At 34.2% G+C, this 248,874-nt stretch overlaps 6 protein-coding genes, 1 long non-coding RNA gene and 2 other non-coding genes across 9 annotated transcripts; 1 reads left to right on the plus strand and 8 right to left on the minus strand.

The window, feature by feature from the left end:
• The first annotated feature begins 55,575 nt into the window (after positions 1–55,575).
• Positions 55,576–56,471, plus strand: LOC140043665 (uncharacterized). The gene is made up of 2 exons (XR_011844343.1): positions 55,576–55,926; positions 56,397–56,471. It is a non-coding gene; the product is annotated as an uncharacterized lncRNA (long non-coding RNA).
• A 15,009-nt stretch (positions 56,472–71,480) lies between these two features.
• On the minus strand, positions 71,481–90,340 carry LOC140044086 (DNA oxidative demethylase ALKBH2-like). Its single transcript, XM_072088566.1, has 4 exons — positions 89,926–90,340; positions 89,602–89,798; positions 71,978–72,120; positions 71,481–71,820 (listed from the first exon to the last, which is right to left on the minus strand). Exons 1-4 carry the CDS (start codon positions 90,338–90,340, stop codon positions 71,481–71,483), a joined length of 1,095 nt encoding a protein of 364 aa, XP_071944667.1.
• Trnad-auc (transfer RNA aspartic acid (anticodon AUC)) lies at positions 76,981–77,052 on the minus strand. The gene has a single exon. It is a non-coding gene; the product is annotated as a tRNA-Asp (tRNA).
• Positions 77,345–77,416, minus strand: Trnad-auc (transfer RNA aspartic acid (anticodon AUC)). The gene has a single exon. It is a non-coding gene; the product is annotated as a tRNA-Asp (tRNA).
• LOC140044972 (uncharacterized) lies at positions 82,103–83,574 on the minus strand (the record flags this gene model as incomplete). The annotated part of the gene is made up of 1 exon (XM_072089692.1): positions 82,103–83,574. A coding segment is annotated over one exon (1,047 nt), but the record flags the coding sequence as incomplete, so codon positions are not given.
• On the minus strand, positions 86,770–88,476 carry LOC140044973 (uncharacterized). The gene has a single exon (XM_072089693.1). It carries the CDS (start codon positions 87,757–87,759, stop codon positions 87,025–87,027), a length of 735 nt encoding a protein of 244 aa, XP_071945794.1. The 5' UTR covers positions 87,760–88,476; the 3' UTR covers positions 86,770–87,024.
• A 16,492-nt stretch (positions 90,341–106,832) lies between the features above and the next one.
• On the minus strand, positions 106,833–231,707 carry LOC140044981 (flotillin-2-like). Its single transcript, XM_072089702.1, has 9 exons — positions 231,573–231,707; positions 218,320–218,401; positions 184,884–185,098; positions 155,396–155,628; positions 150,505–150,624; positions 111,999–112,213; positions 111,695–111,878; positions 109,129–109,272; positions 106,833–108,641 (listed from the first exon to the last, which is right to left on the minus strand). The coding sequence occupies exons 1-9, from the start codon at positions 231,619–231,621 to the stop codon at positions 108,612–108,614; spliced, it is 1,272 nt and encodes a 423-aa protein (XP_071945803.1). The 5' UTR covers positions 231,622–231,707; the 3' UTR covers positions 106,833–108,611.
• Positions 231,708–232,633: 926 nt separating this feature from the next.
• On the minus strand, positions 232,634–236,284 carry LOC140044087 (uncharacterized). Its single transcript, XM_072088567.1, has one exon. The coding sequence runs from the start codon at positions 236,282–236,284 to the stop codon at positions 232,634–232,636; it is 3,651 nt and encodes a 1,216-aa protein (XP_071944668.1).
• A 483-nt stretch (positions 236,285–236,767) lies between these two features.
• LOC140044088 (uncharacterized) lies at positions 236,768–240,066 on the minus strand. The gene is made up of 3 exons (XM_072088568.1): positions 239,138–240,066; positions 238,436–239,025; positions 236,768–238,320 (listed from the first exon to the last, which is right to left on the minus strand). Exons 1-3 carry the CDS (start codon positions 240,064–240,066, stop codon positions 236,768–236,770), a joined length of 3,072 nt encoding a protein of 1,023 aa, XP_071944669.1.
• Between the last annotated feature and the right edge of the window lie 8,808 nt (positions 240,067–248,874).

Here is a 248,874-nt window from a genome sequence, read left to right on the forward strand (position 1 = left end):
TATCTCACTTTCAAAAACAATATTTATTTTCAATTAAAAAAAAAAGAAAAAAATATTCGTAGAGGTTCGAACCCACTACTGCGAGAACTCAAACCTGAGCACTACCGGTTACCCCACAAACCAGTAGATGACTGAAGAGCTGATAACAGTCTATTTATATGAAATGAATGATCAATCAATGAAAAATAATGCCATGCAACTTTGTTTCTGATTGAAAAAAATGTCCACTTGTTTAGGCCTGACATTTACAACCCTCAAAATATCTCACTTTCAAAAAAAAATATTTATTTTCAATAAGAAAAAAAAAAGCAATATACCTTGAGGTTGGAACCCGCTACTGAGAGCACTCAAACCTGGGTATTACCCGTTACGCCACAAACCAGTAGATAACTGAAGAGCTAATAATAGTCTATTTATATGAAATTAATGATCAATCAATGAAAAATAATGCCATGCAACTTTGTTTCTGATTTTAAAAAAGGTTCATTTGTTTAGGCCTGACATTTACAACCCTCTAAATATCTCACTTTCAAAAAAAATATTTATTTTCAATTAAAAAAAAAAAGAAAAGAAATATCCCTAGAGGTTCGAACCCACTACTGCGAGCACACAAACTTGAGCATTATCCGTTACGCCACAAACCAGTAGATGACTGAGTAGCTGATAATAGTCTATTTATATGAAATGAATGATCAATCAATGAAAAAAAATGGCATGCAACTTTGTTTCTGATTTTAAAAAATGTCCACTTGTTCAGGCCTGACATTTACAACCCTCAAAATATCTCACTTTTAAAAAACCATATTTATTTTCAATTTAAAAAAAAAAAGAAAAAAAATATCCCTAGAGGTTCGACCCACTACTCAGAGCACTCAAACCTGAGCATTACCCGTTACGCCACAAACCAGTAGATGACTGAAGAGCTCATAATAGTCTTTTTATATGAAATGAATGATCAATCAGTGAAAAATAATGCCATGCAACTTTGTTTCTGATTCTAAAAAAGATCCATTTGTTTAGGCCTGACATTCACAACCCTAAAAAATATCTAATTTTCAAAAAAAATATTTATTTTCAATAAGAAAAAAAAAAGCAATATCCCTAAAGGTTGGAACCCGCTACTTTGAGCACTCAAACTTGGGTATTACCCGTTACGCCACAAACCAGTAGATAACTGAAGAGCTGATAATAGTCTATTTATATGAAATTAATGATCAATCAATGAAAAATAATGCCATGCAACTTTGTTTCTGATTTTAAAAAAGGTTCATTTGTTTAGGCCTGACATTTACAACCCTCAAAATATCTCACTTTCAAAAAAAATATTTATTTTCAATTAAAAAAAAAAGAAAAGAAATATCCTTAGAGGTTTGAACCCACTACTGCGAGCACTCAAACTTGAGCATTACCCGTTACGCCTCAAACCAGTTGATGACTGAGTAGCTGATAATACTCTATTTATATGAAATGAATGATCAATAAATGAAAAATAATGGCATGCAACTTTGTTTCTGAGTGAAAAAAATGTTCACTTGTTTAGGCATGACATTTACAACCCTCAAAATATCTCACTTTCAAAAACAATATTTATTTTAAATAAAAAAAAAATAGAAACAAAATATCCGTAGAGGTTCGAACCCACTAGTGAGAGCACTCAAACTTGAGCATTACCCGTTACGCCACAAACCAGTAGATGACTGAAGAGCTGTTAATAGTCTATTTATATGAAATGAATGATCAATCACAGAAAAATAATGCCATGCAACTTTGTTTCTGATTTTAAAAAAGATCCATTTGGTTAGGCCTGACATTCACAACCCTAAAAAATATCTCATTTTCCCAAAAAATATTTATTTTCAATAACAAAAAAAAAAGCAATATCCCTAGAGGTTGGAACCCGCTACTGAGTGCACTCAAATCTGGGTAATACCCGTTACGCCACAAACCAGTAGATAACTGAAGAGCTAATAATAGTCTATTTATATGAAATTAATGATCAATCAATGAAAAATAATGCCATGCAACTTTGTTTCTGATTTTAAAAAAAGGTTCATTTGTTTAGGCCTGACATTTACAACCCTCAAAATATCTCACTTTCAAAAAAAATATTTATTTTCAATTAAAAAAAAAAAGAAAAGAAATATCCCTAGAGGTTCGAACCCACTACTGCGAGCACACAAACTTGAGCATTATCCGTTACGCCACAAACCAGTAGATGACTGAGTAGCTGATAATAGTCTATTTATATGAAATGAATGATCAATCAATGAAAAAAAATGCCATGCAACTTTGTTTCTGATTTAAAAAAATGTCCACTTGTTCAGGCCTGACATTTACAACCCTCAAAATATCTCACTTTTAAAAAACCATATTTATTTTGAATTTAAAAAAAAAAGAAAAAAAATATCCCTAGAGGTTCGACCCACTACTCAGAGCACTCAAACCTGAGCATTACCCGTTACGCCACAAACCAGTAGATGACTGAAGAGCTCATAATAGTTTATTTATATGAAATGAATGATCAATCAATGAAAAATAATGCCATGCAACTTTGTTTCTGATTCTAAAAAAGATCCATTTGTTTAGGCCTGACATTCACAACCCTAAAAAATATCTCATTTTCAAAAAAAATATTTATTTTCAATAAGAAGAAAAAAAGCAATATCCCTAGAGGTTGGAACCCGCTACTTTGAGCACTCAAACTTGGGTATTACCCGTTACGCCACAAACCAGTAGATAACTGAAGAGCTGATAATAGTCTATTTATATGAAATTAATGATCAATCAATGAAAAATAATGCCATGCAACTTTGTTTCTGATTTTAAAAAAGGTTCATTTGTTTAGGCCTGACATTTACAACCCTCAAAATATCTCACTTTCAAAAAAATTTTTTTTTTTCAATTTAAAAAAAAAGAAAAGAAATATCCCTAGAGGTTCGAACCCACTACTGCGAGCACTCAAACTTGAGCATTACCCGTTACGCCTCAAACCAGTAGATGACTGAGTAGCTGATAATACTCTATTTATATGAAATGAATGATCAATCAATGAAAAATAATGCCATGCAACTTTGTTTTTGATTGAAAAAAATGTTCACTTGTTTAGGCCTGACATTTACAACCCTCAAAATATCTCACTTTCAAAAACAATATTTATTTTCAAATAAAAAAAATATCCTTACAGGTTGGAACCCGCTACTGAGAGAACTCAAACCTGGGTATTACCCGGTACGCCACAAACCAGTAGATAACTGAAGATCTGATAATAGTATATTTATATGAAATTAATGATCAATCAATGAAAAATAATGCCATGCAACTTTGTTTCTGATTTTAAAAAAAGGTTCATTTGTTTAGGCCTGACATTTACAACCCTCAAAATATCTCACTTTCAAAAACAATATTATTTTCAATAAAAAAAAAAAGAAACAAAATATCCGTAGAGGTTCGAAGCCACTAGTGAAAGCACTCAGACTTGAGCATTACCCGTTATGCCACAAACTAGTAGATGACTGAAGAGCTGATAATACTCTATTTTTATGAAATAAATAATAAATCAATGAAAAATAATGCCATGCAACTTTGTTTCTGATTTTTAAAAAAGGTTCATTTGTTTAGGCCTGACATTTACAACCCTCAAAATATCTCATTTTCAAAAAACATATTTATTTTCAATTTAAAAAAAAAGAAAAAAATATTGGTAGAGGTTCGACCCACTACTGCGAGAACTCAAACCTGAGCATTACCCGTTACGCCACAAACTAGTAGATGACTGAAGAGCTGATAATAGTTTATTTATATGAAATGAATGATCAATCAATGAAAAATAATGCCATGCAACTTTGTTTCTGATTCTAAAAAAGATCCATTTGTTTAGGCCTGATATTCACAACCCTAAAAAATATCTCATTTAAAAAAAAAATATTTATTTTCAATAAGAAAAAAAAAGCAATATCTCTAGAGGTTGGAACCCTCTACAGAGAGCACTCAAACCTGGGTATTAGCCGTTACGCCACAAACCAGTAGATAACTGAATAGCTGATAATAGTCTATTTTTATGAAATTAATGATCAATCAATGAAAAATAATGCCATGCAACTTTGTTTCTGATTTTTAAAAAGGTTCACTTGTTTAGGCCTGACATTTACAACCCTCAAAATATCTCACTTTCAAAAACAATATTTAATTTCAATTAAAAAAAAAAAGAAACAAAATATCCGTAGAGGTTCGAACCCACTAGTGAGAGCACTCAAACTTGAGCATTACCCGTTACGCCACAAACCAGTAGATGGCTGAAGAGCTGATAATACTCTATTTATATGAAATCAATAATAAATCAATGAAAAATAATGCCATGCAACTTTGTTTCTGATTTTAAAAAAGGTCCACTTGTTTAGGCCTGATATTTACAACCCTCAAAATATCTCACTTTCAAAAACAATATTATTTTCAATTTTAAAAAAAAAAATCCCTAGAGGTTCGAACCCACTACCGAGAGCCCACAAACCAGTAGATGACTGAGGAGCTGATAATAGTCTATTTATATGAAATGAATGATTAATCAATGAAAAATAATGCCATGCAACTTTGTTTCTGATTTTAAAAAAGGTCCACTTGTTTAGGCCTGACATTTACAACCCTCAAAATATCTCACTTTCAAAAACAATATTTATTTTCAATTAAAAAAAAAAGAAAAAAATATTCGTAGAGGTTCGAACCCACTACTGCGAGAACTCAAACATGAGCACTACCGGTTACCCCACAAACCAGTAGATGACTGAAGAGCTGATAACAGTCTATTTATATGAAATGAATGATCAATCAATGAAAAATAATGCCATGCAACTTTGTTTCTGATTGAAAAAAATGTCCACTTGTTTAGGCCTGACATTTACAACCCTCAAAATATCTCACTTTCAAAAACAATATTTATTTTCAAATAAAAAAAAAATATCCTTACAGATTCGAACCCACTACTGGGAGCACTCAAATCTGAGCATTACCCGTTTTGCCATAAAGTAGTACACGACAGAACAGTTTATAATAGTCTATTTATAAGTGTATTACGTAATTCATCATTACGTCATAAATATCATATTAACCTTTTTAAAACCAAAATGGCCAGTTAGCTCAGACGACTGAGCGTCGTGTTGACAACACGTATGTCGTGGGTTCGATTCCCACGCTGGTCGGTGGAATAGAGTTAAAGGTATGCGAACAACTGTGTTCACAGAATTTACGTCCCCCTTTCCACCACACATCTTGAGAAGGCACTGGCAATGCATCTGGTGATGATGTGGTGGAAACGACCCCAAGGCCATGGCAGGGCCTTAGTGCTGAGGTAGGGAAAGCACATTTTTAAAATTTTTTTTGGGCTTTCGCTACATGTATTTGATCTCGTAAATTGTATGTTTAGCGCCCTCAATTTAATGTATAAAGAAATTAATTTATCTTTGTTACGTGTTTAGAAGAGAATGTATGTCTCTCCGTAGTTTGGTATGCCGTTTGTTATTATGCAAATGAGTTTTTGCAGGTGTAGTGGGAAAGATGGCATTGTTAGTAATTCGCGGTCAACACGCCACACTGTTGAATTTTGATTTTGTTAATCAATGTTGCTACATTGGTAGCGAAATGTCCGATTCATGCAAGATATTGTATTGTAATATGTTATGAATAAACATTTATGGATGGTAGTTGGTGTGTATGGCCGCACCGTCCCAGAATAAACATGTTTTAAACAGATAATTTGTCTCCGATGATTTTTGTATGGGGTTAATGGAGAGTGAAATAGATCAAATATAGAACATTTGCAAAGATCCCGATTTCCAGACTGATTTCGAAACTTAGACTAATTCCACCGCCGGGCTAGGCCTTAGGCATATACGAAGTCGAGTTTTTAAAGTAGAAAACTCTACATAAACTTTTGAATTCGCATCTGGATAGTTGAATTTTGAACAAATATCATAAATATCATAGGTGATTATGTATGGTAATAAGTATAAGTATAAGTGCAATTCTGGGCTCTATTTTCATTATTAGCTCTTCCCCCAAAACATGGTGGGCTAGTAGGCCTACTGGAGACCTAATATTTAATTTCATATTTCAATGAATATGTACACTTTCCGGGGACAAGCTCTATTGTCCTTGATAGTCTTATATATTTTGTTTCATATAATTTCAAATCATGTAAAGTACCATTTTCAGGCTGGAGTCTGTGCAACTCTATTTTTTTATTTTAAACAGTTTGGTATGCCGTCGTGGTTGTTATGCAAATGAGCTTGTGCACGTGTATTATGGGGAAGATAATATGTTAATAATTCGCGGTCAACACGCCACACTGTTAAATTTTGACGCTGTTAATATTTACATTAGAATATTGTTCAAATCATGTAAATAAAACATTTTCCGGGCGGGAACCCAGCAGCTCTCGAAAAGAACTCCAGGTGGAAAAGAACCTCATCCATGAGTACTGAATATGAAGGAGCACATTGGCTTCTTTTGGAGGCTTTATGGCAGTCTTTTTACATGTATTTGATTTCAAAAACAATATTTATTTGCAATTTAAAAAAAAAAGAAAAAAATATTCCTAGAGGTTCGAACCCACTACTGAGAGAACTCAAACCTGAGCATTACCGGTTACGCCACAAACCAGTAGATGAGTGAAGAGCTGATAATAGTCTATTTATATGAAATGAATGATCCATCAATGTAAAATGATGTTGTGCAACTTTGTTTCTGATTTAAAAAAAGGTCCACTTGGTTAGGCTAGACATTTAAAACCATAAAAATATCTCACTTTCAAAAACAATATTTATTTTCAAATAAAAAAAAAAGAAAAAAAAATCCCTAGATGTTCGAACCCACTATTGAAATCACTCAAACCTGAGCATTACCCGTTACGCCGCAAACCAGTATATGACTGAAGAGCTGATAATAGTCTATTTATATGAAATGAATGATCAAAATAATGCCATGCAACTTTGTTTCTGATTTTAAAAAAGGTTCACTTGTTTAGGCCTGACATTCACAACCCTAAAAAATATCTCATTTTCAAAAGAAATATTTATTTTGAATAAGAAAAAAAAGCAATATCCCTAGAGGTTGGAACCCGCTACTGAGAGCACTCAAACCTGGGTATTACCCGTTACGCCACAAACCAGTAGATAACTGAAGAGCTGATAATAGTCTATTTATATGAAATTAATGATCAATCAATGTAAAATAATGCCATGCAACTTTGTTTCTGATTTTAAAAAAGGTCCACTTATTTAGGCCTGACATTTACAACCCTCAAAATATCTCACTTTCAAAAACAATATTTATTTTCAATTAAAAGAAAAAAAGAAAAAAAATATTCGTAGAGGTTTGAACCCACTACTGCTAGAACTCAAACATGAGCACTACCGGTTACGCCACAAACCAGTAGATGACTGAAGAGCTGATAACAGTCTATTTATATGAAATGAATGATCAATCAATGAAAAATAATGCCATGCAACTTTGTTTCTGATTGAAAAAAATGTCCACTTGTTTAGGCCTGACATTTACAACCCTCAAAATATCTCACTTTCAAAAACAATATTTATTTTCAAATAAAAAAAAATATCCTTACAGGTTCGAACCCACTACTGGGAGCACTCAAATCTGAGCATTACCCGTTTTGCCATAAAGTAGTACACGACAGAACAGTTTATAATAGTCTATTTATAAGTGTATTGCGTAATTCATCATTACGTCATAAATATCATATTAACCTTTTTAAAACCAAAATGACCAGTTAGCTCAGACGACTGAGCGTCGTGTTGACAACACGTATGTCATGGGTTCGATTCCCACGCTGGTCGGTGAAATAGAGTTAAAGGTATGCGACCAACTGTGTTTGGGGTTCACAGAATTTACGTCCCCCTTTCCACCACACATCTTGAGAATGCACTAGCAATGCATCTGGTGATGATGTGGTGGAAACGACCCCAAGGCCGTGGCAGGGCCTTAGTGCTGAGGCAGGGAGAGCACATTTTTTAAATTTTTTTTGGCTTTCGCAACATGTATTTGATCTCGTAAATGTTATTTTTAGCGCCCTCAATTTAATGTAAAAAGAAATTAATTTATATTCGTTACGTGTTTAGAAGAGAATGTATGTCTCATCGTAGTTTGGTATGCCGTTTGTTATTATGCAAATGAGTTTTTGCAGGTGTAGTGGGAAAGATGGTATTGTTAGTAATTCGCGGTCAAAACGCCAAACTGTTGAATTTTGATTTTGTTAATCAATGTTGCTACATTGGTAGCGAAATGTCCGATTCATGCAAGATATTGTATTGTAATATGTTATGAATAAACATTTATGGATGGTAGTTGGTGTGTATGGTGTGTATGTCCCAGAATAAATATGTTTTAAACAGATAATTTGTCTCCGATGATTTTTGTATGGGGTTAATGGAGAGTGAAATAGATCAAATATAGAACATTTGAAATACATTAGCACAATATATGTGCATAAATAGCAATATTATAGCATAATTTTTGAATTTTAAAAAGTGGAAATTTTATTCATTTTTCGAGAAAAAAAAAGCAAAATTTCGACCCTTTTATTTTTTGACATAACTAGTTACTCTGGCTGTATAAGATGATGTTAGCACAATATATTTGCATAAATGGCAATATTATAGCATGTGGGAATTTTAGCCATTTTTCGACCCTTTTATTATTTTGACATAACTAGCTGCTATTTCTCTATAAGATGATGTTAACACAATATATTTGGATAAATGCCAATATTATAGCATAATTATTGTATTTTAAAAAGTGGAAATTTTCGCCATTTTTCGAAAAAATTCCTATGGTCCCCAACAGGGAAATTTTCGAAAAATGGCCAAATTTTGATCCTTTTATTTTTTGACATAACTAGTTACTATGGCTCTATAAGATGATGTTAGCACAATATATTTGCATAAATGGCCATATTATAGCATAATTTTTGAATTTTAAACAATGGAAATTTTGACCATTTTTCGAAAAAAAAATCCTATGGTCACCCGCAGGGAAATTTTTCGAAAAATGGCCAAATTTCGAACCTTTTATTTCTTGACATAACTAGTTACTATGGCTCTATAAGATGATGCTAACACAATATATGCGCATAAATGGCAATATTCTAGCCTAATTATAGAATTTTGAAAATTTGGAAATTTTTGCCATTTTCGAAAAAATTCCTATGATCCCCCGCAGGAAAATTTTCGCAAAAATGGCCAAACTTCAAACCTTTTATTAGTCGCGTGGACGCGACTCTACAGTTCACTATGTTGGTCGGTCTGTCGGTCGGTCTGTCTGTCGGTCCGGTATCACTTTGCGTTTTATCGCTTTTCTGTACTTTTTGAACTGTTTTGATGTACAGAAAAGTTTTAAAGTACATTACTTTTTGAAAGTTCATTTATTTCTGAGAGCACGCAACTTATTGTTGTTGGCCTTGTTTTTTGACATAACGAGTTACTATGGCTCTATAAGATGATGTTAACACAATATATGTGCATAAATGGCAATATTATAGTCTAATTATTGAATTTTAAAAGGTGGAAATTTTGGTCGTTTTCGACCCTTTTATATTTTGACATAAGTAGTTGCTGTGGCTCTATAAGATGATGTTAGCACAATATATGTGCATAAATGGCAATACTATAGCATAATTATAGAATTTAAAAAATTGGAAATTTTTGCCATTTTTCGAAAAAAATCGTTAGGTCCCCCGCAGGGAAATTTTCGCAAAAATGGCCAAACTTCAAACCTTTTATTAGTCGTGTGGACGCGACTCTACAGTTCACTATGTCGGTCGGTCTGTCGGTCTGTCTGTCGGTCCGGTATCACTTTGCGTTTTATCGCTTTTCTGTACTTTTTGAACTGTTTTGATGTACAGAAAAGTTTTAAAGTACATTACTTTTTGAAAGTTCATTTATTTCTGAGAGCACGCAACTTATTGTTGTTGGCCTTGTTTTTTGACATAACGAGTTACTATGGCTCTATAAGATGATGTTAACACAATATATGTGCATAAATGGCAATATTATAGTCTAATTATTGAATTTTAAAAGGTGGAAATTTTGGTCGTTTTCGACCCTTTTATATTTTGACATAAGTAGTTGCTGTGGCTCTATAAGATGATGTTAGCACAATATATGTGCATAAATGGCAATACTATAGCCTAATTATAGAATTTAAAAAATTGGAAATTTTTGCCATTTTTCGAAAAAAATCGTTAGGTCCCACGCAGGGAAATTTTCGCAAAAATGACCAAATTTCGATCCTTTTATTTTTGACATAACTCGTTACTATGGCTCTATAAGATGATGTTAACACAATATAATATGTGCATAAATGGCAATATTATAGTCTAATTATTGAATTTTAAAAGGTGGACATTTTGGTCATTTTTCGAAAAAATTCCTATGGTCCCCCGTAGGAAAATTTTCGAAAAATAGCCCAATTTCGACCCTTTTATTTTTTGACATAACTAGTTACTCTGGCTGTATAAGATGTTTTTAGCACAATATATTTGCATAAATGGCAATATTATAGCATAATTTTCGAATTTAAAAAAGTGTAAATTTTCGCCATTTTTCGAAAAAAAAAATCTAATGGTCCCCCGCAGGGAAATTTTTGAAAAATGGCAAAATTTAGACCCTTTTATTTTTTGACATAACTAGTTACTATGGCTCTATAAGATGATGTTAGCACAATATATGTGCATAAATGGCAATATTATAGCATAATTTTTGAAATTTAAAAAGTAAAAATTTTGGCCATTTTTCGAAAAAATTCCTATGGTCCCCCGGAGGCGATTTTTTTTTTCGTACATAAGTTGGGGACCCCGCATGGAACGTCAAAAAATAATAAATAATAATTCATCAGTTAAATGTTCTTGTTCCGTGTGCACCCAAGCGTATAGCAACAAGAAGTGATTACACAAGTGCGGTACGATTCTAGGCCTATCTCCGCTGTGGTTGCGGCGTGCGATTTCATAAAAGAATAACGGCGTTTTGTGTGGATTGTCGAAATAATCAGCCTTTAGTTTATGGTGTTTTTAATATAATTTATTACTAAAGAATTACGTGTTAAAATGATAGTTTCTACATGTATTAGGCCTAATGTTAGTCTCTAAACCCATGTCTATTCTAGAAGTAGCTGACGTGTATGTTAGGTATGACACAGTCCGAGTAATACTAATAAGTCAGCAAAATTAAACAATAAACATTACACAAAAATAAATTTTTTATTCTCGTGGGTCTAATCTTCCCATCTCATGTGTTCATATACGCGCATTTTAAAGTTCCTTTGAGTACATATTGTTTGATAATAAAATAGGAGAATTAAAAAAATTACAGTACACAATTTATACACATTCTTTATTCTTGTGGGTAAAGCTTTTTTTGGGCTATGTCCAATTACTACTGAGTTGAATGTGTCTTGCCTAGCTGTCGATTAGCCTCGACACATTATGCATAGTGCCAGTGGTGTGTGTGAAGAAGAGGGCCCGAAGGCAATCACGTGAATTGACCTATAATCCTAGGCCTACTGTAGAAAGAATCGTATCGCTTGATGTAATCACTTCTTGTTGCTATACGCTTGGGTGCACACGGAAAAACAAATTAACTGATGAATTGTTCATGTTTATTTTGTGACGTTTCATGAGGGGTCCCCAACTTATGTACGAAAAAGAGAGAGAGAGATAGATCAGCGAGAGAGAGATAGATCAGCGAGAGAGAGATAGATCAGCGAGAGAGATATAGATCAGCGAGAGAGATATAGATCAGCGAGAGAGATATAGATCAGCAAGAGAGAGATAGATCAGCGAGAGAGAGATAGATCAGCGAGAGAGAGATAGATCAGCGAGAGAGAGAGATAGATCAGCGAGAGAGAGATAGATCAGCGAGAGAGAGATAGATCAGCGAGAGAGAGATAGATCAGCGAGAGAGAGATATATAGATCAGCAAGAGAGAGATAGATCAGCGAGAGAGAGAGATAGATAGATCAGCGAGAGAGAGATAGATCAGCGAGAGAGAGATAGATCAGCGAGAGAGAGATAGATAGATCAGCGAGAGAGAGATAGATCAGCGAGAGAGAGATAGATAGATCAGCGAGAGAGAGATAGATCAGCGAGAGAGAGAGAGATAGATCAGCGGGGGAGAGATAGATCAGCGAGAGAGAGAGAGATAGATCAGCGAGAGAGAGATAGATCAGCGGGGGAGAGAGATAGATCAGCGAGAGAGAGATAGATCAGCGAGAGAGAGATAGATCAGAGAGAGAGATAGATCAGCGAGAGAGATAGATCAGCGAGAGAGAGAGATAGATCGGCGAGAGAGAGAGATAGATCAGCGAGAGAGAGAGAGAGATCAGCGAGAGAGAGTAATATTGGCATTTATGCAAATATATTATGTTAACATCATCTTATAGAGCCACAGTAACTAGTTATGTAAAAAAATAAAAGGATCAAAATTTGGCCATTTTTCGAAAATTTCCCTGCTGGGGATCATAGGAATTTTTTCGAAAAATTGCCAAAATCTCCACTTTTTAAAATTCTATAATTATCCTATAATATTGGCATTTATGCAAATATATTGTGTTAACATCATCTTATAGAGACATAGCAGCTAGTTATGTCAAAAAAATAAAAGGGTCAAAAAATGGCCAAAACTCCCACTTTTAAAAATTCAATAATTATGCTATAATATTGCCATTTTTACAAATATATTGTGCTAACATCATCTTATAGAGCCATAGTAACTAGTTATGTCAAAAAATAAAAGGGTTAAAATTTGGCCTTTTTTGCGAAAATTTCCGTGGGGAGAGGGAGCGTAGGAATTTTTTCGAAAAATGACTAAAATTTCCACTTTTTAAAATTCAAAAATTATGCTATAATATTGACATTTATGGACATTATATTGTGCTGACATCATCTTATAGAGCCATAGCAACTACTTATGTCAAAATATAAAAGGGTCGAAAATGGCAAAAAATTTCCACTTTTTAAAATTAAATAATTATGCTATAATTTTGCCATTTATGGACATATATTGTGTTAACATAATCTTATAGAGCCATAGTAACTAGTTATGTCAAAAAATAAAAGGGTTGAAATTTGGCCATTTTTGCGAAAATTTTTCCTGCTGGGAACCATAGGAATTTTTTAGAAAAATTGCCAAAATTTCCACTTTTTAAAATTATGCGGTAATATTGCCATTTATGCACATACATACCTTTTTATTTTTGACTATGGCTCTATAAGATGATGTTAACACTGTAGCTATTCTTAGCACTTTGGTGTTTTTATGTTAACAAGTTTTTTCGAAAATCACAAAATGGTCTAAAACGTCTCCAAATGCGATTTGAAGCTATTCTGTACACTTTGATGTTTTGTTTGAAAAATTTTGGTCGAAATGCTCAAAATGGTCTAAAACGTTTTTAAATACGATTAGAAGCTACTCTTAACACTTTTGTGTTTTTGTGTGAAAAGTTTTATCGAAATGCTCAAAACGGTCTTAAACGGTTTCTAATGTGATTTTAAGCACTTTGATGTTTTTGTGTTTCATCGAAATGACCAAAATGGTCCAAAACGTCTCCAAATGCGATTTGAAGCTATTCTTAGCACTTTGATGTTTTTCTGTTAACAAGTTTTTTTCGAAAATCACAACATTGTCTAAAACGTCTCCAAATGCGATTTGAAGTTATACTGTACACTTTGATGTTTTGTGTGAAAAAGTTTTGTCGAAATGCTCAAAATGGTCTTAAACGTTTTCAAATACCATATTAAGCTATTTTGTGCACTTTGATGTTTTTGTGTAACCAAGTTTCATCGAAATGAACAAAATGTTCCAAAACGTCTCCAAATGCGATTTGAAGCTATTCTAAGCACTTTAATATTTTGTGTGAAAAAGTTTTGTCGAAATGCTCAAAATGGTCTTAATCGTTTTTAAATACGATATTAAGCTATTTTGTGTTCTTTGATGTTTTTGTGTGAAAAGTTTTATCGAAATGCTCAAAATGGTCTAAAACGGTTTCTAATGTGATTTTAAGCACTTTGATGTTTTTGTGTAACCAAGTTTCATCGAAATGACCAAAATGGTCCAAAACGTCTCCAAATGCGATTTGGAGCTATACTTACCACTTTGGTGTTTTTGTGTAACCAAGTTTCATCGAAATGCACAAAATGGTCTAAAACGTCTCCAAATGCGATTTGAAGCTATTCTGTACACTTTAATGTTTTGTGTGAAAAAGTGTTGTCGAAATGCTCAAAATGGTCTAAAACGTTTTTAAATACCATATTAAGCTATTTTGTGCATTTTGATGTTTTTTGTGTAAAATTTTATCGAAATGCTCAAAATGGTCTAAAACGGTTTCTATTGTGATTTTAAGCACTTTCATGTTTTTGTGTAACAAAGTTTCATCAAAAATCACAAAATGGTCTAAAACGTCTCCAAATGCGATTGGAAGCTATTCTTAGCACTTTGGTGTTTTTATGTTAACAAGTTTTTTCGAAAATCACAAAATTGTCTAAAACGTCTCCAAATGCGATTTGAAGCTGTTGTGTACACTTTGATGTTTTGTGTGAAAAAGTTTTGTCGAAATGCCCAAAATGGTCTAAAACGTTTTTAAATACGATATTAAGCTTTTTTGTGCACTTTGATGTTTTTGTGTGAACAAGTTTTATCGGAATGCTCAAAATGGTCTAAAACGTCTCCAAATGCGATTTGAAGCTATTTTGTACAATTTGATATTATGTGTGGTAGTAATATCTACAATATGTCATAGGATGGACAACGATGATCACCAAACACGAGTCGAAAACTTGAACTATCAACTAAAATCTTTAGCAACCGAGAATAACTGTGGTCTTTTAGACAACGAAGAGAACTTTGAAATTGATTACCTAAATAGAAGTGAACTACATCTTAGCAAACAAGGGACTACTAGATTACTGAAGAACATTGACAATTCACATGAAATAATCAGACAGAAACCAAACTATAATAAAAATGGACACAACTAAAACAGAAAATACTACAATAAACATCAAACCGAGTATCGAGAATACGGCTGTTCCTATTGTGGCGAAAACAACCACACAACCAAGAACTGCAGACACGGAAATCCAATAAGATGTTTCACCTGCAATGAATGGGGACACAAAGCTCATCACAACATCTGTTATAACACACAGTACTACGAGTACGAGCAACAATATTAGAGGTCCGACCAGGAAGAGAATGCCGAAAATAATTGGTATGGTCAAACTAACGTAGACAAAAAAGTAAATGATAGTGTAATTAATATTAACAACAGATTCAATATCCTTCCTGATGAAAATAATATCACTCTTGATTGTAAAGTAGATATACCAACCAACCACAATATGATTATAGTCAATGAAACTGACACAACTCCGAATGACATCTGTAATAATCTATTAGGATACAAAACTCAAAACATTCAAAAAATAAGGAGAAGTAAGAAAAAATTAGTCAGGTCAAGTCTCTTCGTCTGACTGGAGTCAAACTGAGGGGACTTGCTACTGGTAACCTGTAACCAGTACAACCTGTTCAGGGTCGGGCCGTGGGCGACTAAACCAGCACCCCCACCAGTACCCACTTGGGTGCTGGTGAGGTGGGTGGCTGGACACCCAGGTAGAACTAAAAACAAAATCCATCTTTAAGGGCGCCGGCTCAGGAGAGCCAACGGCGGCCATCCAGCAGATCTGTTACCAAACATCTAGCAGAGGTGGAAGGCAATGGCAAACCACCACCTAATTTCTTTGCCGCGTATACCTGATGATGATGATTTCAACTAATGATAAAAGAGTTATGACACCGGAAAGTGGGACCCCCAGGCCGGAAGCGATTTTTTTTCCGTACGAGAGTTCTTCCATCGGTTCGTTTCGGACTCAATCGACTCTCTTCGGTATTCGGTAAAGTCAGCTCACTGATGCGTGACAACATAACAAACCGCGAGCTAATACTTTCACACAGGCTCTCATAATAGTAAAATGAATCTACACTAATACGAGTTTTGATGACATTAATTAATAAATACTAGGCCTACTTAGTAATTACATTAAGAACCCAATAGCATATTGAAGATATTTAGGTCTACGACCCAATAGTAGGTCGTATCAGATATTATTTTTTGAAGTTGAACCATGTAGGTATAAAATACCTCCATGGTTGAACGACCTTTTGTCACGAACGAGAGGCTCTTTTCTTATCGTTTATGGTATTGTAGCTAGCCCATGGCTAGCCTAGCCAAGCTTGTGTAAGCCTATGCAAGGTATTACTTTGGAATTTAAAATGACTATGTACAGTAGGAATTCCTATGCACAGTGTATGTGTTTTATACCTTTTAAAATAATATTATTAAATTAATATTTATATTGTAAGGTAATGGAAATTTTACGTTAAAGGTGTACGTATTAATTATCCCCAATCTTGAAAAATAAAGATTTCCGACTTTTAATGTAGGCAATTTTGGAGTTTTAATTAAGTTATAGGCCTACAACTAATATTATTGTTTATTATGTGTATATGTAATTTGGAAAATCATAAAAAAAACATGCAAAGTAAAAAACATTCAATTACGGTACTGACACGACTGCAATAGTACAAATACATTTAATAAAACACATTTTCCAGGAAGCTTATAATTATATGTGATACTATCATCTTGTCATGAAGATCGGTTTTCTGTATTCCATATTCTTGATTTTATTTTTTTTATTATGGTTTCTGAAATAAATTTTTTTTTTAAATTGTTCATTTTAATTCGAAGTTTCCACCGGCCAAGATATCAATAATTATTAAATTAACACAATATTAAACGCTTTATTAAGCAAGCATGTGTTTCTATACATTACAACTTACAAGAATACATGTTACTAATACTAGGCCTATAATGTATACAATTTTTCAAATGTTACACTTAAAAACCTGAAGAAAATTGTAATTTTCTTGATAAAAACATCTGTTAGTGTTACTTCTGTACATATAATTTCTAACCTACTACTGTACTTCATTTTATTAAAATAAAAAATAGTACTGTAGATGGAAATGTACTACATTGAATTTGAAGCACACGTACGTAGGGCTAGGCTAGCTAGGCCTTGCTTGTGACGACCAACAAAGTGCTGCTGCTGTATGTGTGTTACTGTTTGTGAATCTGATGGTACATACATTGGTTTGTGGCTGCCTATACAGTATTATATTATTAAAATTCTAGGCCTATTATTATTATTACAATGACGTTCAGTACTACTATTAATATTTATTATTATATTTACAGTGAGTATAGTATTAGCCTCTAGTATGTATAAATCTGTCACTCGTGCAAAAAAGCTGCTCACGTTTTGTCTTGTGGTTGCTGTCACGCATCAGTGAGCATCGGTGGTTACCGAAGAGTCGATTGAGTCCGAAACGAACCGATGGAGGAACTCTCGTACGGAAAAAAAATCGCAGGCCGGAAGGTGTCTCAAGTGCCACTGGGGAAGAGAGGCCAGATGACATCATACCTTGCATCGATGACGCTGCTGCATTAAAGCCAATTGGACATTCAGGAGCTGATAACTCCAAGGGAAATGATAATAGATGTAACCTCTGGAAAACTACCTTGAAAATTGCTACCTGGAACGTCAGGACAATGAACAGTGGGAAATTGGACATTTTGACAAGATAATTGGAGAGACGTGATCTTAGCTTGTGTGGTGTATCAGAGGTGAGATGGACAGGGAAAGGGCACTTTGTAACATCAAGCAAACAAGTTGTTTACTACTCTGGTACTGAGAAAAAAAGAGAACAGGGAGTTGCCTTTGTCGCCTGCCCGGAGGTAGCCAGATTCGTGCTTGGCTATAACCAAGTCAGTTCAAGAATCATCACCATCCGCATTCAAGGAACCCCTATGAATCTCAAAATTATTTAAGCCTATGCACCCACTTCTTCATCCACCGAAGATGAAATTAACACCTTCTATGAGCTACTGCAACAGACAATAGAAAATACCAATAAGAGAGACATCCTGGTAATTATTGGTGACCTTAATGCCAAGGTAGGAGGACAGTGCACCAACAAAAATGTGATGGGCAACTACGGACTAGGAGAGCAAATTGAGAGAGGATAACTGCTGATTGACTTCTGCCAAGAAAATGGACTAATGATCCTTAACACCCTCTTCAAGCAGAACCCAAGGCGGTTGTATACTTGGTTATCACCGGACGGAAGCTATAGGAATCAGATTGACTACATTCTGGTCCAGAAGCAATGGAGATCTAATTTTACTTCTGCCAAAACCTATCCAGGAGCAGACTGCGGATCAGACCACCAGCTTCTCGTCTCTACCATGAAGATGAAATTGAGAAGGATCAAGAAGCCAAGAAAACCAGTGAGATTTGATACCACCAAGTTAGATGATACTTATAGAGTGGAAGTGAAGAACAAATTTCCGAAGTTAATGGAACTTGACCCGGAAGAATCCACCCCAGATGAGCTGTGGCAAGACATCAAGCAGGCAACCTTAGAAACAGCACAGAAAACGATCCCCAAACGCAAGAGCAAAAGAAGACCCTGGCTGACAGAAAAGGTATTTGCCCTGGCTGATCAGAGGAGAGAGGTCAAAGAAAAAGGACTGAAAAGTGCAGAGAGGAGAAGAGAATACCGGGATTTATCAAGAGAAATCCAGAAACAAATCAGAAATGACAAAACAGAGTTCATCAGACAGAGATGTGCCGAGGTGGAGAAGGACAGCGCTACAAGCAACACCAAAGACATGTATAAAAACATCAAGCTACTGACTTCAAAACCTAGCTAGCACCAGGCTCAATGTTCTGAAGGACAAAGATGATAACATCTTGACGGAAGAAGATGAAATCAAAACAAGGTTGAAGGAATACTGTGAACAGTTGTATGCATCCAAAGATGATGATACACAGGAGGAGAGAGAACAGCAAGATTTTGAAAATGACCCAGATATTCTTCTCTGTGAAGTTGATAATGCAATGAAGAAGTTAAGAAATGGTAAAGCACCAGGAGTAGATAACATCCAGGCAGAATTGCTGAATGAAAGTAGAGAGGAAGGTGTTGTTATCATCCATAGATTGTGCAACAAGATCTGGAAAAGTAAAAAATGGCCCGAAGACTGGAAAAAGGCAGTGTTTTTCCCATTACCAAAAAAAGGGGATGTAAGGCAATGTGCTAACAACCGTACCATTTCACTTATCTCTCATGCTAGTAAAGTCCTGCTCCACATTATGGCAGATAGAATCAGGAATAAGTTAGAAAGTGAATTACCACCAGAGCAAGCTGGATTTAGAAGAGGAAGAGGAACGAGAAATCAGATTGGAAACTTGAGGAATTTGATGGAGAATACCATGGAATTTCAGCAGCCACTTTTCTTCTGCTTCATAGATTACACAAAGGCTTTTGACTGTGTTCAACACCAGAAATTGTGGAGAGTAATGCGCAAAAATGGGCTTCTCAACACATCTGATTGTCTTGATAAATTCCTTATATGATGGGCAGGAAGCCACGGTCAGAACAGAGTGTGGAGATAGCGACTGGTTTACGATAGGTCAAGGAGTACGCCAAGGATGTATCCTGTCACCGTATCTCTTAAATGTCTACGCAGAATACATCATGCGGATTGCCATGGATGGATACGAGGGGCAGATATCTATCGGTGACCGGCAATTAAATAATCTGAGATATGCAGATGACACAACCTTACTTGCAAGAACTGCGGCAGAACTCCAAGATCTGATTGAAAGAGTAAAGCAATCCAGTGAGGAATATGGTCTTTACCTCAATGTCAAGAAGACGAAAGTAATGATAAGTGGAAGAAAGAATGAACATCGCATTCAAGCAGATGGAGAGGACATAGAAGTAGTCAACACCTTCAACTTTCTTGGCTCCCTGATTGTTGACACTGGAGGAAGCTCAGAGGAAATAAAACGTCATCTCGCTGTGGCTAGAACATCCACAATAGGTCTTACCAACATTTGGAAGGATAGAGGGATCTCAAGAAACACAAAGATTCATATCATGAATGCATTGGTATTTCCGATTGCCACTTATGGATCTGAGACATGGGCTCTTGGAGCTGCAGATAGAAAGAAGATCAAAGCTTTTGAAATGTGGTGTTGGAGGAGATTGCTGAGGATATCGTGGAAGGAGCATAAGTCAAATGAATTTGTTAACAACCAGATTGGAAGCAGAGTCAACCTATGCCAGAAGGTTGATAAGATCAAACTTCAGTACTTTGGTCACATTGTCAGGAGAGAAGGTGACAACCTGGAAAAGATAATTGCACAAGGTCATGTAGAAGGCAAGCGAAAACGTGGTAGACAGAAGATAAGATGGACTGATGGTATTAGAGAGATCACAGGATTGGATGTGTGCACATCTTCTCGCTATGCTCAGGATAGAGATGGGTGCAATGTCATCATAAGCAGGAGCACAAAGGGTCAGTCATGACTCACAGGACCACGACGACGAAGAAGATATCCAGGGTCAATAAATCAAATTTTAAAATAATATACATTAATATTAGAGGTTATAAAAGTAAAAAATATGAGATAGCTAGGCTTTTGCACACCAATAAGGATATTGAAATATTTGGAATAACAGAAACTTTTTTAAAAGACAATGAAGATATAACAATTTCTAACTTTATTTGGATTGGTAAAAATCGTTTAAATGCATTAAAGAAAAGCCAGGGTGGAATTTGCTTCCTCCTTAAACTATTTTGTACATTTTGATGTTTTGTGTAACCAAGTTTCATCGAAATACACAAAATGGTCTAAAACGTCTCCACATGAGATTTGAAGCTATTTCGTACATTTTGATGTTTTGTGTGAAAAAGTTTTATCGAAATGCTCAAAATGATTTAAGAGCCATTGTCTGTAAAAATCAAAGATTTGGTGGCAGATGTAAAAAAATGGATTTCTCTCAAATGTTTACCATGAATAGACATTTCAATAAAAAATATATCTACAACATTCATTTTAATTTTTAGCCTCCGTTGCCATGACAACGGTCAATTATCCAAATTTTGATGTTTTTGCCATTTTTCACAGATTTTCTATAGTGAAAAAGTACAAACTTGTATACTTATTTTAACCAAAACTACTTACAGTATACAGTTTTTGTTTATAGCAGTTTAAACAACATGTATTGAGTTCCATATAATGTAGAAAAAAAATATTACAAAATGGAGTTTGGTTGATACCATTATTTTAAAAAGGGGTGTTTTTAAAAAATATTTTTTTTATAAAAGTATACCTCATAAACGTACCTATAACTTCCAAAGTAGTGTTTTTAAATCAATGAGATTTTTTAAGTTGATAGTCAATAGGTTTTTCAACAATAATCACGAAAAAAACACTGGGGTAAATTTCGTACATAGGTTTTGTGTTGCCAGGAAAATACAAAAAATACAAACAAAATACAAACAAAATATCAACAAACAAAACACATGAAACACAATTTAAATATGGCTAATCCAATAATAAAATTTATATGTGGCTTGTCATAATTCTACTAGAGTCATACGAATAGTTTAGATAAAATAGGAGAATGTTTTGCCAGGTTTATTTCAATTAATTGCCAGAAAAACAGTATTTTGCATTGAAATATTTAGTTGATGGAAAATAATGTTAAACTTTGAAATAATTGCGTCAATGGATTTTATAAATTTTTAAATCTATTTTGTGTAAAGAGATACAGAAAGACCTCCCAAAAAGTCTGACCTTTTAAATAGGTCATTTGAGGTCAAAAGGGGTCAGAATGCAAAACAGGACAGGTCCCCACATTACTAAAACTATTAATGTTTGATCAAAATTTACAAGATAGTTCATAAAAATTCTCAACAATTTTCATTTTTTACCTATAGTGTTAGCAACCATTTCTATATGTGTAACTAAGGAAAGTAATTTTTTAAAAAAACGTAAAAAATGGCGTTTTTATAAATACAAAGAATTGCTTGCATTTGTAATTTTTCTCAATTTGACTTCTATTGCATTCTATTAATCTTAAAGTGATGACAAACTTGACCCTGTAAATTCATTCATTTTGAGGTCAAATAAGGTCAACATTTTACCATAGTAACTGTTTCTATGCGAAAATATTTAAAAAACAAGGGGTTTTTCATAAATACAACACATTTTTTCTACATAGTTTTACATTTCTACTTTTTGCCAAATTTACTTTAAATACTGAATCCTAATAATCTCAGAAAGAAAGTCTTGACAAATCTGAATAAAGGTAAAAAATTGACCTTTAGTGTTATCTTAAACCTGTTTACGTAACTAAGGATATTTTTTTTTAAATAAAATATGGAGTTTTCATGAAAAAAAAAATTCTTACATATTGAGGTCAAATGACATCAACATTTTACCTATAGTGTATTGTAGCAACTGTTTCTATACGTAACTAAGTACAATATTTCTAATATGGGGTTTCATGACTACAAACAATTGATTACATAGCTTTACTATTTTTTCCCAAATTTACTTATCTACTGAATCCCAGAAAATGTCTGACCTTGTGAAAGGGTCATTTGTTGGGTCAAGTTTTGTCAAAATGTATTATTTATGTTATCTTAGAACCTGTTTCTATGCGTAACTAAGGATAATTGTTTTTTTAAATACAGTTGAGTGGCCACCCTCGGGACCTGGAAAAGTGGCCGCTTACGGGCGATGACCCCTTACGGGAGGTTCTGCCGATAAAGGGCCAAAATCACGTATTATGGCTATATACGATATCCTTAACAAAACGAGCCTCTCCATTTTCCAGCTAATTGTAGGCCTATTATTATTTATAATCAGGTGGTTTAGTATTTTTTAGCATTTTCAGACAAATTTTAAAAGCTTTTATCATATGAACAAGGCCAACAGCCATTAAGTCGCGTGCTACAATGCATAGTGATACCGGGCCGACAGACAGACCGACAGACCGACAGACAGACCGACAGACCGACAGACCGACAGACAGACAGACCGACCGACCGACATAGTGAACTATACTGACCGAAATTACTGAACATGTTTAAAAATGTTGAAATGTTTAAAAACATTTATATTTTTTTAATTTACACGTGCGTAGCCTGTCACTTTTGACGTGCTCGTATAACGTAATTTCGAGTTGAAAAGTAAGTCAAGAAAACTGAAATCGGGCAAAAAGAGTGCGCAATAACATTTAACGCGCAGTGCGCGCAAAAATATGCGCACTCATGGCAATTTTGTAAACGCTTAAAATTGCCTGAAACGTACTCTTATTTCATCGAAAATAAATTTTGAAAATTGTAAGCGCGCGTACGCATGCGTTACATGCGCTACGCACGTAATTGTATTGCCATATGATGATTTATGCCCTGAGATTTATGAGTACCAAATTTTATTTAATTGTGATTCATGGTTGTGAAGATATGATTACAAACGTGATTTCGTTAAATCGTGCGTAGACCGCGTAATTTTTTATTGCGCACCGTGAAAACATAACCACATTGATTCCTGGCCATAAGGAATATACTGTGAAAAATTGACCTAGCTAGATTAAACTGATATCAAGATAAGGTCAGAAAGCGATAAAACGCATAGTGATACCGGACCGACAGACCGACAGACAGACAGACCGACAGACAGACAGACAGATCGACCAACCGACCGACATAGTGAACTATAGAGTCGCTTCCACGCGACTAAAAATGGTCGAAATCTGTGTAGTTTCTCATCTCTTCACAGTAATGTTTTTAAAACCTCTTCAAATAAAGCTAATATATAAAGAAATACAATAAACATGGACCTATAATTCATAGGTTCATGCAATAAGTATCACATTTTTCGATTGGCCGCTTCCTTACAAAAAATCTCATTTTTAGTAAGGTGCTCACAGCTGCTTACGGTAAGCACCAAATGCACTAGTTAGATAGGAAGAACAAACAGGCTTTTCAAAGTGCGTCCGTGGGAGGTAACCGCTTACACAGGAGGTGCCCGCTGTAAATAAAATATGGGGTTTTCATGAATACAAATAATCACAGAAGAAAGTGCTTACGAATATGACCTTGTGAAACTAAACGGTAATTTGAAAATGCAAATAAGGCATGCCTGCTAATAATCTACAAATTTAAATTTGTATACGATAAATATGCAAAATCTAAAGAATATCTCAATTTTAGTTACCATAGTAAATGTTGCTATGCATAACTAAGGGAAATTAAATAATTATCAGATAATTATTAATTAATAATTAATACTGAATCCAACCATCACAGTAAAAAAAATATAGAATTTAAAACCAATATTTAATAATAAAGTGTGATATTTACATGCTGACCTTAAATGAAATGAAATTTCACATCAGGGCTTCAATATTTGTTATGTAGCATTAACATACCTGAGTATATCATTGACTTTTGATTGGTTCTATTTTGGGGAGGGGAAAGTGGTAGATCCAGGACTTTGAAATAGTTAGGGGTTGGAGGCGAGGGTCTAAAAACATAACTTAATGTCCTATCTTTTGCATTGCAATTTTTAACTTGGGGTGGGTGGGGCTTGGAGAAAGGGAGGGGGTGGGATGGAGGAGTTTGAATTCGTCTATTTGTTTGGGGCGATGGTAGCGGCAGTGTGGGTGGTACTTGAATGCATGCATTTGACACTCTATAGTGGATGATCGACCAAAGTGTTACAGTTTCTCTTTTTGTGATTATTGTCGGGGTAGGGTGGGGGGGTGTGGTAATCGAAAGTGGTGGTGGATGGGTATGTGGCATTTGCTTAGGTTAGCAAATAAAAGAAGTAAACAAATGAAAGAGGAGCTTCAAAAAAAGAGAGGAGTAATCTGTTGCAAAGATTAAAATTCACAACGATCTGATAATTTATTCAAATTTCCAGAGGATATAACCTATAAAATGACATTAAAACTTGGAATTACAGAATCTTTAATTAAAAACATTATTTTTTTTTCTCACAACACAACTAGAACTATATAAAACATTGAGAATTTTCCTGACCAATGAGTTTCAAATCAAATAATCAAAGAAAATAAAATGTTTTTACTAATATACCATGTTTTTTTTTATAAAAATGCCTATGTTTCTCGCAACACTGCTTGTAGATTTTTTAATTACCCCAGTATTTTATTTTAGATATCAATTATTAAACATTAGAACTACCTATTTGTAATAAATCAGCTAAAAAAATACACCACTTTGGGCGTTATAGTTAAAAACACCCCTTTTTAAATAAATGGTATCTCCCAAAGTATGAAATAAAAAAAAATAAAAAAATATGAAACAGGTACACAATGCATTGTTATTATGCATAAACTAATTATTTTTTATAATTAAATGAACAAAACAAAAATATCGTTCATCAAAGTAGTACCAATATCCATTTTAAAAAACCTTAAAAAAGGACAAAATTTGTCAAAAACACAAATTTGGCCGTTGCCATGGAAATATACGTGTGAAATAAAAAATACTTCATATATGATTTTTCTCAACACATATATAGCCATGTTCAAAATTTGAAAGAAATCCATTTTTTTGAGTCTGCCACTCTTTTTGATATTTCTTTGATTCTTACAGACAATGAATGGCTCTTAAAACGTTCCCAAATGCGATTTGAAGCTATTTTGTACATTTTGATGTTTTGTGTAACCAAGTTTCATCGAAATACACAAAATGGTCTAAAACGTCTCCAAATGCGATTTCAAGCTATTTTGTACAATTTGATGTTTTGTGTGAAAATGTTTTTTTCGAAATGCTCAAAATGGTCTAAAACGTTTCCAAATACGATATTAAGCTATTTTGTGCACTTTGATGTTTTTGTGTAAAAAGTTTAATCGAAATGCTCAAAATGGTCTAAGACGGTTTAGAATGTGATTTTAAGCTATTTTGTACAATTTGATGTTTTGTGTGAATATATTTTGTCGAAATGCTCAAAATGGTCTAAAAACGTTTCCAAATACGATATTAAGCTATTTGTGCACTTTGATGTATTTGTGTAAAAAGTTTTTTCGAAATGCTCAAAATGGTCTAAAACGGTTTCAAATGTGATTTTAAGCACTTTGATGTTTTTGTGTAACCAAGTTTCATCGAAATGCGCAAAATGGTCTAAAACGTCTCCAAATGAGATTTGAAGCTATTTTGTACATTTTGATGTTTTGTGTGAAAAAGTTTAATCGAAATGCTCAAAATGGTCTAAAACGTCTCCAAATGCGATTTAAAGTTATTTTGTACAATTTATGTTTTGTGTGAAAAAGTGTTGTCGAAATGCTGAAATGGTTTAAAACGTTTCCAAATACGATTTAAGCTATTTTGTGCACTTTGATGTTTTTTTGTGAAAGTTTTATAGAAATGCTCAAAATGGTCTAAAACGGTTTGAAATGTGATTTTAAACACTTTGATGTTTTTTTGTAACAAGTTTCATCGAAATGCACAAAATGGTCTAAAACGTCTCCAAATGCGATTTGAAGTTATTTTGTACAATTTGATATTATGTGTGAAAAAGTTTTGTCGAAATGCTCAAAATGATATAAAACGGTTTCAAATGTGATTTTAAGCACTTTGACGTTTTTGACCATTTTGTGCATTTCGATGAAACTTGGTTACACAAAAACACAAAATGTACAAAATAGCTTCAAATCGAATTTCGAGACGTTTTAGACCATTTTGTGTATTTCGATGAAACTTGGTTACACAAAAACATCAAAGTGCTTAAAATCACACACTTCAAAACGTTTTAGATCATTTTGAGCATTTCGACAAAACTTTTTCACACAAAATATCAAATTGTACAAAATAGCTTCAAATCGCATTTGGAGACTTTTTAAATCATTTTGTGCATTTCGATGAAACTTGGTTACACAAAAACATCAAAGTGTTTAAAATCACATTTGAAACCGTTTTAGATCATTTTGAGCATTTCGACAAAAACTTTTTAACACAAAATATACAATTGTACAACATAGCTTCAAATCGCATTTTTGAGACATTTTAGACCATTTTGAGCATTTCAATAAAACTTTTAACACTAAAACATCACAGTGCACAAAATAGATTAATATCATATTTAGAAACGTTTTAGACCATTTTGAGCATTACGACAAAACTTTTTCACACAAAACATCAAATTGTACAACATAGCTTCAAATCGCATTTGGAGACGTTTTAGACCATTTTGAGCATTTCAATAAAACTTTTAACACTAAAACATCAAAGTGCACAAAATAGATTAATATCGTATTTAGAAACGTTTTAGACCATTTTGAGCATTTCGACAAAACTTTTTTACACAAAATATACAATTGTACAACATAGCTTCAAATCGCATTTTGAGACATTTTAGACCCTTTTGTGATTTTCGAAAAAACTTGTTAACATAAAAACACCAAAGTGCTTAGAATAGCTTAAAATCGCATTTGGAGACGTTTTATACCATTTTGTGATTTTCGAAAAAACTTGTTAACATAAAAACATCAAAGTGCTTAAAATCACATTAGAAACCGTTTTAGACCATTTTGAACATTTCGGTAAAACTTTTCACACAAAAACATCAAAGAGCACAAAATAGCTTAATATCGTATTCAAAAACGTTTTTGACCATTTTGAACATTTCGACAAAAAATGTTCACACAAAACAGCAAAGTACTAAGAATAGCTTCAAATCGCATTTGGAGACATTTTAGACCATTTTGTGATTTTCGAAAAAACTTGTTAACATAAAAACACCAAAGTGCTTAGAATAGCTTCAAATCGCATTTTGAGACATTTTAGACCCTTTTGTGATTTTCGAAAAAACTTGTTAACATAAAAACATCAAAGTGTACAGAATAGCTTAAAAACGCATTTGGGGACGTTTTAGACCATTTTGTGATTTTCGAAAAAACTTGTTACATAAAAACATCAAAGTGTACAGAATAGCTTCAAATCGCATTTGGAGACGTTTTAGAACATTTTCTGATTTTCGAAAAAAACTTGACAACATAAAAACACCAAAGTGCTTAGAATACCTTCAAATCGCATTTGGAGAGGTTTTAGACCATTTTGTGATTTTCGAAAAAACTTGTTAACATAAAAATATCAAAGTGTACAGAATAGCTTCAAATCGCATTTTGAGACGTTTTAGACCATTTTGTGATTTTCGAAAACAAACTTGTGAACATAAAAACACCAAAGTGCTTAGGATAGCTTCAAATCGCATTTGGAGAAGTTTTAGACCATTTTGTGATTTTCGAAAAAAACTTGTTAACATAAAAACACCAAAGTGCTTAGAATAGCTTCAAATCGCATTTTGAGACATTTTAGACCAATTTGTGATTTTCGAAAAAACTTGTTCACATAAAAACACCAAAGTGCTTAGAATAGCTTCAAATCGCATTTGGAGACGTTTTAGACCATTTTGTTGTTTTCGCAAAAAACTTGGTTACACAAAAACATCAAAGTGCTTAAAATCACATTAGAAACCGTTTTAGAACATTTTGAGCATTTCGACAAAAAATTTTCACACAAAACAGCAAAGTGTACAGAAAAATTTCAAATCGTATTTGGAGACGTTTTAGACCTTTTTGTGATTATCGAAAAAACTTGTTAACATAGAAACACCAAAGTGCTAAGAATAGCTTCAAATCGGATTTGGAGACATTTTAGACCATTTTGTGATTTTCGAAAAAAGTTGTTAACATAAAAACACCAAAGTGCTTAGAATAGCTTCAAATCGCATTTGGAGACGTTTTAGACCATTTTGTGATTTTCGAAAAAACTTGTTAACATAAAAACACCAAAGTGCTAAGAATAGCTTCAATTCGCATTTGGAGACGTTTTAGACCATTTTGTGATTTTCGAAAAAACTTGGTTACACAAAAACATCAAAGTGTACATAATAGCTTCAAATCCCATTTAGAGACGTTTTAGACCATTTTCTGATTTTCGAAAAAAACTTGACAACATAAAAACACCAAAGTGCTTAGAATAGCTTCAAATCGCATTTGGAGAGGTTTTAGACCATTTTGTGATTTTCGAAAAAACTTGTTAACATAAAAATATCAAAGTGTACAGAATAGCTTCAAATCGCATTTTAAGACGTTTTAGACCATTTTGTGATTTTCGAAAACAAACTTGTGAACATAAAAACACCAAAGTGCTTAGGATAGCTTCAAATCGCATTTGGAGAAGTTTTAGACCATTTTGTGATTTTCGAAAAAAACTTGTTAACATAAAAACACCAAAGTGCTTAGAATAGCTTCAAATCGCATTTGGAGACATTTTAGACCAATTTGTGATTTTCGAAAAAACTTGTTCACATAAAAACACCAAAGTGCTTAGAATAGCTTCAAATCGCATTTGGAGAAGTTTTAGACCATTTTGTGATTTTCGCAAAAAACTTGGTTACACAAAAACATCAAAGTGCTTAAAATCACATTAGAAACCGTTTTAGAACATTTTGAGCATTTCGACAAAAAATTTTCACACAAAACAGCAAAGTGTACAGAAAAACTTCAAATCGTATTTGGAGACGTTTTAGACCTTTTTGTGATTATCGAAAAAACTTGTTAACATAGAAACACCAAAGTGCTAAGAATAGCTTCAAATCGGATTTGGAGACATTTTAGACCATTTTGTGATTTTCGAAAAAAGTTGTTAACATAAAAACACCAAAGTGCTTATAATAGCTTCAAATCGCATTTGGAGACGTTTTAGACCATTTTGTGATTTTCGAAAAAACTTGTTAACATAAAAACACCAAAGTGCTAAGAATAGCTTCAAATCCCACAAAATAGATTAATATCGTATTTAGAAACGTTTTAGACCATTTTGAGCATTTCGACAAAACTTTTTCACACAAAATATACAATTGTACAACATAGCTTCAAATCAAAAATTTGTTATTTTCGCAAAAAACTTGGTTACACAAAAACATCAAAGTGCTTAAAATCACATTAGAAACCGTTTTAGAACATTTTGAGCATTTCGACAAAAAATTTTCACACAAAACAGCAAAGTGTACAGAAAAACTTCAAATCGTATTTGGAGACGTTTTAGACCTTTTTGTGATTATCGAAAAAACTTGTTAACATAGAAACACCAAAGTGCTAAGAATAGCTTCAAATCGGATTTGGAGACATTTTAGACCATTTTGTGATTTTCGAAAAAAGTTGTTAACATAAAAACACCAAAGTGCTTAGAATAGCTTCAAATCGCATTTGGAGACGTTTTAGACCATTTTGTGATTTTCGAAAAAACTTGTTAACATAAAAACACCAAAGTGCTAAGAATAGCTTCAAATCGCATTTGGAGACGTTTTAGACCATTTTGTGATTTTCGAAAAAAACTTGGTTACACAAAAACCTCAAAGTGTACATAATAGCTTCAAATCGCATTTGGAGACGTTTTAGACCATTTTCTGATTTTCGAAAAAACTTGGTAACATAAAAACACCAAAGTGCTTAGAATAGCTTCAAATCGCATTTGGAGACGTTTTAGACCATTTTCTGATTTTCGAAAAAACTTGTTAACATAAAAACAGCAAAGTGCTTAGAATAGCTTCAAATCGCATTTGAAGACGTTTTAGACCATTTTGTGATTTTCGAAAAATACTTGGTAACATAAAAACACCAAAGTGCTTAGAATAGCTTCAAATCGCATTTGGAGACGTTTTAGACCATTTTCTGATTTTCGAAAAAACTTGTTAACATAAAAACAGCAAAGTGCTTAGAATAGCTTCAAATCGCATTTGAAGACGTTTTAGACCATTTTGTGATTTTCGAAAAAAACTTGGTTACACAAAAACACCAAAGTGCTTAAAATACCTTCAAATCGCATTTGGAGACATTTTAGAACATTTTGTGAATTTCGAAAAAACTTGGTTACACAAAAACACCAAAGTGCTTAAAATAGTGTAATATTGTGTTGTGTTGTTGTACTGACTTTTAATGAAGACTCTTACTCGCTTAACTGTCGTAACACATATTGTTTATTCAGTATAATACTTCAGTACAATATACAACTATAAGTATAGATAAGGAACGGAGGATCAGTGATGCTGTCGGTGAGGTGTGAAGTGTGTTGGTCTGCTTCTGAAGAAGTGTCTGTGAGGTGTGTGCTCCGTGAAGTGGCTGTAAGGTGTGTGCTCCGTGAAGTGGCTGTAAGGTGTGTGCTCCGTGAGGTGGCTGTAAGGTGTGTGCTCCGTGAAGTGGCTGTAAGGTGTGTACTCCGTGAGGTGGCTGTAAGGTGTGTCTGGGCCCTTCTGAAACTTGGGGGTATATTGGCTTTGGTTCATTTGCATATGTCACTACGTCATCTGTGAGGGTAACGATTGGTCCTAAGTTGGTCCAGGGGTGTTTAAGTGGGAATGATTGATCTTATCTTGGGAGGTTACAATGATGAATTGGCCGTGTCGAATCTCTGCTTAAAACTGTCAATATCTAATTGTTTTACGATGGGAACAGTCACAAAGTTATTCTTTAGGGATTCGATTATAAACTAAATGGTCATTAAAACATCTGGACAAACTCTCCTCTGGACTTTCTGGGTCAAGTTTGTGAACTTATTTGAATTCTGATACAAAGTTCAATTTCTTAATTATAAAAGTATATCATTATATTACATCCCTCTGTTTCCCTTTTTTTCTTCTAATCTATTTAAAATATAAAAATGGTTATAATAGTGGCATGCAAAATTCAAAGTTATATAAAAGAAAAAAAACATTATTATACATATAAGCAAAATTGAGTTAGCCAAAACCATTGACACTGAAGTGTAACCTTATCACTTTCACTCTCTCTCTTCTCTTTCTTAAAAAAAATTAAAATAAAAAATGAATTTGGTATAAAGATTTGCGTAAATCAAACATAAATTGGTTAAAAATAAAAATACAAAACTTAAAAATAGTATGTTACATTGAACATACGTCACAAATCGTGCGACAACTCATCGCGTTCTGATGGCCTTCAAACATAAATCATCAAATCAAAACATAAAACTCAAGAAACTGTGGCTGATTAGCCTAAAATCAAAATATCAAACTTAATCACTTAAAACTTTAAAAGAAACAAATGTGTGTGTCCCGTTGACACAAACTTATCCACAATATATCGTTATCATCACAACTTTATTGATTTAAGCATTTATATTTACAGGTAATTACGATTTCAATCGGTCGACAAATTCGACTTTTGTACTCAATGTCAAAAAAATTACAATTAAAAGTACTAAGAAAATCTCCTGTTTTTTGTATACCAATTAATTATTGCTTGAGATTAACGACTCAAAGGTTAAACAAAATATTTGTTACAAAATGATTGTCGTTCTTTTTCAATATCTCAATATATCGATCATTAAAATTCAAAATTAATCTTTATCAAACTCGTTACAAATCAATACTTAAACATAAATTCAATTCTCTTTTAACTGAAATCTCATCATTACTAAAAAAATATCATCAAATAAGTAGACTATGCTATCATTAAATTAGCAAATGTCGTAATTAAAAAAAATTTCTTGCAAAAACAATTAAATCAGTAACTTGTTGCATTATACAAACGTTTTATGAATCGTTTTGGCGATCCACTTATCGGTATCTGTTTATCATTAATGATCTCTTTAATTAATTTATCTGTATCGTTATATCTGTCAATATTCCACCAAAATTTGCGATCATTAGATTCATGTTTTGTTTTATCAGTGTTGCGTTTGACTGAAGTCGGTTTAGAATATGAAACTAAAACTTGGAAATGTCCTGCTTTAAATCTACTTCGGTTTAATGTCATATTTGAATCATTAGGTGCTGTCATAATTAGATTAGTTTGTTCCTTAATTTGTTCTTCTTTCATTTGGAATGGGGCTGCTAATGCCATGTTATTCTCTACACAGTCAATGTAAGGTTGCAAGTTAAGGGGTTCTACTTTAGTTGGATGTGTATAGGATTGCAATTGGACTGGTGTCCTATTATCTTCGTCTACAAATTCAACATTGATTTCGTCATTTACTACATTAATGGTGTTTTGAATTTTCTCGTTAGTATCATCAGTGGGTTCATTCAACAATTGTTTAAATAGATGTGTAAAATGTCTGCGTTCTTTAGGCGTTCTCATAAAACAGGGTTTCAGTCTGTTATAATTGAATACGCGAAGTATTTCTCCTTTAATCTTTGCTAGGATGTAGTGTGTTCTGTCTAGTACTTCATGAATTACTAATGGTCCGACCCATTCTGTGGCGATTTTCTTTGAATTTGCCGTTAGTGATGATGATGTTGGCTTGTATAAATATACGAGTTGTCCTACTGAGTAAATTGGACTTTTTTCTAAGCGTTGGAAAATCTTTTGAGTTTTGGACGTTTTGTTGTGTTCGCTGTAATTGTAGCATTGTCTGTGAAATGTTTTGAAATTTCTTCTTGAGATGTTCAAAGTATTCTTCATAGGAATGAGACAATCCTGAAATAGGGTAAAATGCTAATGAGGTCAAACTTGGAGGTTGGCGGCCAAAAACTAATTCGTACGTGGAGTGGTTTCCTAGATGTGGGATGAAAACGAGTTATAAGCATAACATTTTGTTGATACAAATCTAACCCAATCTGTTCCGAATTGGTTAAGGTTGACCTTTAACAGGTCCGATACGGTGCGGATATGACGTTCAACTTGTAAACTACCGTGATTGTGGACGCTGATGATTTTCCTATCAATATTAAGGGTGTTACATAATAGTGTTAATAATTTTCCTGTAAGAGAGGTTGCTGCATCTGAAATAAGACGAGATGGGGGTCCAAAAATACTGATGACCTTTTGAATTAGTGCTTCGCAAATTGTTTCGGGATTTCAAAGGTACACAAATCAAAAATCTAGTAATTTCATCACATACTACCATAATATGTTTAAAACCTGAAGGTGATGTTGGCATACTCTTAAAATCTAGACTGAGTGTATGAAAGGGACGGTAAGTTGCTGGTACTCGATCGTGTAAAGGACGTAATTTATCGGTTTTGGGACGAAATTGTTGACATCTAAGACACGCTTGGGTATAATTGTTGACTTTCTCGAACATAAGGGGCATGTAAAATAATTTCCTAATAGTAAGGTAAGTACGCATCGTACCTTGGTGGCTATTTAACAAATTGTCGTGATACTGAGAAATAATAGTCTCGGCTAAGTTTTCAGGAACAGCTAATTGCAATACAAATTCTCCACCTTTATCTTGGAAAAATAAACGGAATAGTAAACCGTTCCACAATATGTACTGCTCTGACTTATTCTGAACTGCACGAGCTGCTTTCTTATCAGCTGGAAGGATATCATGAGCTAAATAATCGTAAACTGGCTTAAAAAATGGTGAAGTTTCTTGTTCAACACGTAATTGTTTAACATCTACTGGGAGGTTATAATCTATAATTATCTTTCTTTGAATAACATCCATTAATCTATCTAAGTCTTGTTGTTTTGGGATGTGTGCTGACTTAAATTCAGTTATGTTGGGTACTAGTGGTTTGGGCGATGTATACAATTCAACTGGTACATTTCGATGTGTAGTGTCTTTGCTTTGCTTATTTTTGTCTACTAGTCGTTCCTATGGAGGTTGTCGAATGTTTACATTACGTATTGGGGGTGGCGTTACGATAGGTGGCGTTATGATAGGCGGTGATCGATGTGCGTTTGTTTGTTGTCTCGTGATTATCTGTGGTGTAGCGGTAGGTTGAGGTGTAGGTCACGTGTTTGTTGTCACTGGATTTTGATTAATGACGGGCGTTTGTACTGGTTTGGGTTTATGTAGGTCAGGTATATTTATTCCCATTTTCTTGGCGTATGACCTTGTTACTGGTCTGCTAGTAGATGTGTTTGTAATCGGGTTAAGATATTCGGTCTCTGTAATATGAAATGCAATGGGTACAACTTGATCAATTTCGGAGTCGTCATCACGAGGGGCTCGGGGGAGAAAATCTGCTAAAACTAATTCAGTTCCTTTCTTATAACCAATTTGGAAAATGTATCCGGACAATCGTAATATTAGTTTCTGTAGACGGGGTGTACATGGCTGATCTTTTGAATTCCAAATTTGTACAATTGCTGAGTGGTCTACGAATGCATCAAATTCGCAACCCTTTAGTAAGTGTCGAAATGCTGAAACGTTAATGTAAAGTCCAAATAACTCTAATTCTGTGACGCTATATCGTTGACAGGCTTGTGGTAAGATTTTAGAATAGTAACCTATTATGTGTTCTTTACCGATTACTGTTTGTGTTAAATATGAACCTGTTGCGGTTCTTGAAGTGTCGCTATATAGCGTATATCTACCTTTTTTTCTAGGCATTTGAAGAGTTGGTGGTTTAACCATTAATTGTTTAATTTCTTCAAATGCTTTCTGGTGTTCAGTAGACCAAATAAATTTTCGGTGTTTACTTGCGAGTGTATGTAACGGACGTAAAATTGATTGTATTTGAGGGAAAAAATGGGATACATAATTTACTGCACCAATAAATCGTTTAGTTTCTTTATGGGTTCGTGGGACTGGCAAATTTCGGATAGCTGCACACCTGTCGCCTAATGGTGTGATACATGCGTGTCCTGAAGAATTAATCAGGATGGTGTGTCCCATATATTGCACTTTATTCTTGAATAACTTACATTTCTTTGGACAAATTCTAAAACCATTTAATTGTAGGGCTTGTAAAACGGAAACAAGGTGCTGCTTATGAGCAAATTTTTCTTGGCTAAATAAAATAATATCATCATGATGGGCGATACAGAATTCTCTAGAACTTGGGATTTCATTTAAAATTTCGTCAATCTTTGCTTGGAATATACCTGGCGAAACGTTTAATCCTTGTGCTAATCTCTTATAATAATAATGTTTTCCACCATAATATGAAGCTATACCTGTGTATTGTTGGGCATGTTCGGCAAATGGTACACAGTGGAACGCTGATTTCAAATCAATTACGCTAAGAATCTGTGCATTAGCGTTACCTATTGTTTTCAAAGTTTCGGCTAATAATGGGAACGGGTGATTAATACGTTTTATCCTGGAATTTAGATAGCGAAAGTCTGTGACAACTCTTTTATCTTTTGAATTTTTCTTTGAAACAAGAAGGACAGGGGAAGTATACGATTGGTGTCCTACTGCTAAGATTCCTAGTTTGACTAATTTGTTCAATTCGGCCTCAATAACATGTTTGTCTTTGTCTGTCGTGAAGTATGGTCGAATAAAAAATGGTTCATCGTTAGAGAGGGGTATGTCAGCTTTGAAGTTTGGGCAGCTAGATTGTTCACCATAAAGTGAAAATGCGTTTCTGTTTTGTTGTAATGTTTTATACAAATCTTCTTTTTCTCTATGTGTTAAAACGCTGTCTGTTAAATCAACTTGTTTTCTGATTATTTCCTCCTCGGTTAAAGATAGCAATGGGTCTGTACGTTCTAAATGTGGGTACTTGTTTGCGTTGTCATTGGTCAACTTTATTCTATCAATTTGTAGGTCGTTAGTAACTGTTACAAGGTTGGTTAAATGAAGGCTCGCGATAGGTTGATGTGTATTAAGGGATACGTTTCTGTTTGTGTTGTTAGTGATATCAATGTTGGTTTCTCCTCTATGTAATTTTACTAACATATCTGATGGACAAAGTTTTGAAATATGGGTAGTTGCATGTAGAACAACATCGGAATTGCGTACGAAGGCGGGAACCCTTCCTTTTGATTGATTGATTGATTGATTGATTGATTGATTGATTCTTTTATTTTTCACACAACATTCTTAAAAATATAAATAAAAGATTAAGTACAATAAAGTGTGAAAAACAGGATAACCACAAGCAAGCAAAGCTTTTAATCTGTGGCACCCTAACTTAAAATATAAATTTACAAATATATTACAAAAAAATGTTTTCATGTAGTAAATAAATGAAGGAAAATACAACGTACTATAATATAACATATATATATACATCAGTCTCAGAATATATACGAGAATGTAATTAATTAAGTTAAAGTTAGACATATTTTACAAATGTTGTTTTCGCATAGATATATTGTTTCTTTATAACTATTAATGCATTTATTTAGTAATAGTTTTTTAAATATTGATATATTTTCACTCTCTCTTATATTTCTTATAAGTTGATTCCATAGCTTAGGTCCTCTATATGCTATACTTTGCTGACCCATATTAGTTGATTTTAATTTTATACAATAATTGTCTTTATTTCGAGTGTTATATGTATGATAATTATCAAATAAACTGAATAAAGAATTAAAACATTTTGGAAGTTGTCCTTTTTGGTATTTAAACATAAAATTTAAAACACTGTTTTTATACAAATCAAATATATTAAGTGTGCCCGTTTTCACAAAGAGCTGAGAAGAGGGATGATGAAAGTCTACCTTACAAATGATCCTAAGAGCTTTTTTCTGAAGCAATAGAAGGCGATCCAAATTGTCTTTGTTCCCCGCACCCCATACAATAATACCATATGTCAACACTGGTAATATAAGTTTCTTGTATATGGTAAGTAACACTTCAGTAGATACTAATTTTTTTATATGACACATGGCACCAATTATTGAGGATGCTTTACAAGAAACTGCATTTGTATGGTGTCTAAAGTTCAGTTTCTCATCAATGACGACACCGAGAAATTTAGTATATGGTACTCTATCTATTGAAACTCTATTTATTGAAAGTACAAATTGGGATGTGTCAATGTTGGTATTCTTTCCACTAAATAACATATACGTAGTCTTGGTTGTATTAATAGTTAATCTATTAGTTTTACACCATTTCTCAATTTTATTTAGTTCATTTGTCATTATTGTAAAGGCAGTGACGATATCATTGTGTTGTAAAAACATATTCGTATCATCTGCAAACATTATTAAATCAATGACATTACTTACAGAAAACATGTCATTTATGAAAATCAAAAACAGCAGGGGTCCAAGGATTGACCCTTGTGGAACGCCTTGTTTTATTATTTTGGTTACAGACTGACACTTCCCAATTTGTACGAATTGTTGTCTTTCTCTAAGGTAGCTTCGGTAACAATCAAGAACCACGCCTCTTATTCCATAATGGGGCAATTTTGTGAGCAATAATTCATGATCTATCGAATCGAACGCCTTGGATAAATCCAAAAATACGCCAATCATAAATTGCTTGTTGTCAACGGCTGTTGTTATTTTATCAAGGACTTGTAGGAGGGCGTGGTTAGTTGAATGACCTGCCCTGAATCTATATTGAGATTCATGTAACATATCATATTTACACAAAAAAGCGATTGTTTGGTCATATACGACCCTTTCAAATACCTTAGATATACATGGTAATATCGATATCGGTCTATAATTTTCTATGTTCTCCCTTGCTCCTTTTTTATACACAGGAATTGTTTTAGCAATTTTTAGTTGACAAGGAAATACACCCGATTGAAGGGATACATTGATTATATGAGATAACGGTTTAGCCAGTATATCTGAGTTATTTTTTATATAAATGGTACCAATGTCATCACAACCACTTGACTTATTTACATTTAAGTCATTAATGTATTTAATGATATCGGACTCGGATACAGCTCTAAAAAACATTGAATTCAAAATGTCATGTTGTATTTTATATTCGGTGTTACTATTACGGTTATCATCACCTGTCATTTGGTCACCTATATTTATAAAGTATGTGTTAAACGCATTCGCTATGGATGTTGGGTCATTAAGTTGATGGGAGTTGATTTTCATTTTTTGAGGCATGTCTTGATGTTTCATCCTACCTAATAATGAGTTTATGACACCCCATGTTTTCTTTATATTACTCTTGTGCTTTTCAAATTCATTTTTGTAATAAGTAGTTTTCCTTTCTCTTATTATTGATGTTAACTTATTCTTATATTTCTTATATTTAGATTTATTTATATCTGTTGGTTTCTGTTTATATTTGATGTATAATTTATTTTTGGTACAAAGAGATTTTTGAATTCCATATGTTATCCACGGGGATTTAATTGTATCTACTTTTAACCTAACTCTTTTTAGTGGGAAATGCTTATCTATCATTGTTTTTAAAGAATCTGAGAAACATTTATATGATTCATTCGAATTTTCAATGCTAGTTACATATTGCCAATCATAGCCCTGTAATTCAAGTCTAAATTGCCGTTTTTGTTGATCAGTATAGCTTCTTTTTATTATAAATTTTTCTGATCGTGGTAATGAATAATTTTCTGAATCATCCATGCAGAAAACTGCAAAGTGGTCAGATATGTCGTTAACTAATATCCCTGTGTTAATATTTTGGAATTCCTGATAATTTGTATAAATATTGTCAATTACTGTTGCGGTATCTTTTGTGATTCGGGTGGGTTTATTAACTAGTGGAATGAAAGATTCTGTTAGCATGTTGTCTACGTGAGTTTGAACATTATTGTCACAGTTATATTTTTGTAGATCTAGGTTAAAGTCACCCATAAGGTATGCCTTTTTATTTTCATTGTTTATCATGTGCATTAATTCACTAAGTTGATTATTAAATGTTGGAATATGGGCTTTAGGGGGCCTGTAGATTATTCCACATATAATTGATTTATCATTATTTTTTAATTCAATTATAATGCACTCTCCCTCGTTTATCATAGCAGACAAGTCATTTCTTATTTGATATGATATATTTGAGTGTATGTACAATGCTACACATCCCCCTGTCTGGGTTTCTCTGTTTTTAAAGATAGGTGTATAGTTTGGAAGTGTATATAAACCAAGGTGATGTTTGCTTGAAAGCCAAGTTTCAGTAAGTCCTATTACATTAAATTCAAAATCGAGAGAGGATACATAATTTTTAAATTCTTCAAATTTGTTAACAATACTTCTACAGTTTAATGCAAACATAGAAAAACTATTAGTTGACGTTTGACTGAACGTGGATTTAAATGTATCAATACTAAAGTAATAGTTTTCCTTATAGTTAAATGCGGTTGTATTTTCGTCTTCATAATTAAAATGATCAATATTTAGAATTGAAAACATATAATTTCCTTAATATAAATAAATATCAGTTAATTATAGGGCCTAATGACAAAAGAAATATTTGATAATAAATATAACCTTATTTGCTATATCTGTACATTAGCTCCCCGTCATATTTTTTTTTATTTTACCGTGACCCCTTATTAATGAATGTAGTAATACAAATTTATATACAATTTTATAAACAACCCCAACTTATTATGAATGCACTGTATGCAACAGTTCACAGCAATGTGGGGCTGTGTATAATTAATAACAAGACATGGATAGTATTTTGTCCAAATTACATAAATACCATCTCATGTTAAATAAGTGTGTTGCTTACTAACAGAGTGTGGTCTGGTCACTTTGTAGGTTCACGGTATAGTCTCCCATCTATATATAATGATCCATTTCTAAATACAGGATGTCTTCCTTCATTGTATGCTTTCAACATTATGTCTCGGTACTCACGTTTCTTCTTGGCATCTGATGCTGTAAGGTCCTCCATTGCATAAAAATCTTTATTTTTCAGTGACTTCACCTTCTTAAGAACCTCGTTTCGTTCTGGCCTATAGATAAATTTAGCAATTATTTGCCTAGGTTTTTGGTCTCCTCTGGTCTGTTTACCGGTTCTATGGGCGTTTTCAATGTTACTATCCTTCAGGTGTAGTTTATCGCTTATAAGTGTATTTAGTTTATCTAGTGTATTTTCGTTCTCATCTTCATTTATTCCTCCAAATCGTAAATTAAATCCTCTTGAATATCTTTCCATTCTATGAATATCCACTTCTAGGTTACTAATTTGCTTATTTTTCTCCTTCAGTTCTGTTTCAATGTTGTCAATACGTGTATTTAATCTACTTACACTCGCTTGGGTTTCCGTAGTGGATGTTGTGTAATATTCCAATGACTGGTCCATAATACGTTGTGTTTCTTCCACTTTTGTTATTCTTTCTATTAGTACTTGTTTATTGGATTTGATCGACGATATTCCATCTTCGATTCTTTTATTAATATCAACAAACATCTCTTTTAGATCTTTTCTCAGGGCCTTTATTTCAGAAGATGACGTGTCAGTCCTCAAGTCAGTAGTCGCGGGAACTTTAAGCTGACGTGGCATAGGCGTTGCCTCAGTAGTTTCAGATATTTGTTTAGATTTCGCTCTAGTGGCACTCATTTTTTACAATCGACTTCTTATTTTACTTTTATTTGATTGTAGAAGCTGTTTAAAACTTACGTTCAGTTTATTTCATCCTTTAACTTACTTTTGGGAGTTCGATAAGTTTTAGCTTTTACGGAGCTCAGTAACTGTACGTCTTCATTACATAGCGCCCTCTCTAATGTTTTAATTTAACTGTTTTAGTATCACCGGGTTTAAGAAAAACTCTTGTGGACAGGACGAAAGCTAAAAATCTTTGGTCTAATGCGAAATGTGTTTTCCTTAAAATTTAAAGTACCGTCGAGTTCAGACAATGTTTCGGTTCCAAGTATCAGGTCAATACCTGTCAAATTTTTAACGATTAACGCTGAAATTTTAAATCTGTGTCCTTGGATAAATAATTCGAATTGCACTAAGTGGTTGGAATATAAGAAGTCACCGTTACCTAATCGAAATTTAGTTGTGTTCACTTTAACTGGCTTTAGACGCGATAAATAAAGTGAGGAATTAACATACGATTGTGAGATTATAGTTCTAGTTGAACCACTGTCAAATAAAGTTAAAACATTTCTACCATCTGGTAAATTTCCTTTAACGTAATTTCTGTCGTTAAGTAGCAAATCGATCTTATCTGAATTCCCTAAGTATTTTGCCTTAAAATTGTCGTATTTTGTATGGGGGGCCAGATTGTAGGCGGCATCTAGTCCCTTTTTTAAAAATCCTGCTGGTGGCTAGGGTAGTAATTGTTTGAATGTTGGTATGGGTATGGCGGGGGATAATTTCCGTAAGAACGGTTTTGTTGTCGGCAGTGCCTTGCTATGTGGCCTGGTTTCCCGCAGTAATAACAGGTTGGGGGAGGTTGTCTATATCTTGGGGTCGGTGGGGTCTGGAATCGGGGTTTGTAGGGGCTTGGGCTTCGGTTTCGTCTTGGGATATAATTTCGGGTGGGGGAACGTGAGCGTCGAGTATCATCATTAAGGGATCGTTTTGTTGTGGCTATATCTAACTTAAGAGTATTTATCTCATGTTGGAGCGATTCGAGACTATTATCTGTTTCCTTATTGATGTTGAATGAAACTTCCCGTGTGACATCATCTACGGAAAGGTCAAGGTAATTTTGTGTGCTATTTACGATATTGTCAATAGTGGCATCGATTGGGGTGGACATGGCTACAGCTGCTCTACATTTTGGTGGAAGGGTCGAAATAAATTTATTCTTTATCTGCTGGTCAGCGTATCCAATTCTGTCTGCGGCTTGTTTGATTTTGGTTAAGTGTTTTTCGGCGTTGTCGCCAGTGGTGTAAGTAATTGAATCGTATTCTCTTATGTGCGCATAGATTGATTTGTTTTTACTAAACTTGTTAATGAATTTGGTTTTTAAGGATTCCAGTGAATCGAACTGCTTTCCCTCAATCCAGAGTCTAGCTTGTCCCTGAAGGCTACGTTTGAAAATACTTATTACATTAATTAATTGGGCATTGTTTACAGGGTTTTCTAAAGTGTGGGCCTCAAGGTAGTCGGTAAACGATAAATAGTGTGCACTACATTGGTCGTGATCGGTTATGGAACCGTCATATCTTTTGGGAAGGAAATCGGTTTGTCTTAGGTGGGGCACGGTATGAGGATGGACGGGCTCATTTAAAATTACTTTGTTATCAACAACGTCGACCATACTTTATAATATTAATTATTAATCAAATATCAAAAACAATTTAGTGTATATATATGTAAACTCTCACTTTTCAATCAAGGTTACAAATTAAAAATCAAAATGGTTTTGACTTACCCCAAATGCTTCGGATCCAATTAAAAATGAATTAAAGGAATGCAAAAAGTGTTCAAAAATGTTAAAAGGGCTTGTTACAACCGCTAATGTAGAAAACGCCAGCTAATGTCGAAACAACCGTTAATGTAGAACAATCCACCGCTTATGTAGTAAAACCTCCAGCTTATGTAGAAACACCAACAGCTTATGTAGTAAATAAAAATCAACACCAGCTAATGTAGAAACAGTCAACAGCTTATGTAGTAACGAAAATTGCCTCCCAGCTTATGTAGTTACTATCGCCAGCTAATGTAGAAAATGTTATATATTTTACAAAAATGTCTAATTCATGTGCAAATGCATCGATCTTTACTTAGCTATCAGTCTTTCCACCTCTCGTAAGCAACCAACTTTCTAAAATGACCACACATCGTAATAAGCTACCATCTCTGTTAAGGGACCGCTTCTCATAATCGACCACGTCTCGTAAGGGATCACCTCCTCTCATAAGGGACCGCTTCTCATAATCGACCACCTTTCGTAAGCGACCACACCTCTCGTAAATGACCACCTCTTTTAAGGGACCACGACCTCTTTCTCCCTATTAATCTCCCGTCACAACGACCTCTGGTAAGTGACCACCTCTATTGAACGTCCACCGTTTCTATTAAGGGACCGCTTTTTATAATCGACCACCTCTCGTAATTGATCACCGCCTCTCATAAGGAACCGCTTTTCATAATCGACCACCTCTCGTAAGCGACCACCTCTTTTAACGACCACGCCTCTCGTAAGTGACCACTTCTTTTAAGGGACCACGACCTCTTTATCTCTATTAAATCTTCAATGATGAGAAGCGGTCCCTTAACAGAGACAGTGGTCGTTCAATAGAGGTGGTCACTTTCAAGAGGTCATTGTGATGGGAGATGGTCGATTATGAGAAGCAGTCCCTTAACAGAGATGGTTGCTTACGATGTGTGGTCGTTTTAGAAAGTTGGTTGCTTACGAGAGGTGGAAAGACTGATAGCTAAGTAAAGATCGATGCATTTGCACATGAATGAGACATTTTTGTAAAATATATAACATTTTCTACATTAGCTGGCGATAGTAAGCTGGGAGGCAATTTTCGTTACTACATAAGCTGTTGACTGTTTCTACATTAGCTGGTGTTTATTTTTATTTACTACATAAGCTGTTGGTGTTTCTACATAAGCTGGAGGTTTTACTACATAAGCGGTGGGTTGTTCTACATTAACGGTTGTTTCGACATTAGCTGGCGTTTTCTACATTAACGGTTGTAACAGGGCTCATCAATGTTCAAATTTTCAAACAACGAATTCAAAAAAAATACGAAAGGTGTTCATCAATGATCAAAAAAGGTAAATGTTAAAAAAACGATCGAAAAAAAACGGCGTGAAGTTGAAAGTGTCCAAACGAAACAGTTCTTGTCCGATTGCTTCTGTTTTCCGTTTTGATTCTTCTTGTGTCTTCCTCGATTATCTTCTTTGTCTTCATCCAATGGTTATACGAAAGTAAAAAATTCTGCTTGTCTCGATCCAGTTAAAATACAAATTTGAAAAAAAAAATTCTGCTTGTCTCGATCCGGTTAAATACTTATTTGAAAAAAAAATTCTGCTTCTCTCATTCGAATATAGGCCTAATCTCAGCTTGTCTTTTGTGTAAAAGTAAATTTCTGGTTTTCTCCTTTCAAACAAATATGGTTGTCTTCGTCTTCGTCTTCGTGTCTTGTTGTGTTTATTTCTTGTTTTCTTGTTATTCTGTTTCTCACTCTGTTCCTTATAAAATTTGGGTCTTCCACCATGTAATATTGTGTTGTGTTGTTGTACTGACTTTTAATGAAGACTCTTACTCGCTTAACTGTCGTAACACATATTGTTTATTCAGTATAATACTTCAGTACAATATACAACTATAAGTATAGATAAGGAACGGAGGATCAGTGATGCTGTCGGTGAGGTGTGAAGTGTGTAGGTCTGCTTCTGAAGAAGTGGCTGTGAGGTGTGTGCTCCGTGAAGTGGCTGTAAGGTGTGTGCTCCGTGAAGTGGCTGTAAGGTGTGTGCTCCGTGAGGTGGCTGTAAGGTGTGTGCTCCGTGAAGTGGCTGTAAGGTGTGTACTCCGTGAGGTGGCTGTAAGGTGTGTCTGGGCCCTTCTGAAACTTGGGGGTATATTGGCTTCGGTTCATTTGCATATGTCACTACGTCATCTGTGAGGGTAACGATTGGTCCTAAGTTGGTCCAGGGGTGTTTAAGTGGGAGTGATTGATCTTATCTGGTGAGGTTACAATGATGAATTGGCCCTGTCGAATCTCTGCTTAAAACTGTCAATATCTAATTGTTTTACGATGGGAACAGTCACAAAGTTATTCTTTGGGGATTCGATTATAAACTAAATGGTCATTAAAACATCTGGACAAACTCTCCTCCGGACTTTCTGGGTCAAGTTTGTGAACTTATTTGAATTCTGATACAAAGGTCAATTTCTTAATTATAAAAGTATATCATTATATTACAATAGCTTCAAATCGCATTTGGAGACATTTTAGACCATTTTGTGATTTTCGAAAAAACTTGTTAACATAAAAACACCAAAGTGCTTAGAATAGCTTCAAATCGCATTTGGAGACGTTTTAGACCAATTTGTGATTTTCGAAAAAACTTGTTCACATAAAAACACCAAAGTGCTTAGAATAGCTTCAAATCGCATTTGGAGACGTTTTAGACCATTTTGTGATTTTCGAAAAAACTTGGTTGCACAAAAACAACAAAGTGCTTAAAATCACATTAGAAACCGTTTTAGACCATTTTGAGAATTTCGATAAAACTTTTCACACAAAAACATCAAAGAGCACAAAATAGCTTAATATCGTATTTAAAAACGTTTTTGACCATTTTGAGCATAAAAACACCAAAGTGTACAGAATAGCTTCAAATCGTATTTGGAGACGGTTTAGACCATTTTGTGATTTTCGAAAAAACTTGTTAACATAAAAACATCAAAGTGTACAGAATAGCTTCAAATTGTATTTGTAGACATTTTAGACCATTTTGTGAATTTCGAAAAAACTTGGTTACACAAAAACACCAAAGTGCTTAAAATAGCTTCAAATCGCATTTGGAGATATTTTAGACCATTTTGTGATTTTCGAAAAAACTTATTAACATAAAAACACCAAAGTGCTTAGAATAGCTTCAAATCGCATTTAGAGAGGTTTTAGACCAATTTGTGATTTTCGAAAAAACTTGTTCACATAAAAACACCAAAGTGCTTAGAATAGCTTCAAATCGCATTTTGAGACATTTTAGACCCTTTGGAGATTTTCGAAAAAACTTGGTTACACAAAAACACCAAAGTGCTTAGAATAGCTTCAAATCGCATTTGGAGACGTTTTAGACCATTTTGTGATTTTCGAAAAAACTTTGTGGCACAAAAACATCAAAGTGCTTAAAATCACATTAGAAACCGTTTTAGACCATTTTGAGAATTTCGATAAAACTTTTCACACAAAAACATCAAAGAGCACAAAATAGCTTAATATCGTATTTAAAAACGTTTTTGACCATTTTGAGCATTTCGACAAACATTTTTCACACAAAACAGCAAAGTGTACAGAATAGCTTCAAATCGTATTTGGAGACGTTTTAGACCTTTTTGTGATTTTCGAAAAAACTTGTTAATATAAAAACACCAAAGTGCTAAGAATAGCTTCAAATCGCATTTGGAGACGTTTTAGACCATTTTGTGATTTTCGAAAAAACTTGTTAACATAAAAACACCAAAGTGTACAGAATAGCTTCAAATCGCATTTGGAGACGGTTTAGACCATTTTGTGATTTTCGAAAAAACTTGTTAACATAAAAACATCAAAGTATACAGAATAGCTTCAAATTGCATTTGGAGACATTTTAGACCATTTCGTGAATTTCGAAAAAACTTGGTTACACAAAAACATCAAAGTGCTTAAAATAGCTTCAAATCGCATTTGGAGACATTTTAGACCATTTTGTGATTTTCGAAAAAACTTATTAACATAAAAACACCAAAGTGCTTAGAATAGCTTCAAATCGCATTTGGAGAGGTTTTAGACCAATTTGTGATTTTCGAAAAAACTTGTTAACATAAAAACACCAAAGTGCTTAGAATAGCTTCAAATCGCATTTGGAGACGTTTTAGACCATTTTGTGATTTTCGAAAAAACTTGTTTACACAAAAACATCAAAGTGCTTAAAATCACATTAGAAACCGTTTTAGACCATTTTGAGCATTTCGATAAAACTTTTCACACAAAAACATCAAAGAGCACAAAATAGCTTAATATCGTATTTAAAAACGCTTTTGACCATTTTGAGCATTTCGACAAACATTTTTCACACAAAACAGCAAAGTGTACAGAATAGCTTCAAATCGTATTTGGAGACGTTTTAGACCTTTTTGTGATTTTCGAAAAAACTTGTTAATATAAAAACACCAAAGTGCTAAGAATAGCTTCAAATCGCATTTGGAGACGTTTTAGACCATTTTGTGATTTTTGAAAAAACTTGTTAACATAAAAACACCAAAGTGTACAGAATAGCTTCAAATCGCATTTGGAGACGGTTTAGACCATTTTGTGATTTTCGAAAAAACTTGTTAACATAAAAACATCAAAGTGTACAGAATAGCTTCAAATTGCATTTGGAGACATTTTAGACCATTTTGTGAATTTCGAAAAAACTTGGTTACACAAAAACATCAAAGTGCTTAAAATAGCTTCAAATCGCATTTGGAGACATTTTAGACCATTTTGTGGTTTTCGAAAAAAATTATTAACATAAAAACACCAAAGTGCTTAGAATAGCTTCAAATCGCATTTGGAGAGGTTTTAGACCAATTTGTGATTTTCGAAAAAACTTGTTCACATAAAAACACCAAAGTGCTTAGAATAGCTTCAAATCGCATTTGGAGACGTTTTAGACCATTTTGTGATTTTCGAAAAAACTTGGTTACACAAAAACATCAAAGTGCTTAAAATCACATTAGAAACCGTTTTAGACCATTTTGAGCATTTCGATAAAACTTTTCACACAAAAACATCAAAGAGCACAAAATAGCTTAATATCGTATTTAAAAACGCTTTTGACCATTTTGAGCATTTCAACAAACATTTTTCACACAAAACAGCAAAGTGTACAGAATAGCTTCAAATCGTATTTGGAGACGTTTTAGACCTTTTTGTGATTTTCGAAAAAACTTGTTAATATAAAAACACCAAAGTGCTAAGAATATCTTCAAATCGCATTTGGAGACATTTTAGACCATTTTGTGATTTTTGAAAAAACTTGTTAACATAAAAACATCAAAGTGTACAGAATAACTTCAAATCGCATTTGGAGACATTTTAGACCATTTTGTGATTTTCGAAAAACTTGGTTACACAAAAACATCCAAGTGCTCAAAATCACATAAACCGTTTTAGACCATTTTGAGCATTTCGATAAAACTTTTCACAAAAAAACATCAAAGACCACAAAATAGCTTAATATCGTATTTAAAAACGTTTTTGACCATTTTGAGCATTTCGACAAAAAATTGTCACACAAAACAGCAAAGTGTACAGAATAGCTTCAAACCGCATTTGGAGACGTTTTAGACCTTTTTGTGATTTTCGAAAAAACTTGTTAACATAAAAACACCAAAGTGCTAAGAATAGCTTCAAATCGCATTTGGAGACATTTTAGACCATTTTGTGATTTTCGAAAAAAATTGTTAACATAAAAACACCAAAGTGCTTAGAATAGCTTCAAATCGCATTTTGAGAGGTTTTAGACCATTTTGTGATTTTCGAAAAAACTTGGTTACACAAAAACAGCAAAGTGCTTAAAATACCTTCAAATCGCATTTGGAGACATTTTAGACCATTTTGTGATTTTCGAAAAAACTTGTTAACATAAAAACACCAAAGTGCTTAGAATAGCTTCAAATCGCATTTGGAGACGTTTTAGACCAATTTGTGATTTTCGAAAAAACTTGTTAATATAAAAACACCAAAGTGCTAAGAATATCTTCAAATCGCATTTGGAGACATTTTAGACCATTTTGTGATTTTCGAAAAAACTTGTTAACATAAAAACATCAAAGTGTACAGAATAACTTCAAATCGCATTTGGAGACATTTTAGACCATTTTGTGATTTTCGAAAAACTTGGTTACACAAAAACATCCAAGTGCTCAAAATCACATAAACCGTTTTAGACCATTTTGGGCATTTCGATAAAACTTTTCACACAAAAACATCAAAGACCACAAAATAGCTTAATATCGTATTTAAAAACGTTTTTGACCATTTTGGGAATTTCGACAAAAAATTTTCACACAAAACAGCAAAGTGTACAGAATAGCTTCAAACCGCATTTGGAGACATTTTAGACCATTTTGTGATTTTCGAAAAAACTTGTTAATATAAAAACACCAAAGTGCTAAGAATATCTTCAAATCGCATTTGGAGACATTTTAGACCATTTTGTGATTTTTGAAAAAAACTTGTTAACATAAAAACATCAAAGTGTACAGAATAACTTCAAATCGCATTTGGAGACATTTTAGACCATTTTGTGATTTTCGAAAAACTTGGTTACACAAAAACATCCAAGTGCTCAAAATCACATAAACCGTTTTAGACCATTTTGAGCATTTCGATAAAACTTTTCACAAAAAAACATCAAAGACCACAAAATAGCTTAATATCTTATTTAAAAACGTTTTTGACCATTTTGAGCATTTCGACAAAAAATTGTCACACAAAACAGCAAAGTGTACAGAATAGCTTCAAACCGCATTTGGAGACGTTTTAGACCTTTTTGTGATTTTCAAAAAAACTTGTTAACATAAAAACACCAAAGTGCTAAGAATAGCTTCAAATCGCATTTGGAGACATTTTAGACCATTTTGTGATTTTCGAAAAAAATTGTTAACATAAAAACACCAAAGTGCTTAGAATAGCTTCAAATCGCATTTTGAGAGGTTTTAGACCATTTTGTGATTTTCGAAAAAACTTGGTTACACAAAAACAGCAAAGTGCTTAAAATACCTTCAAATCGCATTTGGAGACATTTTAGACCATTTTGTGATTTTCGAAAAAACTTGTTAACATAAAAACACCAAAGTGCTTAGAATAGCTTCAAATCGCATTTGGAGACGTTTTAGACCAATTTGTGATTTTCGAAAAAACTTGTTAATATAAAAACACCAAAGTGCTAAGAATATCTTCAAATCGCATTTGGAGACATTTTAGACCATTTTGTGATTTTCGAAAAAACTTGTTAACATAAAAACATCAAAGTGTACAGAATAACTTCAAATCGCATTTGGAGACATTTTAGACCATTTTGTGATTTTCGAAAAACTTGGTTACACAAAAACATCCAAGTGCTCAAAATCACATAAACCGTTTTAGACCATTTTGGGCATTTCGATAAAACTTTTCACACAAAAACATCAAAGACCACAAAATAGCTTAATATCGTATTTAAAAACGTTTTTGACCATTTTGAGAATTTCGACAAAAAATTTTCACACAAAACAGCAAAGTGTACAGAATAGCTTCAAACCGCATTTGGAGACATTTTAGACCATTTTGTGATTTTCGAAAAAACTTGTTAATATAAAAACACCAAAGTGCTAAGAATATCTTCAAATCGCATTTGGAGACATTTTAGACCATTTTGTGATTTTTGAAAAAAACTTGTTAACATAAAAACATCAAAGTGTTCAGAATAACTTCAAATCGCATTTGGAGACATTTTAGACCATTTTGTGATTTTCGAAAAACTTGGTTACACAAAAACATCCAAGTGCTCAAAATCACATAAACCGTTTTAGACCATTTTGAGCATTTCGATAAAACTTTTCACAAAAAAACATCAAAGACCACAAAATAGCTTAATATCGTATTTAAAAACGTTTTTGACCATTTTGAGCATTTCGACAAAAAATTGTCACACAAAACAGCAAAGTGTACAGAATAGCTTCAAACCGCATTTGGAGACGTTTTAGACCTTTTTGTGATTTTCAAAAAAACTTGTTAACATAAAAACACCAAAGTGCTAAGAATAGCTTCAAATCGCATTTGGAGACATTTTAGACCATTTTGTGATTTTCGAAAAAAATTGTTAACATAAAAACACCAAAGTGCTTAGAATAGCTTCAAATCGCATTTTGAGAGGTTTTAGACCATTTTGTGATTTTCGAAAAAACTTGGTTACACAAAAACAGCAAAGTGCTTAAAATACCTTCAAATCGCATTTGGAGACATTTTAGACCATTTTGTGATTTTCGAAAAAACTTGTTAACATAAAAACACCAAAGTGCTTAGAATAGCTTCAAATCGCATTTGGAGACGTTTTAGACCAATTTGTGATTTTCGAAAAAACTTGTTAATATAAAAACACCAAAGTGCTAAGAATATCTTCAAATCGCATTTGGAGACATTGTAGACCATTTTGTGATTTTCGAAAAAACTTGTTAACATAAAAACATCAAAGTGTACAGAATAACTTCAAATCGCATTTGGAGACATTTTAGACCATTTTGTGATTTTCGAAAAACTTGGTTACACAAAAACATCCAAGTGCTCAAAATCACATAAACCGTTTTAGACCATTTTGGGCATTTCGATAAAACTTTTCACACAAAAACATCAAAGACCACAAAATAGCTTAATATCGTATTTAAAAACGTTTTTGACCATTTTGGGAATTTCGACAAAAAATTTTCACACAAAACAGCAAAGTGTACAGAATAGCTTCAAACCGCATTTGGAGACATTTTAGACCATTTTGTGATTTTCGAAAAAACTTGTTAATATAAAAACACCAAAGTGCTAAGAATATCTTCAAATCGCATTTGGAGACATTTTAGACCATTTTGTGATTTTTGAAAAAAACTTGTTAACATAAAAACATCAAAGTGTACAGAATAACTTCAAATCGCATTTGGAGACATTTTAGACCATTTTGTGATTTTCGAAAAACTTGGTTACACAAAAACATCCAAGTGCTCAAAATCACATAAACCGTTTTAGACCATTTTGAGCATTTCGATAAAACTTTTCACAAAAAAAACATCAAAGACCACAAAATAGCTTAATATCGTATTTAAAAACGTTTTTGACCATTTTGAGCATTTCGACAAAAAATTGTCACACAAAACAGCAAAGTGTACAGAATAGCTTCAAACCGCATTTGGAGACGTTTTAGACCTTTTTGTGATTTTCAAAAAAACTTGTTAACATAAAAACACCAAAGTGCTAAGAATAGCTTCAAATCGCATTTGGAGACATTTTAGACGATTTTGTGATTTTCGAAAAAAATTGTTAACATAAAAACACCAAAGTGCTTAGAATAGCTTCAAATCGCATTTTGAGAGGTTTTAGACCATTTTGTGATTTTCGAAAAACTTGGTTACACAAAAACAGCAAAGTGCTTAAAATACCTTCAAATCGCATTTGGAGACATTTTAGACCATTTTGTGATTTTCGAAAAAACTTGTTAACATAAAAACACCAAAGTGCTTAGAATAGCTTCAAATCGCATTTGGAGACGTTTTAGACCAATTTGTGATTTTCGAAAAAACTTGTTAATATAAAAACACCAAAGTGCTAAGAATATCTTCAAATCGCATTTGGAGACATTTTAGACCATTTTGTGATTTTCGAAAAAACTTGTTAACATAAAAACATCAAAGTGTACAGAATAACTTCAAATCGCATTTGGAGACATTTTAGACCATTTTGTGATTTTCGAAAAACTTGGTTACACAAAAACATCCAAGTGCTCAAAATCACATAAACCGTTTTAGACCATTTTGGGCATTTCGATAAAACTTTTCACACAAAAACATCAAAGACCACAAAATAGCTTAATATCGTATTTAAAAACGTTTTTGACCATTTTGAGAATTTCGACAAAAAATTTTCACACAAAACAGCAAAGTGTACAGAATAGCTTCAAACCGCATTTGGAGACATTTTAGACCATTTTGTGATTTTCGAAAAAACTTGTTAACATAAAAACACCAAAGTGCTTAGAATAGCTTCAAATCGCATTTGGAGACGTTTTAGACCATTTTGTGATTTTCGAAAAAACTTGTTAACATAAAAACACCAAAGTGTACAGAATAGCTTCAAATCGCATTTGGAGACGTTTTAGACCATTTTGTGATTTTCGAAAAAACTTGTTTACACAAAAACATCAAAGTGCTTAAAATCACATTAGAAACCGTTTTAGACCATTTTGAGCATTTCGATAAAACTTTTCACACAAAAACATCAAAGAGCACAAAATAGCTTAATATCGTATTTAAAAACGCTTTTGACCATTTTGAGCATTTCGACAAACATTTTTCACACAAAACAGCAAAGTGTACAGAATAGCTTCAAATCGTATTTGGAGACGTTTTAGACCTTTTTGTGATTTTCGAAAAAACTTGTTAATATAAAAACACCAAAGTGCTAAGAATATCTTCAAATCGCATTTGGAGACATTTTAGACCATTTTGTGATTTTCGAAAAAACTTGTTATCATAAAAACATCAAAGTGTACAGAATAACTTCAAATCACATTTAGAGACATTTTAGACCATTTTGTGATTTTCGAAAAACTTGGTTACACAAAAACATCCAAGTGCTCAAAATCACATAAACCGTTTTAGACCATTTTGAGCATTTCGATAAAACTTTTCACAAAAAAACATCAAAGACCACAAAATAGCTTAATATCGTATTTAAAAACGTTTTTGACCATTTTGAGCATTTCGACAAAAAATTGTCACACAAAACAGCAAAGGGTACAGAATAGCTTCAAACCGCATTTGGAGACGTTTTAGACCTTTTTGTGATTTTCGAAAAAACTTGTTAACATAAAAACACCAAAGTGCTAAGAAAAGCTTCAAATCGCATTTGGAGACATTTTAGACCATTTTGTGATTTTCGAAAAAACTTGTTAACATAAAAACACCAAAGTGCTTAGAATAGCTTCAAATCGCATTTTGAGAGGTTTTAGACCATTTTGTGATTTTCGAAAAAACTTGGTTACACAAAAACAGCAAAGTGCTTAAAATACCTTCAAATCGCATTTGGAGACATTTTAGACCATTTTGTGATTTTCGAAAAAACTTGTTAACATAAAAACACCAAAGTGCTTAGAATAGCTTCAAATCGCATTTGGAGACGTTTTAGACCAATTTGTGATTTTCGAAAAAACTTGTTAATATAAAAACACCAAAGTGCTAAGAATATCTTTAAATCGCATTTGGAGACATTTTAGACCATTTTGTGATTTTCGAAAAAACTTGTTAACATAAAAACATCAAAGTGTACAGAATAACTTCAAATCGCATTTGGAGACATTTTAGACCATTTTGTGATTTTCGAAAAACTTGGTTACACAAAAACATCCAAGTGCTCAAAATCACATAAACCGTTTTAGACCATTTTGGGCATTTCGATAAAAGTTTTCACACAAAAACATCAAAGACCACAAAATAGCTTAATATCGTATTTAAAAACGTTTTTGACCATTTTGAGAATTTCAACAAAAAATTTTCACACAAAACAGCAAAGTGTACAGAATAGCTTCAAACCGCATTTGGAGACATTTTAGACCATTTTGTGATTTTCGAAAAAACTTGTTAACATAAAAACACCAAAGTGCTTAGAATAGCTTCAAATCGCATTTGGAGACGTTTTAGACCATTTTGTGATTTTCGAAAAAACTTGTTAACATAAAAACACCAAAGTGTACAGAATAGCTTCAAATCGCATCTGGAGACGTTTTAGACCATTTTGTGATTTTCGAAAAAACTTGGTTACACAAAAACATCAAAGTGCTTAAAATCACATTAGAAACCGTTTTAGACCATTTTGAGCATTTCGATAAAACTTTTCACACAAAAACATCAAAGAGCACAAAATTAGCTTAATATCGTATTTAAAAACGCTTTTGACCATTTTGAGCATTTCAACAAACATTTTTCACACAAAACAGCAAAGTGTACAGAATAGCTTCAAATCGTATTTGGAGACGTTTTAGACCTTTTTGTGATTTTCGAAAAAAACTTGTTAATATAAAAACACCAAAGTGCTAAGAATATCTTCAAATCGCATTTGGAGACATTTTAGACCATTTTGTGATTTTTGAAAAAACTTGTTAACATAAAAACATCAAAGTGTACAGAATAACTTCAAATCGCATTTGGAGACATTTTAGACCATTTTGTGATTTTCGAAAAACTTGGTTACACAAAAACATCCAAGTGCTCAAAATCACATAAACCGTTTTAGACCATTTTGAGCATTTCGATAAATCTTTTCACACAAAAACATCAAAGACCACAAAATAGCTTAATATCGTATTTAAAAACGTTTTTGACCATTTTGAGCATTTCGACAAAAAATTGTCACACAAAACAGCAAAGTGTACAGAATAGCTTCAAACCGCATTTGGAGACGTTTTAGACCTTTTTGTGATTTTCGAAAAAACTTGTTAACATAAAAACACCAAAGTGCTAAGAATAGCTTCAAATCGCATTTGGAGACATTTTAGACCATTTTGTGATTTTCGAAAAAACTTGTTAACATAAAAACACCAAAGTGCTCACACTCAATTCACCAGGGACAAAAAGTAGTGAGCCCTCTATCGGCAGCGAATCGTTTTTGCACACGAGACAGCGTTGACAATTACCCGGAAGCAACTTTGTTTTGAAAAGTAAATCTTAGGTTTTTGCAAACTGGCCAATTGGAACTTTTGGTTTTATTTACTAATGAATAATTCATGAAAACCTTTGACAAGGCATCTACGAACCACGTGATATTGTTTTTTAATCGACGAACCCATTATATTTTTATGAAACAAGGGTGAATTACACCGATGTTTTTTAAACAATTTTAGGCTATTCGAATGTTAAAATTTCGTCTAATTTGTTGAGGCTGTAATAAAACAACGCAATTTTTTGAGAAGGTGGGTTTTATAGTTTCTGAATATTTGATTTTTCAATAGTAGTTAATAAAAAAATCTCGTTGGGGTTATTTTTTATTTTTTTTTAATGGCTGCTTAAACATGTGCCCTCTTGGGTATTTCACTATCGAAAATGGAACACATGGTTGTAGCTAAAATCATTTTTTACGCCATAAGATAAAAAATGTGGTTTTGTAAATTAATAAGGGCAACATATAATATATAGGAAAGCTGTTTTAAATCATAAAACTCTACAAAGCCTCTTTGTTTTATTTATAAATCAATATAGTCTAGGCCTAGTAGTACAGTAGGAGAGCCAGGCTTTAGCCTATAATAGTGGGGTAGTGCGTGCATTATTGGCGCGTGTTCATTGTCAGGCGCGCGTTGTTTATAGGCCTAAGAAAATAAGAATAAATATACAAATATAATTAAATAATGATTATTATTAATTGAATGTTGTTGTTTTTTTACAGACCACAGAGGATTGTTCTACATACTTCAATACAAATAGCATTAAATCAACAACAATTTCTTATGAGTCATATTAATTTACTTCTGGCATATAATGTGAAAAAGCACTATTAATACTGTAATTATGGATATCTATAGATGTATTGCCAAAAAGACATTTATTTTGTAAAAACTTTAACTTATCCTAATTTACTTATTTAAAGGTTCAAGTGGCAGTTGGTTGTTGTGCAGTAGTTTAATAAAGTTTAAATGTACATTTCAAATTGGCAAATAAAAAATGGTAATAGGCCTACTACAGTAATAGTAAATCTTTTGAAGATTAGGCTTAGTACAAATGTTAGCTAAGTTGATGTAGAAAACTTGTCTGATTTTTAAGGTGAAATTTGTGATAATATTAAAAGTTAAAATGTTAATTGGTGTGTATTTGTATTTCATTTATTGCTCCATTATTATAATAAAAAGCAGGGAACTGCGAAATTTAATTTTAGCTCCGATAAAAAGTAAACATTTTCAGCATATACTTAAATCAATCATATGTTAGTGACAGGTGACATTAACAGATTTATTATGAGATTACTAGTAAGCCTACTAGTAGATTTAGCTCTATTCATAAAAATATGACATTATATACTGTACATTAATTAATTAGCCTAGGCCTATAACTAATTGACTGATTTTTCAGTATTTTACCAAGTCAGCCGTTCAGGAATGCAGACAGTCCCCACTTCACACTAATCTTCATAATTTTAAGAAAAATGAAAGTTGAGCACTTTATTTTAAAACTTATAAGCCCATATTATAAGATTCTGCATCATCCACCTAACAAGAACTAAAATTGAGAGCACAGTGATGGAGCGCATCTTCCGTCGTTCTCGTCGCCTAAGGAAACGAGTATTCCAGCCCTGCCGCGTCTTCCTAGGCCAACGCGCACCGCACTTTCGCTCAAAATACACTATCTTCAACTCCTTATAGAATTTGTTTGAAAAATAACCCCAAGCTTATATTTGGAAATCTTTGAAAATGCATATAAGACTATATTATAGCGTTTTCAGAATTTCATTTAAAAATTGCAAATTAATGTTAGCTATTTTAACAAATTAGTTAGTTTTCACTTTTTTGTTTTCGCCGTATGACTCGCTTTGTTTACGTTTACACTTGGCTTAGACGTTTATCTTAGAATTCGAATAAATTAATCCATAATCAACTAAAATTGCTATTGTTGTGGTTTTTGTTTAATATAAATGTTCTTTATAAACAGAAATAAATCAAACAACAATATAATTTAATATAAACCCGTTAAAAGGGAAATTTAGACAGCCTATAAAACACGGAAGTCAGAACTCGCGTCGCTCGAAATGCTCGGTAACTTTCTATTTATAGCCAATCGAAAAAGGCTCCGGCTAACTTAAACAATGAAAACAGCTCTCGGAACACTTAATGTCCAATTTTCGCTGTTTGACGTGGATGTGTGCTTAGAATAGCTTCAAATCGCATTTTGAGAGGTTTTAGACCATTTTGTGATTTTCGAAAAAACTTGGTTACACAAAAACAGCAAAGTGCTTAAAATACCTTCAAATCGCATTTGGAGACATTTTAGACCATTTTGTGATTTTCGAAAAAACTTGTTAACATAAAAACACCAAAGTGCTTAGAATAGCTTCAAATCGCATTTGGAGACGTTTTAGACCAATTTGTGATTTTCGAAAAAACTTGTTCACATAAAAACACCAAAGTGCTTAGAATAGCTTCAAATCGCATTTGGAGACGTTTTAGACCATTTTGTTATTTTCGAAAAAACTTGGTTACACAAAAACATCAAAGTGCTTAAAATCACATTAGAAACCATTTTGAGCATTTCGATAAAACTTTTCACACAAAAACATCAAAGTGCACAAAATAGCTTAATATCGTATTTAAAAACGTTTTTGACCATTTTGAGCATTTCGACAAAAAATATTCACACAAAACAGCAAAGTGTACAGAATAACTTCCATTTTGTGATTTTCGAAAAACTTTTTAACATAAAAACATCAAAGTGTACAGAGTAGCTTCAAATCGCATTTGTAGACCTTTATGACCTTTTTGTGATTTACGAAAAAACTTGTTAACATTAAAACACCAAAGTGCTTAGAATAGCTTCAAATCGCATTTTGAGACGTTTTAGACCATTTTCTGATTTTCGAAAAAACTTGTTACATAAAATCATCAAAGTGCTAAGAATAGCTTCAAATCGCATTTGGAGACGTTTTAGAACATTTTGTGATTTTCGAAAAAAAACTTGTTATTACATAAAAACATCAAAGTGTACAGAATAGCTTCAAATCGCATTTGGAGACATTTTAGACCATTTTGTGATTTTCGAAAAAACTTGTTATCATAAAAACATCAAAGTATACAGAATAACTTCAAATCACATTTGGAGACATTTTAGACCATTTGTGATTTTCGAAAAACTTGGTTACAAAAAAACATCCAAGTGCTCAAAATTACATAAACCGTTTTAGACCATTTTGAGCATTTCGATAAAACTTTTCACACAAAAACATCAAAGAGCACAAAATAGCTTAATATCGTATTTAAAAACGTTTTTGACCATTTTGAGCATTTCGACAAACATTTTCCACACAAAACAGCAAAGTGTACAGAATAGCTTCAAATCGTATTTGGAGACGTTTTAGACCTTTTTGTGATTTTCGAAAAAACTTGTTAATATAAAAACACCAAAGTGCTAAGAATAGCTTCAAATCGCATTTGGAGACGTTTTAGACCATTTTGTGATTTTCGAAAAAACTTGTTAACATAAAAACACCAAAGTGTACAGAATAGCTTCAAATCGCATTTGGAGACGGTTTAGACCATTTTGTGATTTTCGAAAAAACTTGTTAACATAAAAACATCAAAGTGTACAGAATAGCTTCAAATTGCATTTGGAGACATTTTAGACCATTTTGTGAATTTCGAAAAAACTTGGTTACACAAAAACATCAAAGTGCTTAAAATAGCTTCAAATCGCATTTGGAGACATTTTAGACCATTTTGTGGTTTTCGAAAAAAATTATTAACATAAAAACACCAAAGTGCTTAGAATAGCTTCAAATCGCATTTGGAGAGGTTTTAGACCAATTTGTGATTTTCGAAAAAACTTGTTCACATAAAAACACCAAAGTGCTTAGAATAGCTTCAAATCGCATTTGGAGACGTTTTAGACCATTTTGTGATTTTCGAAAAAACTTGGTTACACAAAAACATCAAAGTGCTTAAAATCACATTAGAAACCGTTTTAGACCATTTTGAGCATTTCGATAAAACTTTTCACACAAAAACATCAAAGAGCACAAAATAGCTTAATATCGTATTTAAAAACGGTTTTGACCATTTTGAGCATTTCAACAAACATTTTTCACACAAAACAGAAAAGTGTACAGAATAGCTTCAAATCGTATTTGGAGACGTTTTAGACCTTTTTGTGATTTTCGAAAAAACTTGTTAATATAAAAACACCAAAGTGCTAAGAATATCTTCAAATCGCATTTGGAGACATTTTAGACCATTTTGTGATTTTTGAAAAAACTTGTTAACATAAAAACATCAAAGTGTACAGAATAACTTCAAATCGCATTTGGAGACATTTTAGACCATTTTGTGATTTTCGAAAAACTTGGTTACACAAAAACATCCAAGTGCTCAAAATCACATTAACCGTTTTAGACCATTTTGAGCATTTCGATAAAACTTTTCACAAAAAAACATCAAAGACCACAAAATAGCTTAATATCGTATTTAAAAACGTTTTTGACCATTTTGAGCATTTCGACAAACATTTTCCACACAAAACAGCAAAGTGTACAGAATAGCTTCAAATCGTATTTGGAGACGTTTTAGACCTTTTTGTGATTTTCGAAAAAACTTGTTAATATAAAAACACCAAAGTGCTAAGAATAGCTTCAAATCGCATTTGGAGACGTTTTAGACCATTTTGTGATTTTCGAAAAAACTTGTTAACATAAAAACACCAAAGTGTACAGAATAGCTTCAAATCGCATTTGGAGACGGTTTAGACCATTTTGTGATTTTCGAAAAAACTTGTTAACATAAAAACATCAAAGTGTACAGAATAGCTTCAAATTGCATTTGGAGACATTTTAGACCATTTTGTGAATTTCGAAAAAACTTGGTTACACAAAAACATCAAAGTGCTTAAAATCACATTAGAAACCGTTTTAGACGATTTTGAGCATTTCGATAAAACTTTTCACACAAAAACATCAAAGAGCACAAAATAGCTTAATATCGTATTTAAAAACGCTTTTGACCATTTTGAGCATTTCAACAAACATTTTTCACACAAAACAGCAAAGTGTACAGAATAGCTTCAAATCGTATTTGGAGACGTTTTAGACCTTTTTGTGATTTTCGAAAAAACTTGTTAATATAAAAACACCAAAGTGCTAAGAATATCTTCAAATCGCATTTGGAGACATTTTAGACCATTTTGTGATTTTTGAAAAAACTTGTTAACATAAAAACATCAAAGTGTACAGAATAACTTCAAATCGCATTTGGAGACATTTTAGACCATTTTGTGATTTTCGAAAAACTTGGTTACACAAAAACATCCAAGTGCTCAAAATCACATAAACCGTTTTAGACCATTTTGAGCATTTCGATAAAACTTTTCACAAAAAAACATCAAAGACCACAAAATAGCTTAATATCGTATTTAAAAACGTTTTTGACCATTTTGAGCATTTCGACAAAAAATTGTCACACAAAACAGCAAAGTGTACAGAATAGCTTCAAACCGCATTTGGAGACGTTTTAGACCTTTTTGTGATTTTCGAAAAAACTTGTTAACATAAAAACACCAAAGTGCTAAGAATAGCTTCAAATCGCATTTGGAGACATTTTAGACCATTTTGTGATTTTCGAAAAAACTTGTTAACATAAAAACACCAAAGTGCTTAGAATAGCTTCAAATCGCATTTTGAGAGGTTTTAGACCATTTTGTGATTTTCGAAAAAACTTGGTTACACAAAAACAGCAAAGTGCTTAAAATACCTTCAAATCGCATTTGGAGACATTTTAGACGATTTTGTGATTTTCGAAAAAACTTGTTAACATAAAAACACCAAAGTGCTTAGAATAGCTTCAAATCACATTTGGAGACGTTTTAGACCAATTTGTGATTTTCGAAAAAACTTGTTAACATAAAAACACCAAAGTGCTTAGAATAGCTTCAAATCGCATTTGGAGACGTTTTAGACCATTTTGTTATTTTCGAAAAAACTTGGTTACACAAAAACATCAAAGTGCTTAAAATCACATTAGAAACCATTTTGAGCATTTCGATAAAACTTTTCACACAAAAACATCAAAGTGCACAAAATAGCTTAATATCGTATTTAAAAACGTTTTTGACCATTTTGAGCATTTCGACAAAAAATATTCACACAAAACAGCAAAGTGTACAGAATAACTTCCATTTTGTGATTTTCGAAAAACTTTTTAACATAAAAACATCAAAGTGTACAGAGTAGCTTCAAATCGCATTTGTAGACCTTTATGACCTTTTTGTGATTTACGAAAAAACTTGTTAACATTAAAACACCAAAGTGCTTAGAATAGCTTCAAATCGCATTTTGAGACGTTTTAGACCATTTTCTGATTTTCGAAAAAACTTGTTACATAAAATCATCAAAGTGCTAAGAATAGCTTCAAATCGCATTTGGAGACGTTTTAGAACATTTTGTGATTTTCGAAAAAAAACTTGTTATTACATAAAAACATCAAAGTGTACAGAATAGCTTCAAATCGCATTTGGAGACGTTTTAGACCATTTTGTGATTTTCGAAAAAACTTGTTACCATAAAAACAACAAAGTGCTTAGAATAGCTTCAAATCGCATTTGGAGACGTTTTAGACCATTTTGTGATTTTCGAAAAAACTTGTTAACATAAAAACATCAAAGTGCTTAAAATCACATTATAAACCGTTTTAGACCATTTTGAGCATTTCGATAAAACTTTTCACACAAAAACATCAAAGAGCACAAAATAGCTTAATATCGTATTTAAAAACGTTTTTGACCATTTTGAGCATTTCGACAAAAATTTTGCACACAAAACAGCAAAGTGTACAGAATAACTTCAAATCGCATTTGGAGACGTTTTAGACCATTTTGTGATTTTCGAAAAAACTTGTTAACATAAAACACCAAAGTCCTTAGAATAGCTTCAAATCGCATTTGGAGACGTTTTAGACCATTTTGTGATTTTCTAAAAAACTTGTTAACATAAAAACATCAAAGTGCTTAGAATAGCTTCAAATCGCATTTTGAGACATTTTAGACCCTTTTGTGATTTTCGAAAAAACTTGGTAACACAAAAACACCGAAGTGCTTAAAATACATTCAAATCGCATTTGCATACATTTTAGACCATTTTGTGATTTTCGAAAAAACTTGTTAACATAAAAACACCAAAGTGCTTAGAATAGCTTCAAATCGCATTTGGAGACGTTTTAGACCAATTTGTGATTTTCGAAAAAACTTGGTTACACAAAAACATAAAAGTGCTTAAAATCACAACCGTTTTAAACCATTTTGCTCATTTCGATAAAACTTTTCGCACAAAAACAAACATCAAAGAGCACAAAATAGCTTAATATCGTATTTAAAAACGTTTTAGACCATTTTGAGAATTCGACACAAATTTTTCACACAAAACATCAAAGTGTACAGAAAAGCTTCAAATCGCATTTGGAGACGTTTTAGACCATTTTGTGATTTTCGAAAAACTTGTTAACATAAAAACATCAAAGTGTACAGAATAGCTTCAAATCGCATTTGGAGACGTTTTTGACCTTTTTGTGATTTTCGAAAAAACTTGTTAACATTAAAACACCAAAGTGTACAGAAAAGCTTCAAATCGCATTTGGAGACGTTTTAGACCATTTTGTGATTTTCGAAAAAACTTGTTAACATAAAAACACCAAATGCTTAGAATAGCTTCAAATCGCATTTTGAGAGGTTTTAGACCATTTTGTGATTTTCGAAAAAACTTGGTTACACAAAAACACCAAAGTGCTTAAAATACCTTTAAATCGCATTTGGAGACATTTTAGACCATTTTGTGATTTTCGAAAAAACTTGTTCACATAAAAACACCAAAGTGCTTAGAATAGCTTCAAATCGCATTTGGAGACGTTTTAGACCATTTTGTTATTTTCGAAAAAACTTTGCTAACATAAAAACATCAAAGTGCTTAAAATCACATTAGAAACCATTTTGAGCATTTCGATAAAACTGTACACACAAAAACATTAAAGATCACAAAATAGCTTAATATCGTATTTAAAACGTTTTTGACCATTTTGAGCATTTCGACAAAAAATGGTCACACAAAACAGCAAAGTGTACAGAATAACTTCCATTTTGTGATTTTTGAAAAACTTTTTAACATAAAAACATCAAAGTGTACAGAGTAGCTTCAAATCGCATTTGTAGACCTTTTTGACCTTTTTGTGATTTTCGAAAAAACTTGTTAACATTAAAACACCAAAGTGCTTAGAATAGCTTCAAATCGCATTTGGAGACGTTTTAGACCATTTTCTGATTTTCGAAAAAACTTCTTAACATAAAAACACCAAAGTGCTAAGAATAGCTTCAAATCGCTTTTAAAGACGTTTTAGACCATTTTGTGATTTTTGAAAAAACTTTGTTAACATAAAAACACCAAAGTGCTTAAAATAGCTTTAAATCGCTTTTTGAGACATTTTAGATCCTTTTGTGATTTTCGAAAAAACTTGTTAACATAAAAACATCAAAGTGTACAGAATAGCTTCAAATCGCATTTGGAGACGTTTTAGACCATTTTGTGATTTTCGAAAAAACTTGTTAACATAAAAATATCAAATTGTACAGAATAGCTTCAAATCGCATTTGGAGACGTTTTAGACCATTTTCTGATTTTCGAAAAAACTTGTTAACATAAAAACACCAAAGTGCTTAGAATAGCTTCAAATCGCATTTGGAGACGTTTTAAACCATATTGTGATTTTCGAAAAAACTTGGTTACACAAAAACATAAAAGTGCTTAAAATCACATTAGAAACCGTTTTAGACCATTTTGAGAATTTCGATAAAACTTTTCGCACAAAAACAAACATCAAAGAGCACAAAATAGCTTAATATCGTATTTAAAAACGTTTTAGACCATTTTGAGCATTTCGACACAAATTTTTCACACAAAACACCAAAGTGTAAAGAATAGCTTCAAATCGCATTTTGAGACATTTTAGACCCTTTTGTGATTTTCAAAAAAACTTGGTTACACAAAAACACCAAAGTGCTTAAAATAGCTTCAAATCGCATTTGGAGAAGTTTTAAACCATTTTGTGATTTTCGAAAAAACTTGTTAACATAAAAACATCAAAGTGTACAGAATAATTTCAAATCGCATTTGGAGACGTTTTAGACCATTTTGTGATTTTCGAAAAAACTTGTTAACATAAAAACACCAAAGTGCTTAGAATAGCTTCAAATCACATTTTGAGACATTTTAGACCCTTTTGTGATTTTCGAAAAAACTTGTTAAAATAAAAACATCAAAGTGTACAGAATAGCTTCAAATCGCATTTGGAGACATTTTAGACCATTTTGTGATTTTGAAAAAAACTTATTAACATAAAATCACGAAAGAGCTTAGAATAGCTTCAAATCGCATTTTGAGACATTTTAGACCATTTTGTGATTTTCGAAAAAACTTGTTAACATAAAAACACCAAAGTGCTTAGAATAGCTTCAAATCGCATTTTGAGACATTTTAGACCTTTTTGACATTTACGAAAAAACCTGTTAACATAAAAACACCAAAGTGCTAAGAATAGCTTCAAATCGCATTTGGAGACATTTTAGACCATTTTGTGATTTTCAAAAAAACTTGTTAACATAAAAACATCAAAGTGTACAGAATAGCTTCAAATCGCATTTGGAGACGTTTTAGACCCTTTTGTGATTTTCGAAAAAACTTGTTAACATAAAAACATCAAAGTGCTTAGAATAGCTTCAAATCGCATTTGAGACGTTTTAGACCATTCTGTGATTTTCGAAAAAACTTGTTAACATAAAAACATCAAAGTGCTTAAAATCACATTAGAAACCGTTTTAGACCATTTTGAGAATTTCGATAAAACTTTTCACACAAAAACATCAAAGAGCACAAAATAGCTTAATATCGTATTTAAAAACGTTTTTGACCATTTTGAGCATTTCGACAAACAATTTTCACACAAAACAGCAAAGTGCACAGAATAACTTCAAATCGCATTTGGAGACGTTTTAGACCATTTTGTGATTTTCGAAAAAACTTGTTAACATAAAAACACCAAAGTGCTTAGAATAGCTTCAAATCGCATTTTGAGACGTTTTAGACAATGTTGTGATTTTCGAAAAAACTTGTTAACATAAAAACATCAAAGTGCTTAAAATCACATTAGAAACCGTTTTAGACCATTTTGAGCATTTCGATAAAACTTTTCACACAAAAACATCAAAGAGCACAAAATAGCTTAATATCGTATTTAAAAACGTTTTTGACCATTTTGAGCATTTCGACAAAAAAATTTCAAACAAAACAGCAAAGTGCACAGAATAGCTTCAAATCGTATTTGGAGACGTTTTAGACCATTTTGTGATTTTCGAAAAAACTTGTAAACATAAAAACACCAAAGTGATTAGAATAGCTTCAAATCGCATTTGGAGACATTTTAGACTATTTTGTGATTTTCGAAAAAACTTGTTACCATAAAAACACCAAAGTGCTTAGAATAGCTTCAAATCGCATTTATGAGACGTTTTAGACCATTCTGTGATTTTCGAAAAAACTTGTTAACATAAAAACATCAAAGTGCTTAAAATCACATTAGAAACCGTTTTAGACCATTTTGAGCATTTCGATAAAACTTTTCAAACAAAAACATCAAAGAGCACAAAATAGCTTAATATCGTATTTAAAAACGTTTTTGACCATTTTGAGCATTTCGATAAAAAATTTTCACACAAAACAGCAAAGTGCACAGAAAAGCTTCAAATCGCATTTGGAGACGTTTAAGACCATTTTGTGATTTTCGAAAAAACTTGTTAACATAAAAACACCAAAGTGCTTAGAATAGCTTCAAATCGCATTTTGAGACGTTTTAGACAATGTTGTGATTTTCGAAAAAACTTGTTAACATAAAACATCAAAGTGCTTAAAATCACATTAGAAACCGTTTTAGACCATTTTGAGCATTTCGATAAAACTTTTCACACAAAAACATCAAAGAGCACAAAATAGCTTAATATCGTATTTAAAAACGTTTTTGACCATTTTGGGCATTTCGACAAAAAAAATTCAAACAAAACAGCAAAGTGCACAGAATAGCTTCAAATCGTATTTGGAGACGTTTTAGACCATTTTGTGATTTTCGAAAAAACTTGTTAACATAAAAACACCAAAGTGATTAGAATAGCTTCAAATCGCATTTGGAGACATTTTAGACTATTTTGTGATTTTCGAAAAAACTTGTTACCATAAAAACACCAAAGTGCTTAGAATAGCTTCAAATCGCATTTTGAGACGTTTTAGACCATTCTGTGATTTTCGAAAAAACTTGTTAACATAAAAACATCAAAGTGCTTAAAATCACATTAGAAACCGTTTTAGACCATTTTGAGCATTTCGATAAAACTTTTCAAACAAAAACATCAAAGAGCACAAAATAGCTTAATATCGTATTTAAAAACGTTTTTGACCATTTTGAGCATTTCGATAAAAAATTTTCACACAAAACAGCAAAGTGCACAGAAAAGCTTCAAATCGCATTTGGAGACGTTTTAGACCATTTTGTGATTTTCGAAAAAACTTGTTAACATAAAAACACCAAAGTGCTTAGAATAGCTTCAAATCCCATTTTGAGACGTTTTAGACCATTTTGTGCTTTTCGAAAAAACTTGTTAACATAAAAACATCAAAGTGCTTAAAATCACATTAGAAACCGTTTTAGACCATTTTGAGCATTTCGATAAAACTTTTCACACAAAAACATCAAAGAGCACAAAATAGCTTAATATCGTATTTAAAAACGTTTTTGACCATTTTGAGCATTTCGACAAAAAAATTTCACACAAAACAGCAAAGTGTACAGAATAGCTTCAAATCGCATTTGGAGACATCTTAGACCATTTTGTGATTTTCGAAAAAACTTATTAACATAAAAACACCAAAGTGCTTAGAATATCTTCATACCGCATTTGGAGACGTTTTAGAAATTTTTTTTGATTTTCGAAAAAACTTGGTTACACAAAAACATCAAAGTGCTTAAAATCACATTAGAAACCGTTTGAGATCAATTTTGAGCATTTCGATAAAACTTTTCACACAAAAACATCAAAGTGCACAAAATAGCTTAATATCGTATTTGGAGACGTTTTAGACCATTTTGAGCATTTCAATAAAACTTTTCACACTAAAACATCAAAGTGAACAAAATAGATTAATATCGTATTTAGAAACGTTTTATACCATTTTGAGCATTTCGATAAAACTTTTTCACACAAAACATCAAAATGTACAAAATAGCTTCAAATCGCATTTGGAGACGTTTCAGACCATTTTGTGATTTTCGAAAAAAACTTGTTAACATAAAAACACCAAAGTGCTAAGAATAGCTTCAAATCGCATTTGGAGACATTTTAGACCATTTTGTGATTTTCGAAAAAACTTGGTTACACAAAAACATAAAAGTGCTTAAAATCACATTAGAAACCGTTTTAGACCATTTTGAGCATTTCGATAAAACTTTTCGCACAAAAACAAACATCAAAGAGCACAAAATAGCTTAATATCGTATTTAAAAACGTTTTAGACCATTTTGAGCATTTCGACACAAATTTTTCACACAAAACATCAAAGTGTACAGAAAAGCTTCAAATCGCATTTGGAGACGTTTTAGACCATTTTGTGATTTTCGAAAGAACTTGTTAACATAAAAACACCAAAGTGCTAAGAATAGCTTCAAATCGCATTTGGAGACATTTTAGACCATTTTGTGATTTTCGAAAAAAGTTGTTAACATAAAAACACCAAAGTGCTTAGAATAGCTTCAAATCGCATTTGGAGACGTTTTAGACAATTTTGTGATTTTCGAAAAAACTTGTTAACATAAAAACACCAAAGTGCTAAGAATAGCTTCAAGTCGCATTTGGAAACGTTTTAGACCATTTTGTGATTTTCGAAAAAACTTGTTTACATAAAAACACCAAAGTGCTTAGAATAGCTTCAAATCGCATTTAAAGACATTTTAGACCCTTTTGTGATTTTCGAAAAAACTTGTTAACTCAAAAACATCAAAGTGCTAAAAATCACATTTGATACCGTTTTGACCATTTCGAGCATTTCTGTAAAACTTTTTCACACAAAACATCAAATTGTACAAAATAGCTTCAAATCGCATTTAGAGACGTTTTAGACCATTTTGAGCATTTCGATAAAACTTATTCACACAAAACATCAAAATGTACAAAATAGCTTCAAATTGCATTTGCACGTTTTAGACCATTTTGTGTATTTCGATTAAACTTGGTTACAGAAAAACATCAAAGTCCTTAAAATTACATTTGAAACCGTTTTAGATCATTTTGAGCATTTCGATAAAACTTTTCACACAAAAACATCAAAGTGCACAAAATAGCTTAATATCGTATTTGGAGACGTTTTAGACCATTTTGAGCATTTCAATAAAACTTTTCACACTAAAACATCAAAGTGAACAAAATAGATTAATATCGTATTTAGAAACGTTTTATACCATTTTGAGCATTTCGATAAAACTTTTTCACACAAAACATCAAAATGTACAAAATAGCTTCAAATCGCATTTGGAGACGTTTTAAATCATTTTGTGCATTTCGATGAAACTTGGTTACACAAAAACATCAAAGTGCTTAAAATCACACTTCAAACCGTTTTAGACCATTTTAAGCATTTCGATACAACTTTTCACACAAAAACATCAAAGTTCACAAAATAGCTTAGTATCGTATTTGGAAACGTTTTAAACAATTTTCAGCATTTCGACAAAACTTATTCACACAAAACATCAAATTGTACAAAATAGCTTCAAATCGCATTTGGAGACTTTTTAGACCATTTTGAGCATTTCGATGAAACTTGGTTACACAAAAACATCAAAGTACTTAAAATCACACTTCAAACCGTTTTAGACCATTTTGAGCATTTCTATAAAACTTTTCACACAAAAACATCAAAGTGCACAAAATAGCTTAGTATCGTATTTGGAAACGTTTTAAACCATTTTCAGCATTTCGACAAAACTTTTTCACACAAAACATCAAATTGTACAAAATAGCTTCAAATCGAATTTGGAGACGTTTTAGACCATTTTGTGTATTTCGATGAAACTTGGTTACACAAAACATCAAAATGTACAAAATAGCTTCAAATCGCATTTGGAGAAGTTTTAAATCATTTTGTGAATTTTGATGAAACTTGGTTACACAAAAACATCACAGTGCTTAAAATCACACTTCAAACCGTTTTAGACCATTTTGAGTATTTCGTTAAAACTTTTCACACAAAAACATCAAAATCGTATTTGAAAACGTTTTAGATTATTTTGAATATTTCGACAAAACTTTTTCACACAAAACATCAAATTGTGCAACATAGCTTCAAATCGCATATGGAGACGTTTTAGAATGCAGTCATAGACATAGGCCTAATCTCAGAATATTAACTTCAATTTTCCGAACAGTTTGAATTACGAACGGCAAAAGGCCTGTACCTACAATTCAAGAGGGTGTGTGTTTGTAACGTGTAGGCCCTATACTTAAAATACTAAAGTTGATATACCTGCTGGAGGTATTGTTTTCGTACGAAAACGATCGCTATGCTGTTTTAGCTGTTAAGTGTTTGGTTTATATTTGTTTCTTAATGGTAATGCCACGTTACATGTACACATCGACATGTACACTTTTATAAGCATTAGTTTAATGTGTGAACTTTTTTTGTAAATTTATTCTATACACTTTTTGTACAATTATTTCTGTATACTTTTTTTTTTAAATAAAAGCTGTACACCTCGTTTTAAGAATGTCTGTGGCCAATGTACACTGTACACCTTTATAAGAATTAGTTTAATGTGTGAATTTTTTTTGTTGTTAATTTATTCTGTACATTTTTTGTAAAGTTATTTTTGTACACTTTTTTTATCGAAATAAAATCTGTACACCTTTGTTTTCTTAAATTCTAATAATTTGTTAGTGTTATTGTTTAAATAATTTGTGAAACTAATTTGTATTGTTTACCGCATGTTACAATATTGATGATTTCCTACAGGTAATGAACCGTTTTAGTGGTTATACTTGTTAACTTTTTAAGCAACATCACACTCATTTTAACCAGGAGGAGATAAAATGCAAATAAAACGATTTTTAAAAAGTAAACATAAATAAAATTTTTACAAAATATACCAACAACATGGAGGCCTGCAAACTTTACGAGTATAAACAAGTAATAAACTGTACTAGAGAAACACTATATCGACATTAACATACATAATTATAAACAATGAGATGGTGTAAACAGAGAAAAACACAGGTTACTGTATAACAATGTAAGACAAACTTTTTATCCCCATTATTAATTGTTTTCTCGTGCCGCTATGCAGACTTTAAAAAGGGGGGGGGGGGGGGGGTTATCGTACATTGAGTATAAATCCTTTAGAGTAATATTCATGTTTGTTATGAGCTGGTAAGAAAAAAAGTAAAGATATAAAGGATTTGTGTAAAGATATTACACCTAATGAGTTGAATAATGTGATGTAATAAAATGATGAGTGACTAGCAAAATATATATCGGTAGATATTTTACAGTATGATTTGAAACTGCTTTACAATTGGAAACGTTAAACGCGTCTCCTGTGATTTTGTGAAGGAAAAATTTACATTAATATAACTTCGAGACGAAAATGATTTGTTTGGTGTATTTCCTTTTCTTTTGTCTTTGTTTCGTTTATTTATTATTTAACTAGTAGCTCAGATTTGTGATTGGTTGATGTTTTTTGCTGCTATATATATATATCTCTCTAAACGTAAGATTTATTCTTGGTAGCTTGATGGATTGATTTTTAGGCAGTGAATGGTACCAGTACTCATTAGTGGGATAATTCATCATTAATAATGTACCGTGTTTAAGATCAACAGTTACTGGCTTAATTATTCTTTTGGGACTCTTACCTCGCGCATCACCATGTCGAAATCTAAACATACGTGTTTGCCCCAATGATACAGAGGCGATTGGACTAAAGTTATTCATGTCTTTTTCATCATCTTTGTGTTCGCCAATGTAATCACTGCCAGTAGCATATCTATAGAGTAACGACAAAATACAATAGAAAATAAAGTATTTTAACATGAGATTATTATTATTATTATTATCCATTGGGGGAGGGGGGATGTATGTAAGTAAAATAACACTTGCACAATAGAATTAAAACAAACAAAATAATAAACAAGAATATTTACCGATTGACCAAGACAAAATTGAAGTAATGTCCTGTAACCGTTTTTAAAAGATCGCGGAGATCTTTCAGGAATGGTGGCCACGGTAAAGCTGGTACTGTATTGCCTGAATATTTGTAAGTTAAGCCCGAATCGCCAAACGAAACCTGCAGAGGGGAAAACCATACATTACATAGTAATTTAAGAATCTTATTTGGCGAGATGTAAATGAACACGCACAAATAAAATAATTTACAGTAAAAGAGTAAATTACACCTATAGCTACCCAGCGGTAAATAAAGAAAAACAAAGGAAACGATATAGGCCTACAAGTAATTAACAAGTCATTAATACAAAACCACGGATAAAAAAATAATGGAACTAACCTGATCTCATCTCAGTCCCCGTTAACCCCATACAAGAACCAACAAAAACAAACTATCTGTTTGAAAAACATTTATTCTGGGCAGGTGCGGCCACACACCATAACCGTTGCACATAAATAACAAACCAACAAAACTAATTACAATCTTCGTTTCAGATGCCAAGGAAATGTAAGCAAAATTAAAATTGAATAGCCTTGTATCTTTTTACTTTCTATTGAACCTATTTTATAATGTAGGCCTAAATAATAATAATATGCATGAAATTAAATTTAAACATCTTAAGTGCCTTTTGTTAAATCAATTATTACATCAGTGAAGACCTGTTACATGTGAACGCAAATTCACGGCGCCGAAAGAAAACGTATGCTAACAATAACCTAACATCTTTCTAAATCACTCTTAACCTTGGGATAGACGAAAAACAAAGAATAACAAGAAATATTTCTTACAAAAAACGCCGCGTAACTTTTTGACTGGACAGTTGTAAGAACAGTCTTCATTAATCTAATATAATATGTTGGCCAATCAAAACGCAAGTGAACAATTGGGACTTTACTTGTGATTTATGTCATTGGCCTGTCAGCACAGTCGTTTCTTTCTAGAATTAAACGCACACACTTGTATTGGGAATAATGTATGTTTATGTGGTTATTACTATCGCATTTAGGTATCTATATATAAATTTACGTAAGGGCAAAATTCGGTAAATCGTGCCTTACTTTTAGAATTTTTACTCGATGGTATATAAAGTTGGTTCGTACTTTCGGTACTGATTTTAACCACCTGATGTAACCCTGTTTACTAATTAAATTAAGTTAGATAATTAGTTATTGACGATTAAAACGAATTTAGGTTCAACGATTTGCCCCAAATAGGGGTGTTTTCCGATCGTGGTATACACTGTCTAATGGATTTCCATCTTGAAAAATACCCGCCACAAAAATGCGAGGAGGCTTCGCATTTTCCTATCTCCTCCTACGATAATTGTTTTTAATAGCTGAAAACCGGTTGAACAGCTCGAGTACAGTATCATAATGTTGAAGACAGGCCGATTTTCTTTAAAAAATACTATTTTGATAGATTTAATATACGTTTATACAAATGTATTGATTTGCGAAGAATGGAACATTCCAATCTCTGTGTCGTTCCACAAGTTTCTATTCCCTCAGGCGTCGTAAAGGAAAGTACTGTATACTCATAACAGAAATTCGATCCATTTTTTTTTTCAATCTGTGCTGCAGAGGTTGGATATAATTTTGTTTAAACGGATAATGAGCTAGCGTTTTCAGTCGCAGTATATTTATGTACAAATCTTTATTATTGCAGTTAAACCACCCACATCATCACCCTTCCCTCACTGGCATGAGTAGCGTTGTAAAGCCAGTAGAGGATAGGCCTACAGTGCATCACATGCCCTAAACGCAGAACAACTTTGGTGGGTAGGGTAGGAACCAACTTAAGTATGAATTAGCTCTAAGAAACAATTAAAAACCATTAGGCCTACTAATTAAGTTGAGTTAGATAATTTAATATTTATTGAAGATTAAATCGAATTTATGATTTGTCCCGAATAGAGGTGGTTTTCACAAATTGTTATACATTATATAAACATATACACGTCGTAGTGATGTGTCGTTACACGTACTGTACTTTTCAATCGACTATGACGGTGATAGTTTCAAAAAAGTATTACATCGCAATGTTTTACTGTGTTTAGTGGTATATTATTTGTAAAACATGAAAACAATTAATATTTCGTTACTAAATAAATAAAGAATGTTCCTCTTTGCACCATCCTCTTCCCCATCCCTCAACCCTAATGTTACATATAAAACACAAATTAAGTTTGTTTAAATTTGACTTAAACAATTGGTCTCATTTTGTGACAAGTTTCTTTTTCGGAAGTAATTCCTAGGGTGCTAATTTTAGTTGAGTACATAAATCACAGTGTCTATTTTATTCGTTCCTGTAAACGACATGTATTATTGTCCTGCGGTACGTACATTTGAAATCGCCAGTTTTTTAACGCTGACATTATTAGTATTCGAGAACCATCTGTGGGCACGACCTAGATGGTACGCGAGCGAAGCGAGCGTACCATCTAGTTGATAATAATAATAATATGGCTTTTGAATATATAATTACTGTCTGTAGAATAACATTTATACATTTTCGGTTCGCGATGAAAAGTTATATGAATGGATTTGTAATAGGTATTTATAATAATATTATAAATTCTTAATTTTGATAGGCCTACGGATAATTAATAATTTTACTCGCAGTTTTTAAATTTGTAATTGTATATTCTTTATTTTATTTTTTTTATGAATTTATGTGTATATATATATTTTTATTTTAGATGGTTGTGTAATTTTGCTCGTTTTTGATATATATCTTTGTAAATTTGTAATTGTATATTCTTTATTTTTTTTTTTATGCATTTTGTATATATATATATATATATTTTTATATTGGATGTTTGTGTAAATCTTGCTCGTTTTTGATATATTTTTAATGTTTATGTTACTGGACGCAATTCAGTTTTGTACTGCCATGTCTTTGTTTTTAATAAACCAGAATAAATAAATAAATAAATAAATATGGGTTGTATTATTGCTAAGCAATCACCAACAAATCGCGTTAATATAACATTATTTCTCAGGGTTTTTTACACCATTGATCAATACCAAACGCGTATCGGTATTATAGTTTTTAATGAATCATTACATTAATAAAAATACCCAATTAAATCAATCGCGTCAGTCCAATTCCGACTTATGTTTCGATCACATAGTTCTGTGTCTACACTGTCCCAACTAGTTTAACAAAAAAAGTGTGATGTGCCAAAATAATTATGGTAGTGATATGCCCGAATATCGTAGTGATATGACATCGTCATGTCTATATAATATGGGCACATCATATTTAGTTTGATAGTATAGACAGAGCTTAAGGATTGTATTTAAAAAATGTTTTCTTACATTTTGAAAATAAGTATTTATTTGTTTATAAGCCCAATTTTCCAGTCTTAATTTTACATTTTGAAAAAAAAAGTATTTTATTTGTTGATAAGCCCAATTGTGCAGTCTTATTTTACATTTTGAACGAAAGTATTTATTTGTTGATAAGCCCAATTTTGCAGTCTTATTTTACATTTTAAACGAAATTATTTATTTGTTGATAAGCCGAATTTTCCAGTTGAATAACAATGACCCCTTCCAAAGTGCTTATACCATATACATTCTACATGATATTGACCGTGGGTTCTTTACGCCTCTGATGCATTTGTTTTTATTGTACCTTATTATTATTTGTTTAGGCCTAATCACACCCAATTTAATTAAACAGTCAGATTCCGATTTCAATTGAACGAAAGTAGGCCTAGTACTGTATTTATTATTCATTGATAAGCCAAGGGTCCCATGGCGTTAGCCAATATCTTGAGCATTTGACTCATGTGTCAACCTGTAACACAAATCATTCTTCAAAATCTAAAGAAAGAACCTCACACGTCTTTTTTGTGAGTGATACACTATGGATATGCCCACGGAAATAATATGTGGACATTGCAAACAATCATAGGCCTACAGTAACAAACATAACATGGCTAATAAGCATAACATTCAGACTTGTTTGTTTTCTAGTGGATTTTTATTTACTTTAGCATGTAGAATAAAACTAGTAACAGTGGCTATATTAATAATTATACTGATTATCCTTGATGTTATCGCGTCTAATAATAAAATATTTTGTTGTTGATAAGCCCAATTTTTCAGCCTTGATTTTACATTTTGAACGAAAGTATTTATTTGTTGAAAAGCCCAATTTTGCAGTCTTAATAATGACCCTTCCACAGTGCATTTTACATGATATTGACCGAGGGTTTTTACGCCTCTATAGCCACTGATCAATACCATAATTAATGTACTTTTTTAAATGAATATTGAAATGTTTCAACATACCCAATTAAAAAAAACGGTAAGTTTCGAGTTCAATCTTTTGATTAGAGAGGTTGGAGTTTCATTTTGAACGATATTTATTTGATTGATAAGCCAAATTTCTAGTCCTAATGATTTGAGATTCAACGGGTTTTGCTTTCAATTGTATAATAATATAATTATATATGTATATATATATATATATATATATATATATATATATATATATATATATAAAATAACAGCAGAAAACTTGGTTACTTCATTGTTTTAATCACTACAAATTTGTTTCGTACGACCAGCATGTAGCTGGCCGCACTCTTCAGGTGAAATATAAAACATAACATATGTTTTATATTTCACCTGAAGAGTGCGGCCAGCTACATGCTGGTCGTACAAAACAAATTTGTAGTGATTAAAACAATGAAGTAACCAAGTTTTCTGCTGTTATTTTATTTATTATTTTATGCTCTACCTTGGTATTGAGCACTCTATCCAAACGGTCTGAAAATTTCAACCTGAGTATATATATATATATATATATATATATATATATATATATATATATATATATATATATATATATATATATAAACACATTAGGCAATGAACATTAATTCTAAACCGCCCGGTGATATACTGAAATTTAATTAATTAATTTGAAACGATAAAGATGAGGAAATCTGTGAGAATGAGAAAAAGTCGCCCCAACCGAGACTCGAACTCGGACCGCCTGCTTGATATGCAGATGTCCTAACCATTAGACCACTGGGGCTTTCATGGTATTGTTCAAACTCGATTGGATAGCGACTCTTTAACATTCTCGGCGTGGTACGGCGGAACAGCACTAGTCCTCAGTTGTACACACGCGCACCAGAGATCAAATTGATACGCCCTCATCTTTCAGTATTTTTATACACGAGGCGGGATCTCCGAAGAGATACTTTTATATATATAAACACATTAGGCAATGAACATTAATTCTAAACCGCCCGGTGATATACTGAAATTTAATTAATTAATTTGAAACGATAAAGATGAGGAAATCTGTGAGAATGAGAAAAAGTCGCCCCAACCGAGACTCGAACTCGGACCGCCTGCTTGATATGCAGATGTCCTAACCATTAGACCACTGGGGCTTTCATGGTATTGTTCAAACTCGATTGGATAGCGACTCTTTAACATTCTCGGCGTGGTACGGCGGAACAGCACTAGTCTTCAGTTGTACGCACGCGCACCAGAGATCAAATTGATACGCCCTCATCTTTCAGTATTTTTATAAACGAGGCGGGATCTCCGAAGAGATACTTTTATATATATAAACACATTAGGCAATGAACATTAATTCTAAACCGCCCGGTGATATACTGAAATTTAATTAATTAATTTGAAACGATAAAGATGAGGAAATCTGTGAGAATGAGAAAAATTCGCCCAAACCGAGACTCGAACTCGGACCGCCTGCTTGATATGCAGATGTCCTAACCATTAGACCACTGGGGCTTTCATGGTATTGTTCAAACTCGATTGGATAGCGACTCTTTAACATTCTCGGCGTGGTACGGCGGAACAGCACTAGTCCTCAGTTGTACGCACGCGCACCAGAGATCAAATTGATACGCCCTCATCTTTCAGTATTTTTATACACGAGGCGGGATCTCCGAAGAGATACTTTTATATATACAGTATAAACACATTAGGCAATGAACATTAATTCTAAACCGCCCGGTGATATACTGAAATTTAATTAATTAATTTGAAACGATAAAGATGAGGAAATCTGTGAGAATGAGAAAAAGTCGCCCCAACCGAGACTCGAACCCGGACCGCCTGCTTGATATGCAGATGTCCTAACCATTAGACCACTGGGGCTTTCATGGTATTGTTCAAACTCGATTGGATAGCGACTCTTTAACATTCTCGTCGTGGTACGGCGGAACAGCACTAGTCCTCAGTTGTACGCACGCGAACCCGAGATCAAATTGATACGCCCTCATCTTTCAGTATTTTTATACACGAGGCGGGATCTCCGAAGAGATACTTTTATATATACAGTATAAACACATTAGGCAATGAACATTAATTCTAAACCGCCCGGTGATATACTGAAATTTAATTAATTAATTTGAAACGATAAAGATGAGGAAATCTGTGAGAATGAGAAAAAGTCGCCCCATTAAATATAATATTAAGTATAATTATGAATTCACCAACACTTTCAGGCCCAATAACAATCATCCCGGGCCCGAGTTTTTGTAGACCGGACTTCCATGCACAGCCACATGTTAAGGAATATGAATCTCTTTATGATTTTAATATGGTTCGAAATGATATTACACAACAACGATTAGACAGCAACTGTGCAAGAGTCCAACTAATAAAATCGGAATGATCAATTAATTGAACATTTACAGCATAAGGCCCATTACACTAGGACGATAACGATTGACGATAAATAGACAAATGTGCATTTTTAATACATAAACCAAAATAAATATAAACAATTCCTTTGATGAAAATTATATTTTCACACGTCCAATCAAATGACGTCATGATTAGTAAGACCAATAATATCGTGACAATACAGCGATTTTATTGTTTTTATTTATCATGACGTCATTTGATTGGAATTTGAAAAACATTATTTTTATCAAAGACAGCATAAATGATTATCCTATAGGTCTAGAACGAAAACCTTTCTAATTTCTTTTGGTTTATGTAAAGAAAATGCATGCTATATATTTATCGTCCGTCATTATCGTCATAGTGTAATTGGGCCTTTATACCAAAAAAATAAATTGATCACGAAGTTACATGTCATTTTCACCTATCACCAAAAAACTAACCTTTTCAACACTAATTAATTGTTACGAAGCCAATTTATATTATATATTTCATTAAAACTGAACTTTACGGTAAATGAAGAGTAAGTATCAGTTAATATGAATAATATAACTAGTAGGTCTATGAACTTGCGTCCAGACACAGAACTGTGACATTACTATCATAAATGTTGAAACCACTTATAAACCTTTTTTAAAGAAAATATAATTGTGTTAGGAGAAGGCTAATAAACAAATAGATAATGTAAAAATTATTAATGGAGCAGGCGTTCCTAATAATCTGCTGCTGCTACCTAGACTGATTGTTCACCTTCTGACGATAATTGATTGGACCCTCCCACGGCATCTGATAACCAAAAAAAATTTACCAGGACTGTTTCAATGATTTAATATCTGACGGCGTATTATTATAACATTGGCCTAGATTGACAGTCAAAAGAAAGTCATTGTAAATACCTCCCTTTATGTTGACAGAGCCAAAATAAAGTTTTGACCATTATCGAATGATTATTTGACAGTGACTTATTATAATACCGGCCTGGTTGACAGCAAAAACGAAGTTATTATTTATTGAACAAGATTTTACAGATTTCCGTCTACATCTCATGAGCTCCATTTGTTTATTCATTTGAACGTTTTGATTTTGTATCTGTTGACGAGTTAATTCCATTTGTTGTTTCATCATCAACAACATACTTGATTGCATCTCTTCAGCTTTCTTCTTAGCAGCAGCATCACTCTCCATTTTCACTTTTAAAAATTCCATGGTACTACTTGCTCTGCTTTGTTTGGCATTTACCTCTCTGTTAATATATAAAAATAAAAATATATGTCCAAATAATAATATTGTGCAATTCTTTTTCATGTACAATAAACTATGACTGCTCATAATTATTGGTATACTTAGTTTTGGGAAAAAATAGACAACATGATATCATGTACATTATATAGACAGATAGAAATGGTTTTGTCTACGTACTGCTTACCATACATATTGTAGTATGAGATCAAGTTTTAATTACATCATCTCTGTCTACATTTTTGTCTTTGTATTGCTTTACTTTTATTAGTAAAAACATGTCAAAAATGGATTAAATATGTCTTCAAGATCAATTTACCTTGATTTAGTCTGAAATGTCTCTAATGAGCGCTTCCTTAGCTCTTCACCTGCAGCTCGTGCTGCGGCTGCATCACTACTCTCTGATCTTATGTTTAAGGCATCTTTCTCCTGACTTGACTTAGCAAATCTTCTATTGCAGCTTCTGTTTCTGATAATGCTGGTGGAGAGATACCAGACCCTCTTATCTCATTACTCAATTTTGCCTTCAACTTGTCCTTTAATAGATTCCATCTATCCCTTACATTTCTTCCATCTAAGTTAAAGTCGAAAGATGGTGAAAGATTGCCTGCAATGTCTTTCCATACTTTTCCGCGTTGCTGCGTTCTTTCTCTGTACTGGAAAGGATCCAATGTAATCATTTCCTTCACTAACTGGTCATCCTTTTATGGAGACCACTTCTTAGTTGGAGATATTTTTTTTGCTAAAATAGGATAAAAAATGTATGTAATATCAATCAATAACACTACAGAATAAAAGTATTCTGTCATTGATGTTGTTATAGCTAAGTATATTATAGTAGGCTAGGCCTCAAACCAAGTCTAGGGCCTAGGTAAAACCAATGTAGACAGGTCTGGATGAAAAATGACTGGTATGACCTAGCTAGTCTCTAGAGTAGAAGTAGGATGGGTTGCGCCAAAAGCTAACTTTGTGTGTCTTGCTTGGGCCTACTAGCATATAGCTAGTACTGTACTACTACTAGGCATAGGCCTAGTAGAACCTACCTAGGTGGCCTAGCCTACCCTTAGAGGCTAGTCTAATGCTAGCCAGGCTAAACATATATTCAACTTGTATTGCCACAAAAATATATAGGCCTAGGCTAGGCTAGGCCTACCTATATTTTAAAAAAACAATTAGGCCTAGCCTAGCTAGGCCTGGCCTAGTAGGGGCCTAGGCCTACCTACGAGCATGGCATTATGAATAGGAGGTTAAAAAATAGAGGGCCTTCCCAGCCTAGCTAGGCCTCTAGGAGGACCAGGCATAGAATAGGCCGTAGTTTAGTTAGGCCTAGTAGCCTAGGCCTAGATAGTATATAGCTACTAGGCCTAGGTGCGGCCTATTCTTTCTAGGCCTAGGCTAGGCCTAGTAGGCTAGGCCTAGCCTACTTTTAGTTTAGGCAGCAAATGGCACTTTATTTTAAGTGATAATTTTATCTATTATTAAATTAGGTCATAAATCAGAAATCGATGCAAACATTATTTAGGATCCCATTATTTAATTGATGATCATTTTAAATATAAACATAACCAAATATACATACTTTGGGCAGCTAATTGAGAAGTCATTGTTTGTGTTTTTTATTCGTGCACTGTGAACTGCAAAACAGCAATTTTGCAGTTGTCTTCTACCAGACGACAACTGGTGAAATTACTTACGCAGGCGCAGTGTCGCCAGTGGGCGTGGCTATCACTGTCAATCACTCGTTTGTCTGAGCTCCCGTCGTGTTTCGTAAACTCTCTAATACTGTATTATCAGCGAAGGCTTTCATATAGACTCTCTTCTCCCAGACGTGTTTTGGGTCCAGCAGCTACCTATAAATTATAGTCGAGTTTTCCAAATTCACAAACTGTCAGCCTTAGATACTAAAGCTACCGCTATGAAACAGCTTATTAATGAATGTGTCCTTCTGGGACATAGCTGGCTAGAGCCGCGGCGCGAAAAACCCCGGAAATGATTGAATCGGGGAAAAATCTCTGAAAATTCCTATCCGGCCCCGTGGTGGCGACCGAGTGCACAGTACGTTGAATGACATTGAAAAACTCCAAGGTCGAGAGCGACTGGAAATAATACATAACATATTACCATGCGATACCGTGCATGAAACGGGTATTTCGCTACCGTATGATGTGGTATGACAGAAAAATAATACAATACTAGGCAACTTCTAATATAAGAATATTAACAAAAACTTAACAGTGTGACGTGTTGACCGCGAATGACTAAACATACTCCCTTTCCCACTACACCTGCACAAGCCCATTTGCATAACAACACACGGCATACCAAACCGTGTCGTACAACTACGATGAGATATAAATTCTCTTCTAAACACGTAACGAAGAGAATTACTAAATCTCATCTCAGTCCCCGTTAACCCTATACAAGAACCAACAAAAACAAACTATCTGTTTGAAAAACATTTATTCTGGGCAGGTGCGGCTACACACGCCAACTACCATAACCGTTGCGAGCGAAAAAGTTCGGATTATGGGTAAAACTAAAAGAAACTTTATTTTAAACCCAAGGTAGAACACAACAAATACCCAATAAAAATACAAATAGTAGCAATTCAGAGCTTCATAGCTCGTGACACAGATAACCTGTTAGAAAGCGAGTCCTTAACGTACATATCCTTTGAGGTAGACGATTTCCATCCCCCTTGGCGAGTGATGCATCTTTCATTGACGGAACCCGTAGAAGCAGCCTCGGTTGCTCCCCCTGCTCTCAAGCTATGGGTGCCCAAAGCTTTGGGATCGTCCACGTATTGTGATAGACCCGCCAGAATCAAATCCCGAGCGGTCGTATAACATATTGCCTTAGCCGTGGGCTTAAGACCGTGACTTTTTGAACGACGAAAACCGCAAATTAAAGGATGGGATGGTGAAGAAACACCGAGAGCGGCAATATAACGTTCAGCCATGGCGACTGGACATGTGGGCTTGCCTGACCTGGCGATAAAGACCGAATGCCCTTCTCGAAACTGGTCGTTTTTCCTTTTGGCTATGAACACGGCCATGTGATCCTTGAAAATTGATATGTCACGCAAACGTAAATTAATTACCTCATCACATCGTAACATCCCAGAGAATGACACTAAACAAATAAAAAGCAGCCTGAGGTCGATGACTGAAGCGCTTAAACTACCCTTGGCAGCGACCAACGTTGAAAGGACCTCTGAAGATATTGGTGCCTTTAGCGACCTGCGCTTTGCAAGCTTACGGCGACTGCCTTCAATGGCCGACTTCAAGAAATTGCTGTCCGTAGGGGGTGAAATACCGGCCAGGTTATGAGCCCATCGTATGCTGTAAATGGCAGAATTGATTGGCGAAACTGATGACGCAGAAAACTTGAGGTGTTCGATGTATAAGGCCAATTCTGTAGGTTTAACCTGAAATACTTGCAGCTTAAACTGCACCGCAAAGACCTTCCATCGCTTCCAACCTCCGCTGTATTTGCTTGTAGTAGACCCGGCCTTTGAAGCCAACACCGACTCTTTGAGTGAAGAGACCAGACCTGAAAGATACTCATTGTTGCTGATGTTACTATCAGCTTCAAACTCGCTCCAGACCCCACTGCTGAGCACGTCTGAAACGAAAAAGGAAACCAGACAGGTAAATTAGGTCAAAGACACGATGCATGCACACCCTCAACTAGACAAACCAACAAAAAGATTTCCCCCTCTCAAGAGGCTATCAACATACGAAACTATATTGAGCTTTAAATATCTCCAACCTACAACCGGAGGCGTACAACGTCATCAACAGATGACGTCAAGAATGACCAAGCTGCATTAACACTCCGCAGTCAGTTGAGAAGGATCTCTGATAGAGATCGAAACGTTCGAGTAAGTACTCCGTTAACTTGTGCTTTTACAAAAACGAAATTTGTCATCTATACAAAATCGAAGCTAAATGAAATTCTTTCAAGATTTAAGAGAAAAATATGGTCAATAAACCATCAACATCGTACGCAAACAGGAAAATATCGCGAAGAAAATTTCACGGCAGAGAAATCACCGGGTATTCTCCCTTCATTGTAAGCGGTTGGACATTACCCCTCCGAGCCTGAAATTATATCGACCGATTAAATCGTCTAAAGCAGAGGAAATAATAAAACATGCAGAAAGACAGCTTTTACGTGAGAGAATAAGAATCACCACCAACAAAATCACACAGTTAGAAGGCAAAAAGAAAGATTTAAATGAGGAAATCGTATCGCTAATTCCCAACGGAGGGAATACCAATGTATGTAATCACGTAAACAAAGTGTGTGAAGCGGAATTCTTAAAATGCCGATCACGACAACAAAACAAACTGTTGTGGTGGAAAAACAAAGCAGAAAACGCAGCTAGAGATTTACATCAAGAACAGGATTTATCCGGTAAGATCTTAAGAGAAAAATGGGTGGTAAATCTGTCTAGTAAGTTGGTTAGTGAGGACGAAATATCAGCATTACCAAGGGGATTGAACTATGCGGCGAGCCCACGATCCATGCCCATTGACGATCTCATAGTAGCGGCTGAAAAAGCGGCTGATCTCGTCCCCCTGGAAGAACAAGACACCGTTCGCAGTAAAATTGTAGCTATTGTAAAATCTACCACTCTACCACCTTCAAATTTAACCCCCAAAGAACGAAAGGCCATAAACAACTTGAAGAAAGATAAATCTATTCTTATTCTCCCAGCGGATAAAGGTAGATCTACTGTCATCCTAAATACTAATGATTACAAAGATAAAGTGGGAACCATGGTGAGCGACACTAATGTTTACGAACTGCTAAAACGTAATCCAACACAAAACTATAAACGAAAAGTGGTCAACATCATAGGCAGGTTGTTCAAAGAAAAAAAAATCAACTACAGAGAGAAAGAATGGCTGTTTCCCACGGCTGAAATTGTACCTAGGTTGTATTGTCTTCCGAAGATACATAAACCAAATTGGCCATTAAGACCTATAGTAGATAACATCAACACCGTTTTTTACACCGTTGCACAATTCCTCACCAAAATCCTGGGTCCGCTTGTCGGAAACACAGAACATCATGTAACTTACTCAGGAGAGTTGGCGAGTGAACTAAAATAAATAATAGTCAAACCAAGTGAAACATTTGTCTCGTTTGACGTAGTATCTCTGTTTACAAAAACACCAGTAGAAGAGGCCCTCAAAGTTGTCGAAAATCGCCTAACAACAGATCCGACACTTCTGGATAGAACTAAACTACATGTGACAGACATAATGGAGCTCCTCGGTTTAATTGTGAACAAAACCTATTTCTCGTTCAATGGTAACATTTATAGGCAAATACAAGGCATTGCTATGGGAAGCCCAATAAGTCCTATATTGGCGAACTTGTATCTAGAGTGGCTCGAACATCAAGCCATAAACACGGCACCCACTAACATCAAGCCTGTGTATTGGAAACGATACGTTGATGATGTATTAGCTATCATCCCCATAGGTACAGTACATACATTTAACACACATCTTAATAACATCGATATAACTGACAATATCAAGTTCACCACAGAATCGATGACAAACAACACAATACCTTTCCTGGACATGCTCATCACACTCAATGACAATGGAACAGTTACCACCTCAGTCTATCGGAAGCCCACTCACACAGACCAATATTTACATTTCAACTCACATCATCCACTCGAACACAAACTTGGGCTTATAAACACGCTTGTGGACAGAACTGAGAAGGTAGTGGGAGATATGGATTTGAGGAAAGTTGAGATGGATAACATCAAGAAAGCGTTACACAACTGCCAGTATCCAGAGTGGTCCTTCCAGAGATTTATGGAAAACCGAAAAAGAAAAAAGAACAAAGGACACGAACCACAGAAGGAAAAGATCAAGATGCGAGGTAGCATAGGAATCCCCTATGTAAAAGGAATGGCAGAAAGAATACGACGCACTCTCTCCTATCACAATGTCGGAACCTATTTCCTACCCCAAAATAAAATCAAGAATAGCCTCGTCCACCCAAAAGATAAAATCGAGAAGATGGATACATGTGGAGTAATCTACGAAGTCACCTGCCGCAACTGTCCACAAGTTTACATTGGGGAAACAGGGAGGGCATTACAAACACGAATTAATGATCACAAAAAAGTTGTTACAACAAACACGGGGGGAGTAATGACTAGGGCCTCCAGAACATCCACATCTTCGATCATACACAAATCTGCCATTACAGACCATCTTAACCAAAGAGCCTAAACGCAAAGACAGACAGATTAGAGAATCATTACATATAAGGAGAAATAAAGAGAAGACCATAAACCGGGACACTGGAGCCCACGAACTCTCGCATTTGTACAATGATTTGATAGACATATCACCTGGCCGAGCCCCGCACAACCTCCAACCTACAACCGGAGGCGTACAACGTCATCAACAGATGACGTCAAGAATGACCAAGCTGCATTAACACTCCGCAGTCAGTTGAGAAGGATCTCTGATAGAGATCGAAACGTTCGAGTAAGTACTCCGTTAACTTGTGCTTTTACAAAAACGAAATTTGTCATCTATACAAAATCGAAGTTAAATGAAATTCTTTCAAGATTTAAATATCTCATTAATCGGATCGAACCGAAAAGAATCACCCATGAACGGCAATTGCCGTAGCCTAATGACCTCTCGAACACGGTCGTAGCCCTTCGTAAGCTAATGATCATTACTATCTCGTATACACAAAAGCCTTTCGTAGGCTCAACCTTGTCGCTCGTGGACCATACACTGCCGCATATCGTAGGCCAAACACTAGTTACTCGTGAACTATATCTCTCGCCCACAGTTACTCGTGAACTATGTCTCTCATCCACGATGGTATGACTATGCACATGCGCAAACCAAATGCGTTCACCACCGAACACGGGACAAATCAAGTTGTGCCTATAAAACATACAAACATAGTTATAAAATATGTGATTTATGCGTTTCTAAAATCAAATCTCATGGTGAGTAAATTAAAAGGCAACGCATTCTGAAATAATCGTTTCTCTGGTTTGTAGGCGAGGCACTGTCCTCGTCCTGTAATGCACAAATCATTTAATCTAGGCAAAACTGTGTGCTACCAAATATGTCCTTAAGAAACCCAGTGTTGGTGAAAGAGCCGGCCAAAACGGCGCAGACGGCCACTCCGGAACAATCACTGTTCCGTAAGATTTGCATTCCCTCATATGCTGCACTGCTTTTAAGACTATAAAAGCAGACGGAAAAACCCAATTATTTTCGCAAGCCCAGTTTTGTGTCAAACTATCCGCCGCCTCGCAACCGGGATTCCAAAAACGTGAATTAAAACGAGACAACTGTGCGTTATAGTGCGAGGCGAATCTGTCAACTGTGTGCGGACCAAATCGTTTATCTAAATGTGAAAAAACGCTACGATTAAGAGACCAATCATCTGGATCAATGAATCTACTCAACTGATCGGCTCGCGAGTTCAATTCGCGCGGCAGCCATTCTGGCTCGATGTGGATGTTAAGATCCATACCGCAATTGTATAAGTCAATGCTCAAATCATGTAGATTTGCGTTGGTACTACCTACCGATATGATGCGACAAGCGTTTTGGCTATCAGTATACCATTTTAACTTTTTGCCCCGTAATTGTGTTCCTAATGAACGCAGTACGTACAAAAGTGCCCTTAATTCACGGCTGGTTGAACTTTCCTTACTCTCAGAGTCAGACCATAACCCGGCGCACACCGAATCACTCAGTTGTACCGAGAACCCGCCGAATCCTGAATCGCTTGCGTCTGAATAGATTGCTGACGTTGCGCACGCCATGGGCTTGATAGGCTGACCGTTTACCCCCGCCAAATTAGCATGCCAGAATCGCAACTCATTGATGGAACCCACTGAAAGTAAAATTTTACTCGACCATGAAACGCGAGATTCTATTGATCTGTACAAATGTCTAGTGAACAACCGCGATAAGCGACCGATCGCGGTCGATGCGGATATGATTAAACCAGCGACGCGAGCGATATCACGTACAGGAATGTGTTGCGAACTTCTACTTAGGCACTTTCGAATAGCAATCTGCGTCTTTACTAGCTTATTATCGGCTAAACTGCATGGAAATAGTATCTACAAGCATGCCCAACCACACACCCGACTGCCTGGGAATGAAATCACTTTTTGCTACGTTAACTTTAAAACCAGACGACGCCAAATCTTTTTGAACAATGTGACTAGCCGCTTGAGCGGAAATTTTGTCAGCGTGACCCGAAATTCCATCATCAATATACAAAATAGCGCCATGGCCCATTGATCGCCATCTGGTAATCAACGGCGTCAGCATTTTCGTAAAACAATAACTAGCCGTATTTAATCAGAATGGGAGAACGGAACATGTAAAGTAACGAACACGGTTATCGAACTTCCAGCTGAACCCCAAAAACTTCTGATGCGGTTCAAAAATATCGATATGATGATAACCGGACTCTAGGTCAAAAGTGAAAAAATAAAAACCCTTTGAAAACATGTCCGCTAGAGTGACGAGACCCTAGTACTTACATTTCGAAACAAAAGTGTATTGGTTCACATGTCGCAGATCTAAAACTAGTCTTAACTTCTTCCCCTCAGAAACCGTGAGAGGATTGACCACGAAGGGCGGAGAATTGTGTTCTTTAATGCTACCGACACTTAACAACTTTGTAATGGCCTCGACTACAAACTCGGGGTGATTAAAACTAGAACGATTATTTGTCAGAAAAACTGTGGGTGGAAAACGTGTAAATGGAATAACGTAACCCTTATTTAAAATATCAATCACAAACAAAGGTGGATTAAGGTGTTCTAACCAAAAATCTCTACAGCGGCGCAAACGGCCTGTGACTCCGGGAAATTCAGAGTCTAAACTAGTCTCATATTCGTAATTGTTGTCAAAAATATCCTAATTGTCATCAATACTTATCTGCTTAATGCTTGTTTGCTCCTCCTGCTTGCTGCGAACTGCTTGCCCGTTGAGGGCATTGGTATTGGATGTGGTCAACTTGGCCGCATCCCCAGCAAGCCTGGTAGCTGCGGTTAGCACGGGTTGCTGTTGGTGCCTGAAATCCTGGGAGAGCTCCCGTTGAACTTGGTGCGACGGACTGAAAACGAAAATTGCCGCGTCCTCTGCTGCCAATAGAGCGCCTATGTTTGCGCTCCCGCTCTCGCCGTTTAAATTCCGCTTGTCATCGTCGGAATCGCTAGAAAGGTCGTCAGACACGTACGCCTGTATGGTATCCCAACCATGCTTGTCGGCAATTTTGACAATTTTTTGGCGTTTGTCAATAAACCTAATACCTTCGTTGAGCAGCTCCCTCGCCTTTTCAATCTGATCGTTGTCAATGTTAGACACGGCCTCTTCTATCTAGCAATGTCAACGTAACCCTGGTCTCCAACTACGCCCTGTTCTAAATCCATAACGGCACAAAATTAATTAGATAGTGAAAAGGAAAACGCGAACTGGTGTAATGAACTTAACAGTGTGACGTGTTGACCGCGAATGACTAAACATACTCCCTTTCCCACTACACCTGCAAAATTCCATTTGCATAACAACACACGGCATACCAAACCGTGTCGTACAACTACGATGAGATATAAATTCTCTTCTAAACACGTAACGAAGAGAATTACTAATTTTCTAGGAATATCAAACCACTTTCCGTACACTTTCACCTTTGCAAGATCACCGGTAAAATAGTCAAGCTCTTCCTCACATTTTTTAAACAATGTATCGGCTGTTCCTTTATCAAGAAGTTGAAGGTAATCACAATCTAAATTTTCCCCTGTTATCTTTTGCACAGATAACCCATCAGGGGATAGTAATTTTGCTCTGAATTGAATAAACGTTCTCCGTTGTCGTTTTCGTCACCACCACCATCGACGGTAACCGCATTATCATTATCAACCTCTTCAATCATCTTTTGAATTTCACCGTGTTGTTCAATTAACTTTTACCATGTCTCTTTGGAAGGTTTATACCTTTTTTGCCGGGTTTAAACTCGCCTCCTTCTTCGGCCTGGTAACAATGGCGAATACATACAAACTGCTCTTCTTTCCAGCTACTAACTACCACATGTAGTATGTCCGAAAGTGGGATTCTTACTGCCTCCACCAAGTTAATGTCTCTTTGCAAGTCGGCTAGGGCTTGAAGAATTAAATCAATATTGGTAAAAAGTTTTTGCCACAGCAGAACGGGTAAATTAATACCTAGAGGTCCAGATTTGAAGGCACCATTTTCTTCTGTTTGATAAAATTCTCTGAGGCATACATAAACAACTTCACCCCAGCGCTGGGCCACTACATGGCGTTTTTCAGACAGAAAAATCCGATTCGTTGAAGTTATTGTAATCTTTGGTTCACCACCGGTCATTTCGGCATAATCCCTGGCGCTCATTCCTGAGGCAGAGTGAAATGATGTTTTACTTGTTGACGGCTTCGCTGCTTTACTCAAATCGTTCGTGTAATAACAAGTTGATGTTATACGATATTATAATAAAGGGATTAGGCCTCGTTTTAGTTGTTTATGTTATTCTAAGAAAACTGCACATAGGCCTACATACATTATGTTCACTTTAGCACTCTAGTATTTTAAAACATTGATGACTAGCAATTATACACGCCCGGGCGGGTTTCCTATGTAGTTTTAAAACTTCACAGTACATTCCCGATCATTTGATAACTCATTATCCAGATGCCCTAAAATGCACCCACCTCCCCAACACACACCCGCACTCGGGGATTTTTTAACTTATAATGTTAAACTTCCTGGTACAAATTCTATTGCAAACCCCGGCTCTATGACGGTTTTCAAATGCAGTTAAAACATACCCCCAGTTCACATTAATCATGTGGTCATTGATACTAACCCCAGCAGATCACTTAGCCTCCAACCCTTCTAACCTCTGCACACTGTGATTTTTTTAAATATAGTTTAAAACCTTCCAAGTACAATTGTGGTCATACAATCACGAAATATTGTGCTACCTACATTTGAGAAAGTGTGCAATCCATTAAAAAAATTGTGCTCCTCTTTGAGAAATTGTGCAATATGCAAAATTCAGGAAATTGTACTACCTTTTTGAGAAATAATTGTGCTAACCATTCAGGAAATTGTGCTACCTCTTTGAGAAATTGTGCTACCCATTCGGGAAATTGTGCTACCTCTTTGAGAAATTGTACTTAGACCTAATCTATTGATTACAATTCAGGAGTTACAAATTAAGAGTTATCATTTTTGGTATCATTACTTCACACAACTTAGACAAACAAATGTCACATTAATGTGTAATAAAAACTGAACTATGTATTTGAGGAAAACATAAATATATATTTCCTCCATAAATGTGCATACAATTGGGGTATACTCAAGAAAAGGGGTTTATAATTGAGACATAAAGGAACTATTATATAACACATGATTATAAAATACGGTATTTAATTGTTTGCTTATAATTTGAAATAGTATTACTGTACTATTTATTATAGGCCTATATATTTAACATTAGAGGGGTGGCAAATCCATAGAGATCATTTTGAGATCTCAGCTGAAGAACATGAAATAGTTTATAAATATAGTTTTAATTTCAAAACAAAAGTTTTTGCTTTTCCAGCGATTTTAGTCTGTGTGCACAAAACATAAATTTTTAATTTAAACTCATCTCTACAGTTCATTCTTTGGCTCCCTGCTGTTAGATTAGAACTGACCTTGCTAACCACTTGCATTCTTTAATTTTGTGTTCAAAAAATGTACCCATGGTAAAATGGTGGTTTCTAAATACAATGAGTGACCAATTCCAAAATAGGCTGTGCATTGCAGCCAATCAGAAGCAAGGAAGGCTGAGCCTGGAAGATGAACAAGGTGTTACGTGATTTATTAATTGACTAAGACATTAATGACTGGCTTTAGGCAAAAATAAACAAGTAAGATGCCAGAGGCAAAAGCTCACGCTAAATAGGGCTCGTTCTCCTAATGAACAAAGAATGACCTTTCACTAATTAATATTACAATAACAGGAAATTAAACAATAGAAAATATAATATATACCCTGGGGATATGACATTCCTTTCGGGTCTGGTTTAAAGAATGACCTTTCACTAATTATTAATACAATACCTGGAAATTAAACAATAGAAATATGAAATATGCCCTGGGGGTATGACATTCCTTTTTGGACTGAAGTCCTACATCTACTACTGTCTTACTCTATCAACATTAAATTTAACCTTGGTTTTGGCAATTTCCCTTTTAACTAAAACTTAACAAACTTTCCAATGTGATAAATCATGGGATTTGAATGCTTTTTGGCGATCAGAAATAAATTGTCTGATATGCTGGACTAACCATGGTCTGTCAGTGTTGTGGATTTTAATATTTTTTAAAGCAAAAAAAAACACATCGATAGCAGAGTTCAATTTGGAATTAAAAAAACGTCAATTTTACTCTGTGTAGAGATGCAGCAATAAATGTCATTCCAATTCTGAGATTGAAGCCAGGTGGCAAACGCTCCGATATTATGATGTCATAGAAGGGGAACACCAGTAGATTTTACAATATTTCTGGTAACTTGATCTTTAGGTTTCTATAAACTACAAACATGGTCGCTATAACCAATAGAAGACATTGCTTCGGGTGAGTGGTATTTAGTTTCAAGGTTCGTCAAGATGAGGTCCAACGTAGCAAGTTCACGAGTGGGAAAGCTGACGCATTTAAAAAGTATTAGCTTTGGTAAACATATGGTCCTTATACGATAGACGGTAGAGATGATGATTTTTTAGATGTTCTGATGCACGAAAGAATCGTTGAGAATTGATGTTAATCTCATGGATAAATCTTTGACATACCGTTTGTGTCTGATTACAAACGTTTTTAAAACTTGCTCTGGTGGCCATCCTAACATTCTCCTAGTACTACTTTTCTTAATTCAAAATAATTTATATATACAGTAAAAACAAAATTAAAATGTGGTTTTTATGTTTATGGGCAATGTATAAACACAATTTTGATTCGTCGAAAAGACGTAGATTTGGTCGTATATCTTTCTTTCTAGATGTGTCAATTCCACGTTTCTGTGTATTGTTTCCATTGATTTCCTTAAAAGTTTCTCATTCCAGTATGAGTAGAATATCAAACTTTTTATTTTTCAAAACTCTAGAATCGTTTCATTAACTGCTTTATATTGCTAATGCTGAACCACTTTCAATGTTTTTTTAATCTAGTAATCAAGTACCATTACTTTTGGTGTCATCAGTTTTTATTTTATGTGATTCTACCGTTATCATTTCTTGTGTACACATTGGTATGAATTTATTGCATTTTTACAGTTTATATCTTTACATTGTTGACAGATAGTTTTAACAATCAAAATGATAATGATGCTGAGGGCAGAAACCAATAGATTCCTAACCCCATAAAAATGTATAGGCGTCATAATTACAACATCGTGATTCTCTAACTACGGCTTTATGACGTTCGGAGTACCTTTGTTATACCGCAATTAAAGCGTTAAAACGCCCTCATATTTGTTGTTTTGGTAGAAATAAGTCACACATACAGTAATATAATAGACAGTTACATTTAATTATTGAATGGATGCAACATTACAGTTTTAAAAATATATATTTAAAAAAAATTGAATGTACCAAGAACCACTACAGAAATTAAATTCATACTAATCTATATATAAATTTACGTAAGGGCAAAATTCGGTAAATCGCGTGTTATTTCTAGAATGTTTACTCGATGGTATATAAAGTTGGGTAGAATCTGGGTACTGATTTTAACCACCTGATGTAACCCTGTTTACTAATTAAATTTAGTTAGATAATTAGTTATTGACAATTAAAACGAATTTAGGTTCAACGATTTGCCCCAAATAGGGGTGTTTCCGATCGTGGTATACACTGTCTAATGGATGTGCTCATGAAAAAATACCTGCACACAATAATACGAGGATACTTCGCATTTTCCTATCTCCTCCTACGATAATTGTTGTTAATAGCTGATAAACTGTTGAACAGCTCGAGTACAGTATCATAATGTTGAAGACAGGCCGATTTTCTTTAAAAAATACTATTTTGATAGATTTGATATACCTTTATGCAAATGTATTGATTTGCGATGAATGGAACATTCCAATCTCACAGTTTGTAGGTAAATTTATGAGCCCTTGGTTTAACACAAGTCGATAAATTTATAAAACTTATATATAGTATTGCAATACTTTTACAATATTGTAAATACTGTATGTATTAACCACTTTTGGTCGCCATTTGAATAGAAATTGTCTTACTGTGAATGTGGTTACTGTTAGATATATAAACAAAATATACAAAGAACATTTATTACTGTGTGACTGTGGGTAGATTACTGACAGTTGCTTCTCAACGTTTGTATTAATTAATAATTATAAAAAATATAAACGTCGTAGTGGTGTCGTTACATGGACTTTACTATTTCAATCGACTATAACAGGGACAGTTTTAAAAAAGTAGTATAAATCGTAAATGTTTTACTGTGTTTAGTGGTATATTATTAATAGGCCTATACAACATTTAACACAATATTTCGTTACTAAGTGGATAGAGAATATATTTTAAAATTGTTCTTCCCATCCTCTTCCCCATCCCTCAACTCTAATGTTATATACAAAACACAAATTGGGTTTGTTTAAATGAGTCATTTTTTTAAGACAAGGCCTAATTCCCAGGGTGCTAATTTTACATAAATCATCGTGTCTATTTATTCGTTTCTGTAAACGACAATGTACTATTAGGCCTGCGGTACGTACATTTGAAATCGGGCAGTTTTTTACGCTGAAACTGTTATTCGAGAACCATCTGTGGATTCAATTTACCGTAGGCCTACACATTAGGATGTTGGAAAAGAAATAGTCCAATAATCATTTTAAATTTGCCTGCTTTATTTAAACATAAAAATATAAACTGATTGCTTTACTGTTTTGTCATTACAACTTAATGATTTTACAATAAAACAGAATAGACAGGAACGTTGTTTACAATTGTGTTGGCCAAAAATAATTGCATGAGCCAAAAGGTCCATTGATGCATATACCATAAGGTTTCAGTTTATCATACGAGTCTATATGCCACATGAAGTTCAAGCCTGGTACCAAATAACGTCGCCTCTGTAGTCGTTTTCTTCTCGAGCAACTCCATCCGGATCTAAAACACCCAAAATGATACGGACCGTCTCCTTGTCAACGTTTAAGCCATTTTGTTTACATCGCATGTGCATCCATCTGTACCCGTGTAATTGACCTGATGCATTTATTTGATCCTCAATAAACATCGCAACATCTAAACAGGACGTCATGTTCCATAAACATGCGTTCAATTATCTCTTCATAATTTAAACCAAAATGGAAATATAATCGAATAAGATTTCTATTTTCCATACTTGTGTCCTTGAACGCATACGAATTAATCAAGATTCTATCAAATAAACAAACAAAATGGTTAGCGATTACGGTTATTTTCATTATCTAACTCAATTATTATTGTTTATTGTTATAATTTTTTAGACATAGGCCTGTAAGTAAACTGTTACTACTAGCCAAATAAACAACAGGTCTATACTGTCGAGCTTGAGTTGGGCATAACACGCACACGCAGGCACTAATAAACAAGAAATATTTCTTACAAAAAATGGCGCTCGACATATTAATTTTTTAATCGCAAAGATACATACAAATCACAGATCTTTAATTATGAATCACATGCCCATTTTTCACTAGTTAATTGTATACACATCATTTGAAAGAAGACATACCTTTCCAACAATGTATTATTTGCCAACAAATATTAATCTACTAATTCAAAAATGGCATTTAAAAATGGTCAATTTTGAACTTTAATGTGCTGTAGCCTGTTTGTGTGTGACCTCAACCTGAACTGTTGTAGGCATGCAACTGAATACCCTCTCTAGCGACAACGTGTGTGGTACAAGTGAAAATTCTTTCACAATCTGTTGATTCGCGTTAACCAATCAAAGGGCAAGAATCCAAAATCGTTCAACCGTGAGCCCTCATAGACTCTCTTTTCCCAGACGTTTTTTTGGGTCCAGCAACTGGGACCTATAAATTATAGTCGAGTTTGCAAATTCGTAATACTGTCGGCCGGCCTTAAATACTAAAGCTTCTCGGATAAGGACTATAAACCGTAGGTCCAGCGTACACATAGCTCATGTGCACTTTAAAGAACTTAGTACATCTTTCGAGACGAGTAGGGGTTTACCCCGGTGTACTAGTCCACACAAACACAGCCACTGTGCAGTTGGGACTGGACCATTTTAGAGGTGTTTACCACCTATTGGTCCAGATCCTTCACTAACAGAGCTTGTGAGAAGTTGAATAAAAAAAAATTAACACCTAGGCTACTATGCTGTGACATTTAATTCGTTAATAGTTTCATAACAATAACACTAATAATAACAATAATAATAATACACTTACCAAACAACTTTAATAAGAACAACGAACACCGACACGGTGTAGTGTCAAAAATTTGGTAAATTGCGCCCTCAACTAATGAGTGAATATTCCGTTCGAACGAATTACTAATCAGCAGGTATATAAAATATACCAAATTGGCTAGTTGAGAATTCTCAACTATTACCGCAGTACGCCTGTAACGACGAAGTCTACCGGTATAATGGGATAGGCTGATTTCCTTGTTAACTTAAGGGGTCATTTAATTACTGAATTATGATTGGTAGTAAAGGAAATTTACTGGAATCCTATTGGATGGTAAGGTGGTAGTAGGACCATGTCCATCCCATTGCAGTAATAAAGTTGAGCCACCTGCGACCATTACAATGTCCTACCATGCTAATGTAGGAGTGGGGAAATGTTATGCTTACTACTGTTTCTTTTAATAATTTAGTACAATTAATAAGAATAAAGAATACACTTAACAATATACAACAAATAACATTAATGTACGATGTAGTTTAACACTGTTCTCAACTATAGTCATTTTGGTATACTTGAGCACATTGATAAAGAATAGGATAAACTTAACAATATACAACAAATAACATTAATGTACGATCCCGTTTAACACTGTTCTCAACTATAGTCATTTTGGTATACTTGAGCACAGTGATAAAGAATAGGATAAACTTAACAATATACAACAACAATGTACGATCCCGTTTAACACTGTTCTCAACTATAGTCATTTTGGTATACTTGAGCACAGTGATAAAGAATAGGATAAACTTAACAATATACAACAAAAAAACATTAATGTACGATCCAGTTTAACACTGTTCTCAACTATAGTCATTTTGGTATACTTGAGAACAGTTATAAAGAATAGGATAAACTTAACAATATACAACAAAAAACATTAATGTACGATCCAGTTTAACACTGTTCTCAACTATAGTCATTTTGGTATACTTGAGAACAGTGATAAAGAATAGGATAAACTTAATAATATACAACAAAAAACATTAATGTACGATCCCGTTTAACACTGTTCTCAACTATAGTCATTTTGGTATACTTGAGCACAGTGATAAAGAATAGGATAAACTTAAAAATATACAACAAAAACATTAATGTACGATCCAGTTTAACACTGTTCTCAACTATAGTTATTTTGGTATACTTGAGAACAGTGATAAAGAATAGGATAAACTTAACAATATACAACAAAAAACATTAATGTACGATCCAGTTTAACACTGTTCTCAACTATAGTCATTTTGGTATACTTGAGCACAGTGATAAAGAATAGGATAAACTTAAAAATATACAACAAAAAACATTAATGTACGATCCAGTTTAATACTGTTCTCAACTATAGTTATTTTGGTATACTTGAGAACAGTGATAAAGAATAGGATAAACTTAACAATATACAACAAAAAACGTACATTAATGTACGATCCCGTTTAACACTGTTCTCGACTATAGTCATTTTGGTATACTTGAGCACAGTGATAAAGAATAGGATAAACTTAACAATATACAACAAAAAACATTAATGTACGATCCCGTTTAACACTGTTCTCAACTATAGTCATTTTGGTATACTTGAGCACAGTGATAAAGAATAGGATAAACTTAATAATATACAACAAATAACATTAATGTACGATCCAGTTTACCACTGTTCTCAACTATAGTCATTTTGGTATACTTGAGCACAGTGATAAAGAATAGGATAAACTTAACAATATACAACAAAAAACATTAATGTACGATCCCGTTTACCACTGTTCTCAACTATAGTCATTTTGGTATACTTGAGCACAATATACAACAAATAACATTAATGTACACGATTCTGTTTAACACTGTTCTCAACTATAGTCATTTTCATATACTTGAGCACAGTGATAATATGAAAAACATAATAACACTATAATATTTGTAGATGAATGACGCGGACACATACATATGTTCATAAGTAATTGATATAAATTGACTTTTAAAAGTGGAATTAACACAAATGATTGTAGATAAATATGACGTGAATTGCACGTACATAATGTTGATGAGTAGTATATTTATATAAATCGACTTTGAAAAGTGAAATAACATTAATATTTGTAGATGAATATGACGTGGACACGTACATATATTGATTAGTATATTGATATAAATCGACTTTTAAAAGTCAAATTAACACTAATATTTGTAGATGAATATGACTTGGACACGATTTACATATGTTGATGAGTATATTGATATAAATCGACTTTTAAAAGTGAAATAACACTAATATTTGTAGATGAATATGACGTGGACACGTACGGTACATAATGTTGATGAGTATATTGATATAAATCGACTTTTAAAAGTGAAATAACACTATTGATTGTAGATGAATATGACGTGGACAAGTACATTTATTGATGAGTATATTGATATAAATCGACTTTTAAAAGTGAAATAATCCTATTAGTTGTACACTATTGATCATATATGAATATGACGTGAATTGCACGTACATATGTTGATGAGTAGGCCTATATTGATATAATTGACTTCGAAAAGTGAAATAACACTGATTTGTAAATGAATATGACGTGGACAAGTACATTTATTGATGAGTATATTGATAAATCGACTTTTAAAAGTGAAATAACACTAATATTTATAGATGAATATGACGTGGACACGTACATATGTTGATGAGTATATTGATATAAATCGACTTTTAAAAGAGGAATTAACACTATTGATTGTAGACGTGAATTGCACGTACATATGTTGATGAGTGTATTGATATAAATCGACTAAACGTTAAATAACACTATCTTGTACAAGTACCCTCACTTGCACTGATGAAGGGCTAGTGTTGCCCGAAAACTCTGCTAACTTTTCTGGCTGTTTTACTTTATCGTTTTGATTTAGCTTTTCGCTTCTTTTTTTGTATCTCCATTGAGACCACAGCATTGTTATTATTTCAGTATTTTGCCTTTGGATTTACTAATATTAAAAGTGAAATAACACTAATGACTGTAGATGATATGACATTTATGTTGATGTATATATTTTTGTATATATAATATGCACACGTACATACGTTGATAGGTATTGATATAAATAGATTTATAAAAGTACGGTAATAGACACTTTATTTGTAGATGAATACGACATGGACAAGTTGCAATAAATTCTATCGTTATATCGTATGTTGATGAGTATTGATATAAATCGACTTTTTTAAAGTGGAATAACACTAAAATGTATAGATGGATAGGCCTCAACAAGTATTGTATTAAGCGGTACTGTATATTGATAGACTTCATACCTGTAATGTCAATGAAATCTGGCAACAAGAATTGTGTTTGATCCTCCTAATAGTATTCTAATAATCTTGGTTTGTAAAGGAGGCATGAAAAATCTAAACGCATAGCCAGGGGAGGGGTTGGAGTTTCGAACAAACTTCCCTGTGCCCGTCCTACGGTTTTTGTGAACTTTTTAGTAGCGTGCAAACGCGACTCTACAGCTCACTATGTCGATCGGTCGGTCGGTAAACACCAACTCAAATTTGAGCACGCGACTGCAGCCATGTATAGGCCTATGGCCTGTTTATACTAGAAATCAGCAGTGAAAGTATATGTAAATAATATGTGTTAATATAGAATTAGTTTTTTTTATTTAATAAATAGTATTAAAGTTGATCTTATTCTTTATCTGTGATTAATTATACTCAAATGACTATAGTTTAAAACAGTATTAAACGGCATCTTACATTAATGTTATTTGCTGTTTATTCGAAGTTTATCCTATTCTTTATCACTGTGCTCAAATATACCAAAATGACTATAGTTGAGAACAGTGTTAAACTGGATCGTACATTAATGTTATTTGTTGTATATTGTTAAGTTTATCCTATTCTTTATCACTGTGCTCAAGTATACCAAAATGACTATAGTTTAGAACAGGGTTAAACTGGATCGTACACATTAATGTTATTTGTTGTATATTGTTAAGTTTATCCTATTCTTTATCACTGTGCTCAAGTATACCAAAATGACTATAGTCGAGAACAGTGTTAAACGGGATCATACATTAATGTTATTTGTTGTATAATGTTAAGTTTATCATATTCTTTATCACTGTTCTCAAGTATCCAAAATGACTATAGTTGAGAACAGTGTTAAACTGGATCGTACATTAATGCTATTTGTTGTATATTGTTAAGTTTATCCTATTCTTTATCACTGTGCTCAAGTATACCAAAATGACTATAGTCGAGAACAGTGTTAAACGGGATCGTACATTAATGTTATTTGTTGTATATTGTTAAGTTTATCCTATTCTTTATCACTGTGCTCAAGTATACCAAAATGACTATAGTCGAGAACAGTGTTAAACGGGATCGTACATTAATGTACGTTTTTTGTTGTATATTGTTAAGTTTATCCTATTCTTTATCACTGTTCTCAAGTATACCAAAATGACTATAGTTGAGAACAGTGTTAAACTGGATCGTACATTAATGTTTTTTGTTGTATATTGTTAAGTTTATCCTATTCTTTATCACTGTTCTCAAGTATACCAAAATGACTATAGTTGAGAACAGTGTTAAACTGGATCGTACATTAATGTTTTTTGTTGTATATTTTTAAGTTTATCCTATTCTTTATCACTGTGCTCAAGTATACCAAAATGACTATAGTTGAGAACAGTGTTAAACTGGATCGTACATTAATGTTTTTTGTTGTATATTGTTAAGTTTATCCTATTCTTTATCACTGTTCTCAAGTATACCAAAATGACTATAGTTGAGAACAGTGTTAAACTGGATCATACATTAATGCTATTTGTTGTATATTATTAAGTTTATCCTATTCTTTATCACTGTGCTTAAGTATACCAAAATGACTATAGTTGAGAACAGTGTTAAACGGGATCGTACATTAATGTTTTTTGTTGTATATTATTAAGTTTATCCTATTCTTTATCACTGTGCTCAAGTATACCAAAATGACTATAGTCGAGAACAGTGTTAAACGGGATCATACCTTAATGCTATTTGTTGTATATTGTTAAGTTTATCCTATTCTTTATCACTGTGCTTAAGTAAACCAAAATGACCATAGTTGAGAACAGTGTTAAACGGGATCGTACATTAATGTTTTTTGTTGTATATTATTAAGTTTATCCTATTCTTTATCACTGTGCTCAAGTATACCAAAATGACTATAGTCGAGAACAGTGTTAAACGGGATCATACCTTAATGCTATTTGTTGTATATTATTAAGTTTATCCTATTCTTTATCACTGTGCTCAAGTATACCAAAATGACTATAGTTGAGAACAGTGTTAAACTGGATCATACCTTAATGTTTTTTGTTGTATATTATTAAGTTTATCCTATTCTTTATCACTGTGCTTAAGTATACCAAAATGACTATAGTTGAGAACAGTGTTAAACTGGATCGTACATTAATGTTATTTGTTGTATATTATTAAGTTTATCCTATTCTTTATCACTGTGCTCAAGTATACCAAAATGACTATAGTTGAGAACAGTGTTAAACGGAATCGTACATTAATGTTATATGTTGTATATTGTTAAGTTTATCCTATTCTTTATCACTGTGCTCAAGTATACTAAAATGACTATAGTTGAGAACAGTGTTTAACTACATCGTACATTAATGTTATGTGTTGTATATTGTTAAGTTTATCCTATTCTTTATCACTGTGCTCAAGTATACCAAAATGACTATAGTTGAGAACAGTGTTAAACGGAATCGTACATTAATGTTATATGTTGTATATTGTTAAGTTTATCCTATTCTTTATCACTGTGCTCAAGTATACTAAAATGACTATAGTTGAGAACAGTGTTTAACTACATCGTACATTAATGTTATGTGTTGTATATTGTTAAGTTTATCCTATTCTTTATCACTGTGCTCAAGTATACCAAAATGACTATAGTTGAGAACAGTGTTAAACGGGATCATACATTAATTTTATTTGTTGTATAATGTTAAGTTTATCCTATTCTTTATCACTGTTCTCAAGTATCCAAAATGACTATAGTTGAGAACAGTGTTAAACTGGATCGTACATTAATGCTATTTGTTGTATATTGTTAAGTTTATCCTATTCTTTATCACTGTGCTCAAGTATACCAAAATGACTATAGTCGAGAACAGTGGTAAACTGGATCGTACATTAATTTTATCCTTTGCTTTACTGTGCTTTGATTTGATAAGCAAGTTTGGTTGCCCCGCCCCCATATGTTGCCTACTAAATTAGGATTCCCTAGCTTTTCTATAAAAATTGAAGTACCCACAATGCACGTTATACGGAATTCATAGTCTTGTAAAATACAGACACAATAGTTTTTATCGTATTGTTTTCATTTAAATATCACTAAGATTGTCTTAAACTACAAACAACTAAAATTAGTGAAGGTATGCAAGTGTTTCTAAATATTTATTACTGGTAGTATTAATACAATTTGGATTATATCATTTTCCAGAAAGGTAGAAAAAAACATAAAATAGTTGAGAATTCTCAACTAGCCAGGATGGTATAGGAAATATAGCTCTAATCAGATGTACCGCGACACGTAGATTTGATAACATTAGTTTCCACTATTACGATATTGTTCCATATTTCTATCTTAGGAAGATATTATAAAGGGTTTTAATAAGAACATTTCTGATTTCAATCGGTAAATTTTAACTCTACGCGCGGTAGAAGTAATTTCCGGGTTCAAGGTAAGGTGTGCCAATCACCTTTCAACTTCCCTGCATGGTTGTATTCTACCAGGGAGTTGTAACAACTAAGTTGGCCGCTGGTGCTTGATGGCGATAGCCATTTTGGTTTTTTGTTTATTTTCGGACCGCGTGTGTGAAGGTATAGTAGTACATAAAGATCCAATTAAATATATTCATAAAACATAAGAATAAATTGTGGGAAATAATTATATAAAATTACATCGAGCGAACTGATGCTAAGAGCTTTTGTTTGAAATCGAATGCATTTTTAATGTTAATGTAAAGCTATAAAATGTACATAGAAAAAAATTTAATATTGTTATTCAAGCATTAATTATACGGGTATTTGATTATTTGAAAGGAAAAAGTTAAGTTTAGTTTGAAAGAAAAAGCAGTTCCAACTTCTTTGAATGTTAATGAAAAAAGTAAAATTCTTGCTAATAAATATTCAACTACCGTAGTTCCATTTAAATTCTTTTTTTGTTTAAAATTCTTTTGGTCACCAAGAATTTGTTATAACACTGAACAGTATAGAAAACGTAGATATGGGCGCTCCATATACTAACGGCCCCTTTGTACAGGAAGTCGAATTGAATAGCGGCCGGAGTGCATAACATCGCGCTAAACTGATACGGCGGCCGGAGTGAAGCGCGGCCGGAGTGATCGGCTTCCCCCGATAGCCGAGTTAGGACTTTGTATACTGTGCGCTATCTGTGTCCCGTTAGGAGCCTGGGATATTCCTGCCCATGTTGCAAGCCGTCTAAAACGTCTTCCTTCTTAGGCCAAAACGGCTCACTGTGTCGCGGAATAATGTATTAATTATACCAATTAGGATGGTATATATTTGAATAAACGCCCAGAACACCTCCCCAATAAAACTCCCCCCTCCCCCACCCAAATACCATCTAATAAACGCCCATCCACATTTATACACACAATATTGTATTATATTTATAACACAATTATTCAATTTTTAGTAGATTTCATCGGACTGCTACAATTTACCAAGCATTTAATTGTTCTTTTTTACCACTTTTCATATCTACAACAAACACTATACGTAAAACGCTATTAATCATCTAAGACACTGTGAAACAGGTTATTAGGTTTAGTTTTACGAATATCAAAAGCATTTCAATAATGGTAACCGACCGAAATCATTTTATTTGTAGTACAGTAGTGCAAATTTCGTAAAACTAAATGGCACGCTCGCTTCGCTCGCGTACCATCTAGGTCGTGCCCACAGATGGTTCTCGAATACACAGTATTTCCAGCGAGAAAAAAATGGAGATTTCAAATGTACGTACCGCAGGACTATAATACATTGTCGTTTACAGAAACGAATAAATATACACAATGATTTATGTAGTCAACCAAAATTAGCACCCTGGGAATTACTTCCGAGAGAGAAACAAAATGAGTCAAATTTTTTTATTTGGACTCATTTAAACAAACCCAATTTGTGTTTTGTATGTAACATTAAGGGTTGAGGGATGGGGGAAGAAGATAGGTACAAAGAGGAAACATTTTAAAATATATTCTTATCCACTCAGTAACGAAATATTGTTTTTAATGTTTTATAGGCCTATAAATAATATACCACTAAATACAGTAAAACATTTACGATTTAATACGGTACTTTGTTAAAACTCTCACTGTCATAGTCGATTGAAATAGTAAAGTACATGTAACGATACACCACTACGACGTTTATATATTTTTAAATTATTAATTAATACAAACGTTGAGAAGCAACTGTCAGTAATAACGTTTATTTATTTGTATATTATATGTTTATAATCTAACAGTAGGGCCTACCCACACTCACAGTAATAAAGTTTATTTGTATATATTTTTATATTACATCTAACAGTACCAACACTCACAGTAAGAAATTTGCGATTCAAATTGCGATCAAAAGTGGTTAATACCTTAACAGTATTGTACAGCATTGCAATACTATTTATGTTTATTCTCCAAGGGGGCCCATAAATCTAAATCTAAATCTATACCTCTATGGTTAAACCAAATAATTTGGAATGTTTATTTGTATATTATATGTTTATAATCTAACAGTAGGGCCTACCCACACTCACAGTAATAAAGTTTATTTGTATATATTTTTATATTACATCTAACAGTACCAACACTCACAGTAAGAAATTTGCGATTCAAATTGCGATCAAAAGTGGTTAATACCTTAACAGTATTGTACAGCATTGCAATACTATTTATGTTTATTCTCCAAGGGGGCCCATAAATCTAAATCTATACCTGTATGGTTAAACCAAATAATTTGGAATGTTGTTTTTAAAGAAAATCGGCCTGTCTTCAACATTATGATGCTGTACTCGAACTGTTCAACCGGTTTTCAGCTATTAAAAACAATTATCGTAGGAGGAGATAGGAAAATGCGAAGCCTCCTCGCATTTTTGTGGCGGGTATTTTTCAAGATGGACATCCATTAGACAGTGTATACCACGATCGGAAAACACCCCTATTTGGGGCAAATCGTTGAACCTAAATTCGTTTTAATCGTCAATAACTAATTATCTAACTTAATTTAATTAGTAAACAGGGTTACATCAGGTGGTTAAAATCAGTACCGAAAGTACGAACCAACTTTATATACCATCGAGTAAAAATTCTAGAAGTAAGGCGCGATTTACCGAATTTTGCCCTTACGTAAATTTATATATAGAAGAAAATGCTACGGGTCATAGTATCATTTGCATAACAGTGTCATTTTGTCAAAGCGGGTACCACACAATATAAAGCCATCTGTGTATAATGCAAATGTTAATTGGCATGCCTTTCTCTTTGAATGTCAGATAATGTGCAGCAAACAGAATGTTTGCATTTGATATTACTAGGGGGTGAGCTCGCTTCGCTCGCTCCCCCTCTACGAAGTGTAGAGGATGGTTCTCGGAATGATAATGACTCGGGTAAAAAGTTTTAGAAGGACATTCTGACCTGGACAGCTTCAGAATTTAAAAAGCTATCCAACGAAACAAAACAAAGCTGTGATTTGACAACAGTTTATTTCACCTTTGTTCACGGACTATAGTTATTTTGATTTTAAATAACTCTGAAACTTGACATTGAAGTTAAGTGTAATCCAGTACCATACTTATTCATTAATAAAACTGTATTCATAATAAAAAAATCTATCTAACGATACCAAACAGTACAGTATTTGGTGAAATTGCATGTGTATACTATGCGTTTATTGGTATGGGTGTAATGGGTAGAAATAAAATGATCAGTATTAAATCCCCTTTCAATGATACCATGGATGACCAACTTTAGTTAGCGGCTGAAGGAGAGGTCGAAAAAAATGACACCTAACTTTTTTGGATTCAGCATCTCAAGAATAACAAAATTAGCTAAAAAATCTATTTTGGCACAAATATCAAGCTGGAAGACAACCCGTACTATGACTACATAAATCACTGTGTCTATTCGTTCCTCCTGTAAACGACAAGTATTATAGTCCTGCGGTACATACATTTGAAATCGTCAGTTTTTTTACGCTTTCGAGAACCATCTGTGGGCACGACCTAGATTGTACGCGAGCGAACCATCTAGTAGAAAATAATTAAGATGAAAATAATTAAGGTGCAAACAAAACAAAACACATAACTACAACACTATGGCTTTTATTATGCCAATGACAGAAACAAATTAACTTGAAGTATATACAGTACAATATAATATTAAAATAATAATAACGATAGTAATATCACTTAGTATGTATTAGTGTATATTTAAATGTACTGTAGGTCTCCACTCCACATACCATCAATCAATGATAATAAATACAATTAGAGTGCCTTTTCGTTTGATATAATTCATCACCATTAATGATATGGTACAACAAAAACTGTGCATGTCAAAATTGCATACAAAAAACAACATATTATGAATGTTTGAATATAATATCTCCTACATTACAATCAGTATGCTTCCATGACATGCAGTAATTAATGATGTACTTTACAATTTGCTTGTTTACAGAATACAAAATCATTGTATGATACGTTTTAGATAATTTGGTTGACACAGGAATGCTCCATCAAGGCTTGAGTCAATCATCAGAGTTACGACATTAGGTTAAAGTCACATGATTGTGTCAAAATTGGCTCCATTAATGCATGTAACCTAAACGTTTTCTTCTTTCTTTAAAAATTTAATTGCAAATTTGACGGTGAAATATTGATGTGCAAAGTGTACAGAAGTACTTGCGTCAAAGAATAATTGCGCGTACAATAATATACAATTCAATATTTGTAATTATAAGAAAACGAAAATTCTCTACCTTACATACATTAATGGAGACAATTTTGACACAGTTTGATCTGTTTATCATGTGACCCTAACCCAAACCCTTTATATGTATATGGCTGTCACTAGCTATATAATTACACTATTTTTTTTCAAATCAAGATTGACAATGATCTTGGAAATCTGGGTTATATTTTGAAATTAGTTCATTTAATTTATATTCAGGTAAAATACATTGTTAATAAAAAATTTGTTCAATCAAGTTGAGTAAAAAAGATCCATTCTTTTTTACTTCCTGAGATGAAAATATATAATATACAATTGTTTGTGAAAGGAGGACATAATAACATCTCCACTTAATTGGTATCACATAACTTCAATACAGTTACAAGTAACATAAGAAACAATGTATCTGAATCATTGCACTAGCTAAGTGATTTGAAATAACAAAATAATGTATACTAATCAATTACCATCTACCACCATCAATTCCAACACAAATTTTATCAAAGTACAAAAGTATTCATATCAGAAATTTCAGACAGTTACTATACTAAAAATTCTTTATAAGGGTAAAAAAAATACATTATGTTTAGGTATACCTAACTATAAAACAGTAAAGATTAGATGAGTGAAACTTATTTTGGCTTTATGCCTGGGTGGCTTTAACAGAGTTTCTCTCTTTTTTGTTTTATTTCATAATTACATATGAATAAACTTAATGTATTATTCTGTATTTTATTTCTATAATATTTACAAATTACAAAGTTATAGTATACCATGTAAATGACAATTAAATAGCAATAACTGTTAAGTTAAAATGACAAACCAGAAGATTGTCATACTGCTCTAGCTTACATCTTCAAATAACAGTGAGCTCATTTGCAATGCAGACCAGTGGTGGATTAATACTCATACTCTTACCAGCAGTTATCATACAACTGGAGAAGATGTTCCTATAATGTCAACTTTTGAGAGGAATTGTCTTTACACAAGTTAATGTATGGTATTTGTTGTAAATAAATTTTGTACTAATTAATTACTTGCTAGACAATTATAATAATGATGACGACTGAATAAAGCAAGATTGTTTGCAGTATTCTAGAAATGCAGGGTTAAAAACGAGTGGTATGCTTAGTGAGCTCCTGGAATCTTCTGAAGTAACTGTGATGAAAAAAAAATATTGTCATAGTAACAACTTTGTATTACATGTATAAATTCAAATGTATTTTGTTTTTATTAACTAGGAATGATGTAAGGCAGTCTATACGGAGGCATACACAGCTACTTCTGCCCAAGTCAAATTGGAATGGCATAAAAAGTTTTACAGATTTCAACTTGCACAAATTTGCCTTGGCCACTAGACAGACTAACAACTACAGAGAATAAATATGAGTTATATGGCACCGTCTATACTATAAAAACAGCTTGAGAGAAGGGAAGTGATCAAACATTATCAACAATATATAGGAGACCATTTAGATTTTAAACAAAAACGACCGACAAGAATTTTTGACTTAAAAAGTTCACTTTAGCGTACTGTTAGCAAGATGTATTTGAAGGGGAGAGAATGTTATAATGAGTATAAATATTGATTCATTTTGATGTTGATCAATTTGAATTGTTTCAAGTCAGTGTATTTAATACTTACATTACTGATGTCACTGCCAGTCAATGCTTTAACAGCTGGTGGTAACTGACTGAGTAACTTGGTCACTTCAGTTGTTGTACGATCATCACCAAGCAATACAATCTCATCAGTCTTGGCCAACGGAGCGGCAACTTCTGCAGCAATCTACAAAACAGCAGCAAAGTCATTCATTATACACCTTCATTTATTATTAAGAAATGTCATCTTCATTTAAAGACATGTCATAATACATCTTTCTTCATAGTTTATAACTTTTAGTCTTACTTAATTTTAACAGTTTTTTGTCACAGTTGATTGAAATCTGAATTGTAACAAAATTATTATTATTATTATTCTTCTTTGAGCAATCCTCAGTCGCTTTCCAAATTTTAACCATTAATTATTCCTTAAAATAGACCTGAAATGGATTTTCGATTTTTTTCATTGTCCTATCCCTCCAATGGACAATTTGCAATTTTTTGGCTATAACTCTTGAAATCTATGGACTATTTTCTAAAAAATGCTTGTGCATTTGCAGAAACGTATTTATAATTTTTTTAGATAAAATGATTACCGTACAAACGGTTATTCATGGAGTAAATGACGATTTAAAATCTTCAAATCAACCGTTTTTTTCTGGCAATACCAAAGTTAGCCTGGCAACGTTTGCCGTGATACAACGCCGTGTTCAATGATGCGTATCCATATTTCCCGTTCGTGTATTTTGTATATCGTTGGTAATTTATACTGCTAAAATGTGTTAGTTTCTTTAGTTTTTAGTTTAGCAGAATTAAATTAGTAATATGAGATGATAATTTATTTGTCACGAACCAGGCAGTTCGAAAACGAATTTTATTCATATTTTACTTTGGCTTGACAATGAGCAGCAAGGTTTTGTTATTGCTTTGGTCCTTAAATGCACATAAAGCGGAGCCTCGCATGTGGGTGGGTGGTGGATCGACTCCGCACGCTAGGGGCCTAGGCCTAGTAAAGGTTTGGGAGGTAGGCCTTCTACATTCGGGTTTTAGAACAAACAAAGTACATTTTAGGGACCTATATTTCAACAACATTAGATATTGAATAAATTAGTCTTAGTGTCAACGCTTCGCGTATCTTTCCAGGCCGTCGATCATTCACTGACTATCGGGCGGCATACATGCTCTCGAAATCGTCGTGTGTATATGTGACGTCGTGAATATAGAGGCTTCCGACGGCCGTTGAAATAGAATATTGCAATGGAGTGAGTAATTTTCGCTAATTTACCAAGGTATCTAAAAATTTCATTTTTTTCTCAAAATACTATACATTTTGTTTTTATTTGTATGGGCTATTATCATCTTATATTACTAGTTTGATACATTTAAATAACATGTGTGGTCGAGCGGTTAAGACAGTGGAACCGTAATTACGTAGCCATAACATCGGCAGGGGTTCGAGGCTCACTCACTCCATGGTTCTGGTGGTAGAACGAGTCTTCTCGGATAAGGACTATAAACCGTAGGTCCAGTGTACACATCTAGCTCGTGTGCACTTTAAAGAACCTAGTACATCTTTCGAGACGAGTAGGGGGTTACCCCGGTGTATTAGTACATCACAGCCACTGATCACCAACTGGGCCCTCTGGGAGACCAGTCTTTGACTGAAGAGGTTACCCAGTATAAATATAAATTTCAATCAATCAATCATGTGAATTTCTTGAGAATCGAAAGTTCATTTCAGGTCAATTTTAAGCTATTGAACCATTTTCATAGCCGACTTCTAAAAAAGACTCAACCAAGATTTAGTACTCTGATTTTTGTTCTACTGCTTGATAACATGACAGAGTTCATTAATAAAAATATTTCAAAGTTTAACTTGTATAGGAAAAAACAAAAAAAGTATTTTGTGTGGAGGGAGGTTTCGCAATGCTACGAATACGATAACTAAAACGGATATGTCATACACACATATTCGTTTTCGTAAGCCAGAAAAAATCTGTTTAGCATGGAAATAAAATATTGAGAGCACCGTCCAAAATCACTGTGGTAAATTTGAACAAAGTGCAGGTACGTGTTGCTTGGTGCTTGGCTGCTAGGCCTAGCATAACATCAAAGCAAGTGAGGACTTTAAAAACTGCTATTTATCAAAATTGACATGGCATTTTTAGTAAATTACTAAATAATTACTTACTTAATAAATTATCTATAATTAAATTATAATCAAGAATCATTCCTGATTCAATAAAAAATGTGCAAAACAGATCAAAAACTATACTCGTTTTGAATATGCTTTATGAATATGAAATAGGGATCAGCTCAAAAGTTTGACAAATGTGTGACCTATCCGTTTTTGTATTCGTAGTGTTGCAAAACCTCTCTGATATCAAATTTTCCTTTTTTATTGGAGTGGGAAAATGCCCAATTTATGTTTAGTCAATTTCTTACAAGACCTACAGTATAAAATGTTAACAAGAGCAACCAAAAAAATTAAAAATGATCAAGCACTGATTTTATTTTTTATAAAAATACTGAAACAAAGTATAGGTCAAACGCACAAAAATATCACAGACAAAAATATAGGAGGTAACATGAATTTAAATTTCAGTTACCTTTGGCAGAGAATCTAGTACAAGACTCATCATTGCAGCATCTCCATATTGCTTGTAGGCAGCAGCTTTCATTCTCATCCTTTCTGCTTCTGCTTTACCAGTAGCTTCAATGGCTGAAGCTTCTGCTGCTCCCAACATCTTAATTTTCTCTGCATCTGCTCTAGCTGCCAATACTGTGTGTGTTCTATGTTTAAAGTTAAACATTTGTGACTTTAAATACTTTGTAGATATAGGCCTAGGAAATAAGCCTATTTGTAAAATGTACCTAGGTGGTACTTGGTAAACAGCAAGTTGAGCATCTTACCTCATACCATCAGCTATTGTTTCTACTCTGTAAGATTCTGCTTCAGCTGGTCTTTTGATCGTAGCAATTAGTTCTTTCTCTTTTCTTTGGATTTCACGGGATTCAATGTCAATTAATTTGCGGCGCTCAACAACTTCAATTTCAACCTCTTCACTACGAATCTTCTGCTTTTCTTTAGCTGCTTGTAGTTCATATGCCAACTGGGCCTCTGCATTCTGGGAAAAATTTAGGAAAAAAAAGTTAAAATAGTGGAGTTGCCTCTTTGTTTTCAAAGGTTTGTAAACTAAATATAGTACAGGAAAGATATGCTCAGAATCAGTAAAAGGTTGAAAAAATTGCAACAGAATTTTTTTCACCACAATGCATTTCTATAAGGTCCCTATATGAACATACGGTACTAAAAGTCTAGAAAAATCCAGGTAGGGGAAATAGGGTTTTTTTAACAAAATGGCCGCTGATGGCAAAAAATGTCTAAAAATTAACAAAAAACATATATTGTATATCTAATTACCACTTGATAATGATAGCAGTTTTTATAATGCTTTTTATATTTCTTTAGTGTCAAACATTTAAACTGCAATTTACATATTAATTTAAGTGCTATTTAGCAGCACAAACACTCATTATATCAAGATATATCACCACGGTTATAATAATAGACAACGTAGTCCTATGCATTATAATGCAGGATTACGGTGTCTAATAAAACAGTTCATTTACATGTGTACTGTCACAACAATAGAATTATACAATCTTACAATCTATTAATCCATTTATTTTCATTGTCCAGTTATCATCCTCTGTCTATAGGTAGGAATTAAGCCTGTGCTGATGCCGTGGTATTCGTCATAAACAGTGGTACTGGTGGTAAATTTGTCATCAATGGACACATCACGCCATTTGTTACTTTCCATCCCCCAGTCTGTGGGTTGTGGTAATATACACGCAGGAAATGACATTTTGCAGCATTTGTTGTTGGGGGTATCAGGGGTCCCAAGTCTACCGCTACTCGCGGTAGTCTACCGCTTTTAGTACCCACCTACCGCGCTACCGCTATCTCGACGTTTTCTACCGCATTTTTATTTTTTTTACCGCATTTTCAAATTTCCCCATATTTTTGGCCAAATTGATTTACGGTTACACCCAGGCTCAGCCCAGGTCAACAATAGTCAATAACCAGACAAAAGTGAGGTAGGATGTTGAAACAATGTTTATTCATGCAGTCTCCGTGGTCTATTATTGTATTTTTATTTGTATGCACTGCCTTTGTTAAACCGTAACAATAATATAAACACGGTACTACACGCCGGACGTACAAAAAAAGAAGTGTGCAACCAACCGTGAATCAATCACGTGGTAACCGGAATACGCGATTATTAATTTTGGGAGGATCCAAGTTTTAACTAAATAAACGCTTTGATTACACAGTGGTTGAGACACGTTTTTAATAGTTATTACATTTTTAAACACCCTCATAATTAATGGACTCTACCAATGTTGATCCGCTGCAAAGAACAACTGATCGCACATCGCACGAGGTTGTTGAGGCAGTGTTTTATTTGGTTTTACTGTACGATCCGATAATACGAACATGTTAAATGGATTCGCCAAGCAAGTACTGTAGGCCTACGTTTAATAAAATTTACCTAAGATTGTCGTAAGCTCTTTTGTTCAAACTTGTTATTTATAGCAATAATCCACCCGTTCCGGCATGCACGCTAGGCCTCCAGCCTAGGCCTACTCCTCGATCGATGTCGCTGGTGGGGAATTTCCCAGCGATAAGAAAGACGGATTTGGAATAGTTTTTGGGTTTAAAAATGGTAGCTAGCTAGGGCCTAGAAGTAGAAGCCCTAGGCTAGGCCTGTGCCTAAAAAAAAATGAGTAAATTCTATTGGGCAATACTATCATGTGTAAATATTGTACATTATGTAATTAAGTTAAATTATGTTATATACTGAATTTTAGTTAAAATACAGTATATATTTTTAAAATTCTTTGTACTGAGGATGTATAAAAAAAAATAAGAATGTAAAAATACTGATGGATAAACCTATGTATGTAAAAATTAATGTGTAAATATTGTATATATATGTAACATATTTAGTTAATTAAGAGACGTAAAACGACACGCGTGTTGATTTTCGATTCCCCGCGCGTTGACTTTCGACGCCCCGACGAATTGAATGTGGTTCACGACAAAATCTCCTGCGAATGGACTTTCCCAAGTTGGGACCTCTGGGGAATAGACTTTATTTCAAGTGCTGTTTTGCTTTTTGCTACTTTCTCCCATAACGTATTCCTCCATACAGTATATAGCTACCAATGCCAATTCCTCTGATGCGATGGTTTCTTTTTTTTGGAGACGTTTGGTTTTACAGAGTTTGTAAACATACTACTGCCCAGGTGTTATGACTTTTTAAGACTAACACCTTTTCCTATACCAAATAGATGGGATGTAGTATCACTTCCCTGAATTCCATGTATAAAAAGCAAATTAATTTTACAGAGCTTCACACCAAGGAAAGACTTTACATGCATTCACAGTGCTCCTCCATCGAGAACTTTCGGTATTAAATCAATGAATGAAGCAACCGTGACGTGACAGAATACTAATTTAAGAGGAAAGAACATATTATTACACATGGGTGTAATGTGGTAACATGTATAATCAAATAAAAATACCCTTTAGATATGAACAAATACAACACCATCATGTCATTCAGTGAATTCTATTACAAAATAGAAATGTGTTAAAATACAATATTGACGTGTATAATATGCATGTGGCGGGGCGGGGCGTACATTCGAGGAAATAAATTCAAAATGATGTCCGATGGGGGCGGGGGAGGGGGTGCAGTGGTGTAGGTTATTCCAAATGATGTCCTATGTGGGGCGTTTATTCGATTTTTCTAAATGTAGCGTTTATCCGAATAAATACGGTAATAGATTGTAGTCCAGTGATGGCGCAAGGATTTTCCCGATGAGGGGGGTGGGGCGGGTAGCATTAATTTGCTGGGCCATCAATGGGAGCGCACCCAGAAGCCAGAAGTTCTGACAATATTATACCGGTAAAGGGGGGTAGTTTTAGTCACTTTTAAAAATGAAAATCCTTGAAACAGCACTCAATGGGGTATTGTTTTGAAATATCATCATATTGTCTACAGATACTCCCAAAAATAGCCAATTGGGGAGAGGGGATGGGGGGCCGGACAGACTCCCCTCACCCTTCCCATATGATCTCCCATCCCTATACCCCTCTCCACTGGCATTTGTTTTTCGGCCATTTTCTAATTAACAGCACTTAAAATAATGTGTATATTGTAGTTCAGATCTTCGAAACTGTAAAGAAATATATAAACCATTGTAAAAACTGTTATAAAGTGGTAATTAGATCTATCTTTTATGTTTTTTTGGCCTTTTTTTAGGCATTTTCGCCATTGGCGGCAATTTTGTTTAAAAAAACCTATTTCCCCTACCTGGATTTTTCTAGAATTTTAATATGTTCATATAGGGACCTTATAGAAATGCATAGACTTTTCCCAAGTCTGTATATCTTTTTTTTTTATTTATTTGTTTTTATTTCGACCGCGATTTTTGTCTGAAAATACAGACTTGTGAAACACGTATAGAAATCGATTTGCAGACCGCAAACATCCGATAAGAATGACGTAGGTTATCATACCGTATTTGGCTATATGGGGCGGGCGGTATGTAAATATGGATTTCGAATCAACCAATGATCATTTTGTTTCAAAATGAAAAAGATCGAGACGTACGTACAGTGCTGAATGTACGATCGAGACTGTTGAAATAATAAAATCGTAATGCCAAGTTGTTTTGTTTATTAATTGTTTAGTCCTTGGCCTAGGCCTCTTTCGTAGGTCCCACTCAACTCGCACGCATGACCTGCCAAATAAAACGCCAATAAAGTAGCCCTACATACCACCACCGGCACACAACAGGGCTACACCACCACACAGAACGGGACAGGGTCTGGGTGGGAATTAAATCAAAATTATCTCCGCGTAATAAATGATCCATTGAATGTTTGATTTGCGGAGAAGCTAGCCTATCATATCAAAACGAGTTTTCATGTTCTTGGGAAAAAATCCCATCCAATGTTTACCAGACTACTAGGCATATATATAGCCTTCAGAAACTTTCATAAATGTACCCAAGTACACATTGTCTAAACGTAACATAGCGCATGCGCATCATCTTAGTTGTTGAGTCTTTGAAATTCTGAAATATGAATATTAAAACGGTGTACGAGTGAGTAGCCAATCGCATGCAGCTGAAACTAGTCAACCGGATAATCGTATGCACCAAGAATTCTTGGTGTCAAACCACGTGACTTGTGTGTGTTTCCCCAGATGGAGTATCTAAAATCAAGTAGTATACGTATGAAACGCCATATGTGCCAAAATATTTATCTTTTTACTAATATTAAGACAAAACTCCGTCTGGATCCCAGACTAAGAAATGCATTGTGGTGAAATAAATTCTGTTGCAGTTTTTTCAACCATGTTTCATAGTTTTCCTGTACTAATAGGGAAAACTTCCAATTGTCTATTCTTGACAACTTGCTTTAAAGTAAATAATTAAAATTTTATTATAATTTTTAATATTAACATGGCGAGCAACCATCTTCCAGTATAAAAGTCTGATTCTCCGAAATAAAAGTCCCATTGTTTTGTAAAAACAATGCATTACTTCAAAAACATTTAAACCAGGTCATTCTTTGTCTTAAAAGTAAAATAAAATAATGTTGAATGTCCTCTCGTGGACGGTCTTTAGGGCTACCCTAGCTAGGCTTTGTAGACCTAGCTGGTAAACAGCAGTAACAATACATACGAACATCATATACTACTAGCTATAGGCCTAGCCTGACGTTGTCTAGTTGCTGCGCCAGAAAGGGTTTACTATGTTAATTAGTTATCCGCTTGGTATACCAAGCGGATAACTCCTTGTTATTGTATGAGATCAAAATTTTTGGTTATCCGCAACTTAGTAGTTGCGGATAACCCTTGTTATTGTAAATATCTTTTTTTTGGTTATCCGCAACGAAGTTGCAGGATAACCTCTTGTGATTGTATGAAATCATAATTAACATCAACTTTTTATTGGTTATCCGCAACGAAGTTGCAGGATAACCTCTTGTGATTGTACGAATTCTGTATGATTTTTGTGTAACGCTTTTCTTTAAAACTCGCAAACATAACATTTCGGTAACTATCTTAACATATCGACAACGTCGTCAAGCGAAGCTTTTCATGACGTTTACAATTGCGCAACGTGACTTCCGCGCGATTTAACGATTTTGTCGTATTTAACATAGCTCGACAACCAAATAACATTTCCACTTGAAAATGTGCAAAAATTTAATTTATATCATGCGCTAACTTTCTGTTGAAAAAAAATTGCGTGTTTTACACAAAGTTACGCGCGCACGCGCATTTAAAATTTAAAAATGCGCAAAATTAATTTATAATCAACTTTCTACGCGTTTCATGTCGTTTTAAGCATGTCAAAAATTCCCACGCGTGCGCACATTTTTACGTGTGCGGTGCGCACGTAGTATTGAAAACGTACTTTTTTCGCGTGATTTATATTTTTCCAGCCTTTTCTAGTAATTTTACCAAATTTTAAACAATTTCGACTTAAAGATACGTCATACGAGCACGTCGAATTGGACAATTTGCGCGCGTTTTTTATGAAAAGGTTAAAAAATTCGTTTAAAATATGCCTTTTTTTAAACAGTCGTAATTTCTAAACTAGACGGTCAACTTTTTGTGGATGGCATATTCTGGAAGTAGATGAGTTGTAGATATCGGATCAGGTATTAATATGGCTAACCGGACATTGTGACGTCATCGTATGGCCACGCGAATATAAAATTTCGGATTTTTGTATCTTTCGTCATAGCTCATCACATTGAATAGAGCGCATCTCCACTTATCCGTTTTCCATTTTCACCCCGATTTTGATTTTGTCTAGGTCAATCAAGTATCTTTTGCATGAGTTAAAAATATTTTAATTTTTTTGACGTCATCATGCCTAAAAATTTAAATCACGTGTGGCATTAATTTCATCTTTACAGTAAATTTTAATCTGTTATAGCTCGTAAGAATAAAATGTGATAATCACGATTAAAACGTTTTCTGGAAGCTATTAGATTGTAGATACAAAATCATGTAAAAATTTGGCAAATCGGATGTTGTGACGTCATCATATGGCCAGTTAAATAAAAAAAGTCGTATTTTCATATTTTGCGTCATAGTTCATTACATTTAAAAGAGCGCGCATTAATATTTTACGTATTAAAATTTCTTCTACACGTTAATATGTTGTTGCTGAGATAATTTCCTTCCGAAATTCCTATATCAGTGTTTCATTTTCATACCGTCACCATGTTAAAAATTGGAATAAATGACGGGACCCGTAATTTCGCCTATCCTACACTGTATTAATATGTATACAGATTATACTATGTATACTGTAAATAGTATATGACACAAAATATACAGCATTTAGCACTAACAACATATTATACTCTTCAGTTCATGTCAATATGCCATAATCTTTTTCTGTGTCCAATGTATGACGTGCACGTGGCGTTTGTCGTGCGGATAACTAACTCGTCAAAGTGACGAGTTTCATGTCTAGTTCTTCTTTCTTTCCCGGATTTTTGTGACCAGCATATCTCTATTACTTGTGAACATAACTTTGTATAACTTGGTAAAATGATTGACATTGAAGTGTAGATGTGCAGCCAAGCTTTTGGACGATGTCCTTGCCGCGTTGCGTAAGTTACGCGCAATTTTATGAATTTCTATAACTGATCATAACTATAGAACCAACAAATATTCTTCCATGAACATTAGTGAAAATTTAAGTCATATCAAGGGCAAACTTTCTATGGATTAAAAATGGCATGTTTCACAAAAAGTTACGCGCGCACGCGCATTTAAAATTTCAAAATGCGCAAAATTCATTTCTAATCAACTTTCTATGCTGATCATGACATTTTGAGCATGTCAAAAATTCCCACGCGCGCGAAAAAAATTACGCGTAAGGTGCGCACGGAGCATAAAAATCATGTGTTTTTCTCTTGAATTATAATTTTACAGTCTTTCCTAGTCATTTTAAAAAAGATTGACATCATTTCAAATTACAATGACGTCATACGAACACGTTGATTTAGACAATTTGCGCGCATTTTAGTTGCAAAAGTGACAAAATATTGTCAAAATTATGCCTATTTTTAATCTATTATAGCTCCTCAGGATCATCCATGACCCCAATTTTTTTAATTTGATATGTAAGCAGATTTGTTGTAGATATGAATTCATGCAGAATATTTACCCCTCGGATGTTATGACGTCATCGTATGGCCACACGAATGTAAAATATAGGATTTTTTACTCTTTCGTTATTGCTCATCACATTAAATAGAGCGCATCTCACTTTTACGTGCCCAAAATTCTTCAAATTTATTTTAATGTAAATTAGATAATTATCTTCTAAAATTGTTATCTTTATATGTCAATTTGATGACGTCATCGTGTTAATAATTGGATTTAAAAGATGGGTCTCGTAATTTTGTCTATGCTACACTGTATATAACATATACAGTTTATTCTGTAAAATACTGTAATATGATGTATGCTATATAATAGGTACAATTCAGCACTGTAAACATATGTATTTCATGTCATAGGATGGCATAATAATTGTCGAGGTTCATATGGTTAAGTATGTGCATGTTGCGTTTGCGCGGATAACCCGAACTCGTCAAAGTGACGAGTTCAAATCTAGTTTTTTCTGTATTATTCTTCTTTCTTTCTGTAATTTTTGTGTCACCCGTATCTGTAAAACTTGCAATCATAACATTTCGTAACTTTCTCAACATATCGGCATTCATATGAAGTTGTGCAGAAAAGCTTTTCAGCATGTTTACAATTGCGCAACGTGACTTACGCGCCATTTTATGAATTTCGCGTATTTAACATAGGTCAAAAACAAAATAACATTTTAAATTGAAACCTTGCAAAAGTTTAATTTATATCATGCGCTAACTTTTTGTTTAAAAAAAATTGCGTGTTTTACACAAAGGTACGCGCGCACGCGCATTTAAAATTTCAAAATGCGCAAAATTAATTTCTAATCAACTTTCTACGCGTTTATGCCATTTTAAACATGTCAAAAATTCCCAGGCGCGCGCAAATTTGTACGCGCGCGGTGCGCATGTAGCGTTTAAAACATATTTTTTTCGCGTGATTTATGTTTTTTCAGCCTTTTCTAGTTAATTTCCCAACTTTTAAACAATTTCGACTTCAAATTACGTCATACGAGCACGTTGAATTGTACAATTTGTGCGCGTTTTTGATGAAAAAGTTCAAAAAATCGTAAAAATTATGCCATTTTTTAAACAGTCGTAATTTCTAAACTACACGATCAACTTTTTGTGGATAACATATTCTGGAAGTTGATGAATTGTAGATATCGGATCATGTATTAATATGACTAACCGGATATCGTGACGTCATCGTATGGCCACGCGAATATAAAATTTAGGATTTTTGTATCTTTCGTCATAGCTGATCACATTTAATAGAGCGCATCTCCACTTATCCGTTTTCCATTTTCACTTCGATTTTGATATTGTCTAGGACAATCAACTATCTTTGGCACGAGTTAAAAAAAAATTTATTTTCATGACGTCATCATGCCTAAAACTGTTAATTACGTGTGGCATTAATTTCATCTTTACAGTAAATTTTAATCTGTTATAGCTCGTAAGAATAAAATGTGATAATTACGATTAAAACGTTTTCTGGAAGCTATTGGGTTGTAGATACAAAATCACGTGAAAATGTTGGCAATCGGATGTTGTGACGTCATCATATGGCCAGTTAAATAAAAAATGTCATAATTAATTACATTTAAAAGACCGCGCATCAATATTTCACGTATTCAAATTTCTTCTACACGTTAATATGTTGTTGCTGAGATAATATCCTTCCGAAATTGCTACCTTCGCGTTACATTATAAAACGGTCAACATGTTAACAATTGCAATAAATGACAGGTCCCAAAATTTCACTTATTCTACACTGAATGTAATATTTATACATATTATACTATATATTATACTATGACAAAAAATTGACAGAATTTAGCACCAACATATCTTATTCTTCAGTTCAGGTCATAATGCCATAATTATGAGTTACATGTCTAGTTAGTTATCCGCTTAGTAGCGGATAACTCCTTGTAATCGTCCTGTTACTTTTTTTTTTTTTTTTTTTTTCTTATTTCTTTCTCCCTCATTTTTGTGCCTCACGTATCTCAAAAACTTGTAAACATTAAACATTTCATAACTTTGTCAAAATATGGGCATTTACGTGAAGTTGTGCACCTCCTATTTTTTAATGACGTCAGAGTTGCGCAACGTGACTTACGTGCGATTTTATGATTTTTTATGATTGATCATAGACTAAAAACCAAGCATAAATTTGTTTTGACACTTTGTGAAAATTTAAGTCATATCATGGGAAAACTTTTTGTGGATTAAAAATGCCATGTTTTACAAGACGTTACGCGCGCACGCGCATTTCTCCTCTACTTTTGTGTCTCGCGTATCTCAAAAACTTGTAAACATAACATTTCATAACTTTGTCAACATATGGCCATTCACGTGAAGTTGTGCACCTCCTATTGTGAATGACGTCAGAAATGCGCAACGTGACTTACGCGCGATTTTATGAATTTCGCGTATTTAACATAGATTGAAAACCATATAACAATTTAAATTGAAACTTAGCAAAAGTTTAATTTATATCATGCACTAACTTTCTGTGGAAAAAAAATTGCGTGTTTTACACAAAGTTACGCGCGCACGCGCATTTAAAATTCAAAATGCGCAAAATTAATTTTTAATCAACTTTCTACGCTGATCATGACATTTTGAACATGTCAAAATTTCCCACGCGCGCGAACAATTTTATGCGCGTGGTGCGCACGTAGCGCTAAAAGTATTTTTTTTTTTTTGAATTCTGTTTTTCCAGCCTTTTATAGTAATTTTACCAATTTTAAAACAATTTCGACTTACAATTACGTCATACGGGCACGTTGAATTGGATACTTTACGTGCGTTTTTTATGAAAAAGTTAAAAAATTCGTCAAAATTATGCCTATTTTTAAACAGTCATAGATTCTAAACTACGACGACGTGGAGAACTTTTTTTTAATTACATAATCTGGAAGTTGATGAGTTGTAGATATCGGATCATGCATTAATATGGCTAACCGGACATTGTGACGTCATCGTATGGCCAAACGAATGTAAAATATAGGATTTTTGTCTCTTTCGTTATTGCTCATCACATTTAATAGAGCACATCTCCACTTATTCGTTGTCCATTTTCACCCCGATTTTAATATAATCTTGGTCAATCAACTATCTTTTGCATGAATTAAAATTTTTAAAATTTTTTTAACGTCATCATGCCTAAAAATTTAAATTACGTTGGTCATTAATTTTATCTTTACAGTAAATTTTAATCTGTTATAGCTCGTAAGAATAAAATGTGATAATCACGATTAAAACGTTTTCAGGAAGCTATTGTATTGTAGATACAAAATCATGTGAACTTTTTGCCAATCAGATGTTGTGACGTCATCATATGGCCAGTTAAATAAACAAAGTCATATTTTCATCTTTTGCGTTATAGTTCATTACATTTAAAAGAGCGCGCATTAATATTTCACGTATTCAAATTTCTTCTACACGTTAATATGTTTCTGCTGAGATAATTTCCTTCCGAAATTGCTACATTCACGTTTCATTTTGAAACCGTCAACATTTTAAAAATTGGAATAAATAGCAGGTCCCGCAATTTCATCTATTCTACACTGTATGTGATATGTATACAGATTGTACTGTGTATACTATATGACATAAAATAACAGAATTCAGCAATAACAACATATCATATTCTTCAGTTCAGGTCATAATGCCATCCCCATAAAAAATGAGATCGGGATCCCGATCGGGATGCGGTGGAATCCCACCGGGATCGGCTGATCCCGGTGGGATTAGACGATCCCACCGGGACGAACTCGGGATTTTTTTTTCGCAATATCGGGATAGACGGGATTTTTGTAAGAATTGCGGGATTTTGTACGCAATATCGGGATCGTGTTTTTAGACTGCGGGATTTTGTACGCAACAACGGGATTGGCGGGATTTTGTTTATAAAATTACGGGATTTTGTACGTAAGATCGGGATTTTGTACGCAACATCGGGATTTTGTACGCAACATCGAAATTGGCGGGATTTTGTTTATAAAATTACGGGATTTTGTACGCAAGATCGGGATTTTATACGCAACATCGGGATTGGTGGGATTTTGTTTATAAAATTACGGGATTTTGTACGCAAGATCGGGATCGACAGGATTGTGTTTGTAGACACGGGATTTTGTACGCAACATCAGGATTGGCGGGATTTTGTTTGTAAACGTACGGGATTTTGTACGCAACATCGGGATTTTGTACGCAGTATTTTAATTTCATTGGGTAATACAGTAATTTGTAACAGACGGTAAGTTATTATTTTATTACAGTTAATGTTGTTTTTGCTATGAATTGAGTTATTTTTGTTTTAAATACATGTACTAATGATCAAACCAGCCGTGCATTCCTTTGTACAATAGTATTAATTCTAAAGACAATTTACTTTATGTACCGCACCTTTTGCTGCGCCGCCACGGCTACTTTGATCGTTATATAGTTAATCACATTATTATATCATTATTAACACCTCATCTTCAGTATACTAACAACGAGTTGATTTCTTATCGTATTATTATCATCACACTTACCTTACTATGTTTACGTTTTACACCATACCTTTCGATTAACATGTTTATGACCAAGTTGAGTTGTTTTAATATGTTGAGGGTATTACGCTATTGGTTTACCAGCTGATGAGTGCAATATGCACTCCTGCATAGACAATGCATGTTTCGTTTTATGCAGGAGATCCGATCAATAGTTACCTCCAATAACATTAAGGATCGAAACAGCCATGCATCATCAATAGTAAGCTTTTATTTTAAAAACATTTATGAGGTATTTTCTGAATTGTTTCCAGCAAAGATTAATTATTTATAAAACACATGATGATGATGATGGCTGTCCTGGGAATAAACCCAGTTTTTTTTAATACTAATTTGTTAAAAATAATGTTTAAACAAATCCTGCAATTGCTAAGAGGTTGCTGTACGTTCACAGCAACCCAAGTGTCTTGCTGCAATGAATATACCGTCCAATGGCCCGGACGTAGGCCTACGTCTTGAAGTGATTTGAACGTTTAATAATTAATATTGAATACGTTATTAAAACTCCCTGATTAAATGAATAAAATGTTGATGTTGTCATTGACTGTTATAGCTTTATTCTAGAATGGTAATTATTATAGTGAAATATGCAGATTACACGGGTATATAGAAATGAATTTGCTAACTGGTGCAAAACAATTATCTCGATATTATAATAAAAAGACAAATGAAATGATTTTTGACTTTCGTACCTAATATGAGATTGATCCAATCACTAAAAGGAGAAAATTATGAGTAGGCCTAATCGTCTTGTATCCGTCATAATAAATGCAACAGGGCGTATTAATTTGTCAAAATGGCAAAAGGAATTTTTTTTTTTTTTATTTTTGTACATTGTTTTTTATTTTCCATTTTAATATATATATATATATATATGAATGTGTATTAAATGTGTATTTTCTAGTGGAAAAAGAATTATTCGAATAAACGCCCCGCTTTGAATAGGGAACCACTCCACTCCTCAATAGAACATCTTGGAATAAACGTACACGGACGTTTATTTATTTAATAATAAATACACAATATTTTATTTGTAGTAGAATTCATTTATCTACAATTTACCAAGCATATCTAGGGGTTGATTATACATGTACCATGTTATTACACTATACGCCTGAAAGTGTCAACATAGAAAGGAATGCTGCAGTCTCCTCGTTCAGTTAATTCACACAGTCACGTGGTCTGGCTTGTTGGACGGCTTTTTGTCGGCATCTCTCTGTGTAGAGCAGGTACCAAGATCTATATTTAGAAACTGACTCGACTCTTTAGGCGTGGGAAGTTCTAGCGGAAAGTGGTTGTCTTGACGACATAGAAAGGAATGCTGCAGTCTCCTCGTTCAGTTCATTGAAAAAGTCACGTGGTCTGGCTTGTTGGACGGGTTTAATTGTCGGCATCTCTTTGTGTAGACTGTAAAGCAGGTACCAAGATCTATATTTAGAAACTGACTCGACTCTTTAGGCGTAGGAAGTTCTAGCGGAAAGTGGGTGTCTTGACGACAGCTTTAAGCATTCATTGTTTTATGGAATGGGATTTCCTAAGTAAAAACCCTTAAATTTACAATTTTGTTTGTATTATTTTGACATAGGCCTAAGATTAGTACTCCAGAGTAACAGCATCACACCAGGAGTTAGTAATTAGACACGTTAGTATGGCCTGTAATTAATTATCATAACAAAATAATAATTTTAAGAACGTGCTTGTGAAAATAGCACGCAGCGCGCGATGGGAACTTGCGTACGCGCGCATCTCTTTCCCGCCTTGATTTAAATTTGTAACCAGACCACAGCAATTCTGGCCGGCTAGCGATGACGTACAACGCATTCAAACCGTAGGTGTTTTTGATAAATTCATAGATTTATTCGTTGTGATTATTTATTAATTACACCTTATTGTTATACCCTATCATAGTGGCTCCTTTAGTTGAAATATAGGGCCTAGAAGCTCATATTTGTGTAGCATATTGCAAGTCAAAAAAGTACAGTATTTTAGCCTGCCTCCTCTCCTTCCTCATCATCAGTAGTCTAGCCTACAACCGGCCCCGCTCCCGTGCGTCGTAGGCCTCCTCCCTCCGCCTATTTGATACTAGGCCTTTGATACTAAGCTTTAATAGGTCTATATATTACAGTATTGTTATTTTGGTCTCTCCAGACACAATGGGAAAACTATTTTGTGCATATTATTATTAATAAATGTTTATCTTAGGCCTACACCACCATACTTAATATAATATTATGAATATTGCTTTGTGTAAAATTAAAAAGGACTTGAACTCTGAGTAAACAGGCAGATGAGAAGTACTAATAGGCCTAGTAGTAGTAGGCCTATTCCTATCCATATCTATAGCCTAGGCTAGGCCTAATTCGGAAAAATTGAGGATCCGATGAATGATGATGAAGAAGGAACAGGCAAGTTAGGTTAGCCTACTACTAGACCTATAAATGAATGGGTAAACTAGGCCTATAAATAACACGATCAGAATATTTATGATTGTAAAGGGGCAAAATATTTTCTAAGGTAAGTTATACTTAGGCCTATAGGCTATCTATTTAGAATTTGAAGGATTATTGTTTTTAAAAGAAATGTAATTACTAACTGTAAACGTATAAACGGTAAACAAAAAAACACATACGTATCTGATTAGGCCTATATATAATATATTGCGCTTTTCGTTATATTTGTAGGAGTCATTGCAAAAACAACATTAGATGAAAAACACTTTTTGAAATTGAAATGGGTTTATCCCAGGACAACCATATCATCACCTTCATTTAATTTGTTTAGAAAATGTTCGAAAATTACTTTTTAAAAAGTGTTGTTTTACATTAATTACTGAGAATTTATTAATTGGAAATATTATCGATGATGTTATGGCTGTTTCGATCCTTACAGTTAGGGAGGTGGCTATTGATTGGATCTCCTGCATAAAACGAAACATGCATTGTCTATGCAGGAGTGCATATTGCACTCATCAGCTGGTAAACCAATAGCGTAATACCCTCAACATATTAAAGCAACTCAACTCAACTCATGTCATAAACATGTTAATCGAAAGGTATGGTGTAAAACGTAAACATAGTAAGGTAAGTGTGATGATAATAATACGATAAGAAATCAACTCGTTGTTAGTATTACTAAAGATGAGGTGTTAAATAATGATATAATAATGTAATTAACTATATAACGATCAAAGTAGCCGTGGCGGCCCAGCAAAAGGTGTGGTACATAAAGTAAACTGTCTTTAGAATTAATACTGCTGGTACATGTATTTAAAACAAAAATAACTCAATTCAAAGCAAAAACAACATTAACCCTAATCAAATAATAACTTACCGTCTGTTACAAATTACTGTCTTTCCTATAGCTTAATACCCTCAACAAGTTAACAAAACTCAACTTGGTCATCCAATATCGTAAAAACAATGAAAACCTATTCAATAATATAAATAAACTCCAAAGTGTTGTTTTAACTCGTTATTAAATCATAAACAACAAATCGTAAAAGATGGAACACTGATAATAATGCCGGATGAGTATTGCAGAGGGTTTTGAAAATCTCATATTTTTTGGCTATATTGTATTACTATGACATATTATCCTACATCGGCAGATCGGTGTTCAATCATTTACGATATTAATACAAATAATTATTTAGAATAAATAATGGACATTGTTAGTAAAACAAAAAACTTATCACATATTTTATTCTGAAATAAAAGAAAAAAATATCAGACAACCAAAATGTTGCCAATTACTACCGATAACAATGAATCAGTTTAATCATCATTTTAGTGTAAAATTTAAGCACAATATTACCGTAATGAAATTTGTATATTTACTTTTATAACAGATTTCTTTTAATTTCTAGATGTCTTTCCTTCATGGCGTAAAGAGTTCGGTAGAATCACAGTATTTCAGAACGGGAGTACCGACCAGGATTTTCTATTTATAAGTCTAAATTTTGGCGGGATTAAATGTATTCGGCATAGTCGTCTTAAATTTACATCTCGATTTTTTGGCGAAATTTTAATCGGGATAATGCGCAAAAACGAATTTTAACCGGGGTATCGATCGGGGTTCTTGGCGGGATCCCGATCGATATCCCGGTTAAAAATCCCGTTCGTTTTTGCGCATTATCCCGATTACAATTTCACCGATGATTGACCGAAATTCCCGACCAAAAATCCCGATTTTTCGTGAATCCCGATAAAAATCACGATGAAAATCCCGATACGGAATGAGTAATCGGGATTCCCAAAAGATCGGGACGTCGTCCGGGACCCCGATATTTTCGACCGAAATTCCCGACCAAAAATCCCGATTTTTCGTGAATCCCGATGAAAAATCCCGATACGGGATGGGTAATCGGGATTCCCAAAAGATCGGGACGTCGTCCGGGATCCCGATATTTTCGACCGAAATTCCCGACCAAAAATCCCGATTTTTCGTGAATCCCGATGAAAATCCCGATACGGGATGGGTAATCGGGAAATCCAAAAAATCGGGACGTCGTTCGAGATCCCGATATTTTCGACCGAAATTCCCGACCAAAAATCCCGATTTTTCGTGAATCCCGATAAAAATCCCGATATGGATGGGTAATCGGGATTCCCAAAAGATCGGGACGTCAATCGGGATCCCGATATTTTCGACCGAAATTCCCGACCAAAAATTTCGGTCGAAAATATCGGGATCACGGCGAGATCCCGACCGTGATATTGGCGGGATCCCGGATGTTTTTTCTATAGGGATAATCTTTTTCTGTGTCCAATATACCAACGTATGACGTGCACGTGGCGTTTGTCGTGCGGAAAACTAACTCGTCAAAGTGACGAGTTTCATGTCTAGTTAGTTATCCGCATTCAGCGGATAACTCCTTGTAACTGTATGAAATCATCTTTTTTTTTTTCTGTATTATTCTTTCTTTCTGTCAATTTTGTGTCTCGCGTAACTCAAAAACGTGTAAACATAACATTTTATAACTTTGTCAACATGTGGGCATTCACGTGAAATAGTGCACCTCCTATTGTGAATGACGACAGAGTTGCGCAACATGACTTACGCGCGTTTTTACGAATTTTGCGTATTTAATATAGATCGAAAACCATATAACAATTTAAATTGAAACTTAACAAAAGTTTAATTTATATCTTGCGCTAACTGACTGTGGGAAAAAAATGGCATGTTTCACACGAAGTTACGCGCGCATGCGCGTTTAAAATTTCAAATTGAGAAAAATCAATTTCTAATCAACTTTCTACGCGTTTCATGTCATTTTGAGCATGTCAAAAATTCCCACGCGTGCGCATTTTTTTACGCGTGCGGTGCACACGTAGCGTTGAAAACAATTTTTTTTCCGTGATTTATGTTTTTCCACCCTTTTTTAGTAATTTTACCAATTTCTAAACATTTTCGACTTAAAATCACGTCATACGGGCACGTCGAATTGGATAATTTATGTGCGTTTTTGATGAAAAAGTTCAAAAATTTGTCAAAATTTGTCAAAATTATACCTTTTTTTAAACAGTCGTAGTTTCTAAACCAAACGGTGAAAGTTATTTTTATTGCATATTCTGGAAGTTGTAAATATCGGATCATGCATTAATATGGCTAACCGGACATTGTGACGTCACTGTATGGCCACGCGAATACAAAATTTAGGATTTTTGTATCTTTCGTCATAGCTCATCACATTTAATAGAGCGCATCTACACTTATCCGTTTTCCATTTTCACCCCGATTTTGATATTGTCTAGGTCAATCAACTGTCTTTCGCATGAGTTAAAAATATTTTAATTTTTATGACGTCATCATGCCTAAAAATTTAAATTACGTTGGTCATTAATTTCATCTTTACAGTAAATTTTAATCTGTTATAGCTCTTAAGAATGAAATGTGATAATCACGATTAAAACGTTTTCTGGAAGCTATTGTATTGTAGATACGAAATCATGTGAAAATTGTGCCAATCGAATGTTGTGACATCATCATATGGCCAGTTAAATAAAAAAAAGTCGTATTTTCATCTTTTGCGTTATATTTCATTACATTTAAAAGAGCGCGCATTAATATTTCACGTATTTAAATTTCTTCTACACGGTAATATGTTGTTGCTGAGATAATTTCCTTCCGAAATTGCTACCTTCGGGTTTCATTTTGAAACCGTCAACATGTTAAAAATTGTAATAAATAGCGGGTCCCGTAATTTCACCTATTCTACACTGTATGTGATGTATACAGATTATACTGTGTATACTATATGACACAAAATAACAGAATTCAGCAATAATAACATAATCATATTCTTCTTCAGGTCATAATGCCATAATCTTTTTCTGTGTGCAATATTCAAACGCATGACGTGCTCGTGGCGTTTGTCGTGCGGATAACTAACTCGTCAAAGTGACGAGTTTCATGTCTAGTTAGTTATCCGCACTTGGCGGATAACTCCTTGTTATTGTATGGGATCAATATTTTTTTGGTTATCCGCAACGAAGTTGCAGGATAACCTCTTGTGATTGTACGAAATCATTGGTTATCCGCAACGAAGTTGCAGGATAACCTCTTGTGATTGTACGAAATCATCATCTTTTTATTGGTTATCCGCAACGAAGTTGCAGGATAACCTCTTGTGATTGTACGAAATCATCATCTTTTTATTTTTCTTCTTTCTTTCTGTATGATTTTTGTGTAACGCTTTTCTCCAAAACTCGCAAACATAACATTTTGGTAACTATCTTAACATATTGACATTTACGTAACGTCGTCAAGCGAAGCTTTTCATGACGTTTACAATTGCGCAACGTGACTTACGCGCGATTTAACGATTTTGTCGTATTTAACATAGCTCGACAACCAAATAACATTTCAACTTGAAACTTTGCAAAAGTTTAATTTATATCATGCGCTAACTTTCTGTTGAAAAAAAATTGCGTGCTATACACAAAGTTACGCGCGCACGCGCATTTAAAATTTCAAAATGCGCAAAATTAATTTATAATCAACTTTCTACGCGTTTCATGTCGTTTTAAGCATGTCAAAAATTCCCACGCGTGCGCACATTTTTACGTGTGCGGTGCGCACGTAGAATTGAAAACGTAATTTTTTCGCGTGATTTATGTTTTTCCAGCCTTTTCTAGTAATTTTACCAAATTTTAAACAATTTCGACTTAAAGATACGTCATACGAGCACGTCGAATTGGCCAATTTGCGCGCGTTTTTTATGAAAAGGTTAAAAAATTCGTTTAAAATATGACTTTTTTTAAACAGTCGTAATTTCTAAACTAGACGGTCAAATTTTTGTGGATGACATTTTCTAGAAGTAGATGCGTTGTAGATATCGGATCAGGTATTAATATGGCTAACCGGACATTGTGACGTCATCGTATGGCCACGCGAATATAAAATTTAGGATTTTTGTATCTTTCGTCATAACTCATCACATTGAACAGAGCGCATCTCCACTTATCCGTTTTCCATTTTCACCCCGATTTTAATATTGTCTAGGTCAATCAACTATCTTTCGCATGAGTTAAAAATATTTTAATTTTTTTGACGTCATCATGCCTAAAAATTTAAATCACGTGTGGCATCAATTTCATCTTTACAGTAAATTTTAATCTGTTATAGCTCGTAAGAATAAAATTTGATAATCACGATTAAAACTTTTTCTGGAAGCTATTGGATTGTAGATACGAAATTATGTAAAAATGTTGCCAATTGGATGTTGTGACGTCATCATATGGCCAGTTAAATAAAAAAGGTCGTATTTTCATCTTTTGCGTCATAATTCATTACATTTAAAAGAGCGCGCATCAATATTTCACGTATTCAAATTTCTTCTACACGCTAATACGTTGTTGCTGAGATAATTTCCTTTCGGAATTGCTACCTTCCCGTTTCATTTTAAAACCGTCAACATGTTAAAAATTGCAATAAATAGCGGGTCCCGTAAGTTCACATATTCTACACTGTATGTGATATGGATACAGATTATACTGTGTATACTATATATGAATTTATATAAAATAATAAAATTCAGCAATAACAACATATCATATTCTTCAGTTCAGGTCATAATGCCAACGTGAACACTTCCTTTTGTCCTCAACCTATCCCCTTAATGTTAATGTTGCACCACTTGCGCGGCGGATAACCAAACTCGTCAAAGTGACGAGTTACATGTCTAGTTTTTGGTTATCCGCAACGAAGTTGCAGGATAACCTCTTGTGATTGTACGAAATCATCATCATCATCATCATCATCATCAACTTTTTATTAGTTATCCGCATTGAGCGGATAACTCCTTGTAACTGTCCTGTTACTTTTTTTTTTTCTTTCCTTCTCCCCCATTTTTGTGTCTCACGTATCTCAAAAACTTGTAAACATAACATGTTATAACTTTGTCAGAATGAGGGCATTCACGTGAAGTTGTGCACCTCCTATTTTTTAATTATGTCAGAGTTGCGCAACATGACTTACGCGCGATTTTATGAATTTCACATATTTAACATAGGTCAAAAACCAAATAACATTTTAAATTGAAACTTTGCAAAAGTTTAATTTATATCATGCGCTAACTTTTTGTTGAAAAAAAAATGCGTGTTTTACAAAAAGTTACGCGCGTACGCGCATTTAAAATTTCAAAATGCGCAAAATTAATTTCTAATCAACTTTCTACGCGTTTCATGTCATTTTGAGCATGTCAAAAATTCCCAGGCGCGCGCAAATTTTTACGCGCGCGGAGCACACGTACAGTTAAAAACAAATTTTTTCGCGTGATTTATGTTTTTTCAGCCTTTTCTAGTAATTTTACCAACTTTTAAACAATTTCGACTTCAAATTACGTCATACGGGCACATCGAATTGGATAATTTATGTGCGTTTTTGATGAAAAAGTTCAAAAATTTGTCAAAATTTGTCAAAATTATACCTTTTTTTAAACAGTCGTAGTTTCTAAACTAAACGGTAAAAGTTATTTTTATTACGTATTTTGGAAGATGATGAGTTGTAGATCATGTATCATGCATCAATACGGCTTACCGGACATTGTGACGTCATCGTATGGCCATGCGAATATAAAAAATAGAATTTTTGTATCTTTCATCATAGCTCATCACATTTAATAGAGCGCATCTCCAATTATCTGTTTTCCATTTTCACCCCGATTTTTATATTATCTAGGTCAATCAACTATCTTTCGCATGAGTTAAAATATTTTAATTTTTATGACGTCATCATGTCTAAAAATGAAAATAACGTGGGTCACTTATTTTCATCTTTACAGTAAATTTCAATCTGTTATAGCTCGTCAGAATAAAACGTGATAATCATGATTAAAACGTTTTCTGGAAGCTATTGGATTGTAGATACGAATTCATGTAAACATTTTGCCAATCGGATGTTGTGACGTCATCATATGGCCAGTTGAATAAAAAAAGTCGTATTTTCATATTTTGCGTAATAGTTCATCACATTTAAAAGGGCGCGCATCTATATTTTACGTATTCAAATTCCTTCTACACGTTAATATGTTGCTGCTGAGATAATTTCCTTCCGAAATTGCTATCTTAGTGTTTCATTTTGATACCGAAGCCGTGTTAAAAATAAGAATAAACGGGGGGACCCGTAATTTCACCTATTCTACACTGTATGTAACATGTATACAGATTATACCGTTTGCACTGTATATACTATATGACACAAAATTGACAGAATTCAGCACTAACAGCATATGATATTCTTCAGTTCAGGTCATAATGTCATAATCTTTTTCCGTGTGCAAAATTCCAACGTATGATGTGCGCGTGGCGTTTGTCGTGCGGATAACTAACTCGTCAAAGTGACGAGTTTCATGTCTAGTTCTTCTTCTTTCTTTCTGTATGATTTTTGTGTAACGCTTTTCTCTGAAACTTGCAAACATAACATTTTGTTAACTATGTTAACATTTTGACATTTATGTAACGTCGTCAAGCGAAGCTTTTCATGATGTTTACAATTGCGCAACGTGACGTACGCGCGATTTAACGATTTTCTCGTATTTAACATATGTCGAAAACCAAATAACATTTCAACTTGAAACTTTGCAAAAGTTTAATTTATATCATGCGCTAACTTTCTGTTGAAAAAAAATTGCGTGTTTTACACAAAGTTACGCGCGCACGCGCATTTAAAATTTCAAAATGCGCGAAATTAATTTATAATCAACTTTCTACGCGTTTCATGTCGTTTTAAGCATGTCAAAAATTCCCACGCGTGCGCACATTTTTACGTGTGCGGTGCGCACGTAGCATTGAAAACGTATTTTTTTCGCGTGATTTATGTTTTTCCAGCCTTTTCATGTAATTTTACCAAATTTTTAACAATTTCGACTTAAAGATACGTCATACGAGCACATCGAATTGGACAATTTGCGCGGGTTTTTTATGAAAAGGTTAAAAAATTCGTTTAAAATATGCCTTTTTTTAAACAGTCGTAATTTCTAAACTAGACGGTCAACTTTTTGTGGATGGCATATTCTGGAAGTAGATGAGTTGTAGATATCGGATCAGGTATTAATATGGCAAACCGGACATTGTGACGTCATCGTATGGCCACGCGAATATAAAATTTAGGATTTTTTTATCTTTCGTCATAGCTCATCACATTGAATAGAGCGCATCTCCACTTATCCGTTTTCCATTTTCACCCCGATTTTGATATTGTCTGGGTCAATCAACTATCTTTCGCATGAGTGAAAAATATTTTAATTTTTATGACGTCATCATGCCTAAAAATTGAAATCACGTGTGGCATCAATTTCATCTTTACAGTAAATTTTAATCTGTTATAGCTCGTAAGAATAAAATGTGATAATCACGATTAAAACTTTTTCTTGAAGCTATTGGATTGTAGATACGAAATTATGTTAAAATGTTGCCAATCGGATGTTGTGACGTTATCATATGGCCAGTTAAATAAAAAAGGTCGTATTTTCATCTTTTGCGTCATAATTCATTACATTTAAAAGAGCGCGCATCAATATTTCACGTATTCAAATTTCTTCTACACGCTAATACGTTGTTGCTGAGATAATTTCCTTTCGGAATTGCTACCTTCGCGTTTCATTTTAAAACCGTCAACATGTTAAAAATTGCAATAAATAGCGGGTCCCGTAATTTCACCTAAGCCCCTTTCTCACAGAGCTGAGTGCCAGGAATATTGCGGGAATATACCATTACCATGCCGGTATGGTTTTCTGTGAGAACGGGTCGTCTTGGCATCATGCCGGCACCATGCCGGCATCGACATGACCTGCTTTAGACCTAGTAATATTCTAGGGATATTCCCCGCAATGCCAGACGGTCATTCTGTGAGAACGTAACGTCGTTATATTCCGGGGTTCCCTGTCGAGGCTTCAGACACCTTGCGCGGTCAAGTGTATCACTTTGGCGCCGATTCAATTCAATTAACAATAATAATGTCAAACTGGAGGGATTATGAGATAAGAGAGCTGCTTAAAATAAGGGGACAAGAAGAAATTTGTAGCATAATCTATAGCAGGCCTGGGCCATATAGGCCTAGCTAGCTCTTTGTTGGTGCCTAACTAGCCTGACCCTTCGTCGCCTTGTAAATTGTACAGCCTCCTAAGGTGTTTTACAGATTGCCGATGACGGCTAATTAATTGCTGTACCTGTATAATATATGCACAATATACTGTACATAGCATGTATTGCATAAATATGCTATAAAGGAAGATAATAATCTGTAACCTAACATTCGCCGCCATATATCCCTAGACAAAAATAATAACAATAAAGGACGCCCTCAATAATTATTTTGTCAGAGACTTTTTATTGGCCGAATATGCCCGACTCCTTTCTCACAGAAAGCCGGTATATACCGGTTATATTTCCGGCACGATAGTCCGATGAGAATGGGTATATGCCGGTAACGATACCGGCACGACGCCAGCACTGTACCGGTATATTGCAGACACATCTGTGAGAAAGGGGCTCTATTCTACACTGTATGTGATATGGATACAGATTATACTGTGAATACTATATATGAATTTAAACAATAAAATTCAGCAATAACAACATATCATATTCTTCAGTTCAGGTCATAATGCCAACGTGAACACTTCCTTTTGTCCTCAACCTATCCCCTTAATGTTAATGTTGCACCACTTGCGCGGCGGATAACCAAACTCGTCAAAGTGACGAGTTACATGTCTATAGTTCTTCTTTCTTTCTGTCATTTTTGTGCAGAGCGTATCTCTAAAACGTGTAAAGTTAACATTTTATAACTTTGTCAAGATATGGGCAATCACGTGAAGTTGTGCTTTCCTATAATTGAATGACTTCAGAGTTGCGCAACATGACTTACGCGCGTTTTTATGAATTTCGCGTATTTAACATAGATCGAAAACCATATAACAATTTAAATTGAAACTTAGCAAAAGTCTAATTTATATCGTGCGCTAACTTTTTGTGCACTAAAAATGGCATGTTTTACACGAAGTTACGCGCGCACGCGCGTTTAAAATTTTACAATGCGAAAAATCAATTTCCAATCAACTTTCTACGCGTTTCATGTCATTTTGAGCATGTCAAAAATTCCCACACGTGCGCAAATATTTACGCGCGTGGTGCACACGTAGCGTTAAAAACGTCATTTTTTCGAGTGATTTATGTTTTTCCAGCCTTTTCTAGTAATTTTACCAACTTTTAAACAATTTCGACTTCAAATTACGTCATACGAGCACGTAGAATATGATAATTTGCGCGCTTTTTTGATGAAAAACTTCAAAAATTCGTCAAAATTAAGCCTTTTTTTAAACAATCGTAGTTTCTAAACTAAACGGTAAAAATTATTTTTATTACATATTCTGGAAGTTGATGAGTTGTAGATATCAGATCATGCATTAATATGGCTAACCGGACATTGTGACATCATCGTATGTATGTATCGTTGTATTTTCATATTTTGCGTCATAGTTCATTACATTTAAAAGAGCGCGCATTAATATTTCACCTATTTAAATTTCTTCTACACGTTAATATGTTGTTGCTGAGATAATTTCCTTCCAAAATTCGCGTTTCATTTTAAAACCATCAACATGTTAAAAATTGCAATAAATAGCGGGTCCCGTAATTTCCCCTATTCTACACTGTATGTGATATGTATACAGATTACACTGTGTATACTATATATGAATCAAAATAATAGAATTCAGCAATAACAACATATCATAGTCTTCGGTTCAGGTCACAATGCCATAATCTTTTTCCGTGTGCAATATTGCAACGTATGGCGTGCACGTGGCGTTTGTCGTGCGGATAACTAACTCGTCAAAGTGACGAGTTTCATGTCTAGTTAGTTATCCGCACTTGGCGGATAACTCCTTGTTATTGTATGGGATCAATATTTTTTTCTGTATTATTCTTCTTTCTTTCTCGCTATTTTTGTGTAGAGCGTTTCTCTAAAATGTGTAAACATAACATTTTATAACTTTGACAACATGTGGGCATTTACGTGAAGTTGTGCACCTCCTATTTTTTAATTACGTCAGAGTTGCGCAACGTGACTTACGCGCGATTTTATGATTTTTTATGATTGATCATAGATTAAAAACTAAAAGTGATTTTTAATTGACACTTTGTGAAAGTTTAATTTATATCATGCGCTAACTTTCTGTTTGAAAAAAATTGCGTGTTTTACACAAAGTTACGCGCGCACGCGCATTTAAAATTTCAAAATGCGCAAAAATAATTTCTAATCAACTTTCTACGCGTTTCATGTCATTTTAAGCATGTACAAAATTACCGCGCGCGCGAAAAATATTACGCGCACGGTGCGCATAGAGCATGAAAATCATGTTTTTTTCTCTTGAATTGTGATTTTCCAGCCTTTCCTAGTCATTTTCAAAAAGATTGACATCATTTCAAATTAAAATTACGTCATACGAACACGTTGATTTAGCCCATTTGCGCGCGTTTTAGTTGAAAAAGTTACAAAATGTTGTCAAAATTATGCCTATTTTGAATGTTTTATAGCTTCTCAGGATCAACGATTACCCCTAATTTTTTTAACTTAATATGTAAGCAGATATGTTGTAGATATGAATTCATGCAGAATTTTTACCTCACGGATGTTGTGACGTCATCATATGGCCACACGAATGTAAAATATAGGATTTTTTTGTCTTTCGTTATTGCTCATCACATTCAATGGAGCGCATCACGCTTATACGTATTTCTTTTTCTCCGAGATTTTAATATTGTCTAGGTCAATCAACTATCTTTCGCATGAGATAAAAATATTTTAATTTTTATGACGTCATCATGCCTAAAAATTTTAATTACGTGGGTCATTAATTTCATCTTTACAGTAAATTTTAATCTGTAATAGCCCGTCAAAATAAAATGTGATAATCACGATTAAAACATTTTCTGGAAGCTCTTGGATTGTAGATATGAAATCATGTGAACATTTTGCCAATCAGATGCTGTGACGTCATCATATTGCAAGTTAAATAAAAAAAGTCGTATTTTCATCTTTTGCATCATAGTTCATTATATTTAAAAGAGCGCGCATCAATATTAAACGTATTCAAATTTCTTCTACACGTTAATATGTTGTTGCTGAGATAATTTGCTTCCGAAATTGCTATCTTAGTGTTTCATCTTGATACCGTCGCCATGTTACAAATTTGAATAAATGGCGGGTCCCGTAATTTCACCTATTCTACACTGTATGTAACATGTATACAGATTATACTGTTTGCATGTATATACTATATGACACAAAATTGACAGAATTCAGCACTAACAACATATCATATTCTTCAGATCAGGTCATAATGCCATAATTTTTTCTGTGTGCAATATTCTAACGTATGACGTGCACGTGGCGTTTGTCGTGCGGATAACTAACTCGTCAAAGTGACGAGTTACATGTCTAGTTAGTTATCCGCACTTGGCGGATAACTCCTTGTTATTGTATGGGATCAATATTTTTTTCTGTATTATTCTTCTTTCTTTCTCGCTATTTTTGTGTAGAGCGTTTCTCTAAAATGTGTAAACATAACATTTCATAACTTTGACAACATGTGGGCATTTACGTGAACTTGTGCACCTCCTATTTTTTAATGACGTCAGAGTTGTGCAACGTGACTTACGTGCGATTTTATGAATTTCGCGTATTTAACATAGATCGAAAACCATAAAAGATTTTAAACTGAAACTTTGCAAAAGTTTAATTTGTGTCATGCGCTAACTTCCTGTTAAAAAAAAATTGCGTGTTTTACACAAAGTTACGTGTGCACGCGCATTTAAAATTTTAAAATGCGCAAAATTAATTTCTATTCAATTTTCTACGAGTTTCATGTCATTTTAAGCATGTCAAAAATTCCCACGCGTGCGCAAATTTTTACGTGTGTGGTGCGCACGTAGCATTAAAAACATATTTTTTTCGCGTGATTTATATTTGTCCAGCCTTTTCTAGTAATTTTACCAACTTTTAAACAATTTCGACTTAAAGTTACGTCATACGAGCACGTCGAATTGGACAATTTGCGCGCGTTTTTGATGAAAAAGTTAAAAAATTTGTCAAAATTATGCCTTTTTTTAAACAGTCATAATTTCTAAACTACACGATCAACTTTTTGTGGATGACAAATTCTGGAAGTTGATGAGTTGTAGATATCGGATCATGTATTTTTATGGCTAACCGGACATTGTGACGTCATCGTATGGCCACGTGAATATAAAATTTAGGATTTTTGTATCTTTCGTCATAGCTCATCACATTTAGTAGAACGCATCGCCACTTATCAGTTTTCCATTTTCACGCCGATTTTGATATTGTCTAGGTAAATCAACTATCTTTCGCACAAGTTAAAAATATTTAAATTTTTATGAGGTCATCATGCCTAAAAATTTTAATTACGTGGGTCATTAATTTCATCTTTACAGTAAATTTTTATCTGTTGTAGCTCGTAAGAATAAAATGTGATAATCACGATTAAAACATTTTCTGGAAGCTATTGGATTGTAGATACGAAATCCTGTGAACATTTTGCCAATCGCATGTTGTGACGTCATCATATGGCCAGTTAAATAAAAAATGTCGTATTTTCATATTTTGCGTCATCATTCATTACATTTAAAAGAACGCGCATCAATATTTCACGTATTCGAATTTCTTCTACACGTTAATATGTTGTTACTGAGATAATTTCCTCCCGAAATTGCTATCTTAGTGTTTCATTTTGATACCGTAACCATGTTAAAAATTTGAATAAATTGCGGGTTCCGTAATTTCACCTATTCTACACTGTATGTAATATGTATACAGATTATACTGTTTGCATGTATATACTATATGACACAAAATAAACTGAATTCAGCACTAAAAACGTATGATATTCTTCAGTTCAGGTCATAATGCCATAATCTTTATCTGTGTGCAATATTCCAACGTATGACGTGCACGTGGCGTTTGTCGTGCGGATAACTAACTCGTCAAAGTGACGAGTTTCATGTCTAGTTCTTCTTTCTTTCTGTATGATTTTTGTGTAACGCTTTTCTCCAAAACTCGCAAACATAACATTTTGGTAACTCTCTTAACATATTGACATTTACGTAACGTCGTCAAGCGAAGCTTTTCATGACGTTTACAATTGCGCAACGTGACTTACGCGCGATTTAACGATTTTGTCATATTTAACATAGCTCGACAACCAAATAACATTTCAACTTGAAACTTTGCAAAAGTTTAATTTATATCATGCGCTAACTTTCTGTTGAAAAAAAATTGCGTGTTATACACAAAGTTACGCGCGCACGCGCATTTAAAATTTCAAAATGCGCAAAATTAATTTATAATCAACTTTCTACGCGTTTCATGTCGTTTTAAGCATGTCAAAAATTCCCACGCGTGCGCACATTTTTACGTGTGCGGTGCGCACGTAGAATTGAAAACGTAATTTTTTCGCGTGATTTATGTTTTTCCAGCCTTTTCTAGTAATTTTACCAAATTTTAAACAATTTTGACTTAAAGATACGTCATACGAGCACGTCGAATTGGCCAATTTGCGCGCGTTTTTTATGAAAAGGTTAAAAAATTCGTTTAAAATATGACTTTTTTTAAACAGTCGTAATTTCTAAACTAGACGGTCAAATTTTTGTGGATGACATTTTCTAGAAGTAGATGAGTTGTAGATATCGGATCAGGTATTAATATGGCTAACCGGACATTGTGACGTCATCGTATGGCCACGCGAATATAAAATTTAGGATTTTTGTATCTTTCGTCATAGCTCATCACATTGAATAGAGCGAATCTCCACTTATCCGTTTTCCATTTTCACCCCGATTTTGATATTGTCTAGGTCAATCAACTATCTTTTGCATGAGTTAAAAATATTTTAATTTTTTTGACGTCATCATGCCTAAAAATTTAAATCACGTGTGGCATCAATTTCATCTTTACAGTAAATTTTAATCTGTTATAGCTCGTAAGAATAAAATTTGATAATCACGATTAAAACTTTTTCTGGAAGCTATTGGATTGTAGATACGAAATTATGTAAAAATGTTGCCAATCGGATGTTGTGACGTCATCATATGGCCAGTTAAATAAAAAAGGTCGTATTTTCATCTTTTGCGTCATAATTCATTACATTTAAAAGAGCGCGCATCAATATTTCACGTATTCAAATTTCTTCTACACGCTAATACGTTGTTGCTGAGATAATTTCCTTTCGGAATTGCTACCTTCCCGTTTCATTTTAAAACCGTCAACATGTTAAAAATTGCAATAAATAGCGGGTCCCGTAAGTTCACATATTCTACACTGTATGTGATATGGATACAGATTATCCTGTGTATACTATAATTATATGAATTTATATATAGATAAAATTCAGCAATAACAACATATCATATTCTTCAGTTCAGGTCATAATGCCAACGTGAACACTTCCTTTTGTCCTCAACCTATCCCCTTAATGTTAATGTTGCACCACTTGCGCGGCGGATAACCAAACTCGTCAAAGTGACGAGTTACATGTCTAGTCATCTTTTTATTTTTCTTCTTTCTTTCTGTATGATTTTTGTGTAACGCTTTTCTCTAAAACTCGCAAACATAACATTTCGGTAACTATCTTAACATATTGACATTTACGTAACGTCGTCAAGCGAAGCTTTTCATGATGTTTGCAATTGCGCAACGTGACGTACGCGCGATTTAACGTTTTTCTCGTATTTAACATATGTTGAAAACCAAATAACATTTCAACTTGAAACTTCGCAAAAGTTTAATTTATATCATGCGCTAACTTTATGTTGAAAAAAAATTGCGTGTTTTACACAAAGTTACGCGCGCACGCGCATTTAAAATTTCAAAATGCGCAAAATTAATTTATAATCAACTTTCTACGCGTTTCTGGTCGTTTTAAGCATGTCAAAAATTCCCACGCGTGCGCACATTTTTACGTGTGCGGTACGCACGTAGCATTGAAAACGTATTTTTTTCGCGATTTATGTTTTTCCAGCCTTTTCTAGTAATTTTACCAAATTTTAAACAATTTCGACTTAAAGATACGTCATACGAGTACGTCGAATTGGACAATTTGTGCGCGTTTTTTATGAAAAGGTTAAAAAATTCGTTTAAAATATGCCTTTTTTTAAACAGTCTTAATTTCTAAACTAGACGGTCAATTTTTTGTGGATGACATATTCTGGAAGTAGATGAGTGGTAGATATCGGATCAGGTATTGATATGGCTAACCGGACATTGTGACGTCATCGTATGGCCACGCAAATATAAAATTTAGGATTTTTGTATCTTTCGTCATAGCTCATCACATTGAATAGAGCGCATCTCCACTTATTCGTTTTCCATTTTCACCCCGATTTTGATATTGTCTAGGTCAATCAACTATCTTTCGCATGAGTTAAAAATATTTTAATTTTTTTGACGTCATCATGCCTAAAAATTTAAATCACGTGTGGCATTAATTTCATCTTTACAGTAAATTTTAATCTGTTATAGCTCGTAAGAATAAAATGTGATAATCAAGATTAAAACTTTTTCTGGAAGCTATTGAATTTTAGATACGAAATTATGTAAAAATGTTGCCAATCGGATGTTGTGACGTCATCATATGGCCAGTTATATAAAAAAGGTCGTATTTTCATCTTTTGCGTCATAATTCATTACATTTAAACGAGCGCGCATCAATATTTCACGTATTCAAATTTCTTCTACATGCTAATACGTTGTTGCTGAGATAATTTCCTTTCGGAATTGCTAACTTCGCGTTTCATTTTAAAACCGTCAACACGTTAAAAATTGCAATAAATAGCGGGTCCCGTAATTTCACCTATTCTATGTATGTCACTGTATGTGATATGGATACAGATTATACTATGTATACTATATATGAATTTAAATAATAAAATTCAGCAACATATCATATTCTTCAGTTCAGGTCATAATGCCAACGTGAACACTTCCTTTTGTCCTCAACCTATCCCCTTAATGTTAATGTTGCACCACTTGCGCGGCGGATAACCAAACTCGTCAAAGTGACGAGTTACATGTCTAGTTTCTCTTCTTTCTTTCTGTATGATTTTTGTGGAACGCTTTTCTCTAAAACTTGTAAACATAACATTTTGTAACTTTTTCAACATATTGTCATGCACATGAAGATGTGCAGCGAAGCTTTTCATGATGTTTACAATTGCGCAACGTGACGTACGCGCGATTTAACGATTTTGTCGTATTTAACATAGCTCGACAACCAAATAACATTTCAACTTGAAACTTTCCCAAAGTTTAATTTATATCATGCGCTAACTTTCTGTTGAAAAAAAATTGCGTGTTTTACATAAAGTTACGCGCGCACGCGCATTTAAAATTTCAAAATGCGCAAAATTAATTTATAATCAACTTTCTACGCGTTTCATGTCGTTTTAAGCATGTCAAAAATTCCCACGCGTGCGCACATTTTTACGTGTGCGGTGCGCACGTAGCATTGAAAACGTATTTTTTTCGCGTGATTTATGTTTTTCCAGCCTTTTCTAGTAATTTTACCAAATTTTAAACAATTTCGACTTAAAGATACGTCATACGAGCACGTCGAATTGGACAATTTGCGCGCGTTTTTTATGAAAAGGTTAAAAAATTCGTTTAAAATATGACTTTTTTTAAACAGTCGTAATTTCTAAACTAGACGGTCAAATTTTTGTGGATGACATATTCTAGAAGTAGATGAGTTGTAGATATCGGATCAGGTATTAATATGGCTAACCGGACATTGTGACGTCGTCGTATGGCCACGCGAATATAAAATTTAGCATTTTTGTATCTTTCGTCATAGCTCATCACATTGAATAGAGCGCATCTGCACTTATCCGTTTTCCATTTTCTCCCCAATTTTGATATTGTCTAGGTCAATCAACTATCTTTCGCATGAGTTAAAAATATTTTAATTTTTTTGACGTCATCATGCCTAAAAATTTAAATCACGTGTGGCATCAATTTCATCTTTACAGTAAATTTTAATCTGTTATAGCTCGTAAGAATAAAATTTGATAATCACGATTAAAACTTTTTCCTGAAGCTATTGGATTGTAGATACGAAATTATGTAAAAATGTTGCCAATTGGATGTTGTGACGTCATCATATGGCCAGTTAAATAAAAAAGGTCGTATTTTCATCTTTTGCGTCATAATTCATTACATTTAAAAGAGCGCGCATCAATATTTCACGTATTCAAATTTCTTCTACACGCTAATACGTTGTTGCTGAGATAATTTCCTTTCGGAATTGCTACCTTCCCGTTTCATTTTAAAACTGTCAACATGTTAAAAATTGCAATAAATAGCGGGTCCCGTAATTTCACCTATTCTACACTGTATGTGATATGGATACAGATTATACTGTGTATACTATATATGAATTTATATATAGATAAAATTCAGCAATAACAACATATCATATTCTTCAGTTCAGGTCATAATGCCAACGTGAACACTTCCTTTTGTCCTCAACCTATCCCCTTAATGTTAATGTTGCACCACTTGCGCGGCGGATAACCAAACTCGTCAAAGTGACGAGTTACATGTCTAGTTCTGTATTATTCTTCTTTCTTTCTCGCTATTTTTGTGTAGAGCGTTTCTCTAAAATGTGTAAACATAACATTTCATAACTTTGACAACATGTGGGCATTTACGTGAACTTGTGCACCTCCTATTTTTTAATGACGTCAGAGTTGTGCAACGTGACTTACGTGCGATTTTATGAATTTCGCGTATTTAACATAGATCGAAAACCATAAAAGATTTTAAACTGAAACTTTGCAAAAGTTTAATTTGTGTCATGCGCTAACTTCCTGTGAAAAAAAAATTGCGTGTTTTACACAAAGTTACGCGTGCACGCGCATTTAAAATTTTAAAATGCGCAAAATTAATTTCTAATCAATTTTCTACGAGTTTCATGTCATTTTAAGCATTTCAAAAATTCCAACGCGTGCGCAAATTTTTACGTGTGTGGTGCGCACGTAGCATTAAAAACATATTTTTTTTGCGTGATTTATATTTTTCCAGCCTTTTCTAGTAATTTTACCAACTTTTAAACAATTTTGACATAAAGTTACGTCATACGAGCACGTCGAATTGGACAATTTGCGCGCGTTTTTGATGAAAAAGTTCAAAAATTTGTCAAAATTATGCCTTTTTTTAAACAGTCATAATTTCTAAACTACACGATCAACTTTTTGTGGATGACAAATTCTGGAAGTTGATGAGTTGTAGATATCGGATCATGTATTTTTATGGCTAACCGGACATTGTGACGTCATCGTATGGCCACGTGAATATAAAATTTAGGATTTTTGTATCTTTCGTCATAGCTCATCACATTTAGTAGAACGCATCGCCACTTATCAGTTTTCCATTTTCACCCCGATTTTGATATTGTCTAGGTAAATCAACTATCTTTCGCACAAGTTAAAAATATTTAAATTTTTATGAGGTCATCATGCCTAAAAATTTTAATTACGTGGGTCATTAATTTCATCTTTACAGTAAATTTTTATCTGTTGTAGCTCGTAAGAATAAAATGTGATAATCACGATTAAAACATTTTCTGGAAGCTATTGGATTGTAGATACGAAATCCTGTGAACATTTTGCCAATCGCATGTTGTGACGTCATCATATGGCCAGTTAAATAAAAAATGTCGTATTTTCATATTTTGCGTCATCATTCATTACATTCAAAAGAACGCGCATCAATATTTCACGTATTCGAATTTCTTCTACACGTTAATATGTTTTTACTGAGATAATTTCCTCCCGAAATTGCTATCTTAGTGTTTCATTTTGATACCGTAACCATGTTAAAAATTTGAATAAATTGCGGGTTCCATAATTTCACCTATTCTACACTGTATGTAATATGTATACAGATTATACTGTTTGCATGTATATACTATATGACACAAAATAGACTGAATTCAGCACTAAAAACGTATGATATTCTTCAGTTCAGGTCATAATGCCATAATCTTTATCCGTGTGCAATATTCCAACGTATGACGTGCACGTGGCGTTTGTCGTGCGGATAACTAACTCGTCAAAGTGACGAGTTTCATGTCTAGTATTATTCTTCTGTCTTTCTCCCTCACTTTTTGTGCAGAGCGTATCTCTAAAATGGGTAAACATAACATTTCATAACTTTGTCAACATATGGGCATTTACGTGAAGTTGTGCACCTCCTATTTTTGAATGACGTCAGAGTTGCGCAACGTGACTTACGCGCGATTTTATGATTTTTTATGATTGCTCATAGACTAAAAACCAAGCATAATTTAGTTTTGACACTTTGTGAAAATTTAAGTCATATCAAGTGCAAACTTTTTATTGATTAAAAATGGCATGTTTTACAAGAAGTTACGCGCGCACGCGCATTTAAAGTTTCAAAATGCGTAAAATTAATTTGTAATCAACTTTTTACACGACTCATGACATTTCGCGCATGTCAAAAATTCCCACGTGCACGCATTTTTTTACGCGCGCGGTGGCCACGTACCATGAAAAACATCTTTTTTTCTCATGAATTATGTTTTTCCAGCCTTCTAGAGTAATTTTACCATTTTAAAACCATTTGTGACTTTAAATTACGTCATACGAGCACGTCGAATTGGAAAATTTACGCGCGTTTTTGATCAAAAAGCTAAAAAAATCGTCAAAATTATGCCTTTTTTTAAACAGTCGTAGTTTCTAAACTAAACGGTGAAAGTTATTTTTATTACATATTCTGGAAGTTGATGAGTTGTAGATATCAAATCATACATTAATATGGCTAACAGGACATTTTGACGTCATCGTATGGCCACACGAATATAAAATATAGGATTTTTGTCTCTTTCGTTATTGCTCATCACATTCAATGGAGCGCATCACGCTTATCCGTATTCCATTTTCTCCGAGATTTTAATATTGTCTAGGTCAATCAACTACCTTTTGCATGAGTTAAAAATATTTTAATATTTGTAACGTCATCATGCCTAAAAATGTTAATTACTTGGGTCATTAATTTCATCTTTACAGTAAATTTTAATCTGTTATCGCTCGTAAGAACAAAATGGGATAATCACGATTAAAATGTTTTCTGGAAGCTATTGGATTGTAGATACGAAATCATGTAAACATTTTGCCAATCGGATGTTGTGACGTCATCATATGGCCAGTTAAATAAAAAAAGTCGTATTTTCACCTTTTGCGTCATAGTTCATTACATTTAAAAGAACGCGCATCAATATTTCACGTGTTGAAATTTCTTCCACACGTTAATATGTTGTTGCTGAGATAATTTCCTTCCGAAATTGCTACATTCGCGTTTCATTTTGAAACCGTCAATATGTTAAAAATTTGAATAAATAGCGGGTCCCGTAATTTCACCTATTCTACACTGTATGTGATATGTATACAGATTATACTGTGTATACTATATGACACAAAATAACAGAATTCAGCAATAAAAACATATCATATTCTTCAGTTCAGGTCACAATGCCATAATCTTTTTCCGTGAGCAATATTCCAACGTATGACGTGCACGTGGCGTTTGTCGTGCGGATAACTAACTCGTCAAAGTGACGAGTTTCATGTCTAGTTCTTCTTTCCATCCTTCCTTTTTGTGGATCGCGTTTCTCTAAAATGTGTAAACATAACATTTCATAACTTTGACAACATATGGGCATTTACGTGAAGTTGTGCACCTCCTATTTTTGAATGACGTCATAGTTGCGCAACGTGACTTACACGCAATTTTATGAATTTCAATGATTGATCATAGATTAAAAACCAAAAGTCATTTAGTATTGACACTTTGACAAAATTTAAGTCATATCAGGGGCAAACTTTCTACGGATTAAAAATGGCATGTTTCACAAGAAGTTACGCGCGCACGCGCATTTAAAATTTCAAAATGCGCAAAATTAATTTCTAATCAACTTTTTATGCGTTTCTTGTCATTTTGAGCATGTCAAAAATTCCCACGGGCGCGCAATTTTTTACGCACGCGGTGCACACAAAAACATTTTTTTCTCTTGAATTATATTTTTCAAGCCTTTCCTAGTAATTTTGAAAACAATTTAGACCTTTTCCAATTTAAATAACGCCATACGAACACGTTGAATTAAACATTTCATGCGCGTTTTTTATAAAAAAGCTTAAAAAATCGTCAAAATTTTGTCTTTTTTTAAACAGTCATAGTTTCTAAAGTAAACCGTGAACCGTTTATTTTTATTACAAAATCTAGAAGTTGATGAGTTGTAGATATCGGATCATGCATCGATAAGGCCAAAAAAACATTGTGACGTCACGAATGTAAAATATAGGATTTTTGTCTCTTTCGTTATTGCTCATCACATTCAATGGAGCGCATCACGCTTATCTGTATTCCTTTTTCTCCTACATTTATATATTGTGTAGGTCAATCAACTTTCTTTAGCATGAGATAAAAATATTTTAATTTTTATGACGTCATCATGCCTAAAAATTTTAATTACGTGGGTCATTAATTTCATCTTTACAGTAAATTTTATTCTGTAATAGCTCGTAAGAATAAAATGTGATAATCACGATTAAAACGTTTTCTGGAAGCTATTGGATTGTAGATACGAATTCATGTAAACATTTTGCCAATCGGATGTTGTGACGTCATCATATGGCCAGTTGAATAAAAAAAGTTGTATTTTCATATTTTCCGTAATAGTTCATCACATTTAAAAGGGTGCGCATCTATATTTTACGTATTCAAATTTCTTCTACACGTTAATATGTTGTTCCTAAGATAACTTCCTTCTGAAATTGCTACTGTATCTAAGTGTTTCATTTTGAATACGTCACCATGTTAAAAATTGGAATAAATGGCGGGTCCCGTAATTTCACCTATTCTACACTGTATGTAATATGTATACAGATTATACTGTTTGCATGTATATACTATATGACACAAAATTGAAAGAATTCAGCACTAACAGCATATCATATTCTTCAGTTCTTGTCATAATGCCATAATCTTTATCTGTGTGCAATATTCCAACGTATGACGTGCACGTGGCGTTTGTCGTGGTGCGGATAACTAACTCGTCAAACTGACGAGTTTCATGTCTAGTGTTTTTTTGCTTCCTTATATCAATACAAATCAATTTTTTGCTGTTGGCCGAAAAAAAATTGGGATGCTTGGTCAGGGGCCAAAAGGTCAATATGGTCAAAGTTAAGACTTAACGTAAACTTGGTAACTACTGGGTGTATTGGAATATTTTTTTTTTTAAACTACTCAGAAGACCCATATTTCTATGTCTTTGACATATAGCCGGCACAAACATTTTTGGCTTAGAGCACACTTTTCATATCTCAGAAATTGTTGGGCGGATATGGTCGTAGTTGGTATTACAATACTCAGAATATACATATTTCTATTCACTCTAATGGACAAATTTTTCCAAAAATGACTGCACCTGTAACTTCACAGCAATTTACGGCAACGGCTGGTGCATTCGGCGAAATCCTTAATCTCGCGATTGTTCTGAAATCATGTGTTGTCCTTTAACTTCGATTTGTAATAACTTTACAACCAGTAATTGTTTTGCATAATTAAAGGTAAATATCTCTAGTTTCATAATCATGTAAATCCAACTTGTACCTCCTTTTGCTTGGCAAGCATGCTTTCTATTTCTTTGATATTCAAATAATGTCTTTTCGAGATTACTTTTGCAAACCACAGAGGAAGGCTTCTTTTCGAGATGGGATTTTTTTTTAGATGGGCTTTTTTTTTTTAAACCTTGAAAAGAAGCCCAGAGGTTTTACGATAATATAAACCACTATATTATTAATTAAAACAGGATAGAATTAATTTAGCATTGTAAATGTACATAAAAATGACAGTTTTACGGTAATAAACCACAATATTAGTTTCTAAAACAGGTATTGTACAATGTACATAAAAATAACAATTTAATACTCTGTATATCAAGTGCAGCTTAAAACTTCTATTTCAAAACAAAGTAGTTGTTATTTACAATAATGGTTTAACATACCTTGGCATTGACTTCTTTTTCATAACCTGCCTTCAACATTTGAAATTGTCGATTAGAGTCGGCAACCTTTGTATCAGCATCATACTTTTCATCCAACATGGACTTTTCACATTCTGCTTCCTAAAGCATAAATTTAAAATTTAATTTAAAATATTGTAACTGATCTGAACTGTGTCAAATGTATAATAATAATATTTTAAGCTTGTGGAAAGTGAAGTAATTCACAAAACGTTTTCATAATTTTAAATAAGCAAAATTATTCTTTCCATTACAAAAGAAACTAGAAATCCACTCCCAGAGTGCATACCTCCGTCTACTGTAAAGTCTCCTACATAATAGCAGCGATAATTCCTGTTCCAATCACCACTGCCAGCGATTCTACATACAATACAAAAGTGCTACGATTTTGACGTAGTATTACGTCTTGGCAAGTAGCGACACGCAATTTTTGACGTATAAATACGCCGTGGCAGTGAACGTGCAATCGGGTGCGAAAATGGGTAGGTGTTTTCAAAAGTTATTTTTAGCGTGCGGATTTCGGCTCGCCGGCTTTTGTACCTCATTTTTAACTCGCGTTTTCTATTAAAATATTTAATAAACATAGATTATAAATATATAAAAATAATCCCTTAAACAAGATCTTTCCAGGCATATAATTTTTATTCTCATGGGTACATAAGAAATAGTATATTTTTAACTTCAAAGACACGTCACTTTTTGAAATTTCACGAACGTGTTAAAATCCCGGTAACGAAAATCAGGTTCATTGGGATACCTAATAATATAAATGTAAAAGAAATAAAATATAAAAAAAATACATGCATTATTTATTTAATAAACATTTTTTCGAATTTTTATGGTTTTTTAAATTTGGCTAAAGGATTTTCAATTTGGCTAATGTTTTTCAAAACCTTTCGCCATTTTGGCGAACGAAAATTTGACCTTAGCGCGAGCGTAGACAATGTCTAGTAAAAACAGCTCCGGGCTACCTAAAGTATCTTCCTTTAAGCCCGGATGGCTAGTAGGTCGTGGGAACTTGAAATTGGGACGAAATGACCTCATAAAAATAATTCCAGCATAAAAGACATGCCTTGGCAACATCAGCAAAAAAACGACTTGCGCGCTGCTGTGGCCATAACAAGTGATGAAGTAGCCGGAGCCTCTCATATTCAAGCAAATTTCCCGTATTATGATTGGCCATTTATGTTTTTGTCACCCAGGTTATTGTGAAGTAGGCGGAGCATCATTATCAGGTTAAACATGTCACAAAAATATGACCATAAATAACGAAATGTGATTGGCCAAATGTAGTAGAATTTTGTCAATGTTAAAAATAACTTGTCTAGCCTTGTCAGGCCTGGTTGTCAGAGATCAAAGCAGGGATATTTTGTAGGGCCGGGTGGCTGGCTCTATCCCTGTAGACCATGGAGGCCGCCATTACGTGTACAGCCCCATTAGAGAATGTGTTCATTTTTACCCGAAGTTTTGAAAAACTTCAGGTAAATGTCACTTAACCCTCTTAGTGCAGCACGTTGTCAGAATTTACTCGCCTGAGCAACTTGCTTGTAGTGGGCATGCTCAGACTAACGATGGTGATAGGATGGTTTGATTGGGCCTAGGCTAAAATTATACGATGGCGGTTTATTTGAATAAAATAACTCGTATCTAACTCTCCTATTATTACTTTTGTTCAAGTAAATGTACATTTATAGGTATGTATTATAAATATTTGTTTCTTGGGGTTTTCTAAATATCATTTACTGAATTCTGCTAGTTTTTGCCTCACCATTGACCTTGCATACTGAAGAATGTACCTTGTCCTAATCAATCAATTTCAAGAGAGCTAATAAAATCACAGGGGTATAATAGGATTCAGGTAATTAATCACCTGCTTAGTTGATTTATCTGATAAGGATTTTGACCAAAAAGTTCTAATGGGGATGTACACCTAATGCATATTTTATAATATGGGTAGGCCTAGATAGAATTAAAAGACAAAAAGCTTGGTATTTTTCAATTTGTTTAAAATAAAACCAAAAATAAATCATTTAGTGATAAAAGGCCTCTGTAAGCTTCAATAATAAGACAAAGGTATGCAGTCTCAAGACACAAGAGTTTGTATTGTTTTAATTTGGCATCATGATGGCATCATGATGGCTGCTGAGCTGCTAGGCCTAGGGTACTACCATTTTGGTAGCAGTAGGCAAGGTGCTCCAATGCAATCTTGGTACTGTAGGTCTATCCTAGCTACCCTACCATCTAATATGGGCCAGGTTAAGGCTAGGCGGGTGTCACGAAAGCTCAGACCACGAAAGCTCAGACCCCCTAAGACCTAAGATCACGAAAGCTAAGACCCAACACCTAAGATTACAAATATTTATCTTTCGCACCTGCCTTGTATTTTAACTCCCAACATTTATTCTGAATACCACACCTTAGAATTGGCACTTTCATGAAAAAGAATCACATAAAAAGTAACAAATACATTTTTAAATTGATGATTTTACAGACGTTTTTCTCGCACACAAAATGACTAGCCTACACAGTACAGTAGGCCTACCCCATGCCATGGGCCATGGGCCATGTTCAATGTTTTTGTTTCTATGGAACGTCAAAAGAGCAAAAATTATATAGAGGGCTGAAAACTCTGTGGAGTCCATCTACAGTGTGGATGGAACAATGTAAAATTAAAATTGTAATGATAATAGTATAATCATGCAAGTACGAAGAAATAAATACTGGCAAATAAATTTTAACTTAAAAGTTTTTTTGTTTCGTTTTCTTTCTGTTTTTATACTTGTACTATTATTGTTGCTCTTTTGGCGCTCCATAGAAACAAAAACATTGAGCGGGGAGCTCGAGGAGTTACATTACAGTATACAAAGAAACACGCCTGTAAAATCATCAATTTAAAGGATTTATTTATTTGTTATGTGTTTCTCCTTCTGAAAGTACTTATAAGTCCTAATTTTAAAGTGTGGTGTTCAGGATAAAGTTAGTCAACAAATTTGGAGTCAAAATACAAGAAAGGCAGGTGCGTAAGAAAAACATCCACTGAAGCAACACAATGGAGTAAATATATACCAACAAACAACCCGTCAAGTTTGTTTGTTGTAAAGAAAAAATATACATTTACTCAACGGGCGAAAATAATGTGAGTTTATCTATGTTTTGCGGTAGTATTAAATTATATTTATGGTAATAAATGAAACCTACTGTGTTTAAAATTATGTATGGATAAACAAGTATTGTTTTTAAGCTGTAGTATATCTTAGTATTTGTAATCTTAGGTGTTGGGTCTTAGCTTTCGTGATCTTAGGTCTTAGGGGGTCTGAGCTTTCGTGGTCTGAGGTTTCGTGACACCCAAGGCTAGGCCTAGGCTAAGATAGACAGAATCTGATTAGGCCCAGGCCCTAGTTGTTTCGGCTAGATTGAAGCCCAACAACAAAAAGACCTCAATAAATCGATTCTGTGAATATGGTAATCATGAAATATTAAGCTATGCGACGCAAAGTTAATTTTTATATTATACAATAAAGAAATACAATTTTGTGTAATTTTTCATGCAATAATAATAATACAGTATGTATGTAAATGTGTAGCACTAGCAATTCTCGAGCGTTTAGATTAGTGCGCCCTCTATTGTACAAAATGCCTGTATTTATTTATATGGCGGCCCTGCTATCACAGTGCGATATGAGTGGGCTAGTAAAATAATGTATGTATGGGCTAGTGAAATCTACAGTGAACTAGCAACATGAAAAAGATAAATCGAGCCCTGCTATGAAAGTTTCGGTGTGATGTTGTTAAAAATTAAAAATGCGAAAAATCGATACGCGCGATTTTATGAATTTCTCCTATTTAACATAGAACGAAAACCATAAAACAATTTTAATTGAAACTTAGCGAAAGTGTTTATTTATATCATGCGCTAACTTTTTGTGGAAAAAAAATTACATGTTTAACAGAAAGTTACGCGCATACGCACGTTTAAAATTTTAAAATGTGAAAAATCAATTTCTAATCAACTTGCTTGCGTTTCATGTTATTTTGAGCATGTCAAAAATTCCCACGAGTGCGCATGTAGCGTTAAAAACATACTTTTTTTGTGTGATTTATGTTTTTCCAACCTTTCTAGTAATTTTATCAACTTTTGAACAATTTTGACTTAAAATTACGTCATACGAGCACGTCAAATTAGATAATCTGCAAGCGTTTATAATGAAAAAGTTTAAAAATTCGTCAAAAGTTATGCCTTTTTTGAACAATCATAGATTATAAACTACATGGTGAACTTTAATTTTTTTTACATATTCTGGAAGTTGATGAGTTGTAGATATCAAATCATGCATCAATATGGCTAACAGAACATTGTGCCGTCATCGTATGGCCACTCAAATATAAAATAGAGGATTTTTGTCTCTCTCGTCATAGCTCATCGCATTTAATAGAGCGCATCTTCACTTTCCGTATTCCATTTCCTCCCATTTTTTTATATTGTCTAGGTCAATCAATTATCTTCCGCATGATTTACCATTTTTAAAATTGTGATGACGTCATCATTTTCAAAAGTGTGAATAACTTGGGTCACTTTCATCAATACAGTAAATTTCAATATGGTATAGCTTCTCAATTTCCACATTTACAGTATGTGTATATTTTTATAGATTTATTTTAAGTATATTATTGTATTAAATATTTTGTTTTGTTGACACGAATGCACCAATTATCATTAAGTGCTGCCGATAAAAAGGTGTAAATTCAAATAAATATTACTATTAATTTTATTATATGACTACCATTATTATTATTTTTAGATTCTGTGACTCAATTAACATAATACATAATGTTTCAGTTTAGGTTAAATAATGACAAAAATGTCAAAACTTACTCTAATACCAGCATCCCGGTTAGCTTCAGCAACACCGATGTCTGCATCTCTTTTGACCACAGCAGTTTGTGCTTTACCAAGAGAATCCAGGTAGTCAACACGATCAAAGACATCCTTGATGGTAAAACTCAAGATCTCAATACCCATACGCCCAACATCTGGTGCAGCCACTTCACGAACTAACTGAGCAAACTGATCTCTATCTTGGTAGATGGCTTCTACACTCAGAGTGCCTAGAAAAACAATATAATATAAATTAATTTAATAAACAGCAAAATAATACAAATGATTACAAGACGTTTCACAAAATGTGTGAAGGAAAGGTCGGTGGTCTTGGACTAAATAATTCATGTATGGATTTAAATGCTGATTTAACAAAGAAATGAAACTAGAATACTGTAAAGCCAAAAATGTTCACGACGATTTTACATTTTCAACTATTTTGTGACCTTTTATTTTTCGTGATTTGAGTTTCTTGTGTAATTTGTTGAACCAAATTGGCAAATGTATTTCGCCTCCGCAATGAACGTCAAAACAACAATTGAATAGCTTCAATAAAATTACAGAATACGCGATTGTAAATTTTAAAGGGATGTAAAAAAATCAATGTTTTGGCTACACAGTGGGTGACGCACATGCTTAATACTGTAGGCTCTTAAATAGTGAAAACCCCCATAATTAATGTACTCTACCAATTTATTGTTGTTTCTACAACAACGAACGGACGGATGCGAAGCGACCGGATGGATCTCTGGAGAGCATGGTGATGGTATTTTTGCCGTTTACTACACCACAAGCTAGACCTACTGTACGCACGTAGAATAATTACTTTTATGGACATATTACAACTTATTATATGATTTAATGGACAACGGATTCATCAAGGAAGTACAATACATTTCATAAAAAATTACCTAAGAAATGTTGTAAGCTTTTTTTATTCCAATGCGAACATTTTTTTAAATGTTTCCAAGAAAACACAATTAGAAATTTATTTGTTTCATATTAAGCCTACTAGTTAGTTAGCAAGGGCCTAGGCCTGTTCGACTTTAATGTAAAACAACATCGTTAGGAATTTCGCGATTTTTATTTTCGCGATCGTTGTTCAATCGCGAAAATAAAGGGAGCGCAAAAATGTTGGGCTTTACAGTAATATACGCACATTTAGTCAGGTGGCATAACAACAAAAAATGAGGAAATCGATACACGGTGGACAAAAGCGCCAAATTTGGCATGGAGCTTCGTTGGGACCTACCAATTGATTTTTGCCTAGGAGCCACTCTGGCCGTAATTTATTTTTCAAGATGGCGGCCAAAATCCAAAATGGCCGCCAATAAATTGGAAAATCACATTTCATTTGTTGCAGAAGTCACATAGGCAAATGAACTATCAAAACATAAGTATTCATGGTCATTGAAACATATTTTAGACATGTTGCATGACATGGGTCATTCTTTGTTAAGATGATGGCAAAAATCCAACATGGCTGCCAGTAGCCTAAACTGGAATATCATTCTGGTTGCAGAAATCGCATATAGGTATCAAACGAAGTTGGAAAACATGGAGTAGGCCTAATCATGGTCATTGAAACATATTTTTGACATGGTACATAATATTAAAAGTCACGCGTTGCAAAGATGGTGGAAAAATTCAAAATGGCTGCCAGTAAACTAGGAAATCACATACAGTATCCGGTGGACGGCAGAAGTAATATGTAAATGAAGTAGCTGTAGTAAATGGTAGAGGTGGTATGTAAATTACAAGTAACTGTAAAAAAAATCTATAAAAAAAGTTGTAACCAGTTCAGTTTCTGAAACCACATAAAATGTGGTATTTTTGGGAAAATTAAGATTGAGGGCACAGCTGTTCACATAAGTAAAAGTACACTTTTTTACCTGTAACTAACTAAGTTTTTGTCAGAATATTTTTTAAATGGTCTTATTTGATAGATAATTACATTTTCTTTATATTAAAAAAAAACAAATTTTACATTAAATATCCATAGTTCAGATAAATTTACGTTAAGTGCCTAAAATCAGCAAATATAACACATTTCAAATACTATTGGATGTTAACAAATTACAAATTTAGTTATCATAAATAGGATTCTTTTACATTTTCATAGAAACTGTTTTATTATAAAACATATAAATATATATTTTTCTAACAATTTCTCATAAAAAAACTTTTACGACCACTAGTTTTCGAGATATAGAAATGTGTACTAACAGTACAGGGTCATTTTCTTGGAAAAGTTTGTATTAGATTGAATAGAAACATCCATCTTCTGATTAATTTGAGACCTATTTAAAATTTGTCCAACTGTTAGTTACCATGTAGGTCAAAGGTCAATAATACCAAAAATCATACTTCCGGCCATTTTTTGACAAATGTTTCCATTAGGACGAATATTAATATGCATCTTCCAAATAATTTGACACTAAAATTATTTAATTTAATGTAAGCGTTGCGGAGATATGGTTATTTTGTTTTCAATTGAGGTCAAAGGTCAAGGAAAAACTTTAGAAATTTGATAACATGGGTTTTTATAACTAGCATGGTTAAAAAAATCACTTGCACTTTTCTTCTGATTTGCAGACTAAAATAAATTAGGAATGGACTATTTGTGACTTTGTATACAATTATATGTATTTTAATTTCAATGGCTACCATTTTTATTTTTGGGCGCCATCTTGGAACTCACTTTATATAATATTTCCTGAATCGGTTTTACTGACCTCAGAAATTCTTGATTCAGTACATTATTTGTCTATTTGTAACTTTTACAGCCAGAGATATATGATATACCTATTTACTGGCAGCCATTTTGGATTTTGGCCGTCATCTTGGAAAATCGGAAGGTGATCGGGTGGCTCCTAGGCAAAAATCAATTAGTACGTCTAAAAGAAGCCTCATGCCAAATTTGGTGCTTTTGTCCACCGTGTAACGTTTTAGTCGCTAAGCCACCTGACTAATTATGATGTAACAAATGTTGTCTTGCTATATAATCAGACTTCAAATTTCTCTACGGCCAGTGCCGTCGGTGCCCTGGAGTTTTCACCACAATAAAAAAAACACCGAATGATGAAAATATAAGTAACTAGATTTGAACTCGTCAATTTGAAAAGTTCGGGTTATCTGCACATGCAACATGCACATACATTAAAATATGAACGCCAAAAAATATTATGCTATCTTATGACATGAATTAAATATGTTTACAGTGCTGAATTGTACCTATTTTGTGTCATAAAGCATACAGTGTAGCATAGATGACATACGAGACACATCTTTTAATCCAATTCATAAAATATTGGGTGGATAATTAAGTTACAATTTAATTTTAGGCTAGCAGCATGGCCTAGACGGATGTCACGAAACCTAAGACCACGAAAGCTAAGACCCCTAAGACCTAAGATCACGAGAGCTAAAACCCAAGACCTAAGATTACAAATTCTAAGATATACTACAGTTTAAAAACAATACTTGTTTATCCATACATAATTTTAGACATAATAGGCTTCATTTATTACCATAAATATAATTAAATACTACCGCAAAACATAGATAAACTCATACTATTTTCACCCGTTGAGTAAATGTATATTTTTTCTTTACAACAAACAAACTTGACAGGTGGTTTATTGGTATATATTTACTCCATTGTGTTGGTTCGAAGGATGTTTATCTTTCGCACCTGCCTGGTATTTTCACTCCAAATTTGTCAACTAATTTTATCCTGAATACCACACTTTCAAAGAAAGACTTATAAGTACTTTAAGAAGGAGAAACACATAAAAACAAATAAATAAATCCTTTAAATTGACGATTTTACAAACGTGTTTCTTTCTATACTGTAACTCCTCCCCATGCTCAATATTTTTGTTTCTATTGAGCGCCAAAAGAGCAACAATAATAGTACAAGTATAAAAACAAAAACGAAACAAAAAATTATCATGATTTTTAAATTAAAATTAATTTTCGAGTATTTATTCCTTCGTTATGATTTTCACTAAAAAATGCGTTAAAAATGGACTCCACAGAGTTTTCAGCCCTCTATATAATTTTCGCTTTTTTTACGTTCCATAAAAACAAAAATATTGAACATGGGGTAGGCCTAGGCTAGTCTTGCGAAATTCGCAAACAGTATGTGTGCAAGAAAAACATCAATTTAAAAATGTGTTTGTTACTTATTATGTGATTCTTTTTCATAAAAGTGCTAATTGTAAGGTGTGGTATTCAGAATAAATGTTGGAGTTAAATACAAGGCAGGTGCGAAAGAAAAATATTTGTAATCTTAGGTCTTGGGTCTTAGCTTTTGTGATCTTAGGTCTTAGGGGGTCTTAGCTTTCGTGGTCTTAGGTTTCGTGACACTCTGGCCTACCCTTTGCAAAAAAGCCGTATACGATCCGTATATGCTGAAAACGTATACGACGTATACGGATCGTATACGATTTCACTGTTTACATTATTTCCACTCTGTTGCTCCACCAAGAGTTGGCGTCGTATACGTTTAGCATACGTAACGTATACGTTGTTTATTCATGATAAGAATATCGTATACAGGACGTATACGAATCATATACGAACAAACTAGGCCATTTTATAAATTATAATAGCAGTAATGAGTAGAATAGAGCTAAATAAAACATTTAAATTGTCATTACAACAAATACGTACGTAGGCTCTGGCCTAGGGCTAGGCCTCTAGCTAGCACCAGCCATTAGAGTAGTAGTATTAATTATTAATAAGTAGTAGGAGCTAGAACATAAGATCATATTTATTTCTATATTTATTAGATAGCCTAGGCTACCGATAAAATTCGTTTTTCGCAAGTAAATAAAGTACGCTAAACAGGTATACTACTATACTACGGGTTTATTCAGTCAACGAATTATTTGTAATTTATATCTTATCTAACTAAAACATTGGAAAGTTTAATAATTTTGTATGGCTATTTATATCAGTTAAAAAAAAAAATTCAAAACATGTTTACGTGTCGTGTCAAGTCTGTTACGAACATCATTTGGAAGATTAGACAGGCCCACACCACATGTGCAGAGTGCTAGTCTGTCATCACTGGTTGTTGATAAGGAAGCCCCAGCAGGACAAACTAATATACACAATAAAACGTCTGGATACAGGTCAAATGTCACTGCTACAGATCATAACACCTTTCGTGTCAACTTTTTTTGCGCTGTGTTACGCACATCATATTACTTTATTATAATCAAATATCCTATCACATTGGAACACAATCAAGGTATGTTTTCAAATATTATTGTAATATAAGTATCTATGGACACTAATAACCTTTGATTTTTTACTTAATGGTAGAAATTTATGTTAAAATCGTAATTTACTTTGTGTTTTTTACAGTTCCCTGGGTGTAAACAAACATTTTTCAGCTGATACTTTGGGGTCAGCTGTTACGAACATCAATGTAAACATCTGCTTTTTGCAAAATAAAACACATCTTCGTTGTTTTAACAATAACAAATTTAATTTAAAATCATCATGTTGATTTTGTATTGTAAATAAATATAATTTTGTATGAAGTTGTATTTTACGTAGTTCCGACTGTCAATTGATGCATTGTTGACGTTCGTAACTTTGACACAATTACCCTCACTGAATAATCATGTCGCCTGTTACGAACATAAAATTAAATTCATACATGCTGTCCTTTGCCAATAACACGTATCCTAAAGTGTGTTGATCAACATAAAATACAACTAGACATGAAACTCGTCACTTTGACGAGTTAGTTATCCGCTCGACAAACGCCACGTGCACGTCATACGTTAGAATATTGCACACAGAAAAATATTAAGGCATTATGACCTGAACTGAAGAATATGATATGTTGTTATTTCTGAATTCTGTTATTTTGTGTCATATAGTATACACAGTACAATCTGTATACATATCACAAACAGTGTAAAATAGGTGAAATTACGGGACCCGTATTTTATTGTAATTTTTAACATCTTGACGGTTTCAAAATAAAATGCAAAATTAGAAATTTCTTAATTAAATTATCTCAGCAACAACATATTAACGTGTAGAAGAAATTTGAATACGTGAAATATTGATGCGCGCTCTTTTAAATGTAATGAAATATAATGCAAAAGATGAAAATACGACTTTTTTTATTTAACTGGCCATATGATGACGTCACAACATTCGATTGGCACAATTTACACATGATTTTGTATCTACAATACAATAGCTTCCTGAAAACGTTTTAATCGTGATTATCACATTTTATTCTTACGAGGTATAACAGATTAAAATTTACTGTAAATATGAAATTAATGACCAACGTAATTTAAATTTTTAGGCATGATGACGTTCAAAAAATTTAAAAAAATTTAATTCATGCAAAAGATAGTTGATTGGCCTAGAATATATTAAAATCGGGGTGAAAATGGACAACGAATAAGTGGAGATGCGCTCTATTAAATGTGATGAGCTATGACGAAAGAGACAAAAATCCTATATTTTATATTCGCGTGGCCATAAGATGACGTCACAATGTCCGGTTAGCCATATTAATGCATGATCCAATATCTACAACTCATCAACTTCCAGAATATGTAATTAAAAAAAAGTTCTCCATGTAGTTTAGAATCTATGACTGTTTAAAAATAGGCATAATTTTGACGAATTTTTGAACTTTTTCACAAAAAACGCGTGCAAATTATCTAATTCGAAATGCTCGTAGGACGTAATTTTAAGTCGAAATTGTTTAAAATTTGGTAACATTACTAGAAAAGGCTGAAAAAACATAAATCACGCGAAAAAAATATGTTTTTAACGCTACGTGTGTACCGCGTGCGTAAAAATTTTCGCGCGCGTGGGAATTTTTGACATGCTCAAAATGACATGAAACGCATAGAAAGTTGATTAGAAGTTGATTTTTCGCATTCTAAAATTTTAAACGCGCGTGCGCGCGAACTTTTTGTGAAACATGCTATTTTTAATCCATAGAAAGTTTGCGCTTGATATGACATAAATTTTCTCAAAGTGTCAAAACAAAATTATGTTTGGTTTTTAGTCTATGATGAATCATTGAAATTCATAAAATCGCGCGTAAGTCACGTTGCGCAACTCTGACGTCATTCAAAAATAGGAGGTGCACAAGTTCACGTAAATGTCGATATGTTGACAAAGTTACGATATGTTCTGTTTACACGTTTTAGAGAAACGCGACGAACAAAAATGACAGAAGGAAAGAAGTATAATACAGACTAGACATGAAACTTGTCACTTTGACGAGTTAGTTATCCGCACCACGACAAACGCCACGTGCACGTCATACGTTGGAATATTGCACACAGATAAAGATTATGGCATTATGACAAGAACTGAAGAATATGATATGCTGTTAGTGCTGAATTCTGTCAATTTTGTGTCATATAGTATATACATGCAAACAGTATAATCTGTATACATATTACATACAGTGTAGAATAGGTGAAATTACGGGACCCGCCATTTATTCAAATTTTTAACATGGCGACGGTATCAAAATGAAACACTTAGATAGCAATTTCAGAAGGAAATTATCTCAGGAACAACATATTAACGTGTAGAAGAAATTTGAATACGTAAAATATAGATGCGCACCCTTTTAAATGTGATGAACTATTACGCAAAATATGAAAATACGTCTTTTTTTATTCAACTGGCCATATGATGACGTCACAACATCCGATTGGCAAAATGTTTACATGAATTCGTATCTACAATCCAATAGCTTCCAGAAAACGTTTTAATCGTGATTATCACATTTTATTCTGATGAGCTATAACAGATTAAAATTTACTGTAAAGATAAATATAAGTGACCCACGTTTTTTACATTTTTAGACATGATGACGTCATAAAAATTAAAAAAAATTTTACTCTTGTGTAAGATAGTTGATTGACCTAGAAAATTTCAAAATCTGGGTTAAAATGGAATACGGATAAGTGGAGAGGCGCTCTATTAAATGAGATGCGCTATGACAGAAGATACAAAAATCCTATATTTTATATTCGTGTGGCCATACGATGACGTCACAATGTCCGGTTTGCCATATCAACAGGGAACATTTTCGCCAGTGTAGCGTAGCAAAAAGCTATACAAAACAACCTTATTGCTACACATTTTGAAAATTGTGTAGCAAAAAATACAATACAAAACTATGTTTCTCGACTTAAAAATCAGTTTGATTAGCAATATTGCTAAACAAAATTTTTAAATGAAAATTTTCCCTGATCAATGCATGATTCCTTATCTACAACTTATCATCTTCCTGGATATGTAATTTAAACAAAGTTTACCTCGTAGTTTAGAATCTATGATTGTTTAAAAAAAGGTATAATTTTGACAAATTTTTGAACTTTTTCCTCAAAAACGCACATAAATTATCCAATTCGACGTGCCCGTATGACGTAATTTGAAGTCGAAATTGTTTCAAAGTTGGTAAAATTGCTATAAAAGGCTTAAAAACATAAATCACGAGAGAAAAATTGTTTTCAACGCTACGTTCGCACCGCGCGCGTAAAAAAAAGCCCCGCCAAGTGCGGATAACCAAAAAGAAAAAAAATATGATGAAACAGGACGATTACAAGGAGTTATCCGCTACTAAGCGGATAACTAATTATAAGTCAATACATTTATTAAGTATTCTGCAATAAATGTATTACGTTTTGATAAGTGTTATTTTCCTATGTTTATAGAGGGGTCATTCCATGCCAACTCAACAAATTTTCTGAAAATGATGGCTGGGTACCCCCTCAGATTTTCTTGAAACTTTCATATAATATGCAACTATATGTCTCACGAACACACCAAAAATTTCAGTTGCCAACTCCAAGTCGTTATAAAGTTATGGCCATTTGAAAATATGTCGTCTGTAGAATTTTTGGTCTTAATAAATTACCTTTTTGTAAAGTTGCATTTTTAATTAGCCATATTTTAAAAACTATTAAAGCTAATAAGCTGAACATTGATACACTGACATAATTTTGATCATAGATTAAAAATATTTTTAAAAAATGGCTGTATCTCAATTAATTTTCGAGATTTTGGTCCCTAGAGATCCCAATTTATTTTGTCGCAAACAGTTTCGGCAATTTTTACCCCTTATTTAAATATGAAAATACATTTTTAAATTTATTTTTTGCTATACAATATTAATATATGGTGCTAAATGCAGGGCTCGAAATTCACGCTAGCAAACTAGCATTTAAAAAAAGTTCGACGTCGAACTTGCAGTTAGTTACCGACAGTAATTCGATAGTATTTAGACAATGCGTCGATACTAAATCGACAGTATTTTAAGGATCTTTAAACAATAGAAGCAAGCAAAAACTAATTGGATTTACTATAAATAAACAGTTGGCACGCGCTATCCTAATTAAGGCGGTTTATTCAAAAGCAGTGTTTTCTTTGAAGAATGACAATACGCCGTCACATCGGTGACTTCCTTTCGGGCTTCCTTTACCCACCTGATAAGATGATCCGCCCACACCATGTGCCGCATGTTGACCGACTATTAGCGTCCGATGTTTACAATTACAATCTTTGTGCGAGAAAATAAAACTTGGACCGTTCGACGAGCCTGTACAGAGCTGACGTCTTTTTTGTATCTATATATAAATTTACGTAAGGGCAAAATTTGGTAAATCGCACCTTACTTTTAGAATTTTTACTCGATGGTATATAAAGTTGGTTCGTACTTTCGGTACTGATTTTAACCACCTGATGTAACCCTGTTTACTAATTAAATTATGTTAGATAATTAGTTATTGACGATTAAAACGAATTTAGGTTCAACGATTAGCCCCAAATAGGGGTGTTTTCCGATCGTGGTATACACTGTCTAATGGATGTCCATCTTGAAAAATACCCGCCACAAAAATGCGAGGAGGCTTCGCATTTTCCTATCTCCTCCTACGATAATTGTTTTTAATAGCTGAAAACCCGTTGAACAGCTCGAGTACAGTATCATAATGTTGAAGACAGGCCGATTTTCTTAAAAAAATACTATTTTGATAGATTTAATATACGTTTATACAAATGTATTGATTTGCAATGAATGGAACATTCCAATCTCTGTGTCGTTCCACAAGTGTCTATTCCCTCAGGCGTCGTAAAGGAAATTACTCTATACTCATAACAGAAATTGGATCCATTTTTTTTTCAATCTGTGCTGCAGAGGTTGGATATAAATTTTTTTAGACGGATAATGGTTTCAGTCGCCGTATAGTATGTACAAATCTTTATTATTGCAGTTAAACCACCCATATCATCACCCTTCCCTCTCACTGGCATGAGTAGCGTTGTAAAGACATAGTAGTACGGGGCGCCGTATGGGACATTGCTAATTTTGTCGAAATATTACAATTTTGTCTACACATAATTAATTTTGTCAATACAAAATTCATTTTGTTCAACACAAAATTCATTTTGTGTTGACAAAATTTATTCTGTGTGGACAAAATTAATTTTGTCTTGACAAACTTCATTTTGTCTCGACAAAATTAATTCTGTGTGGACAAAATTAATTCTGTGTAGACAAAATTAATTCTGTGTGGACAAAATTAATTTTGTGGCGACAAAATGTATTCTGTGTAGACAAAAATTATTCTGTGTAGACAAAATTCATTCTGTGTAGACAAAATTCATTCTGTGTAGACAAAATTCATTTCAGTCTAATATGGAACTTGAATACTTTGCGTCGAGTATAAGTACAGTTTATACTGATGTATAACACGTAGCCCTATATGCCTACCAATTTTGGTAATAAATATTAAAGAGGGTTGAAGATTTATATCGATACCGATAATATTGATTAAGAAAATGACAACACTATTTACGATAACATCTGATAAGTTGAGTAGTAATGAAATGATTTTAGTTAATACATTTATTTTAATATAATAGTTAGTATAGGCCTATTTATTCTCATGGGAATTGCGTCGTCTATAGGCCTACCAAGTTTATTTGATAGGAATACTAAATTGCTAATAGGCCTAACTCAAGGGAACAAAACTATGAAATATCTCTTAAGACATATATTAATTGTCTCTAATTGGAATAATAGAGATATCTTTATTGAAAAGATATCTTGGTTATAAACAGGGATATATCTCTATTGGAACCTAAGATAAACTAACTACATCTATTAAAAACTAAGATATTTTAGTTGCCTAAATAAATGACAGTTTGGTACGCCATAGATTATGATATTGCAAATTGTCGTTAAAAAGTTAAATTTAATTTTACTCTCGGTTGCATATTATTATATATTTACACCCTCGAAAGATATAATTCAACTTTGACCAAATAGTTATAATGGGTGTTCACACAACTGACATATGGCGCCTCTCAAGTATCCATTCCCATGGCAGTGTATATAATCTTTCCACCTTCTCCATGATTGATTTTATTTATTATACATTGCTAATTGCAAATAATTGTTTATAGGTTTACATTGTTCTTTGTACTTTTAATGTACGTATTCAGTCTTTGGCTGGCTTGATAAGATTGATGTTAAATAAAAATGCATTTCCACTAATAAAATATGGAATTGTATCGAGAGAGTATCGTAATTTCGGGCAGAATGGTTTTCGGTCTGGAAAGGTCATTATTACACTGTCTGGGGTGTTGATATTTATACATCGAATGTTTTATGGGCAATCAGTCCTGTAACCTAGCCAACGTAGGCTACCTGGCCTACTTACTACTGTAGGTTAAAGGTTATTAGGTTTCGCAGGGTGGATGACTGTTATATAAAACTAACGTGAGCAATCTTTTGTAGTCAGTTCTTTAACAACACGTTCACTGCCACGGCGTATTTATACGTCAAAAATTGCGTGTCGCTACTTGCCAAGACGTAATACTACGTCAAAATCGTAGCACTTTTGTATTGTATGTAGAATCGCTGGCAGTGGTGATTGGAACAGGAATTATCGCATGGCAGTTTATGAATGATGTACGTAAACGATAATCTAAAAATAAATGTCATATGTTTGTTTGTGTTTATTCCCTCATGCATTGAATATGGTTGATACGATGGCGCCCTCACACTCAATATAATCATCTCAAACATGTCATAAATTGCGCTAATAGTAAATAAAAATAATAAAGGATGAAATGATTCAGTGTGGTTTACTGTTTTTATCTCTCGATGATAGGTTTGACCGATTTTAGCGCGGAAAATCCCCGACGTATATTTACGTTCCTGGCAAAGTCAATAAAATTGTTGGACCATTGCCAGTGACGTATTTATACGTCTCAACGGTTTTTCCCGCCATCGTATTTTGAATGACATCATGATAGTCTGTGACCAGATGTTACACTTTCAAACTGTAATTTAATATGTAAACGGGACTTGGCACTGGGACAGAAATTACGGAAAATGCCTTGGCAGTCAATGTGTTAAATGTTTTTTTTTCAAATAACGGACAGCTTTCAGCATCATTATTTCTGCAATGACTATTATTATCTTAAAGATTGTCCCCTGAAAAAATGTTTTTTTTAATCTTTTTGTTGAATATGTTATTTTAATGTCACATAATAGTTATTCACTTTCACAAAAAATTAGGTCTGAAAAAAAATTATTTACCTGAAAAAAATGTAATTTAAAGCAAAAAATTGTCAAATTGTCTGGAAGCCAATGAGTTTTTGGGTAATTTAACTGTTTATTTTGTCTTTTTATAGGTGAAATCATTTTTCCCCGTTCTTTTTTCTTATGGAAGTGAACAACTTCATTAAAACTGCATAATGGCCTATTCAAAGTCCGATTTTAAAAATCTTTATTTTTCATGATTTTGGGAGACAATACATCTTTAATTTTAAAATAAAGTATATACATTTTATAAGAATAATAAATAATATTTTAAACGACAAAATTTTAAATAGCCCCATTACTACAATTTTACAGGGCTCTATAAAAACCATTTTCCGATTTTTTAATATAGAATACATTATAATAATAATTATTACTGACGACGTAGATATTAAATTGTCAAAGTATGAATACTGATCATATCTGATATTTTCAGGGGTCCCTGATATTATAAAATAGATTAATATGATAGCAATAGAGACGGAGGCATGCTCAGCCATAATAACTGAACCAATAACAATGTCAAAGATTCGCGCGCTGTCATCATTTATAGCTTCACCCTGTCTTGCCCTTTTCAAGTTTAAACTCCGCCTTCTAATTTAAATGTTAAAACCGAGCCTACTCAAGCGTGGGACAAAATGTTTTAAAAAACGTTTTGTCCCACGCTTGAGTAGGCTAGGCTAACAAAATTCATTTTGTCGCGACAAAATGAATTTTTTCTACACAGAATGAATTTTGTCTACACAGAATAAATTTTGTCTACACAGAATAAATTTTGTCTACACAGAATACATTTTGTCGCCACAAAATGAATTTTGTCTACACAGAATTTTCGTTACAGAATGAATTTTGTCGCCACAAAATGATTTTTGTTGTTACAGAATGAATTTTGTCTACACAAAATTAATTTTGTCAACACAGAATTAATTTTGTCTACACAGAATGACTTTTGTTTACACAGAATTAATTTTGTCGAGACAAAATGAATTTTGTCCACACAGAATACATTTTGTCAACACAAAATGAATTTTGTCAATACAAAATGAATTTTGTGTTGGCAAAATGAATTTTGTATTGACAAAATTAATTATGTGTAGACAAAATTGTAATATTTTGACAAAATTAGCAATGTCCCAAACGGCGCCCCGTATTGTAGAGCTTGATATGCCTACGGTGCATCATAAACGCAAAACAACTTTGGTGGGTAGGGTAGGAACCAACTTAAGTATGACTTGGCTCTAAGAAACAATTGAAAACCATTAGGCCTACTAATTCAGTTGAGTTAGATAATTTAATATTTATTGACGATTAAATCGACTTTATGATTTTCCCCGAATAGAGGTGGTTTTCACAAATTGTTTTACATTATATAAACATACACGTCGTAGTGATGTATCGTTACATGTACTGCTATTTCAATCTACTAGGACAGTGATACTGATAGTTTCAACAAAGTATTACATCGCAATGTTTTACTGTGTTTAGTGGTATATTATTTTTAAAACATGAAAACAATTAATATTTTGTTACTAAATGGATAAAGAATATATTTAAAAATTGTTCCTCTTTGCACCCATCCTCTTCCCCATCCCTCAACCCTAATGTTACATTATTATTTCAAAACACAAATTAAGTTTGTTTAAATTTGACTTAAACAATTGGTCTCATTTTTTGACAAGTTTCTCTTTCGGAAGTAATTCCCAGGGTGCTAATTTTTGTTGAGTACATAAATCAGTGTCTATGTATTCGTTCCTGTGTAAACGACATGTATTATTGTACGTACATTTGAAATCGTCAGTTTTTTAACACTGAAATTATTATGTATTCGATAACCATCTGTGGGCACGACCTAGATGGTACGCGAGCGAAGCGAGCGTACCATCTAGTATATACAATACACGTAGGCCTAGCTTGCCGAGTACCTAGCCTACACTAGTATTAATAATATATTTATAATAATGTATATTAATAAAAAAAATATATCAAATACTGTACATCACAGGACACGGTACAGAATTCCATTACGTTCTGTATCTCCCAACCCAACACGTTTTATTAGCAAGGGCATGCCACGTTTGCATTAGCCTGTACAGGGAGTTACAACTCCCTGGCCTGTCTATTTGCATGTTTCCTCGATTTTCAACTTAACCACCGGCAATTACAGTAGGGGCCTATTGTGAAAAAATATATATACCCGATAACGTATACATAGTCTTACGGTTCTTTTGAAAATGAATTCATAAACACGCCCCATATCATTATCATAACAACCCATCCTATGTTTATAGTTTCGTAAAATAGTATAGTCCATTTTATAGACCTAACATGTTCCTAGCAGCACATAGTTTAACAGCAACGCATAGACTTCTCCCTTTTTAGCGGCGGCGTGTTAAAGAAATTTTTGGCATTCCAGGAAATAGCCTATCCACTACTGCAACGTCATACTTCGTCACTAAATTTCTGTGTTTTTTTTTTATTTTGAGTTCGTTTGGCTCAATCTCACTCAGACCAGGGAGTTGTAAAATAAGACAATATTTTTATTGTTAACAACAAACAGTAACGTAGGCCTATGTATGATTATGAAACTAATTTTAAATACATTTTGGTAATTAAACATTTATTAATATTAAGTATATTTCTTCTATCCAGAGAATTCAACTAAAACGCGAAACACATGTGATCGCCACTGAGCTAGCGCGAAACTATAGCCTACTGCTGACACTGTTGATGAAAAAATGTTAATGTTTTGCCAATTTTGTCAGCAGAAACGGACAGGTACTATACACAGGCATGAACACACATGTTCATTTTTTAGGGTGCGTGTGTGTACGTCAAATGGAATGTCCACAATAATCGTTCGTTCGGCGGCGAAACTCGCATGATGAACACACATGGTAATTTCTTACCAGAGGGGCGCGTGTTCATCAAGTGGAATTTTCACAGCACTCGTTGGTTCGGGCAACAAACTCGCATGGTGAACACACGTGGTAATTTCTTAAGCGTGGTTCCCACTGGAACGCAACGCAGCGACGTATCGACGCAAAATGCTGTATTGCGTAATCACAAGTGGGAACAAAATACAACAGTGCTGGAAACATCGCAGGTTTGATTTCATGCAGACGGGGCAAACACAATTATTAGAAGGGCATTTGCTTACGTTGCGCAAATTGCGTTACATTGCTTCGCCAGTGGGAACCAACCTATACCAGAGGGGTACGTCTACATCAAATGGAATTTCACAAGTCGTTTGGCGTTCGGATAACAAACTTGTTACTTGCATGATGAATATACATGTGGTAAATTCTTAACAGAGGGGTACATGTACATCAAATGGAATTTCACAACAGTCGTTCGGCGTTCGGGCAACAAACTCGCATGATGAATATACACGTGGTAATTTCTTACCAGATGAGTGGGTGTACATCAAATGGAATTTCTACAACAATCGTTCGGCTCGCTCGGATTTGTTTTTCTAACGATTGGTGCGGCTCACGAACAGTAACACACATGGTAGTTTCTTACTTATGGAATTGTTTTTCTACAAAGATTCGCATTAAATACACGTACACTATTCTATACCATGATGATAGGTTTATTTTAAATAAAAAAACAATAGCCTACATTTATAAGTATAAAGCGTGAGAAAATTGCGATTTTTTATTGTAAATATTTAGATCAGACCAAAAAAAAATTTACAATGAAAATATGATAAAATATGTAAAACTATCATTACTGCACTTTACTATACTAAAAATAACATTGTATACAGTATGTACGTATGCATTTGTTTGTTTATTCATTTCAATGAGCATTAGCGAATTTACACAATGTCACAGATCGTTAAGCTCATACCATTTATAAAAATATTTCACTAAAAAGCTCACTCAATATTAAAATTGATTTTCAGTTATAATATCTCTATGGATGCAGATAATGATTAAAAACGTAATTAAGTCACATTACTACCGACAAACAGCGATCGGAAAAACATCCATTTCTTATTCGCCTTCCTACCAGTATACCAGCAACATTTGGGAATACAATTAATTGATTGGATCATTATAAACATTGTGCAAATGTCACGCATCGTCAAGCTCATTCATTCATAAAATGTTTTATTTTACTCACTAAAGCTAATTGAATATTAAAGTTGGTTTTCAATTTCCACTGCAGTAATGACTATTATTGATTTTTAAATCGGGTTTTTTTATTTCCGAAAAAGTATTTTTTAAATATTGGAATTAAATTATATATTTATGAACAAATTATTCTAAATTTTATATTATATATAATAAATATTAAGTGAGACCTATCGGTTAAATTGATTGTATTGGTTTTATTATTATACTATTAATTATTGATTTTTAAACCGGTTTTTATTAAGTATGACTCAAATTTATTTTGACCCCCAAAAACCTGCTTGCGCTATACATTAAGTCACACAGTGTTACGTCACATTACTAACGACAAACAGCAATCGGAAATCCATTCAAATTTCTTATTTGTCTTTCTACCAGAATGTATACCAGCAACATTTGTAAATACAATTAATTGATTGAATCATTATAAACATCGTGCAAATGTCACGCATCGTCAAGCTTCATAAAACAAATGCAGTGTTTTATTTCACTCACTAAAATCTAATTGAATATTATTAAAGTTGATTTTTAATTTTCACTGCAGTAATGACTATTAATTATTGATTATCATACCGGGGTTTTTTTATTCGAAAAAGTATTTTTTAAATATCGGAATACAATTATATATATATAAACAAATTCTTCTAAATTTGTGTAATTTTCTGTTTAAAAAATATTAAGTGAGACCTGTCGGTTAAATTGATTGTATTGGTTTTATTATTACTACAGTATTAGGCCTATAATTATTGATTTTTATGTCGGTTTTTTTTTAAAGTATTTTATAAATATTGGAATAAAATTATATAGGCCTATATTTCAACAAAATTATTCTAAATTTGGACAAATAGTTTTAATTTTCTGTTTAAAACAAATATTAAGTATGACTCAAATTTATTTTGACCCCCAAAAACCTGCTTGCGCTATACATGAAGTCACACAGTGTTACGTCACATTACTAACGACAAACAGCGATCGGAAATCCATTCAAATTTCTTATTTGCCTTTCTACCAGAATGTATACCAGCAACATTTGTAAATACAATTAATTGATTGAATCATATAATCATCGTGCAAATGTCACGCATCGTCAAGCTTCATAAAACAAATTCAGTGTTTTATTTCACTCACTAAAATCTAATTGAATATTAAAGTTGGTTTTTAATTTTCACTGCAGTAATGACTATTAATTATTGATTATCATACCGGGGGGTTTTTTTCGAAAAAGTGTTTAGTAAATATTGGAATACAATTATATATAAATAAACAAATTCTTCTAAATTTGTGTAATTTTCTGTTTAAAAAATATTAAGTGAGACCTGTCGGTTAAATTGATTGTATTGGTTTTATTATTACTACAGTATTAGGCCTAATTATTGATTTTTATGTCGTTTTTTTTAAGTATTTTATAAATATTGGAATAAAATTATATAAGCCTATATTTCAACAAAACTATTCTAAATTTGGATAAATAGTTTTAATTTTCTATTTAAAACAAATATTAAGTATGACTCAAATTTATTTTGACCCCCAAAAATCTGCTTGCGCTACAGTTAATTAATTAATTGATTGAATCATTATAAACATCGTGCAAATGTCACGCATCGTCAAGCTCATTCATTATGATTGAATATTAAAGTTGGTTTTCAATTTTTTAAGTCTGCAGTAATGACTATTAATTATTGATTTTTATATTGTTTTTTTTTTTTTTTAAGTAGTTGGAATTAAATTATATATATATATGAACAAATTCTTTCTAAATTTTGTAAATTTTTCACATTGACAACATGGTATTTTTTAAGTGATCATGTTTTAACATGACAAAAAGTATTTGATAAGTTAGAAATAAAGAAACATTCAAAATGAATTAAAATAACATTTTTGAAACAACGTTCAAGTAATTTCCGTAGAAAGGAAGTTATACAATAGACCCATCTATCAGCAAAATGTGCAAAATACAATTACAGTAATATAAACATTTTGCTAATGCCACGCATCGTTAAGCTCATGGCTGTTACGATACCCCTTCATGGTGACTTCTTTTCACTACTCCAATTTTTATTTTTGTATCATGTCATGTGAATAAATCGATTGGTCAAACTTGCTTGATCAATATAATAAAGCATCATGAGTGTTTTATTTCACTAAAATGTTAGATTTATAAACACGAATGTCAATAATTCAAAATGAAATTTTTAAAAAGCAAAATAAATTCTTTTCAAGCCCGGTAAAGGTTAACGTTTGTATGGGGTTGTGTTTAAAATGTATTTAAAACATGTTTTAACATGACAAAAAAAATGTAAAAAATATAACAAAATTCAAAATGAATTCAAATGATAATTTGAAAACAACGTTAAAAAGAAAATTGAAAAAAAAAATGAAACAATTAAGGTTATTATCATATCGTACATGTGACCCTACCATGGAGTAATCACTCCATGGTACAATAGTCGATAACATTTCGACATCGAATTGCTATCGTCTGGCTTTACGTAATGATCCACGACGCTCATTCAGGGTACAATATAAAAGTAAAAATGAATCGCTTGCTTTTACCAAACCCATCCCGAAATGTGTGTCCTGTATAAATAAAACAAGTATTAGGATTAATAATAATCTTTAGTTAACTCGTCGTAGAACTGTGATCCTGTTCTACTATGGAGTAATAGAACACAATGTCGATAACATTTCGACATCGAATTGCTATCGTCTGGCTTACGTAACAGAATACACGACGCTCATTCAGGGTACAATATAAAAGTAAAAATGAGATCAGTTGCTTTTACCAAACCCATCCCGAAATGTGTGTCGTGTATAAATAAAACAATTATTAAGATTAATACTAATCTTTAGTTAACTCGTCGTAGAACTGTGATCCTGTTCTACCATGGAGTAATAACTCCATGGTAGAACACAATGTCGATAACATTTCGACATCGAATTGCTATCGTCTGGCTTACTTTTAACTATCTTCGAAATGCGTGCCGTGTATAAAAAAAATTAAAGGAATAATTAAGAATAATAACCTTCAGTTAACTCGTCGTTAAATCAGAAAAAAAAGAAACAAAAAATTATTAAGATTAATAATCTTCAGTTAACTGTGACCCTGTACTACCATAAGTATAATAACTCCATGGTAGAACACAATGTCGATAACTTTTCGATGTCGAATTGCTATCTGAATCCTTAGCTCAGGTACAATACAAAAGTCAAAATTAATGAGATCGCTTGGTTTTATTATACCCAACTATCCTCGAAATACATCGGAACAAAATGAAACAATCATAATTAATAATATTCAGTTAACTTAGAACTGCGACCGTGTTCTTCAATAAAGTCATCACTCCATTGTAGAACACATTATCGATAACTTTTCGACATCGAACTGCTATCGTCTAATCTAGCTAACGAAATCGTTTACTACACGACGCTTCTGGTCAGGGTAGATACACGTCAATTAGAGCATGTTTTATCACCCATCCTAAAAATGGATATGGGGTAAACTATATGAAAAAACTATTACAATAAATTGTAGGTTTACTCATCATTAGTTGCTATTAATAACTTAACAGTTCAACAACAATGTCGATCAATTTCCGACATCGAATTGCTATCGTTTATTAAATGGAATAACCAGGGCAGGGAGGTATAACAGTAATATGGAAGGAGCTAATTTTGTATGCGTTTGTTATCGAAATGTGTAGTATGGAATACACAAAATTAAATTTTATTAAGGCTGTTTCAGTGTGCGGTTACATTAAAAATTGTACTCATTTTCGGGGTACTGTAGGCGCGCCTATGTTACAGCCACCACGCGTCGATACGTTCGTATTCGTAGACTACACTACTGACTGCACTTTGGCCACCGCCGCCGTGGCAACATCGGCCGTGGCGACATCGAACTGTCATCGTTTTGCTAACGAATCTGCTTAACAGTGCTTACCAATACCAGTAAAATACTGCTTTTTTTTCATTATTAAATTAACTATTTTGAACTAAAAACATTTAAATAGCTAAAATCTAGTCTTATTCTTAGGCCATGGCCAGGTTTATAATACACACAGACCTAGGCCTAGCCTTGATTAAGTTTTCTTCCAAGCCTAACGTCGTGGGCCTGAGGAGGCTTAAAAGATAGCCTGATAATATTTGCGTAGCCTATAATTTTCGTTGTTAAACAAATATAGGGGGCACAATTGATGGAAAATAACTATGTTTAAGTCTTGTAAATGAAAATCTGTCAATCAAAACATAACACACCCAACAATTCGAAGGGAGATAAACAACTTATCAGCTCTTATCGGGTGTGAAGTGTGCCTGTATCGGAGCTTCCTGGCAACGTATATTTGGTGATTTCCCTAATCTACAAATAGACGTCGACGCGGTAGCGCGTTTGTGTCGAAACTGTCGAACTTTTTTCCAGCGGGTTGCTAGTAGATTCTTGATAATTGCTAGTTGAAAATTTAATAATTTCCATAAGCCGAAACGCCCTTGATTTGGCTAGCATGAAAGCATGTCTTGATCTTTTTTTAATTTGGCTAAAAAGGGTACTACTACAGCTTTGCCTGGCTAGCTAAGCCTACACCTAAAAGCTAGGTCTAGGTCTACACCTAAATAAATTCAGATTTGTGTAGAATTTAACTATTTTACCGAAAAAAAATTGTGATTGCTAGTTATGCTGCTGATTTTGCTAGTTAATTTTTTTACAACTAGCAAAGTTTGCTAGTCGAAAAAAAAGTAAATTTCGAGCCCTGAAATGTATCCATACAAAAAAGTCCATCATTTTTAAAATTCATCTTAGGGGTACACTGTGCGTCAAAAAGTCACTCGGGACACAAAATACAAAAAATCATTACTTTTTCGTTTTGAACTTTGACCTTGTGGGAAATTATTCCCAAAGTTGAAACTCATCATATAAGTTTATCAATGCATGATTCAGCTATGTTCCAAATACCAGTTTGGTGTCTTTATTCCTTCATGTCCAAATATTACTATGAAATGAAGGCGTTTTGTGTATATTTGTAGCAATTTCAATGTAAAACGTGCTATTGTCAATTTTCGGAAGACCATAATTTCAGCATTTTATCTCCTAGTGCTTTTAATACATTAAATTTTAGACAATTTTTGGCCCTGTCCATTTCTGTAACATTCAAAGTAACAAAATGAATAGTTTAAGAGATATACGTGGTCAAAAATGGCTCAAGTGAATAATTAGTGTGCACATACAATCGCAATATTTAAATGAACATAAGTTTTATACCGAAACCCCTAGAACATCACAACTTGTTATCCTAGCAAAACTTTTGATCCTGGATCCATTTTTGCAATCATTAAATTAACAAAATCAATAGTTTTAAAGATATAAGTGCTTAAAATGTGCACAAATTTGATCATTATCAAGTAATGTATGTCTCTCTCCTCCGCATGTATACTGAAACAACAGTACTATACAGTAGTTAGCTTCTCCAAAATGATACAATAGTTTTTAAGATAATACAGTTAACCAAAAGAATGAACCAAATGCAGAGGTAATGCAGATTATATCCTGAATTGGAATATAGCACTGATTATGTAGAGAATCCTCTGGCCACCAAGATAGAACATTTTTGCACACTTCTTGGATATGGTCATGAATTTTACATAGACGTCCATATTTTCTTCTGATCTTTCAAGTATTGTTCCAATGTACCATTCTTTATCATAAGTACTTTTATAAAAAGATGACTATTATGAGAGGGAACACCACTACCTATAGTAACATTTGATGTATACATTTGTTTGGAAATATATCTCAGCCCGTTCAACTAACGTAATGGACGTACTGTTATGGACATACATAAAAATGTACGTCCATAACGACAAAAAAAAGAAAATTAAATGAAATTTTCACGATTTATGAATTATTTTTTAATCATAAGGCTAAAAAAAATAGTTCAGCTAAAAAAAATCCATATCAATATCCAATACGCAACTAAGAAAAAAGGATTTGTTGTAATTTTGTTATGGACGTACACACACCTAAAATTTACAAATTTTTCACAGCCAGAATTTTTTAATTTCTAGGTAAAAATTATAATTATTATGCATTCCTTTTTAAAAAAACATTAAAATATAATAAATTGCCCTGTTAGAAAAATCATTTTACATAATTATATGTTTGTAAATTGAATTTTAGCAAAATTCAGAAAGAAAATCCGGAAAAAAAAACATTTTTTTAATGTACATAAGACAAAAATATTTTTTTTTTCTGATTTATATACTGTATTACAAAAACAAAATAATTAATAAAAGTTCAACTAATAATCTTTAAAATGACACCATTTATGATTTTTCAATGTCAATTTAAATTTTTGTTGTACTGGGTGACGTTTCGCTGGAATTGCCCATTATACATTTATTTGCAACAACTGTTGCTCTGTGTGCAGCATCATTCACTCTCTACGGCCATTTTTTAGCACATGTATCTCAGCTCTTTAAAACTATTGATTTCGTTACTTCATTGGTGATTGCAGAAATGGATTCAGGATCAAAAGTTTTGCTAGGATAACAAGTTGTGATGTTCTAGGGGTTTCAGTATAAAACTTATTTCCATTTAAATATTGCGATTGTAGCTAGCAATATTATGTGCGCATTAATTATGCACTTGAGCCATTTTTGACCATGTATATCTCTTAAACTATTCATTTTGTTACTGTGAATGTTGCAGAAATGGATTCAGGATCAAAAGTTTTGCTAGGATAACAAGTTGTGATGTTCTAGGGGTTTCAGTATAAAACTTATGGCCATTTAAATATCGCAATTGTAGCAATATGTGCACATTAATTATTCACTTGAGCCATTTTTGACCACGTATATCTCTTAACTATTCATTTTGTTACTGTAATGTTCCAGAAATGGATTCAGGAACAAAAAGTTTTGCTAGGATAACAAGTTGTGATGTTCTAGGGGTTTCAGTATAAAACTTATGTTCATTTAAACACATCGCGATTGTAGCAGCAATATGTGCACGCTAATTATTCACTTGAGCCATTTTTGACCACGTATCTCTTGAACTATTCATTTTGTTGCTTTGAATGTTGCAGAAATGGATTCAGAGCCAAAAATTGTCTAACATTGAATGTATTGAAAGCACTAGGAGATAAAATGCTGAAATTATGATCTTCCGAAAATAGACGATAGCACGTTTTACATTGAAATTGCTACAAATATACACAAAATGCCCTAATTTAATAGTCATATTTGGACATGAAGGAATAAAGACACCAAACTGGTATTTGGAACATAGCTGAATCATGCATTGATGAACTTATATGATGAGTTTCAACTTTGGGAATAATTTCGTTCAGAACGAAAAAGTAATGATTTTTTGTATTTTGTGTCCCGAGTGACTTTTTGACACGCAGTGTACCCCTAAGATGAATTTAAAAAAGGATGAACTTTTTTGTATGGATACATTTAACACCATATATTAATAATGTGGAAAAAATCAATTTAAAAATGTATTTTCATATTTAAATATGGGGTAAAAATTGCCGAAGATGTTTGCGACAAAATAAATTGGGGTCTCTAGGGACCAAAATCTCGAAAATTAATTGAGATACAGCAATGTTTTTTTCATATTTTCAATCTATGGCAAAAGTTATGTCAGTGTATCAATATTCAGCTTATTAGCTTGAATAGTTTTTAAAATATGGCTAATTAAAAATGCAACTTTACAAAAAGGTAATTTATTAGGACCGAAAATTCTACAGACGACACATTTTCAAATGGCCATAACTTTTTAACGACTTGGAGTTGGCAACTGAAATTTTTGGTGTGTTCGTGAGACATATAGTTGCATATTATATGTGAGTTTCAAGGAAATCTGAGGGGATACCCAGCCATCTCATTTGTTGAGTTGGCATGGAATGACCCAGAGATGTTTTTGATGTTCGTAAAACATGTTTACGTGTGTCGTGTCAAGTCTGTTACGAACGTCATTTGGAAGATTGACCCACACCACATGTGCAGAGCGCTAGTCTGTCATCGCTGGTCGTTGATAAGGAAGCCCCAGCAGTACAACTAATAATATACACAATAAAACGTCTGGATACAGGTCAACGTGAATCAACAGTCAAAATTGTTGGTGTCTTTGTTACCAACATAATCAACTATTGAATTTTGTATTTATTATACAAAGCTGGGTTTACAAACAAGCATATGGTATGTTCAATGTGAGGTTTGAACTTGCTGATTGCAAGTAGGCATCTCATTCTTTGTTCATGTTCTTGCAGGGTTTCAGGCAAATTGTTGAAGAACTGTTGATGATGTGCGTAACGGTGTCAACTAATTTACGGATTATAATAAATGTGTGCAAAACATTTAATTTTTTTTGTGTGTGTTTTTGTCTTTCTATTAAGCAGTGGCGTATCCAGGATTTTGAAGTTGGGGGGGCTGGGAATTGCCAATTTGCCGACAAAATTGGTGTCATTATCTGTACATACACGACGTCTCTGATCAATATATGTTCTAGGATTACATAGTCATATTGTCTTATATGGGATAACGATGCAAAATTAAAACCAAACCAACATTATCTGTTAGTATGTTGTATTCATATTACAATAAAAAAAGAATTAGGAAAATTTGATTTGTAGTTTTCATCGCCGAAAATGATTGTTTTTAGCCACGAAAGAAGTAAAACAATTTGCGGCCTCAGTCGACAATTCTATTAACTACGCCATTTTTGGTTAAAATAATTACATATAATTACGTTTTTTATTTATATCACCATTGGAAATATCAATAAAACATGTTATTAAATGCTTATAAAATATATAAAGTTGTTTACTTAACGGAATTCGGAAAAATTCATTGCTCTAACTTTGTGTAGTAACGATCAGAGAGATTCATGGTACACGCGCGAGAGAAAACATTCCGCTGCGGGTGATTCGCATCCACCAATCAAATCAGCTGGAATCCTAAATCATTCAAAAGTGAGCAATGCCAATCGCGAGAAAGCTCAGCTTTGATTGGCTTACGATGACATCATATCACAAAATGGTGGTTTTGTAGTTGAGCCTCACGGAATATTCTGTTCCAAAAATGAAATACATGGATATCATATCGAGAAAAAAACAAAAACAAAAAAAAACCGGGTTTTTGGCACTTATAATAAATATATCTTAGACAAAAAAGCACATGGCATGTGGAACTATATAATCTCTTAGCGTAGGAAGACATACAAATCCCAGGTCATGAGAGGCTCAACTGCATGCAAAAACAAGGTTTTAGGGTAAGGTCAAAGGGTCTGTTTCTGCTGAAAAAATCAAAATAATCGATTTTTTCCAGTCACCGCAAACCACAAAAATAATCGCGTTGCAATTGAAAATTGCTACGACTTTAATCGGTTATTCAGGTAATCGGTTTTTAAAATCACGTCATCATTCCCCCACAGCGCAGTTCAAGTTATGAAAGGCCGATGAGAGTTGGTTTGTTTACATCCTATCGCTGCCTAAAACTCTCACATGTAGGATTAAAAATTACTCTTACGTAAAGCTTTATTATTTCTAAAATAAACATCTAGGCCTACTACCGTACCACATACAACAGAATAATGATGTTATATTAATAAGGACACGTCGGCGAAAAAGGTTCGTTTCGCCGTTCGTTGGTTCTACCTTCGGCCTGCTAGGCCTAGAGGCTATTATATTTCTACCGAAACAAGTCAACAGACAACAGGCCTACTAACAAATGACATGTAAAACATCGTTAGCCTGAACTGGTGGTATGTAACGGGTGTACTTGTAACACAGAATCCCGGAGTCTCTCGGTATAATTCTCCCCCACAAAATAATAAAAATCAAATGTTTAACATTTGATTTTTATTCGGTCTACATCGCGATCGTGGTTTTGCTGATCGTCGTCGATATCGCGCAAATAAACAGCATGCTTTGTGACGTGAATAAGTTTGTCATACTCTAGAGGTCAAAGTGAGGTCAATAATCGCTATTTGTGTTGCAGCTCAAAACTGCTCCGCAATAATCGGTTAAAACAAGAAATAATCGATTAAAACACGCAATGGATTGAGTGTTTTTAATCGGTTATTTTTAATCGGTTATTTTATTTTGCGCCGTTTCTGCTGCCCAAAAATAATCGATTAAAAAAATAAACGGTTAATAATCGATTATTTCTGCTCAGCAGAAACAGGCCCAAAGACTTTTGAGTAAACAATCTACCACGTACGGCCGTACGTACGTGCTACACATTTTTTACGTGTTTCGTTAGATGTAATGAAAATAAAAAATAGTTAATATGAAGGGATCAATGATGATATGATATGTAAATAAACAAACACTCAAAAGAATTATGTTTACAGTTCAATTATTGTCAGAATAAATAGTTTATTTTTTTCCCCGGCACCTTTGTTTGCCGACGGCCGCGATGATGTGCCCACGGAAACGAAATCAGGGGGCCCGGCCCCCCCCCCCCGGCCTCCCTACTGGATACGCCACTGCTATTAAGTATAAGTATCATTCAGATATCAAATAAAGAAAAAAAAAGTACTCACCTTGGAGAGGCAGTTTTCTAAATGACACCATGTTACGAACATAATACATCCAACATAGTAAGCTTGTGATCTCAATTTTCCCGGGAAGTTGATACTTGACTATCTTTATGTTTTGTATTATGTTTGTTTGGATATGTAAATTCAAAATAAGATTGACTTTATTGAATTACGAACAATTATAATTTTTTGTTGTCATGTCACATTTTTTGTTGCAGTATCAAATTTGTGCATATATAAATGTATATACACATTAGACGTACAAAATGGTATTACGTCATCAAATGGCCACTTGAATTTAAAAATTAGGATTTTTTTCCATTTTGTGTAGGTTATCACATTCAATAGAGCGCATCTCCGCTTTTTGAGCTCGATTTTCGCGCAAATTTCAGTGTGTGCTTGCTTAATTATTTATCTTTCTCAAAGTTGTCAGTGTTTTCATTTTGATGACGTCATCACGCGTAAAAACTTGAATAACGTAGGTCGTGTACTTTCACCTTCGCCGTAAATTTGAATATCTTACAGCTCTTCAGAATTGAAGGTTACCTTAATGATTATAATTTATTATGAAAGCTGATGAAATGTAGATATGAATTCATATAAAAACCAAGCCTATCGGATGTTGTGACGTTAACATATGGCCAGATTAAGTTAAAAAGTAGTTTTTTCATCTTTTTCGTCAAAGTTATACAAATTTCAAAGAGCGCGCACAGCGCTTCTACGTGCCAGATTCTCTTCCAATTCTTATATTTATTTGCTCAATTCATTATCTTTCGAAATTGTCATCTTTGAGTTTATTTTGATAATTCCATCATACCAAAAAATTAGAACATGATGTGTGTCCCGTAATTTCACCTATGCTACACTGTATATAGATATACAGTATACTGTACATATTGTATATGGCATATAATAGGCACAACTCAGCACTCTAAGCGTATGCATCATGTCATAGGATGGCATACATCAACTTTTTACGATCGTATGTTAACGTACATGCATGTTTAAAAAGTGTTAATTTCATTAAAATGATCACCTATAATTCGTCAAAGTGACGAATTAAATTCTAGTTACTCTTAGTCTTAGTTTACTTAGAGCTGCTGCAGTAGCTATTTACTGCATGTTCGATATAGTTCCATGGTTCGATCTATACAATTACAATATGCCTATAGCAATTAGCTAGAAGTCATCGAATTTACTATCTACTTGGGCCTACTGTAACTAGGCCTACTGTACATCCCATTTCTTATTTTTTTTATGGTGAGTTAAAACCTGTAGCCAAAAAAAATCCTGTTGGACAACAACAATGATGATTGAAAATGAATGAAATCTGATCCATAAATGTGATGCATGCATGCAGCACACACAACACATGCACGTTTTGGGCGAATTTATTTGGATCATTCCATATATATAATAGGGAGCCACATGTGTTCTACATTTTTATTAAATCGTAATTTATGGATTTTACTTTTTAAACTTAATATAATACCGCGGGCCCAATTTAATATTTACTTATTTATTTCCAAGTACATTAATATTATTTAAAGCACTTTCAAATTAATAACAGCAAATTTTGTGTGATTCACTTATTAATGGAACAAACAAAAGGTAAAGAAATAACAGAGGGGATAAACAAGGCGGAACAGCCTGGGTGGGTTTTTATGCTTGCTAGAAAAATAACGTCTCGTACAATACAGCACAAATTTTTTTCATTCGCGAAAACTATGAACTAAATCATCCTACGGAATTTAATGTACATATATCGACTGAAAAAAACAAACAAATTGTACACTAATTATTAAAGTCAAGATGCTCCTGCCATCGTAAACGTATGCTATCGTCGTCTTGTAAAAAGAGGGACAGTCCCTTTTCGCTTGGTTTGTATACACGCGTCGGATCGTATACGGATCATATAATTAGGAAATAGTTTATAAATGATCGTATACGGTTCGTATATGTTTATTATGCGGGCAGGAACTTCCGAATTGACGTATACGTTTCGTATACGAAGTGGACTTCCTATACGAAACATAGGCCTATACGGAACGTATGTAAATCGTATACGTTCGTATACAGCTTTTTTGCAAAGGGAAGACCACATGTTTTCGCACTTCATAGTCAACTGTTTTTCTCTAAATTCAAGGCATGTATAAATAGAAGAAAAAGAGAAAACAATCTTACCAAGAATAGCTCTCAAGTGTCCTTCCAAAGTTTGTAAGATTACTTCTTCGATTTCTTGGGTACTTTTACCAAGGAATTGTTCACAAGCTGTGGCGAGCAGTTCAGATTCTGTCATCACTTTACACTGGGCTACACCAGTAACAGTCAATGGCACACCATGGCATGTTTCAACATTCTCACACCGAGGATTAAGAGTCATCACTTCTAGAGTTATTCTAAAAAAAAAAAAAAAAGTTCTCTAGAAAAATGATATTGACACACAGAAACTTAAAGGGAAATTCTGGGTTTAAAATTGCTTTTAAATATCGATTATTTAATAAATAAAAAATATTATAACAATATAGACATGTCAGAATGAAGAAGTAATAACGAGAAATTTAAAAAAATTAATTTAATTTTAGGGTAAATTCATGGAAAGTGTGTTTTCCATCAGTGGATTCCAAACTCGCGACGTCATGTATGTTGTTTTTGTCAACTAATTTTACATCTCTCTCCCCTGTCAAAAGACGACAACCCAATCATTGTGAAATACATTTTTTGTAGATTTTCTAAGCTAGGCCTGTGTAATAATAACAGTAGTAGCATATATTTATTTATTTGACATTTAATGAAATACAAAATTTAGTACACATCATGGAGTCATAAATTATACTATTTTTATACCTCTATAGTACAGATCGTACTATAGATCGTATAATTATCTATACCATTCCGGTAGGTCGAGTCAACCTTCAATCAAATACAGTACCGTATATTTCGGTGTATAAGTCGCACCTGTGTATAAGACGCACCCCCAACTGAGAGTAAAATATCGGTATTTTTTATATCGTCGATGTATATACTCTAGTAGCTAGATCAACTTTCGTATGCACTTTGAGGTCCAGAGAATTTGACTTCAGAAATTGGTTTAGGGTGGTCAAACAATCATTTTTGGCTTGGTTACACATTTTGAAAATGTGGCAAAAGGTCAAGGTGAAAGGTCATAAGACCAAACATAAATATGTCCTTAAATCTCAACAACCACTGGTCACAACGAGGTAATTTTGGTCTTAAATTAATCAGAAGGTATACATTTATATTCAGTCTAATGGGACATTTTATTAAAAAATGACCGGAAATGCCATTTCTGACCCTTGACCCATAAACCAGGTCATATCTGTATCTCCGTAACTATTGGCCGTAGAGACTTGAATTTGGGCTCAAATTGTTCGAAATATACATTTAGTTATTTGTTACACATTTTGAACAATGTTACAAAAGGTCAAAAAGTCAAGGCCAGGGGTTATATGAATAAACACAAATAGGTATTTGTATCTCGGCAACCACTGGTCACAGCGAGTAAATTTTGGTCTCAAAATGTTCAGAAGGTATACATTCATATTCAGTCTAATGAAACATTTTAGTAAAAAATGACCGGAAATGACATTTCTGACCTTTGACATACATACCAGGGCATCTTCTTCTCACACATTGATTTTTTTGATTTAACAAATGCCCAAAAAACGTTTACGATTATTGTCTGAGCAAAACAAATTGTCCACATAAGTTCCATAACTCTTTCTTACAAGACATTTTACACGATTTCTCAATTTCTTATATATTTCCAAATCGGAAATGCATTTAGTTAACTTAGCTTTCTTGAAAAGTATTCTTTTCTTTTGAATCAGTTTTTTTATATCTTGTGTAATCCAAGGGTCTGTATGTTTGCGTGCTTTTCTTGATATACGAGGAATGCTGTCTCTAACAGCAGCATCAAGCAAGTCCATGAATCCTTCTAGAGACTTGTTAACATCTGTACTGTCTAAGAATGCACACCAGGGAGCCAGATGAATCAAATTATTTAAATGACCAAAATCAGCTTTAGAGCGTTGCAAGAAGCTTTGTGTTGTCGACATAGGTTAAAAGATTCCTTTGTAGAAATTTGAAAAACGATTGCATAGTGATCGCTATATCGACTGGATTATCCGAAATTTTAGGCGATATCTTTTCTGGCGAGCATGTAAATAATAAGTCACTAATAGTTCCAGATTGACGATCATTTGAAGGTCGTGTAATTGTTGTATCAATCAGTTGGGTAAAGTTTATAGGTTCAGTGATGTCAGATAGTGCAGTGAAGTCTGGGTGAGATGTATCGCACCAGTTGACATTAAAATCTCCAGTTAACAGAATGCAATCAAATTTATAGAATTCCTGTTGCAAATTAGAAATAGAATTATGGAAGTGATTCCAAAAATCTTTCTTAGCATTTGGAGGCCTTAAATGTACCAATCAATACATTTAGATGTCCTACTTTTTAATAAATTCAAAGGAGTTCAAGATTGTCATCAACATGGTAAAGTTTTGATGAAAAATCTGTTCTGATAGCCATGAACACTCCTCCACCACGCAAATCACGATCTTTTCTATAGATATTATAATCATTTAGGTTGAGAATTGAAGATGGAAGGCTATTGTCCAGCCATGTCTCTGTTACGCAGATAATATCGCATGGATTTATTGTTAAATAAGCAGCCAAGTCAAGACTTTTGTGTCTTATACTCCTAGCATTAAAGATACAGTTCAGTGATTTGTTTCTCCTAAATATTGGCAATGTTTCCAATACAGGCGCACCACAAGGCACTGTCTTAGCACCTTGTTTGTTTACCTTATACACAAGTGATTATAGATCTAAATATGATTCTTGCCCAGTTGTACGATTTGCTGACGATATGGCGATGATTGGCTTGATTGAGAAGGACAATTGCACTTCATGTTAAATGAGATTAATAATTTTGTAAAATATAGTAATGATAACTTTTTAGAATTGAATGTTGAAAAAACAAAGGAAATGATTATAGATTTTAGAAACAAAACAAATAAATGTGATCTAGTTAACATAATGGGTAGACAAACTCAGAGGGTAGAAACATATAATATCTGGGGGTTGTATTTAACAATAAATTGACGTAGAGTAACCACTTGGATCTCGTTATGAAGAAAGTAAATACTAGAATCAGGGAGTTGTTCTAATAACAACTCCCTGCTAGAATGTACTGGACAACTAAACAAGTTCAATGTAAATAATAATATTTTCATTACATTCTATCAGTCTATTATTGTTGGGGTTTAGAAATATTGTATTGCAGGGTGGGGTGGAAATGTTACAGAGGGAGATAAGGGTAGAATTGATCGTGTGGTAAGAAGGGTTGATGTCTGGTTTGTGTCAGCAGTCGGTGGATTCAGTTTATTGCGAGAACCTTGACAGGCTTTTTGGTCATCCTGTGAATTCCGATTTAGGCAGTCTCAGGAGTGCTTGCAGTGGAAGATTGCGATGCGCGGCTGCTGACACAAACCGATATCTTTTCTCCTTTCTGCCCACAGGTATCAGGAGACATCAGCGGAATTCATCCAGATGAGCACCATGAAATAATATGTTCTTGTTGTGAGTTTTTAAAATAGTTTTGTCATGTTGTTTTAAATATTGTAATTATGATGTATTGAAGACAAGCAATGTAATTTTCTCCTTGTAGGAACGAATAAAGATTATACTTGATACTTCACATCAGGCGATTTTGCCTTAGAATGATGCGATTCAACCCGGACGTGACATGTACCTTGAAAAAACTAAATAATTGCAGACACACTTTCACAGTCAGTCACTAAAATCTTTTTAAAAACGTATTTCCTATAATTCTCAGATATGATTTAATTTGGAGTTTCTGCAATGTTGCATAAAAATAAACATCCAACTTCAAATCTTGAAACTACACAGCAAAATTATGTTAACTTTGATTAACATAGAAAATTGGACAAAGCGACGAAATACAAAGCACTTGGACTTGGAAAACTGAATAAGAAAAGCGTATTTACCAATTATTATAATGAAAGTTGCAAAAATAGTCCCATAGAAAAGAGGACAGTCAATCTGCTTCTACACCGTCCAATCTCTATTATTAGTCCAAGAGTTTTAGACAAAAAAAGGGCCAAAGGTAGAAATAAATATGCTAAAGCTGAATTTTTCAGGATAGGTCCCCAATGTTGTCTGGAACAACATACTAAAAGTCCCCGGGTTTCCCCGTTGTGCTTCAACCTGATTGGGCCATTTTTCAAAATGGCGGCCACCTTAACATTATTTACCATATTTTGACAACCAGTAGGTGTAAGTAAACAATTTTGGTGTCAAAATACTCAGAAGACCAATATTTATATTCACTGTAACGGAGAAGTTTTTAAAAAAATGACCGGAAATGCCTGTTTTGACCTTTGACCATAAATTTGGATTATCTCAATATCTCTTCAACGACTGGCCGTAGAGAGTTCAAAAGTGTCCCAAATTATTCAGAATGCCCAACTTTCTATTCACTCTAATGAAAGAAAAATACAAAATTCTATTAGAAACCTTCTATTCTGACCTTTGAACTATTGACCTAAGCATATTTTAATTTTATAGACATCATGGTGATCGATAGGGGTATTGCTAAACACCGCAAACCCCCGCAAACCTCCAAAAAAACATAGCAAACCCCATCGAACCAACATAAAAGTGATTGAATCATGTAGTGTACAACCCACTGGGTATATCAATGTAAAAAAAAATTTAATTTCTAATGTTAACAACTTATTTTTGGGGTAAAACATCATTTTTTGGTCAAAAATGATTGCTGAACCCCGCAAACCTCCAAAAAACCATAGCAAACCCCACTGAACCAACATAAAAGTGATTGAATAATGTAGTGTACGACCCACTGGGTACATAAATTATTAAATTTCTACTGTTAACTACTTATTTTTGGGGATAAAACATAATTTTTTGGTTAAAAATTAGCAATCATTTTTGACCAAAAAATGATGTTTTACCCCAAAAATAAGTAGTTAACAGTAGAAATTTAATATTTTTTTTACATGGATATACCCAGTGGGTTGTACACTACATGATTCAATCACTTTTATGTTGGTTCGATGGGGTTTGCTATATTTTTTTGGAGGTTTGCAGGGTTTAGCAATCATTTTTGACCAAAAAATTATGTTTTACCCCAAAAATAATTAGTTAACAGTAAAAATGTATTATTTTTTTTTACATGGATATACGGTACCCAGTGGGTTGTACACTACATGATTCAATCACTTTTATGTTGGTTCGATGGGGTTTGCTATGTTTTTTTGGAGGTTTGCGGGGGTTTGCGGGGGGAGTACATAAGCGAAATTGGTGTCAAAATACTCAGAAGACCCATATTTATATTCATTATAATGGAAAAGTTTTTAAAAAAATGACCGGAAATGCATGTTTTGAACTTTGACCCTAAATTTGGATTATCTCAATATCTCATCAACGACTGGCCGTAGAGACTTCAAAGTTGTCCCAAATTATTCGGAATGCCCAACTTTCTATTTACTTTAATGAAAGAAAAATACCAAAAACCTTTAGAAACCTTCTATTTTGACCTTTGAACTATTGACGTAGGCATATTTATTTTTATAGACATCTTGGTGATCGATAGGATACGAAATTGGTTTCAAAATTTATAACTTTGACCCTAAATTTGGGTTATCTCAATACCGCATCAACTGCTGGCCGTAGACTTCAAAATTGTCCTAAATTAAGCAGTGCCCAACTCTCTATTCACTGTAGTTTATAAAGAAAAATACTAAAAGCCTTTTGCCATTTGAACTTGAACTTGGTGATCGATAGGAATACATAAGCGAATTTGTTGTCAAAATATTCCAAAACACCCATGTTTTTTTACCTTTGACTTTAATCACTACATTATAATTTAATAATTTAAGCCCCAAATAGCATGATGGACATATCATACCATTCATCATGCCATGAGATGTCAAATTTATCTGAAACAGCCTAGAAAAAATGTCCGATGGACGAATAATAATATTCATCAATATAGATATGAGGCCATAATTTCATGTATCAAAGGGTCACAATGTGTCATTTGACAAATCACCCAAATAATAAAATACAATATGAAACTCTTACAAATCTATCAAGATGGATTATAAAGAAATTGTCACTGTAAAGTTGTTATGGTCTTCAACAGATTTTCATGCCCTTATTTTATTAACCATCATATAGTCCTGAAGTATTTTCAATTTTTAGAGAATTCTGATTAGAAAAAAAACAGAGAAAAATGTTCACATCTTAAAGATAAATGCAATAATTCTTTTAAAATTAAATTGCATCATATCAGATAAGAATCGGAGGTATGACTAGAGCCTAAAATGAGACTTAGACTGAGACCTTGATGTACAGTGTGCAGTTTTAGACAATTTAAAAAATGTTATAAGATGAATTATGTACTCCAGGCCTATACACAAAGAAATGTAATAGTGCAGCTCAATTGAAAAAAAACCCAAGTGTGTGTCAAATCAACCAGTAGTGGTGTCTGCTATATATTAAATGGCACTGCCGAAGAGGAAACATTTCAGAATTGGTGTAGCTCCAAAGTTTAAACATGGACATTAGCCATATAGAGAAGGCGTGGCATTTTTGGAGGACTAATTTCTAACCTTAATATTTCAAGACTAAATAAATAATAAAATTTGTTTGGTTACTAATGAATAAAAGAAGTGAAAACAGGCTACAGCCCAAACAAACAGTAAAATGTATCATATATATAGTTTAAAATTGGGGCTTGGTTTGTCTGTTTAGCATCTGAGCAATTTGGAATGAACTTTAACTCTCATGGCAAGGCCATACTGATGAATTGTTAGATTCTGTCTATCTTTATGTCAACTTAAATTTAACTTTTTGCATCTAAGCCCTCCCTCTGGAGAGCACGGGCTATTGTCGGTTTATACAGGTAAGCTAGGCACAAAATAAGACTAATTCTTATTAAAATGTAATGATTAAGGTCAAAGGTCAAAACACTTTCAATCGCATTTAGTACATTATTTGAGTAAACAGAAACATGGGTGTTTTGGAGTATTTTGACACCAAATTCCCTATGTATTCCTATCGATCACCAAGATTTCTATACAATTTTGGTATAAAATATGACCAGATCAAGGGTTCAAAGGTCAAAATAGAAGGTTTCTAAAGGAATTTGGTATTTTTCTTTCATTAAAGTGAATAGAAAGTTGGGCATTCCGAATAATTTGGGACAACTTTGAAGTCTCTACGGCCAGTCGTTGATGAGATATTGAGATAATCCAAATTTAGGGTCAAAGTTCAAAACATGCATTTCTGACCATTTTTTGTTAAACTTTTTCATTACAGTGAATATAAATATGGGTCTTCTGAGTATTTTGACAAGATTGTTTACTTACACCTACTGGTTGTCAGCATATGGTAAATAATTTTAAGATGGCCGCCATTTTGAAAAATGGTCCAATCGGATTGAAGCACAACGGGGAAACCCGGGGACTTTTAGTATGTTGTTTCAGACAACATTAGGGACCTATCCTGAAAAATTCAGCTTTAGCATATTTATTTCTACCTCAAAGTCTAATACTCCTGGACTATATTACCACTTTCCTAAAAGATATTCGAAGAAATAGGTCTATATTTCGTATATTTAGGTCTTCCTTTTCGAGTTAGGTCTCCTTTTTCGTATAGTTGGGTCTCCCTTTTCGTATTAGTTGGGTCTCCCATTTCGTATAGTTCGGTCTCTCCTTTCTTTTGATGGGTCTCCCTTTTCGTATAGTTGGGTCTCCTTTTTATACAAAGTGTGGAAATTTGCCCATGATTTACTGTCTTGTCCAGAACCTGCGAGTTCTTTTTCGTTTTGTTGTTTTTCTAATTGTTTAAAGATGTATTGTCCCTTTGACTAAATTCCAAAAAAATTAAAATAAAAGATTTAAAAAAGTATCATAATAGTTATTAACTTTCACCAAAAATTAGTTGAAAAAAAAATCATTTAACTGAATATACAGATTTTTTTTGTTCAAAAAATAACTCTGACTTCCAAATAAAAATTACAAATAAAAATTACACAGTAATATTGCAAGCCATGGGACCCACATTCGTCCAATCAAATTACAGGAATTTATTTAGGTGTTATATAGTAAATAGTAAATAGTCTTCTAGCCTTAGGCGTCATCTCCACTAAATATCGGACGAAGTGTATCGCGTCTAAAAATAGCAGTTCGTCTGCACGCGACAGTAATTTAATTTATCTCATTAAATTCTAATTTACATATTCATGAGGATTCCAGTTGTAGCCCCGCCCTTCAATACCGATGCAGAAACTTGCGACCGGTCGCGTCTGTACGCGTTGAACGATTTATCGAACTCTGGTGCGTCCGCTTGCGACTGTTGTGTGTTGTGTGATGTCACCGGGTAGCCAGGCAGTCGCGAAACTAGGCTACTTCGATCGTCCGTTCGGGGAACGCGAGGTGTCCCTTTGTACAAATGGTTCAACACTGGGCCCGGCTCCTTGCGGTTTACGCGTGATATATCATGTTCCATCCAGGGACCAAAATACGTAGTTACTTTCCAGGCGAAGTTTACCGACGCGTACCTCGTGTACTTTGTATGTACGCTACACAGCAAAAGAGTACACACATTTACGATTAACCCTCTCTGTACAGTGGGGTACACCTACAATAAATGTTGTATTACAGGCCTACTGTATAGGCCTACACGGGGGCCTACATTTTGAACAATTGAACCAGATCGCCAAATTCCTCAATAAAAAGTTATATTTAGAGACAAGTTAAATAATATTCTTCGGTTTGTGTCGGCTTTCTATAAAGACTGATTTGACCTTTTGATCACGCACCATCGTGTATAAAACAAAAACAATTATTTACTGTACAGTAGTAATAATAACATGGCTATAAACTTCGATTTACTTCGTCCGGTCGCGATAGTATGCGTGTACTCTTTAGAATTATGTGATAATAGATTCGGTAACACGCTGCGTCTGCTCCCGACTACTTTCGCCGGTTTGCGACCTGTTTGTCAGGCCCGTAGCCAGAATGCATCAGAGGGGGGTTTTCTTGACACCAAGTATTTTGCGAGCGCAGCGAGCAACTGTAGGCTGGGGGCCAGGGGCCGCCAAGGGCCTTCGCCCCTGGAAGCTTTGGCTCTCAGAGCAATTTCGGTTGTTTTAATAAGCTTACAGAGACATTTTTTACCTACTAAAATCTGAGTTATGCAGAGAAATTATATAGTACAGTATTATGGAAGCTAGTAGTACTGATCATGAAATACAGCTTTATTGTTGCAAAAAAGTATATTATATTAGGCCCTTAAATAATTTCTTATCCTATAAACATAAAAAACAAATAGTACCGTATATTTCGGTGTACAAGTCGCACCTGTGTATAAGACGCACCCATAACGAGGATGACAATTTACCTTAGCCTAACTAAAAATTCAATAAACTTGTTACCACACTGTGGTTAGACAGAAATGAGTAACTAGCTAGGCCTACATTGCAGAGTAGTACACTATTTTTAATTAATTTAAGTATTAGTAGGTAATTAAATTAATTAGGGTAACATTTAGAGGTCAAATTTGCGTGTCAAAAGTGCGTCTTATACACCGAAATATTCGGTAGGCCTACGTACACGTACCAATTTAATTCAGCACCATTTTTATTCAAGTTTACACAGTGAAATTCTTTGGTTTAATGAAAAATATTTCCAGGAAAAAAATAAAAATCCCCAAAAAGATTGAACTGAACTGAACGTGAAAAGCCCGGCCGAAGCACGCGATTGGTCAGTCCATTTTTCTGTCACATTTATAACCATCATCTCTCAACAATCTCTCGATCTGACGCTCAGCAGTGACTTTGACATCGGACAATCTGTATATTCGATCGATTTACATAGTCAATAGAAGTAAAATGACCAAAAAATCTGCTATAATTGATAATTAATTGCACGATTTTGGAAGTGGGGCCTTTGTTTTTCAAGGGGGGGTTCGCTGGTAAAAGGGGGGTTCGCGCAAAAGGGGGGGTTCGCCCGAACCCCAAAAAACCCCCCTGGCTACGGGCCTGTTTGTGTACGGCGTATCAAAAATGTCATATTTTTGTATGATGCCTTTTCTGGTTTTTTTTGCCATTCGCCTTTATAAAACAAACATCCATTAACATTATTAAAAAATAGTAAACCTTTATTTTGTTAACGCATGGAATATTCTTTACTCCATGGTTAACGTATGGCGGATAAATGACACATAAGCGTTTTATTAATTTTGTAGTGTGGGATAGCAATTCTAATTACAGTATTAACCTTTTGTATTATAATCCTTTTGTATTTCGACACTGTTTATATGAAGCAATTTGACACAGCTGTTAAATTGTTAATTTCAGAAGCCATTGAATTTTCGCTTTGCGTTGGCTTCTTTTGTTACTGACTGCTTATTTTTAATATACATCCTTGTCTAATAAGTTGTGCATTATTTAATAATGCGGGTAGGGTGCATACTTTATTTTACTGTTAACATGATATTTAAGAAAAATAGTACTCTATGAGAATACCACCCAACAAAAAATCAGCTTTGGAAAAGGCAGTTTTGACGACCTAAAGAGCCAAAAATGGTAGTCATACACACATTTCCCTGTAAATGATAAATAAAAGGTTGAGAACATTTTGCCATTTTCTTTACTAAAATGGATATCATAATTATAATGCTTTCTCTAGCTTGACAGTTGTCATTGGTGAAAACCATAGAAATATTATAATATCTATATGGTGCGTTCAAACCATAACAATAACTAAACTATACGTCCCCTATAACATACGATTTCATTCGACATTTGTTTTTTATTTTTGTGTCTTAGTTCTGAGTGTGATTAGGCTAATTGCACCAAAACATTGTGAATGCGAGTTTGGTGTATATCCAGCTTTTCACAGTTCAAATCCCCTCAAAGTCCTGCTGAGGAATTTTTTTCCTTACTTAGGTACTTACAGTACAGATAATAAATACTGCAACATTTGGACGCGTAGACTACGTTTCGTACGCGTGGCCACTTCGTAGGTTTCGCGTGGCGTAATCTACGCAAGCTAACATGCTACGCGTAGTCTACGCGTAGCCTACGAAGGGAGAGCTAGGAGGGGAAATCCCAATGTTCAGATTATTGTGTACTGTGCTACATGCACCACACGGAATTAGTTAACGAATTTGAATACTAGTTTTCATCAAATTTAAAATGCGAGTTAATTACTGTGAAGTAATAATAAATGTATTAATATTAGTATTAATTACTGTGTGTTGGTTGTGTTAAAATGGGACATTTATTTTTATGAAAGAAGAACAAGTGTAGTACATCTATCACCGATCGGCCAACGTACGGACGGACGGCGGTCGTCGTCTGTTTGTGTGAAATGGCCTCCGGCTAGGCCTAGCTAGCTTGCTAAAAAGGTAGGGTTACCGGCGTACCTACCGACAGTTTAATTTTAAAATATGTGGTACGCCTATAGTACTTATAGGCCTACTTAGTAGTAGTACTGTATGATAATCCATACTGTGTACAAGCGTTAAATACGATGTACATGGCGTGAAAATGTGAAATAATGTGGTATAGCCTAGCTAGGTGACAGAAGGATATTTTCTCGATACGACAGTTTTCGCCGTGAAGCTGCTGTTTACCCACGTGTGTGTATCGCGCAGTACCACTCTACAGTCTGAACTATGTTTGTTTACTAATACTAGGCTATAATAATGAACGATGTTTCGTTTTAAAATTGCGTTTAAATGAAATATTACGCTTATTTAGTACTACTGTATGGGATAATATGAATTGTTTAAATACTGTAAATGTCAAAATAATAGAATACAAATACGATATTATTTTTGTTCCAACGGAAATCGAGACGGATCACTCCATTTGTAATTCATTCGCCCAGTGTGTTTATATCCACGTGTTTATGATCCGCGGATGGATACTCTCTCTGAACTGTACTTTTATGTTTTGCTTTTAACCTTCAATTTAGTGAAGTTCAACTTTTATTAAATAAAGTCTTGCATATTTCCTAACCCTAAAATTTATTTTTATTTATAACTAAAATAACATTTATTTAAATACTACCGTATATTTCGGTGTATAAGTCGCACTTTTGACACGCAAATTTGACCTCTAAATTAAGGGTGCGTCTTATACACCGAACATAAATGCCTCACCACACAGATTGTACATAGGCCTAGGCTATCACCTCGTTTGCTAGGCCTGAGTAGGCTAGGCCTAGCTACAGTAACTAACTAACGTAACGGCAACCTGCTTCTGCCTAGTTTTCAAGTCATTTCAGCATGATTTGTTCATTATGGCGCTCCGATAAAATTTTATTTGTAAACGTTTACGTCGTACGATTGGAATAGTATTTATTTATACAGTAGTTATACGCACGACCGCCGTACCCCAAGCGCAAGCCCTTATTTTGGTGGCCACATGGTGTACGGTATTCGACTAGTATATTCTCCAGGTGATTATAGCATGGACCTAGCGTACACACTTCTCGGATACATAGATACTAATCGAATACGATTGTCCGTGAAAACGCGCGCCCTCTCGAAATGATCAAGCGAGGCTAGCCCACACACGTGCGTGTTACACACACGGTCATGCACTCGATGTTGCGGCGAAACTCATGAATAACAAGTTAGAAAGAACTTGTTGAGGCTGGGCGCGGCCGAGCCTAGGTAAGAAAAAACATAAATAAAGGATGCCGTTGTAGATATAACAAAATATATTATTACAATAATATTGATTACATTTTAAAAAAAACATTGTTTTGATGAAATATAAGGTGCGTCTTATACATCGACGATATAAAAAATACCGATATTTTACTCTCAGTTGGGGGTGCGGGTTATACACAGGTGCGACTTATACACCGAAATATACGGTATCTAATTTATTATCGCGCATGACTAAAAAAAAACCAAAACAACAAGATCAGGCAAGCACATGTTATGCATGGAGGTATTATACCATGTGTTATGTGTCCTCCGATCCTCCTCCTCTCTGCTGATGACGATGTTCTGAACAACCTGTAACTTGACCCTCCACCGATCCTCTGCTGCAGGTTGTTACAATAGCTAATAATGGAGTTTGATGTACAGTTACGACAGTTTCAAACCTGGATATTTTTTGTTCAAATGAAACATACTGAGTACTGTATTAATTACTTATAAAAAATTAACTTCCAATTTTAGGCCTACTACTAATACTATTGCTATGGAAGGTAGTCATAATAACGGCCCGTCATCAATTCATTTTGTACACTACTGCCTGGCCGGCGATGGTGAATGTACAGCAGTAGCCTAGGCTAGGCCTAGTTAATTAGACTTTTCGCGTCTAGCCTAGGCTTTGAGCAATTTTAATTGCTATTTTCTTTAGAAAAATTTGAATTTCAAGTATGTTTAATAATGATGATGATATTATTGTATTGGCGAAACAATCGTATCATTTCTATTTATTCGAACCTTTCGTAGCCTGCTTAGCCGTCGACGATGTACTTGTACACAGTTGAGTTTGGGGAATTCCCACACACAGTTGATCACAACGTAGGCTACGAATGCTACGCGTAGCCTACGCACTACGAATGCTACGCCACGCAACCGCCACGCACCCGCCACGCGTAGACTACGTTACCTACGCGTGGCAAATGTTGCAGTAGTTTTTATCTGTACTGTAGGTAAAACAACGGTGGTCAAACTATGGTAAAATTACTTTTAAGATTTATTTAATATAATTTATTGTAACGCTCACAAAATCGAAACGCCCAGTCGTTTCATTTGTTCGAAAAAGCACTGAAAAGTCGGAAGAGTCCACTTTAGGCTACATTGTTACAGATACAGTTCCGGTCTCATTGAATTTATTTGTAGCATATCTTTCTTGTCGTCAGCATTATGTTAAATACAAGCAATCACAAACCTTCAAGACTATTGACAAATTTGTTAATTACCGGCCTCCTGTAAAACGAGCAATTGTAGACAAATTCCCGCAAATTATTGAAATAGCTAAAAACTTTATTGAAAGAAGTGGATTTGAAGCACATCGACGTCGCCAAAGCACCACCGGACACTGTGGAACTGGTCTGAAAGCGGTTCGGGACCATCTTCTTCACGAAGTACCAGGTTTGGCTGAGCAGCATCCCAATTTTAGTAAGTACAACATTTGATAAATTATTATTTATATGGATATCCAAGTATATTAAATATATAATTAAACTAGGCCTATGAATCCGGGACGGGGACCCGGATGGATAAATCGACATAGCGTCGACTTTTGTAATTTACCTAGTATAATCATAAAGAATTTTCCATGGTATAATGTGATCATGCAAAACAATGACAACTTTATTAATTTTCTTTCTGTAGGTATTCATACTGTGCACCGCATGCTACAGGCCCCTCATCAAGGTCGTAACAGTTCAGCAAGGTACAAAGGTTTCATCGATGCTAAAGTTCCAAAAAAAGATAATGGAAGGATGAAAGAAAATGACAATGCTCATTTTTACAATGCGAGGGTGAAGTATTGCCTTCAATTAAGTGCAGCATTTCCGGATGTGTGTAGTGTATATTCTGTTGACAACAAAAACAAAGTGAAGATAGGTAAGATCAATCATATACAATTAAGAATTTTCAAATGTAACATCCACAGAATATTAACGGCCATACAAAATTGGGTGAGAATGTTAGGTGGATTCTGAAATAAATATTAATTAAAACAACTTATTTTACATTTAATTTGAATTGCTTATGATAATCTTGAAAGAAAAGCAGTTATGTAACGCAAAATTGTCGGCGAGGGAGTGAATGAGAATGGGTTTTGATGATAATCTGGAAACTCTAAAATAATTTTGTGAAATGTGCTATATTTCGTTGGAAAATACTTTTCTTTAAATTAATACATTATTTCTTTATTTAAGTGTACGAACCTAAATACAAAGTCATATCAATTATAACCAAGCCCTACCAGTAGACCATACAAAGTGTTTTGAGAATGTGTATTGCATCAACTCTATGTTTGTATTACTATTATTATTATATTATTATTATTTATTGTTTTTATTTTTAAAGGAAAAGATGTCCCAGCTGTTGATCGAAGGACAAAAATAAGAAGAATATTTCCAACCATTGACAGGCCGGTGCTTTTAGATCACGACTTCCCAAGTCATTCAGGCTACCTAATTACACCATGTGGATATATGAAATTGACACTACCTAACCCCCCTGAAAAATCGATTGATTCGCTAGGTCGGCTAGAATACAAACTACATAGGAATGGCCCCGTTACCATCATTAACAGGGGACCCATGACAAAATGCACCGTAGCCTCCCATATCAACGACCTGCTGCCAATAGTGAAAGAGGAAGTCCGTACAGGAAAATCAATTTTAACTATAATTGCAGATGGCGGGTGCGACTTTAATTCCGGTCATCATACAAATTTACTATATTATGCTAGACTGTTTAGAGATACTGGCTTAGATGCTCTGATTGTGACAGCGTATGCTCCAGGACAATCGGCTCTAAATCCGATCGAACATGCCTGGGCTCCTTGTACATTAGCGTTAACGTCTGTTATGTTCACGGATCGACTTGAATGCGAAGACAGACCGCCATGGCAGCAAGGTTTAAACGAAGAAGAAATGCGTCTGAAAGAATGTAAAGTATTTGACAACGCACTAAAAAACTTAGAACAATACTGGAAAAGTGTACATTTTAGCGGCGTTCCGATTAGTGTAAGCCACTTATTGTCTTCGTCAAAAGAAACGCCTTATGATGACTACAGTCAAGTGCACGCTGTTATGGCGTCTAACAGCGGGAAAACGTTCAGACAAAGCAATCTTGTAGACGAGTCCCAGTTTATGCTTCAACATATTGATAAAAGGAAAGGTTTTTTAGTTTTTTCTAAATGTAGAGACCCTAACTGTACACATTGCAGCCGCAATCCTATAATTGCCCACGATGTAATGAATGCCTGTTTTAATAGGGATGGATTTCCTTCACCCATGCAAAGCGAGAAAGAAGGACACTTCCTCACCATTCATGAGGTATTAAAGTTAAATTCATGGGATACTCTCGATCAGCTGATGCCACCTGCTGGTGGAAGATGTGCCATTTGTCCCGCATATGGATTCAACAGCAACGCAGAGATAACTTCTCACAGGAGAAAGTACCATCCAAGGCAGCAGGTCCTTTAGTTGCTATGTTTAAAACTACTTGTAATTTATATATGTTGGCCTATTTCAGCCTTTGTACACTGAAATATATCTGTATTTTATTGTATTTTTATATATCTAGTTTTTTATGAATTTTTTACATACTGTATATTTTTATATAACGTTTTAAACTTTTTTAAACGTTTTTTTATGCTGTTTGTTGCCTTTAGGAAGACAAATTTTAAAATATTATTTTTGGACAATAAAGTAATCTTGATTATCAATACTGTATACATATCGTAGTATAACTGCAATGATCTATTGATGTGTGAATCAGAATTAAAGATTTCCATTTTATGAATTTATTGTACTGTCTTGCTTGTATACTTTTGTATTATGGTATTTTTATTTATTTATTTTTTGCTTTCAGGGAATGTACGGCTATTATTATTTGAAGTTCAAACAAATAATAATTTCCAAATTCTTAAAGATGTATTGTCCCTTGAAACACAAAAAATGAAAAAAAAAATATTCTAAATTTAAATTGGCCATATCAAAGTGATATTAAAGTTATTCACTTTAAGTCGAAAATTCGAGGCAAAAACAACAAGTTTACGTAATTAACAGGTAAATTAATTTAATTACATTTCGTCTGGAAAATCGTCACGAGTGAAAGTAAACAAAGATTTCAAACCACGAGTATGCATGATGCTAATTAGGATTGTTTACAACTCGTCGCGGTTGAGAAGGTGTTTTCACACAGATCGCGAGGAAGTTTTATGATTATGCATACAGAGTAGCCAAACAAGCGCGTTGCATTATGAATATGTTTTGATCGAAAACTTTGACTGGAAGTCAAAGTTATTTTTTGAACAAATTTTTGGTCAAAGTTAATAACTATCATGATACTTAAAAATGACACACTTTTTTTCGAAATACCCTGTATTAAAAAAAATTTTTTTTGGGAATTACTCAAAGGGACAATACATCTTTAACAATAACGTGGTTTGTTCGCGTACCATAGTATTTAATAATTAGCCTAATATCAATACATTTATTGGACAATGGACGAACAGTAAAACAATACAGAATGAATAAAAATCATACGGTACAATTTCTGTGACTTAATATACTATGGACTTAAAACAATGTATTAAACGCCCAATTGAATTTCGCTGTTAGTTTGAAAATTAATGGAAAACAATACACGAGTGCACTGAATATCGTGCTAAATATAGATATATTTGTACTGTAATTTCTATTGAAAAAGATAGATTAATTTACAAATTGTTTTAACAACGGTAATTTTTCAAAAAGAACAGAACAGATTTGCTTATATTATTGTGGAGGAACCTGTACCATAGTATACTATATATTTCCAATTCACCATAATGCCTAAAAGGGGAGGTGGTTTTATAGCTGTCACTGCTTGCTGCTTCTTTGGTACTTGACAAATCACACCTCAATATGCAATTAACTGATGACCAGATCTTCTCTCTCTAGTATGTAAAAGCGTGGGATAGAAATTCTAATTATTAACCTTTTGTATTATAATCCTTTTGTATTTCGACACTGTTTATATGAAGCAATTTGACACAGCTGTTAAATTGTTAATTTCAGAAGCCATTGAATTTGCCCTTTGCGTTGGCTTATTATTTTTCGTTTATTTTATTATTATCCTTATTCTATATTTTATTTTAATAAATGCAGTTTACTTGTTAGGCCCTCGTTACGACTGCTCAGTACCAGATTGCCTGATTTTGAAAATTGTCTTCTGTTTAAAATATTGATGATAATAAAAAAAAGTGGTCCAGAATTGGGATCCCATAATACTATTGAATGCTCATTGACCCATATCTGTATGTGGTTTCAATGTGTTAAAGATCTGGAATAAGTTCGTTTTAGTAATCATGCTACTAATATAGACTACATAAACCCCCTTGGCGGAGGTAATAAACACACATTAAAAGAATACATTTTGACGACTTTTCTACTACTACAATGACGAACACAGGTATTAGCCAAATATGTAACCTGTTTAAATTACTCCCACACAAATTCACAATAGTTGTGATCTTATTCAAGTTGTTCACACTATTATACTTTCTTACACTGACGGTGTAAAATATAGTTACTTATAGTTAATTAATTTGCTTTATTTTCAATTCATTATGTTCTTAAAAATGAGTTTTAAATCACATATCGAAGACTGTGGCTGCTGATAATTTTGAATTTTTAGTATTGCAATATCTCTTGTGGGGAAGCGTGAGGTACCTATATTTAAATTAACAATTTTAATATTAATTTTTGTATTTGTTATACTGTTTTGTGAACACCTTGCAAATTGTTATTTTCAAATCCCATTATTTGTGCATTTGTGTTGGCTTTTAGTCGTAGATAATTTGGCTGTTTATTTTAATATACAGCATTATTTTAGTTTTCATTACGTAATATACCACGCCTTCACTGTTTACCTGAAGCCTGAGAAAGTTTGATTTGAGCATCTTTGGAATGCGTCCCTGTGCAGTCCAGTAAACAATAGTGTCAATAAATGCACAGTCGAGGCATCCATAACTATCACTTCATCATAATTATTTCTACAAGTAACATCGAATTTTAAAATGTCTCTACGCCGTCAGAAAACTAGCACATGCTTTGGTCTATTTTGATTCAGACGAAAGTACAGCAATTGTACTATCTAAGAAGTTGCAGGGAGACAAAGTTCCTAACGGTGTCGTTAAAATGGTATACAACAAACAACAATTAACGTGCCGCATTGTGGAACTTTCTGACACATCTGATGATTTAGTTCACAAAGACACACTGTTCTGGGAGAAACGCAAGCGAGAGCTTGGTAAGTAATGTTATATTGTAGTTATTCATTCAAATAGTGAATGAATAATATTTATTTTAACTTCTTAAATACCAGACCTACTGTTGTACTTGCTGTCGAATGTTATCGTGAACATACGAGTTGACGTATTACAGACATTATCCACGCATTGTACGTTCTCGAGGCTGGTCGATTATTTAACATATTTTTACGCCAAAATTGATAAAAATGCGCACTAAAAAAATGTATATTTTGCATATTACACTTTATTATAATTATATTTAAAATATTTAATCGTACCTCAATATTAGCCTATATAACATGTATTTTGTAATGGCACAAGCCATATTTGTAACAGTAGGCCTATTGTTTTTTCTGAAATCATAATAAAATTAAATTATAGGCGCAATCAAATTTTAAACCTAATGATTTAATATATTTATGACTGTACTTTCTTTTATTAAATTATAGACTTAAACCTAATATCCTTTATATTTTGTCATTCCTGTATAACTGATTAATCATTTTATATCGACAGATGATGACTCTGAAGTTACTGTTGACTCCCCTAACAAAAAATCAAGGAAGAATGACCCCAGGAAAGATGTCAACACAGAAAATGAGAGACCAAAGAAAGACCAAACGGAAAATGAGAAACCCAAGAATGACCAAACGGAAAATGACCAAACAGAAACGGAGAAACCCAAGAATGACCAAACGGAAAAAGAAAACCCCAAGAATGACCAAACGGAAAATGACCAAACAGAAACGGAGAAACCCAGGAATGACCAAAGGGAAAAGGAGAAATCCAAGAGTGACCAAACGGAAAAGGAGAAACCAAATAATGACCAAACAGAAAAGGAGAAACCCAAGAATGTCCAAACAGAAAAGGAAAACCAAAAGAATAACCAAACGGACAAGGAGAAACCAAATAATGACCAAACGGACAAAGAGAAACCAAATAATGAGCAAACGGAAAATGAACAACCGATCCCGAATTTTGACATCCAACTCCAGTCACCCAACGCCGTAATTGTGACGGAATTCGAGAGTCCATCGGAAAGCGGTAAGTCCTGCAATTTGTTTTGTTTAAAAAAAGTAAATAACAACATAAAATCACAGTAATAAATAACATCATGAATAGTAATTTACATTAACGATTCAAATATTACATACACACAAAATTGGAGAAGCAAAATAATGAAACAAAACGTGTATATTCTAGATTAGATTAATACCTAAAAATACAGACACCAACGACGGCATTTTAATAACGGTGTGTAACGTTTAATAACAGCATATAAATATATTATGAAACCCTCGAATTTATTTACTAGACAAGTAATTGGCAGGGCTCCAATGGTATGAACTACCCTGGGTAAATAAATGAAATAAATAAATAAACCATTATGTTGTTCCCAAACTAGGTGTTGTGTATAACAATTATCATTGACATTTTTTTAATTATAGACATTGAGCTTGATATCGATTCCGACCTTCTTGTCGAAGTCCTTGCTGGTCCTCTATTGAGCAGCACAGTCTTAAGTAGTAAGTATATATCACTTTGAATAATAGTTGTTTTGATAAGTATTTGCCTCAAATGCTGTTGTGGGTACTTTAAAACAAAGAAATCTATCTATATCTTTAGTACTGTATAACTACTTTGGCTCTTAAATACGTACCTCATTCTTTGACAAATAACAGAACTCAATTTTGACATTTCCTTAGTTTTAATTTGCTGGTTTATTGTGTGTCTTAATTAAGATCCCTTAACTGTTACCTATTTCATTGAATTTATTTATTTTGTATTATCTTCCCAACTTTAACTTAAATGGTTTTTTTTTCTTTTAATTTGTAAAAATCGGTGTTTTGACCCATTTTAAACTATACACAGTGAATGTAAATTAATATTAACTTGGCACCGCATTGGCCTGTTATATTTTTGATATTATAAAAACGTTGGGCATCCTATACGATTATATTAAATGAATGTTATACATTTCTTCTTTCAGATCAAACTGGATGTACGGCATGCGCTTGCGCAAAGTGCATGAAGGTCCCAAACATGCTGGAAACAATTATAACAAATCAAACAATTATTATGCAGCAGCTAACCACCCGGTTAGGTTATACTCAACAAGTGCAGCAAGTAGCAGCTCCGCCGACCAATGCCTTACTTGGTGAAACAAATGGTAGAGCTGACAGTAATGGCATTGTTCATATAGGGGGGCTGGTGCCCGTAGCCGAGGAAAAGTACAAAGCCGCAGTTGGCGTTGGCAAAAATAAGTCAGCAACAAAAATGACTAGAAGACTGCTGGACATAATGTTCACACAGGAGGAGCTAGCAGTATCTAATTTGTACGGCTCTAAGAAAATAGAGAATGGCAAACTTGTCACAAGGCCAGCACTAGAAGCGCCACGTTCGCGGGCACTTTTCAGACAAATTGAACAGGAATTTCCAGGTGCCACCTCAAACAATTATTTAGCTTTAAAAGAGGCTGTCAATAGTAAATGCCGAAGAATTAAGCCCCTTTCTCACAGATGTGCCTGCAATATACCGGTACAGTGCTGGCGTCGTGCCGGTATCGTTACCGGCATATACCCATTCTCATCGGACTATCGTGCCGGAAATATAACCGGTATATACCGGCTTTCTGTGAGAAAGGAGTCGGGCATATTCGGCCAATAAAATGTCTCTGACAAAATAATTATTGAGGGCGTCCTTTATTGTTATTATTTTTGTCTAGCGATGATATGGCGGCGAATGTTAAGTTACAGATTATTATCTTCCTTTATAGCATATTTATGCAATACATGCTATGTACAGTATATTTTGCATATATTATACAGGTATAGCAATTAATTTGCCGTCATCGGCAATCTGTAAAACACCTTAGAAGGCTGTAGGCCTACAATTTACAAGGCGACGAAAGGTCAGGCACCAACTGTACAAACAAAGAGCTATGGCTGGCCTAGCCTAGCGGCCTATATAGATTATGCTACAAATTTCTTCTTGTCCCCTTATTTTAAGCAGCTCTCTTATCTCATTATCCCTCCAGTTCGACATTATTATTGTTAATTGAATTGAATAGGCGCCAAAGTGATACACTTGACTGCGCAAGGTGTCAAAGCCTCGACGGGGAACCCCGGAATATAACGGCAATACGTTCTCACAGAATGCCCGTCTGGCATTGCGGGGAATATCCCTAGAATATTACTAGGTCTAAAGCAGGTCATGTCGATGCCGGCATGGTGCCGGCATGATGCCAAGACGACCTGTTCTCACAGAAAACCATACCGGCATGGTAATGGTATATTCCCGCAATATTCCTGGCACACAACTCTGTGAGAAAGGGGCTTTAGAGAAATACTTAAAGGTAGTGAAAATGTAACACCAAAATAGTTGGTTGGTTTTGTTTTGTAAAATAAAATATTTTAATTATTATTTGTTCGTATATTGTCATTTATGTTTACTAGGTCTAAAGCTCTATCTACACTATCAAACTTTATGTGACAAAAAAATGTGATGTGCCCATATATGGTAGTGATATGCACAAATATGGTAGTGATGTGATGTCAACGTGTCCATATATGGGCACATCACATTTTTTTGTCACATAAAGTTTGATAGTGTAGACGGAGCTTTAATAATAATGTTAATGTCTAAAAAATTAACAACGTGAACATAAGATCATAGAACTATTTCAATTTGTGCGACATTACATTTACTGTGAATTCATTTTTATTTCAACAATATTTTTATGATTTTTTTCTGGTCCCAATACCATCTTTTTTAAATAATTCAGCGAACTGATTCAATTCCCATACAGAATAATATCAATGCCATTAGAAAATACAAACAATATCTTCAAATTAAACAAAGAAACGGATATCTCCGATCGCTGACAAATAATGATATTATTACAATTATTTGTTTATGTGTACCCAACAATCCGGGCGTTTTCCAAAAATCGCAGAAAAGCATCTATTTTAGGGAGGCTTTTACAATGTAACTCTGTTATTATTTATTATTTAAATTGTTATGGCTGTTTCGGCATTGTTATTAATTAGTTAGTTGTTTTAAATTCGTAATCATAAGAAACACCGTCGGCATTGATGTAAAATGATCTCAAAATCGTTTTTTTTAGTGAACTGCTAGTGTTAAAAGATAGGGGAAATTGTCAAAAGCTGGCGACCTGGTACTCAGCAGTCCAAACACAAGAGAATTACTTGTCCAAAAAACTTCATTTTTGTACGAGGGACAAGAGTTATAATTTGTGATTCGTAATTTTAAAATTTAATTTGATTTAATGTATAGGAATTTTGATACGAGTAAATTCACCCGCTTGTTGTTTGTGAAGTTTTGACAGGCGTTTATTAAACTATAGGGAACATCTATCTATCCCCTTCGGCTTATTTGTTACAATTTAAAAACTCACAACTCAGTAAAGTGGTACAGTCCTACTGTACATGGTTAATTACGTACCACTGTCTTCAGGCAGATGATTAAGAACATTAAACGTATTGATAATAAATAAAAAGGGATTGTATTGTGTGCAGGAAAACGGAAGCCAACCGAAATAATATAGCGCGGCGGCTATACTCGTAACTTGTGAGGGTCCCTAATGATCAGCTTCGGCTGGATGGACCACCCTCGGTAAAGATTGTTGAAATAAAAATAAAAAAATAACCTAGCCTACTTGTTATTTTCAAAACACATTACACGTCGGCGAGGTCCGTTGGCATGCGTGACTAGCGGAACAAACCAAATATTCCTCGCAACAAATATCAAGCTAACAGACCCTTTTCCATCGGGCGAAATCAGTTTATTACCTCCCATGTTTATGCGTACCATTTCGGGACTTACTATCTCAAGTAGTACGAGAGAAATTCATGACATACAGGACATTGAACATTTAATAACGTAGCTTAATAAAAATATGTTGGCTAAACGAAAATAGCGTGTTTCTAGTTTATTTATGTAGGCCCAGGGATGTCACCACGGTGGTCGGCGATGGACGGCCCCGTCCACCATGCACTCGGAATTTCCGACCACCATTTTCATGACGCCGACCACCACTATATTTACGCATGTAAATCGTATAGCCTATTGTTCGTAACTTACTACTACGATACGATGTATTGATATTATAATTATCAACGCGTCGATCGTAGGGTGGTTCGTAGAGGAGTTAAACAACATTGTCATCGCCTTTAGAAAACGCATGGACAATGCAAATTAACAATGTACTGTTCACTAATTAAAATCGACGCCGCCTAAAAATCCTACCTAAGGTTAGGCCTATAGTAGGAGACGACACATTAGCCTAATTTTGCAGGACGTAATGAAAATGGCCCAAGTATTCTGTAGCTAACCTCACCATGGCGACCACCACTCATGACATCCATGTAGGAGGCCTATACAGTAGGCCTGCAATGAAACGTCTATTTTAGGTACCCCACCTGGGTATAAATCGAGTTAATCGTAAATTTAAAAATTCGAACTAGATCGTAGGCCTACTCTTTTGCTGTGTAGCGCCTGATGGAAAGTAATTCTACGCATTTTGGTCCCTGGATGGAACATGATATATCACGCGTAAACCGCCAATGTTGAACGATTCCCACAAAGGGACACCGCTAGACATGTGCGTTCCTACAAAAATCTAGGTCGCAATCCGGCGAGGGTGGTCGGAGTCAAACGCAGCAGTGTGTCATTGACGGTTATCAATCACATGTTCTACAGTACACGAAAACTATCGCAACTGGACGAAGTAAGTCGAAGTTGGTCATGTTGACTGTTGTTACACACAATTGTGCGTGATCAAAAGGTCAAATCAAATGTTAGAAAGCCGACTCAAGGAAGCGAAGCAGCCGTATTCACGTACAGTACAGATAAAAACTACTGCAACATTTGCCACGCGTAGGTAACGTAGTCTACGCATGGCGGGTGCGTGGCGTAGCATTCGTAGTGCGTAGGCTACGCGTAGCATTCGTAGCTTACGTTGTGATCAACTGTGTGTGGGAATTCCCCAAACTCAACTGTGTACAAGTACATCGTCGACGGCTTAGGCTAAGCAGGCTACGAACAGTTCGAATAAATAGAAATGATACGATTGTTTCGCCAATACAATAATATCATCATCATTATCAAACATGCTTGAAATTCAAATTTTTCTAAAGAAAATAGCAATTAAAATTGCTCAAAGCCTAGGCTAGACGCGAAAAGTCTAATTAACTAGGCCTACTGCTGACTGCTGTACATTCACCATCGGCATCGCCGGCCAGGCTAGTGTACAAAATGAATTGATGACGGGCCGTTATTATGACTACCTTCCGACCATAGTAATAGTATTAGTAGTAGGCCTAAAATTGCAAGTTAATTTTTTATAAGTAATTAATACAGTACTCAGTATGTTTCATTTAAACAAAAAAATATACAGGTTTGAAACTGTCGTAACTGTACATCAAACAGAAACTCCATTATTAGCTATTGTAACAAACTGCAGCAGAGGATCGGTGAAGGGTCAAGTTACAGGCCGTTTAGACCATCGTCATCAGCAGAGAGGAGGAGGATCGGAGGATACATAACATGTGCTTGCCTGATCTTGTTTTGTTTTTTTTAGTCATGCGCGATAATAAATTAGATAGTATTTAAATAAATGTTATTTTAGTTATAAATAAAAATAAATTATAATTAACATTTTAGGGTTAGGAAATATGCAAGACTTTATTTAATAAAAGTTGAACTTCACTAACTTGAAGGTTAAAATCAAAACATAAAAGTACAGTTCAGAGAGAGTATCCATCCGCGGATCATAAACACGTGGATATAAACACACTGGGCGAATGAATTACGAATGGAGTGATCCGTCTCGATTTCCGTTGGAACAAAAATAATACGCAAATAATATCGTATTTGTATTCTATTATTTTGACATTTACAGTATTTAAACAATTCATATTATCCCATAGTACTAAATAAGCGTAATATGTCATTTAAACGCATTTTTAAAACGAAACATCGTTCATTATAGCCTAGTAAACAAACATAGTTCAGACAGTAGAGTTGTACTGCGCGATACACACACGTGGGTAAACAGCAGCTTCACGGCGAAAACTGTCGTATCGAGGAAATATCCTTCTGTCACCTAGGCTATACCACATTATTTCACATTTTCACGCCATGTACATCGTATTTAACGCTTGTACACAGTATGGATTATCATACAATACTACTACTAAGTAGGCCTATAAGTACTATAGGCGTACCACATATTTTAAAATTAAACTGTCGGTAGGTACGCCGGTAACCCTACCTTTTTAGCTAGCTAGCTAGGCCTAGCCGGAGGCCATTTCACACAAACATACGACGACCGCCGTACGTTGGCCGATCGGTGATAGATGTACACTTGTTCTTCTTTCATAAAAATAAATGTCCCATTTTAACACAACCAACACACAGTAATTAATACTAATATTAATACATTTATTATTACTTCACGGTAATTAACACGCATTTTAAATTTGATGAAAACTAGTATTCAAATTCGTTAACTAATTCCGTGTGTGGTGCAGCAGCACAGTACACAATAATCTGAACATTGGAATTTCCCCTCCTAGCTCTCGCTTCGTAGGCTACGCGTAGACTACGCGTAGCATGTTAGCTTGCGTAGATTACGCCACGCGAAACCTACGAAGTTGCCACGCGTACGAAACGTAGTCTACGCGTCCAAATGTTGCAGTATTTATTATCTGTACTGTATTTATTATTTGTTTGCCTTACTACTACGTATATTTGTTGATTAAAGTCAGACAAGTCAAGGGGCCCGTCAGGGCGCCGTGGGTCGCGATCAAGCGAAGTTCCATAACAACAACTTGAAATCAGTCAACCACATAATGAGGGGCGGAGCTATTTATGGACGCACTAAAACGGAATAATTGTGAATAATCGGTAGTCCCTTGGACGCAACATTTTAGCTGCGTCCAGAAGGATGTCACAATACAATAGATATCGCGACCAGCTGCAGTACAATCCGTCCGATATTTAGTGGAGATGACGCCTTATACAGTAATTGCAATTGCCTTTGGAGAACATATTTTCGGATCGCCTTCTGAAAAAGGCAGTGGCTATCAAAGATGATCAATTTCATCCGGCCTCTAGTATGTTCCAGTTGATGCGCAGCGGTCGGCGATTTCGTTCTATTAAGGCCAATAAGGCACGATTTACAAATAGTTTCTTTCCAGGAGCTATTAGAGCCTTAAACATAATGTAGACACTTTTTTGTAATGTTTTTGTTTTTGAGTTCGTGTTGTGTCCGTTGGATATTGTGCTCCGCCAACAGAGCAAACAGAATTTCTGTTTTTCTTAAAAACAAATGATAATAAATGATACTTGACTTGACTAGTCAGGGGTTTCGTTAGTAGCCGGCAACCGGCGCATTCGACCGTCTACTTTGACATTTTCGCCGGCTACTTTCTGTCTACCTAGGCCTACACGGCCTAGCCTAGGCTAGCTCCCGGCGCGAGTACTTTTATTAATCAAGACAATACGTACGTGTTTGTTGTATTTATTACGTTCTCGCGACGACACGATGATGATGGATTAAAATAGGATTGTAATTAAATATTTAATCAATTATTTTACCATGTAATCTGTACACGAAAGGGACCTAAACTCCCTGACCTATCTATGCAATTTTCCTTTGAAACTTTTCGCACTGTGTGTGTGTAGCATGCGTTTCCGAGGCATTGTTAGAATCCTTCAACCGTGACGACCTACCCGTCAACGGCAAATACACCAACGCGATTCGCTTAAAATGACATCATATCTGGGGTAGCACTAACATTTCATTTTGTTTAGCCATTTGGCGAAAGTCAATATATTTTTTTTAGTCAAATCAGTTTATCTATAGCCAAAATGGCTAAAGTCAAATTTTTTTATTTAGCCAAATGAATCGGTTTATAGCCAAAATTAAAAATTTTTGAAATATAGTGGTAAAAACATTTTAGTCAATTTATCTGTCAACAGGTCTATACACTGTTCCCTGAACATTTTTGTAAGGCATTGAGATAAAGAACCATGCCTAAATCACTGTTTAAAAAAAATATTTTTTTTTGGTATTTTTTTTACATGATCAAAACAATTGTTCAAATTGTTTTTAATCATACAGCATTTATACAGTTATCAATTTAATAAGAAACATTTTACAGTTTTCTGAAATCCCCTGAACGATATGTTACTTTTGTTTTTTACGCTTGGCTGGTCATGTTTGCATGTGACGGCTTCCATGGCATACCAGGCGAAAATCGTGTCCTAGAATCACCGCCGCGCAGCGGGTTAATGTTTTTAAATTGGGTATGCTCAAGAGGTGCGAAAGTACAGAACCGCCGGCCTAGGCCTACAAAAAAATTATGTACAACAACGCAACGGTATATCGTATGCTAAAAATATTGAGGAAAATTCCTAGCAAACGAACACTCGTATCGTTGTTAAACGTAAGATAATAAATATAGGCCAAAGCACAGAGTACTTCTTTCCATCCCTCAAGGCTGCGCCGAAGCGTTTCTGTCAGGTCGAGAAATTTATCCGATTATTATTTATTTACACAACACAGAAGCCAGCGGCCGGCCCCGCTCAGATGCACGTGTGTGTTTAGCTAAATCCCCGTTAGACTCTACCATTTCCCGCATGTTGTTTTGTTTACACTGACGCACGAGGGAAGTTTATTAAGGCTAAAATATGAAACTACATTAAATTGGAAGACTCTAAAATGCATAACGCATACATTTTTGATTTCGATAAGATTAAGTCGTCATTCATCGAAGATACTATAATGTTTCTTTTTAATCTGAAAAGTACACCCCTATCGAAAAATAGACAATCCCGGTAATTAGCCGACCGTCGGCTACGTAGTCGATCGTTTGTTCAGCGCACAACACGTGATAGTTTAGGTAGACTTCATCATCCATGTGTCGTGTAATGTCTGTCTCTCTGTGCAGTCTACCTCTGCTATCTCCATCTTTTTGAAAAAACAAAGAGACGCCTGGTACAACGAAACAAGTTGACGAAAAATGGAGCTTGAAGTAAACAACGTGATAACGAACAAAATAAATGCTTGGAGATCGACAAATGGACCTTTTAGTTGGACTTTATGCTTTCGCCAAAATGATTATTTAATTATCTATTTTATCATATGTCATCGCCAAAATGGCTAAAGTAGCCGTTTTATTTTTCGCCAATCTAGAAACGTTTTCGCTCCTGGCGACTTGGCGATCGGCCAGTGCGAGCTTAGCATATGATGTACTGATATTAATAATAATAATATAGGGCCTAGACCCTATATTATTATTATTAATAATATATAATATTATTATTGAACTTCCTAACGTCATAAAATAAGGAACCACGCATTTTAAATTAATAAAGTACATAAAAAATGGGAGTAAAATAATTGCTAAATACGTCGGGCCAAAAAAGTTTCGTGCGTTTATATGTTGTTATTGTTATGCTATTTTTTTTAAATTAGTATTTTTTTTAAAACACAAATATGCAGGGATTTTTTTCTAAAATATTTAATATACATAAATGCAATAAAAATAAATATATTTATTTCAAATTAAGCATATATGTGTCTGTAAACTAGTTTAAATGACCTATATAGCTCTAGAAAGCCCCGACCGGGGGCCCTTGGCGGCCCCCTGGCCCCCAGCCAATGGTTGTTCGCTTCGCTCACAAAGTTATTTATTTATGAGTTCAAAATTCTCCTGTTACTTTTTTTTTTCTCCTACTTAAAACCTTAATGCAACCCCTGCTAGTAGTAGAATAATACATATTTTTATAATTTGTTAGGTACTAAAATAAACCTTAATTAATATTTTGTAATAATAATAATAATAAGAACTAGACATGTAACTCGTCACTTTGACGAGTTAGTTATCCGCACGACAAACGCCACGTGCACGTCATACGTTAGAATATTGCACACAGAAAAAATTATGGCATTATGACCTGATCTGAAGAATATGATATGTTGTTAGTGCTGAATTCTGTCAATTTTGTGTCATATAGTATATACATGCAAACAGTATAATCTGTATACATGTTACATACAGTGTAGAATAGGTGAAATTACGGGACCCGCCATTTATTCAAATTTGTAACATGGCGACGGTATCAAGATGAAACACTAAGATAGCAATTTCGGAAGCAAATTATCTCAGCAACAACATATTAACGTGTAGAAGAAATTTGAATACGTTTAATATTGATGCGCGCTCTTTTAAATATAATGAACTATGATGCAAAAGATGAAAATACGACTTTTTTTTATTTAACTTGCAATATGATGACGTCACAGCATCTGATTGGCAAAATGTTCACATGATTTCATATCTACAATCCAAGAGCTTCCAGAAAATGTTTTAATCGTGATTATCACATTTTATTTTGACGGGCTATTACAGATTAAAATTTACTGTAAAGATGAAATTAATGACCCACGTAATTAAAATTTTTAGGCATGATGACGTCATAAAAATTAAAATATTTTTATCTCATGCGAAAGATAGTTGATTGACCTAGACAATATTAAAATCTCGGAGAAAAAGAAATACGTATAAGCGTGATGCGCTCCATTGAATGTGATGAGCAATAACGAAAGACAAAAAAATCCTATATTTTACATTCGTGTGGCCATATGATGACGTCACAACATCCGTGAGGTAAAAATTCTGCATGAATTCATATCTACAACATATCTGCTTACATATTAAGTTAAAAAAATTAGGGGTAATCGTTGATCCTGAGAAGCTATAAAACATTCAAAATAGGCATAATTTTGACAACATTTTGTAACTTTTTCAACTAAAACGCGCGCAAATGGGCTAAATCAACGTGTTCGTATGACGTAATTTTAATTTGAAATGATGTCAATCTTTTTGAAAATGACTAGGAAAGGCTGGAAAATCACAATTCAAGAGAAAAAAACATGATTTTCATGCTCTATGCGCACCGTGCGCGTAATATTTTTCGCGCGCGCGGTAATTTTGTACATGCTTAAAATGACATGAAACGCGTAGAAAGTTGATTAGAAATTATTTTTGCGCATTTTGAAATTTTAAATGCGCGTGCGCGCATAACTTTGTGTAAAACACGCAATTTTTTTCAAACAGAAAGTTAGCGCATGATATAAATTAAACTTTCACAAAGTGTCAATTAAAAATCACTTTTAGTTTTTAATCTATGATCAATCATAAAAAATCATAAAATCGCGCGTAAGTCACGTTGCGCAACTCTGACGTAATTCAAAAATAGGAGGTGCACAACTTCACGTAAATGCCCACATGTTGTCAAAGTTATAAAATGTTATGTTTACACATTTTAGAGAAACGCTCTACACAAAAAGAGCGAGAAAGAAAGAAGAACTAGACATGAAACTCGTCACTTTGACGAGTTAGTTATCCGCTCGACAAACGCCACGGGCACGTCATACGTTAGAATATTGCACACAGAAAAATATTAAGGCATTATGACCTGAACTGAAGAATATGAAATGTTATTTCTGAATTCTGTTATTTTGTGTCATATACATAGTATACACAGTACAATCTGTATACATATCACAAACAGTGTAAAATAGGTGAAATTACGGGACCCGTATTTTATTGTAATTTTTAACATCTTGACGGCTTCAAAATGAAATGCAAAAGTAGAAATTTCAGAATGAAATTATCTCAGCAACAACATATTAACGTGTAGAAGAAATTTGAATACGTGAAATATTGATGCGCGCTCTTTTAAATGTAATGAAATATAACGCAAAAGATGAAAATACGACTTTTTTTATATAACTGGCCATATGATGACGTCACAACATTCGATTGGCACAATTTTCACATGATTTTGTATCTACAATACAATAGCTTCCTGAAAACGTTTTAATCGTGATTATCACATTTTATTCTTACGAGCTATAACAGATTAAAATTTACTGTAAAGATGAAATTAATGACCAAAGTAATTTAAATTTTTAGGCATGATGACGTTAAAAAAATTAAAAAATTTTAAATTCATGCAAAAGATAGTTGATTGACCTAGAATATATTAAAATCGGGGTGAAAATGGACAACGAATAAGTGGAGATGCGCTCTATTAAATGTGATGAGCTATGACGAAAGAGACAAAAATCCTATATTTTATATTCGCGTGGCCATACAATGACGTCACAATGTCCGGTTAGCCATATTAATGTATGATCCGATATCTACAACTCATCAACATCCAGAATATGTAATTAAAAAAAAGTTCCCCATGTAGTTTAGAATCTATGAATGTTTAAAAATAGGCATAATTTTGACGAATTTTTGAACTTTTTCACCAAAAACGCGTGCAAATTATCTAATTCGACGTGCTCGTATGACGTAATTTTAAGTCGAAATTGTTTAAAATTTGGTAACATTACTAGAAAAGGCTGAAAAAACATAAATCACGCGAAAAAAATATGTTTTTAACGCTACGTGTGCACCGCGTGCGTAAAAATTTTCGCGCGCGTGGGAATTTTTGACATGCTCAAAATGACATGAAACGCATAGAAAGTTGATTAGAAGTTGATTTTTCGCTTTCTAAAATTTTAAATGCGCGTGCGCGCGTAACTTCTTGTGAAACATGCTATTTTTAATCCATAGAAAGTTTGCGCTTGATATGACTTAAATTTTCACAAAGTGTCAAAACAAAATTATGTTTGGTTTTTAGTCTATGATCAATCATTGAAATTCATAAAATCGCGCGTAAGTCACGTTGCGCAACTCTGACGTCATTCAAAAATAGGAGGTGCACAAGTTCACGTAAATTTCGATATGTTGACAAAGTTACGATATGTTCTGTTTACAAGTTTTAGAGAAACACGACGCACAAAAATGACAGAAAGAAAGAAGTATAATACAGGAAAAAAATTTGATGAAACAGGACGATTACAAGGAGTTATCCGCTACTAAGCGGATAACTAATAATACAGAAAAAAATATTGATCCCATACAATAACAAGGAGTTATCCGCCAAGTGCGGATAACTAATTACTAGGCCTAGTTAGCCTAGGGCCAGGCATACAGTATTTAGGGCCTACTATGCCTAGAGTCCAGATATGATATTACATAGGCCTCCATCATAGGCTAGAATAGTTTAGCTATAACTATACCTACCTAGTGAGGAAGACTAGCCATAAACCTATGTAGGAAGGCGGCTAACTTTCTTAGCTACCTGTAAAAGTACTCTCGGTCATCATTTTTTAGAGTTTAGTTTCGCACATTCTTGGTAGATTTTCCTTTTATTTTATTAATCTTTATTTGTATACCTTTGTCATGGAATGGAATAATGAATAAAGAGAGAAAAAAAAGTGCCTCTTGTAGTTGTACACCGACATATAGGGTACCGTAAGTAAAAATAAACACCATAAAACGTATGGTCACATTATTAACGGCTGTATTACAGCAACTACTGTACTGTAGTATGAATTTTTCACTGCCAATCATAAAATCATGCAAAAATTAGCTTGTACTTACTTCTGAACATCAGTTACAGCACACCACGCCCAAGCCCATCCACCAATAACATACTTCTTGGCTTCATTCCCACAGCAGCCACCTATAAATAGTGTTTACAGGATTTACTATATGGGTGATTCTATGAGGTTGGGTCAAAAAGTGTGACATATGTCACACTTTGAAAGTTGATATTGTGAAAATAATGTTACCCACAATATATCAAAAGTTCTCCATGAAATATTTGGATAATTTTGAACAATGGCCTCTCAAACGTACACCACTACTGCAAAAACGGCACTTTTTGAGGTCTGGAGTTACTTTTATGGGCCAATATCTTTAAAGGTCCTTGATCAAATGTTATTATACTTTCTCTGCAAATAGCCTAGTATATTGTGAACACTTATCCAACATTTTAAGTTTTAAAAATAAGTATTTCGTATGTGAGGAAAACTGAAAAATTACAATTATTTAGTTGTAATTGCACTTTTCAAGATTTTTAAGACACAATATCTTCGTAACTAATTGACATACCCTATATGGGTGATTTTATGAGGTTGGGTCATAAAGTGTGACATGTACAGTATGTAGATCCAAGGGGTGGGAACGAAATCCATGTTCTAGGCCTCTTTTGATCTACTGCTTATGGCCTAATTCAACACAGGACGGTAAACTGTAAACGCTAAACATCGTACCTTATTATTTATATGGATCGTAAATACACGTAATATTTATATGAAAATAAATACAAAAAGATGTAGACAGTCCTCTCCTACTAGTACGCTATCTGATGAAAAAAAATGTTACCGGTAGAATTTTATTTTTTTAATTCCACTCGGGCACTCAACTGGAAACAAACTATTTTTTTATTTTGGCCTTACGTTAAATTTTTATATATTTTGTCAATGTCAATACAACTAAAATGTTACTGTGTTGATACTTTACATGGTTTTCGTCAACTTTTAAGAATAAAAATCGAAAAATTCATCATCATAAGATGTACCGTACTGTAGGTTTCATATACCTCAATGTTCTAAATAATATCCCTCTTAGTCCCGGGAATAGACTAATAACATATGCTGATTTAGGGTCGGTTAATGTTCTTTGAAAACCGAACATGTTACAACATTTTTATTGACAAAAAATGGAAATTAAAATGTGTATTTCATAATAGATGCAAATAAAGTAGACGCATTCCACTGAGTTTTAAACCCTTTATTGTAGTTGCTCTTTTGGCGCTCCATAGAATAGAAACGAAAATATTGAACTTCGTGTATGCAAAATTTGAGAACGGTGTGCCAAAACAACGTCTGTAAAATCATCAATTTAAGGGATTTATTTGTTACTTTTTATGTGATTTTTCTTCATACAAGTACTTTTTATGAGGCCAAATTCTAAGGTGTGGTATTCACGGCATATGACCGGTTGGGCTGCCGACAAGTTGAGCTGCCGGTAATTTATATGAAACGCCCAGTGCGTCTTTTACGACATTTGCGTAGTGATTAGAGTGGTTTCCTAGTACATAAGTTCATGGTCTTTAGGTTTATTGTGTCATGAAAATAAATAATATTAAAATTACATACTACAATTTTGTTGGATAGAACCGCCATAACAACACAGCAAAGGTAAGTAGAATAGTTTCTAATCTTTCAAGGCAAAAATTCAGTGCACTCCATAATATTTTTCTCGCGTGTAGGCTTACCACGTAAAATCACGTTGTCTCTCAAGACTAATAGAGTATTGATATTCTTCAAATAAGGTTAAATAATAATTATTTTTTATTTACTTTTTAATAGATCATATTTAATTGAATTTTACAATTAGACTAGGCTATGAATGAGGTAGGTGCCACCCGGAGAGGTAGAAATTCTCATATGACTTTTCTAGACCAGTTTTTTCTGGGGAATCCAAATATATTGGGTAAACGGGCTGTAACCTGAGAACTTTCGCGTGAGGGCGCTTTTTTCAAAATGGCTGCCAGTTACAGTAGACTATGATATCTTGGCAACCACTGGTCATAGAGAGGTGATTTTGGTGTCAAATTATTCGGAATGTACATGTTCCTATTTGATGTAATAGAACATTTTGTCAGAAAATGGCCGAAAATACCTCTATTGACCTTTGACCCAATATCTAACAGATATCATATCTCTGTAACTACTGGACACAGAAAGTTGTAATTGGTGTCAAACTCTCCAGAATATAGATGTTTATATTCAGACTAATAGAACATTATCTGTAAAAATGACCGGAAATAATGTTACTGACCTTTGACCCAAAATGCAAGACATTTCTCCCATCTGATCACGTTAATCTTGTCAATTAATTCATTTTGTGCCAATTGGAGGTTGACATTCTCATATTATTTTCTGGACCAGTTTTTCATGTGCAATCCAAATATATGAGATAAATAAGCCATAACAAGGCCAAGAATTTAATTCTTTTACTACATACATGCTTCCCTTTAGTGTTTCAGACTGTATGTCGTGTATTAATCTTCAAGATCGCTCACATCACTGCAATCTGAAAAGTCTTCATATTCATTATGTGTAAACAGTTCCTGGACATCAGTGGGAATCACTGTCTCAATCCATTTAGGCTCCATTTGTTCGTTCCATCCATTGTGTGTACTGTTGTTGACAAAATCATTGACGTCTGCTGATTGCCATTCTTTAGTAATGAAGTGTGCTCTAAGTACCGTACTGACGCGGGTATAAGCCCATACTCGGGTATAAGCCCACCCCCGACTTTTGACTAATTTTCATGAAAAATGAGGCACTCGGGTATAAGCCCACCCATTAATTCGAAGATCTACAGTGTGTGTCGTAATACATTATTTTGCTTTTGGCGACGTCCATACACCGAATATACCTACCTTTGATCATAACCAAGCTAGGCTAATATACGCTAGGCCATATGAGGCCTAGCGGTCCTGTTTTGTTTACACTCCATTGCGGTCGAAGATCGCTTCACACACGACGCTACAAGTCGCCAAAACGGAAAACCACTATTTGGTATCGGCTGCCATAAACAAGCTTATTAAATTTCTTTGGTACATTTCTATTTAACGAACATTGTATACTTGCTTTTGTGCTTGATAAAATTCTTGTTAAATTGATGTTTAAAATAAGATATTCTACGATAAATTACACGAACTAATTTTCCGACACTCTACACCTCGTGTATTTAGAGGCAACGTCGTACACGTGAGGGCGCTCGCTCGCATGGTGGAATACACAGTGTACATGTGCTGTTTTTGACGATCTGCATTTTTGGATCCTCGGGTATAAGCCCACCCCCCAAACTTGACGTGATTTCATGTTCGAGGGGGGTGGGCTTATACCCGCGTCAGTACGGTATATGAAACTCAAGGGTCTGCTGACATAGTGGCAGTAATTATATATCTGTAATCTTCTTGTGTCTGGAAAACTTTCTGTTGAAGATATCATATCTTGCTTGATTTACACTTTTCCCTTTCACTCCATACAATAGTGAAACATACTCTTCAAATTCCTCATACAACTCTTTTGATGGAACATCTGACACTCCAAGGTTGCAGAATGTGTCAACAAATTTTGCTTTTGATTCCAGAAGCTTCCAGCAGGTACGTTTTCCTTTCCGAAAGAAAGCGGAGTTATAATCGTTACCTGTGAAAGCATGGAATCCAATAAGGGATGATTTCTGCGATTTTGTTAAATCAATGTCACTCAATTTCAGTACCTTTCGGTATTTCCCAGTGTTTGTATCAATAATTACCCTCTGCCCATCATCTATGAAATGAGATAGTGCAATGACTGGAATATCAATGTCTCCAGAATGGGAACGAATTATTGCTACGCCTTGATTGTTATTTGTTAAAGCATGCTTTGCATGCAGGATGACTTTCGTGTAGGCTTCTTCTTCCGGCTACTATTAAGCTCCGGAACTAATACAACATCTCAGTTAGTAACGTAGATGTATTCTTTGTACGATGAAAAGTAGATAACATCACTCCTCATATAAGTTAGAATGCTTTCTTTCTTTGACACTAGTACACAGCGAATAAGCTCAATCAATCTGGTCTTGTTCTCGCCGTTGGCAAGGAAATTGTTGAAATCACGGGCCAACTTTGATATTGTTGAGCTTACAATTACTTTTGGTGCAATACCGCGCATGTTTTCGATTTTTGGCAAAGTTATGATTTTAAAAACACTGGGTTTAGCAAAGTTAATCTACAACGTAAGTATTATAGATACCCCTGAATGCGTTTTAAATGAAGTCGATAAAATTGTATTCGATTTTATTTGGAATAATAAAACAGAAAAGATAAAAAGATTAACATTAATCAATGATTATAATAGTGGTGGAATAAATGCTCCAGACTTCAGATCTCAAGTCAATGCACTACAAATGTCATTCTTAAAAGATTGTACAATGATGACACTTCAAAATGGAAGTGTTTACCTAAAATGTATTTTAACAAAATAGGTCCAAGAGAGGTTATTGAAAATATATCAAATGTAAAATATAAAGAAACAGATTACAGCAGTATGCCTTTATTATATAAATCAATGTTAAAGTATTTAGCTGAATTCAATCAATATTCTGTCAAAATGTCACTTTCCTATGAACAAATTATAGAACAACCTATATGGGGCAACAACTTGATAACACACAATGGTTTCTCACTCCTTTATAGGAATTGGATTAGATCTGGTATAACAAAGATGAAACATATTATAATTGATGACAGATTTATTAATACAAATGAATTACTATTTTTGTTAAATATCAAATCGAATTGGATTGCTGAATTGTCATGTCTACTAAAAGCAATACCACGAGAATGGAAAGATATAATTTATTCAAAAATTGATAATGTAAAAGTTAACGAAGTTATATCAATACAGTATAGTAAATTGAGTTGTAAAAACATTCGTCTCTTTTTTATCAAAGAAAAATGTAAAGAACCAACCAAGAGTAAAACAAAGTGGGAAACACATTTTAATATAGCGAACGATTGGACACTGACGTGGAAAAGAAAAGTAAATGATATTAAAGATAACAAACTTAAACAGCTAAATTTCAAACTGTTGCATTGTATTATTCCTACCAATAGAAGGCTCTTTAAATGGAATATTAATAATACAGACACTTGCCTGCAATGTAATGTAATAGAAGATGATAAACACTTCTTTTACCAATGTACTGAAGCAAATGAGTTATGGAAATACATTAATGTTTATACCACATATAAGTTTGGAATTGAGGCAAACTTTCAAAATATTGTACTCGGTACAAGAAACAGATATGTTGACCACATGTTCTCTCTTGGATGCTTCTGTAAGCACACATTTTGAAAAAAGTAAAGAAATGGAATTATGGTTCACTTTCTCGCCTCTTTTTGGCAGAAAAAAATAATAGGTTATACCTTAACCGACTATTATAATACGGTATATTCTACAGAGGTTTATATAACGCTGTGCAGTGCCAATAGGTGGTTAAATCTTTATATAGAATTATTAAAAAAAAAAATGAAAATAAATGAAATAAATATTAAAAACAAAACGAAACGTAACATAAGTAAGCAACAAATATAACCATGAGACATAAAACTAAAACACAAGAGTAAGGAAAGAATTTTTTTTTAAGCTTACTATAATTATTTGAATTTTATATTTTTATTTATGTTCTTATTGTAAAAAAAAAAAAAAAAAAAAGAATTAAGAAAATAATTGTATTGCATTTTATATATTGTAAATATTTATTTATTTATATACCTTTGTCGTGGGTATGTATGTATGCATGTGTGCAATCATGTACTCGAATATATGCACTTGTGTGTTTTGTACAGAGACATAGACCTATTGTAGAAAGGAATAGTTAAAATAAAAGAAAATAATGAAAAAAGTGGATAATACATATAAAAGTATAAAGTATATATATATATATATTTGACCGAATTGTTTCGATCAAATCGTACTAAAGATAAAAGAAAGTACAAGAAAATAACAGAACAGAATAACAAGGGAATATATATTTGGATGAAGTGTAAAATCATTGTATTGATCATTTGAGAATGAAATGAATAAAATAGTGGTTAACGCCACAAAAGAGAGAAAAAAAAAGAATGCATCTACGTTACTAACTGAGATTTTGTATTGGTTCCGGAGCTTAATAGTAGCCAAGAAGAAGCCGACACGAAAGTCATCCTGCATGCAAAGCATGCTTTAACAAATAACAATCAAGGCGTAGCAATAATTCGTTCCCATTCTGGAGACTTTGACATTCCAGTCATTTCACTATCTCATTTCATAGGGTGATGGGCAGAGGGTAATTATTGATACAAACACTGGGAAATACCGAAATGTACTGAAATTGAGTGACATTGATTTAACAAAAGCGCAGAAATCATACCTTATTGGATTCCATGCTTTCACAGGTAACGAGTATAACTCCGCTTTCGTTCGGAAAGGAAAACGTACCTGCTGGAAGCTTCTGGAATCAAAAGCAAAATGTGTTGACACATTCTGCAACCTTGGAGTGTCAGATGTTCCATCAAAAGAGTTGTATGAGGAACTTGAAGAGTATGTTTCACCATTGTATGGAGTGAAGGGGAAAAGTGTAAATCAAGCAAGATATGATATCTTCAACAGAAAGTTTTCCAGACACAACAAGATTACAGATATATCATTACTGCCACTATGTCAGCAGACCCTTGAGTTTCATATACTTAGAGCAAACTTCATTACTATAAGAATGGCAATCAGCAGACGTCAATGATTTTGTCAACAACAGTACACACAATGGATGGAACGAACAAATGGAGCCTAAATGGATTGAGACAGTGATTCCCACTGATGTCCAGGAACTGTTTACACATAATGAATATGAAGACTTTTCAGATTGCAGTGATGTGAGCGATCTTGAAGATTAATACACGACATACAGACTGAAACACTAAAGGGAAGCATGTATGTAGTAAAAGAATTAAATTCTTGGCCTTGTTAGGGCTTATTTATCTTTTATCTCATATTACTCGGATTGCACATGAAAAACTGGTCAAGAAAATAATATGAGAATGTCAACCTCCAATTGGCACAAAATGAATTAATTGACAGGATTAACGTGATCAGATAGGAGAAATCTCTTGCATTTTGGGTCAAAGGTCAGTAACGTTATTTCCGGTTATTTTTTACAGATAATGTTCTATTAGTTTGAATATAAACATCTATATTCTGGAGAGTTTGACACCAATTACAACTTTCTGTGTCCAGTAGTTACGGAGATATGATATCTGTTAGATATTGGGTCAAAGGTCAATAGAGGTATTTACAGCCATTTTCTGACAAAATTTTCTATTACATCAAATAGGAACATGTACATTCCAAACAATTTGACACCAAAATCAACTCTCTATGACCAGTGGTTGCCAAGATATCATAGTCTACTGTAACTGGCAGCCATTTTGAAAAAAGCGCCCTCACGCGAAAGTTCTCAGGTTACAGCCCGTTTACCCAATATATTTGGATTCCCCAGAAAAAACTGGTCTAGAAAAGTTATATGAGAATTTCTACCTCTCCGGGTGGCACCTACCTCATTCATAGCCTAGTCTAAATGTCAACACGCAAAATATTTTACTAAAATACGGTGATGTACAGTAATTATTTTACCGAAAAATGGAATAGGCTTAGCTTATACAACTGCCGCCTGAAGGGGGCAACATGTTTACGTTATTTTTCTTTTTTTTTGTTTCAGGCCTTACATTTTGGAATCTACAAGTCAGATTTTCATAATTATTTTTTTAATTGTACACATCCACGTCAAATAGCGATAATGGGAAATTAAGTGTTCCGAGAGCCATTTTAATTTTAAAGTTAGCCAGAGCCTTTTTTGATAGGCTAGAAAGTTACCGAACATTTCGAGCGACACAAGTTCTGACTTCCGTGTTTTATAGGCTGTCTAAATTTCCTTTCTAACTCGTTTATATTAAATTATATTGCTGTTTAATTGATTTCTGTGTATTAGGAACATTTATATTAAACAAAAACCACAGCAATAACAATTTTAGTTGATTATGGATTAATTTATTTGAATTCTAAGATAAACGTCTAAGTGTAAGTGTAAACAAAGCGAGTCATATGACGAAAACAAGAAAACTACCTAGTTTGTTAAAATAGTTAACATTAATTTTGAATTTTTAAATGAACTTCTGAAAACGCTATAATATAGTCTTTATGTATTTTCTAAGAATTCCAAAAATAAGCTTGGTGATATTTTTCAAACAATTTCTTTAAGGAGTTGAATATAGAGGTGTTTTAAGCGAAAGCACGGTGTGCGTAGGCCTAAGAATACGCGGCAGGGCTGGAATAATCGTTTTCTTAGGCAAGAGAATGACGGAAGATGCGCTTCCTCATTGGCCCCTCGATTGTAATTCTTGTTAAGTGGCTGATTCATAATCTTAATATATGAGACACAGGGCTTATAAATCTAATCTATTCCAATCTTAAACGTTTACAAATGAAATTTTATCGGAGCGCCTACAACAGCTCCATAATGAACAAATCATTTCATCATATTTAGTATAACATCATGCTAAAATGCCTTGAAAACTAGGCAGAAGCAGGTTGCCGTTACGTTAGTATACTGTAGCTAGGCCTAGCCTACTCAGGCCTAGCAAACGAGGTGACGATGTACAATCTGTGTGGTGAGGCATTTATGTTCGGTGTATAAGACGCACCCTTAATTTAGAGGTCAAATTTGCGTGTCAAAAGTGCGACTTATACACCGAAATATACGGTATGCCTGTAAATTAATGAGAAATTGTTGTTGATTATTACTACAGTCGACTCCGCCTAAGTCGAATTCGCGTAAGTCGAAAAATCGCGAAAGTCGAATTTTTAGGAAAGTCCCAATTCTTTCCTATACATTACTGTGTAATTTTTATTTCTAAGTCGAATTTTTCTAAGTCAAAATTCGTCTAAGTCGACGTCTTTTTGCGGTCCGAATACACACATTCTTTAGTGATTTATATCGTATAAGTCGAAGTCACAAATTACGCGGCAAAAATGATGAAACGTACGTAATTCGATAAACAAACAACGGAGGGGATAATGTGGGACCATATCGGTTCTCTCAAGCAGGTTCTATAGTATAGGCGGCGTCCTACAACTCGCGCTAGTGTATAGTTTATGAGTTGTTTCAGAGTTGAGAACTTGAGCGGCGTTTTGTGGGTACCTATTTTGTGCTAGACAGATGGCAATAAACAATGGATACCGATTTCGAATAAGAACCGAAATGTATTTATTATACGTTTTTGTATTGTTTCGGAAAAATACAGTTTATCATTGCCGATAAAGAGGCTTAGCATTTATTAGGCCTAGCTAGCTAGCTAACCAAACTCAATTCAAGAAGTCTCTTCGCGTGGGCCGCGATCGCGACAGGACAGGGTCAACTAGGCTTAGTAGCCATAGCGCGGCTAGTGAGTGAACCTAGGCCTAGGATTTTTTTGGCAAATCTGCAAGTCGAAGTTCGCGTAACTCGAATTTTTATACCGGTCCCATTAGATTCGACTTAGGCGGAGTCGACTGTATTTCTATTGTATTGAAGTATGCAGACAGCTTAACAACAACCCTCTGTGGTCTATAAAAAAAAAACATTAAATTAATAATAATCATTATTTAGTTATATTTGTAGTCATTTATTTTTATTTTCTTAGGCCTATAAATACGCGCGCCCGACAATGAACACGCGCCAACAATGCACACACTACTACTCCACTATAATAGGCTAAAGCCTGTCTCTCCTAACTGTAAACTTGATTTTTAAATGAAATAAAGAGGCTTTGTAAAGTTTTATGATTAAAAACAGCTTTCCTATATTATATAATGTTCTTATTATTTTAAAAAGCAACATTGTTAATCTTATGGTGTAAAAAAATGATTTTAGCTACAACAATGTGTTCCAGTTTTAGCAGTACAATACCCAAGAAGGCACATGTTTAAGCAGCCATTAAAAAAAAAATTCCACCAACGAAATTTTGTTATTAACTACTATTGAAAAATCAAATATCCAGAAAATATAAAACCAACCTTCTAAAAAAATTAGGTTGTTTTTATTACAGCCTCAACAAATTAGACAAAATTTTAAATGGATTCGCCAAGCAAGTACTGTAGGCATACGTTTAATAAAAATTTACCCAAGATTGTCGTAAGCTCTTTTGTTCAAACTTGTTATTTATAGCAATAATCCACCCGTTCCGGCATGCACGCTAGGCCTCCAGCCTAGGCCTACTCCTCGATCAATCGATGTCGCTGGTGGGGAATTTCCCAGCGATAAGAAATCGGCGAAATAGCTCATAAACGGCCTACATTTTAATGTTATATCTTTAATGCCAGTGTAATTTTACGTATGGATAAAACAATATAAAACTCAATGTTTTTCGCGTAATGAAGCATAAGACGGATTCGGAATAGTTTTTGGGTTTAAAAATGGTAGCTAGCTAGGCTAAGGCCTAGAAGTAGAAGCCCTAGGCTAGGCCTGTGCCTAAAAAAAATGAGTAAATTCTATTGGGCAATACTATCATGTGTAAATATTGTACATTATGTAATTAAGTTAAATTATGTTATATACTGAATTTTAGTTAAAATACAGTATAAATTTTTAAAATTCTTTGTACTGAGGCTATATAAATCGAACGATTGATTGATTGATCCATAAAAAAATAAGAATGTAAAAATACTGATGGATAAACCTATGTAAAAATTAAGCCAACTCAGGCCTCGAATTTTACCGCGGCCACCGCGGCCAGTGCCGTCGGTGCCCTCCCAGTTGGCCTCAATGCCCTCGAAAATGAATAGCACCCACGGCCACTACTGGCCTGCCCTTTTTTTTGCGTTGGCCGCGAGTGCCCTTCCCGAGTTTTACCACAATAAAAACCACTGAATTAGATAGAAAATAATGTCAAGAAGATTTGTTTACACGACTCAGACGAGACGCAAAACTATCGCCTGTCTTCGTTGCAAGGGGATTTCCCTAAACGCATTTATTAATACACAAACAGTAAACAAAACATCGAACATTGCAAAAGGGTACCAAAACAATATCATCCCGGCCGCCGTGCGTGGTAAATCATGGTATAGATAGTACATCAATATACAGGGGTGTAAACTTTTAATAATCAAGCTAAAAACGTTCCTCGATCGGAGGTTACTGAAAGTATTAAAGTCGCACAATAATCGAGCTAGCCGCCGCCTTCGATGAAAAAAATATTACACGCACTCGCTCCTAGCTAGCCTAGCCTATCCTCCCGCCGCCGATCCGGTCGAACACACGCAATTCAATGCATTGGGAAAACAATTCTATTTGACGCACACGCACCCTCTGATAAGAAATTTCACACACAAAAAACGTCGCGTGTGAGAGTACCACGCGCGAAGGATCGGCGGATCGTTGGAAAAACAATTCCTTTTGACGTACACGCACCCTCTGAGAAGAAAATACCATGTGCGTTCCTGCATGCTGTAGTCCATTATACGTGTAAAATTAGGGGTGTTTACCTTTAGCACCAAAGTTAAACCTGCACCACAACCCGAAGATCGTTGGAAGTATATCATATTTATATTTTATCGCACCCACCTCAATAATCCGGCAGACAGATCATCGAAAAATCTTGTTTAACAACGTCGTACACTAAATTACCAAACGCGTTTTTACCGAATTCAAGGAAATGGTATAGTCCAGAATACACGTGCCGAAGGCTAAACAGAGAGAGAAAGGGGTCGGTGTCCGTCCGTGTTTGTTATACTAACAAAAAAGCTTCAGAAATCGAAACTCGGAAAATAACTATAATTTATATTCTACTACATAATGTCATTGGCTTGATTTTTACCGTGGTAAACACTCTGTGTATGAATAGTTGTAGGTAAGGCCTACAAACAAATTGTTTTTGTATCATGTTTTCTCCGTCGGCTGCTAGGTTAGGCTGAGTAGCTTGCTGTTGGAAGGGTTTTTATACCTGTTCCGGGCCTTACTTGGTTGGCTTCACATGCCTTTTTATCGCATTATTTGAAACTAAACGAAACATTCAACACAGGACGGTAAACTATAAACGCTGAACATCGTACCTATTTATTATTTATATAGATCGTAAATACACGTAATATTTATATGAAATACAAAAACATGTATTGTAGACAGTCCTACTACTACTCCGCGATCTGATGAATAGGGGGAAATCCCAAAAAACATTTTGCGGGTAGAATTTTTTTTTTGGGAAAAAAATTCCACCCTCAACCGGAAAAAAGCTATTTTTAAATTTTGGCCTAGTTATTAAAATATTTTTTAATTTTGGCCTTGGTGCCCCTTTGATTTAAAACAAATGGCCTTGGTGCCCTCCCATTTGGCCTTGGTGCCCCTAAAATCAATGAAAACCGGAGGCCAAATGGCCTTGCCCCTAAAATCCCCAAATTCGAGGCCTGCCAACTTATAAATATTGTATATATATGTAACATATTTAGTTAGTTAAGAGACGTAAAACGACACGCGTGTTGATTTTCGATTCCCCGCGCGTTGACTTTCGACGCCCCGACGAATTGATTGTGATTCACAACAAAATCTCCTGCGAATGGACTTTCTCAAGTTGGGACCTCTGAACATCACGCTAAAATGCCTTGAAAACTAGGCAGAAGCAGGTTGCCGTTACGTTAGTACACTGTAGTTAGCCTAGGCCTAGCCAACGAGGTGACGATATGTAGGCTACAATCTGTGTGGTGTGAGGCATAATGTTCGGTGTATAAGACGCACCCTTAATTTTGAGGTCAAATTTGCGTGTCAAAAGTGCGACTTATACACCGAAATATACGCAACGGTATATCGGGCCCAACGCTAAGATGATCGGGACCAACTGGCAAGACGATCGGGCGCAACGTGGTTCTGAAAATACTGGACGATCGAGACCAACTGGTATGACGATCGAGCCCAACACATAAGATCGTCTTGTTGGGCCCCGATTGTCCGTGCCGTGGTCTCGATTGTCTGTTTCCTGGCTAATAGGCCTAGGCTAGGCTTAGTGTAGTAGTAGCAGTATCTGTAGTGGATCTCCTCTGTAGTAGGCCTAGGCTAGGCTAGTACTAGTCGCCTAGGCTAGGCCAGCCCTAGGCCTTGCCTAGGTCTAGCCTAGGCCTAGACTTATATTATAGGCTAGGCTAGGCCTAGCCTAGCTAGGCTAGGACTAGATAAATAATAAATACTTTTTTAAACGTTAACCAAAAATACAAATTAAAAAATATAATTACCAGAAACAACTAATGCTTCATTTGGACCAACAGTATGGCAATTTCCCATGTTTTTTTATTTTAATTGATTCCCTCCTCTAAATACGTTGTAATAAGCTGTTTTTTTAGAAACCGAAAAACATGGCCGACCACAACACTACTCACACCCGGATTTCACGAGAGGGCAGTATTTCAAATAAATGCTCAGAGCCATATATATAAAGAGTTACGACATTGAAAATTAGAAGCCATTTTTGTGTCAAAGAATTCGCACGCTGAGGGCGCGCGCGTCTCTTTTGTATAGCGTTTTCCTGTAGTTCCATGCATTATTTTTAGATTTTGTTGTCAATGAAATAACGCTTAGATTCCGTTTTTATTTTAGTAAATAAAGTTATTAATGGTATTAATTTGGTAACATATATATATTGTGTCTATAATAACAAAAGAATAAATGCTAGGGCCTACATGCAAGTCAGGATATATCAAAGCATGAACCAATACAAAAAACACACAAATTCACCCCTCTTTTTATACAGTATAATGGCTCTCTGTGTGTTTTTGACACAAACTTTCAGAGACTCGTTCATCATTTCATTTGTAATAATTTGCCTTTATTATTTTAATATTGTTCATACCTATTCAATATATTAACAAATATATCCACGACACTTTATTATTTTATTTAGTCATCAAAGCATGCATTATGAATTGAAAATATTACATAATTGTTATTATGGGACGTAGTTATGGGATGTTTTGTTCCAAAATCAATCAATCGAACGTTATAATGTACTAGCGTACGCGCGCGAAACATTCTTTGGCGCAAGTGGTTCTTTACGCTGTGCACGTCGATATTCCACCGTAAAATGTGCAATTACATTTTTTTTAATATAAGAAAAAGTTTAAAGTAATTTCTTGCTCCTATACTTTACATGCATTAACGGAGACAAGTTTGACACAAATTGATCTGCATATCACGTGACTTAAATCCAATGTCGTAACTCTTTATATATATGGCTCTGTAAATGCTAAATCACAGCCATTACGTATTATCTATTATTATGGCTAGTTTTATTTTTTTCTCATAATATTTGAAGTTGAAGCAAAAAAATAAAAAACACCTTGCAAATTAAATTGTTTAACCATTGCTGCCATCTTGCTAAGTCGTTACCAGTTAATTCTTGGTCCCATTGAACATTATTTCTGCACATTTCTTGAAGGAGGATTTTAGCGGGTAAAATAAACGGTGCCGCAAATCCCAAAGGATCGTATACTGAGCTGATTATAGAAAGAACGTTTCTTCTAGTTGGTTGTCGACTTGGTACAACATTCTTAAATCCAAGAGTATCAGCGCCTACTGACCATCTAATTCCTAGAGCTCGTTCTATCGAAAGTTTCTCATAATCTAATTCTATGTTTTCAAACTCTTTGGCTCGTTCAGCTGCTGGAACCGAAAGTAGTACTTCTCGCTTGTTGCTTACCCATTTCGATAACTTGAAACCACCCATTTCACAAAGTGTGGTAAGCTGCTGAATAAGAGATACTGCTTGGTCACTTGAACTAACCGATTTGAGGCAATCGTCAACATAAAAGTTACCCAACACTGTATCGGCTACTATCGGATCGAATAAATTCTTGTTCCTCTGTGCAGTCAAACGCAGTGCAAAGTTGGCACACGAAGGCGATGAGACAGCCCCAAACAAATGAACTGTCATTCTGTAGATAACTGGATCAATGCTTAGATTACCTTGCGGCCACCAATAGAACCGAAGAAAATCACATTCATCTTTGGGAACATGAACTTGGTAAAACATCGATACAATGTCTCCCATGACTGCAACATTCTCTTGTCGGAAACGCAATAAGACGCCAATGAGGTTGTTGGTTAGGTTTGGACCTTGAAGGAGAAGGTCGTTTAGTGATACCCCATGGTATTTACAAGTACAGTCGAAGACGACACGAACTTTGTCTGGTTTCTTGGGGTGATACACCCCATGATGCGGGATGTACCATACCTTCCCGTCAGCTCTAGCTAAATCCTTAATAGGGACAATTTCTGCATACCCATTTTGTATTATTTTAGACATGAAGTCGTTATAATCAGAATGTAGCTTGGAGTCTCTCAGGAGCCACTTTTCTAAACCTTTTAGTCGACGTACAGCTACTTCAGAGTTATCGGGCAAGTTTAAGTCACTTCTGAAAGGTAAACTAATTTGATAGTGGCCATCTTTCAACCTACAGGATTTTTCCACTACCGCCATAAATCTTCTGTCCTCTTGAGACCATTCTTTCCTGTCGTCAATTGTACGTTCAGGAAAGTCATAATTAATGCATTCTCTCACTAACTTCTCTAGTTTTCTGTTGTCTTCAACTTCCTGTATCGCACTTATAGTGGCTTTGTTCACTGCCAAGATATCTTCTTTACCAGACCTGGATCCATCGTTCCGAATTACGTTCCATGCTATCCAACCTAAAGCTGTCTGTGTCGCATGTGGGCTCCCAGCTGGTCCGGTTCTAACTTGCCTTGGCGTGTATGCATCTGGAACATTATTTCCAATTAACAAACCAATGTCGGCGTTGACATGTGGAAGATGGACATCTGAAAAGTGTGGCCAACGACGAACATCGCTGGCAGTAGGTATGTGATGGTGAGAAACTGGCATCCTATCTTTAGTATAAACTTTAGGTAATTCTGTTATATTCAAACTATCAAGACTTAGGATTTCTAAACCTTCCACCACGTAGGTATACATTGTATGTGGTACACCCATTGTTTCGATTGTGATCTTCATTTTATGACCGGTCCCACACACTTCCTTCATCAGAGCACTGGAGCAGAAAGACACATTGCTACCAGGATCAAGAAATGCATATGTGACGACTTCCTTAATACTATTTCTCATTCTCACTCTTACTGGAACAATTGCCATCGTACAGTCTCCATCACATTCTGTATTTTCTGTATCAGAACCATATACATCTGCAAAACTTGAGCTACCGTCTATCTGTGTCTGTGTAGTAGTGGATTTGGTCTTTGAAGTGTCCGTGTTAGGAGCTACTGTCTTGGGAGCCTCCATATTATTAGCTATTGTCTTTGGAACATCCACAGCGTTTCCTTCTCTGCCAGAAACATGCAAAACTGAAGGGTGATGCCCCTGACATTTCTTACAAACTGCCTTATTGCGACAATGCTGTTTCATATGACCTGGTTTCAAGCAGCCAAAACACAAACCCTTGCTTCTCAGAAAATGTATGCGGCCCTGCAGGGTAAGTGTTTCAATCTTTCGGCAACCCATTAGTGAATGTGAGGTATTCATGCAGTACAGGCATCTTGTAGTTTGTGAATTTGCCTTATTACCGCTCAGAATAGAACCATCCAAGTTCTGCCCGTCTGAAAGGTTGGTTGCTGTGCTGACTCTCCCTCTACTCTTTGTCTGTGCCGGCCCCTGTACACCAAAGTCATCTCCACATAATGCAAGTTTACCATAAGTAGGGTCATTAGCCTTTTTTGCTTCGTTCTTCACAAACTGCACAAGAAGTTTAAACGCCACTGTCTGCTTGTTTTCTTTAGTTTTCTGCACTAAACTTCTCCATTTGTCATGAAGGGAGTAAGGAAGCCTCTTCACAATCTTCTTCATGTTTTCAGAGTACTCAAGAATTTTCATAGAATCAACGCATCTTACCGCATTTTCACATTCTACCAGAAATATTGAGAAGGCATCTAAAGCTTTAGGGTTACCATCTTTGATTACTGGCCAAGCTAGTGCCTTTCTAACAAAGGCATTTGCGATTAATTCTGTATCTCCATATCGTTCCTCCAATTCATGTAAAGCTGCTTGGTACCCCAACTCGGCATCAAGATAACTAAAGCCATTTACAATCTTCTTTGCTTCTCCGTAGGTAAACTGCTCTAAGTAGTACAACCGCTCATCATCACTTTCCGTATTTCTCACAACTCTGGCTTGAAACTGTCGCATGAATTTTTTATATTCCATGGGATCACCACCAAACTTCATCATTTCCGGTGTTGGCCTCTGAAGCTGTTTCACCAGTGCCTGAGGAAGATCTGCGGTAATAGTCGGCATTCCATATGGATTAGTAATCTTCCCGTTTACATCAGGTACACGAACCTCATCACCATACACAGGAACCTTATCCTGAACATGTACTCGATGATCTTCGATATGTGCACACACATCAACATGTGTATGTGCATTAACTTTACCATCCAATGAACTTGCAAGTCTAGCTCTCGGAGCCCTATCAATATCAAGGCTATCACTGAATACAGAACCTGCCTCACTATCAAACTTATCAAGCACTCTGCTTCTTGCTTCAAGGACGTCCACCTCTGTCTGTAGTCTCATCTCTTCTTCTTTCAATCTTAAACTTAACTTCTGAAGTTCTAATTGGTGCACGTTTCTAAGAGATGCTGCCCTGGCTTTAAGTTCAGCTCTTTTCTGCTCACTTCGTAGCCTTTCCGACACAGCCAAACTATGCTGAGACGACCTTCTTGACACAATAGATCGAGGTGGATTGGGTCTCTTACTGGAAGCTATTCCAAACCATTCTTCCATTGAAGCCTTAAAATTGCCAAGCCAATTGCTTCTTTCATCATACCATTTAATTCTATAACTAACACGTTCCTCGTCAGACAACAGAGCATAATATTCATCATGCCTTTGGAGAAATTCTTCATACATGCCCATCCATGCCTTATATTCATTTCTCATAACTTCCAAATCAGGATTACTCCCCTTCACATACTGAATACGTTCAGATTTTTCTTTAACGGCCTTAAAACTGTAAAACTTCTTAATTTGGCCTTTACATTCTCTCTTCACTGAGCATCTGGGGTTTGATTACCACTGTTTTAAAGGTGGTAACTTCTTCTTTTCTAATTTCCTTGTCGTTTTTAGGGTCAACAAGAGGAAATGATGATTCTTCTTCTTTATGCAAATGTTGAGGGCCAGTGAGCCAAGCACATGACTGAAATTCAACGTATCTAGTTCCATGATCTGCTGGATTTTGATCAGTTGGCACATAATTCCATTGATGTGGTTCACATACTAACAGCACCTTTTCGACTCTGTTGGCAACATAAGTATGAAATCGTCTTGTAGTGTTGTTCAAGTACCCTAAGCATACCCTGCTGTCTGAATGGTATCTGAATAGTTCACTTGGAGGAAAGTGTAGTTCTGTGATGATGATTTTAGCTAGTTCTGTAGCACTACAGTAGAACAGAGTTCAAGACGAGGAATAGTATGTCCTTGTTTAGGAGCTATACGTGATATTCCAATGAGGAATCCAACCTCGGTTCCGTGGATAGTGGTTGTTCGTAAGAATGCTACAGCTGCAACCGCTTGTTCTGAAGCATCACAGTACACATGCACCTTTGTATTTATCACATTATTTCTTAGACTTTTGTGGTAAGTTCTTTGGATTTTTAGTGATGCCAGCTTCTTCAGGCTTTCTTTCCATGCGTCCCACTTATGTTTCATCCCTTCTGGCAATGGGTCATCCCAGTCTAGTTTAAGATGCATGATCGTTCGGAATAGAACTCGTCCACGAACCAGCACAGGGAAAATGAAGCCCAATGGGTCGTATATACTATTAATGGTAGCTAGAACGCCACGTTTTGTGAATGGCTTTTCTTCGGGGTTAATGTGGAATGTAAATACATCTTCAAATAGTCTCCATTGTAAGCCTAGACTTCTTTGAATAGGAGCGCCTCCTTCTTCCACATTAAAATCTCTGATTTCTTTGGCAATGTCTTCTCGTTCAAAAGCATTCAACACCTCTTGGATATTTGACGAAATTTTATGTAGGCGTACACCACCACTGGTCATCAATGCCTGTTGTGTTCGCTTCATTAAGGAGATTGTTGTAGCGTCGTCTTCACAAGATGTTAAGCCGTCGTCTACGTAAAAATTGTTATTCACAAAATCTACAACATCAGGGTCAGCTTCCTTGACAATTTCACGTAACCCATAGTTGGCAACTGCTGGTGAGGGCTTGTTCCCAAAGACATGCTTACACATCCTGTATTCTATCAGTGGTTTGCTTAGGTCGTTTTCTTCATACCAGAAAAACCTCAAAAAGTTCCTATGCTTTTCGACTACTCCAAAGCAATAGAACATGCTTTCTATATCACCACACACTGCTACGCCTTCTCTTCGGAAACGCATCAACACACCAACTAGTCCGTTCGTTAAGTCTGGCCCTTTGAATAGAACTTGGTTCAGCGATACTCCCTGAAAGACGGCGGAAGAGTCAAACACACCTCTTATTTTCTCAAATTTCTTAGGGTGGTAAACACCAAATAGAGGTAAGTACCAGCGTTCTTCGTGTGCTTTAAGTGGTGGTGCCTTTTCTGCATGTCCATTATCTAATACTCCTTTCATGAAGGCGATGAAGTGTTGTCTTTTGATACTATCCTTTTCAAGAGATTTGTGAAGTATCAGTGCTCTCTTCAATGCCTGTTCTCGGTTGTTAGGAAGTCTAGGTCTTGGTGTCCGAAAAGGTAATGGAGCAGTCCACTGTTTATCAGGATTTAACTTTCCTTCAGTCTCCATAATCTTTAAAAACTGCTTCTCTTCTCTTGAAAAACTTATTGTGTCTTCACCGCTGTCGAAAAGTTCATCCACTTTCACTTTGTTAGGACATGGGTCTAGTGTGGAAGGTTTTCCATTACTTTGGATTTTAACACTTGTTCTGCATGCTGATATAGAAGTGTTAGGTACATGCACCTCTCCAAGGCAGGTCTCACCTATGACAACCCAACCCAAATCAAGTCTTTGTCCCCAAGGTGCGTTGTCCGGACCATTTATCACTTCTCGCACCTTATGTACTTGTGGGGCATCACGGCCTAGAAGTATCAGCACGTACCTCAGCAGACTTGTCGATAGATGGAATTTTTGCCGCGATGGATTCAAGATGTGGGAAAGCCATTGCAACTTCCGGTGTAGGGATTTCTGACTTATTTCCAGGAATTTCTTCACATTCAAGTAGGTTAGGTAGAATTATTTGAACCTCTCTGTTGATTGCTTCAAAATCCACAGATTGCAGTTTTCTACCTGTAGTTTTTTTTTCTCCATTACAAGTTTTTATTCTATAGTTGATTAGTTCACCAGATATTTCGAGCAGGTCAAACATCTTGATAGCCACCAATGATTTGTTGCTTTGTTCGTCGATAAGTACATATGTTTTTACTACCTTGTCAGGATTCTCTTTCAGGTACACATTAGCTAGAAATATCTTCGAGCACGATCTACTTACTCCTTCTCTGCCACAGATGTCCAGACAGCTAGGAGATAGATATTCAAGTTCGTTTGTGGCAGATGCATTCTTTCCAACCTGTTTAGGTGGTGTTGAGGTATTCTTTTCAACATTTTTAACTTGTTTTGGTTGTACCGAGTCGTTCTTTTCAATATTTTTAACCTCTTGTTGAGGTGTCCTTTTGAGTATTCTTAGCCTTTTTAGGTGTGGTAGATGTATATGTTTGATTGTGTAAAACATCTAAATGTCCTTCACTTTTACATATTTCACACTTCACTCTAGCTTTACATTCCTTTGCAAAATGAGACCTCCCTAGGCATCGGAAGCATAATTTGTAGTCCTTAATAAGTTTCTTCTTTTCCAAGTATGATTTCGCTATGAACACCCTGCATTTCACCAATGGATGTTTTCCTTCATGCAGTGGGCACATACCATCATTAACATCTTTATTTGTAATATTTGTATTCTTTACATTCACCAATGGTCGTTGAGCTTTTGAGACACCTTCACCACTGTTCTTGTGATTAGCTGGCCTGCAGAAGCTAGGATCATTCCATATCTTAGAATATTTTTGAACAAACTTGAAATATACATTGAATGGTGGAAATAGAACTTTATGGTCCAACTTGTACTGTGAGCCTGTCATACACCATTTTTCTTGAAGATTGTTAGGAAGCTTTTCGACAAGCGGGTGCAAACCCCTTGCAGAGTCCAAGGCAGCTAGGCCTGGATATATACCTTCTTCTTTCATATACTGAATTTCATTCATCAGCTGGCTGAATAGCATTATTTTCTCAGCCTCCCATGTATTCATTTTAGGAAAAGTCTCTATTCTAGTCTGAATATCCTTCTCTAATGCTTCGGCTAAACCATACTTGTTGTCAAGAATCTCCCAAATCCGTTCTAATCTTAATTCTGGTCTGGAAATGTGTGAATTGTAAATTGAAATAGATAATTTGTGAGACTCACTACCCAGCCATTTCATTAAAAGTTCCAACTTTTGTGACGGTGTCAAGTTTAATTCCATTGTGGTATTGTGGAAGGCTGCCTTCCATGCCCGGTAATGTGCTGCTTTTTCAGTAAACTTTCTTAGGCTGTTGTTTACCAACTCCTTCTTTAGGAGAGCATTACCTATCTGCGAAGCCGCCTCTATAACTGTCGTAGGTCTGCTAGATTTATCAGGTATCGAACCTTCTGGTGTAAGATTTAACGCTGGATTGGGATGAGGATTTTTCATAGCAAAGGCATCTGTAGCGCTAGGAGATGGCCAGGGCCCATCTATATCAGTATGATTGCCTGCTGAAGGCAAATTGTTGCTCTGCTTTGGTTACCAAGTTGCAGCATTAGGCAAGAGGCTATATGTAACTACAACTTCATTTTGCTCGTTCTTCGAGCATATGGAATCGTTATCAGTCAGATATTGCATTACCCTTTCTTTCGGGTCATCTGTAGGAAGGTTAATTTCACTACCTGCCTTAGAATTTGCAGCTTCTTCTAGTGTAGCTGCTTCAGCTTCTGCTGCTGCTGCGTCCTTTTCAGCTTCCAACAACTGTATTTGGGCACTTTGCCGTTTCATTTCTGCCTCTTTAAATGCCATCCTTTGTCTAATCTGTGTTTGTTGGCGTGTGAAATCCAATTTCACTTTACTCGCTTCCGCCTTGGCACGAGCTTTCGATGCCAGAGAACTGGGGGATGAACATGAGCTGGAACTGGTGCTTCGTTTTGAACTCATCTTGTTTGGGGCGTCTTGCCCTTGTCCACTTTTTTCTTCACTATGTGTCACACCATAGCCTTCGTTGTATGGTTGACCTGACCGTGTTGTCATGATTAGTGATTAACGTCTGCCTGCAAGGTTTGGTGTAGATGTAATCGATGACCCTTTTTTACTGTCACGGAACTAATAAATAAACATTTATCACGCCGATCAGTATAACCAAGTCTTTATTCGTTTGTGTTTGTGTGTGTGTGGTAAAAAAGGATGTGAATCGACACCTCTTTCAATATCTTGCATAAAACATCCTAATAAATATAAACAACGTCTAGTTAGTGAAGAACTCATGTACATCAAGTAATAGTATAAGCACAAAAGGATCACCCACAATAAAACCCAGTTAAAGTAACCCTGAGATCGAATTTACAAGACCATACCTGCTGTCATAGAAACCATAGAAACCTACGTGTGCAGGCCTAGGCAAACTTTATACAATTTATAAATGCCTGATAACTGATAACATTTGTATCTAATTCGTTGATTATAATTAATACAATAAAATAACAATTCAGATCATATCAACCAAAACATTAATTTAAATGTAACGTTCGTACTATACGATCACAACTAGGCCTAGGTCAAGCAGTGTGGTAAACACAGAATACGCACATGGGTATTCTCGCTGAGAAATATCACTAAATACTCTACCAAATGTGGTAACTATAAAACCCAAATAAAGGTATAAGGTTCAGAGTAACATAATAAAACACCTATCAATACCTATAATGAACAATATCAAGTAAAACTAATATATTCATACGTTTTGAGATGAAAACAATATTTGTGACTGCCGAGCCGCCATTAACACTTATCGAACAGTGGAGACAAACTATAGAGGGCGGTACGCATAACAAATTATCAATCGCGAACAGCACAGTAACGGTGACGGTAAGAAAGCCATTACAATACTCCAAGAACATTACCAAGCAAACACCAAACCACGAATTGTATCGTTGTATATGAAATTAATTAATATCCAAATGGAGAAGGGGGAAAGTGTAACTGGATACATCATAAGAGCGGAAAAATTAATTGGAGCTCTCGAAAGAGCGAAGGAAGCACCAGGCGAAAAACTCTTAATCTCTATACTCCTAAAGGGATTACCGACCCAGAAATTTAAACCGTTTTCGATCCATATTACACAATCTAACGACGATATTTCCCTGAGAAAATTCAAAGCTGCATTAAGAGGATTTGAAGAAACCGAGTGTTTTGATGAACCAGACGACACGGGCCTAGGCCTAGAGAAAGCTGAGGACACAGTCATGAAAATAACAAACCTATCATGTTATGGTTGCGGCTCTACCAAACACTTAGTAAAGCAGTGTGATAAGCGATGCAAATACCATAAAGGAACAAAACACCTGGAAGATGATTGCTACAGGCATTCAAAAGACAAAGTTAAAACAAACCACACCTACCATTTTTGCGTTAGTGAGTCGAGCAAGAAAGATGCCATCATTGTGGACACAGGACCCACCTCGCACGCAATCAACAAGGACACGTTCATAAAAATTGACCCAAATTTTAAACCGACTCATCACTGCATCGAACTGGCCGACGGAACCAAAATGAAGGGAAGCACTATAATATAAAGAGAGGAGACGCAGAAATAAACATCATCAACAACAAAGGCGAAAATGTGAGGGCAACACTCTCAAACGCCCTCTATTGTCCAACCTACCCACAGAGCATCTTTAGCGTGAAACGGGCCACAGAAAACGGGGCAGAACTAACATTTAAAGAGGAAGGTAGTTGGATGAAGAAAGGCAGCTCAACATTTGACCTTGAAGTCGCAGATGGTCTTTACCGTCTGAAAGTAGGTGAAAACACAGACAAAATGAACTTCTCTATTGACCATTGGCACAAAGTATTGGGACACTGCAACAAAAAGGACATACTTAACCTTGAAAATGTTGTAGATGGAATGAAAATTGATAAACTACCAAATAATGAATCTACATGTGATGTATGCATTAAAGGCAAATTTACAAACTCCCGAAACAGGGAAGCCGACAAAAAGGCAAATTACCCATTAGAATTAATCCACACAGACCTAGCCGGACCAATAGATCCGATTGGGAAGGATGGGTTTAAATATTCTATAACATTTGTTGACGACTATTCAGGTATAACATCTGTTTATCTTCTCAGGTACAAGAGTGACGCCAAGATAGCTTTAACCCAATTCCTGACTGATTGTTCCCCGATTGGTAAAGTCAAGCGACTAAGATGTGATAATGGTGGCGAGTTCACCAGCCATGATTTCACTACAATTTTAAGAAACCAAGGTATTAAACCAGAATTCTCATCCCCTGAATCCCCTCACAACCACCAAAATGGGACGGCTGAAAGATCATGGCGCACATTATTTGAAATGGCCCGATGCCTCATAATAGAGGCTCATCTCCCTAAACACCTATGGACGTACGCCATAAAAACAGCGGCTTACATCAGAAATAGATGCTTTAACAATAGGCTAAAGAAAACCCCTTTCGAGGCTTTCACAGGGACCAAACCAAATTTAGCCAAAATGAACATATTCGGCTCCCTATGTTATGCATATATCCACGGAACAAAGACATTAGATTCGAAATGTAAACAAGAAATTTTCGTCGGATATGACACCATAAGCCCAGCATACCTAGTGTAGGCCTATTACCCAAATGAAGACAAAGTCCAAAGGGTCAGGCTCATTAAAATGGCACCAAAATCCCAAAATAATCAAGAAACTCAAACATCAGATGATCATGAAACCGAAGATGAAATTCCTAACATAAATAAAACCGGGACACAAAACCCTACCCAAAACGAAACAACAATTGAAGAAAATGTAGTAATTGAAAACCACACATCAGATCAGAGTCCGACTGAATCTGAGAATACCCAACAAAATGACCAGACCAAAAGATACCCACAAAGAAAAAGGGAACCACCCAGCTACTTACAGAATTATGAAACCAATTTCGAGGGCGAGGACTCTGTATTCAATGTTAAAGAAACCTTTGGTAAAATCCCAACCACATACACTGAAGCCATAACATCAGAGCACTCAAATAACTGGAGGGTGGCCATGGAAAATGAGATGAAAGCTTTAGAAGAAAATGAAACCTTTAAGTTGGTGAAATTACTTAGGGATAAAAACGTAGTGGGCGGAAGATGGGTGTTTAATATTAAAGAAGCAGCCCAAGGCAATAAGTCCTACAAAGCCAGATTTGTTGCAAAAGGTTACAACCAAATAGAGGGGGTGGATTATTTTGAAACCTTTTCCCCCACTGCGAACATGACTTCCGTACGCATGCTCATGCAAATTGCAGTACAGAAAGAACTTATCGGCCATCAAATGGACGTCAGTACCGCCTACCTAAATGCTAACATAGATACAGAAATTTTCATAAGACAACCTGTAGGGTATGTGGTAAAATCCGAGGATGGCGATGAACTTGTTTGGAGGTTGGAAAAATCACTCTACGGGCTGAAACAATCAGGCAGGAATTGGAACAAGCTTCTCCATGATCATTTGGTCAACGAAGGTTTCGAAAGAAACACTGCAGACCACTGTTTGTATTTTAAATGTATTAAGGATAAGATTATCTATGTTTTAGTTTGGGTAGATGACCTCCTAATTGCAGCCTCAAACGCAGAGGTCATGAATCACTTCAAAGACTCTATGAAACGTCAATTTAAAATGAAGGATTTAAATGAAGTATCCTACTTTCTTGGCATAGACTTTGTACTGGAAAAGAGTGGGATATCAATGAACCAAAATAGATATATCATGAAAATATTAGATAAGTTTTCTATGTCAGATTGCAAACCCAGAACCACCCCATGTGAAATCAAAATTGATACTTACAATCAAACTGATAAAGTTGATCCAAATAAGTACAGAGAAATCATTGGTAGTTTGATATACCTATCCACATGTACCAGACCCGACATTGCATGGGGGAAAGTTATCCCAGAACCTAGCTGACCCCAAGTTAGAAGACCTTATTACTGCCAAGCATGTGCTTAGATATCTAAAGGGAACTGCTAATTACAGACTAACTTATAGAAAGGCTATTTCTGACAAATTCAGATTATTTTGGCTACAGTGACTCTGATTGGGCAAATTCAAATGACCGAAGAAGTACCACAGGGTACTGCTTCTATATGAGTGAGGGCAGCGCCCCAATTTCATGGAGAACCAAACGACAGCCCACTGTTGACCTTTCGACATGTGAGGCTGAGTATATGGCCCTAGGAGCTACTACACAGGAAGCCCTGTACCTCCTAGAATTGTTAAAGGGTTCTATGATTAATGAAGTATCAAAGGTCCTCATAATGGGAGATAACCAAGTAGACAAGTTCTATTTCCTCTGAAATATGGTGTAAGAAGCATTTTTTGGGTAGAAGCTGGGATCCACTTGATTTAGGATATTTCGACCTCGCTGATTATGAATATGGAGGATCCCAAGCGAAATTCGATCCGCCATCTAAGCCCTTAATTTGCATAATTAAAAATGGCGGCCATTTTTTATAATTACCCTATATCTCGAGAACCACTAGTCACAGATAATTAATTTTGGTCTCAAAATGTTTTAAATATATGTTTTTATATTCACTTTAATGACACATTTTCTCAAAAAATGGATGCAAGTCTTATTTCTGACATTTTGACCTTTGACCTTGATTTATCGTATCTCAGTGCTCAAATTGTTCAGAAACTATACATTCATATTTATTATAATGAAATGTTTTTAGAAAAAATGGCCGATTCTACAATTATTGACCTTTGAACTATTAGTCAAATATAATATAATATTAATAATAATATAACTTCGAAAATTGTGGTCTTATGAAATTTTTTTTCTTTTTAAATTGTTTAAAACATGTGTGTTTCTATCCAGTCTAATGGGCACATTTTGTACAAGAATGGCCGATAGTATGGTTATTGACCTTTAAACTACAGCATAGGCCTACTGTATACTATACAATTTTTGACAACATGGCATGTGAATGAATGGTTAGTCGTAGCAGCTCCGCTAAATATCCTCTAAAACGTTACTAATATCTAACTATCATCAAGTCTAAGTATATTTGAACTGTGAGTATTTCATTTGTAGTATACCACATCTTAATTACACGGTGAAATTTTAAGTTAGAATGCCAAAAAAGAAGGAAATGGTCTTAGCCCCAACATCACCTGAGCCACCAATACTGGAAGCCGCTGTCGCCGAAACGGACACAGAGCTATTGAGGGGTGAACTTGTAGGACTAACAACAGATCTGCGCGGTATTCGTGACCAGCTGGATTCGGTCTTGCGTAACCAACAAACCATGCTTACGAGGATGGACACACACACAAAAATCAATTGAAGTCGCATGTGCTTCAATATCGGATTTAAAAAATAAAACTGCTACTTTAGATGCGAACATTAAAGATGTTTCGGCTGATGTTGGAAATGAAAAATTGAAGTTGTCAACGATGCAAAAACAACTGAATAAGCTCGAACGGCACTCAAGATCTTACAACTTGCAATTCGGCGGTCTTCCAGAACATGATCATGAAAATGCTATAGTGAAAATTACAGATTTGATTGAAAAAGAACTAAATATACCAGACATCAAAATTGAAAACGCTCATCGTATATGAAGGCCCCGTACACCGAATGAAACATCAAGACATATTATCGTACGGTTCGTATACCGTTCTCAACGTAATCAAGTCTTTACACAAGCGAGGTCACTATTTAAAAATACCAGTAAATTTGTCATTGATGATCTCAGTGAATCAGACTTAAAGAAAAAAAGAGGCTTGAGAGAAGTGATGACCAAGGCATATGAAGAAGGGAAGTGACCTACTTTCAGAAATGGTAACCTCTATATCAATGGTCAGTTGTATGGCTAACTTTAATTGTATACATTATCCTGAGAAGTAATGATCACGGCCTATGAAAAGGGGAAGCAACCAACTTTCAGAAATGGTACCTCTATGAATGTTAATGGTTTGTTGTATGGCAACCAACTTTAATTGCACATATTTTGTAACTGCTTTCTTTTAATTTCTTAAATGTTTAATTGGCGGAGCATGCTACTATTTAATTTTTTTCCTAAACATGTCAGAAAGAAAATACTTTATTATATATCTTATTTTATTTATTATTATTTTTTATCTATTTATTATTTACTCCAAAAAAATGCTAACACAATGTATTATAAATATCTTAAATATTAATATTACTATGCATATATATTATGATTGATTTTAACATTACTAATTCATACCTTGATTATGACGCATTTGATGATCAAGGGTTTTTTCCTTTAAATTGTGAATACCTCACTGAACACAAATTTCATGAACATTTTGCATCGGATACAAACCAAATTTCATTACTACACTTCAATATCCGTAGTATGAATACAAATTTTGACCACCTCTATAATTCTTTTTTATCACATATTGATTCTGCTCCTACAATTGTTGGTCTCACAGAGACTTGGCTATCTGATTCTTCACATAACCTTTACTCACTCCCTGGCTATAATTTGTTAACAAACAGTAGACCTGGCGATCAACGTGGAGGTGGTGTAGCAATATACTTGCCTTCTACCTTCGATTGCCAAGAATTATCTGAATTACAATTTATGAATGACATATTGGAATCTATTTTTGTAGAAATCAGATGTCCTAATAAAAAAAATATTGTCGTTGGAGTCGTGTACAGACCACCACAAAGTAACATATCATTATTTAACACTGAAATTGAAAACATTCTCTCACATCAAGCATTAACAAATAAAAATGTGTTTATTATGGGCGATTTTAATTTAAATTTACTACATCACGATGAAAATTCACGCATTAGTGAATTTCTAGATACATTAATTTCATTTTCACTTATTCCACTTATTACTAAACCCACACGTGTAACTAATACTTCATCTACGTTACTTGACAATATTTTTAGCAATATCCACCCTTTCCCGGTCTCGGGAATTATTGTATCCGATATATCGGATCATTTTCCGATATTTGCAAAAACCTCGCTAACGGTTAATCAACGTTGTAACTGTCATTGTAATAAGACAATCTACTCTTTTAATCCCCAATCGTTGGCTCACTTTTTGCTCACGTTTGGCAAACTCTGATTGGCAATTAGTTCTAGATGAAAATGACGCTAACAAGTCTTTTGATGTATTTATGGAAAGACTTAAATTTCTTCAAAATGAATGTTTTAGTCAAAGGGCAAGTCGTGTCAGAAGTCGTAAAAAAATCCCTCGTATGCCATGGATATCAAGGTCTATATTAAAATCAATAAATAAGAAGAACAAACGTTTTTATAAATTTAAAATTTCTAAAACACTCGAATCTAAGACGAAATATAACAAATATAAAAATATTCTTCTAAGAAAGACTATTTTTTCGGTCAATTTCAATCCGTATACAATGATATAAGAGGAACGTGGAAAGTGATAAATTATGTATTGAATCCCGATCAAAGTCGCAAAGCGATCGGAAAATTAAAAATTAATGGTCAAACTATCGATGACAAACAGATCATAGTTGAACACCTCAATGAATATTTCTCAAATATTGGCACTTCCTTAGCACAATCGATTCCAACTACAAACAAATCTTTTCATAGTTATATGAATGATCCGAATAAAAACAGTATTTTTTTCGTTCCAATAACGGAAATGGACGTTATTGATAGTGTAAATACCCTTAAGAAAAAAAAAGTCCTGGATTTGATGGAATAAGCAATGATTTAATTAAAAGCATTATTCCCAACATTGTAACGCCTTTAACTCATATATATAATCTTTCAATATGTAACGGGTTTGTCCCTAAAAGAATGAAAATTGCGAAAGTAATTCCTTTATTAAAGAAAGGAAGTCCTCAAGAAGCATCAAATTACCGACCAATTTCACTATTGACATCATTTTCTAAAATTTTAGAAAAGCTTGTATATATGCGCACTTTACATTTTTTAAACCAGTGTAATATTTTTTCAAACATTCAATTTGGATTTAGAGAAAAGCACACTACGTCACTTGCCATTTTACACTTCGTTGACATGATTACATCAGCCTTAGATAATCATATGCATACAATTGGTATTTTCCTCGATTACTCCAAAGCTTTCGATACTGTTAATCATGAAATCTTACTGCATAAATTATCAAACTATGGAATTAGAGGGGTGGCTCAAAAATGGTTTAGAAGTTACCTTTCTGATAGGCAACAATTTGTATCATTAAATAATTTTGAATCAAGCTGCAGAC

The sequence above is a fragment of the Antedon mediterranea genome, chromosome 3 (genome assembly GCF_964355755.1).
Source record: "Antedon mediterranea chromosome 3, ecAntMedi1.1, whole genome shotgun sequence".
Taxonomy (NCBI): Eukaryota; Metazoa; Echinodermata; class Crinoidea; order Comatulida; family Antedonidae; genus Antedon; species Antedon mediterranea.

Coding starts and splice junctions, on each gene's coding strand:
- LOC140044973 (XM_072089693.1), bottom strand. CDS start 87,759: ATGGCGTGCGCAACGTCAGCAATCTATTCAGACGCAAGCGATTCAGGA.
- LOC140044087 (XM_072088567.1), bottom strand. CDS start 236,284: ATGAGAAATGAATATAAGGCATGGATGGGCATGTATGAAGAATTTCTC.
- LOC140044086 (XM_072088566.1), bottom strand. CDS start 90,340: ATGACCGGTGGTGAACCAAAGATTACAATAACTTCAACGAATCGGATT. Junction 89,799..89,925: donor AAACCTTCCAAAGAGACATG/GTAAAAGTTAAT, acceptor TTCAATTCAGAG/CAAAATTACTATCCCCTGAT. Junction 71,821..71,977: donor AATTTTGTCTTGGTCAATCG/GTAAATATTCTT, acceptor GTTACTCTATAG/ATATGCTACTGGCAGTGATT.
- LOC140044088 (XM_072088568.1), bottom strand. CDS start 240,066: ATGAAAAATCCTCATCCCAATCCAGCGTTAAATCTTACACCAGAAGGT. Junction 239,026..239,137: donor TGCTTCCGATGCCTAGGGAG/GTCTCATTTTGC, acceptor ACACCTAAAAAG/GCTAAGAATACTCAAAAGGA. Junction 238,321..238,435: donor CGACAAGTCTGCTGAGGTAC/GTGCTGATACTT, acceptor GGGTTGTCATAG/GTGAGACCTGCCTTGGAGAG.
- LOC140044981 (XM_072089702.1), bottom strand. CDS start 231,621: ATGGGAAATTGCCATACTGTTGGTCCAAATGAAGCATTAGTTGTTTCT. Junction 150,625..155,395: donor ACCGGGATGCTGGTATTAGA/GTAAGTTTTGAC, acceptor TTTATGCTTTAG/GAAGCAGAATGTGAAAAGTC. Junction 112,214..150,504: donor AAAAAGAAGTCAATGCCAAG/GTATGTTAAACC, acceptor AATTTTTCCCAG/AATGCAGAGGCCCAGTTGGC.